The 235,312-nt window shown below is 43.3% G+C and overlaps 1 protein-coding gene and 1 pseudogene across 1 annotated transcript; one reads left to right on the forward strand and one right to left on the reverse strand.

The window, feature by feature from the left end:
• The first annotated feature begins 640 nt into the window (after positions 1–640).
• Arhgap42 (Rho GTPase activating protein 42) lies at positions 641–216,680 on the forward strand. Its single transcript, XM_075966834.1, has 24 exons — positions 641–1,054; positions 51,332–51,427; positions 82,791–82,852; positions 124,374–124,445; positions 155,214–155,315; positions 163,727–163,837; positions 173,181–173,285; positions 175,444–175,573; positions 180,894–180,994; positions 182,859–182,968; positions 184,810–184,888; positions 186,112–186,151; positions 192,783–192,845; positions 193,941–194,015; positions 194,972–195,056; positions 196,452–196,510; positions 199,242–199,347; positions 201,022–201,181; positions 202,286–202,430; positions 204,136–204,519; positions 204,877–205,033; positions 207,106–207,168; positions 212,765–212,844; positions 213,286–216,680. Exons 1-24 carry the CDS (start codon positions 901–903, stop codon positions 213,372–213,374), a joined length of 2,628 nt encoding a protein of 875 aa, XP_075822949.1. The 5' UTR covers positions 641–900; the 3' UTR covers positions 213,375–216,680.
• On the reverse strand, positions 131,123–131,221 carry LOC142847398 (U6 spliceosomal RNA; annotated as a pseudogene).
• Positions 216,681–235,312: the final 18,632 nt, after the last annotated feature.

A 235,312-nucleotide genomic window follows, 5' to 3' on the forward strand; every position in this document is an offset into this window, starting at 1 on the left:
CCACAACCACCAAAGGAGTTAAGGATTCCTTTGAAGTACTTGGTCAGGTCAAAACGTTGACACCCACCCAGGTGCCAATCTGAGACTCTATAACGGGAGTGCAAAATATGTAAATTTAAAAACCTTCCCACCTTCTTACAGACTGGGGGAAATACTCCAGACACTTCACCGCTGATTAGTGCAGCGGGGCTGGGAAACAGGCAGAATACCCTTCTCACCTCGGACGTCTGGGTAGGCTCCTGAAGGAAAGGAAACCTGAACGCGACTGGGAAGGAGTTTACTCCAGCAGCCTTGAGAATACTGACTTTAGCCCTAGCTAACGTGGGCGTCCCTTCGCGTGTGCTTGGGAGGGACGCTGGGCTGTAGGAGATGGTTTGGGACGCACAGAGCCAGGCAATCACAGCGGGCCGGGAGAGGAACAGGTCGCGCTCAGGGCAAGGCTGCGGAGCAGTGCTGGACGCCAGGAACGAAGTGCGCGCGGCGGGGACCGGGCGGGGACCGGGCGGGGACAGCGAGGGGCGGGGAGCGCGGAGGAGGGTCGGCCCGGGAGCAGCAGCCCGGCCCGCGTGCGCTCGGCACAGGGGGCGGGTTTCCCTGCGGGCCCGAGTCGCCGCGGGGCGCCGCCGGCTAAGTGTGCGCCACTGTCCCCGCGGCCCGCGAGTGGCGCTGCCAGGAGACCGTGCTCTGCGGCGCAGCCAGCAGCCTCGCTACCCCCACGCTGCGACCGAGCGACGATGCACCCCGGTGACAGTGCCCTGAGCTTCCTCCCGGCCTCGGGGTAGCTGCACTGAGCCCGGCGCGCGGGGCCCGGTCCTCCGCGCTTCCCCGCGCTTCCCCGCGCTCCCCCGTGTTCGTAGTGTCCCCTGCACCCGCCGCTGCCGCGGCCACCGCTCCTGGGCCATGGGGCTGCCTACTCTGGAGTTCAGCGACTCCTACTTGGACAGTCCGGATTTCAGGGAAAGACTTCAGTGTCACGAGATCGAGCTGGAGAGAACCAACAAGTTCATCAAAGAGCTGCTGAAGGATGGCTCTCTGCTCATCGGGGCGCTGAGGAGTGAGTGGCGGGCCCGGGTGTGCAGGGCCCCACAGGGTGCGGGACCCTGGTTGGGAAACTCAGACCAAACTTCTTTTGTTTGAATGGATTGGGGACAAAAGCAGAAGGGCTCCCCTGCTGGTGGCCAACAAAGTCTGTTCTTAGTGGTTCCTATTTACTTCCCTGGCAACACCGGGAAGGGAAAGATCCCCAGACAACCCTTCAGAGTCAACTTTTGTAACTTGTAGCCTAAAAGATGTTGGGACCGAACACTTTTGCTTGTTGTTGTCAAGGTTTCGGTGACTGGTTGTGCTGTGTTTTGTTTGTTTTTATTTATTTTTTCGTTGTTTTGTTTTGTTTTTAAGTCCTAGAGAGGTAGGCATACACGCCTGTGGTGCCTGCACTGGCGAGGCTGAGGCAGGAGGAATGCAAGGAGTTTGAGTCTAGCCTGAATTAAGAATGAAATCACAGGGCAGCCAGGGGAGAGAGTGAGATCCTGTGTCCAAACAACAAATGAACAAACAAAAACAACAAACAAAACTCCTGGGGAGGAGTGGAATTAAGAGCATGGTTTTCGGAGTTAATATGAAGCTGGCGAATTTAGTAATATTTTAGAAAAATAACTTCATACAAAGGTGACACTTTAGTAATTGATTTGACTTTTTAAAAATATACTCCTGCAGTTTGGTCATGGGTAAGCTGTTTGGACACAATACAGTAGCAGCGGATTTTACAGTCCTAGAATTTTCTGAGTACCGTTTTTGCCTGCATCATGTGTGGTGTTGGCCATTGGAGAGAGTTCAGGTCTCAGTTCAATCAAACTTTTGATGATGGATGTCAGTATCTGGATTCTGCCTCCTTTCCCAAACCCCTCCCGACAGGATACTTTCCTCTTTTCTCTCCCATAACTTCCCCTTCCACTATTACCACTTAAAAAGTTTCTCAAGCCAGACTTTCTCATACTGAAAGTCATACAAGTAATTACTACACGCTGAAGCTTAACCATTGCCTTTCCCCGGGAAAGCTTCAGCTTCGGAAGTGCTCCTGGGGCTTTGGCTTCTGACTGGAGAGGCCTCTGGGTGGTTTGGTAGCCCTGAGGTCTTTCCAGGAGGTGCTGTCCTTGCACAGGTGGGGCGCAGGATTACATGATGAGGGTCTGTGTGTGCCTGAAGCAGACTCAGCACTCACCTGAAGCAGACTCAGCACTCAGCATCTGATCTGTACTTGGAACACTGTATTACTAGCAAGGATTTCTCTTAGATATCTTGAAATTAATGCTTTCCAAGTCCCTTTGGTTTTAGCCATACCTGGTGCTCAAATATTTATGCACCATGTGTGTTATTTTCCCAGAATAAAGAAAGTATATTCGTGCCCATTGTCAATTAATCTGAATTTGAGACTACTATGGCAATGATTATCAATGCGGTTTGTGGAAATACAGCTTCTTAGTGGTTCTTTGAGCCCTGTCTACACAAGTGTGAACACCCTTTTATCTGGTTTGAAATCATGGTTGAGGTCTCACAGCAAATCTTACTGAGCTCTATGGAGCATGATGCTGCCTCAGTCCTCAGAGAGGCCATCCCTTTACCCAGTGTGCTATGCCTGGCTGACTCACGCTTTGCTGGCAGGTGACCATTTGGTGTTTCACAAGTTGAAAATGTTTCCTGACGTGTATTTTATTTCACTGACTGTATTTTATGTGATATTACATACTTTCTTGGGATTCTTCGCTTTAGCTTTGTGAAGATCATGTGTTTCTTCTTAACCCTCTATAGGTCTTTTCTGTCATTTGACCCTGAGGGCGTGTTGAGGGAGTAAAATCCTGGAGGATGCCAGGAATGCCCAATCTTTTGATATTGGGATCTGAAAAGACACAAGTCTGCATTCACAGCTCTCCTGGGAAGAATGCGGCCTGCGGCCCTGCCCTTGGTTGGACACATCAGGACCCTGCCTTCTGAATTCGGCCTTCTGCCCTTGAATGTATAAACCTGCCGTTGCTCCAGAATACTTTGTTGCTACCCTTTTCCTTGTGGAAGAAACTGTTTTATTTCACATTAAATGAATTCCCAGGACTGGTGAGATGGCTCAGTGGGTAAAGTGCTTGCCATGCAAGTCTGACCAACTGAGTTCACACCCTGGAGCCCCTAGTGGAAGGAGAGAAGTGACTCTCAAAAGTCAGTTCAGTTGGTTATAGACATGCCAACACACACACACACACACACACACACACACACACACACACACACACACACACACACACATACATGCACACGCACACACATACCTGTATCAGCTATGAAATGGGGACTTTGGAAGCAAAAGATGCTTGAAGAGACAGGGGAGTACTGCTTTTTGCTCACTGATCCACTTCTGTTCTCTGAAGAGGATGCTCCAGGCCAGTCTACAGCTGCTAGATGCCTGCCCTCAGAAGCTGCTATGGTAGTGCCCTGTTCGAAGGGTTTGAAGTTGGCTTAGTGCTTTCCCAGGCCCAGCGAGAGAGCCTTGCTCCTCCAGTCTGATCCTCCTGACTTTTTTCCTATCTATCTAAGGACGTATTCAGCTGGTTTAATAAGTTGTGTCTGTGATCCATTTCAGGATTTGACCTAAACTTGTTTCACTAATAATGGTTTTCTAATATAACCTGTTTAACTAAAGATAAGAGTTTCTGATTTCTATTCTTACTGATGTGGTACATTTTTTCTGCAGGCATTCCTGTGTATTTGTTTACTGCAGAGTCTTCTGCAGCCCAGACAGGCCTTGAGCTCTCTGTCTTCCTGTCTCTACCTCTAGAGTCCCACGATTGTTGGCACTATTACACTCATTGTGCACGCTCTTTTGTTTTACATGTGTATCCTGGCCCAGTAAAACTATGCATGTCTCCTGATACTGGTCTCTTTAGTTGATCGTATAGAAGATTGCTTATAAATTGAATTAGATAGTTTTATCTTGTGGTTTTTTTGTTGTTGTTGATGTTGGTTTCTTGTATTTTGAGACAAGGTCTTACTATGCAGCTCAGACTGGCCTTGAACTTGAAATCCAGCTACTTCAGCTTCCTGAGTTTTGGAATCACAGCATTCCATTACCATACTGAGTTGAATCAGATTTAAGTTTTATTTTCTACATATTAGTGTTTGCTTGCATGTATCTGTCTGCACAGATGTGTGCAGTGCCTGCAGAGGCCAGAAGACGGGGTCAGAACTGAAGTCGGGGTCTGGGACTGAAGTTATAGACAGCTGTGAATCATGATGTGGGTGCTGGGAATCAAACTCAGATACTCTGGAAGAGCAGCTAATGTTTCCGTTTTCCCTTCCTTCCTTCCTTCCTTCCTTCCTTCCTTCCTTCCTTCCTTCCTTCCTTCCTTCCTTCCTTCCTTCCTTCCTTTAATGAGGTGAGGGCTCACAATGTTGCCCAGGTTCATTTTGAACACCTCGACTGGTTGCTCTTCTTGCCTTCAGTTTCCAGAGTTGTCAGTCTGACAGGCTCATATGGTTCCACCTCAAATGATTCCATTCCATTTTTCTACCCACTCTGAGGAAAAGGGTGATGGTTTAGCAGATCCGTCTTGACCAGAGTTCAAATCCCAAGGATGATAGCTGGCAAGTAGCTACAAATATCACTCATGTGATTACCCACTGACTTCGTCACACACCTTATATCTAGAAGTGACATTTGACCATGTTCTTAATAAACAGTGACTCAAGTTTGGTTCAAGCGTGTGACTCAAAAGTTCCACCCTTATCAAATATTATGCTATTGAACTTTATTACTTTATAAGGTGCCAGTTTTAAAATATTTAAATCACAGAATTTTACTTATTTTTTCTTTCAAAGAATCATGTGATAAAATATTTCCGTATTATTCCCCCATATTTTTCCCATATAAATATTTTTTGTCTATTCTTTGCGTTTAAGTAATTCTTGAGAGAAATGAACTTTTTTCTTGAAGTAGACTGCAAAAAGAAAAGTTGGGTGGCGATCAGGAGAGAATGGGATTAAAAATAACTGAGATTTCTACTATTGTAACTCTAAAGGAGAGAGGTGTATGAAGTGATGCACGGATTAGCTTGATTTAGACATTCTGCAGTATACGCATGTGTTAGAATGTACCTTTGTGTGCCAAAAGTGTACACATTTTTGTCAGTTTTTATTTGTGTATGTGAGTGCAAGCACATACACATGCAAATGCCAGAGGACAACCTCAGGTGGTCGTTTCTGTTTTACTATCTCCCCTGTTTGTACAGTCAGGGCCTCTCACTGGCCTGGAACTTACCACGTAGACGTGGCCGGCCTGGGTGCAGCTCCAGGGATTCTCTGGCTCAGTCTTCCAGTGTTGTGACTGTACAGACACACCACCACAGACACTTTTTGTTTGTTTGTTTTTGTTTTTAAATGTGGGTTCTGTAGGTGCACCTCTGGTCTCCATGCTTATATGCTAAGCCATCTCCCCAGCCTACTGTCTGTAAATTAATCAATCCACCAGTAGTTCAAATACACGTAGCCCTCTGTGTCCGTAGTCAGCGAGAGAGCTAAAACTCTGAACGCAGAGCATCTTCGTCTTATCCTTTTCTCACTTTCTGTTCTACTTCTGTGAGGAGATGCCATGACCAAGGCAAAGGGAAGCCTTTAACTGGGGGCTGGCTTCCAGCTTCAGAGGGTAAGTCTGTTGTTATCAGGGCAGGAAGGGGACAGGCCCGATGCTGGGGCATTAGCAGAGAGCTTTACATTCTGATCTGCAGGCAGCAGGCAGAGGTGCGTGTGTGTGGTGGGGGTGGTGGTTAGTATGATTTTACAAAACCTCACAGCTTACCCTCAGTGACACACCTCTGTTGTATGATGTTTTTATTCTTTTTTTGTGGGACCCGCCCCCCAACTCCCAAATAAATCACGCACAGAGGATTATTATTATTTATGAATGTCTGACCTTAGTTTGGCTTGTTTCTTCCAACTTTTCTTAACTTTGAATTAACCTGTTTACCTTTTCCCTCTGGGCTTTTATCTTTTCTTCCGTCTGTATATCTTACTTTCCTTCTTACGCTGTGGCCGGCTGTGTAGCTCGCTGGGTGGCTGGGTGGCAGGGTGGCTGGCCCCTGATGTTCTCCTCCCCTGGTTCCTGTCTGCCAGCCCCACCTATCCTTGCTCCTGCCTCACTATTGGCTGTTCGGCTCTTTATTAGACTATCAGGTGTTTCAGTCAGGCAGAGAATCACAGCTTCACAGAGTTAAACTAATGTAGCATAAAGAAAAGCCCCTCCTCCTACAAGGCCACACCTTCCAATTCGTCCAGCCAGGTCCATGAACTGGGAAATATTTGAACATATGAGCCTATGAGGCCATTTTCGGTCTAGCCTCCTCAGTCATTTCCCCAAGGCAGAATAGTGCAGAGGGGTTTGTTTATTTACATTGCAGTAGGCATTGTAAGTGGTCCAGAGATGAAGCTGAGTGTTGGTGTGATCTGTGTGGACTCTATGCCAACTCTACGCCCTTTAATAGGTGATGTGCTTGGGTTTCGGTGGTTCTCGGTGTCTTGGACCATCCTGGTGGATACTGAAATAAGATGAAAACCCCTCTAGATAACACCTCTGTCTGCATTCTTCCCTCCAATCTGCTCCAGCATCTGGGCCAGCCTTCCTCTCTTCTGGTTTTCCTCTCAGGGGTTTATGCTGGAACTGGCTAGCTATTTGGTTTGCAGTTAAGAGTTGCTTCAACTTGTTTGTTCGAAGTTCTTAAGGGAACAACCATAATGGAGACTCATATATATTCAATTATTTATTGTGATTGTTAAACATATGTGTGATGGCTAATTTTGGTTGCCAATTTGACACGACCTGGGAACAGGGAACCTCAGTTGAGGGCTTGTCTCCATAGGAGTGGCCTGTGGGAATGTCTGTGAAGCACTTTCTTGTCTGGTTCATTGACGTAAAAAGGCCCAGTCCATTGCGGATAGTATCATCCTCTGAGCTGTAGGAAGGCAGATTACTGTGAGATAAAGAGCCAGTAAGCACTGTTTCTCCATGATTTCTTCTTCAGTTTCTGCCCTCACTTTCTGTCCCAACTTTTGCTCATGTTGTTAATCCCAGCATTGCAAACTAGGGCAGTATGTAAGCATGAAATGAATTCTATGTATTATATTCATACTATCTTAAAAGCAGATAAGCTTATAATTTTAATGTAAACAATATTGAAAAAGCAGCACAAAATTTGTCAACTCCATATAATTAATTTAATGATGCTGTTTTGCTGAAACTAATTTTTCTCTCACAGAGATTGTTGATAACATCTTTCCCAGTGGGAACTCCTTCAGCATCGATACCTTGTTGATGGCCTTTCCTCTCACACCCAGCCATTCCCTGGGCGTATCACCTGCCTTCTAGAAGAAGATGCTTATGACACTAGTGCCCCATGACCCCACAAAGATGCATTGCGCTCATTCCAGTGCTTGGGATGCGGTCCAAGGGGATGTAGACTATGCTAGGGAGGTAACTAGCATATGTTAGCATAGCTCCCCATAGATATTTATTGTCACAGTCACAGACATCAGTGTGACGTTCACTGCTACACATTTATTGTGATCTGGAATGAGATACGCGTTAAAAGTAAAAGGTAAACCCAGTGTCAGTAAACACAGTGAACTGTCTTAGAAGGAAGCTTAGGTATGCTGGTATGGACCTAGGAGCCTACCGTGGAATGAGGAAGGCATTCATGGCTTGATTTGGTAATTTGGTTACGTAGCAAGATGGCAGGAGACTCTTCTGTTAACAGCAGTAACAAAAAGGGGTTGTTGTGGGAAAGATGATGGACCCCATCTCCCACCGCTTGCACAAACTCAGCCTTGCTCATAGATTTCCACTATGCCAGTCTCTGCTTGGTATACCTGGGACCTGCTCTGCATTCAGAAATTTGGTTGTGTGGGGAAAAGAATTAGGTAAAAGGGAGAAAGAAAAGCTTAGAGCATTTGAGAGGCCGTTCATGGCTTCCTCCTGTTTACAGAGTCATTTGCAGGTGCGCTGATAGTGTCCTCTGAGGCTTTTCTTAGCATCTGAACTTGCCGTCAGGTTGTCTTAATTGAACTGGCATCTGTGGTGCCTGTTTACTCCGGAGCTGCTTCATTGCTGTGCACTCCACTGAGGTGGTTTCGCTTGCTGGATTGGGCAGTCCAGTCAAAAGTGTGAGTGTGTAATTACCTCCCCATTCATTTGTTTCTTCCAGTCCTTAGAACCCAACGTAAACTAGCAGATGCCTTTCAAACATGCAGTAATTAATTTTTAGGAGCTGGATTCAGACTATGGCACTTTAAGGTCATTTCGGGGACTTGTTCCTTGGGAAGGCAATCATACTTGTGCTAATTTCAATGGGTGCCTTGGTGCTCACCGGAGTAGAGCTAAACCAGTCTGGCTGATTGTTTCAATCTACCTCGTTGTGTTCCACAGGAGCTTAGGGGGCTCTCCAGAATGGTGTCTGTCTCTCCTGCTTTCCTTTGCAGAGGATGGTGTCATTGAGGCTCTTTTCTGAGTTCAAAGGTCAGAAAACTGAGTTGCAGTGAGAACAGAAAGGCAGTGCCTGTGCCTTGGAAGGAACACCTTAGCAGTAAGTACTAAGGCTCAGTACCCCCCAGTCCTCGCGGCTGGAGGCCATGCACGCAGTACTTACACAGGCAATCTGCCCATGCTAGCTTTCAAGCAGGTGCCATGTGCCGCCCCACCCCTCCCCCCGCCACCAGGCAGGTTCAGCTTGTAACTCTGCCAGTTTTTCCCTCTCTTTTAGCCTGCCAGACCGCTGCACTGAATCTAATAATTCCTCCAATGTGTCCTCAGTAGACTAGGCCTCATCGACCGACAGCGGCTCTTTATTGACTTTCATCTTGAGAGTTAGAGCCCACTGCCAAGTGTCTGGTCACGTTGGTCATGGAACCCTGGCTTCCTCTTTCATAGCAGCCAAGCTCTCAGTTACAGTGCCTGGCTTCTGTCTAATCATAGCAACTCATATAGAACTAGTTCATCCTCATAGCCCCTGAAGCAAAGGGAGAGAGAAGCTGATAGAAGGACAGTCATTGAATGTAATTATTTGTGGTGGTGCACGCCTGTAATCCCAGTAATTAGGACACTGAGACAGGAAAATAAGGAGTTTAGAATCATCCTTGGCTACATAGTGAGTTGGAGCTCAACCTGAGCTATGTGTGACCCTGTTTCCAAAAAGAAGGAGAAAAAGAAGAAGAAGAGAAAGGGAAATTTATGTAAACTTTGGCCAGGTGAACGTAAACTTAAATTTTAAAAGAAATTATTATTGGCTGGGTGTAGTGGCCCATGCCTTTAATTCTGGGACTCAGGAGGCAGAGGCAGTTGGATTTTTGAGTTTGAGGGCAGCCTCTAGTCTACAGAGATCTGGGACAGCCTAGGTGAGACAGAGAAACCCTGTCTTGATGAACAAAAGTAAAAGTAAAAATTATTTTGTGTGCATGTGGTATTTGAGTTTGGCCTTATACACTATGTGTGGAAGTCAGAAGTTAGCTCTTTGGAGTTGGATAAAACCCAGGTTTACCAGATTACACAGCACACACCTCCATGTTCTGAGTCATCTCCTGGGCCCAGATTTAAACTTTAGTTAGGATATTTCTAGGAGGCATCTAATTGGATGTGGATAACCAGAAGACTCCACAGTATCTAACTTCACTGTCAAGAATCTAGCTTTCGCCAGGCGGTGGTGGCACACACCTTTAATCCCAGCACTCAGGAGGCAGAGGTAGGTGGATCTCTGTGAGTTCGAGGCCAGCCTGGTCTACAAGAGCTAGTGCCAGGACAGGCTCCAAAGCTACAGAGAAACCCTGTCTCGAAAAACTAAAAAAAAAAAAAAAAAAAAAAAGAATCTAGCTTTCTTTCCACCCTTCAAAAACAGTTTCAGGGATCTTCAAGCAAGAGTATTGTCAGTTTCATGTTCTCCTGGGCTCTGCAACCAGATCCTGTCCGGAAAAGAAGGATCTTGTTACTACACTGAAGCAGGAGTTGTGGTGGAGCCTGCACATGGAGCGTCATGTAAAGAACATGGTTTGCTTTAGAACATGTCAAATGCAGTGCAGGGAGATACACATGGCTGCTCAGGCTGCTGGGGATTTTTGGCTTGGTTTTTTTTTTTTCCAAACAATCTTTTTCCTTTTTGCAGAGGTGTGGATGCCTAGAAAATTAGGAGGGCCTGCTTTTCTACATTTTGCATTCTTGAGTGGCAATAACATTTTAGATTATAATGAAAGTGCAGGGAGAGGCAAGAGTCACATACCTAATGAAACTGCAGAACAGTTTGGTGATGATAGATTTTTCTTTTCAGTTTTAACTTTTAGATTGGGTATCTTAAGATACCCTTAGGTAATTTAAGAAATGCAGAATCCCTGGGTAGTGATGGTGCATGCCTTTAATTCTAGCACTTGGGAGGCAGAGGCAGGTGGATCTCTAGGTTGGAGGCTTGCCTGGTCTACAGAGTGAGTTTCAGGACAGCAAGGGCTACAGAGAGAAACCCTGTTTCAAAAAGCCAAAATTAAAAAAAAAAAAAGGAAGAAAAGAAAGGCAAATTGTGGCATTTTTACAATGTTGGCTTATCTGATTTGGTTGATTTTTTTTGATATAATAGAGAGTGTCTCATAAATAATATTATATGATGATCATACCTTGCACGTCTCAAGAGTCTCAAAAGTGGAATAGGTGGATGAGCAATTATTCTAAACTTAAAGAGTCATATTCTGCAGATGAGACAAAGTTTTCCGACGTAAGGTTCTGTCTGCAGGGAAGATGGTAGCTTAGAAATGACTTTTGCAGGTGTGCCTCCACGGTGCAGACAGACTGTGAATGCAGTTAGGCTGGCCTTTTGATGGTTTGGTCTTCGGAGGCAGAGTTTTTGTTGGATAGTGCTAGTCATCCTAGAACTCACTCTGTAGACCAGGCTGGCCTCAATGCTCCTGCCTCTGCCTCCCAAGTGCTGGGATTAAAGGTGTGCACCATGGATACCACCATGCGATGTGGGATTCCCCTCTGTATGCTATGAATATGTTTTATTACCATTGGCTAAAAATAAAAAGCTTCTTTGGCCGGTGGCAGGGCAGAATATAGCTACGTGGGAAAAGTAAATTGAATGCAGGGAGAAAGAAGACAGAGTCAGGCAGACACCATGTAGCTGCTGAAGGAGAAAGCCACTGGGACTTGACCAGCAGGCCACAACCTTGTAGTGATACCTAGATTAATAAAAGTTTAGACTGTGTTGGGTGCTTGGCTTTTCTTCTCAAAGCCTACTCATTTCTGTCTGTCTGTCTGTCTGTCTGCCTTCCTGCCTGCCTGCAGGTCTGTCTCTCTATCTGGACAGGGCATTTCTATGTAGCTCATAGTGGCCTTGAATTCACGAGGTAGCCCAGGTTAGTTTCAAGCTCAGGACAACCACTTCAGCCTCAAAAGGGCTGGTGTTACAGGCATGAGCCACATTCCTGGTTCCTGGTCCCATCTTGATTCCTTACATTGCTCTCTCTAATAAAGATTGTACTTTTGTGACTGCTCATGGCTGGCGAAGTGATGCGGTGGTACCCACTTGCAGCAGGGCAAAACAAGATTTGCATCATCAGATGCTCCCTTCCCTGTGCACCTTCATGTTGAAGCTTCAGTTAGCCTCGTGTTTGAGACTCTGCTTTGAACTTCAGGCAGGGCATATCCATGTCATCTGAGTATTAAATCTGGATAAAAGACATGGAGAATGTTTGCTTTTCAGATGAGTTTAGCATTGTCACTCACAGGTGTGCCTGGCTAATGGCATTTCTTCTCTGATCATGAAAACATTTAGTACTTGGTAGGTGTGCATAAGATTCAGCATTAACAGGGTCCAGTTGAGCAGAAAGGGCCTGGGCTTTGGAGTGAGCAATGCGCCTTCTCAGTTCACCCCTGTCGTTTGTACGTGTGGCCATATCCCCCACTTTTCTTGTGACTTTACCCTCTCCAGAGGAGGGAATAATGTTTACTTCATGTGCATTTATTTCTTTGTATTGCATATACTTACAATTTTTATTTATAAAATGTGCGTGGCTATTAGGCCTGCATGTATGTCTGTGTCTGTACACCGAGTGTGCATATGACTGGTGCCCTCAGAGGCCAGAAAAGAGATCATATCCCCTAGAACAGGGGTTACAGCCATCTCATGTGTGTAGGGAATTGAACCCAGGTCCTCTGGAAGAATTGCTAGTGCTCTTACCTGCTGAGCCTTCTCTCCAGCCTTTACTGAACGTTTGACATCTGCAGAGTTTATAGGGCAATGGATGACAGTTGGTCTTCAATGTTAATTTTCTCATCCTTTCCCCCTCTATCTAATGTTGATGCTAGGAAGTGAATGTGCTTATTAAATGGCCAGATTTACAAAGGATCGTGTCCAGCTAATATCTGGACATGCCGAAGTCAAATGCTGTCATCAGACCACTTAATAGAGGAACTGATTCCAAATTCTGTGGGAAGAAAAATCTTTGATGGCTGGAGAGATGGCTCAGCTGTTAAAGGCTAGGCTCACAACCAAAAAGAAAAATCTTTGAGAAAAACTAGAAAACTATAGAATCTTACTTCAATGAGATAGATGAGGCTTATTATGAACTTGATGTTTATGGCTGGAGACATGTATGACTCAGTTGGTAGAGGGCTTGCCCAGGATGCAGTGAACTCCATGCAATTCAATTCCTAGCACTACATAAACTAGCTGTGGTAGTGCGTGCTGCATGTATCCCAGCATTTGGAAGGTGGAGACAGGAGGAGCTCAAGGCTTTATAATGATAGCCTGGGATACATGGAACTCTATCTCAGACAGGAAAGAAGGAGGGATGGAAGGAAGGAAGGAAGGAAGGAAGGAAGGAAGGAAGGAAAGTGTCTTTTCACCTTAATTAAACTCCTTTGGAAATGTCTTCACAGATATGCCCAGAAATTTGTTTCTTAGGTGATTCTAAATTCTACAAGTTGGCCATTAAGATTAACATCATTGAGACTGGAGAGAAGGCTCGGTGGTTAAGAGCCCTTGTTGTTCTTGCAGGACTCAGATTCATTTACCAGGACCTACAAGGTAGCTCACAACCATCTAGAACTCCAGCTCCAGGGGGCTTTTACATCCTCTTCTGACCTTCACTTTCATCAGACCTGTTTGTAGTGTAGACATATACATAGGCAAAAATCATTAAATAAAAAAGGTATATGAAATAGATTAACCATTGCAGTATGTGTGCTACTCTCTTGGTGTGTGTAAATAAATATATATATTAACAGAATGAACCATCACACTATGTGTGCATACCTGTATGTGCTGTGTCTTTGTGAATGTAGTGTGTGCGTGTGTGTGAGACCATCACAGTGTGTGCATACCTGTATGTGCTGTGTCTTTGTGCATGTAGTATGTGTGTGTGAGGCCATCACAGTGAGTGCATACCTGTATGTGCTGTGTCTTTGTGGATGTAGTATGTGTGCATGTGAGGGGCCCATGAGCTTCAAAGCTCAAGAATGTAACTGTGAGTTGGTCAGGGAGACCCAGGAAGAAACACAGCTTCTCAGACTTACTCTTTAACTTCTTTTGTTTTTAATCCACGAAAGATTCTCTGTAAGTTATTAGTTAGCAACTTTCATGTTGAATTTTCACAAACATTGCCTTCCTGCCTTCACACCTCCAATTCCTGGCTACTTACTTTGTGTTTTCTATTTACGCGAGTCTGTTTGAGCAATGCTTTCTTGCCCTTTAGAAATGAAATCAAGGCAATTTTAAAAGTACATATTCAGGTCTGCTCTGCTTTCTTTGGCTGTGGCAAGCATACAGTTTTTATGGGCCAATGAATTATCCCAGGTGTTCTATGAAAATATAACTATGTTCCTAACTAGAGTTCTTCTGAGTCACAGATCCAGGTGTTAATCATGTTGAGAACACACTTCTGACAATGATTCCAGCACAAAGCCCATAGTGACTTTAATCTATTATGTGTGTTTGTGTATGTGTGTGTGTGTGTACCTGGAAACATTCCAGTTTCTATAGAAATCCCTTACAGGAAGACATGACATTTTTATGTTGAGGCAACCTACGCTGAGGCAGATGAATTACAGTTGGCTTGAGAAAGTGGGAGACTTTGGGTTCAGTCACTGGCTTGTACTGCCCCCTAAGATTTGCCTTCAGGTGGTTGCTTTGGGAAAGGACCTTGATCTGGGCCCTGTTCTCAGTCTCTGGTGAATCTGTAACTTTCTCCGAGGTTGTTTGCTAGTTTGGGTTTGGGATAGCTGGCTGCGCTGCCCAGACACATTCCAAATAAGTTCAATCATTTATCGTGTCATTATCAGCTAGTGTGTTAATCATTTTTAAAAAACCATTGACAAAACACTTCAGAAGATCAACTCAGCCGAAACACAAGTTAATTTCGCCTCATATTTCAGAGATTTTCCTTCGGCTCCATGTTTAGGGAGCCCAGGACAGAACACGGAGGTGAGAAGGAAATGGTGTAGAAAAGTGTTCAGCGCTTGACAGCTGGGGAGAGAGCAAGGGGTGGGTCCTGTAGTTCCTCTGTGATCGACCTACAGTAAGTGCAGCCCACAGGCTCCTCACCTCCCTTTGTGCTGGCAGGACCGGTAATTTGCTTTCTTTACTTTCTGCTGCACATCACTTGAAAGTTTTAAGGAATTGGGTGTAATAGTCAAGAGGAATTTGGTATAATAAAATGTTAGTCATTTATTAGCTCTGTTTTAGGGGGTCTGCAAAACTTGTTCCTGAGGAAGTGCTATTGTTGCCTGCCTGGTTTGTTCCTTCCCTGTGCCCAGCTTCACTGACTTCTGCTTACTTAGCAGATCCATGTGCTTGTGTTTTTCATGTGGCTTGAATTTTATCATATTTATTAGTCATTCTTTCTAACCAAATTATTTTACCAGTGTCTCTTGTGCTCTTTTTCATAATAAAAAGAAATCATAATTTAAGTCAAGATTTTGGACCTGTCCTTGTCTGGTCCCTCTGAGAAGATATGGTTTTCTAATATCTTCTTACCCGGCTTACTTTCTGCTATTTAAATCAGGAGAAAGGGTAGTGGGGGAAAAAATCAGGAGAAAGGGTAGTGGGAAAAATGATGCAAAGATTTCGGAAATCCTGTTTTTTGTAAAAATAGTGTATTGTTTTTAGCAGATCTTTCAAATGATCTTGAGATGATGAAACAATTTGTTTAAAGGGAATTAAAATCTAGGTACCTGTTAAGTAGATTCCTAAATGGCCTGAGGTTGAAAAATTACTGTTAGTGACATTCTATAATCCTACTTCTGTTAAATTTTATTAAAGCATTTCAGAAGATTAACAGTGAATTCAACTGTTAAGCTCACTTAAGTGGAAATATGTTGTTGTTTCTGCTTTAACAAATAAAGCTTGCCTGATTATGAGAATGCGGAGCTAGCCATTAGTTAGCCATAGAGGCCAGGCAGTGGTGGCATACACCTTTAATCCCAGCACCCAAGAGGCAGAGGCAGGAGGATCTCTGTGAGTTCAAGGCTACTCTGGGCTACACAAGATTGATCCAGTCTAAAAGAGAAACAGAGTCAAGCTGTGGTGGCTCACACTTTTAGTCCCAACATTAGGGAGGTGGAGACAGGAAGGGCTATGGCTGAGCAGAAAGAGGAAAACAAGGCCAGAAAACACAGGAGTTAAAGGCATTCAGTCTGAGGACTTGCAGAGACAGAATCTTGCCCTCTTAGGTATGAGGATTCGGTAGAGGCAAAACGCCTGTCTAGTAGCTGGCTCCTTTACTTCTCTGATCTTGCAGCATTTACCCCAATAACTGACACTGGGCTTTATTATTAAGACCAATTAGAATTCCAGCAACACACTTTTATGTCAAATAAATGTGTTTTTGTGTTGAGTCTGAGACAATTCAGTTTCATCCGAAGTAGCCATTCCCACGAACTTTAACTTCCAAACTTGATCAATTGTTTCATTTTCCTTTGACTTCTGTTAGAAAATGCTCAAGTTCTGGAGCCGCAGACATTTTAGTGAGCAGATGCAACAGCCAGACGCCTAGCATCCCAGCATGGTTCTCGGACCTGACCAGGAGGTGATAGACATTCACTAGAGCTAGACTTTAGATTCTTTGACCTGCTTGAACTACACCAGAGAGACCTAAAGAACTGTTAAATAAACCAGACTGACTTTGGATCCCAAATTAATCATACAATGTACATCTTTCAACTCTCGTCTCCAGTTAGGAAGTGTGGGGGTGAAGAGCTTTGGTCTCTTTGAGCATCTCTTGAATATGCAGATCTAGGAGAACAGTTGAGCACCCTGGAGTCAGCACCTATGAGGGAGAGGCTCCCCTTCTGTTTGTTTCCTGTTTTCCCTGGGTAAGAACAGGCAAGGCTTTGGAGAACAGGGGTCATGCAGTAGAGTATCACAGAGAGGCTGGTTGCCCTCGGGGTAGAAAGCTTCCTTTGCCAGATACGAAGCTGACTAGGCTTCTGTCCTGGGCAGCTGCTTGAGGCTCAGGGGCCAGATGGTATCTTGGGTTCCCTGGCCCCTTCCTGCCTCTCCCAGATAAAAAATGATCTTTGTCTGCTTGGTTTTCAGAGTAATTGTCTGTTTCTCTAGATTTATACTCTGGTATATTCAGTCAAAGGTAAGAACTTAGCTGGAAGGTGTCTAGGGTCTTCCCTGGAGACTGAAGGGGTCTCCTTTCCCAGAGTGTACCCAGGCATGGCATCTTCACCATGAGGGGACCTTGCAGAAAAGTCTGGAAACAGCCACTCTTGTCTATGGAATCTTGCAGAATAGAGAGATGGGAAGAGCACTGAGGTGGGTGAGTGCAGGAGGTGGAGACCTCGCTAGAGCAATTGCAGTGAGCCTGTCTCTGGGAGAGTGGCAGCCTCTGCTGTGGAGGGACAGCCTGGCCATGCAGTGCAGCATTAACCAAGCATTGGAAAGAACACTAACTGCCCACATGATGACTGATGGGAAGTGAGGGAAGACCTGGGAAAGCAGAGCCTGGATGTCACTGGCCTAAAGTGCACAGCCTGCTCCCATGTCTAATCTCACTGACGGTTCTACGCTTGAACTGTGCTGGGTTCAAGTGTGGCCTGCAGTCATTTCGTGCTGAATAGGGTCCTCTCCAGCAGTGTAGCACTCACCAGTATGGAGCCAGTATGGGCCTGTTTATGGCTCATTGTGCAGGATGTTTCTCAGCTCGGATCGTTAGATACCAGAGTTTAATTATGAGCAAACGAAATAAAGGAGCAGATTCAGGAAATGCAAGGCAGTCAGTGCCGACAGTGGGGTTGTTAACTAAGACAGCTAGCTGAGAGAAAGTTCTAGTACCTACAGCTGCCAGCTGTTGATTCTGAAGGGGAATTGGAGCAGTGTTTTTGTGGTTTTATATTCTTAGGGAAAAACATGTTTCCTTAGCAGAAATGTATTATTAGAAAGTGAAACTGATAGGCAACCTGAAATGATCCTATCCTATAGCAATACTGACGAATATCTTGCATACCACCATAGAACCTTCATCTGGTGATGGATGGAGATGGGGACAGGGACCCACACTGGAGCACTGGTCTGAGCTCCCAAGGTCCCAATGAGGAGCGGAAGGAGGGAGAAGATGAGCAAGGAAGTCAGGACCATGAGGGGCGCACCCACCCACTGAGACTACGGGGCTGATCTAGTGAGAGCTCACCAAGGCCAGCTGGACTGTGACTGAAAAAGCATGGGATAAAACCAGACTCTCTGAACATGGCGAACAATGAGGGCTGATGAGAAGCCAAGGACAATGGCACGGGGTTTTGACCCTACTTCATGTTCTGGCTTTGTGGGAGCCTAGCCAGTCTGGTTGTTCACCTTCCTAAACATGGACGGAGTGGGGCGGACCTTGGACTTTCCACAGGGCAGGGAAACCTGACTGCTCTATGGACTGGAGAGGGAGGGGGAGAGGTGTTTGGGGGAGAGGGAGAGGGGTGGGAGGAGGGGGAGGGAAAGGGGAGGCTGGGAGGAAGCGGATACTTTTTTTCCTTTTCTCAATAAAAAAAAGAAAAAAAAAGAAAAAAAAAGAAAGTGAAACTGAACTTTATTCTAAAAACGCATTCTAAAATAGAAAATTATCCAATAGTTTTATGAGTGTGGATTTTTTAAAATTTATTTTTGATAATTGGTCTTCATGAAAGAAAGAAAGTATCACTCTTCTCCTCCTTTCAGACTGTCTAAGGGTTATTGTTTAACAAGGATGTAGCATGGATGAAGAAAAAAACCAATAAGCAAAGGTAGAGAGTGTTGATTTAGAATCCAACCTTGAAGAAAGGCCTGGCTAAACATTCTTGGATGAACTCTTGGGGTACTTACGGCTATAGAATTCAGTATTCACGGGGTGTCAGTGGCCTACAGCACCTGCCTAACAAACATCACTACGCGTTCATCAGCTGAGGATGCTTCTGGGCTGGGTGGAGAACACACTCCAAAGAGGAGCCCTGGAGATGCTCTTTGGGGTGTGCGTGTGTGGACGCAATGCCACACGGAGCTGGAGCAGATGAATGTTCACTCTCTGTAAGAGTTGTCCTGGCATCCTTGTGTCAAGTGTCCCAGTGGTCCTAGAAGGTCGCTGAAGTCTGTTTAGGAAGTTGAGTTAATGTTAGAAAAAAATAAGATGCTTACTGAATGTATGAAGGAAAACATTATTTAATGAAATTTGTCTGGTTTTGAGAACATGCCTGAATCAGGTGGTGGGAAACACTATTTCTCACATCCATTTATTTACGTGTGTGTGTGTGTGTGTGTGTGTGTGTGTGTGTGTTTTCTCTGTTTACCACGTGGATTCTGGGATTGTAGCTCAGGTCATAAACCTTAGGAGCAAGTGCTTTACCCACCGAACCATCTTGCTGGTGCAAAATGTTAATTCTCAGTGTGAATCCTAGTCAAAAATTAAAAAGGAGGGAGACTCCTTGCTGAGGGCCACATTTGTGAGTTAAGTTGCTCTCTAGCCTGGATGAGGTGAAGGCTCTTAACTCTGCAAAGGTGTGTAAGCAGCCCCGCTGCTGAGAAGTGTGCTGGTATGCCAGAGACAGTGTAGGGTCACAACCCTCTGGTGACTATCACATCTCATGGGGCCTACTTTGTTAACCCCCTGTAAAAAATCTAGACGGTACTCAGCCATCTCATCCAGCAAGTTACATGAAGGTTAAGGAAGCTAATTCACCTCATTTTGAAAGCAGGCATTTTTGACTTATACCTAAGCGTCTGAAATCAGCCATGCTTCCATATTCTACTCTCCTTAGAGTTTCAAAGTTTGGGAGGGACATGGATTGACTATTAGGAAATAGGGCTGATTTATTCAAGTAAGCAAGTTTGAAACAGAGCAAAGTTTGTCATCTTTGATTTCAACATGACAATAAATAAACCTGATGAAATTTTCAACACAAAGTAGAGAAGCCGAAGTTACATAGAGGTTTAAATGAGGGTTGCAAATGAAAAATCCAAAACAAGGTCCTGAAAGTAGAATCATCTGCCACAGAGTGGGTAGTAACTTCTTAATCTTTGGGATATTTATAAATATTGGCTAAATATATTATCAAAAAAAGTAAATGTGTACTGGAGCTTTGCTCGGATAAAAGCATTTGTGACTCTTCTGGAGGACCAGAATTCATCATAGCAACCATGTTGTGACTCACAACTTGCTCTGGGATAATCCTTTTGTACTTTGTAAAGATTTGTTACTCATATTAGTTTAATAAAATGCTGATTGGCCAGTAGCCAGGCAGGAAGTATAGGCAGAACAATCAGACTGGGAGAATTTTGGGAAGAGGAAGGGCAGAATCAGTTACCAGTCAGATGCAGAGGAAGCAAGGTGAGAATGTTGCACTTTGAGAAAAGGTACCAAACCGTGTGGCTAAACAGACAAGAATTATGGGTTTATTTAACTTGTAAGAGCTAGTTAATAATAAGCCTGAGCTATAGGTAAAACAGTTTTTAATTAATATAAGCCTCTGTGTGTTTCTTTGGAATTGAGCAGCTGCTGGACCAGGCAGGACAGAAACTTCCATCTGTAACAACTGTTTGTAACTTGAGCTATGGAGAATCCAACTCTCTCTTGTGGTCTTAGCAGGTACTGCAGACACATGTGTGCACACATGTACAAACATACTCATAAATAAAATGTACCTTAAAAAGGCTTGAACTAGGGGTAGAGAGGTAGCACTTGCTTGGCATGCATGGGGCTTTGAGTTCAATGCCCAATAAATACCACATAAAACTAGCCGTGGTGGCCCAGGCAGGTGGAAGCAAGAGGATCAGAAGTCTAAGGTTTGACAACACTGGGAGTTGGAGGCCAACCAGGGCACAGGAAACCTTGTCTCCAGAAGCAATAATCAATCAATCAAACAAAGAAACAAAAAAAATGAATTACTACTGAATCCCGTGTTGAACAAAATGTCATACAAATTAAATATTTTAGTCACATGTATTTGTTACTTATCTGTTCCCGTAGAAGAGCAACTTATAGGAGAAAAGGCCTTCAGAATTTCCAGTTCCCAGGGGAGGGCATGGGGTGAGAAGGAAAGAACAGAAGCCTAGTCCTGCCAGGCAGCCAGGAAGCAGAGGCAGGTCACACATGCAGGAGACAGAGAGAAAGAACAAAGTGGGACCAGGCTTCAAAACCTCAAAGCCTGGACACAGTGACATACTTCCACCACCAAGGCTGCTTCACCCAGAGTTTCTAGCACCTTCTCAAATACTGCTACCACCAGGGGATGTTCCAATACATGAGTCTGCAGTGGGTGGCTCTCATTTGAAGCCCCATGTCATAGAATGGTTCTGCGTTTTGTGTCGAATACTTGTTTAAATGAGTTCTACATTGGATAGATTCTGTATTTTTACATTAAGGTTTAAACTAACAAATGGAAGTTGAGATGGGGAAAGTAGTGGGGAGAGTTTCACGACAGCTCATGATTTACGTGACTTACTAAACCTAGTGATTCTCTATAAACAGGAAAGATAAACCATCCTTCAAAGAAAACACACATGGCTGAAAAGACCCCGGGAAGACCCATGGGCTAATTAAAGCACCAAGAAAAGCAGTGTCCGGTGCAGGGAGACCAGAAGCATTTCAGGGACTGTCGCAATGACTTCCGTTCTCTTTGTCTCTAGTTCTTTCTTCCACCAAATATTGGTTTTGTGTGCATTTTGTTGTTGTTGTTGTTGTTTGGCTGAAATACTTCCTATGTGCACTGTTGTCAGAAAACAGTTACACACCAATCAGGGCTTTGCTCATAGGTACAAATTTGACGGTGACTGAAAGATGTGTCTGTTTCAAGCTCCGTGGGAAGTTTTGGCTGTCATAATTATTTAGCATTGGTCTCTGTGGCAACAGCAGAAAAATGTGAGGCAAACAAACAGATGGATTCCGAAGAAATAAGAGACCAAGTGTCCTGGAAGCTCACAGCCGGCCTTCTCTGGGCCACATTCTAGCATGTTTCTTTGCTTGTGTGTCTGTGTGTTATTCTGGAAGCTAAGATCTATGCTGTAGACATAGCTGTGCTTCTTTCTCCAGCGGTAGCGGTAGTCTCATGCACCCCTCAATCTGTGTGTGTGTGTGTGTGTGTGTGTGTGTGTGCTTGCAGGCTCACAGTGATAGGCGGTAAGCTTGGCTCTCCCAGCTCTCACTCTCCTGTAGATATCTTGAATCTTACTCGGCATAAAAGGGCAGAGCAGCCAGAGAGGAGTGCTTGGAAAGGGAAGGGGCCCAGAGAGAGCTTATCACAAAGCTGTTCATCACTCTTCAGTTCCAGGCACTCCTTCCATATGCCTGCTGTTGACTGAGTCACTGAACCCTGTACCCACTCAGCCGCTGCTCGAGCCTGCATCTGGATCCTCAGCCACCAATGCTTCAGTGGGAGATCATTGTTCCTCCCTGGTTCTCTTGTCTAGGAGCTGGCAGCCACACAGAGCGTGACGGGGTTCGGAGCTCCGCTGAATTCAGCTATGACAGACGGGACCTCACCCGTACAGGAGGCAAACCATGCCGATTGTCCACACAGGGAAGGGTTGTGCAGATGAAGTGGAAATTTCCACCATGTCACTTCTTAATTACTTTCTTCACACTTCCACTGGGCTCTCAGAAACTCTATATGATCTAAAAATATTAAATGGGATATTTTATTGCTACCTGCAGTAAATTGGAGATTTAAGGTGGAACTCAGGAGATGCCACAGATTGGAGATTTAAGGTGGAACTCAGGAGAGAGACTCTGCAGGTTTTTTTCCCTTGTGGTTATTCTTAATAACATTGGAAAAAATTGGAAGAGAATTTATGCAGATGGCTGTTCTGATGGTGGGAATATAATTATTTTTGTTCTGTTTTCCAAACTTTCTCTAACATTTCACTACTGTTTATGCAATAATGATAATTTTTAGTAATAACAGAACTGTTTCTCATGGGGAATACAAACTCTCCAAGAGGAAAATTCCAGATTTATAAAACTAACATGGTTAAATTCAAAATCTAAAGTAATGTTTAGAGAAGGATAAACAAAAACAAAACAAAACAAAATCCTCACAGAACTTAAACTGACTCCCACCCCAGCTGAGAAGATATTGGCAGTGGGGGAGGAGAGCCAGTTTCCTTAAGGGAGACTGACCATGCTCCAATGGGTCGGCCATGACCAAGCCTTGACAGTGGGGGAGGGGAGCCAGTTTCCTTAAAGGAGAGCTGCCCAGGACCAAGCCCACAGGAGCAGCACTACTAAACTCAGTGGGTTATGCAAAAGGAAGAGGCCATGAAGAGGAGTGTGTGTGTGTGTGTGTGTGTGTGTGTGTGTGTGTGTGTGAATCTAGAAGGGGTTAATGGAAAGAATAAAGGTAAATATTATCAAAATACATAGTATGCCTATATTAAATTCTCAAAGAAATATATTAAAGAAGACAAAACTAAAATAAGGACTTTTCGTATTAACTTTATGTGGCTTTAAGGCAATATTTTTTTGGATGAGTAGTGTTTTAACACATAAGCTTTTAACAACTTATTACATATTAACATATGTAAATGGATCCTCAATTATTCTTTTCTCTTTTACAATGTTTTATTGCAAACATTTTCAGAATACTCAAAACTTTTACATTATAGTGAAACGCTATATACAAATTCACATTCTATAATTGTATCGATTGTTTAAAAGGTTTTTCTAAATTGAGTCTCTACTACTGTTTCAATGTAACCTCCCTTCCTCTTCCTTTGTGTGTGAACTGGTGAAGCTTCCCCTGATAGTCTTTCATTCGGTGTGGTTCATCTGTTAAAATGAACGAGTCTATTCATAGATTGTTATTAGCCAAAGTCTGTAGTCCCCTCTTTGTTTTGAAGTGTCCTGTGTCTGTCATACTTCATGGAATGGTTTTGCAATAGTTTTGCATTTCCCAGGATGCTTCAGAGTTAGGGCCATATATGCTTTTCCCATTGGTCTTTTACTCAGCTCCATTCATTTTGTGCTGTGGTAACTCTTCTAGGGTCAAACAACATCTTACTGTATATATGTAGCCCAGTTAGTTTGTTCAGTTTGCCTTCCTTGTCGGCATCTTGGTTGCTTACATGTTTTGCCTTATTAATGAGGAAAGTTGCTTCAAAGATTTGCCTGCAGGTCTTGTATGACTTTTCTTTTGCCTGTTGATGTGAGAGTGCATCAACTGATTTTAATGATTTAGAAATTTTGAATACGTTTATTTAATGTGTATGAGTGTTTGTTGGTATGTATATGTGTACAATGTGTGTGCTTTGCCTCTGATGGCCGGAAAAGGGTACCAGATCTTCTGGAACTGGTGTGTTATAGATGGTTGTGAGCTGCTGTGTATGATCACTGATGAAGATATTATTATGTATTTATCCCAAACAAAAAAAATCCATAATGGACTTAAAACTATAAAACAATTAACTTTCAAAGAGGTAGACAGAGTTCTTATACCATTGCCCCTGCAAACTCATACCCATAGATACATCGCCATCGACCTGGCTAGTTTTATGTCAACTTGACACCAGCTAAAGTCATCTAACGAAGGGAAGCCCAATTAAGAAAATGTCTCCATAAGATCAGGCTGTAGGCAAGCTTGTAGGGCATTTTCCTAACTAGCTTTTGAGGGTCATGGGCCCAACCCACTGTGGGCCGTGCCAGCTCTGGGCTGGTGGTGGTCCTGGGTTCTGTTTGAAAGCTGTCCGAGCAAGTCAAGGAGAATAAGCCATTAAGCAGCATCCTTCCATGGCCTCTGCATCTGCTCTTACCTCCAGGTTCCTGCCCTGCTCGAGAGAGTTTCTGACCTCACTGTTTCTGATAATGAGCTGTTATATGGACTGGGAGTGAGATAAACCCTTTCCTCCCCAGGAAGCTATGGTGATGGTGTTTTGTCTCAGCAATAGTAACCCTAACTAAGAGAGTCACAAAGCAAAAAGCTGTAAAGAAAGGCTTTTAGTTGCAGCTGGGCATGATGAACCATGAATTGGGAGGATCTCTTCTCCAAGTTCCAAGGTACATATTAACTCCTCTAGGATGTTTTTGGACATGCTAGGTAGGTCTTGTGGTCAAGTCAAACACAAAGGCCTCCAAAAGGCCTGGAGAAAAGGGCCTGTGGGCACACACAGGAGGAAGCTGCATCCTTGGCTTACTGAGTGTCTATGTTTTGTTCATGGCGTTCCTCTCCACTGAGACACTCAGTGAGTGTTTGTCATTCACAGTGTCTTCTCCACCGAGACACTTATCATAAGCCTGAGTTTCATGAAGGGGAAAATGAGATGCTTTCTGTGTTGATGATCTAACATATTCCAATCTTGAGTTTGTTAGGGCCCTCGCCATGTTTATCAGCCAATCCCAAAGACTGTGAGATTAGCTTGTTCACGTTCTCCTGTTACTCATAATAGAATCAGTCTCCATGGACCCAGGCAATGCATGGTGTGTGAAGCCTGGGATTTAATACATGTTCACTTGATGCAAACTGAGTGTGGGAATAGTGGATAAGAGCGTTGATTCCGCAGTTTACCGGTTGGATTCAAATCTAGGTGCCAACCCCAACTAGTTGGGTGTCTGTACTCAAGCTGGCGAGGGGATCATGCTCAGCTCCTAAGCATGCAGTGCAGGTGCAAATTAGCAGCTCTTGGCTTCAAAAATACTGGCTTTAAAAAACAAAAACAAATCACTTGGCAGTGTGTTCTTTGTACAGTTAAAGAAAAGAGAAACTCTGTGGGGCTTAATTCTTAGCACCCACTTGGGTGATGGAGTTGCTGAGTGGAATAACAAAGACATGGGGTTAACCCCCAAATTTCAGAGAGATCAAGCTCTCCTGGTGCATATTGACACACTCACACGCGCAACTGCAGTGATTTTTCCCACTGACCTGTATTCCCTGTACATTTTACTGGAGGATATAATGACATTTCATATATGTAGTGATATTTCGTTTATTTTAAGACATAAAGCTTGCCTGAAGATCAGAGTGCAGAGCTAAGCCAGGGAATGGTGGCACACACCTTTAATTCCAGGACCCGGGAGACAGAGACAGAGGGATCTCTGTTAGTTCAAGTCCACCCTGGGCTACACAAAATTAAATCTGTCTGAAAGAGAAACACAAAGGTGATCCTAGCACCTGGGATCCCACACCTTTAATCCCAGCTTAGGGAGGTGGAACCAGGAGCGGTGTGGCTGGGTGGAGAGAGGAATCTAAGGAGAGAGGAGACTGGAGCTCATTGCGGTCTGAGGGTTGGTGGAGACGGATGCAGTCTGAGGGTTGGTGGAGACAGATGCAGTCTGAGGATGCAGTCTGAGGGTTGATGGAGACGGATGCAGTCTGAGGGTTGGTGGAGACGGATGCAGTCTGAGGGTTGGTGGAGACAGATGCAGTCTGAGGGTGCAGTCTGAGGGTTGGTGGAGACGGATGCAGTCTGAGGGTTGGTGGAGACAGATGCAGTCTGAGGGTTGGTGGAGACAGATGCAGTCTGAGGGTTGGTGGAGACAGATGCAGTCTGAGGGTTGGTGGAGACAGATGCAGTCTGAGGGTGCAGTCTGAGGGTTGGTGGAGACAGGTACAGTCTGAGGGTGCAGTCTGAGGGTTGGTGGAGACAGATGCAGTCTGAGGACAGGATCGACCCTGCAGTCTGGGCACTGGTAGAGGTAAAAGGTCTCTCTAGTGACTGCTGCTCTGCTTCTCTGATCCTTCAGCCTTCACCCCTAAGATCTGACAGCTCCAGGTTTTTATTAAGAACAATTAGAATTTGCACTATACATATATGTATATGCTATACCTTGAACACTCCCCTCCCTTTCTTAGGAACTTTAAAATGTACTTAAACTCAAACTAGCTATTGGCAGTGCCTTCTGTAGACTCCGTCACACTAAAGCGTCTTCCTGCAAAAGCAAATGGGGGTTGGGGACCGAGCTGCTCCTCTTTAAAGGAACTTTGTCCTTGGACCACAGGTTTTACTGTCATCTGTAGTGATTATCTAACTCTGATCTTTAACCTCAATTGTAAGTAAGAGGAAGAAAGGTCACAGGCAAAGCTGCATCTCTTGATTTTAAAAGATCAGCCCTCAATCTCTGGTCTCTAACCTAGAGTTTGGAAGCTTGAGTACACTAGTTGTTTTCGGCAGTTTCATTTAAGGGAGTATGTGAGAATTAGGAAACAACAAGACATTGTAATAAGATTATCTAAATATTCGTATCAAATCATTACAAAAGCCAGGTTCACAATGATTTGAGTGGGCATGGCAGAGGGGGGCAGGGGTCTCAGATTATCTCAAGACTCCAACACTGACCCCCGACTAAGTTCCCCTTTTAAAGTTACAGCAACAAACCTTGCAGTCTGTTCTGTTGTGCAAGAACTTGGGACCCTTGAATTGCCTTGCATTGCTTCTGTTGACAGTTGACACTTGTGGATTGGATGTCAGATCCCCCGCCCCCCCCCTCCTGCTCCTGTGCTCGACCATTGGGCTTCCCACTGCTGATGCTCTTTGGGGAGGTTGTAGCACCTTTATGAGCTTGGCCTTGGCTGGAAGAAGAGAGTCAGTAGGGCTTTACTCCCGGCTGATCTCTTCTTTTTGGTCTACGATGTGAGCAAGCAGCCCCGCACCCCTGCCGCCACAGCAGACAGTGGTTCCTGCCATGCCTTCCTCCAAACCAGAAGCCAGTAAACCCTTTCTCCCTTAAATTTCTTCTTGTCAGCTGTTTGGTCACAGTAATGAGAAATGTATAACACATAAAACTCAATTTAAAAAGCATGGGCTAGTAAAATGGCTCAGCTGGTAAATTCTTCAGCCTACTCTCCCTGTAGGCTGAAAAACTGAGTTCAGTCCTGAGAGCCAGTGATGGAAGCCACCAACAGCTCTCTCAGTCTACAATGGTGATGTGTCTGCATGATATTTGATGCAATGCAATAGTGGCACAAAAGTTGTTGGAGTAACCAAGTATCTGGTTGGCTGTAAGGCCCACTCCATGACCTGAAATCCATGCCTGACACTGCTTTGGGGGCCAAGAACCTGAGAGTAGACAGGTCATGTACCAGGGGAAACACAATGCTACTGTTCTCCTAATGCTGCAGATTTCAACTCATGGGTCATGGCCTCTTTGGGGGTCATATATCGGATATCCTGCATATCAGCTATTTACATTATGATTCATAACAGTAGTAATATTGCAATTATGAAGAAACAACAATAATTTTATCATTTGGGATCAGCTGCAACGTGAGGAGTCATAGTAAAGTGTCACTGCATTAGGAAGGTTGTGAGCCACTGTGCTAATGGTACATGCTAATATAATGGCTCCTAGTGATATTCCTCTATACTCATAGAGCAGTGTCTTACTCAGCCAGCATCAGAGATGCTTCTGTGGGAACTAATACAGACATCCACAGCTGGAAAATGTATGGAGAATGAGAGATCTTGGAACACTTCAGTTCTAAATGGGATGTCTTCGTCAAACCCCTCTGCTCAGGGCTCAGGGAACTATAGGCAAGAGGAGGTGAAAAGATGGTAAAAGTCAGTGGGCAGGGAAGACACTGAAGGAACAGTGTCTTCCAGATGTAGCAGTACTGAGGCACATACGAGCTCACATAAGCTGTGACAGCATGGACTGTCCTTGCACAGGTCCATGTCAGACGGATCCCAGCACCGAGAGGGGAATTGGACCCTTCCCTAACTCAGATTGGTAGAGTTATGAGTTACTATCCAACTGATAACTGCTCAAAAAGGTAAAATCATTTTCTCCAATGGAGTTTCATTGGGTTTACAAACCACACTTAGAGGAGGCCTACTGTCCAGCAGTAGATAGACTACACTAAACAAAGTCAGTGGTCTGGGAAATGTTTTGTCTTGCAATACTTTGTTTGGGCTCTTTTTAAAATTACTTATCTTTTGCTTATGTATTAGCATTTATGATTTTGTGTTTTTGTGAGTTTTATGTGTGCACAAGTGTGTGGTGTCTGTGTGTGCACACATATGCTTTTCCCTCCTATTTGTTTTCTAAAGAGAGAGAGAAAAAAGGCATGGAGTTGAATGAAGAGGTGGGGATGAACTGAACTGGGAGGAGATGAAGGTCAGAGAAACTGTGATCAGAATGTACTGATTGAAAAAAATCTTTGTTTTCATTTAAAAAAGAAAGAAGGAAGGAAGGGAGGGAGGTGTGGAGGGGGAGAAAAATCTAGAATCTGCTTCCCGCTATGGACTTCTTAACAATTCTGTTTTTAGCACAAACACCCAGAAGCTCCACAGGATTTGCAGGTTCAGGACTCTGTTTTGCTGTGGGATTAGGGTGTATTTGAAATCAACTGCCTTAGCCGTCCCTGTGCTGGTGGGGGGGTGTCCCTCTACCCTTTTCTTATTAAAGTTGTTGCACCAGTGGTGCCCTGAGAATTTTCTCCTTCCTAGGATAAAATGGTTGCCTAAAGCAACCTTAGGACAGAGAGGATAGTGTTGGCTCCAGGTTTAAGGTGACACAGTCTGCCATGATGGAGAAGGCTGCTGGCTCTTAGTAGCTTGGCCTGGGGTGGAGAGCCTGTGCTGTGGATTTTTTACGTCCCTATGGGTCAGGAAGCAGAGAGCTCTGTCTGGAACCAGGTCGTGTAGCTTGCCCTCTTCTTCCAGCTGCATCTCCAATGGTTCCACAGCTACCACTGTCTGGAACCAAATGTCAGACACATGAGTCTGTGGGAACATTGCACATGCCAGCCATGACACATAACTATAGGCATGTATGTATGTATGTATGTACCTACCTACCTACCTATCTACCTACCTACCTACCTACCTACCTACCTACCTACTGTGGCAGTTATCCCTGATGACTTTAGAATGCCTTTGTGTGAGAGCAAATTTTAATTGATGTGTCTCCTCACTTTGTCACTGCCCTCTACTCATGAGGAACTTTAGTCACATTACCAAAACTGACATTAAATCAGGACACATTGAATTTTTCTGATTTTCTTTCTGTAGTATTAAAAGAGGTTTATGGCTGGGCGATGGTGGCGCATGCCTTTAATCCCAGCACTCGGGAGGCAGAGGCAGGTGGATCTCTGTGAGTTTGAGACCAGCCTGGTCTACAGAGCTAGTTCCAGGACAGGCTCCAAAGCCACAGAGAAACCCTGTCTCGAAAAACCAAAAAAAAAAAAAGAGGTTTATTTTTATTAATGTGTATGTGTGTTGTGTGAGTATGATATGTGTGTGTGTCAGAGAGAGAGAGAGAGAGAGAGAGAGAGAGAGAGAGAGAGAGAGCGCAGCAATGGAGGCCAAGAAAGGGTAAAGGAGTCTCTGGCGCTGGAGTCCCAGGCAGGAGCTAAATGCAGGTCCTTTACCAGGGCAGCCTCTGCATTCTGTTGGAGCAACTCTATAAGCTAAGATAGGATGTCTAGCGAAGGCCGAGGTGGATTTGCTTTTTGCTGCTTTGAGTTCCTTAGAACCAGGATGCTTCCACAACAAATACAGAAACAGAATTGAAATGAGCAGCCAGAGTTTTGTGGAAGAGTTTACTGAAGGCAAAACTAAAGATCTTCCATGTGACAGGGGCTTGCTGGTTTTCAGGTCTACTCAGTTCAGTTTCTTGACTGAATGTGACACTTTCCAACCTGACCCTCAGGATCCACTGAAGACTAAAGACTAACAAAACAGCCAGGCGGTGGTGGCATAGCCTTTAATCCCAGTTCTTGGGAGGCAGAAGTAGATCTATCTCTGTGAGTTTGATGCCAGCCTGATCTACAAAGCTAGTTTCAGGATAACTAGGGCTACACAGAAACAAAACAACACTAGCTGATCTTATTCTGAATGATAATTGCCACGTGGTTGCACGATGATGTCCCATCCCTGTGCACCCAAGGAGGCGGCTCCTCTTGGGCTAGATTAGTTTTCACACCTGGTAAAGCTTGAATCTAGATTGTTCCCAGAGGTACAACATATTAAAGGCTTGATCAGCAGCAAGGTGTTGGGGCTTTTGGAAGGAGGGGTGCAGCAGAAGGAAGTTATTAGGGACAGATCCTTGAAGGGAGTATTGGGAGTAAACCCCCCCCCCCATGCTTGCTGAATTCCTTGAGGTGAAGACATCTTCAACAGGATGAGCAGGATGGGCATGTGACCTGAGACTGAAACCATCTTAAAGATATATAGATGATAGATAGATAGATAGATAGATAGATAGATAGATAGATAGATAGACAGATGATAGATAGATAGATAGATAGATAGACAGATGATAGATAGATAGACAGACAGACAGACAGATAGATAGATAGACAGACAGACAGGTTGGAGATCAATGGATATCAAACCCTAAGCCTCAGGTAGTCTAGCAAAGCATCTGTATCATTTGTCTATCCCTAACTTGGGCTGAAACCTTTGAAACCGTGAGCCAGAGCAAACCCTTTGTCCCCTATTTACATCTTATCTCAGATACAGTGTCACAGTGATGAAAAGCCAATGTATCTATGAAATGAAGGTGCTTATTTGGAGGGTTTTATGGATCAGTGTGACTGTAGCTGAGGCAGTTTGGACAGGCCGCCACCGATTGGTGGCTGTGCTGTCATCATGACATGAGGTTATCATAGCATCTTAATTCTAAACATAGCTTGCATTTCACAAGCTCTGGAGTCCCACAGGTTTGTGTTGGTGGCCGCAGTGGCATCTTCCTGTCAACACAGACAGCTGTGTTGGCAGCGCCACCCATCCTGACCTGGCTCACATTTGCTCTCCTCACCCACATCTGTACCAGGCCTGGGACTGCCCAGCCCAGAGGGACAGCTTGATTATTTGTGACAAGACAATCTCTACTTTCTTTAAAACTTAAAGCAGAAAGAGAAATGCTTATTGAAACATCTTACTGCCCCACCTTCCCCCGTCACAGACTCATGTTGCTCCGTGCTGGGAGAGGAATGCCCTTCTTCCTTCTTCCTGGTAAAGAAGGCACATGGCGATTTCTTTCTCCGTCAGTTGAAAACTGTAAAGTAAGAATCATGTCAGAACCTTTATCATGTTTTCCACACAGTGTGCAGTTGCCAGGTGCCAAAGACTTTATTTTATGCCCAGAGTGCCCCACACACCCTCGGTGTTCAGGGTCAGTGTTAGTTGTAAGGATACCGCAGTAGTTTCCATAGCTGATGGTTGCTGACTGGGCTAGATCCATCCTGATATGCTTCAGAGGCAACCGTTTATATATGTTCTCCCTCATCATCTCTGCTGCTAACTTTAGGGAAGCAGAGGGTGGGGAATAATATAGACCGGCATTCAAATGTGGGAAGGACTCACACTCATTGTGATAAGGAGAGGAGTTTGTCAAGTTAGGTGCTGCTGCTGGGAGCTGTTGAGTTTGCAACCGTGGGGTGGTAAGGTGATAACTTTTTTTTGTTTTTCTTTCTTTCTTTCTTAAAGATTTCTGTCTCTTCCCTGCCACCGCCTCCCATTTCCCTCCCCCTCCCTCGTCAGCCCAAAGAGCAATCAGGGTTCCCTGCCCTGTGGGAAGTCCAAGGTTTCTCTGAGTAGCTTTGGAGCCTGTCCTGGTATTCGCTTTGTAAACCAGGCTGGCCTCAAACTCACAGAGATCCACCTGCCTCTGTGTCCCTAGTGCTGGGATTAAAGGTGTGCGCCACCACCACCTGGCCATCCATCTTTTTTTAGGACTTAAAAAGTACCATGGGGGGCTGGAGAGATGGCTCAGTGGTTAAGAGCATTGCTTGCTCTTCCAGAGGTCCTGAGTTCAATTCCCAGCAACCACGTGGTGGTTCACAACCATCTGTAAAGAGGTCTGACGCCCTCTTCTGGCCTTCAGCCATACAGACAGAATATTGTATACATAATAAATAAATATTAAAAAAAAGTATCATGGGAAAGACGAGAACCCACTTCCAGAAGTTGTTCTCTGACCTACACACACACACACACACACACACACACCCACCACACCACACCACACCACATGTGTTACACATATACTAAATAAATGTATAAATGTATTTCTTTCTTTTTTTTATTTATGTGTATCCAAGGGGTGGGTAGATGACTCAGTGACTGAGAGCACTCGATGCTCTTGCAGAGGGCCGGGGTTCTCAGCTACCACATGGTGGTTCCTGATAATTTGTAACTCCATTTTCAGAGTATTCAAGGTCTTCTGACCTCCTTAGGCACTAGGCATGCATGCGATACACATACATACACACAGGCAAAACATTCACACATATAGAGTTAAATAAATAAGTCCAAAAGAAAAGAAACTTCAAACCTGTACACAAAACGATATGATATTAGTTTAAATACTTAAAGTACACATTCATATACCTTCTCATTTTGCAGGTTAATCGGGTCATTGCTCATTAGTCTTGTCCTGGTTAGCCTCAGCTATCAACCTGACACAGCCTAGAGTTACATGAAGGACCTTTAACCTTATGACCATGCTTGAGAGGTTGGTCCTTCTGATGGTGGAGCGGGGAGGATACAGCCCACCTTGGGCAACGCCATTCCTAGGCATCCCTGCATTGGGTTAGTGTTGAAATAGGAGCGGCGGGCTGCATCCCCGGCACCCGGCCGCCCCCACGGCTAGCTTTACCCGAAATAATTACACGGAAACTGTATTCTTTTAAACACCGCTTGGCCCATTATATCTAGCCTTTTCTCAGCTAACTCTTGCATCTGGACTAGCCCATTTCTAATAATGTATGTAGCCCACAAGCTGGCTTACCAGGAATGATCTTAACCTGCATCTGTCTGGAGTGGGAGAACCATGGCGACTTCTTCACTCAGCTTCTTTCTCCCAGCATTCTGTCCTGTTTACTCCACCCACCTATGTTTTAACCTATGAGGGCCAAAGCAGTTTCTTTATTGCTTAACCAATGAAATCAACAGATTGATATATGACACTCCCACATCAGGTTAGAAAGCCAGCTGAGCAAGAGTCAGCAAGTTTTCTTCCTCGTTGGTTTCTGCATCAGATTCCTGTCTTGACTTCCCTTAGCCATGGACCGATACTTGGAAATGTAAGATAAAATAAGGCCTTTCTTCCCCTAGATGGGTGTTCTGAGCCTAGGGTTAACACAGCAGAAAGAGAGCAGACTAGAACAGGTCTCTGAACTGCTTTTGTGTAAGGAAACTTCGTGGTTCTACCAGAGTGGTGTGTGTGGAAGGCCACATCTTCCTCCCATATAGTGAAAACAATGTCATAAAGAACCAATGATTACTATGTGATGGCAGGAAATGCTTTATACAAATAAAGCAAGCGTGTGGAGAATATTAGTACATTTCATGCTTTTGAATGTTTTGATTTCCCTTTGTTTAAGAAACAGGGAGGAGGAAAATGATGCCTGTTGCATCCCGCGGCAAGGTGGATGCTCCACATTTTGTCTGACTGTGTAATTTAAGAACATTCGAGCTGGGGCAGGGCAGTGAGGCCCACCCCTTTGATAAATCCACAGTGTGAAGCATACATGTACCAGAACTGAAGTGATGAGGTGTTTCTTGAGACCAACCCTCATTTGAGATCTTTTTGAAAAGTGTGTATTCTATTTTAGACTCCCAGGATTAAGACAAATACCCATAGAATACACGTTTGGTATTTACTTATTTAAAAAGAATTTAAGCCAAGGTCTTAGGTAGGTAAGGCAAGCCTTGAACTCACGATGGAGCTGAGGCTGGCTTTGAACGCCTGGCCTTCCTACCTTCACTTCCCATGTGCTGGCCTTGAGTTCCCATAACTAGATTAAAGTCCACTAACACAGAGAGGCTGTCAGTATTAGTTGTAAGATTCAAGGTTTGTTAATTGGTTAACATTTTTGGACTTGTTTTTTCCAAAGAAATTATAAAATAGGGGGCTTTTGTTGATTAAAATACTCTTCAATTTTTAAAAAATTCAGGGTATTTCCACCTCTCTTTTTTTTTTTCCCAGCAAATTTGTTTTAACCGGGAGAACTCTTAGTTTGAACCCTTGCAATCCTAAGCGATTTCTTTTTATGACACTGGAAAGTAATTTCAAACTGCATATTACTCTGAAAAGAATACATTGAACACTGTCTTTTCCCTTAATTAAATTTTATTTGTGTGATTAACTGAAAAAGAAGCACTCTGGATTTATCAAAGCCTCAGGGATTAAATGTTTTGTGAAATGAAGTGTGCTAAAACTGCAAACTATTTGTAGAATTTTTAATGAAAAGTGGAATGTAGCAACAGTGTGCTGGGTGTATCTGTGTGCCTTGTCCCTTCCCCCATCCAGCAGGCCCCTTTCCATTACCGTTTGGTAAACATCAGTTTCGGAAGGCCTGTACGCTGTGAATTCTGCCAGGAAGTGGGGTGAGTGGAATTTCTTTTCCCATGACCCCTTACTGTCATGTCCTTCCAAGGGCTCCTTACTCAGAGCAGCCTTGATAGCTGCATTCATTCCTTTCATGCCCCACCCCTGCACACAGCTGCCCACAGCTCCCGACCCGCACACAGTTCAGCCCCAGCTTACCTAGAGCAGTGGATATGTAAGAATGTTTGTGTGGGAAATGTGTCTAGAGATGGCATACTATTTTTTTTATCAGAACTCCAGTTTCTTAGTGTCGACCTAAACAATTGACTCCCTAAAACTTGTTTATTGTGCTCAAGGCCCTGGGTTTGATCCCCTAACTGTTGTAAAGTCAGACATGGTGTGTGCCTGTACTCCCAACAGTCAGAAAGCAGAGGCAGGAGCTGTGAGAGGTTCAGGTCATCCTTAGCTACATAGTGAGCACTAGGTAACCTGGGCTGCTGACACCATGTCTCAATAAAAAGCAAAGACACGGAGAAACAGACGAAGAACAGCAACACTGAAAGCAACCCCCTGGCTATGCTGACTAACCCGTAGCAGCCCCTCCCCCTTCCTTTTACAGTTTGCCCTGGACTGTTTTTGTTCGATGTAGAAGAGGAGAACATATATTCGCTCCGGAAACTCATAAATTTATTCCCCTAGTCTTCCAAACAGCATTTCTTCCCTAGACAGAAAGCTGAGACTGTGAGGAAGAGCCCAAGTGATCTGTCACAGACAGCACAGGCCGGTCACTTGTGGAAACAGGATGCAGACCCATTTGAAAGGCAGCAATGCCAGGAGCTCTCTGTTCTGGGACGGAAGAAGGCTGAGAGAGGAATGCCTCCCTGGAGTGTGTGATGCATAATGGGTTCTGAAATGAAGGAGGAACAGCTTTGCTGTGGTCCAGGCTCCACCTCTGCTGCTCTGGGGAAGGCTCAGCCACTGCTAGAGATTGATGCAGACACGCTACTGTTTTGGATCTTCATTGATACTTGTATTATTGCACCTCCCCCCCCCCCCCATGCACGGTGTAACAGTGTTTGGTCAACAACTGAATGCGTGCATTCATATGATGTTACGTCTGTGTAACCAGAAGTGACAGGCTTCACCATATGGGACTGTGTAAGTATGCAGTGGCTAGATCGTCTAATGGTGCATGGTTTTAAATGTATCTCTGACAGCCACATGCCTGTGTTCATGTGTGGGTATGATGTGTATATACAGACAACGTATGTTAGGTAGGCACTTGCTACACTTCATCTTTTATCCTAAGGAGACAGAAGTTAGGGGAGGGTTGTGTGTGCAGCGGCTTACTCCTGGAAGAAGACACGATTATCTGATGGGCAGTCAAGGCTCTTTGCAGAGTACACATGAAAGAGAAGGCAGAGTGAGTCTACGTTGGGCCCTAGTTTGACATGCTGTCTCCTGAAAGGCCACAGGCAGTCTGCAGAGGCCTGTTGAAGAGACTGAGTGTGAGAAAAAAATGAACTCAGTACTGCTTCTTGTTCTGTGAGTTTGTCACAGTGACGACCTTTGACCTTTGCACATTCCCTTCCTCTTCTCAGGGTCCTGTCCTGGAGGCTGACATTCCTTGACCACCTAGCTCCCCAGTCCAGCATCTTCTTAGGGTTCTCAGTTCCTAACTTGCCAATTGAGAGCCGAGTAGGGAGCACTCATAGCCAGACACTGTCCATGAAACAGACTCTCTGTGGAGGACAGTTTCCCACAGTGCCCCCAAATGAAAGAGATTAATTTGATGAAATAAAATAGCCTAGCGTGGGAAGTATTTTTTCTAAGTCTGAAAACCATTGTTTTGTCTTTCGCTAATCCTTAGAGTAGGCATCACCTGCCTTCGCCACTGACTGATGGCTGGGTTCTGTTCTGACATGCTCAGGCTTGGAGGGGGAGCCACAGGGTGTCTGTTTCTGCCAGAGCTTCTCAGTCTTTCCAGTTGTTTCCATGGGCTTTTAAACAAGCAAACTGGAAGGAATCTTTGTGACCTCTTGGGGAATTAGGAGGGTGATGGCAGATGTTCTAAACAGAAGGGGGATGGAATGCCTGCCTTTCCCTTCCTTACCCTGCCCGGGCTCTGAAACACCTCCTTCTGCTTCCTTGTCACTGGTCAAAGGTTAATGTGACGCTGATTTGGTCGGTGACAATAATGTGTGTATTCCCCAGCAGACAAATTCCTCCTGGATGAGAGACAAGAACTTATTCATTGTTTGAGTAACACAGGCCTTAGTTTTGACGTTAACTGATTGCCCTTGTGACATGCCACCAGGGTCTTGCTACACTCTCTTTGAAGCTTTGCAAGAGAGAGGTGACCCTCAGAATGAAGTCAGGTGAAGTCTCAGTTATTCATGTTATGTAGAGCAGGTCGTCCTGTAGGGACACAGTACAGGAGCAGGGTGATGCTTTTATGCCCCTTGCTCTGAGGAGTCCAGTTTGCACGCCTGGGCCAAGTGTGGCCGCCACCTGCTACGAGCTCCCTTTGAAATGAAAGTGATTGGTACTTTCCTTAAATTCTTTTGTAAAATTATATTATATATGTATATTTTGACATATTGCTTTATATGTGAGTACACACACACACATGTGCTTGTATATGAAGCCCTCCTGTCCATGCTTACCCCTCACCAGCACATGATGGGCTGAAAGCCCTCACCAGGGAAACACCACACTGATAGCTCTGCTGCAGCTGAATTGTTTCCGTTCCAAACAGTAAATTTGCTATTGACTTAGCACATTTCCTTCAGTGCTTCAGATTCCAGCAGATCAGACTCCACTAGTTAAGGGCCATCCTGGGACAGAATAAGACTGTCAAAAAACAAAAAAAAGGCTACCTTAGCGTCACACATGTAGTGACAAGACGTGTGAAGGACATCAGGAGAATCAGGAGTTTAAGACTAGACTCAGCTATGAAGCAAACTGAAGACCAGCCCAAGTTATATAAGCCCTGTTTTAGTACTTTTCCTTTGCTCTGATAAAATGCCCCTCCAAGATTACTTTGCCTTCTGGTTCTAGGGGGGATACAGTCATCACGGGGGAACGCATGGCAGAGGAGCATGAGGCTGGCCTGTCACAGTCCTCCAGCCGCTGCAAATGCAAACAAAATGGGAAGCAGGTCCAGGATATTAAGTCCTAAGTCCCGCCCCCATCCCAATGATGAACTTCCTCCAGCAAAGCTCCACCTCCTAAAGGTTCTATAACCTCAAGCAGCACCACCTACTGTGGGCCAACTGTTCAAATACATGAGCCTATGAGCGAACTCTTCAATTCAAACTACAGCATTCCACCTCTGCTGTATGTGTGATCATGGCCTCCTAAAACATGTTGGAGCTTCTGGTGGGCGGGTCTTCCCCACTGTTGCCGTGGAGGCATGGCACCTCTTTAATGGCATCCTTCTCCCACAGTCACAGCCTCCTCTGCAGCATTTACCTTCCTGGCAACCCAAGCTTCCCAGTGTTCCTTTCCTCTCCCAACTGCAGACTTTGTTTCTGCTCCTCTTGCTGCTTTAGTCCCCTGTAGACCATGGAAGGATAACCATTAAAACTAGGCTGCATACTGTTTTACGCTGTTTTGAAATTTTATTGTGGTTTGAAATTCCCTTTGCCAGAGAAATTAGTCTGTTGTTTTAAAATTTATTCTTCACAAAAATTCTCAGGCTATAGGTAAAATGCAGCTGTATTCTTGCCTAGAATATGACATTAATGGTCCGTATCCAACTTCCTGCTAGAGCCTTTGTTCTACCCTGAAGCCTTGTGAGTCCGGCTTTGATTCCTGTATGTGTTTTTCTCCTTCCTTGAACCCTTCGCAGTCTGGCCATTGAGCTCTGCTTACAGCATTTCAGGACTTTTCCAGCACAGAGCTTCACACTCTTCTGTATTCCTCCTGCACAGTTCCAGAAGCCCGTGAATGGCACAGCAGTGATCCCACTTCTGATGCAAGTTTCTGTCCTAAGTTTTATTTCCTGCTGCTTTAGTAAACACTCCAACAATAGCAACGAAAAGAGAAAGGGTTTATTTGACCCCCTGTTGTAGTTCCAGGCTGCTGTTCATCATTGCTGGGAAGTCAAGGTGGCAGGGTCTTGATGTGGGAAGTCTCAGTCATGGTCAAGACACAGAGGAAATGAATGATCTGATGCTCATTCCACAATCTCCTGTCTGGTGAATGGTGCCACTCACGGTGAGCAATTTCCCAGCTCAATTAAAATAATCAAGATGACACCTCACACACCTGTGCCAAGGCTAACCTGATCTAGATAACATTTCACAGACATTCCCAGAGGCTAACCTAATTTAGATAATCCCGCCAAAGACACTCTTTGAGGCTAACCTGATCTAGATAATCCCCCACAGGTACTCTTTGAGGCTAACCTGGTCTAGATAACCCCCTCACAGAGAAGCCTAGAGGCTAGCCTAATCTAGATTCTCCAACAGACATGCCTGAGGCTAACCTGATCTAGATGATCCCCCATAGACACTCTTTGAGGCTAACCTGGACTAGATATCCCCTCACAGACAAATCCAGAGGCTAACCTGATCTAGATAATCCCTCACAGACATGCCCCATGCTAACCTGATCTAGATGATCTCCCCTATAGGCATGCCATGAGGGTAACCAGATCTGGGCAGCCCATCACTGAGACTTTCTATGTGGTTCATGATTGTGTCAAGTTAACAATTAAGACTCCATTCTAAGCAAACAAACTAGTTTTAAAAAAAGAAAATTCTGAAACGAAAAACACTCTCACAACTAATAATAAAGTACACTTAATCAAGCAGGAAAAAATGCAAAGTCACGCACAGCTTAAATGGAGCGAGATGCTGGGTGAGGAGCTTACAGCACTGAAGTAGCATGTTTGGGCTCTCACTGCATTTGGTTTCATTTTATTCTTCTTGAACCAAATGGAAGTTTCAAGTCTCCAGTAATATCATGGCTAAATATGGCAATGCGGTTATGGCAAAGGGAATTTTTTCACATGCTAATATGATGAATGTTCTCTTAAACTTTGGAAATATTTTATAATGAATGGCGTTTGAAAGGAGAAGACAGAAGCCACTGCCTTGGACAAGATGTGGAAGTATGTTGGCGCCATGCCTCGCTCTTCCACAGAAACAAGAAAGGACACTGTTGAATGGTGGAGCTTGGGCTGCTATGGAAGTCAGGGTACAAAGGTTCTTATTCTCCACTTACACTGTGTGTTCTGTGGGTTGTTTTCAATAAACTCATTATCCCACATGTTTACAGACTTCATTTTCTGCTATCCTCCTCCATTTTGAAACACTAAAGCAATTTTGGAACTATTTGGAGGTTTTAAAAAACTCAGCAACAACCTACATTTTAAAATGGAAGGTTTTCGTACATACCCATTGAGTCAGCACCATGTCTTTCCTAGTTCTGTGATTTGATAAAGACAGAGGAATTTAATTACCTTATAACATTTTAGGTTCTATGTTCCACCTTTAGTGAACTGGCCAGTTATAGGTATCCTTACTACCTTAAATGTACATGAAGAGATTTTTCTCAAGTTGTTATTATTAGCACCCATCTCATCGAAATACACAGGGAAATGAGCCACATGGGTTTTCTCTTCATTTTATGTGAGAGGAAACAAGGGAGCAAGGTTTAGTGAGAGGAAACATCATCAGGTAAAGGTGTTTGCTGCTAGTCCTGATGACCTGAGTTTGATTCCCAGGACTTAAGACGGCGGAACCAACTTCCACACGTTGTTCTTTGACCTCCATACATGTGCAGTGGCAAATGTGCACTCTCACACATGCAGACACATGCAAACACACACAAACATACACACAAAATAATAAAACACAGTCAAGATTAACAAGTAGTCTAAAAACTGCCCTACAGATTATGCACATATTAAGTAATATTTAAAAGATTCTTGCTGTGATATTTTGTTTGTGCTTTAACACAAAGTTTGCCTGAAGATCAGAGTGCAGAGCTACCCACACTAGTTAGCCATAGAGGATAGGCAGTGGTGGCGCATACCTTTAATCCTCAGGAGACGGAGGCAGATGGATCTCTGTGAGTTCAAGGCTACTCTGGGCTACACAATATTGAATTAGTCAAAAAGAAAATCAGCCGGGCGGTGGTGGCGCACGCCTTTAATCCCAGCACTCAGGAGGCAGAGGCAGGCGGATCTCTGTGAGTTCGAGACCAGCCTGGTCTACAGAGCTAGCTCCAGGACAGGCTCCAAAGCCACAGAAAAACCCTGTCTCAAAAAACCAAAAAAGAAAAAAAAAAGAAAATCAGAGCTAAGTGGTGGTAGCTCATAACTTTAATCCCAGCACTAGGGAGGTGGAGACGGGGCTGAGAGAGGAATATAAGGCAGGAGGGGACAGGAGTTCAGTCATTTTTTTAGCTGAGGAGTTAGCCAGGTAAGAGTTGGTTGTGGCTTGTTCCTTTGTCTCTGATCTTTCAGCATTTACCCCATTATCTGGCTCCAGGGGTTTTTATTATTAAGGTCCATTAGAATTTGTGCAACAGATTTTCTGAGATTTGCTTGTTTCCCCTGCATTCATATGTGACCACATGTGTGTCTGGTGCCGGTGGAGGTCAGAGGAGAGGGTGGATTCCTGGGAACTGGAATTATGTGTGGCTGCCAGGCACTATATGGGAACTGAAGACAGGCTGAGCCTTCTCTTCTGCCCCTTACGCAGTTATGCTCTGTGTTATCTGTGTAGGGGGTGATAACTCTGTGAGTGGCTGAGAAGGAAGTCCTTTTATTTAACACTGAAATCCCTTACGAATCCACGTGATGGCAAACCTCACTCCATTCCCCAAACCCCGAGCTGTTCCTTTGAGCACTCCAAAAGTCATCTCTGTCAATTGCAACTGTGTGAGACTGGGGGACTGGAAAGGGAAGACTTACTCAGCAGACACCAGGATTCCAGCTGTGTCCACTGAGTAACTGCCTGTCTGTGGAGCTTCCCGCACGCAGGAAGCTGAGTTCTTTCTAATTACTTGGTTGCTGGGAATGGTAGAGACTTTCGAGACAAAGGATGCCCCCCTGGAATGTCAGGGTTTAACTAGGCTGCACATAGCCTGACTGAGGTCACTATGACATTCCCAGGCTTATCAAACAGATGGAGTGTTTAGCTCTCCCTACCTTTGAAATCTGACTTACTTCAGAACTTCAAAACTTCAAACCACCAGTTTCTCAACTACGAGGAACTTTGAATGATAGGATTTCTTGTTGAATTGTTTTCTCATGTTGGGTTCCTCTCCTGTTAGCCAAATTTTCTTCAAGTGTCAGTGAGAATCTTAAAGTTAACCTACTAAATGAAAGGTGTTTCATTGAGCTGATTTTTCCAGAAAGTCCTTCCTTATATTACATTTTTGAAGATCTTTTGTATTTCCACACAATTTAAAATTATTATTATTATTCTTTGCTGTTCATTGACTTGCTTTTGTGGAGCTCCAGGCCATCCAAGGCTACATAGTGAGACTCTGTCAGAAAAACAAACAAGAAATAAGCCTGGGTCTTATCCCCAGTACAAGGGGGGGAAAAAGGAGAGAGATGGGTAAAAAAAACATGTGAGCGGCTGAGAGGATCAGCGGGTCAGAGGCACTAATTTCCAAGTCTGACAACTTGTGTTACATTCCAAGAACACATGGTAGAAAGGAAGAATAAATTCCTGAAAGTTGTCCCCTGACCTCCACTGTCCCATGCTATGTGTATCAGGCTGGCTTGGAACTCAGAGCTCCGCTTGCTTCTGCCTAGTATGTTTGGATTAAAAGTGCGTGCCACCATGTCCAGTAGAACCAGGGTTTTGTGCAAACTAGACAACTGAGCTGTAGCCTCGGGCCATTGCACAACCCATTAAAGTTATTAGTAAAGACTAACAAAATGTCTCAGTGGGTTAAGGTGCTTGCTGCCAAGCCTGAAGTTCTGTGTTTGAGACCCATATATAATGAATGACGTCAACCACTTTTCTTTGGCAAGTTGTCTTCTGACTTTCACATATGTGCCATGGTGTGTGAATTTGCATGTACTGATGCCTCCTTCCCTAAGCATACACATAATAAAAAACAAACCTAAAAAATGTAAAAACAGAATGGTAAAGCCTATACTTGTATTTAAACCACCACAATTAATGAAATACTCACAACTTATAAAGAAAAGTGTTTTTTTTTTATCATCTCCCCCACTAACTAAAGTCTTAAGTTAATTTGTTTCCCATTGATCATGCATTTGTAAGCAATTCTAATGGGAACTAACTCTGAGTTTAAATTTAGCGACTGGGGCTGCATCTTGGGAGTAGAGCACTGGATTATAACATACTATAGCCCGGGTTTTATACCCAGTATCACCTAAAAACATTCTCTTCATAACATGAGAAATATGAACTGGTGGTTGGTGTGGGAGGTTCTTCTTTCTATGTGTTGCTTTTATTGGTTAATGAATAAAGAACTCCTTTGAGCCTACAGCAGGGCAGAACTTAGGTAGGTGAGGAAGATGGAACTGAATGCTGGGAGAAAGAAGGCAGAGTGAGGGAGAAGTCATGGAGCTGCCCCCAGAAATAGATGTGCTGAAACTTTGCTGGTGGGTTCCAACCTTGTAGCAATGCACAGATTAATGGAGATGGGTTAAATTAAGATGTAAGAGTTAGCCAATGAGAAGCTAGAGCTAATGGGCCAAGCTGTGATGTAATTAATACAGTTTGTGTGATTTTTTTTCGAGGCTAAGTGGCTGGGAACCAACAACATGTGGTTGTTACCCACTGGGCAGAATATCAGAAGTGAAGGGCGGGCAGTGCTAGCTCTGTGGACATTAGTTGGTTTTGGGACCCTCAGTGATGGTGTCAGTTGGGCCAAGGACAGATGTCCCAAGTCCTCACTCATACTGGATCTGTGCTTTTTTCTTTTTCGGAGACAGGATGTCTCTATGTAGGCCTGGCCAGCCTTTAATTGACAGGTCTGCCTGCCCCTTCCTCCTGTGTGCTAACATTAAAGGTGTGCACAAGCGTGCCAGACTTGTTTGTAACTGTGAGACACTGAAAGGGAAAGGAGACTGTTGAACCCAAGTATGATGAGAAAGACAAAGTCCAGGACTGTCCTACTGAAGCGGGCTGTATTTTAGAGGTGAATGGAACAGCCCAGCCATTGTCACCGTAAAGCAGGATTTTAGAGAGCAGCCCTTACTGCCTTTGAGGTCCCTTTTATGAGGGAGAAATAAAAGAACATCAGCCATAAGTGTGTTCTCATGGGCAAGAGAATTGGCTGTTAAAGACTGTTAGAGAAACACAATGAAGGAAGACAAGGATATAATCAGGTAAATGGAGTCACATGTTTTGCAGGAAACCTCAGATTTAAGAAAAATTAACTTATATAGAACACAATGGGCTTCTTATTTTTAAGATAAGTTGTTCCCATTTTGGCTCATAAAACTAATTCTAGATTTTTCTATAGTTGATGTTTATGAGATAGTTTAATCTCTCATAACTTTTTTTGAGGTTTTATTTATTTTTATTATATGTGTATGTGTTTTTCCCAATGTCTGTGTATATGCTATGCAGTGCCCGTAAAGGTCAGAGGAGGGCGTTGGAACCTCTGGAGCTGGAGGGTGTGGGAGTCAAACCTGGGTCTTCAGTAAGAGCAACTGTTCTTAAGTGCTGAGAAATTTCTACAGTCATAGTTTAATCTTTTTTAAAAAAAATAAAAAACAACGAAAAACCCCTGAATGTTCACTCATTCAGATTTGATAATCATTTTTAATTTTATTGAAACTTTAATTACATTTACTTATTTATGTGCATGTGTATGTCTCTCTGTGTGTATGTCTCTGTGTGTCTGTATGTGTTGGGGGCAAGGAGCCACATTCATGAAGCAATCGATTCTCTCATGTTTCTGGTCGTGATCGATGGCAGCTGCCTTTACCCAGAAGCCATCATTTCTTAGGATCACTCTCTCCTATGGCAATGTTGAGATTTTACCTTAGTGGGTAAACTATCTGTCTGACTTCTGTCAAAAAAAAACTCTTTCTTTTAGCCAGGCAGTGGTGGTGCATGCATTTAATCCCAGCACTAGGGAGGCAGAGGCAGGCGGATCTCTGTGAGTTCAAGGCCAACCTAATCTACAAGACCAGGACAGGCTCCAAAACTACATAGAAACCCTGCCTCTAAAAACCAGAACAGCACCCAAGCAGCATTGGTATAACTTCCATCTCATGGGGGAGGTGGAATCTATTTTCAATAAAAGGGGGATGGGACAAAAGGAGTCTGGGATACAAAGTGAGTCACTGTCTGGAATAAAAACCAAAACAACTACAGAGGAAAGATGACACACTTCTATAGCATAGACGATAACAGTTTAGTATAGGCTTTGCAGGGAAACTCAAATAGCCAAGCCATGCTTCAACAATAAATACCTTTGGTGTATAATAGCAGGAAGGGTTGGGTGGAGAAAGGAAATAAATGGTAAGAGTTGACAATAGTCTGGTGGGTGACTAAATAAAGGTGACACATAATCCCTTTTGAGTCTTGATCTTGAGTAGAAAGATGTGTTAGGCACTCCGGAGAAAAGCAGCCACAAGTGTGGAGGCCTAGGTATGCACTTACAGTCAGCGTGCTTGTCAAGCATGCAGGAAGTCCTGGGTGCCACACCCAGCACGTCAAACCTGGTGTGGTGTTGCACACCTACAGTCCCATCACTCACGAGTTCAGGGTCCTTCTTGACTTCATCTTCAGTCTGAGTCCAGCATAGGCTACATAAGATCCTGTCTCTAATAGAAACAGAATGGTGATGAAACCAAGAAGAGAACCGGAGGGAACTGCAGTCTCCCACAGACCTTCACTCACTCCTTCAAGTATTTTCCCCAGGGAAGGAGGTGGGTGGTTTATTTTGTCTTTTGAGCAATCCATTTTTAACTTAGGTTGTAGCAATAGTGAAATCTTTGGGGTTTTTCATTTTTAATTCCTATGGAATTTGTGGTTCCATAGAATTGTGGATAAAATCTGGGCAAGTATTGGGTTTCTGTTGTTATTTTTAGGCAGGAATCTTCTGGAATAGCTTCCCAAACACATATCATTCATGGGATTGCAGACTGTTTGGTCTTCCTGAGCAGCCCGCTCCACTGTTTATTGTTCCTGAAGCCCTCCTGAAGATAGTAATTGAATACCAGATTAAATGTGTTATGCTTACAATGAAAATATTTCATATTCTGGATTTGCTATCATAATAAATAGGGATTTAATAGTGAATGTTTGTTGGGAGTGAGTATTTGTTCTGAACTAGAGACTGTGCTTAGCCAATTTCATATAATATCCACAGAAGTATTGTGTAAATTCAGCATCTTCCTTTTTTTACAAGAGAAACCTGGAATTTAGTGAAACTAAGTTCCTGTTTACAGAAACACAGCAGTCAGTCCCCAGAGTGACATTCATGCTTGCTTGTCTCAATCTGTGACACAAGGAAATGAATCTTCCTAACTCAGGGGTCAGTTTCCTGTTCTGTAACATTTACAGAACAGGACGTCCCATCCATGCTAGAAACAGATGTTTGGACTTGTGTCACCTTTGAGAAAAATGGATGTATACTATGTGATATGGGTGTAGTGACGCAGAGCCGGAATGCTCATCTCTTAATGAGTGAGGCCATTCAGACATGGCTGTTGGGGTTTACCTTCTTTGATGTACTGAAAGTCCCTCTGTCCCAACCTAGTATATGACAGATTTGTTTGGTGGGCTTGAGTAGCTTGCGCTTCCTTGTATCTCCTGGGCACTGTGAACAGTGTCAGGGCCACATGGTCCCTGCTACTTCTGTCTCTGGTGCTGTGTCTCCCTCAGGCTTGCCCACTGCCACTCAGGAACATATCTCAAAGCCTACAGGGAGAGACCATTCCTTGACTCAGTTTTACTTCAGCTCAAACCATATTTATTGAGTGACTAATAATCTCTCAGTTTTCATCTGGGGTCTCTTGAGGAAGATTTCTCTAAATTATGCAACAACCATTATTTTCTGACTTGTACATGAAATAGAAAGTTGCAGACTAAGCAGGTAGAGACTTTTTTCAAGTGAAAGCCATAGAAACCACAAGTCCCCATTGTGTTTCCCTTGGAATGTGCCACACCCAGCATGCTTTTCTTATGACTTTTCTCCATAGAACAGGCTGACACTTGTGATTTCAGAGGGAACACTAAAAACATCCCTGAGATGATTAAAACTGAAGCTTGCTTGCTGGGCACCTGGCGTGGCCTGTTCTAAATGTGCAGGGTATGACGTGGCCTGTCCAGTAGTGTACAGGGTGACTTATGTTAAATTAAGGCTGCTGTTCCACTACCATGAACATTTCAGCAATTTATCTACAGTGGATTCTTTTTTTTAAAAAAAAATATTTATTTATTATGTATACAATGTTATGTCTGTGTGTATGCCTGCAGGCCAGAAGAGGGCACAAGACCTCATTACAGATGGTTGTGAGCCACCATGTGGTTGCTGGGAATTGAACTCAGGACCTTTGGAAGAGCAGACAATGCTCTTAACTGCTGAGCCCTCTCTCCAGCCCCTACAGTGGATTCTTTATACTGGATTCCCTCTCTTTTTTCTCACCCCCCCTCTCCCCTCTGTTTTTCTCTTTTTCTTCCCTTCCATCTTTCCCCATGCATGTGTCATCACAAATGGACTAAGGTAAAAAAATAAGAAAAGAAAGAGGAGCAAATATGTATGTGTCCCCAAGGAGCTCTATACCTCAGAGCCCACCCCCAATGACACACTTCCTCCCACAAGGCCCCACTACATAAACTTGTAAACTTCCACAATCTCCATGAATAGCACCACCAATGGGGGCAGGTTCAGATACAAGATCCCTGGCAGATGGCATTTCTCATTCAGTGCACAACAGTAAAAAGTGGGAGCTTCTTGCTAGAGCATGGAAGGAGAGAAGGATATAGGTCTCTGAGAGTTCGAGCTCTTTACCCAACTTCCATCAATTTCTGCTTCCAACAAGTAAACCCTTACAAGACATTGTAACAGGTGCTGGTAGACCCGTGGGTGATGGGATTTCCTAACTTTATTACAGTGTTTAAAATGTGCTGGATGAGTTAGGTATAGACATACCTAAGATAAAACGTAAAATAGAGAAAGCATTACAAGAGCCACTGTGCATAAGTCAGTGAAGAAAGGATGAAAGTGTTGAGCTGGAAGAGACAGGGTGAGATTTTGCAGGACATGGAGGAGCCTCAAAGAAGGGACAATCTGACTCTAGAGTATGAACTAAGTCTATGTTTTTTTAAAAATTATATTTATTTTTACTTTATATGCATTAGTGTTTTGTCTTCATGTATATCTGTGTGAAAGTGTCAGGTCCCCTGTAACTAGAATTACGGACAGCTGTGAGCTGCCATGTGGGTGTTGGGAATTGAACTGGGGTCCGCTGTAAGAGCAGTGTTCTTAACTGTTGAGCCATCTCTCCAGCCCCTAAGTATATATTCTAAGTGGATGAGATAACAGAACTACAAGACAGAAAATGGTTTATTTAAGATGGTGAAATATTTCTGCTGCCAGTGGATTTTGATAGGCATGATTAGGTTTGTCCACAGAAGCTATCCTTTAGAAGTTTTTGGACACAGAAATTTATTAGCCTTGCTGGTCTCTGGCTACGTTTCTCGAGTTCCTGTTCTTACTGACACCTGTGGAGTTCTCCCTGAGGAGGATGGACAGTACCTTCTGAGTGACCACACTGTTCAGAGACTGTAGTGTGACAGGTGCTAGGAATGCTGGCTGGGTTCCCTGCGTTGCAGTTCTGGTCAAGCTCTGATGTTAGCCTGTGTGACCTCGGGAACAGCCTCATCCTCCCTTGCCTTGCCTTGCCTTGCCTTGCCTTGCCTCGCCTCGCCTCGCCTCTCCTCTCCTCTCCTCTCCTCTCCTCTCCTCTCCTCTCCTCTCCTCTCCTCTCCTCTCCTCCCCTCCCCTCCCCTCCCCTCCCCTCCTCTCCTCTCCTCTCCTCTCCTCCCCTCCCCTCACCTCCCGTCCCCTCCCCCCCTTCCCTTCCCTTTCCTGATTTATTTACTTCTTTTTAATTGAAGACGAGGTGTATGCACACGACAGCACATGTGTGGACATCAAAGGACAGCGCTCAGAGTTTGGCTCTCTCCTCCTATGTGTGAACTTCTTTACACACTGAGCCACCTTGGTGGTCCATGAACACCCTTCCTGTAACTCTGGCTTTTCAAGTGTAAGATGGAAACACTGCTGTCTAATTCTCATGGCTGATTTGGAGTGAGTGCTTTGGAAGGTACCAGCTTCTGCATCTGTTTTATATAGTCGATAGGGTTAACTGTTCTAGAGAATTTATTCATCAGCTCTGATGCAGTTAATTATATCGTTCCTACCTTCATTAGACTGTGCTCTTGGTACAGAAGCATCAATACTTCTGCCCTGTTCTGACTTCTCTTGTTTGTTTTTTTGAGACAGAGTCTAATGTGTCCCAGACTGGACTGAAACTTGCTTCATAGCTGAGGCCGATCTCGAACCCCTGATCTTCCTGCCTCCACCTGCCAAGTGATTAGGGTGACAGGGTTGCGCCACCAGGCCTTTCTTTGTTTCTGTCCCTGTGTTCACATTCCTGCATACTGTCTGCTCTCCTCACGGGTGGAGTGAAATCTGGGAAGATGGCCTTTTGGTGTTCTGTTCGCACCTCATGCTGGAGAAGCTTTATTTAGGAAGCATGGTTTCTAACAGTGGACTGACAAATTATATGTGCTCCCATAGAAATTTCTTACCTCTGCAGTTAACAATGTCATAGTAATACAGTGATACAGATCTGGGAAGATGGCCCTTTGGAGTTCTGTTTGCACATAATCCTAGAGAAACACATTTGGGAAGCATGGTCTCTGACACTGGATGACAGATTATATGTGCTCCCATGCAAACATCTTACCTGTACAGTTAACAACGTTATAGTAAATCCAGTGATGCTTCTAAAATACAGGTAGGCCTCTCCCCCTAAGTCTGTGTTGTGAAAGAGAAGCTATAATTAACATTTACTTGATGCTTTGTACTCCTCTTATGAAATGAGGTCTCAGTGTGTCATTAGTGTTATCTCTTCATGGGTGGTACAGTTATTATTGTCGACGAAAGCCTAATGTCATGTCTTCCAAGTCAGATGCTAATGGGAAGATAGTCCACGCTTAACTCACAGGTAGGCAGGGAGGGAAGCAGTGTGCACGGTGCTTAAGCATGTTGACTGTCAGTGACATCACTCACTACAAATGAATGCAGCCTCTGCTCTCCTGCCTCTAAGTGTAACTACCTTGGCTCCAGCTGGAATGGGTTCTCTGGTTGCCTTTAGACCCCTATATCTGGGCTAGATCCTCTGGATGACATGGTTCATATTCTCTCTTTTTGTTGGGCAAAAAACATGACAAAAAATGATGTGGAGATTTATGCAGAGGATAGGCAAGGTACTGTACATTAAAGGTCAGTGGGTGTGGGGGTGTGCTGAAGAAGCTGACTAGGTGCTGAGGTTGGGAATTTTTTGTCTCTTAGCAGAGTCCTTGCTAAGAGCAGGCTATAGAGAGCCAGCAAGGAAGGGAACAGAGCTGGAGGACTTCAGTATAAATTTGATGAGGGAACCATCTCAGTCCCAGAGATTGGGTCAAATAAGCGGTTTAACATTGGTTTATAAATCATGCAAGAATACTATTAAATAGAATACATAAGTCATCTAATCTGAGAAAAATACTATATATTTTCTTACTGTAAACATCTGTGGAGATTTGGCAGTAAAAGGTCAGCGTGGCTCTGAGAGATGAGAACATTACCGTTTTGCTGATGTACTGTGAAGTTTGTTTTTAATTTCATTTGACACATTTGAGTGGAGTTTAAGGACCTGCCACTGCTGTTATAAATCCTTTGCAGATATTAATTCATTTAATTCTGAAAATGAGTCATTGTTATTCTGTTTTTGTGGAAAATAGCAGGAATCCAAGAGACAGGAGTTTAGCAAGTAGTGCAATGCTATGTTTGCAAGCAAGTCGAGGGGCTTGATTTTCAATCCAGCAGCCAGGCTCAGAACTAGAAATCATTCTCTTGGGCTGCATCCAAGGATGCTGCTTCCCAAGGATTTGCAACTTTTGTAGGGATGGGGCGTGGATGGTGCTTTATTTTTCACCACAGAAATAAAGAATTTCTTTTCTGACGTTAGACTCCGATTCTTGTTTGGATTGAAGTCTGGATGGGAGTGCGTTTACTTGGTCTTTTTGTGAACAGCCTCTTGGGTCATCTTTCCTCTTCGGCGTCTAAGCCAGTACTCCATGGGGGAAAGCACCATCCTACTTTCTCAGAGTGTGCAGGGAGCTCTTCCTAACCACCATTCAGCCTCTCCCCACCCCCACATTCCTTCTGTTTTCACATAAATGGCCATTCCTTGATCCAGGCCCCACTCTCTCCTTGAAGGGTCAAAGGCCCTGTAAGTAGGGCAGTTCCAGACTTTAAAGCACGTAGTTATCAAATTTTGCTTCAATTTGCCAAACTCTTATTTTAAAACTGTCTTTCCCGGGATTTCCTGTGGCTCTTTTCCTCACGGTGGTTCTCCTCACTGCAGATCTATCCATGGCTGTCCAGAAGTTCTCCCAGTCTTTGCAAGACTTCCAGTTTGAATGTATCGGAGATGCGGAAACCGATGACGAAATCAGTATTGGTGAGTACTGTAGCCCACGAGCTTGACCACAGGTAGTGATCTCATTGGAATCACACAGGTATCACACATATCTAAATAATAAACACTTACAATAGCCTCTGGCCTTAATAAAACTGAAGGTATGATTTTGGGTTTCTGTAAAAATATTACAAATTTGTTTCTAAATTGACTGGCTTTCTTCATTGGGAAATTACTTAACTAATTCCAACTCAGATCAGCTCTTTGGAAAAATACAGATAAGAGTCTTTGTGGGCCTTCAAATACAGCCTGGGTGTGTACTCAATATATCTAGTAGAGGATTTAAGCGATACTCTTTTTTCTCTAGTTAATAGTTAATTCTTTCCTAACACTAGGATTTGTTTCAAAAGGAAACAGTCCACATTTAGTCATGATGTGTTGAACTAATGTTCTAACAGATTATGATTCAACAAGTTTCAGGCCGGAAGTATTTTTCATTTGTGGAAAATTTTTGATACCGAGTCTCATGTATCCCAGATTTCCCTCAACTACTAAGTAGCAAAGGTGACTTAAATTTCCAGTCTTCCTGCAGTTTATACCTTTTGGGTAGTCCAAGCGAATGTGTGTACCTAGTTTGTATGTTACTGGGATGAAACCCAGGGCTTCAGTGCATGCAAGGCAAGCTGCTGCTTACTTAGTGAGCTATATGCTTAGGAGTGTGAGCTTCTCTGAGAGGGGAGTGTACATATGGCTGCTGTCTGGATTTGTGGGTTACAAAATGTGCCACTTGTGCCTACTGGGGAGTCTGAAGGAAGTGGGAAGAGCCCTGCTTGCTACATGAGCATCAGACATGTTCCCTTCCTCTGTCATCCTTGAGAAGGGTGGGAAAGATCATGGCTGCTCAGCTGCCACTGTCATCTGGAACTGTAGTACCATGTTGCTTGTCCCAGTGTTGGACACTGGAGACCCTAGTCTAGGTCTTCCGTGTGCTTAGCGGATGCTGTTCTGCTTGCTTGACATTTACATTGTAAACATACATGGTTCCCAACACAGCCAGATAAAACCTAAATTATATTGCTAAGATAGTAAGACATCAGCATCATTATTTAGAAAAATAATACTCAAGTAATCGTGTTATTTTTTACTTAGTTATAAAGTAAAACTCTGTGCAGGTAAAAGTCAGGCCCCTTTTTGTAAGTCTGAGCATTTGATGTGGGCTTACCTCTGGAGTCAGTCTTTTGGAGATGACTTAAGAAGCTTTCATTTTTTTCTGTGTGTTGCTAATAAAATGAAGCAGATAATTGGTGTTCTCTTTGCAGAGGATTATGCAAATATTTATGTGTTTTTATAAGTCATCATTTTTAATAGTTTGGTGACTTTATTCCATCAGGTTCATACACATGAATTTATGGAAATCATAAAGCAGCGTCTGGAGCATATCCAGGTTGTTCCAGATTGATCTCTCACCTACGACTGCTAAGAATGCAGGCACCAGCTATCTGTAGCGTCTCTAACTGTCTAGTGAGCTTTTGATGTAAAGTTTCTCTTGAAGTCACACTTGAAGAATGTGGGAGTTGCAGAGCAGGGGCTTTAGCCATGGTGCTCTGCCGCCTTCCAAGAGGGCCATAGGTAATTTCCCAGGCTTGTGGGGAACTTGATCTCTCCTCTGTTTGACTCTTTCCAGCTTAATTAAAGGAGCATTGTGATGTTCTGCTTGCTTGTAGATTAGATTTGAAAGGTGTGCAGTATTGACCAGTGGGTGAAGGCTTACTGTAAGCTGCCAATGCTTAACTGCATTCTAATGTTTAAGGGCTTTGTGGGATGAGAGAGTAGATTAGAGATGAGGTGGTGGGTAATTAAGGGGTAAGTGTTGCTTGCTAATTTTACATCAAGAGATATAATAGTCAGGTTTCTCTAGAGTCACAGAACTATATATAAACACTATACTATATATATGCACATAAATATACATATCTATAGTTTTGTGTTTATACACACACACATCACAACACTATACATAACTCTAAGGGACTTTATTGGAATGACTTACAGGCTTGTAGTCCATCTAATCCAACAATGGCTAGCTGTGAATGGAACGTTCAAGAATCTAGTAGTTGCTCAGTCCATGAGGCCTGTGTCTCAGCCCATTTTCTGTATATGCTGGAATCCCGAAGAAGTAGGCACCAATGCCAGTGAAGGAATGAATGTGCCTACAAGGTTGAAGGCAGGCAGGTGGAGAACAAACATGACCTTCCTTCTTCCATGTCCTTTCATACAGGCTTTCAGCAGAAGCTGTGGCCCAGATTAAAGGTGTGTCTTCCCACCTCAAAATCTAGATTAAAGGCATGTGTAATTTTGCCTCAAGGTCTGGATCAAAAGTCTGTGTCTTCCAGCCACAAGATCTGGATCACCAGTGTGCCCTCCATTTCTGGATTGTAGTCATTCCAGATACAGTCAAGTTGACAACCCAGAACAGCCATCATATGAGATTTAAGGGCTATGTGCTAGCTACTTTATTCATCTTTGTATGTTTGTGCTGCTGAAGATGGAACCCAGGGATTCCCCTATAATAGGCAAGTATTCTACCACTGAACTACAGTCCCAGTCTTAAGCAGAATGCTTTCTTTTATGCAGAATTTTTTCTATAACCACTTATGTAAAAATATAGTAAACTCAATTTTTGTTAATCACCCAACGTTTATATCTTGTAACCCAGCCTCCAAATGCAGTATAAGGAGTTCAAAATAAATTCTGTGGGTACTAGAAAACTTTGACTAATCTCTCCTAACATGAGAATTGTGAGGTTATCCCAGTCTGTTTGCATGGACAGGGTGTAATAGTCTGTCCTGTCCCTTTAAGAGACAAGCCCCACCCTCCCTCCCCACCGACCACCACAGAGGCAGGCAGATCTTCCTTCCTACCTGTAGCCTGAGCTTTCGTTTTCCTTCTCTCTCCCAAAGGGGTAGCTGCTGCCTGTGGCTCCACTCCTCTCACCACCTCTCTCGGTCTCTCACCCTGCCTAGGCTCCCAGCCTGGGACTCACTCACTTCTTCTAGTGGCCCGCCATTGTCTCATGCCTACTGCCCACTGCCACCATTCGGGGAACAGCACTGTTTTATTTTTGCCAAGTGTGAGGCTGCTGGGGTGGACAGCAGGATACCCTCGCACAGTTCTTCAGGAGAAGGTGCAGCATGTCATGTCCTAACCCTACCTGTAGAAGCCCAATCTGACTTTCAGCTTTATTTACTCAGTTCAATGACACAGTGACAGAGCTTTGTGTGTGGTGCGTGCCTTTGATTCCAGCACTTGACAGGAAGGCAGAGGCTTGAGGTCAGTCTTATCTACATAGTGAGTTCCAGGACAGTCAGAGCTACATAGTGAGACCCTGTCTCAAAATAAATTAACAAAACAAAATGAAAAAAAAAACAAAAAGGAGAGAGAGAGAGAGAGAGAGAGAGAGAGAGAGAGAGAGAGAGAGAGAGAGAGAGAGAGAGGGGAGGGAGGAGGGAGGATCAGTCCCAGCATTGATGAATGGCCAAGACAGCCTCAGCCAAAATAGCCTTGAGATTTACCCGACCTGGCTGTAAAGCCTGATGATTTAAGAACAGCACCAGAGAGGCTCTCTCCTAAGCAAGGAGCCTGAGTGCAGAGTGAGGTGTGAAGTCAGGGGCAGGCTTGGGTGTGTAAAGATGGTGGTGAGCACAGGACACAGGATGATAGGTGAGGGGTGTGATTCTCATGTGCTTCTGGTGGAGGAGAGAGCTAGAGACCTTGAGTTAGGAAAAGATTGTGGTTTTACCATGGCAGTTTAGCTACTTAGTTTGTAAAGGCTGTTCTGGGAAGACTGTTCCGGTAGGAGGCCAGTGTCCAGCCTGTATATCTTTCCCCCTCTTCAGCTCTTCTTTTCTACCTACACTCATACCCTTTTGACCTTTTTTGTTTGTTTGTTTTGTTGCTGTTTTGCCAGTGATACTTGGTTTGAAACAAAACAAATTACTCATCCAGGATCCAGTAGAGAATTCTTGGGGGAGGGCACTCCTGTGCTTACATCCCAAATAGAGAATTCTATTCTGCACACCCCTTCCCAGTCAAGCACTGCTAGGAGCCATTGCTTCTCTACTTCAAGGATAGATGAGCTGTGGGTTTTTGCTTGCATACACTGGCCTGCCTGCTGCTTGTAGCACTGGATGAGTGGAAGTAGCTTGCTGAGTTTAGCCAAATTCCTGTCCAGTTGGGCTTGAATTGCTTGCTTTTTGTACCACTTAGAAGTTCTGAACTAAAAAGACCGAGTTGGGAACATGGAAGGTAGAAATAAATGATAGTGGTGGAAGGTGTCAGCCTTTCTCTTACGTGATGTATTTATAGGGAAAATTAGAACAAAATGCACAATTATTTTGCTATGATCTATTACTATGCAGTAATATTTTCCAATACAAAAGCATAGTATTGCACTGGTATTCCTGGTGCCCGCATATGCTGGGATTGTCCAGGTTCCAACAGGAGTTGTATGCACACCTTTAAGACTAGTGAGAACAAAAAGATTTGCATATGGCAAACAATCTTATTCTATCAAAAACAATTTACAGTCATTCAGTTTAGATATTTGAAAAGTCAAAGATGCTACTGTGAGCCTACCTGCAAGACAGGGTCTTACAAGGTTAGCTAAGCTCTTAAGAGTGTAGCATAATGAAGGCTGTGCATCTTCATATATTACTCTAGAATTTAGTCCTTTTGTACCAAAGATGGAACATGCAATCTACTTCGATTTGTTCTCCTATTTAATGCCTATAATTTGAAATACATTGTAATATATTAGGGCATATGACACATGTATGTGTTTGCATATTTGAGTGTAGGTGTGTGTATGTGTGTGTGTGTATGTATTTGTGTACACGTGCTCAGAACATCCCGTATATATGGAGGTCAGAAGATAAGCTCAGTGTTGGTCCCAGCTATCAGCATGTTTGAGAGGGTTTTCCGTCATTGTTCACGGCTGACCACTGCAGGCAGCTTCCAAGGAGCCTCCCAGTCTCTGCTTCTCACTGACTGCAGTTCTGGGATCATGTGTGCATTGCCAAGATGAGCTTTTACAGTGGCCTCTGCTTCTTTTTAAACGCAGGGCCTCACTCTTGAGTGGCAAGTGTTCAACCCACAGAGCCATCTTCCCAGCCCTTGAAATAATCCCTAAGCCCAAGACTTACAAAAAAAAAAAGAGTCTAGACTTTAAGGAAATTCAAATACTTTTAATCAAGCCAACCTGGTGCCAGTACAGTGTTAGGCCTTAATGCAAGGCCAACTTTCTTTGCTCTGAGCAGTCCTGGAAGTCATCAGGCTGTGCATGTGCAGTGTGCAGAAGCAGCTTAGGTAGGGATGCAGTGCTCTTAGGGAGAATATGCAGTGTGCAGAAACAGCTTAGGTAGGGATGCAGTGCTCTTAGGGAGAATATGCAGTGTGCAGAAACAGCTTAGGTAGGGATGCAATGCTGCTAGGGGGACTGCAGTGTGCAGAAACAGCTTAGGTAGGGCTGCAGTGCTGCTAGGGAGACTGCAGTGTGCAGAAGCAGCTTAGGTAGGGATGCAGTGCTCTTAGGGAGAATATGCAGTGTGCAGAAACAGCTTAGGTAGGGATGCAGTGCTCTTAGGGAGAATATGCAGTGTGCAGAAACAGCTTAGGTAGGGATGCAATGCTGCTAGGGGGACTGCAGTGTGCAGAAACAGCTTAGGTAGGGATGCAATGCTGCTAGGGGGACTGCAGTGTGCAGAAACAGCTTAGGTAGGGCTGCAGTGCTGCTAGGGAGAATTTCGGGAGACTCTTGAGAAAGTCTGGGAAGATAGGACATTTGTATTCAAGAGATTAAAACGTTTACCCAGAAGAAGAGTCAGTTTGCTAGTAAATATTTCAGGTGAAAACTTCCTTCATTTAGACACACCTAAACAGAACATTCTTGTCCTAGAGATAGATAGGTAAGATGTAGTCACCTGCCAACTGAGGTGAGCGTGCCAAACCCTCTATTGGAGAAAGGAGCCGCCCCATTGGGTGGTTCAGAGTAGAGTGTGTGTTGTTATGACTGTCTACCTATTTCTGATCTGACTAGTATGTTCCTGTCCCAGTGTTTAACTCTGTTTTGGAAGCAAATGTGTGCTCATAGTAATGAGGGTTGTTACTGTCTCCTATTTCCTACTTAACCTCCTGAGTCATTTTGGTGGCCCTGCTTTTGTTCGAGACAGGGTCTCATGTAGTCAGTCCAGTCTAGCCAATGAACTTGCCATGTGCCTAAGAATGATCTTGAGTCCAGATCTGCCTGCCTTCCCCTCCCAAGTGTTGGGATTACAAGTGTGTGCCACCACACCCGGTTTCGTGAGCGTGCTTTGTCCAAGTGTAAATATGTGTCCTTTGATTATCTCTTCGGGGCTGAGGGTCTGTGTGCTATAGCAATGAAGTAATGACACACACTTTGGAGCCTGATCACTGGAGACAGGTCTGAGGGTGTCACTGAACACATGGCCTCGGTGAGGCAGGTTGAAAAGCTTTCATTTCTTTGGGCTTTAACAGGGTGGGCGATTTGACCAGCAGTTTGGTCTGTATTGAGGGGGAATCCTTGTGTAAGGTAGAAACACTTAGAGGTGGAAAACTGTGTCCTGCGGAGTTGGCCCAGCAGTTAAAATGCTTGCTATACAAACAAAAAGACCAGAGTTCCAATATCCAAAACTCACAAAAATACCAGGTGTGCATGGTGACAGGCTTAAGCTTCCAGCCTCTAAAGGTGCAGAGGGTCCCCAGAGGAGCCTGGCTGGGGAGACTCACCGTGTCGTATCACAAGCCCTGGGGTCAACTGAGAGACCTACAGAGTGTGAGTGTCAGAGGAGCATGCCTAACATTCACCTTTAGATTCCACATACAGGTGAACACACATGCATGAACATTTGCCCGTACACACAGGCACAAAGAATAAGAGTAAACCGAACTCATCTGTTATAAATTTAGAATCACTTCTGCTAAAGTGATCACTAGTTAATTTTAATTTAGAACCCACTTTTTCTTCAAAATAAACTAGTGATTAAATTATTGAAAACATTTATGTAACAATTTTCTTCAGAATTTGGTTACCAATTTTACGTACTCCCCCCACACCGGCACCATACAACTTCCCATAAGATTGTTAGGTGATACCCAGGCTCAGCAAGTGGGAACCCTTGGAAGCCATGAGACTGCTTGGCCTTTTTTGACCCTTAAGCAACTGCCTGTGAACTGATAATTTGAGATTCTCTTTTAAAATTGTCATAAACAAAAAAATGCCATTACCAACCACAAGTTCTCTAAAAAAAAAAGACCTCTGATATTTTATCAAACTCAAGGAAAAAGGTTCCCTACTTGTTTACTGAATCAAAAGAAAGTCTGCCAGGTTTACCAACCGTTGTTGCAGTCCACTTAAGTGTGGTTGTAAATCAGGAAGTCCTGGAAGTAGGACATTCCCAAAAGTCCAGATTGTTTATACAAATAACATTTTCTTCTGAACTCTGTGGAGGAAGCATATTTTGCTCCTTAATAGCTCTCAGTTGGACAATTGAATTATTGTTTTCCATTTCTCCTTTTTATAAACCACCCTTATTTTTGTGCCCTCATGGAAACCACCCACAAATAATGCTGGAAGCAGCTGAGTGCAGCTTAGAAGAGGATTCCTCGGTTAGCAGGCCTGAGGATGCGACTTTAGAAAGACCACATGTCAGGTGGAGATTTTATTTACTTTCTCACCTTAAGTTATATTTTACTTATTGTCTTACCTTATTTTTTTTAGATAGGTTCTCACATAGCACAGACTAGCCTGCAGTTAACTGTGTAGTCAAAAAATAGCCTTGACTTTCCAGTCCTCTCAAGGGCTTGGTCCCCAGGTGTGGGCCACCATGCTCGGCTCATCTGAATTTTAAAAAACACCAGTTAATTCAAAACTAGTTTGTGTTTTCTTAATTTCAGGGTTTTATGAAAGAAAAATACTAGAAAACCATGCCATGTCACAAGCCTGAAAAAACAGATTTTTATTTTTTTTTTTGATGTGCACGAGTTTCCTAAAGCCATGTTTCTTTTGTGTTCAGATTCTACTAAAAGTGGTCTCCTTTTATTCTATGGAGGGCTCTGTGTCTCCTCTAGCTGTTTGAAGGAACGAAGTTTGACCCTCATTCCCACACCTTCTCAGTGCTCTAGAGTGCTGTTTGTAAGCTCTGCTTAATGCTTGTTGACCGCCTGGCCTCCCTGCCATGCCACCTAGACTCTAGAGAAATAAGCCTCCGAAAGATGCATGGGCAGAATTTTAGAGTCACACTAAAAACATAGTTGGGTATAGTGGCACATTCTGCAGTCCCAGCTACTCTGGAGCTGAGACAGGAGGGTGATGGGTTCAAAACCAGTTTGGGATATCCAGTGAGACCTGTCTCATATTTACATATGTCTATCATGATTTTTAGGTATAGTAGTCTAAATTTGGAGAAGTAGGTTACACATATATATGTACGTATATGCATATACACATGTATATGCATGGCATATGATTTTTACATGCATGTTAGAAACATACATTTCCTAATGTTTGTAAAAAAATATAAATTTCAAAGTAGATTTGAAGATGTTTTTCTGTTCTTTTGATATGGACCACCCGTTCTATTTTAATCTCTGTGCATCCCTTTTGGGACAAGGCCTTGGAGGGTGATCCAAGCTTTTGCCCACATGTAGTGCACTGACTCAAAGGTCATATGGTTGTGATACTCCCTCCCTCCCTGATAGCATATGACTTTAAGAAGGCCTAATTTAGAGGGTAGATAGAGATCAAACAGACTGTCGTCTATTGTTAGTAACACCATTATCTCAAAATTAATCTCAGCCAAAAAATGGTTAGACCACAAAATAATTGCAGGGGTCACCTCAAAATTAGAATGCAGCAACACACTGTGTGCAGACTCCAGTGAATACAAACTCATCTCCGCAAAGTACAATCTGCACCCCAAATCAATATTCTTGGTGCTAGCTTGACTGTGAACAGAGGAGTCAGAAACTTGGGTGGCCCGACTTGCCCAAACTTGACTGCCTGAAGCACAGGCACGGTGGTGGCTGTGACTTACTGAGGACGATAATAGGATGATTGTTTCCCTGTCTTTTCTCAGAGCAAGAGCCACAGCAGCACTTTTAGAGTCAGAAACCTGCTGTGTAGCTTCCTCTCTCCACTCTGAAACTTGCCTGTGCTTGCATTTCCTGTCTGTAAAACTCATTATTCCTTGCAGCTTAGACGGCGGCCATGACTGAAACTCACTCCGTGGCTTAGGCCATTTATATTTATACTTTCATTGGGGAAAGCAACAGTAAAAGCTGACATGAAATCAGAGTTGTGTTGAGTGTGTTAAATGCTACAGGAGCAGCTTATACTGTGCTGAGACCAAATCCAAGATAGGTCAGTCTTGGCTGGGTGGGAGGGAACCTGAAGGAAGCCATCTTCAGGACAGATCTGTTCAGGGCAGGTGTACAGAAGCAGCCAGTGAAGACGGAAAGCATCCCTATCCATGGAAGGGAAGGCGTGGTAGTTATAGTAACTGCTCTCATATTGATGGAAAAGCATCCCTATCTATGGAAGGGTAGATGTGGTAGCTATAGTAACTGCTCTCGTATTGATGGGAAAGCATCCCTATCTATGGAAGGGAAGATGTGGTAGCTATAGTAACTGCTCTCGTATTGATGGGAAAGCATCCCTATCTATGGAAGGGAAGGCGTGGCAGCTATAGTAACTGCTCTCATATTGATGGAAAAGCATCCCTATCTATGGAAGGGAAGGCGTGGCAGCTATAGTAACTGCTCTCGTATTGATGGGAAAGTGCCCCTGTCTATGGAAGGGAAGATGTGGTAGCTATAGTAACTGCTCTCGTATTGATGGGAAAGCATCCCTATCTATGGAAGGGTAGATGTGGTAGCTATAGTAACTGCTCTCGTATTGATGGGAAAGCATCCCTATCTATGGAAGGGTAGATGTGGTAGCTATAGTAACTGCTCTCATATTGATGGGAAAGCATCCCTATCTATGGAAGGGTAGATGTGGTAGCTATAGTAACTGCTCTCGTATTGATGGGAAAGCATCCCTATCTATGGAAGGGTAGATGTGGTAGCTATAGTAACTGCTCTCGTATTGATGGGAAAGCATCCCTATCTATGGAAGGGAAGGCGTGGCAGCTATAGTAACTGCTCTCGTATTGATGGGAAAGCATCCCTATCTATGGAAGGGTAGATGTGGCAGCTATAGTAACTGCTCTCATATTGATGGGAAAGTGTCCCTATCTATGGAAGGGTAGATGTGGCAGCTATAGTAACTGCTCTCGTATTGATGGGAAAGCATCCCTATCTATGGAAGGGAAGGCGTGGCAGCTATAGTAACTGCTCTCGTATTGATGGGAAAGCATCCCTATCTATGGAAGGGTAGATGTGGTAGCTATAGTAACTGCTCTCATATTGATGGGAAAGCATCCCTATCTATGGAAGGGTAGATGTGGTAGCTATAGTAACTGCTCTCATATTGATGGGAAAGCATCCCTATCTATGGAAGGGAAGGCGTGGCAGCTATAGTAACTGCTCTCATATTGATGGGAAAGCATCCCTATCTATGGAAGGGAAGGCGTGGCAGCTATAGTAACTGCTCTCATATTGATGGGAAAGTGTCCCTATCTATGGAAGGGTAGATGTGGTAGCTATAGTAACTGCTCTCATATTGATGGGAAAGCATCCCTATCTATGGAAGGGTAGATGTGGTAGCTATAGTAACTGCTCTCATATTGATGGGAAAGCATCCCTATCTATGGAAGGGAAGGCGTGGCAGCTATAGTAACTGCTCTCATATTGATGGGAAAGTGTCCCTATCTATGGAAGGGTAGATGTGGTAGCTATAGTAACTGCTCTCATATTGATGGGAAAGCATCCCTATCTATGGAAGGGTAGATGTGGTAGCTATAGTAACTGCTCTCATATTGATGGGAAAGCATCCCTATCTATGGAAGGGTAGATGTGGCAGCTATAGTAACTGCTCTCATATTGATGGGAAAGTGTCCCTATCTATGGAAGGGAAGGTATGGCAGCTATAGTAACTGCTCTTACATATTGATGGGAAAGTGTCCCTATCTATGGAAGGGTAGATGTGGTAGCTATAGTAACTGCTCTCGTATTGATGGGAAAGCATCCCTATCTATGGAAGGGTAGATGTGGTAGCTATAGTAACTGCTCTCATATTGATGGGAAAGCATCCCTATCTATGGAAGGGTAGATGTGGCAGCTATAGTAACTGCTCTCATATTGATGGGAAAGTGTCCCTATCTATGGAAGGGTAGATGTGGTAGCTATAGTAACTGCTCTCGTATTGATGGGAAAGCATCCCTATCTATGGAAGGGTAGATGTGGTAGCTATAGTAACTGCTCTCATATTGATGGGAAAGCATCCCTATCTATGGAAGGGTAGATGTGGCAGCTATAGTAACTGCTCTCATATTGATGGGAAAGTGTCCCTATCTATGGAAGGGTAGATGTGGCAGCTATAGTAACTGCTCTCATATTGATGGGAAAGTGTCCCTATCTATGGAAGGGAAGGTATGGCAGCTATAGTAACTGCTCTTACGTATTGATGGGAAAGTGCCCCTGTCTATGGAAGGGAAGGCATGGCAGCTATAGTAACTGCTCTCATATTGATGGGAAAGTGTCCCTGTCTATGGAAGGGAAGATGTGGTAGCTATAGTAACTGCTCTCATATTGATGGGAAAGCATCCCTATCTATGGAAGGGAAGGCGTGGCAGCTATAGTAACTGCTCTGACATATGGATGACTAAACTTCCTGACAGAAGCAGCTTGTAGGGAGCAGGATTTATTGGGAGTCACAGGTTGAGATGGTTTCAGTCTGTCCTGCCAGGGAAGGTGTAGTGGGGTTCATGGCAGTGGGAGGAGTATGGCACAGCCCCTCACATCATGGTGGACTATGAAGCAGAAGAGGATTGGGGACCAGGGGCTGGGCTGTCACCCTTAAAGACTCCCCTCTAGTGAAATACTATAGGCTTTCACTACCTGAAGCTCCGCAAATTGTGACATCAACCGAGGAACAAACATTCAAAGTAAGACCTTGTCGGAGACTGTTCAGATGCAAACTGTAGCAAAGACACTGATGTGGGAGAAAGGAGGATGAGGGAAATACTGTGTGTGTACAGCACCTGGGCAGGTAGATCTGGGCGATCTTAACATGAAGGCCCTGAAGCCATTGCAGATAGGTCATATGGCTTGTGTTTGTATTTCCAGAGGGCAGATGAGCTGCTGCAGATGAGCTTTGCCCGCAAAGTTTTATTTGGTTGTTTTCTGGGTGCAAGCCCAGAAGACAATTGGCTGTGAAACCCTGACTCAGATGCAGGTTGTGGATACCTGACTTTTATACACTCCCGCTGCCCTGAAGAGGCACTGCGAGAACTTCTCATGCTGTGTTAGTGGTGGAGACTGCTTGTTCTTTCTCAGGCCGCCCAGGTCCAAATTAATCACACAGAAATTATTAATTACAACACAAAAGCTTAAGTGTATTTGTAGCTAGCTCTTATATCTTAAATTAACCCATTTCTATTAATCTGTGTATCTTCATGTGGTTGTGCCCTACGGTGAGGTTCCTTTGTCTGTCTCCTGTGGGGGCTACATGGTGTCTTTCTGACTCTGCCTTTTTTTCTCCTGTATCTCTGCTTGGATTCCTACCTTGTTTTATTCTGCACTGCAATAGGCCCCAATCAGCTTCTTTATTAACAAATGATAATAAAACATTCACAGCATACAGAAGGGAATTCCACATAACCTCCCCTTTTCTGTTTAAATGAAAAGGAAGGTTTTAAAATTACATATAACAAAACAGGTATCAATCAAGAATTATAGTTGCAATATTTAGTCCATTTACATTTGACAAATTAAGGAAAACACTCTATCATCTATCTTATCTTCATGAGTCTAATGTTTATCTCATTTATCTATAATTTTTTAAAAATATTTATTTATTATGTATACAATATTCTGTCTGTGTGTATGCTTGCAGGCACCAGACCCCACTATAGATGATTGTGAGCCACCATGTGGTTGCTGGGAATTGAACTCAGGACCTTTGGAAGAGCAGGCAATGCTCTTAACCTCTGAGCCATCTCTCCAGCCCCTCATTTATCTATAATTATAACTACCTTTCTTCAACTCTATCAAAGACTTCAGAAGGATATAATATTATCTAAGTAAACAGGAAGTGCATTATAAGCAACTTCTAAAACTCTAGAATTGATAGAGGCATCTCAATGCCTGGACAGTCACCCAAAGTTCTTCTGTACTGTTGGGGCATCCATCTTAAACCTGGAGGTCCATAGTATAGCAGGGAATTTTAAAGATAGCTCTGCCTATATTGGCAGTTTGTCAGTCACTTTCTTCTGTATCCTGCAAAATGAATAGCAGACTCTTTCATGAAGTAGCAACCCTGACGGACTGTCTCATCTTTTTTAGGCAACTTAAGCAGTCATTTTCCTGTGGGTCCTGCATGTCCAGTTCATACAGCATACTATCAAGCAGTCCAGGAAAGAGCAGTTTCTTACCCAAATGGCTAACAAACGCCATAAAGAACCTCTTTGATGCCCATCATTCTCTTCAAATAGATTGGTGCTGCCAGGAACAGATGAGTCTCATTTTTATGAAAAGTCCTAAGTTCTTAAACATTTTAAATGCCATACTCTGTTAGTCTTTGAAAGGTTTGAAGAATAACTATCCGTCTGAAATATATCTCTGTACATCTAGAAAGCCTAACATAACTACAAGCTTGACTATTATAGATGACTATCTATCAACCTGTATTTCTTAATTATACATTACATTTTTTAAATGAGCTGCATAAATACAATACCTTAATCAAGAGCAGAAATATGCATATAACAAAATTGACTTTAAATTTGTATCAATAAACTGTAGGGATAAGTCCTGCCCCTTAGGGGGCATGTTCGCCTTGGGCTAGTGTTCACCTATAAATTTGGTGAGCATGCTCGCAGAGCTTGCTTCTGCTTTCCTGGTCTCCGCAGGAACGGTGGTTCTGTAAGTCTATTTCTCCATTAAAGCTGCATATATTTTTACAATCTGTCTGCATTCGTTTACGCCGTTACAATAAACCAAGATCCATACCAATGCAAAGTATTCATCTCTATAGCATATTCCCCTTTAAATGTAAACAAACATTTATAAACAATCATTTAGGGAATTTGGGCATAGTTCTCTCCAAACTGCTTTCTGCTGTTTTTTGGCCAAAGTAATTTTGGGGTTCATGGAGATCATTCAGTGGGTCTTGGTTCATCAAACCATATTAACCTGGAGGGAATTCACAGGTTTTCATCCTCATTGGAAACAAAAGCAGAATCTCTTTTCCAAAGCAATATATTCTCAGACTCAAAATTTGAAGTCAAGATACCTTTAAAGTACATATCTTGTTTTAGCTAGCAGCCTGCACAATGAAATGTCTCCCTTGGACTTAGCTCATTCACAGTAAGAAAATTAAAAGAAAACATGATAGTATGCATAATCCAGACTCTCTGTTTATATTCCATCTTTATGTAGCTTATTTTTCTTACTTTATTGCTTTTTTACAAGTTTAATATTTATTTCATTATCTTTTTTCCTTTAATCTATGACTATCTATATTCTTTTATATAACTGTCTATATTCTTTTTCTTCTCTCTCCCAACCCTACTTACATGTATCCAGCACTGTGACCCATTTAGAGGTCTTTTTCACCTGAATCTGTCTTTATTGCATATCTCTAATCCTTTTCTGACCAGGAAGGACCATTTGGACTGCTTCTTAAAATGCTAAGCAGCGTGACTAGGACTAAAGCTGCTTTCACTTTTGGTTCTGCCCAATCCATAATGGTGGAGGCATGTTAGCTGCCTCTGCAAGCCATGCACACCACCCCACTTCCAGGTATGCAGCAAGTCTATGTTGTGCCCTTAAGCAGTTTTTAAAATATTTATTTATTTATTATTTATACAATATTCTGTCTATGTGTATGTCTGCAGGCCAGAAGAGGGCATCAGACCTCATTACAGATGGTTGTGAGCCACCATGTGCTTACCGGGAATTAAACTCAGGACCTTTGGAAGAGCAGGCAATGCTCTTAACCACTGAGCCATCTCTCCAGCCCCCCTTAAGCAGTTTTTAACATGCTGACCACAAACCACATTTAAGTGCTCAGCCTCCACAAAGAGCCATAACTGTTCATGCAAGGAGCACAAACCAGGAAACCTTCTTAAAGAAACTGCGTAGTTTTTGCTGCCAGCACTGAGTCAGGAAGACCTCTCTTATAGGAGCTATGATGCTCCTGCTTGCCATCAGCAAACAGAGCCCACCTGAAAAAAAATGTGGTTACCAAGAAGCTGTACTAAACTCTGTTTGTGTGTGTGTGTATGTCTAGAATTCCTTTTTTAAGTTCTCAAAGGTTTTACTTGCATGTAGTTACCCATGTTGTAGTGCCATTTTGTTGGTGGACATTGCTTGTTTCCTGGCCACCCAGACCCAAATTAATCACACAAAAACTGTATTAATTGCAGTACCATTTTGCCAATAGATTGAGTGTATTTCTAGCTAGCTCTTGCATCTTAAATTAACCCATTTCTATTAATCTGTGTATCGCCATGCAGTTGTGCCCTACCAGTAAAGTTCCATCCAGCATTGGTGTCTGTTCCTGTGGGGCCTACATGGTGTCTCTCTGACTCTGCCTTCTTTTTTCCTCTATCTCTGCTTGGAATTCCAACCTTGCTCTATTCTGCACTGAAATAGGCCCAAAGCAACTTCTTTATTACCGTCATGGAGATGGATAGAAAGATAAATTTGTATGAGCTACTGACTTTGTTGTGTGTGTGTGAGTAGAAAATATTTCTCACATAGGAATGTTGTTGTGGTTTTGTAGAATTTGGCAAGCCCAGCAGCAGCTCACTGTCCTTTCCCTTTGGACCTAAAAGCACAGTGATCTTCTGAAGTTATAGCACTTGGCTCCTAGGTCACGAATACACATCGTAAGTTCACTTGTTAGTCATTCAACATGTACTCATGGAGCACTTAGCAATTTTCGGGGCCATGTGGAAACTGAAGAATACAAAATAAATTGATGAGGGTTGTTGGAAGATGTTTGAATAAACTTGCAAGTCACAAAGGAGAAAATGAGTAAGGAAAGGAAGCAACGCAGAGGGAGATTCTTGGAAAGGAAAGCATTGTTGATTAATACACCGTAGGAAGACAGTCCTGGAGAGCTTACAAGGCTAGGTGACCAATAAATAAAAAGAGCAGTTTGTCGAAGTTTTTCTGTCAAGGACAAAGGTCATGGGAGTTTTGCTGCGAGAAGAGCTTTGAAGTCACTTTTGAGTCTTGGAACTCAACTGAAGGTGCTCTTTCTTACAGAGATATACAGGTGAGCTTCAGTAACATAAGCAGAACAATCTTTATGGAATTCCTAGAGTGCTGAAGCTGTAGCTTAGCTGGTAGAATGCTTGAGTTCAGTCCCCAGTACATCACACACAGAGCAAGATGGCCGACTCTGCAAGACCCAGGCTCAATGGAAACATTCTTTTCTATGTGTAGCTTGAACTTTTCATCATTCTTACAAAATATACACCTTCTTTTATCTTTTGTGCCAGAAATTCCTAGAGTACCTTTCACCAGAATAAACAGGGGGGCCTGTGCCCCAAGATTGGGAGTCTCAGAGCTTTGAATTTTATCTTGATTCTTTGTTTCCAGTACAGCTGTGGGAACTGGTACTAGGCCCCTAGGCCTATAACCAACATCCTTTTTTTTTTTACTTTAACTGAAATTGGAAAAGAGAAATGTAGAAGGGAAATGGATTTATTACATTTTGTCCACATTTTTGGGGCCATCTAATTCACCCCACGCCTGTGGCCATCTCATAATTTAGAGAAAGATAGGAACCAAAGGCTAGAACATGTGTAAATTTAACTGTGAGAGGTCCTTTTCTGGGGACCAGGAAACCTAGGCAACTGGTTGTCTCTGCTTTTGTTAAAAAAGCTGTTTTTTTTATTCAAGTCTAAGTCAAGGAAAATAGAAACCTTTTCTTTTTATTCTTGAAATGGGGTTTTTCTGTGTACTTGTGGCTGGCTGTGTAGATGAGACTAGCCTCTAGAGAAAAGATTCACCCATTTTTGAAAGAGAAAAAACATCTTGGGCTTTTGTGGGATGTATATAATCCCCACCATTCCTGGACTGGCAGATCTTCTAAGTCCTTTACTTTGATGACAACCCGTTCAAGTGAACAGAAGTTAGTGGACGGATAACACAGGGAGAGCACAGGGTCTCTCTTTAATATCTCTGGGGACATTAGCCCCGGATCACAGTGACATGAATCAGACTTTAATCTGTAGGGGTTGTTCATGCAGATGATGACCTGCTGGTTTTTTGGGTGGTACCAGATGTAGCTGTACTAGTAGAGTGACCCATGCTGTCTAGACATTCTCAGAGAGAAGTTTGATGCCAGAGAAAAGACTGTTTTTCCAAAGGGCATGACCCTAGAATAAATAAGAGATATGGATACTGTGAGAGATTCCAAGGCACAAAAAAACAAACCAGTTTTTCAAACTGAAATGACATAGAAGACTGGTTTATACTGGCTTTTATTGAAGTGCTTAACATAAAGTTTGGACAAAAGATTTTTTGAGTGCATCAAAACCAAAGAAACTTTAAAAAGTAACATATATATCTACATTAATACAAGTATAGACTGTGTGTTGTAAACAACAACCAATCAGCCAAAGGTAATTTTTTCTTTTGTTCTTATGTTTGAGGAGGTAAAATATACAATACATGTCTTGTAGTTTTTCTGGGTTTATTTCTTTATGTCTGTAGCCAGGATTTTCAGGGGGTCTTCCTCAATGAAATCTTTAACCTTGAACTAATCCACAGCCTTTCGTTTCTTGTGGAAACAAAAGCACAAGCTTTCCCCAACCAACACATCTTTTGACTTCCATTTTGAAGTAAAGACGTTTTAAAAATATATAGGTTGGTTTAATCTAGCATCCTTCATAATCCAATGTCTCCTAGTGGCTAGCATTTGTTCATCAGCAATCAAAATATTCAAAGACAACACAGACTCCCTGTGCATTTTCTCTTTTTATGTGGCTTTTTAACATATATATATATATATATATATATCTTCACTCCTTTTTATAAGGACTTTCTTACTTTTAAGCTATTTTTCTATGATTGTCTATAGCCTTTCTCCTTTTCTTCTCAAGCCTATGCACATTTTTGAACACAGTGTACTCTGTTTAGAGGCTTCTTTTGTCTGGATCTGTCTTTATTGAACATCCACAGAGTGCTCTGATCACATGAGACAAATCTTAAGTTGCTCTGTCAGCCGCCTGCACAACACAGCTTAGTTCACGGCACTGGCACACGACGGCTGGTGGCTGGCTCCATTCCTCAGGCAGCTGCCAGTAGAGGGGTCTCTGTTCTGTGCCTGGCATAAGACGGTGAGACTAGGAAGCCATGTTTGGCTCTGTCTTTGTGCATTTGGAACCTTTTCTTAAGCTTTCTCAGCTCTTATGTGAATATACATGGCCAGATGGTAGATGCAATTTGTAGGTAGACATTTGTCCCCCCAGCCATCTCAGAAATAACCACATAGTGACTTGGTATTAATTATAAATGTTTGGCTGATAGCCCAATAGCTTAGGCTTGCTACTAACCAGCTCGTACAAATTAAATTAACCCATATCTCTTTTGCATGTTTTACCACAAGGCAGTACCTTTTTTCAGCACAGCATGTCCATCATCTGCTTCCTCTGTGTCTGGCTGGTGACTCAGCTTTCCTTCCTCCTAGCTTTCTCTTGGTTTGGCTCTCCCACCTAACCTCTTCCTGCCTAGCTATTGGCCAGTCAGCTTTTTATTAACAGTGTACAAAGGGATTAATCCATGGCAAGTGTACCAAAGCCAGAAAAGGCACTGGTGGTTCAGGATACCAGTAGAGGATAGCCAGTAGAGGGAGCAATCGGATGTGGGTCCCACTTAGGTGAGATGCAGGTGGGACATAGCCATAAAGAAAAGGAATGTAGAATATGAAAATATCTAATAGTTTTGAAGCAAAAAGGCCAAGACTAGAAATAACATTGTCTTGCATTTGTATATTTAACCAGGTGCTTATGGATACATAATGGAGGTCACACGTATTGCTTTTAGCAGTGGTTCTCAACCTGCTAAATATATCATATATATATATATATATATACACATATATATCAATATATATATCATATATCTATCAATATATGAACCTTTGGTTATTTATATTATGATTTATAATAGTAGAAAATTACGGTTATGAATTAGCAACAAAACAGTTTTATGATTAGGGGTCACCACAACATGAGGAACTGTATTAAAGGGTTGCAGCATTAAGAAGGTTGTGAACCACTGGTTTATAGTATGAAGTTTGCAATTTATTTACGTGTTAGAGATTCTGAGCTGTAACGTGACCAAAGTCAAAGGACGCTTGGCCTTCGTTAGGATTTCTATTGCTGTGAAGAGATACCAGGACCATAGCAACTCATAAAAAGTAAAAACATTTAACTGGAGTAGCTTACATTTTCAGAGGTTTATTTCACTATCATCTCGGTGTGACATGGAGACTGAGCGTGAGTCTAACAGAGCCAGCAGCCTTCCTTTGTGCTTTCTGCTTCATGTTCCTGCTTGAGTCTTGTCCTGACTTCCCTCCATAATGGACTATAATATGAGCTGGAACAAACCATTTTCTTCCCCTAAGTTGCTTTTTCTTAGAATATTTTATGATAGCACCTGAGGGAAACCAAGGACACTGTGTGAGGAGGGAAAGGTGATGAGGTAATGGGGGTAGGGGAGAAACGGGAAAGCAGGGTTTGTGGTAAAATGAAAAGCTCAAAGGGGGAGCTGTCAGCTCCAGAGAGGAAGGGTCAGAAGTGGAAGAGCAGCCAGTGCAGACGAGGACTCCCTGATGTCTCTCTGAGGAGCAGGAGGCCGGGACATCTGGTGAGAAGGAGGGGAATTTTGGGCTGGGTTCTTGAGAAGGAACATTCTTTTGAGATAGCCTCTATGGGAAATAAGATTTGGAGTAAACTAGGGTTGAATAAAAGATTTGCCAGAAATGCAAACCAACCGGGTTAGAGAGCTTGAACTTTAGTGTCCTTGCAAGTGTGTGGACCACAGCCAGGAGGTTACAGCGGGTTGGGAGATTGTGGAACAGTGAAGCTGGACAGGCAGAGGTTGTTGAGGATTGCCAGGAGTGGGGGGAGGTAAGCAGGAGCAGTGTGAGTGGGGCTGCAGAATGTGAAGGGATGCTAGCTGGGAGGTCGGCTCTGATGGCAGCAAGCCTGGTGGGGTGGGTGTGTGTACTAGGTGTTAGTGGGTGGTTGTCATTAATAGATTCCCAATGGGTTCCCTCAGGCCGGAAGGGTGCCTACTCACTCTCTGAGTTCAACAGCTCCTGGATTATTGTCTTTAAATATGACAGTTCTTTTCTCCTCTCACCTGACAGGATTGTAGACAGACACTGTTGTCCCCTTGCAATCACGGTTGGCAGGAAGAGTTTGGAATTGATCAAATTAAATATCTGCTTTCTCACCCATTTATCCTGGGGCTGTGGGTCAAGCTGTCCAGCCCTCTATGAAATGAAGCGAATGCTTCAAATCACAGGTGGACATTAGATTGTTGTGTAACACTAGACACAAGGCAATGAGTTCCACTAAGTTCTTGAATTTTGTCTTGTGAACTTGATACGCATAATGCTGGCAATTTCTCAACTAAACAGCTTGAGAATTTGGAGGAAACTCATCTAAAGTGATGACACCTAAGAAAATCTCTGCTGAAACTAAGTTTAACTCTCTGGCATTGAGAGGTTACTCCACATATTTCTACATATCCATTTGTCAAAATTTAGTCATTTGTATAATAAACATGTGACAAATATGTATGTAAGCCCAGAACGCATACATATGTAACCGAACTCTCAAACATACTTTTCTTCTTGTTTAGCATTTTCTTTTTTCTAAGATTTATTTTATGGGTTTGAGTGTTTTGGCCTCATACATACGTATGTGCAACTCTTCCAAATGTCTCAGAAGTCTGGTGTGGGGGTGCAGGGAAAACTGAATTCAAGGAAATGAACTCGGACTCCAAGAGAGTACTCCCTGATGGATCCTGTTTGGAGTCTGAATTACTATGTGAGGGTCACTCAGATAAGCGAGGCCCGTGTGATTGACAGTAAAAGACAAGTCGTAAAAGGTGGGGGCCAGGGCATTCCCGACTCTGTGTGGAAGACCAGGTCAGCTGGGGACAAGTTCACTTTTGCTGTCCTGCTATCCTGTTCACCTGTAGTCTGTGAATGTATGGTTATTTAATATTTAATTAGGAATCTATGCCATAATATTAAACACATAAAATACTTTTTACAGCCGGGCCATGGTGGCGCATGGCTTTAATTGCAGCATTTAGGAGGCAGAGGCAGGTAGATCTCTGTGAATTTGAGGTCAGCTTGGTCTACAGAGTGAGTTTCAGGACAGCCAGAGCTACAGAGAAACCCCGCCTTCAAAAAATAAAACACTTTTTACATTTATTTATTTGTGTGTGTGTGTATGTGCGCACATGCGTGTGTGTGTGCGTATGAGTGTGTGTGTGTGTGCGTGTATGCGTGCGTGTGTGCGTGTGAGTGTGTGTGTGTGTGAGAGAGAGAGACCTTGGATTCTGTGAAGTGTTGGAAGAGGAATGTCTGTGAGTGCTAATGTGCCTTGTGGGAACCTGCTGGCATTTGTCAGAGGCCATTCATACTTCTACCCTGACCTCCACGGCCCCTCCCTCCTTGATGCCACCTTTAGTTTAGGAAGCAACTTAATGGCTTTGGGAATAGTTCTCTGTGGAGAATGGAAAAGTCTTATTTGATGTTGCAGCTTCCAGAAAATAGCAACTAGGATTGTCATCATAAATAGGTCCGTATGGCAGGGTGGGTAGTCTGTCACTAGAGATGTTCATTGCAGTCATTGACCAAAGATACCCAGTACCTGATGGGAAAGGCAGGCCGGTTTTAATATTATTAATAAATAATGACACAATATTTACTATTCAGGCATACCTCAAGCAGGTTGTGTTTGTTATTTTGTACTGAGATTAAATTGATCAACATTCAAAGTATTTTGCGATTTGACAACACTTCTGTCTTTGATACTCATGAGTTTCATAATTATTCAAAGATAAAGAATTCTCTCAGTAGCTGTCCCTGACACGAACCCCTCAGAATTCTATGTAAGTTCCTGCAAGTATCTGCAGTGTAACATACAACTCACATGTGGCCTACAGAGTCATCTGCCTTTGTTCACTGATGCTATTTTTACTTTTCTTGGTGTAGACAGTTTTGGGGACATACAAGTTATTCACCCATTTGTGCTCACCCTCTTCCTTTGTATGAGAATCAGTTCAGAGCGTTCCCGAGACAGAGCTCCACAGCCCTGTTGCTTGCTTCCTGACTATTGCTGAAGTCACGCCTGGGCTTATAAAATGTAGTTGCATGAGCTCAGTTCAACCTATACACACTTCTACAGATTTTTGTGTTTTCCTTGGGACTCAGTGAAATAGATCACTTAGTTCTTGGCTGTAGCTCATCTGAAAACTGCAAGGGATGAGCTTACTCTAGTAAAATGACACAGCAGGTTGTGGTTGTGTATGGTCCTGAGCTGGTGATCTTTGCTTTTGTTTGGGATGGTGTCATTTCCAATGGAGGACAGACTTCTGAAAAATTTAGGGCAACATTTTGCTGTTATGGTTTAAAAGTATGTAAAGCTCACTCTGACGGAAACATAAATAGAGAGTATGTGACCGTCTAGTTAATTCAACAATGAGTAGCAAGTTCTGCTTTGGCCTTAAGTTTATTTATTTAATATGTATATGGGAGGTGTACATGTCCTACGTGGAGCTCGGGGGACTATGCTCAGGATTTGTCTTGGCCTTCAATCACGTGGGTCCTGGGTTTTGAACTCAGGTCATTAGGCTTGATTGCAGGTATTTTTAGCTGTTGAGCCTTCCCTACAGCCCTATTTGGTTTTGAGCAGTCTCACCCTGTAGCAGGCTGTCCTAGAATTGGATCCCAGACTGGCCTCAAATCCCAGTTGATATTTCCTCCTCTGTCTCTGGAGTGATGGGATTGCAAGTATGAGCCACCATACCTGGCTCTCTCTCATTTTCACTACAGGCACTTAACAGGTTTTCTTATTAAAAAATAAAAATAGCTGGGTGAATTTCAGCTTGCTTAAAAGCGCAGGTTACAAAAGAGATTTTGGATATTTAGAAATGCTGGAGAATGGACATTTTTGGCAGTTATGTCCAGGCCATCACTGCACTGTATCACCATCTAGGATGGGATTTGACGTTGCCTCGGTGATTATTTTTACACTCACGTGGCCTCTCACAATCACACTTCAAGAACAGATTTCACTAGTTTCCAAAGGGCTTTGCCAATTTTATGTTTTGGAGATAAAATAAAAGGGGTGTGTATAACAATATTTGTGACCTCCAAAAATTGTGCAGTTAAAATTTATATGGGAAACTTTCTTGGTTGTTTGCCAGGAATCCTGCTCTGCAGATGGACAGGAAGGGGAAGAATTATTAGTGATGAATACTGCCAGGAAAATTTTATTCAGGTGGCAGGAATGTAGAGAGCTGCATAGCTTTCTGAGGTAGACACTGGCTTATCTTTTTTATGACATTTCATGCATCAGAAACTAAGAGCTGCTATTTTATTCTTGTACATTGGATATACTGTGCAGATATGTTGTTCTAACTTATGGATTCAAATCGTTTTCACTGGTGGGAAACCCAGTGTCTAGTAAGTAACATTTTTGAAGAAATTGCCCTAAATCAAGTTCCCATCATGAAATAGGTGTGGTTCATATTTGTAATGACTATTACATTAGATGCTAGCCTTCAACTAGAGAGTAAGTATCAATAAATAAAATATGAAAGGCCATAAGCAGATTTTCTGTATGGGTATTAGTAATTTCTATATAATTATCCACCTTTAGCTTTTGCCTAGATGACACTTGAAAAAATGGCGCAAGCCTCCTACTCGAGGTCTGGGGTATAGTGTGCATCCTATAGTTTTCATGTTCTTTGTTTTAAGTAGTGTTTAATGAATTGTTTTAATGCATATGGGTCATCTATATTCATAAGTCTCATTGAGATTTTCCTGTAAGCCTGTAGCAATCATTTGCTCAAACCTTTCTTCCCAGGTTTACTCTCTTACCCGCTCCCACCCCGACCCTCCATCCCTGGTCCTCTTAGCCCTCTCAGGTAGTCCGTCCTGGGCTTCTTTTTAAAAAAATATTCCTGTTTCCACAAGTGCGAGGAAACATGGGGTGCTTGTCATTATGCGCCTGGCATGCTTTACATAGCTTGATGTCTGGCTCTGTCTATTTTGCTGCAAAGGGCGTGGCTCTTACTGGCTGAGTACAGCTGTTCTGTGTGTATAAATGCATGTAACACCCCAGTGGTTTGATACTATTGTGACTAGTGCTTCAATAAATGTGGATCCGCAGGTGTCTCTTCTATGAGGACTCAGCCTCCTTCAGTGCAGACACACAGTAATATAACGAGGTCACGTGGGAGTCCTGTTTTTGGTGTTTCGAAGGAAACTCTATACTGATTCTCAAGGGATGCACTGATTTATTCTCACCAGCAGTGTACAGGGGTTGCATTAACCACCGCATCACTTGTATTTATTCTGATTGATGGGATAAATAGAATCTCAAGGCACTTTTGATTTGTATTTCTTTGGTGGATAAGTGTCCTGAACGTTGCTCATGTGTTGCCTGCTGTTTATAGGTCCACAAGTGAGAAGTGTCTACTAGTCCTTTGCTCGCATGCCTGGCCTTGCTTGTTTGCCTGTTAATTCTTTTATCTACCAAGATTCTGACAGTGTCCTGTTCAACTTTGGGGTTGGTGACTGGGATTCCCAGGAACCTGTTCTCCTAAAATCTAGTTTGCATAATAACGAGATTTCTATGCTGCCTTGTGGGACTCTTGTCTGTTTTTGTTTTTGTTGTTGTTCTTCTAGCAATGTGTTAATGCAAAAACCCAAAGCTTTAGCCACATGCTTCTGAAGTTGGTGGACCACCAACCAATTTGTGAGATGAATAGCCATTGTTCCCATGTGCTTACTTTCTCAAAGAACACAATATCCTCATTTGGGCCAAAAATAAGTATTTTTAAATGGAACCGGCTTTATAATATTTGAAAAGAACAGTTTTATTTCTTTTATTTTTTTAAAGGCTTTTCCCTGCAAACTCAACAAAAGAAAAAGAGGGAACAAAATTAATTGTCAGATTGGGTCCAAATCCCCAAAAACTGCTGGAGGGTGGGCGGTTTTGTTGTGGGGAACCAGACATTCAATTTCTTTTGCATATTAAAATTTGTCTCCTCATTCATATTATAATCAGCTATTATCTTTCCGAGTTTATAAATAGTATTTATATGGAAAACAGAGCAGTTCAAATGTAGTAGAAAATGGCATCAGTCTCTTTTGAACAGGGAGAGGCAGTGGGAACCCAAAATAAGAATCTGAGTTGCCTCTTCCTGGAGACCAAACTCTCATTTAAAGCAGCCACACTTTTGTGGGTTTCCTAATGGAGCCTGTGGGCTTGAGCAGGTGACCCAAGAGCCTGTCCTGTGGTCACTTTCTGAGTTGAACAAGTGAGAGGGTCTTTGCTGCTGCTGCCTGTTCCTCTGTAAAGCCCTGTTTGTCCCAGGGTGCTCCCTGACTGCCCTGTAATAGGTCTGTCCTTTGTGAAGCTCTGTTTGTGCCAGGGTCCTCACTGACTGCCTTGTGATAGTTAGACCCTGACGTGAAGTCCTGTTTGCTCCCAGGTCCTCGCTGGCTGCCTTGTGATTGATATGATTTAACTTTGGGAAACTGTATCCTATGTGCCCTTCCAGCTTTGCAGCTGTTAGAAAATAAAGAACTTGTTGGATCTTCCTATTTTGATATTTATTTTAAAAATTATGTTTTATTACATTTAACAAAAACTACCCATTTCTGTTCCCGCCAGTCACCTCTGCTCGTATTTACCCCCAAGACCATTTCAGAAGCCACCATGTCTTATGTTTTCCAGGACCTTGATTGTCATTTTTAGGCACTACCTCCTGACATCAGGTGTCTTTGTCTCAAATTGCCACACCAGTCTGCTATTCTCCCAACACAGGGCAATTCAGTTAGCAGTTTTAATATTCATATTATAATGAATGAGTGTATTACTTCTGACACAGCTAGTATATTTTGAGAGTGCTATTTGTATATCTTTGTTTCCCCAGTTTGTAACTGGCTGTGATTTCTCTATCTCTTCCTTTTCTCCCTCCCTCCCTCCCTTCCTTTCTTCACCTTCTTTCCATTAGTCACCTATTGTGATAATGTTAATTGGCAACTTAGCAAAAAATCTAGTCTCCCCTGGAGATGGACCTCTGAGCCTTCTTGTGGGGTATCTTTATTGCTTTAATTGAGGTTAGACAACCTGCCACCGTGAGTGACACCATTCCCTAAGTAAATTCTGCACTACAAAAGTAAAGAAGCTGAGAGGCAGGAGCACTCATTGCTTCTGTGACTACTGCTTCACTCTTGGCCTCCTTCTGCTTCCTCCTTGGTGGACTTCTCCCTGCTTGATGGACTGACAGTTACCTGCGTGACAGACTTTGACTGTTAACTGCTTGATGGACTGACTGTTCCTGCTTGACAGGCTGACTCTTCCCTGCTTGACAGGCTGACTGTTCCCTGCTTGACAGATTCACTGTTCCCTGCTTGACAGGCTGACTGTTTCCTGCTTGATGGACTCACTGTTCCCTGCTTGATGGACTCACTGTTCCCTGCTTGACAGGCTGACTGTTCCCTGCTTGACAGGCTGACTGTTCCCTGCTTGACAGGCTGACTGTTCCCTGCTTGACAGATTCACTGTTCCCCTGCTTGATGGACTGACTGTTCCCTGCTTGACGGACTCACTGTTCCCTGCTTGACAGGCTGACTGTTCCCTGCTTGACAGACTGGCTGTTCCCTGCTTGACAGACTGGCTGTTCCCTGCTTGACAGGCTGACTGTTCCCTGCTTGATGGACTGACTGTTCCCTGCTTGACAGGCTGACTGTTCCCTGCTTGACAGACTGGCTGTTCCCTGCTTGACAGACTGGCTGTTCCCTGCTTGACAGACTGGCTGTTCCCTGCTTGACAGGCTGACTGTTCCCTGCTTGACAGACTGGCTGTTCCCTGCTTGACAGACTGACTGTTCCCTGCTTGACAGGCTGACTGTTCCCTGCTTGACAGACTGGCTGTTCCCTGCTTGACAGGCTGACTGTTCCCTGCTTGACAGACTGGCTGTTCCCTGCTTGACAGACTGGCTGTTCCCTGCTTGACAGACTGGCTGTTCCCTGCTTGACAGACTGACTGTTCCCTGCTTGACAGGCTGACTGTTCCCTGCTTGACAGACTGGCTGTTCCCTGCTTGACAGACTGGCTGTTCCCTGCTTGACAGGCTGACTGTTCCCTGCTTGACAGACTGGCTGTTCCCTGCTTGACAGACTGGCTGTTCCCTGCTTGACAGACTGGCTGTTCCCTGCTTGACAGACTGGCTGTTCCCTGCTTGACAGACTGGCTGTTCCCTGCTTGACAGACTGGCTGTTCCCTGCTTGACAGGCTGACTGTTCCCTGCTTGACAGACTGGCTGTTCCCTGCTTGACAGACTCACTGTTCCCTGCTTGACAGACTGGCTGTTCCCTGCTTGACAGACTCACTGTTCCCTGTTTGACAGACTGGCTGTTCCCTGCATGACAGACTGACTATTCCCCCTTGACGGACTCACTGTTCCCTGCTTGACAGACTGACTGTTCCCCTTTGATGGACTGTTCCCTGCTTGATGGACTGTTTTCTCAACTGGAAACTCTGAAACAAACTCCTCCCTTAAGCTGGCTTTGTCATAATATTTTAGCAGCACAGCAGTGAAAGAAAGTCAGACGCCCTTGGCTGATCAATTTGTCCAACCTGTTCCGACAACTCTCTTCTCAGAGGAAGAAAGATGTAATATGCACTGTACTCGAGAGAAAACTTTCTCTTTTCTGAGATATATTTTTCTTAGCATATAGTAATTATCCATGAGGTGGGTTTTTCTTCCTTCATTTGTTCCTTCCTATCTTTCTTTCTTTGTTTCTTTCTAGACAGGGTTTCTCTGGGTATCTTTGGCTGTCCTAGAACTCACTCTGTAGACCAGGTTGATTCTCCTACCTCTGCCTTCTGAGTGCTGGGATTAAAGATGCGCATCACCGTTGCCCAGTTAAATAAAGCTACATTTGTTTATTTATTTATGGTGTTGTTCCTTTCACTGTCATAAAGTGGGCTTTGATATAACGTTTTTTTATTTATTTATTTTAATTTATTTATTTATTAAGGATTTCTGCCTCCTCCCCACCACCACCTCCCATTTCCCTCCCCCTCCCCCGATCAAGTCCCCCTCCCTCATCTGCTCGAAGAGCAATCAGGGTTCCCTGACCTGTGGGAAGCCCAAGGACTGCCCACCTCTATCCAGGTCTAGTAAGGTGAGCACCCAAACTGCCTAGGCTCCCCCAAAGCTATAACTTTTTTTGTTTTGTTTTTTTGAGACAGGGTTTCTCTGTAGCTTTGGAGCCCATCCTGGAACTAGCTCTTGTAGACCAGGCTGGCCTCGAACTCACAAAGATCTCCCTGCTGCTGCTTCCCCAGAGTTGGAATTAAAGGCCTGCACTTTTCATACATTTATAGAATGTATTTTGATTATATTGACTTCTTCTTACCCTCTTTTGTCTTCCTTCCCACTCTTCTGGATTCTCTTTTACTGTCAAGTCTTTTAAATGGCCGAGTGAATTTTATTAGAGTCACTCAGAAGATGATGAGAGAGGCCTTGTTGACAGGTCGAGGGAAAATGTACTTCCCTCTACCCTCAGCCATTAGCTCTTAGGGAGGGATGGGACCTTGTGACTTCCTGCCCTTCCCATGATGAATGATGAATGTTGATGGTTTAATCACTGCCACACAACTGCCACAGGTTAGAGTATACCTCACAGTGTACCCCACACAGCTGCTGAAGTTAGGGTACAGTGAAGCCAACACCCCACAGTGCTCCACAGTGCTGCCCTCCTGTGCACCCCACAGTGCTCTCTTCCTGTGCACCCCACAGTGCTCTCCTCCTGTGCACCCCACAGTGCTCTCCTCCTGTGCACCCCACAGTGCTCTCCTACTGTGCACCCCACAGTGCTCTCCTCCTGTGCACCCCACAGTGCTCTCCTCCTGTGCACCCCACAGTGCTCTCTTCCTGTGCACCCCACAGTGCTCTCTTCCTGTGACCCCACAGTGCTCTCCTCCTGTGCACCCCACAGTGCTCTCTTCCTGTGCACCCCACAGTGCTCTCCTCCTGTGCACCCCACAGTGCTCTCTTCCTGTGCACCCCACAGTGCTCTCCTCCTGTGCACCCCACAGTGCTCTCCTGTGCACCCCACAGTGTTCTCCTGTGCACCCCACAGTGCTCTCCTCCTGTGCACCCCACAGTGCTCTCCTCCTGTGCACCCCACAGTGCTCTCCTCCTGTGCACCCCACAGTGCTCTCCTCCTGTGCACCCCACAGTGCTCTCCTCCTGTGCACCCCACAGTGCTCTCTTCCTGTGCACCCCACAGTGCTCTCCTCCTGTGTACCCCACAGTGCTCTCTTCCTGTGCACCCCACAGTGCTCTCCCCCTGTGCACCCCACAGTGCTCTCTTCCTGTGCACCCCACAGTGCTCTCCTCCTGTGCACCCCACAGTGCTCTCCTCCTGTGCACCCCACAGTGCTCTCCTCCTGTGCACCCCACAGTGCTCTCCCCCTGTGCACCCCACAGTGTTCTCCTGTGCACCCCACAGTGCTCTCCTCCTGTGCACCCCACAGTGCTCTCCTCCTGTGCACCCCACAGTGCTCTCCTGTGCACCCCACAGTGTTCTCCTGTGCACCCCACAGTGCTCTCCTCCTGTGCACCCCACAGTGCTCTCCTCCTGTGCACCCCACAGTGCTCTCTTCCTGTGCACCCCACAGTGCTCTCCTGTGCACCCCACAGTGCTCTCCTGTGCACCCCACAGTGCTCTCCTGTGCACCCCACAGTGCTCTCTTCCTGTGCACCCCACAGTGCTCTCCTGTGCACCCCACAGTGCTCTCTTCCTGTGCACCCCACAGTGCTCTCCTCCTGTGCACCCCACAGTGCTCTCCCCCTGTGCACCCCACAGTGCTCCACAGTGCTGCCCTCCTGTGCACCCCACAGTGTTCTGTGCACCCCACAATGCTCTTCCCTTGTGCACCCCCATATTTTCCTCTAAATCTTACACTCTTTCCATTCCTTCTTCTGTAATGTTCCTGAGCTAATAGACTTCAGTTGTGGGCTTTGCATTACTGGGTGCTACTAAGTATACCTATACAGTATTACACACAAGTACACGTGTGTCTTCGTGTGTCCATGCACGCATGCCTGTGTGCACACGTGAGGTTGGGAGAATGTAGGTATCTTCCTCTGTTATTTTCCACCATTTTTCTTCGAGGTAGGAGCATTCCCTGGACCCAGGTCTCAGCATTTTCTAGCTCAGTTGGTAGCTAGGGAGTCCCCGGGGATCCTCATGTTTCTGTCATTTTCCTATCTCAACACAGTGTTCACAGGCGTGTGTGGCTATGCCCAGTCTTCTATGTGGGTGCTGGCGATGCAGACTTAGGTCTGCAGGCTCACACAGAGCCGTCTCTTCAGCCTCATTTATTGCTTCTTACAGATTCGAAACTGTTTGACCTGGAGAAATGGCTCAGCAATTTAGAAAACTGGCTTATTTTTCCCTGGTCCTGAGTCCAGTTTCCAGTACCCACACAGTGGCTCACAATCCTCTATGCTGAGATCTGATGCCCTCCTTCTGGCTTAAAGTTGTGTATGCAGATTGAGTACTACATAAAATAAATAAATAAATTTAGAAAACAAATACAGCAACAAAAAATGTTTCATATCCACAGACCATTCTTGAAAGAGGACTATTTTTAGGTAAGTTTCATATATTAAGTATATAATCTATATTTGTTTTAGGATCTGTAGACAAACTTCTAGGCTTCAGTTAGTAGCTCACACAGAGACAGCGCCTCTTCTCCACAGCTGTTAGTCTTTGGTCTCTTACTATATGCTTGTTTCTATGTCTGTACAAACAAAATCACACAATATAAGATACAAATCAGTAACTACTTTCATTGTAATGTTTGCTCTTATGTAATTAAATATTAGCCCTGAAAGAGAATTAAAACCTTTCTTTCTGTCTTGTTTTTAAATAGCTCAATCGCTGAAAGAATTTGCAAGGCTTCTTATTGCCGTAGAAGAAGAAAGGCGGAGGCTGGTAAGTTTGTTCTTATTTCTTATGAATCCTTCTGTGTTTGAGCATGCTGGAAGACAGAATAAATCTGAATTAGATAACCATATAGCATCTCACAACTAGAAACACAAAGTAAATGCTACATGCAGTTTGGAAAAGATCTTTGACTGTAATTAAGTTTAAAGATATTGTATGGAGGAACTGACTAATAAAGTGGATAAAACAGTCTATACTAAAGGCTGTTAGCATGAGACTTTGAAATGGGGGCATTTGAGTAGGGTCACGAAAGGCAAAGGGGACGTTGCTAGTTGGAAAAAATGGGTTTAAAATATTTCTAGACTAGTAGGTTGGTTAGCTTATGTAAAATATTAGGTCACAATTATTGGCAGTGCTTCTTTACACAAACTATAATTTAGTCTGGGTATGGTGTTACATGACTTTAATCTCAGCACCCAGGAGTGAAACTCTGCAAAGTTGAAGGCCCACCTGGTCTACATAATGAGTTCTAAGCCAGCCAGAGATACACAGTGATACCCCATCTTAAAAATTAACAACAAAGAAACAAACAAAAAATCAAAAAAGAAAGTTACTGTAAATTTTGGGTGTTGGAAAGTCAGTCGGTTCAGTGGTTAAGAACGCTTGTAGAGTAGCCTGGTTTGGTTCTCAGCACCTATGTGGTGTCTTCCAGCCAGCCAACTGCGACGCTTGCTCCTGGGACCACGACACCTCCTTCAAGCCGCCGCAGGCCCTGCATGCACATTGTGCCCAGACAAACATTCATGAATACGGACATTTCTGTTATGGCTGTAGTTAGCTTTTTTGAACAATGGATTTGAAGTTTATTTTATTGTTATTTTTACTGTCTGTATGTCCATGATGTGTGTATGTCTGTATGCATGTGTGAGCTAAGTGTAACACAGTGTTTGTGTGGAGGTCAGAGGACAACTTTGGAGAGCTGGTCCACTCCTTCTTTATGTGAGTTTTGGGAATCAAACACAGGTTACCAGGTGCTTGTTGCAAGTGCCTTTAACCAGGGAGATACTTGCTGGCCTTCAAGTTAACCATTAGAAATAAGGTTAACTGTAAAAAATAATAACCTCATGAAATGAGTGGAATTGGAAAAAAATTATTCCAAGTGAGGCAACCCAGACCCAGAGAGACCGACATGGCGTGTGCTCACCTCTAAGTAGATATTAGGAGAAAAGTACAAGATACCCAGCCTACAGTTCGCAGGCCCGGAAAGGCTAGGGAACAAGGAGGGCCCAAAGATGGACACATGGATTTCCCTGGGAAGGGGAAAGAGACGAGATATCCTGGGTGAACCGTGAGCTGGGAAGAGGGGTGTAATGGGGTGGGTCAAGTTGGGCAGGTGAGTGTGAGAGCTGGGTTGGGGGCAGGATGGGGGAGAGGAATGAAAGAGATTCTTGATGTGGGGGGGCATTTCAGGGTTTGGGAGAAACTTTGAACCAGGGAACCAACCGCCCAGAAATCCAAAAGAATAGCCCTGGCTACGATTTCTAGCAATAGTGGAGAGGGTGCCTGATCTGGCCTTCTTCTGTAATCAGATCAGTGATTACCCTAATTGTCACCAGAGAGCCTTTATCCAGTAACTGATGGAAGCAGATGCAGAGATCCACAGCCAAGCACTGGGCAGAGCTCTGGGAGTCTTGCTGAAAAAAGGGAGCGGGGATTGTATGAGGGGGTGGGGGTGTCAAGGTCATGACAGGGGAACCCACAGAGACAGTTGACCTGAGCTCCTGGGAGCTCATGGACTCTGGACTCAGGGAGCCTGCATGGGACTGACCTAGGCCCTGTGCATGTGTGTGACAGTTGTACCTTGGTCTGACTGTGAGGCTCCTAGCAGTGAGATCATAGCCTCTTCCTGGTTCCTTTAGCTGGCTTTTGGGAACCTGTTCTGCATGCAGGATTTCCTAGCCCAGTCTTGGTACGGGGGAGGAGCTTGGTCCTGTCCCAACTTGATGTGACAGGCAAACTTTGTTGGCACCCATGGATGGCCTGTCTCTTTCTGTGTGGAGGAGGGGCGAGTGGGGAAGGGGATAGATGGGAGGTGAGGGAGAGTGGAGGGAACTGGACGAGAGGAGGAAGTGTGATTCATATGTAAAATAAATAAAACAAAGTTAATTGATAAAAAAACTAAAAAAGACACTTGAAATATGCAAGCCTCTATACCAACACTGTAATGAAATAGATTTTCCTGAAATTAAAGAATAAATGTAAAGAATATCTCAGTGTCCTACATAGATTAAATTCCGTCTTTTGTCTCCATTACATTGTGGGTGCTTTTTATCTCCTGACTTGGAGTTCTCTGAAGAGACAAGAAGGGAACTTTAGGGATGGTGGTACCTGACCCTCAGTCCCTCACCACTCAACAGTGGTAGTTACAGCTTCTGGTGCTTGTTGTCATTTCACTTCTATTGCTGTGACAACACCCCAACAGAAAGCGGCTTAGAAGACCAAGGGCTTTATTCTGCCTTACAGCTGCAGAGGGGATACGATTTTAGCCCTAGCTTGGTCTGTCAAAGAGAATTGCCACATTTGGTTGTGTGTGTGTGTGTGTGTGTGTGTGTGTGTGTATGCATATTTGCTCACAGAACTGGTCTCCTTGATATGACTTTAGTGTGCCTATAGGCTCTCCCAATTCCAATTTAGTTCAGCACCTTTCTACTTTGAGGACCAGTGATTTATCAGGTGGTGCCTTGTAGGTAGGGCCAGATGGGTGGTACTGTTGCTATGTGCTCATAATTGCAGGATCATTCTTCATCCCCCAAGCTCAAATGTTTCTTCTAAACTGGAAGCTGTCAGGTTGAAGCACTTTCTGAGCAAACCACTGTTTTACATACTGTGGAGGGACTTAGATTAGGGCCCAGCCAGATTGTAACATCTGCTGGTTTGCCTGCTTGTCCTCCCTCCCTCCCTCCCTCCCTCCCTCCCTCCCTCCCTCCCTCCCTCCCTCCCTCCCTCCCTCCCTCTCTTTCCTTCTCCCTTCCCTTCTTTCTTTTTTTCCCATTCTTGCAGTAGTAGAAGTTGTTAGTCTAGAGAGCAGGAAGAATGAGAACATTTGCTAGGATTTGGGGAAATATTTCAAAGTATTCATATTATGGAGACTTAAGACTTGTAATGGCAGCTAAGAGTATGTTAAAATTCTAAAAATACCTCTGTATAGAAATTGTATAGTGGTCAGTCAGTGACACCCATTTTGGTGTCATTTTACTGCTCATTTAACACTTCTGTGTTGGAGTGTAAGGAAGGCAAGTAATGGAAGATAAAGGCAATTTTCCTGTGTATTCCTTGCAGGCTCCCAGAAGAACGTTTGCAAAATTCTCTTTTTCCTCTCTAAAACTCGGGGAATATGCTGTTAGCTATTTTCTGTTCCTGGTAATACACAGAAGACTAAGTTGGTATTAACTTTAAAATATATTTTTACCGTAGCATTCTATTTATAGAAAGATTCAGACATGATACTTTTCGTTGTGACGAACATCCTGATGGTTATTATTTTCATGGTTATATATAAAATTGCTGAATTTCAAGATTTGTAAACGGATACATGAAAATAGACACCCAATCTTTCTATACCTTCCTGTCTCCCAAGACCTATGTATTCAGCCTGTTGATTTACAATTGTTGACTCTCAGGAAGGGTTTTAAGCCACTGTTCTCCCGGATAGCACTAGCATGACCCATTTCAAACAGGACATGCCAGTGAGGAGCTTTCATATGTTATGACTTTTTTTCTCATCACTATATATATTGTATATGGTGTTGAAAATTACCGTTTCTGTTTCACTCCTTCAGTACAACTCCCTGGGCAGGGTTTTTACTGATTATAGATGTAGTGTTCTCATTCCCAATGACATCTTCCAAACGGACACAGCACTTGGGCCTCTTGTCTCTCTCCTTTGCTCTTTATCTTGTAGGGTTCATAGCCTTTACTTTGGACACTAAAAACTATACATCATGTTGGACAATTTTAGCTTTTACCATTTCCTATTTTCTCCTTTGTGGGGTGTGTGTATGCGTGTGCACTTGTATGCTCTGTATGTGTGTGAGTGCTGGCCTATGCATGGAGGTCAGAAGACAACCTGGGGGTTGGCCTTCACCTTCCATCATGTGTGGAACTAATCTCTTGTTCCAACACTCTGTCCTGGATAGCAGACCCAGCGCTTCCGAGAGTTCTCCTGACTCTCGCCTCATCTACCATAGGAACGCTGGCATTATGGCTGCAACCTACCATGTCGGTATGACAGCTCTTCTGACATTTTATCATTGCCCCTCATGTTTGCACCATAGACACAATAACCTCGCAACCACCTCTCCAGCACTTCCTTTCATGTGCTCTGCAGGATCACCATTCTTGTTTATTTATTGCTAGTGTTGTGTGTTTGCTAGTCGTTGCTGTATTAGTAAACTATGATTGGAGTCTGCTCTTTGATACTTAGGTAGCACAAAAATATACTTTGATGTTATGAGGTAAATGTAAAGTTGCTACGAAAATTAATGCTTACACAGGGAATTTAATTTTCAAGTGCAGGGAAAACAGTTAGTGGTTACACAGTACACAAGAAAACATCAAGGAGGAAGCTCTGGAAGGAAGCTTTAAACAGCTTAACAAATCAGTGGGTTTTTGGAATGTGTCGGCTGATAGGTCAATGATATACATTCAGAAATGAGCGACACAGCTGCTCTTCTCCAGAGAGCAAAGGCATCATCTTCGTTCTGATGAAAACACAGTCACTGTATCCATTTCCTGTAGACGGCAAGGGAAAGCTTTGGTAATCACCAAGAGAAGAGCAAAAGCCTTCGTAAATATTCCTTTCATATTTTGAATTAGTTATAAGATAAATAATAAATAGAAATCCCATGTATTCTTTAACAACTTTTCCCTAATGGTAGTGTGATAAGCAAAATAAGTTCGACTCCAAAAGACAAATATTGAATGTTTTCTCTCATATGCAGAATTTAGAGGTATGTGTGTGTGTATGTGTGTAGGTATATATAATGCTTATGAAAGAAGAAAGGCATGCATGTATGTAGGCATGTCTGTAGGTATGTCTGAAAGGAGAAGAGCAACCATTTTGGGGAGGAAGGGGACAGTGGGAGGGGAGGTGGTTAACAACAAATGGTAACAGTACAATTTACACATGTACTATCATGATGGGACTATCATGATGAAGCACATTGTTTTGTAAGTTGACTATAAACAATTTCCAGGGCATGGGAAATCATTGAAAATGGAAGTAGTCACGTTTTGCAAACATTTATAGTGTCTTTCTCTGAACTGAGTATTGTTCAGCGAGCTGAGAGCACAGCAAGGAGCTGAAGTAATTTTTGCTGTACAGCTGGTGTAGACAGAGGTTACACAGGGGAAAGAGCTGGTGTCAGGTGCTGATGCACACTCTAAAGAGGTAAGGACAGGGCTGCTCAGTGGTGCTAGGATTGTGGGTGTGCAGTGTGAGTGCAACCAGTGTGCAGAGCTCTGATCTTGACCCTGAGTACAGAGGAAGGAGGCTAGAGAGAGAGCATGGGATGTTGGAGGTGTGGAAGGGCTGGAGCCAAGAACTAATGAGGAGAAGCTTGAGATGGAGCTGACTGCTAAGGATGTTCAGGAATGAGACTTGCTCTCTGGATGGTCTTTCAGAAATGGGTTTAGGGATTTAAAGATAGGCAGGACTGAGAAATTTCTGTCACATTGCCACTTCATTTTCAAGTCAGCGTTTGTTTCATAGCTGTATGTGTCTACCATCTGATTGTGTAAATTTACCATAATTATTTCCCTGATGATCTTATGCCCAGATCCATGAAGTTTCCCCAAAACCAACAAGGAGACCGAGTCCCATTTGTAAAATCATAGAGCCTTTATTTCATACAAGTTTGCAAACTTTGTCTCTCAGTGTGTGGAATAATCAGAGAGCCCCAAGCTCAGTTAGGGTTGGTTTTTTATAGTAGTAAAGGTGGGGGTGAGGGATTTCTAAGGTTCAGGACCCCTGATTGGCTGACATTTGTCTAGGGGTATCCTGGTGAGTGTGTGCTGGCAGGTGATCCTATCTACAACAGTTGGGATGTTAGGAATTTCCTTTGGATGGTCTGTTCTTGGGTGATGCTCTGGTAATCTCAGTTTGTGGTTCTTCCTACATCCAGGTATTGCTTCAGGGTAAACTACTGAGACTCGGGCCTCCATTAAACTTATTGATGGCTGAGTCCTACAGTGGCAGGTGATAATGGTTGGAAGTAAAGAGCTTCCTTTGGGTGGTCTGTTTCTATTTAGCTTATCACTGCTGGCTTCTACAATGACGGTAATGGATGTAGTTTAGAATGTCTTTTAGAATCAACCCTTTTAATACGAGGGCTGTGCTGTGCTGGCCTTCGCCACTTACCAGAGAGCTGACCCTCCCCATTGCCAGTCCTGGGATAATAGATTCCCCCACCCCCAACTATGCCTGCCTGCAAGGGAGAGCTGGCCCTTCTCCTCACCTGAGGGGGTGGTCCCAGCAGTCCAGACTGACCAACTCAGCTATGATCCAGACAGTCATCCAGGGCTTAGAGTGGGCACTACCCAATATTTACCCTATCTATGACCTGCTGGAGTACGTGTAGGGACTGGTCTTGCAGAACCATAGCTACAGAATCTCCCTGACTCAGGGCAACAACAGGACTTTTGAGAGTAGTTTCCTCAGGAGTCCAGTGTTGTTGCTATATCAGAAGCCAGAGGCCTTGAACCTGACAAACAACACATTACACAATGAGCATTTACAAGTAAAGCTGTTTGGACAAAAGAGTTTACTGCATGACACACCACAGCTTCCAATGCCACTAAGATGAATGAAGATTGAAGATGATGTGGGAGTTGGGGAGACAGGAGACCTGTTTTTTTTCTTGCTTTTTGGTTTTAAAATTAATATTCTTATTTACATTTTTTTGTTTTGTTTTATGTTTCTTGAGACAGGGTTTCTCTGTAGCTTTGGAGCCTGTCCTAGAACTAGCTCATGCAGATCATGTTGGCCTTCCACCTGCTTCTGCCTCCCGAGTGCTGGGATTAAAGGTGTACTCCACAACTGCTCAGCCAAACCTTATTTTTCTTAACCAAGAATGAATCCACAGCCTCTCATTTCCTGTGAAAATGAAAGCAAAATTTCTCCTTGGTAACATATCTTTTAACTTAAATTTTGAAGTCAAGGCATTTTCAAAATGTATAGGTTGGATTAATCTGGCAGCATTTATAATCAAATGTATTTTAGCAGCTGTTGCTTCTTCTTCAGCAATCAAACAATTCAAAGACAACACAATAACATATAGTATCCAGAATCTCTGTGTACTTTCCATCTTTATGTGGCCTTTTTTCTTTCTCTATTTCTTTTATTCTTATTTTTTAATTTTTTGGTTTTTTGAGACAGGGTTTCTCTGTATAGCTCGGCTGTCCCGGAACTAAGTCTGTAGACCAGACTGTCCTCAAACTCACAGAGATCCGTCTGCGTCTGCCTCCCAAGTGTTGGGATTAAAGGAGTGTTCTGCCACACCTGACTGCTCTATTTCTTTCTTTTTTTAAAAGACTTTCTCTATCATTTTTCTTTTCTGTCCCAAGCCTACGTTTATTTTTAAGCATAAACACACTGTAAACTATTTAGAGTTTTGTTTTTTTAAAGCTAATTTTGTCTTTTTGTGTGTCTGTAATCACTTTCTGACCACGAGAGTTTTGAATCTGCTAAGAAATATGGCTAGGATTAAAGCTGCACTTTTGGCAGCTGGCTCCACCAGATTCCTTAGCTTTTTGAAGCTAATTTTGTCTTTTTGTGTATCTGTAATCACTTTCTGACCAGGAGAGTTTTGACTCTGCTAAGAGATATGGCTGGGATTAAAGCTGCAGTTTTGGTAGCTGGCTCCACCAGATTCCTTAGCTTTTTGAGAGTCTAGCTTCCTGGTGGAGGTGGTAGTGGGAGCCACATTTGTTGTTACAGCTCTGGAGTTTCTAGGTTCATGCCAAGAAGCCTGATACCAGCTGCTCGTAAATACCATTTAAGTGTTTTGTGGCAGAGCCTCTTTAAAAAGTTGCCAGGTTTTTGCCACTGACACTGAGTCAGGAAGCCTCTCTTAGAGGAGCTGTGCCTCTGCTAGGCTCTAACAAACAAAGCCCACCTGAGAAAGACGGTTACCAATATGCTGCACTTGACTCTGTTCTTATCTGTCTAGAATCTTTTTTTTTAAAGCTTTCTCAGGCTTTATTGCAGAAATTCTTGGCAAACATTTGGGCACCATTTGTAGATGGAAGTTTCTGACCCGCCCAGTTCCACCTCCATTCAGTTCCAAATAAACACACAAGGGTTTATATTAATTATAAACTGTTTGGTCTATTGCTCAAGTTTGTTACAAATTACCTCTTACAACTTAAATTAACCCATAATTCTTACCTGTATTTAGCCATGTGGTGTGGTATCTTTTCTCAGTAAGCATTCTCATCTTGCTTTATCTGTGTCTAGGTGGCAATTCTCTCCCCAGAATTCTCCTCATCTGGTTTCCCTTCCTATACTTCCTGCCTGGCTACTGGCCAATCAGCATTTTATATGAGTTACCATCTTTACAGTGTACAGGAGCATTCTCCCACATCTTTGTGTAAGTACTGTTTGTTTGTTGTGCTATGGGTTAAAGGCTGACCACCACTCTACATTGAATAACCAATAAAGGAGTTCATTCCCCGGAGAGGCTAATTCTCCTTCTCCCAGCAGTCCTTGGTGTGGAGTAGGATGGAATGAGAATTTCCCCCACCTATGCTCTTATGTCCACTGATATTGCTATTGTCTTGTTTATGCAGATATTTCTAGAGGGGCTGTTTCACAGCAGCTCTCTTCTATCTGGCTTGTACAACTGTTCCTCCCCCTTTTCTGTGACTTTTTTTTTAATAGAATCTAAGCTGAATGTGTTGCTCTGAGCTTAGCTCCTGTACACAAGTTGCCACCGTTCTATAGTGGATGCGATACGTCTAAGAGGTGCAGGAAACCAGGGTAAATGATTCCAAGAAGGAAATATAGAAACAACGTTATTAATTGCTGTAGATATTTTATGTGTAAATTTTATTTGTTTTTATATGTCTATGTATGTGTATTATGCATGTGCGCATGTATGCATGTATGTACATATCTATGTATGTATATATGCGTGCATGTGTGTGAATTTCTCTGTATATGTATGTGCATGCATATATGTACATATGCATATGTGTATATGTATCTGTGTTTTGTGCATCAATGCATGTGTACTTGTGAGTATGTAAATGCATGAATATATGCATGGATTTGTGTGTGCATGCATGTATGTATATGTGCATGTATATGTATGTGTGCTCGTGTGTATGTGTGTACATGTGCATGCATGTTTGTATGTGTATGTATATTTATGTATGTGAGTGTGTTTGTATATATATGTATATGTTTGTGCATGCATACATACATGTATTGTATATGTATATTGTGTGCATACATGTATATGTATGTGTGTATATGTATATGTCTATGTGTACTTGTGCGTGTTTGTTTACAGGTATGTGAGAGTTAAGGAGACCAGAAGAGAGCATTGAATCCCCTGCACCCCTTGTTGCTTATTGCTGAGAACCAAACTCCAGTTCTCTGCAAGAGCAGCAGGTGCTCTTAACTGTGGAACCGTCTCTCCAGCCTCTATTTGTCTGAACATATTTGAACATATCACTGATGATCTTAGCCATCTAAGTGAGTAGTTCAGTGGTGTTCTGTGCATGTTACTGTGCTTCAGTCTCCCGTACAACACGACTGTGCTCTCAACTCTTGTCGTTGAACAATCCTTCCCACCAAATACCTGCTTTCTCTTCCTCCTTTCTCACAGAGACAAACTAAGTCAACATTTGTTCTTCACATTTTAGATTTCTCCATCTTGTGTATGGGCCAGAATCCCTGCTCTCTCGAGGTTGGATATTCTCTCTGTGTATGAATACACACTTCACATGGTCAGCCTTCACCAAAGAAACTAGGTTGTTTCTGTTTTTAAAAGTTTTGGGAACAGTTCTGATGTGAACGTGGGTGAACAGACATGTGTTTGAGCCCCTGTTTTGTGTGTGTAAGTGTGCGTGCGCTTGTGTGTGTTTCAGAAATGTATTTAAAAATCATTCTCATGACCATTTTCTATTCTTTGACAATTTAATATATATATATATATATATATATATATATAATGTATTTTGATCATATTCATCACCCTTTTTCTCTCTCTTATTTTGCTTCCATTCCTTCTGGAACCTTTTTTTTTTAACCGCATCTTTCTCCTAATTCCATGTCTATATCTCACTGGCTTTAATGAGAACGCAATGATGGGCAGCTTACCAATGGTTACCCCTTTGAATAAAAGTGACTGTTCCTCCCCAAGCAAATACTACTGCCAATTGCTCTATGCTGGGTGGTGTGTGTATGTGTGGTCTATCCATGCTGGAATATTGATGGGTCCGGCCTTGTCCCCTCTGAGGGGGAGGGAGACAGTACCTTATTTAAACAGGCTGCACTTGGATTCTCTTTGTAGCTGAGGACCTGTGTTCCTGATCCACCTCCAAATTTTGGGAATTACCCTCACTCATCACCAAGCTCAGTTTCCAGGCTGCTGGGGTGAACTCCAGGTGCTGCATGCCCTACGTTGACCTCGAGAGACCACCTTATTGCTTGAGTGGGTCGAGTTCCCCCCCCCACACCCCCTCCCCATCCTGCTCATACTTCTTGCTTCTGATTGTCCAGCGCCACCCTCAGAGGTGTGACTATTGCAGCAGAATTTCATGACTGGGGTAGGTGGTGAAACCTTTTCCACGAATCTACAGGTTTATCAGTGCGCATTGAGCACAGTAGGAAATGTGGTGTGTTTAGCAGACACTGCTGTAAGAACATGCTTTGTGGTTGGAGAGAGAGTGTCAAAACATCAAGACCACATTTCTCTGCGCACTCTGCAGCGTTACGTGAAGGACGGTGATTGTTGTAGGAACAAGACTCTACCCAAAGTGTGTTTATACGCTGGGTAATGCAGTCATTTGAAGCTTCGTTATTTTGATTGGCAACAGTTAAATAGCTCTAATTTCCTTTGCCTTTTGTTCTTTCCAGACAAGCATTTTTTAATAGCTTTTATTGCCAGCCTCAGCAAAGCACGCTGTAAAAATGAGGAGAGCTTGGTATTTCCACAGCTCTTCTTCTCATTGTAATTGGAGCTTTGATGGTGAAACTGGAAAGTGAGGCCACGTAGGATGTGATCCTGGCCCCAATGGGCATGTGGCGACAAGTGGCAGGGAGGAGGCGAACGCTGTGAGAGCCTCCTGGGCAGCTTGTTTTATCAGATGACTAGAGCAGAGAGGAGAGGAGTTTTACCAGGACTGTTGACGTTTCGAGCAGAGGGATTCCTACTGCAGAGGACCTTCTCCCACACTGTGGGTCACTTCGTGATATCTCCCACAGTAGACTGCTCTGTATCCCTAAATGGCACCATTCCTTCCCAGATAGATTAAGCTGTGAGTCACCGACCTTTTGTATTTATTGGGAGCCATTCCTAGTGGCTCTGAGGGTATCCCTTGATATCATCTGACTTAACTGGGGTAGTTATTAATCATATCAATAAGGCTTTAGCTCTTATAAGATACGGCAGCTTCTAAGTTATCCATGTCTCTTTACACACGGTAAGCAGGGATCTCAGGAAGGTTTGGCTGTGTTGCATTCTAATGAAGTATTTGTATAAGTACAACCCTTTGCAACTCTGTCATAAGTTTGCTAAAGTCAAATATGACAACAATCAGTATTCAATCTTTTTTTGTGTGCGTGGCAAGTACTGTCATAAATGCTCTACAGTAACTCATGGAATCCACAGAGCTACTATGTAAGGAAAGTTGCTTAGCCTTGGGTTTGTAGGGGGACACCTTGAGGCCCGCCTACAGGGACTGCCCAATCAAAGCTCCAGCAGGCAAGCAGAAGGGCAATGGGCCCCATGAAGAGTCCTTCTGGTTGTGTCTGTGGCTAACAGTACACAGGGCGATGCCTCACTGTAGAAGATGGTACTGGCAGGTCTCAGACTAACCCCACCACAGTGCCAGCTCAGCCGGCCAGGAGTTTTCATGTCGTGCCGCTTACTGCTTTCATGAAGCAATGATTCAATATGTTCCAAAAGATTCCCACTGGTAGGACCACCACAGACCTGATGGAGGGCCACAGGAGAAGGGGATTATATTTCTGGAACAGGTCAGGCCTGCTGACCTAGCCCAGAGTGTTTCTGCCTCACTTTTGTGTCCTCCTTCCTCTGAGGTCATCTTGTCCATTTTAACTTCATTTGCTTCTTTGGCCGGACCACCATGTGCAAATGCAGTCACTTACTGACCCGTCTATTCTTCTTGAACTGCATCATCGCGTGGCCTCTGTTCTGAAATGGGATGAGAGGAAATGAGCCAGGCAGTGTCTGCTCTTTATGTGGTGAGTTAGTGGTAGGAACCTACACAAATAATAGCAGTAATGCAAGGTGCACTGAGTGCTGGTAGCAACGTACACGGGACGTTCAGAGCACGGGGGCATTATGTCTGTCTGGAGGGATCCGGGAAGGGTTTGTGAACTGGGCCGTAAATGATAAGTAAGTGTCCCCAGCAGTAGACAGAGGAGAAAGTGAATGGGCTGGGGAAGGGATGTGGGAAGAGGTGACGGTCATTTACAAGAGCAAATACAGATGTGCCCATGTAGGTCAGAGCTTGCTGTCAACAGAAAATGCAGGGTGTACTGGTGCCTGATGCAATTCAAAGTGCTGGGGTTTGGGCAGTGGGAAATTGTGTGGAGAGATGCTGGCAGCAGCTAAGAAACGTGAGGGGCTGGAAAGATATCTCAATGGACAGAGCAGGAAGAAGAGGAGAGAAAGCACACAGGTGTGGCAGTGTGTAGTTACCACCCCAGTGCTGCGGCTTTAGGGACAGGGGATTTGGGAGACTCTCGTACTACCTAACTCCTTACCATGCTGGGCGAATTTTAGGCTAGGGAGAGACAGTGTTTCTTAACAACAAAAGCATGGATACTCCGCACAAGGGACCACACCCAAAGTTGTCTTTTGGCCTCCACAAATGTTACATACTTCTGACACGAACATGTGTTTACGTGTGTGTGTGTGTGTGTGTGTGTGTGCACAAGTGTGTGTGTGCGTGCGTTCACGAGTGCACAGGCACATGCACAGAGATCATAGTTTAGTGATAGGCTGCTTGCCTAGAATGTGTCCACCCCTATGTCCACTTGCAAGCTCTGAAAAAATGGGGTGGGGCAGGTGAAAACAGTGTGTCAGGCGGTAGAGCTTAAATGAGTTACTTTCAGGTCACATGACAAGAATCCAGGGAGCCGTTATCATTCCTTTAACCTCAAGGTTGGATTCACAATTCAGTTTTGCATTTATAAAATTAGTAAAATACTTAATTTGAACAAATCTATTGAATGAATGAGTGTGTGTGTGTGTGTGTGTGTGTGTATGAACAGCTTCTGCCTGGTGTGCGTGTGTGCATGTGAACAGCTTCTGCCTGGGCAGGTCATCCTTGTTAAGCAGCTGTGTTGACTCTGAGGGGAAATAGCAGCTGGAGACTTGAGAGCAAAGGATGTGAACTTAGGCAGAGTGGGGGTAATGGAGACGGGGCCGCAGCTGACTGCACTCAGGTAAAGGGCTGGCACCGGAGAGACGGAGGAAATTCCTAGATTCCTAGGTGTGACTCGTGGAGACAATATGTCGAGATCAGCTTATCCGGTCCTAGGAGAGAGGACAAGGTCTGGTGACTTCCCAGACCTTGGGGTGAGCCAACTCTGGGTCTGCCTCTCATTAGCCTTGTGACCTTGGACACAGTATTTAGCATTTCAAACAGTGCCAGTCTAGGGTCAGTGTGGGATTTGCTAGCATTTAGGAAGCTCTTGTAAGTTCACCTGGCACAGATGATTTAAATGAGACCAAAATGATAAGGACTATTTCAAACCTGCATAAAAACACAGAATGATTAGAATCTAGACTGGAACAGGAGTGGCTTCATTTTAAAGCCATTTCCACCTGATATTCTGGAATTTTTTTAAGCTTTTTTATTTTTTGAAGTTGGTAACAATAATGATTTTTCATCTTTGTTTTGCTCTGTTTTCTTTTGGATGTTGTATTTTTGGGCATTCATGCATGTTTGTTCAGATTTTTACTTGATTAATGGAAGATCTCAGCTGTTGGGAATACCATAATTCCCGATTGGCAGTAAATATGAAAAAGACAAAAGTCTTGGGTTTCACATTATGTCCGTAACTCCCAGCCAAATTTCATGAGTTGCTAAAGGACTGTGACTGTGCTTCCCTCCCTCCCTTCCTCATCCTCCTTTCCCTCCCTCCCTCCCTCCCTCACCCTCCCTCTTTTCCTTCCTCCCTCCCTCACTTCCTCCCTCTCTCTTCCCTCCCGCCCTCCCTTCTCTACCAAATCCCCATTCTTCTCTCTCTGCTTCTCTCCCTTTCCCTCACTATCTTGTCTCCTTCTCTCTGACAGCATTTCCATTCTGTCTTCAGACTCCCCTTGAGGCCTTGGGTCATTCTTGAGGGGCAGAGTTAGGAGACTGAACCAGAAGAACAGTGGGCAGCAGAGTCAGCAACCCGGTGGAGCTCTTAGGACTCAGGACCAGCAAAGGAAGGCAGCCACATTGTCTTCACAGGTTTGTTAAGTGCCTGCGTTGGAGACTTTCTTCTTTCCACCAGAGCAGCTCTTGGATGTGCTTTGCTCTTGTTTGAAAAGTTACTAATTTTGTCAAAAAGAGGCTTTAGATAGATTACAGAACTAGCAGGCCACGTGATCCGTTACAGAGAGACGCTTGCTGCTTGGTAGCCGGTGGTTCAGTGTGCTGAGTCAGGTCTATGATATTGCAGATAGCACTATTTTAATCAATCCGTGCTCTGTGGTCATATAACAGGTACAAACATATACGTGTGTTCAAGTGAAAATGTGTGGTCGTGAACTACATAGGAACATCTGGATTTTAGAAGACAGTTTGGCTTATTTTCGAGTAACTGGGGAGGTTTGCAGCAGTTGCTCTATTCCTTTTGTAATGTCTTGTTGTCTTAGTCATTTAATGTTTTTGCTGTGTTTTGAGGCAGGGTCTCGTATTGTAGCCCAAGTTGGTCTTGCACTCAGATCCCGTCTCCTGCCGCAGTCTCAGGAGTGCTGGGATTGCTGGTGTGTACCACTACAGCATCTCAGCCTTTCAATGGAAGTGCAGTAATTTTTAACCTTAGAATTGGTCCAGTGCACAAGTAAAGTTCAGTTTGTCACCTACAGAGACACACGAAGTATGGGCCAGCTATATTTATTCTAAGAACAAACCATTACTTTTGTGATTATGCACAGAAAAAGAAAAAGGTATGTACTTATTTAAACACATCAACAGAATCATCAGCTGTCCAGAGTTCTTGAAGAATTTCACTTTTGTGACAGCTGTTCTGGGGGAAACCATTTTATTTTATTTTTTTAATTTCTTTACCTTTAGGGCTTCTTCTTTCTTTGTTTCCATTATGAATTGCTTTTCTTCCCTTCTCTCTTGGAATATGTGAGAAAGGGTTCCGACAGCTTTGGAGTCAGGCGTACAAGACATTTCTTCAGGAAAGCCTTACCAGGGGTTGGGAGTCTCACTCAGTAGTAGAGCACTGGGTCCTGCCTTCAGCTCCAGGGGTGCGATGGGTGGGACTAAATGAAAACAGCCAGGTTATTAATGCAAAGTAAAGGGGAGAAAGAAGTGTGCACCTGAATAGCCAGAGTGTGTGGAGTTCGAGACTGGGTAGGATCTGGGCATGAAAAAGGTAGGTAGATTTTAAGTACTTCAGGTGGGAGGGGCAGGTATTACGTGGAGGCCTGAGGTGGCCAAGAGCTTATTGAGTCTTCCCAATAATACAGGCCATGTTTTTAAATCCTCCTCCAGAACCACACGGTAAGACCTGAACACCACAGGTTTTGGTTATAACTGAAGCTGAGCTAGAAGCCATCTTTGCTGGCTAGCATCATGGCACTAGGAAATTCTTCTCAACAGTCTTCCTCAGACATGGACCCTGCATGCTGCACTATGACCTTCCAGGCACGATGTGCCCATTATTGTCACAGTGGCATGACTGTTACCGGATGACCAACTGCTTCTTGTTGACTGTGAAGCCCGCTTCACAGCAAAGAACTCACAGCACTTACCATATATTTGTCCAAAAGCCTATGTCTGTGCATTCACATTTATTTTAATTAAAACTCCATTTTTGATGCCTTTAGATTTAGGTCATTTTCAGATTAGTTATTATATTTTCTCCTCCAGGTAGAAAGATGCCCCTGCTCATGAGTAGCCAGTGGCTCAGTCTGTGCAGTCCACAGACACGGGACGAGCCAAACATCTCTTTCCAGGACCTGGGCGTGGTCAATCAAGAGTTCTGAAGATGGCAATCGCTGTTCTTTGAGTTAAAGCTAGATGTTTCATTAGCTGTCCAGAGCACAAACTTCTTTAATAATTTGGCCTCAGAATACAATTTGTAATTTTCTCAAGCTATTCCTTTGATTTTTGAATCATTTACAAATTTGATATTTTCTACCAGAAATTATAGTTCTTACAGACATGCCTATGATATTTATTTCACTTGAAACTTTTTGTTTTGTTTTATTTTCATTTTTATGCTAGGCAAAGTGACTACAGGACTCCATTTACATATGTCGATTTCACAGTATGTCTCCAAAATAGCGTCATTTTGGTTGTGTATTTTTCAATTATGAAAGAACCAAACACTTGATCATCAGTGTTCACGAGAGATCTAGAGTAGATGGTGGATTCAAGAGTGAGGCAGGTAGGTGCATAAAGTTGGAGTGTGTTTTTATAATGGAACAATAAAGCAAATTATTGCTTCAGTGACTGTACCCACAACTATGTTGTCTTTATTGTAGGAAGCATGAGTAAATTGGATTTTACAACTCAATTCCCCTGTGAAACTTTCCACCCTGCTATTTTCTCTGTCTTACAGGGATAAGTGAATTATTTCTACCGTTTATAAACTGTCGTGACATAATCAGAGAAACTTCCAGAGGAGTTGAAGGGAGGGCCCTGCTGTCACCAGAGACAGCCCCCTCCATGTCCGCAGGAACCTCATTGGTGCCCGGGAGCACACTTGCTCTCCTAACCATCCCTCTTTTCCTAACAAAGTAGATACTTACCGTTTGCAAAAGTAACTATTGTGACGTCAAAGTGGGGCATCTGTAAATGAAGGAAAACATTCATTCACACGTGACAGCCTGTAGTACAAACCTCACAAGTTGGCTTGATTAGCCTGAGTGAGGGGGTCTCAGGTGGCTTCTGAAGAGCACTTGCTGGTGCGGTCACCTAGGCAGGTGACCAGCATGCAGCGTGGGCGTTAGAGCTGAGGATAGAAAAATCAATGCTGCCCCTCAGACCTTGTCTGGTTAATCCACCCACTTGATTTATTATCCCCAAACTCTGCCTTCCCAGAAGATAGTGCCATGCCAAATACAACTTGGAAGTGAAACTTGGGACGGTCAGACAGGTGGAGGCCAAACACTGAAAACCTTTTGTTAGAGAAAGAACCAGGAAGTCCATGTTCTAAGGCTTAGGAGCATACTTCTCATCACTTAATGTGGGCTTGTTTGTTGGCTGTACGCTTACCCTAGAGGGCAGCTTACAGATCAGTCTCTTGGTGTGTCTCATTTTCCTTGAATTTTTCTCAGTTGATGGTAAGCCGCATCTTGTATAACCTTCTTGGAAAGGGACACTGCCCAGCTGTCTTAATGAGGGGAGTTAGTGTGGCACTGAGCCCGACAGGAGATTTTCCTCTGTAGTAGGCTTCCCTCCACCCACTGCGTACGATTGGGAAACTGACGCCACATATGGTTCCGTTTTATGTTACAGAGGCCAAGTCTAGGAATTCCCTCGGGTCTTAATTGGCCAAAAATCCAAATCACACATTTGATCCAAGTGTTATTAGAGGGAATATTTTCTTTGGAGTGTTCGGCAAGCCCTTGAACTAGCTGCAGGCAGTGAAGCTTGTGATCATTTTCATTAACCCTTCACTCCTGAGTCGTGCAGACTGTCAGTAGAAAATACCGAGATTCTCCTATTGCTGTACATGGTACATCACTGTTGCTGCTTGTTCTTGCTTAAGTGCGGTCTTTCGAGAAACTGAATTTCGTTCTATTGTGAAGTCATTGGTCAAAAGGAAAATTCTCCTCTGCAGCCACACCCACACTTAAAAGTTTTGTCATGGTAACTGAGGATAGTGGAGAAGAATGCGCTATTTTGACAAGTTCCAAAAGCAGAATCGTAGAACAAAGATTTTTTTTGCTGAAGTAAATCATGACTGCAGAAAATGAGGACGTCCTTTGGCAATGGACTCACCCACTGCTTTCTTAGAGGCAGCGGGTTATAATTAAGACCACATTTGTGCTTCTACAAAGTGTGTCTGGTCCACATGTGCGTTCACCACCCACAGGCGGCTGAAGGAAGTTGTAGGAATGTTTGTCTGTGAGAAATTTCCCAGGGCAGCAAAAAATTGGTATTCAGCATCGAGAGGCCCACATCTCCTCTGCCTGTGTGTATATAGATTGTGTGGCCTGTCCTTGGCCTCTTGTTCAAGGGAATGCTCATTTAATGAGCCTTGCTCTAAGGTCACTGTCCTTCTTGTTCACTCAGACTACTAATGACTTAAGTCCCCTCCTCAAGGGAGGTTTGACAAGAAAGTAAGAGATGGATTTAGAAATGAGAAAGGAAAGACACAATGTCATTTCAGGGCTCAGTGTTGAAAGAGATTGTTTTGGCTGCTCCTTTCAGTCCCAAATGAGGATCCAGAGAGCGCGTGGATCCAGTTACAAGCTGTGTTTGATGGTGACCTTGTGTCAGAAAGGTCATGATTCTACGTTGAGAAGTGAGCACAGCGTAGGGCTTACACCTCTCCAGTTTAGACTCCATCACTTCTCCACTCTGTGACATCAGGTTAATCATGCTTTGAGTGTCAGGGCTTTCCCTCCATACGCTGTGAGTGATCTGTAAAATCATGTCCATGAAAGAGTTTGGCATGTGAGAAGCTTGAGTCCCAGTGTGTCCTCCTCAGCCTCTTCCTTTCCTTCCGCTCCTGGTGATGGAAGCCAAGACCCTGTGGTCAGGAGCAAGGACTCCAGTGAGCTACATCTCCAGCCGCAGAGATCTGTTCCTCCATTACTCAACATTCTGCCCAGTTTTTGTTTGTCTGGAGAACAGTTGTTCATTCTATGTTCCATTCTCATGCTAGGTCCTAGGCTTCTTGAGTCTGCCTCACCTATCTTGGAATTCCTGGTGCATGGCAGCAATGAGAATGAGTGACTATTGTTATGAACAAACTGAGAGAGAAACAAAGGGAAGTAGACCATACAGCAGAGTGGTGGAGGGGATGCAGCAGAGGCTCTCTCTTGTGAGATGCTGGCCGGCGAGCAGTCCATTCTCCAGGGATGCACCAGAATGGCTGTCTCTGCTGCGCCGTCTGCTGCTTCCATCGCCGCCAGCTGCCACTCCTTGGTTTCTTTTGATTTCTGCTGTGTTGCTGCCATCTTTATAATCCCTGCTTGTGTGGCATGTCCCCACATCCAGCGCCCATGTGTTTCTCATCTCCAGTTCCGGCAGTTATGTTCAAAGAACATAGTCTTATGTGTTTATATATTTATTTCGAAATGTTCAGCGTTGCTGGGTTGCTCTGCATATATCGCATGAGAAAGCAATGCGGCAGTAAGCATTGCACTTCACAAAAGTTTGCGGTCTATACCTCAGAACCCTGTGCGGCATTTGGAAGCTAAAGTGATAAATGAGTTCTTTTTATTCTTGCTAATGGATTTCTGGATTCCCACCTTCCCCTCCTCCCTCTTCTTAAGACCATGGCATTGAATGAAGCCACCTCACATTTGTGCCAGGGTTTTTACAATTTCTGTGCAAAGCATTTAGAGAAAATTCTTTCACAGCTTGATATGGAAACATACCCTATACTATCCTGTTAGGGAGGCACACAACCAGGACAGTTATTAAATTTATGTCACATCTTGTGGCTTTTTTGCAGGTGAACATGTATGACCTCTACTGACCATGCCTACAATTCAGGATGCCTCTACACCTCCCTGTCTACTGACCCATCTACTTCCAATGAGAACTATTCACTCGAGATATTCCAATTAGCTCTGAAATTATCCTAGGAAAAAAAATTAAAAATAATGGGTGCCGTGTGATGATAAATTCCTGTAGTCCTAGAACTTGGGATGGAGATACAGAAGGTTCGAGGTCACCCTCAGCTACACAGTGATCTCAGGGCAATCTGGACTACCTGGAACACTGTCTCAAAGACAAACTGGAAACTGCACAGAATCTCCAAATACACTTCAGTACAAAAACGAGCTCAAGTTTGTGTAAGTTGCATTCTTCCTTGATTGGCACAATTGGAAACTTACTGTCATGGCACTCAGTTAACCAAATGTGTGACCACTGAGCACCAGTGGAAGATCTTAAGCATAAAACTTCATCCTTCGCTGTTCCAATCTTCAGATTCTAACGGTTTTAAGGGCCCCCACAGTGCTTGTTCTTTTGGGGACACTTCAAGTACTGACTATCTCTAGGAAGTCCTTCAAGTTGATGTCACCTATGCTTCTATGGTGTGTGCAGTTTTTTCTACTGCTCAGCAGGGAAAATACTTTCCCCTTGTCCTGGGAAGTAGTGAGTTATCTTCCAAGTTATAGATCATCAAAGGATGTTGTCAGGGTTTCTGTCCTGCCTGGTTCCCACAGTCGTTAAGTCCCAAAGAAATCACACAGAGGTCTATATTAGCTATAAACTGGTTGGCCCATTAGCTCGGGCTTCTTATTAACTCTTATAACTTATATTAGCCCGTGATTCTTGTCTATGTTAGCCAAATGGCTTGGTTCCTTTATCGGTAAGGCAGTCACATTTTGCTTGATCAGGACCGCAGACAAAGCTTTCCTCTTCCCAGAATTCTCCTGTTCTCATTTCTTGCCTCTACTTCTTGTCTGATTGTCCCACCTATACTATCTGCCTGGCTACTGACAAATCAGCATTTTATTAAAATACAGTTGACAGGCTACAAACCATTGTCCCACACAAAATGATCACATGGTTCTTGTTTTTAACAGGAATGGAAGGTGACCATGGGGAGAAAATGTGGCAGATGGGTCTGTGTCGGCCTCGCCTCTTTACATAAAGAGGTGGAACAACCTTCCACGGAGCCAGCAGGAACACACATTGTACTTTTCTTGTAGTTATGAGGACACAGTGATCTGGTACTCTAGGAAGCGTGTGTGTCCTGTTAGAGGCAGGGAAGAGCAGTGCTCCTGGAAAGGGATGGCAATCCCACCTGATGGTGTGTTCTAAGTACATGGATCCTTAGCACCCAAGGAATACGAGGTGGAAATGTCTATCTTTGTTTTTTTTCGTCCTTGGAGATGAGGGTGGGATTGGTCTCTAGGAGAGAGACACTGTGTAGAGAGAGCTCTGCTCAGTGTTCCCAAGCTTACTGCATCTGCAGAGAGAAGTCACTGCTTGGGAAACAGCAGCAAGGGCTGTAAAAGCCACTGAGAAAATGACAGCGTGCTTTGCAAGTCATGTGTCATCGCTGTGACAAAATGCCCGAGAAAACCTGAAACGGGGAAAGGTTTCTGTGCACCCACAGTTTCTGTGGCCACAGTGCATGGTCACCCTGTTCTGCTGTTCATGGGTAACAGGACCGTGTGGTGGATCGAAGCCGCTCATCCCATGACGGAAAGGAGGAGGCTAGGTACAGGATGTACCCTCCTGTAGGGACTTACCTTCCTACTTCCTCCAAAAAGTCCCCAGCTCCTAAGATTCTGCTCAGTAGTGAGTTAACCCATTGGTGACATTAGTGCACTCATCATCCAGCACCTCTCAAGTGTCCCACTAGCTGGGGGCAAAGCCACCAACACTGGAACCCATTTTGTACCTACCTACTTTGTATCTGAACCATAACACATGCTGTTCACAGCTACACAGGATTATAAGTTCAGTTTTAAATTCTTCCCCTCTCCCCCTCATGTTGCAGTCTGGAAAATGTGTGCTTGTGGATTCCCATCTTGTTCCCACTGGGTTCTAGAGTGGCCTCAGTGGCTGTCACTGAATGTGGGCTTTGGAACACGAGCTTCATCTGAGTGCTCAGAAGTATTGAACCATGAGTGCACTTCAGACTTACTAATGGGAGCCCACATGTCACAGAATTCCAGGTCTTCTGCCACACAGAAATCTGGGAAGCTTAACTCTAGACAGAAAATCATTCTCCCAGTCACTTGATTCTCGTGCTTGCAGACAGCTGCTTGGGTAGAAGCTCAGTTTTTGATGAATAGTAAAGAAGCTTCTACAAGATACAACACGAACAACAATGATAATGTCCCACTCTGAACTGCCCCAGTGCTGTCAGAAGATGGTACCCTAGTGGCTACTTGTTAGCATTAGCTAGTTAGGTGTCCTAGGTAGAGAAATTGGTGGGTATTAAGTTTTCTATTTCAGAACCAAACGAGGAACAGCAGTAGGAAACATTTTTCTTGGAACATACTGTTTCCTCCCATTTCAAAATACTAGAAATGATGATTGGGCAAGGGAAATAGGAGACCAGTCATACTTGGAAAAAAATGTGTCCTAGCTTTATAAAGTGTGTGCAAATTATATTGGTTGGAATTTTCAATGTTTGGCTTTGGGACTGTAGCTGCTGTAATGGAGTTCTTTTTCCATGGTATTCTTTCTAACCATGGGAATTTGGCACACGATCAAAGCACGTGAAACCTGGGTTTCCATGTGTGTGTATGGAGGCCAGTATCACTTTCCACAGCAGTTACGAGGATGAGCCAAGTTGTGGACTTGGTTGCCCAATCTCCCATCCTCAGGCTCTTAAGAGCATCCTCATCACAAAAATAGCAAACAGGGATGCTATTACACTGTGTGTTTCAGAGGTCCTGAAAGAATCAAGAGTGTTCAAGAAGAACACAGAAAACTAGACTGGGAATGGTGATTAATGGCCCCTAGGGAAGGGGGAGTCATTTTTCTCAGGGGTGTAGCCGCTGGTAAGTGACCCTACTCTTACAATTGACCCTAATTAAACTCAAGAATAGAAACCTAAAAGAAAAAAAAAGAGACATGAAAGTAGATGGAGGACTTGTTGTAATGACAAAAGGGTCACTGGGAAGTTGGAAGGAGGGAAGCGGGTAGTGGGTGTGTGTGTGACTAAGATGCAAATTTCTCATAAACATGTATGGAGTTGTCAATAGTAAATACAAAAGTTAGCTTGAAAGCGAGGCTGAGGATCTAGCTCAGATAGTAGACCTGTTGCTATGCAAACACAAACTTCTGCATGTGACCTGAGTCCCTAACAAAAATGAACAAAATAATGGAAGCTGAGGATCTAAGCCACAAGAATTGAATTATAAGAATTCTTTTCTTATTAATTAAATTTTTATTTATTTTCATCCCATCAGTAGTTTTCCCTCGCCTTCTTTCCTGCCCTCTCTCTGTCCACCTTCCATACGCTCCTACTCCATTTGGGAATCATGTTGAAGAGAGGGAGGAAGAATTCTTAACACTTCAGGGTATTAGACTAAAGAAAACAGCATTGTTTTCTTGCTGCTTGCTATTGGTAAAGAAAATGTCAGCTAACACACTCTGCATATGTGACTCCTGGCGGTTCCACCCCAACCTGTGTGCAAGGAAGCCCAGAGCCACACCAGTGCTGCTGTAATGGAAGGTCCTGTTTCTGCTGCTTTGGCTCCTCTTGCTTGGGGTGAATAGTGGGGAATTCCTGCCCCTACTCTCCTGGTGCCAGGACATGATTGACTTGGATGTACTCTCCTGCTTTTTCTGGTACCCTGGGAGAGGAGGTATTGATGCATTCCCAGCTTAAACACTCCCAATATTAATGGCTAACGTACAGTGAGAGCTAATTTGAGCTGACGGCAAATATATGACTTCAGTGGGAAAATATATTCTGTTCTTCAAGCACCCTCACCGACTTAGCTAGAAGTGGACATGGACATGTCCCCAGGGACAACATTCACTTTTCCTGTGGGATGAAGCAGGCCATTTGACTCAAGCCATAGTGGACTTGGTGGGGGATTGGTCTCTAGTACTCCTTGGGTTCATTTCTCCTGTGTAGCATGCAGGATTTAGCAGCTGGTTCACTATCAGGGTGACTGGGCTGTCTAGAAACAGAGGACCTAATAGTTTTCAGTCTTAGGGAGTTGAGATGCTTTATTAGAGAGTGATACTTATCGGTCCAGCTTATCATGTGCTCTCCAGTATTTGAACAGGCACTGGCCTGTCACCTCAGCAACAGACACGGAGGCTGAGGTTGGAGTTCAAGCCTCCCTGGCCCACACCGTAACTGCAAGGTCAGTTTGGACAACTTAGAAAGACCATTTTAAAAAGGACAAGGGGCTGGGGGATAGAATTCAGTTGTTATAGAGATTGTCTAGCATGCACACAACCCTGGGTTTCATCCCTAGTACTGCATAAGCCAGGTGTAATGGGAATGTCTACAGTCTCAGCACTAAGGAAAGCAGTCAAGGTTGGAGGATCAGAAGTTCAAAGTCATCCTCAACTCCATAGTGAATTCAAAGTCGGTGGGGGATTCCTCAGATACTGTTTCCAACAGCACAAAATATAAAAATTAAAAATAAAAACAGAGCTAGAGATGTACAGTTCACCAAGCATGCCACAGAAGTGTGCGTGTACGTGCACGTGCGGACACACACACACCCAAAAATGGATATGGAAGTATTCTAGTTTTCTAATGCTGTAGCAAACTGACCCAAATAGTTCAACTATTTGCTCTGCTTATTACTGTCATTTGTGTTGGTCTGAGCCGGCACAGTCCATGGTTGTCATGGTTGTCAGGGGAGGTGGCTCGTCAGACTCATGCACTTGCCTTTGCTTGATACTAGAGAGGCTCAAACAATAGTTGTCCTTGGCTGCTTTGGATGCTTTCCTGTATGACTGACCTAGGTATGGGAGCAGTGTTAGTGGGTTTACAGACTTTTAAGACAGGTTCATTGACTGTCATTAGGGAATTGTGACAGTTTCTAGTGCATGTAGCATGCTTGGGGCTCATAATAAACCTTGTTTAGAAAACTGCACATCATATTAACATTTAAGGGTTGGCAGGTCAGTGTCTTCTGTGTGATAGACCCTGATAGTATTTTACATGCATAATCTCCTATTTATAACCTTGTGAAATCATCTGTCATTATTAATATTAATAATGAATTGATAATAATTAATATTCTTGTCTTTGCCACAGTATTTTCTTTCATGTGGACCCAAACTTAGTCTGTGTTCCTTTGATTTGTGTGGTAATGCCAAGCTCTGGGTCTCAGGACATGAGTCTAGGCTGACTGAGTCAACTGCAGAAGTTCCCCATACCCAAGAGAGCATATGCTGTCCTTCAAAGTCACATGAGGGATGGAGAGCAGAGTAAAATGGCACAGTGGGGTTGCCTTCTAATGGTGAAGGTTCCAGACTCACAACATAAAACGGCAACTTTAAGAGGCAACATCAGTAGCATTAGGAAGTGGCAAAAGCTCAGAAAAATTGTAGTCAAAGAAACCACAATAGAAAACAGTAAATGCTATGACCAAGATAGCAACAAAGTGATGGGTGAAGGTAATTAGACTAAGGAGGCAGAACCCAGAGCCAATGGGCCACCCTCTGCTTTGAACATGGAGCTTCTGAGTCCTTTCGTGTGGGCGTGAGATACGGTCTCACATAGCCCTGGTTGGCCTCAGACTCGCTTTATAGCAGAGGATGACCTTGAATTTCTGGTTCTTCTACCTCTGTGACTTGAATGAAGGGATTGCAGTTATGTATCATCACAACTGGTGTTCGGGGTGCTGGAGATCAACACCTGACTCTGGATTACACACCAGCCTTGGTCACCAGTGCTTAGCATTCTAAAGTTCAACAAACCACATTGGCTTTACCTTACCCAATCACACTTCATACCAAGTTGCACATTTTCATGTTAAATCAGATTTCTCAGCTAGTAGGGTCATCTTTACCTCTTTATCTTTTAAACATTTGGGGGATATAAATGTGAAGAATCAGCCTCTGAATGAGCTCCCTCCTCTTCCATGGTGTGTAGCTTGATATACCTAAGGCACTACTGGCATTGCCATTTGTCACTGAGCTGCACAGCAATTTAGAAACATTTTCACCATTTTATAGTCTGTATATAGATGCCCACAGTTATAGGCAGACCCTGCGTTTCTGTAATTTCATCCAAATTGAATTTCTTTGTGAATTTGTAGTATAAGATGTTCATTTCTGAGTTTTGCTGTGGTTGATGGTATTTAGTTTTCTTAAATATGGTTTGCATTTTAAATTTTATTTAGTGTATGGGGGGCATATGGATGCGTTGGCAGGCGTGCCATTGCCTCAGTATGTAGATGAGCGGGCATGTGTGCTGTAGCTTCAGTATGTGGATGAGCGGGCATGTGTGCTGTAGCTTCAGTATGTAGATGAGCGGGCATGCGTGCTGTAGCTTCAGTATGTAGATGAGCGGGCATGCGTGCCATCGCCTCAGTATGTAGATGAGCGGGCATGTGTGCTGTAGCTTCAGTATGTGGATGAGCGGGCATGCGTGCCATAGGCTCAGGAGGAGGTCAGAGAACAACCTGTAAGAGCGGATTCTCCTTCCCACCTTGTGAATCCTGGGACTGGAATTCAGTTTCTCAGGCTTTGGGGTGTCTTTACTGGCTGATCCAGCTCATTAGTTTCCATTTTAACCGTTTTCAAGATCACATCTGCTTTTGTGGCTAAGCTGATTTCATAGATTTGAACTGATTTGAGTAAAATAATCAGGCAAATTGAAAGTGTCTGGAAGCAAACAGTTGCTGTGTCAATCACAAGCGTGGTCTATGCCTAATTATATAGAATTGAGAGTCACTTGCAGAAAGGGTACAGTTTAAACCTTTCTGACTTTATTGTCTTTTATCATCTCAGTTAAACATTTAGCATTCAGGCAGCTCTAAATAATATGCTATATATTTCTGTATACCCTCTGCATTCCCAATTAATGTAATCACTCTTGTTCTTCTCCATGAATTAAGTCAGTATTTCCCAGGACTAAATCTGATGTAAGACTTTGCAGTTGTGTTTGAACTGTTCTCAGCACATGAAACGCTGTAGTGTTCCAAGTTCTCTCTGGTCCTGTGATTATACAGTTAGCATGATTGTGAAGGCAACCCATCAACAAGATCTTGTCTTGTTAAATATTCCTGTGCTCTTTGTGTGTGTGTTTGGGTGTGTGCATGCGTGCGTGTGCGAGTATGTGTGTGTGTGTGTGTGTGTGTGTGTGTGTAGTACAGCAGACACTTTTGACCTGAAAGTTCTTTGAAACCCCCTCAGTCATATTTAGATGAAGAAAGCTTTAGACGAAACAACTGAGCCTCAGGTAGTTTTAGAAGTTTATTCAAGACTAAATGATCACCTGTTAGTACAGTTTTATCTAACTTCACAACCCAGGTCTTTGCCCTAAAACATTCCATATCCTGGCTAGTTCCCTGTGGCGATGAGTTTTTGTTATTTCAGGTGATGCCAGGTGGAAGACTGGACTATATTTTTTGGTCTGTTTAGGAAGGTGGGATTTTACCACAGTCCCAGTGTGGACTGGAAAAGGTAGGACAAGACCTCCCACCATGGACAGTGGGCCATTTGGCCACATGAAGAGACAGTTTTCAGGTCTAAAGTTGACTGTATCATGTGGATGTTGTCAGAAACATGATTGAAAGGGAGCTTGAAATTCAGAGAAAAGGTAACAAATGAATGTTGCCAGAAATCAGCATGCTGGTGTCCTGTCTATCTTCACAATTTAAATTATAGACTCGGTGTGTTGGCATGCATTTGTAACAGCAGGCCCAACAGACTGAGGTAGGACAACTCTAAGTTCAAGGGCAGCCTGGGCCCCAGAGTAGAACATTTGTTGAGGACCTGCCACTGACAAAGGAAAAGATATACAACTGTGCACTACACCTGTGCACTTCAACTGTGCACTGCATAATGATGTATCCTTCCCATCAGAGAGACCTCAAGAGCTGCCGCAGTTGACAGATCTACCATGTCATAGCCGTCATGTGGTTTAGCAGTGTTCATGTGCTTATAAAAATGCTATTTCAAACCTGTACTATGCTGACATTTGTGTGTGTCTGTGTGTAAATACAATCGCAACAGGTGTTCTTACCTACTGAGCTGTCTTCTCAACTGAATTACTGTTTTTAAAAGATGGTCTCATGTAGCCCAGGCTGACTTCAGACTCATCATGTACCTAAGGATGCCTTTGTGACTTTTCCCTTTTTTAAAAAAATATTTGTTTATTTTTATTTTATGTTTATGAATGTTTGTCTGTATGTATGTCTATGCTCCATGTGTATACCCGGTGCCTGCAGAGGCCAGAAGATGGCATCAGATTTCCTGGAACTGGAATTATAGATTTTTGTGGCCCCCATGTAGGTTCTGGGAACTGAACCGGGGTCATCTGCAAGAGCAGCCAGTACACTTGGCCGTTGACTCATCTTTCCAGTTCAGCTTGGTGACCCTTATCAAAGGGTTAGAATGGTTTTCCAAATTTTTAACAGAGGAGATGAATATAATGTCAGACTCTCCTTGGGAACTTTCAGGTGTGTAGTGTGACACATGGCCTTCGGTTCTATAGAGCAAGACTCAGAAGTGAAAACCATGACTGGCAAACTGCCTAGTACTTACAAAGGAAGTATCTTAGTGCTCCAAAGAAGGCAAGGACTTCTGAAAGAAACCTGTTTAAATGATTCATTGAATGTGTCCAGGGAGGAATCTAAGAGAGCTAAATGATGTGTTGCCCCCCTCCCCTGGTTCTTCGCCTTGCTGACCTCAGCTTCCTAGCTCTAATCTTGTCAGTAACTCAGCTATTGTGGGAGGAGGTTTCAAAGAGATTTTCAGATTGTGCAGTTCGAAAATATTACTCTATTTCTAAGGTATTTCCTCTCATGAATCTTTCAAGAGACCAATTCTTACTTTTGGGTATTAATAACAGTAGGGCCTTCATAGCCTGGGAGCAGAGCATAAAACCTCTCATGATCATTGTAAACCGGAGGATTAATACAAGTATCTTTTTGACCTGTAGGTCAATACATAACAAGCAAGGAAGGAAAACTGTGCCAAGACCCACCTACATCTTTCTCAAACATATACTGTACTTGGAATGGGATGGGGAAGAAAAAGAAAGAATTAAGTTACTTTAAACAGAGTAGCCAACGCATTCGTTTTAGAGATTGTGATATTTTTGTGATAGAACTCTGTGAAATTCGTCTCTGAATTCTTCAATTGCTTCTCAATCACACAGAAAGTGATTAACATTGTCCTGAAATCGCATTAGTTGCTAATGGGAAACACGGAGTCAAGCACTCACGTCAACTCCCCTAGGAAGAAGGTGTTGCTTTCACGAAGAGTCCGTTGTTCATGCTGCGCAATCTCATGGTCTTGGCGTCTGTTACTCTCATTCCAGAAGGGACACTATGAGCTATCATGAGGTCATTATTCCTCTTAGCTCTAGATCTGTTTCGGTTTAGTCTAACCTTGCCATGAAAGAAGTAGATTCAAAGTATAGACAGGTCATAAAGTGTTGTCTCTTGGTAGGCAGGGACCTTCATGTCTGGATAAGTGGACACTCAAGTTACTCATGACACAAAAATCCCTCTCATTCACCCAGAGAGAGTAATTGTTTTAATTTTGTCAGTCCTTCCCTGTGTGGAGTCATAGATAACGGTTACAAATAGCTGGGTCTGCTTTGTGGGAAGTTCCTGGCAACTTGCACCAAAGGGTTTTTCCATGGTTGTTTCAGTGGTTATTGCTTTTTGTTTGTGCAGGCATTGGGTTCAATTCCAGGTCAGAGGTTCCATAGTGGCCTTTTCTTCTCTCTGTAGTAATGACCTTTATAAGGCAAAAGCGGAGCTCAGCTTTACGAATAACGGCAGTGTGAACAACAAGGGGTGTCCACTATAATCCAGTTCACATCTTATGTCCTTTAACCAGCTCGCCAAATAAAATTCGACTCTGGACTGTGGTTTTCGGGGCTTTGCATGCTGTGACTGTCATGGGTACCTCTGTCGTGTGCTGCTTTCTGTGCATGTCCTCCAGGCTGGCCACCTGTCCACGCACTTGGCATGACAAGCATGCGTGCCCTGCTCAGGGCATTTGTCCCCGATCTTCTTTCCACTTGGGAAGCCTCCAGAGCTTTGAGTACAGCTTGAGGAGTGTGTGTGTGTGTGTGTGTGTGTGTGTGTGTGTGTGTAGTGTTACAGCTCAGGCCACAATTCTATGGTGCTTCCTCACTGAGACCTTTGCTTTCCAGCCGGCTTGTATTGTTTATTTCTTTATGTGAATCTTGAAGCTGTGTTTCAGGAAGAGAGCCAGCAACAATCTGAGAAGACTGTGGATCCTGCATCTTCTCTACCATCCCGTCAGTAGCAGCCTGATACACAGGAAGGGAGACAGCTATGGTCAACCATTCTAAACTCTCAGAGAGTCTCATGTTGACCCCCTGGTTAGTTGATCAGTCTTGTCTCTGAGGTACCCAGCCTTGGTGTTTTTCTCCTTAGTGTCCCCTCTGTGCACCACAGGGCCATGAAGGCATCCTTCCTTCTTGTCCTGCATCTAGATACTGCTGTTTTGACTTCACCATCTCCTCCCCCAGCCCAGGTCAGAAGCAAGAGGTTGAGCCCCACGTTTCATTCCTCTGATCTTTACTTCCCAGGCTAAAGTAGCAGCATCTTGTCATCTTTCCATTTTGTTTTCTTTCTGGTGCCTGTCTTTATTTTCTATCACTTTAAGCTTTTTCACATTTGACTATCTTCCTGAGCTTTAATATACACACTGCATGAGAGGAAGGACATTGTCCTTGAGAATTTTTGCTTACAATAGCTGATTGACATTTATTAATTCAGGAATTGGTGGTTGAGACTTTGTAAGCTAAAGTCACAAATACATTGACTTTGGTTTACCACACTTAATTTATAATTAACTGAATCTCGCCTGGAAGGTTATGACGTGTAGTTTACGTGTTCTTCTGATTGCACAGTAACCTTCGGATTTTATATCATTCGCCATCTTACTAACTGATGGAGGAAAGTGCAGCCCACTGTGGCCAGTACATTCTTAGGGAGGTAACTAAAGAAGGTAGCTAAGGTGAGCTGGCGGCAAGCCAGAATATGAGCCAGCAAGGAGGCAGTGTTCACTGTGGTTCCTACTGTGGTCTCTTGGCTGTGAGAGACCTACCTGATTTTAGGTAACCCTGCATGGAATAGTAAGTGGCCTTGCCTTGAGTCCCAGCCCTCCCTCAGCGACAGACTGAAATCTGGAAGTGTAAGGTGAAATAAGCACACGATTTCTCTAAGTCGCTTTTTGTCAGAGTTGTTCACAGCAACAGAATGAAACCAGGGCATTCTTGGTATGAAGCCATCTTCCCTGTTACAAGGGCGATTGTCTTTCCGAACACTAACTCAAAGTGGACTGGCAGCAAACCAGCAGATACCAGGCAAGCTGCATGTTCCAGGGCAAGGATCAGGACCTTCACAAAGATGCCATTGTCGTGGTGAGGGTTTAAAGGCAAACTCGATGCCTCCCTCATTGCAGGTGGATAGGCTGTAGGTTCCCAAAGGATGTCCTTGTGAGGGGCTTCAGTGAAGAGACAGGATGTTAAAGTCCTGCCTAGTTTAATAAGCGCACTAGAATAAAGGCAAAACGAGGCATGAGAGCCCAAACTTGGGCCCGTTGGAGTTGCTGAACAAGTAAACAAACTCTGTCAACTTTTCGATTCAGCCTCTGTTGATATGGTCCCGTAAGAACGAGGGTAGACTCTTCCCTCGGCCTCTGTTGATATGGTCCCGTAAGAACGAGGGTAGACTCTTCCCTCGGCCTCTGTTGATATGGTCCCGTAAGAACGAGGGTAGACTCTTCCCTCGGCCTCTGTCGATATGGTCCCATAAGAACGAGGGTAGACTCTTCTCTTGGCCTCTGTTGATATGGTCCCGTAAGAATGAGGGTAGACTCTTCCCTCGGCCTCTGTTGATATGGTCCCGTAAGAACGAGGGTAGACTCTTCCCTCGGCCTCTGTTGATATGGTCCCTCAAGAACGAGGGTAGACTCTTCCCTCGGCCTCTGTTGATATGGTCCCGTAGGAACGTGGGTAGACTCTTCCCTGACTGGAAAGCATAAGGCTGACAAGAAGCTGTGTTTTTCATGACTCATTCTTCCAAGATCGTTTACATGCCTAATTGAGTTACTGGCACAGGGTAGCAAGGCATCGTCCGACGATAAGCATGCCATTGCTTATTCAGCCCCAATAAATGTCTAGGGTCAGGTTATTCTGCCAGAGAGCATTTAGTTTGCCTGATCTCCCTGCCCCATTCCGGCTGCTTACTCAAAATCCAGTTCTGAATGGCAACAAGAACTGAAAAAGAAGCAATACATTCTAGAAGGTAATGCTAATAGATCATGACTTTGACCACCCCAGTAGAAAGTGATCAACATTCATTATTGGCCAGGGAAATTTCCCCCCAAAGTCTCAAAGGGAATCCATATAATTAGGCTTTATTCTTTTTAATGGTTCGTAAAAAAAATCCTGTACTCACTCAGTATGTACATACATGAGATACACTTTGAGGCTGAAGCTAGTATTTGAGTATGAAAATGCTATTAGCCTGCACAAAGGTGGACCCAAAACTAGGCATAGTCTTATTTAATCTAATAGGGGGTAGCTCAGCCGGTGGAGTACATCTTGGCACACAAAACACCCTTTTTGTCAGTTCCAAACTCTGTATAAGCCAGGTGTGGTGACAAAAGCCAGCAATTTTAACCCAGGAAAGGAAGGGAAATCCGAAGTTCAAGGTTAGTCTTAGTTACTGAGCTAGGTGAAGGGCATCCTGGGCTCCTCACTCCATGAGATCATGTCTCAAAATAACTACATTCCCTGTCTACTGCTTAAGAAAAAAAGTGGGAAGCACACGTGTGTGACTGGAGAATTGACAGGTCCACAGCCTTCTTCCAGAGCAGTGAGCTGGTTCATATCATCTGGCAATCTCAAGAAATCCCTGAAGACTTAAACCAGAAACATTAAGGATAGATCAGGAGATGACACAGGCTGGAGCTTCTGGGGTGAGAAACTTTTTAGATTGATGGGAATGGGGCACGTGGACCTGGGAAGGAAAGAAAGGTCACTGTGAACTAGGCCCTATGGGTCATGTGTCCGTTCTACTTTGGGTGAGAGACAACTTGCTGTGTGTCAGAAGATGGAGAAGTTACAAGGCCTAGGACCAGCTCCTTCACCGAGGACCTTTGGATGTTGACCTAAGAGTTGATCAAAGCTGGGAACCAATGAATCTCCTTGTTTAGATACCACTGTGATCTCTGTGGGAAATCAAGTACAGACAGAGGGTATGTGTGTGAAAGTTCATAGTGGAGATGCAGAAGGATGCTGCTGCAATCCCACAGACATCATACAATGGGATGCATGTAATTCCACAGACATATAATGGGATGCATGTAATCCCACAGACATATAATGGGATGCATGTAATCCCACAGACATGTAATGAGATGCATGTAATCCCACAGACATGTAATGGGATGCATGTAATCCCACAGACATGTAACGGGATGCATGTATTCCCACAGACATATAATGGGATGCATGTAATCCCACAGACATGTAATGAGATGCATGTGTGTCAAAGGAGATGTGTTGGAAGGAGAGGCCAGGCCATAGGCTTGGGTGTCTGGACAGGTTGTTGGTTCTCTAGCCTTCACTAGGTGGTGTCTGAAGTTGTTGTTGTTTTCAAGACAGGTGTTGTCTGTGTGGTCTTGGCTGTCTCAGAACTCACTCTCTAGACCAGCCTGGACCCGAACTCACAGAGATCCACCTGCCTCTGCCTCCTGAGTACTGCAGTTAAAGGCGTGCGCCACCACCACCTGGCTCCTGGAGGGGAACCTTGAGCATCAGTTTAACTAGCACTGATCTGAAAGTGATTCAGACTGGAGGTGAAGACCAAAAGAGGTGAGAAGTTAATGGTGTGGTAGTAACTGGCTGTGTTTTCTCTTGGGGTCTGCAGATAAGGAAAGGGAGTGTTGTTTTTCTGTTGCCTGCCATTCTTGTGAAGAGGCTCTGTGTTGTATTGGTGAATCACTTAGACTTCTCATGCAGAAGGGGCTGAAGGAATTTTCTCATTGAATTGGGCAAAAAAAAAAAAGGATTTGGACAGCTGTCGAGAGTGGAAAACTGGCAGGTAGTTTATGGGTAGATCTGGATTTTAAGAAGACCAGGGACAAGGGTTACAACACATGGAACTTATTTATGAGGTAATCCTCAGCTTTGACTGAGAGCCTGGGCTCGAATGCCTGGGAAAGTTGAAAGAAAAAAAAATCTTGCAAGATAAATCCTATCGTTTGCAGATTTGCTGGGCTTGGGTAACTCCTGTTGCTGAGGGATTTCTGCCCCTCTCTATGAGAGAGATGGACTCATTTGATGACTTATCCCTGTTTTCATTTTTTAACAACATAGAAATTCAATCAGTTTGCTGATTTAATTAAGGAATTGTTTATTTAGAAAGATTATTTTCTCTTCCCCATGGCTTCAAGAGATGTTTAAAATGCCTCAAAGCAGACACTGCAGGGGTAGTTTATAGCACAGCCATGTTCTGCACATGCATACATGTGTGCTTGGGCACTTGCTTTCGGCGTCTGCTGTGATGTCTGGTGCTGTAGTCTTTATAAAGTTCTAATTATGAAGTTTCCTGTGTTTACATCAAGAGAGCTTGTGACATGGAAGTGTTCTTTCAGGGAGACTGAACCAAGAATGGGCTGTATTCTTATGGTTGTTTTTAATGGGTACCCCCTTATTCCCTAATTTCCCAAACTTTAATTGGTACAGTTGCCTATGGGAAACACTTCTCCTTGAAATGAATCACTGTTTAGAGGTTTCCTTAACCTCCCTGGAGCCATACAGATTCTTACCCCACTGATATTTTATTGCAACTGCTCCATAATCCAAGAAAATCATTATTATTCCACTCAGCTTGACTTTTTTCATATATATAAACATGGCTTCAGCGCTGCATGAACCTGTATTTTGGAATGTATTTAGCAGGACATAACTTTCAAAATGATTTATGACTGGGGATAAAACATGTATTTCAAAGTTGAAAAATTCTGACAGCAATATGTAAGCTCACTAATCAAGTTCCATGGCTCTTTTTTTAATTGTTACTATTATTAAATATTATGGTTTGGGGTAAACTGAGCCTTCATGTAATGACACTGGGGAGCAGAATTTGTTTTTGGCCCTGTAGCAAATTCTTTATTCCAAGAAGTGTTCTAGCATACATTGCTAGGATGGTTAGCTGTTTAGAGTCCAACCCAGACTGACTTCAAACTCTGGCTTTGCTGCTTAGGAGGTATTAGTGACCTTAGGTAAATTATTTTATTTCCTTGGTTTTCAGCACTCTTACACGTGAGATGGGGATAATAGTTGTACCTCTCCCATCCCATAAAAAGCTCAGGATGCTGCTGCCTGGACACTCTAGAATACTGTTGCAGTTCTCCCGGAGAGACCAGCTTGTTCAGGGTTCCCTTTATGCTTTCCAGCCAGATGCTCTGGAATTGTCCTATCAACATATTGTTTCCCATCCTAAGATTGGTTATTTTCTCAAGAAGTGATTATTTGGCTCCAGGCAGAAGTGTGCTAGACAAAGTTAAGCCTTGCTACAGAGGCACACGTGTATAATACCTATATGCATGTGATAAGCGTGATGGCTGGTTGCCACAGGGTAGCCCTTGCTGGTTGCCACAGTGTAGCCCTTGCTGGTTGCCACAGGGTAGCCCTTGCTGGTTGCCACAGTGTAGCCTTTGTTGATTGCCACAGTGTAGCGCAGGCGCAAAGGTTGAGCACAGAGTTTGTCCTGGCACATCCCAGCCTGACAGAGCTCCCAGAACTTCCTGCTCTCTCCCTTGGCAGGTGGTCTCTGTTTTCCTTTTCATGCTGCTCTGTCCCGCTGATTCCCATGTTCTTGGTGCACATCTCTACGCTGACATCCTGCATCCCTCAGACTGCAATAAATAGCCGAGAAATCTCCCAAACGGTAGGATTGTGTTCATCTTTCTTGAGGTTTAAGCCATTTGAGTGACTCAAATGCTCTACAGCTGTGATTAAAATATGCTAACTCCTAACTACTAGGATGTAATTGCTGCCACAACACTTTGACTCTAAGGTTTAATTGGTCTATTTTCTTTCTTCCTGCTTGCTTATGGAGACTGTCAGAAACTTATTCAAACTAATAACTTAGCAGCTTCAATCAAACGAGCAATTGTATGCCAAGGGCATTCTTTGTGATGGTTAGAAGGAAGGGCACAGCAAATTACCAGGAGAAATAGCATTCGGGTGCACTGCTGCTAGCTAAAGGTTTTTGAGCATACTGAATTATAGAAATTCACTTATTTGTTGAAACTTTCTCCTCCTGTCCTCATATATAAAGCCATTTTCTTTGAACTAAGTTAGTGTACAAAACACACACACAAACACAGAGAAATATGCTGGAGGCTACAGTGAGCTCATCTCAGGGTACATCGTACTTCTGGGGTATGTGGTCCAGAGATGGGTGGAGATCCGTCTTTTAGGAGCCTGGGGTGTTGATATACCCATGCTAACTGTTAGGATTATCATTGGCCACTTCATGTAGTGTTAATAAGCAAGCAACAACACTGGAGTCTAATAGGGGCACCACCAGAGGCACGCAGGCCCAATAGTTCCCGGAATGTCAAGTACTGAACAGAGTCACCTTACCAATAGCTACAAAGAGCCCTTTTCCTGGGCAGGGCAGGAGTGGCCATTCAGTCTGCTGAAAAAAATCACAGAGATCACAACATCTCTTATCTCTTTGCCTTGAGAATGTGAGTTCTGAATGGTGTGCACAAAGCCCCTTTGGGATGGCCTTTGAGTTCACACCATCTTTTTAAAGTCTGTGAAAATCCTAAGTGCATACTCTGTTCAAAATTGGAGGAAAGTATCAAAGTAGACACAGTTACAGATGGTCAGACTAATTATTGTCAGTAGGCTTTACAGCGCCAATTCGAATTTGAACTCTCTTGTGTCTTGTTATTTCTAGCTGGAAAGCAACCCAGCTTTTTTTTTTTCTCGGATTCCTTTAAAGTTCCATTGTTTTTAATTTATACACTAAGAGACAGTCACCAGGCCAATGACAGAGCAGACCCAGGGTAGGAGAGGATCCCGCCCCCCCCTCCATGCTGCAGCTGCAGGTGCTGGAGTTACAGGTTCATGGAACAAGTTTCCTCAGTGCTTCTGGGCTTTAAGAGCCCATTTGCTCTGGCACTGGCTCTTGTGCTGCCCACTTTGGCCTCACCGTCATGCTCTTGTCTGAACCTCCTAAGCGCTGGGACTATGGACACGCAATGCTGCATCTGTCTCAAGAATATTCGGTGCTTAACCTCCCCCTAGGGATTGAACTCACTGGAAAACAGCAGCATCAGAAGTTCAAAGAAGTACTTTTGGGTTGAAATATCTCAACACTCATAGCATTTCATCTGGTATAGCCTAGAGTTAAGATAATCAAATCAGAATAATCGAACATCTGTGATCTACATTCTTCTGTTGATTCTTTCATGGTTGAATTATTCTTTTCTTTCTTCACCATATGAGGACAGATGATTTTACTGAGGAGGAGCAAGCTACAATTAGACTCATGTTCTTTAGGGGAAGCCGTATACCCTAGAAGCAGAGAATTGTGGCCATTTGCCCCTGGCGACTGTTCTTGTGCAGTTATGAAGGCTGCCGTTAAAGATGTGCTTGTGAGAGGCTCCTCTTCCATTTGAATCACAGTGGTAGAATCTTCTATTCTTTTAAGAAGTGGCATGGGTGTAAACACACCCCATTTGATCAGCATGGCAAAGTGAATTTACTAGGAAGCAGTTAATGATTCATAAATCTTAACAAACTTATGATAGACACTTATGTAAAGATTGAATTTCTGTAAATAAGCTATGAAATAAAGTCCTGTCGTCATCTTCATTGCCTGCTTTGAGTAACGTGTTCGATGTTGCACAGTTTCAAGGTGTAGGCTGAGAACGAAGTTCACATAGGACCTGGAGCTGGAGTCTGAGTGTGACCTTGCTTATCTTTTGAGAAAGGGTGGATTTATGGGTATGGTTCTCCAAGCGTTCATTTCTTTTCCCAATATATTCTTACAAGAAATGAGTATCGTTACTAGTAAAAATAGATTTAAATGAAAAACATTATTAATTTAAGTCAGAGTTGATTCTGAGCAGGATGTCAGGAGTTACAGTGAACACTGGCCTGAACTGGAGAGTCAGTATTCAAGTACTGAAGTAACAAGTTCCACTGAAGTAGGAATTAAGTGGCTGGCTGTGCTACCCAGACAGCTTGCATAGCTTTTCTTTTGAAAGATATAGATAGGGTTTTTTTCATTGCCATTTGCTGATATTAGAAGACATAAAATAGCCAGGGATGGTGGTGCACGTCTTTAATCCCAGCACTTGGGAGACAGAGGCAATTGGATCTCTGTGAGTTCGAGGCCAACCTGAAATGCATTTCATTTTTGAGATCTGATCACTTACTATAGGTAAGTCCTGTCCATATGCTTTTCTTCCATACTGTGAATGAATTTTGATCTTTTAGTTATGGTTTAGAAGTACAATGGATTTAGTTGATGCCCTGGGAAAGGGTTGCAGTTTTTAACTGTAGAAAGTTGAGTTTAGCTGGGTGGTAGCGGTGCATGCCTTTAATCCTGGGCAGGTGGATCTCTGTGAGTTCTCGGCCAGCCTAATATACAAAGAGAGCTGTTACACAAAGAAACCCTGTTTTAAAAAACAACAAACAAACAAACAGCGACAATGAAAGGCATGGAAAAACCGAAAAGAAGAAAATAAAATGAGTGGATGCTCTAGGGGTAAGCCCTAGTGTAGACACACCTTACCAGCACTCTTTCGTGTAAGATGCCGAGGAGGAAACACTGGGAAGGATTTTGAATAAGGCAGAGGAAGGATGCTGGTTTGTCATCCCAAATGGGAGCTCTGGTGTGTTCTGTCCCAGTTGTAAATACCACTGGGAAAAGAGTCCACTATTGTTGGGGAGACTCTTTGTAGATGTCTTCAGCGTTCATTCTGCTGCGTCCTCTCAGCAGTGTGTCTGCATGCTGGGCATGGTGTCACAGGATAGTACTTCTACAGTGAGGTGTAGACACTCAGGTTTTTGTTCTAAGTGCCGTTGTCTGTTAGAGCCTCTCAGGCAGCTACTTTGACTGTCCCATAGAGCATCTTTATAGAATTGCTTCAGATCTGTGAGTGGTTTGTGTCTGTGAAAGTCTGAGGTAATAACTTCTTGTTATTGTTTAGAAAGTTACAGGATGATGACAGGCAATCAGTACAGCTAATGCTAAACTGTGGCTAGAACCAATAGCACTGCTTTTCCACCGGCTCCTGGGGGAGAGGGCAGTAAAAATGGAAGGAATCTTTAAGATTCCTTCCATTCAGTGACTCTTGTTTGGCTGACAGCTGCCTAGTAGTGAAAAACAGGAGCAGTCACTCATGTAGATGACACTTGACCGTTCAAGGGCTATAGAAAATTGGATTATGTATATGTGGAGGGAAGGAATAACAATATTTCTAGAGGCTCTTCCCTCCTAACCACATACAAACAACAGCAGCCTTCGCTGCAGAATGGTGTCTGGCAATCAGTGCTGCTGGTTATCAGAATCACCGCAAACAGCAAGAGACACAAAAGAAGTAAATTTTCACAGACCTACACCACTCACTCACTGTTTGATTTAATGTCATTTACCTCACAGTTACAAGACTCTGTAGAAATCACAATGGCAGAGTGGATTTAATAGGAAGAAGTAATGCTTTATAAACTTTAATAAACATTATAGACATAAATATAAAGATTTAATTTCTTTGAACAAGGTAAAAAAGGAAATCCTGTTATCATCTTCATTAGGCTGAGTTTGAGTAACTTGTTCAATATTGCATAGTGTCAGGGTGTAGGCTGAAAACTGACTGCGTTCACACAGGGCATGGTGTTGGAGTCTTTTATATGCTTTGCTTCTCTTTTACTGGAAATAAGTGAAGTCACCCTTAAAATATTTTGAAGTTAATTATGAGCCAATATCTATAAAGATAAAGCTAAGGTTTATGTAATAAGTAAGGATTATTAATGTCAAAATTACCAAGTTTGCTTTTTAAGACTTTAAATCCTCACAAATATTTCTCAAGATTATTAAGACTGCTTTTTCCTAACATACCCTTGCAAGGTCATATCAAATCAGATGATTCACAGATATGGGATCTCGATCCACCCGAACACTCTATACTCTGTGACCTGATTACATTTGCACTTCCAGGGTGAATTTTAGTAGACCCACCCTTCCTTCCTTCCTTCCTTCCTTCCTTCCTTCCTTCCTTCCTTCCTTCCTTCCTTCCTTCCTTCCTTCCTTCCTCCCTCCCTCCCTCCCTCCCTCCCTCCCTCCCTCCCTCCCTCTTTCCCTTCCTCCCTCCTTTCACTCTTCATCCTTCACCTCCTTTCTCCTCCTCCTCCTCCTTCTTCACAGTGGGAGATCAGATCATTCATTTTGTTACTAGAGTCTTCTTTCTTGCTTCTGAAAGTTGTGGTGTGTGTGTGTGTGTCTGTATGTGTGTGTGTGTGTGTGCACGCACGTATGCGTGCCATGTGCATATGTGTCATCCATGCACATATGTTTCAGCATAGTATCATGCTCAGGAGTCTCTGTCTCTGTTGGTTCAGTTCCTGGCACTCGCATCTTGCATGCCCTTGCAGTAGTTTTGCTCATCCACATTAGCAGAAGCTATCTGTTTTCGAGTTCAAATGACTCCCCTCTTGGAGCATGGAGATTAAGCACTCTTTGTGGAAATGAAATCAAGTACTGTTTTAGTTAGGGTGAAAATGCCAGGAGAGCCTTCAGGCGAATTCCAAGCCCAAGGAAACTTATTAAGTAGAGAAATCAAGCCTTATTTTATTTTGTACCTGTGGGACTCTCATGGCCTAGTGGCAAACGGAAGAGCTCTGCCAGTTTTAGGACGGTGCTCAAACTGGTGACATTACACCAATGTAATGAAAGGTATCTGTAATTTAATTTAATACTCAAGATGCTGTTTTCATAGGTAAAACTTAGAAGAAATATAAACATTCCATCTACAGTTTTGGTAAAATAAGTACTTATTTTGATATTGCCTACATTGTTGTTAATATCAAGTGAAATCATACAGAAAAACCACTCCATTATTAGGATAAAAAATACAATAGGAAATGTAAGATGTTTTAATAGAAATAGATCAGAGGATAAAAACTGCATTCAATAACTTGAAGGAATGAGACTGTTTTCAATATTATTGGCATGAAATTGTGCATAATTTAATATATGTGCATTTTTATTTTCAGATTCAAAATGCTAATGATGTATTAATTGCACCCCTTGAGAAATTTCGAAAAGAACAGATCGGCGCAGCTAAAGTAAGTGTGGCTTTTCCCTATGCTTCAGACATTCTCCCGATGATTAAAGGCGGCATAATATCAGATGGTAACGTTTTGAAGTTAGAATGACCTTTTAGAATATTTTATGTGTTTAAAATGTTTTTAGAGAGCTATTACAGAGCTGGAATTCTTTAAAAAATTATATTCATTTCTTCTCCTGAAGGCATAGAGAGTACGCCTGTGTGCTATGTGGGCTCCTCCTGTCCTGCGGTGTAGGGAATATACCTTTGGAAGACAGGGGGAGAATGAGAGTCTATAAGATTTAAAGAAGCATGACCTTACTGGAAATAAAATAAAAATCAGATTTACTAGGTACTGAAAAAATCCATCAGTGACTTAAAAAGAACTTTAATTTTCCTTTGTAATGTTTTTCTTGATGAAGGTTTTGTGGGGAAAGCTTTAAATATATTTGACAGAAAGCCTTTGCATTGGTAATCATTGATTATGGGCCAGCCAAATTTTCTCCGAGTCTAATTTTGAAATTGACTTGAATCTACTCCTTTAACTTTTTAATATTTGCATATTTATGCATTATTATTTATTTGTGTCTGCTCACACACATACTGTAGCATGCGGAGATCTGAGGACATCTTGCTGGAGTTGCTTCTCCTTCTACTGTGAGTCCCGGGGATTGAACTCGGGCAGTCAGCATTGCCAGCAGGTGTTTTTACACTGGAGTCTGCTCCCTTAGAGTTACATCTTCCTTACTTGTTCAGTATCATGTAAACACCTAAAATGTGAGATTTTTACCACAGAAACCACTATCTTTCACCCCACTCTTTTTTGTAAATTTTATTCTTAGACAACATTAGACGGGTGTGTGATATATTACTCTCTCTCCCTCCCACCCAGTGAACTCTTCAGCTTGCCCCCTCCTGCATTTACCCCTGGTCTTCTCTGTGTTGGGCTTTGATGTAGTCAACCAATGACAACCGTCTCTTTCCATTCCAGCAGCGGTGTTTATTCTTCTCTGGATTTCCTTTTGGTCCCCTCTCCTCCATCCCTTTTGGCTGGAATAATGCACTATCTTACTCATTGGTCTGCAAATCCCCATTTTAATCTTGTCCTGCTGGATCATGTCATTCTTTCTCTCAGGAGACCTTCAGGAGTTGTGGCTTTAACAGAATATGTAATCCTAATACTATCTTACACAAGTTGGCCCCCTGCTATATTTTACTGCAGAAACATGTGTGAGCTCGCCTTCCTCTGAATGCACCTGAGTGTCCTTATTCTTGCTCAGTTCTTTCCCTCTCCCTGGAATATTGCTTACCCTCCACCTTGAAGTCCTGGTGATGACTCCCACCATATGGTAGCGCCAGGAAGCAGACTTCCTCATTCAGGCCTTTCTGATGCTCTTTTCTCATCTTCAAGTGACATTTCCCTTTTTCCTAGGTCTGAGTAGTTCTAAGCCTAGTGTGCCATAATAAGTCATCAGTGTTTGTCTTGAATTAGAGACTTGTGCACACATCTCTGCCCATTTAAAGCAGATTTCACATAAAGTACAAACCAGAAGCCCTTCTGTTAATTAACTCAGAAAATATTTATTATTCTCATGGTTGCCTTTGTGAGAAGTCTAATATTTGATAAGATTAAGGAACTTAGCTGGAAAAGGGGAGTCGTGATTCTTACCCTGTATCCCTTACATCTTGGTGGACAACAGACACCAAAGCCACAAAAAGTGCCCTGAAGATTGAGACCCCCAGGGGAGGATGATGTGTAGGTTTCTCTGAGTGGACATCAGTGGTGTGGACCTGAAGCAAACCCGTTTCCCTGCAAGGGCTCCACTTCCATGCTGACGTCTTTGTAATTGGAGACAGAGCCTCACGAGCATCCCTTCCTAGGTCTAGCATATTTAATGTTTACCCAGATCGGCTTGCAAGAAGTAATTTCAGTTTCGCGTTGCTGCTTTCTCCCAGGAAGGCTAACATTAGCTGAGGCTGAAGAAGCAGGGACAGTAACACACACAGTTTTGTTTTCTGAACTTCTCAATCACTGCATACAGAAGAGGATATATATTATGCCGTCGTCCACTGGCTGGGATGTCAAATGTGAAGCCAGTGACGTTGTGAGCGGGAATACTTGCTTGTCTGCCATCCTAATTCTGTTTCATGTGCCTGGTGCTTTTCTTCTAAGTTGCTAAGGGATCTTCAGAAAGGGAAAAGCGAATTAAAATCCTTTGCTGGTGTGCATGGTATGCTTGTTTTCTTCTGGGGATGTGAACCAAGCATAAGTGGGGGTATTTATCTCATAAGTGGGGGTATTTATCGCACTTGTTGCTTCTCTGCCTGTTTATTTGAGGACTTCTCACTTGGCATGTAAACCTAATTGTCCAGAGGACCCTGAAACGTTTCAATCCTTCCAGTGGAATTTCTCACAAGCATTTGGAGTCAATCAACCAGCAGGAATAGGAAGACCGTGATATGGATGAACCTAGCCTCTTACACAGCAGTCAGCTAACTCTCCTCCACCCTCCCCTCAACAGGAGTGGAAAACGCTGAATCAGGCGTCTTTGGTCTCACAGTCAGATGACACTGTCCAGCTGAAGTGCATCAGAGCTCCGACCACAGACTTTTATTCTGTCATGTGCTCTGTGGAGCTTTGAGACACCTGATCCTCCAATGTGGAAAATGGGGCTCTTAGTTGTGGGAAGGAGACAGCCTGGGCCGGAGAGAGGCCTTTGAGGAGATTAACTCCGGGTGATTGAACTAAGGGACAGGAAACCGGGTCCTGCTTTTCTGAGTAGCAGGAGATTAGAAGCCTTATCTATAAACAGTTGTCATGGATGTATTTATTGGAAGGTTCCTTGTCTGATAGTATACAAAGAATTGAGTTCTACTGTAGGCCAGGCCTCTTACACATGTCAGTGGACTGCACTGAATGTCTGCTTTAATTTATCTCATCACATTGTTAGTTTAAATTCTGCAAACATGAACTAAAACAATTATTACGAGTGACAGTTGCCAGCGTGTGGATGTATCCAGAGTAGTGTTCTTATGGATCAAGCTGAGTCACAGCCTTTGGTAGCATTTTAGGAATGAAATGACTTGTGTTGTTTGTCCTTGACAGTTCTGGAAATCGCCTCCTTGCTCCCAGAGGAAGTGGAGGCAATGAATGCCATAGCGTCCCCGAATCCTCTTCCTGATCAGATCCTGACTGTGAGGGTAGACAGAATCTAGCACTTCCTCTTTTTACTTTTTCAACAGCCTCTTGCTATTACCTGTTTCTGGTTCCAGGCTGACCATGAACTCCGAAAGCCCCCTGCCTCAGCCTCTGAGGGCTGGCGTGAGAGGCATCTGCCATAGTATCTGGATGCATCTGAGTTCTTAGTCAGCAATACAGTTCAGAAAAACAGAATGGATAGCTATAAGTTGTCACACATTTTAGAAATGGAAGTGACTTTAAGGAGGCCCAGGACTCATTTCATGGAGCACCTCCATGTTGGTGCAGTGAAGATAAGAATTTTATTTCCCACACCAGCAGTGTTTTGACTCTTCCGGGCTCCCACACTGCACTTCAGAAAATTCCCTTGAGAGATACTCAGTTTTCATTACTGTTAGCAAAAGATGACTGTGACAAGTACATCCTAATTACAAAAACATCTTAGGTGTGGCCAAACCTACTCATGTCCAATCTGGCCAGATAATATGATTCCCTTGCCAGTCTCTGGGATTCCTAGCACACAGTAGGTGCTGAATACTGTTGGGCCAGCCTCTGGGATTCCCAGCACGTAGTGGGTACTAAATACTGTTGGGATAGTCTCTGGGATTCCCAGCACACAGTAGGTGCTGAATACTGTTGGGCCAGTCTCTGGGATTCCCAGCACACAGTGGGTACTGAATACTGTTGGACCAGTCTCTGTGATTCCCAGCACACAGTAGGTGCTGAATACTGTTGAGCCAGTCTCTGGAATTCCCAGAACACATTGAATACTATTGGAATGAGCCACCCAGCAGCTATGAAATAACTACACAGAAACTGTATTAATTAAATCACTGCTTGTCTCCATTAGCTTTAGCTTCTTATTGGCTAACTGTTATATCTTAGTTTAACCCATCTCCATTAATCTGTGCATCACCATGAGGTTGTGGCCTACTGGCAAAATTTCCACACGTCTGTCTCCAGCAGCGGCTCCATAGCTTCTCCCTGACTCTGCCTCCTTTCTCCCAACATTCAGCTTAATTTTCCCTACCTAGCTTTGTTCTTCCCTGTTCTTCTCTAGGCTCAAAGAAGTTCTTTATTAATCAATGGCAATCACAGCATACAGAGGGGAATCCCACATCAGATAAAAGCAAGTTGAGAAATACTGGCCATGAAGGTTGGAAGCTATTTTCATTTCTGTGAGAAATGCTTTTTAAGACATTGTTTTGCATTTTGATAAATTTTAATGGAAGTCCCGTGAACACTCTTTGATTTTAATACAGAAACAAACTGCAGTAGAAGACACTGAAAAGCTTAAATCTGCTCCTTCACGTTGGTTTCATGTTGAAGGCTGTGGGAGGATGCAGACATCCCTTTGTTCTGCCTGTAGCAGGGTATACTTCTGCTTCTCAACATCTGCTTGTTACTTTGAATGTGCCTAGCATATGCTATTTCACTTGGTAGTACTGAGAAGAGAAACCCAGGAGGAACTCAGTTACAGCCACAGAGCCTCTCTCTGAGAGCATGGCTGTGAACTGACCTATTGTCTTGTGTATGTAAGTGAGCTAAGATCATTGTGAAGAACTGTAGATGTTCTGAATGATGAAGCTTTCGCTCATCATTTGAGTTGTTTGTGTGGCGTAGTGGACAGTCTGGGACACAGGAGGAGAGTAGTCTGGAGGGAGATGGCTTATGAGTCAGAGTGTCGGTTCTGTAGATCATCTCTTACATTTTTCTTATAGTCCATGGGCCCCATAGATCCTGGTCTGGGCTGGTTTCTCATGTGCTGTTTATGGCTGCCTAGTGGAGACTCCTCCAACAGCAACATCATGGTTGAATTCTTTAGTTAGATAATAAGCCATTTAATAGCGTTTTGAATGTACCTACAATTCTCTTTATAAGTTTTTTTAAAATTTTATTTTGTTTCTAATTATATGCATAAGTGTGGGTCTGAATGTGGGTATGCACAGGTAGGTGCATGTATGCACAGAGGACAGCGAGGCCCTCTTCTCCCCGGGAGAAGGAGTTAGAGATGGTTGTGAGCCATATGGCATGATCTTTGCAAGGACAGTAAACCCTGAGCATTGCATCATTTCTGCAGCTCCTCCTGTTGTATCTTTGTCAGTTGAACACACTCCGAGTGTTTGCTTATAGTTTTAGCAATAACCATTGCCATCCTTTGTCGTAATCAGTTCAACTTTGCATGTAAGCTCACCACTCCTCATAGTCGGCATCATAGACAGAAAACTGTTAGACTTTTCAGGGCAAGACAACTGAAGAGTGGAGACGTTAGGCAAATGGGCTGAGGTGGTGTCAGATTTTAAGCAAAGATGAGGACAAGCATACGACTGTTCAGTAACACTACCATATTTGGCACATGAAAAAATATTTATCTTTTTAACACAATTCTTCAATGATTCTTTACAATTTTACATCATGCACCCCAATCCTGCTTACCTCTCAATCTCTCCATATCCTCCCCTTAGCCCTGCAGCATGGCCCTACTAAAGCCCTCTCCCAAACAACTCAATTCAAAACAAAATAAAACAGACAAAAACCCCACCTTGCTCTTCTGTTTGTCCAACACCTCTTCATCCTAGTGGCATTGTGTGCTGTGGTGTGTCACATAATATATCCTATTGTACAATCAGCCCCACCCACACATGTTAATCGCAATGAGTCACTGGTCTGGGTCAAGGCCTCTGGCACCCCATCATCACTGGTCCTCACCGAAACTCCTCTCACACATCCTACTGTTGCCCCAGTCATGGAGATCTTGTGGCTGTCGTTCCGCAGAACCAGTTCCTTCACACACTCCAGCAGGTCACAGATGCAGTAGATGTTAGAGTGGGCCAATTGGAGGGCCAGAATGTGGGTCCGGGTGGCAGCTGAGCTGGTCTATACAGCCCTTGGGTACCAACATGGCCACAAGTTGTGGCCTAGACCCTGGGCATCCATGTGCCTTTGGTGACACCATGGGCCATGGACATCAACATAGACCCTGGCTGTGAGAGACCTACAGACCCATACATGGTCCTCATTAGAACCTGGGTTCTGATATTATCAAGGCCCTGGATGGCAGCACAAGCTTCTCAAATTGGCATCACTCCAGCTACAGGCAGGATGCCTCTTGGACCCCAACTAAATTCCCTAATCTCACATAGGGGCCCCAACCCTGGGCATCTCCACAACCCCCAATGATAGCATGCACTGTAGATATCAACACAGACTCTGCCTACAGTAGGACCCACACATGGCCCCTGACTGCAGGTCAAGCTGACGTGACCATGGCCTTGGTGACAAGTCAGGCGAACCAGACTGGGGGAATCCCTGCTGGGGTATGGCCCTTGATCACCTAGTTAACCACTTGGGGCAGCCCCAATTCCAGGACTCCTCAGAAGCCTTGGTAGTAACAGAGGCCCAAGACATCTACATGATCACGGGAACAGTAGGTCCAGAGACCCAGACATGGCCCTTGACAGCAGCCTAGGACCTGATGACACCATGTCCCCCAGTGAAAAAATATGGAACACTCTCAATTTGCTTGTCATCCTTGCCCAGGGTCCGTGCCAATCTTCTCTGTATTGTATTGATTATAGGATGTTGATAGAATGTCATTTTTAGGGGTACCCTGGATGGATGTTACTTGTGATTAACGTATTGTACAGTTTGCAAAGCATGACCATATACAGCAGTTTTAGAGTAGAAGCTGCCATCATTTTTAGATGACTCACCTGAAACCTCGAAAAAGTAAGAGGCATTACCAGTAACCTGGAGGTGAGCATGTGACCAGACCATTGGGGACATAGTTCTGCAATCTTGGTGCTATACTGTACCAGTAACCTGGAGGTGAGCATGTGACCAGACCATTTGGGACATAGTTCTGCAATCTTGGTGCTATACTGTACCTACCCTTTTCATGACAGTATGAACTTACTTGGAAGTTCATACTGTGTTCACACATCTACAACTCCTTGTGAGGGATCAGCTCTGGTGGACCCCATCCCTACCACTAAAACCAGCCAGATGACATCACCTAAAGCCAAAGTCATCTCTATGATAGACAAGCACTCTATCAAAGACTCTGCGTAGAGGCTGAGGAGATGGTGCAGCATTTAGATCACTTTCTGTTGTTGCAGAGGACTTGGATTCCCAGCACCCACATCGGGTGGCTCGCAGCTTCCTGAATGCCTGTCCCAAGGATTCAACATTCTCTTCCAGCCTATGAGGGCACTGGGACACGTCGTACCATACATGCCTGAAAGTTAATGCACAATGCATAAAATAAAATGAAAAACGACACTATGTCCTAATGTATTAGCCAATGACAAAGAAGGAACATCTATAAAGCTTATGTCCTGAGTGGGATATCACCCAAAGTCCCCGCTGAACAATTTCCAACTTAAATGAGAAAAGAATTTAGGTGCTCACATTATAATTTAGTTGAACCTAGGTTATAGATGAAATTACTTCTGTTTTGCCCCAGGAGTGATGCTTTATGTCAGTGGCTGAAGTCCAATCCCGAGGAATGTTCAGACGTTCCCACCAGTTTTATTTTTGTTTCATCCTTATGGTCCATTTTTAGGTCCAATACATATTTTTTTTTTAAATTCTAGAACCATTTTCATGAGCCATATATAAGTTGTAGTTGGCTAATAGAGATCATGAAGAGCCTTGCTGACATCATGGTGATGTTTGTGCTGTGAGATCTTGAGAAATACTACCATATATTAAGTTTATACATTCTAAAGTGGTCCAAGTTTGGATGGGAATCAAAACTTGTTTTCTTGTAATGAAGTCTTTTTTTGGTAACAAATGTGGTTTTGAAAATTTGAGAAGAGAAGTTTCTTGGTAATGGTGACAAAATTTTAAATCTTTGTTTTGTTTTGGGACAGTATCTCACCATGTACTACCCACTGACTAGCCTATAATTTACCATGTAGATCAGGCTTGCCTCAAACTCACAGAGATAGACCTGTGATTGTATCCTAAGTGCTGGGATCAAAACTGTCTACAACCATGCCTGACTCAGCTTACATCTTTGTTTCAATGGGCTCTAAACCCCACAGATTTCCTTCTGGCCTCTGTGTTCATAGCTGCATATATACAGTCACACACATTAAACCCTGTGCACAGACGTGCCTCTGTGCACTGATGCTGTACTTGGAGCAGACTATTTGCTAAACACAGAGGGAAGAATGAATCCATTCTGCAAGATGAGTGGGGGCTGGCATCAAGCAGGTGCAGGTGTAAGCCTGGCAGAGTCCTGGGTGAGGTAAAACATGCTGGCATTCAGGAGGGAGATATGGGAAGAACATAATTATAATTTTCAAGGCAAGCCTCAGCTTTAGTGAGTTTGAAACCATCCTGGGCTACATGAAACTCCGTCTAAAAAACTACAGCAAAATCAAACAAATTTCCAGCCCGTGCAAAGGGGAGCTAACATCCAAGGTAGCAGCCGACCGAGCAATGAGGAATTGCCGTGACATGGAGTTGTTGTAATATGTCTGGGCAGCTTCCTGTACCACCAGCTTGATTAGAGCTTTTGTTCTTGTTTGTAAGTTTTTAAAATATGAACCACATTAAGAAATATGGTTTGCATATTAATTTAGAATGTGTGTATGCTAACCGCATACGGCTGTTGCTTCTTGGGATGGTTTTTTGCTGTACTGTTAGAAACTGGACGTTAGTGTCATGCAATCCATGGAGTGACTAAGCCGTCCACTAGAACTCATGTGTGTGTGTGTGTGTGTGTCACATGCAAATGAGTGAATGGGTGTGCATGTGCAGGGAGAAGGCCTCTCGGGCTTGTTTCAGGTCATGGCTGTCCTTGCACCATCACTGTCCAGCTTCTAGTGAATGAACCTCAGACCTCTGGACTCTGTCCTCCTTGCGGTTGACTTTGGGTCTCAGGCTTCCCTAGGTGTCACCTTTCCCCATCTCTGCGTTGGCCATGCAGCCCTCTGGTCACTGGTTGCTTTGTGTATCTCTACCATGCCATAGGTCCTGTTCCTGTAGTGAGTGTTTGGGCACAGCCTCTCCCTTGGGATTTAGTTTGGCTTGTGCTTTCGGAGTTCAGTTTGTAGTCACTTTGCTCCGTTGCCTTTGATCCTGCAACAGGGCTGCACATGCGACAAAGGGTGGGTGACAGAGGAAGGTATCCAGGAAGCTGAGTCGGGGCAGGGTAGATGGGAAGAAAAGGGTGAAGGGTGTGGAGTCCCCTTCACAGACACACCTCCAGTGAGCTGCGTTCTTTCCACAGAATCCCGCTTCCTAAAGGCTCTGGCTTCTCCCAGTAGTGCACTGTCAAATGTCGAGAGGGTCTTTGGGAGACGTGCAGGACTGAAACGATCACTGCGTTTTAAAAATCATATTGCACTATCTCTTGCTCTTCGAATTGTTTAGCAACTTCCCAAAGGCAGTGTGACATAAAGAGCATGCATCTATGTCCTCTGGGGTGTGACTTTCGTTCTTCCTTTCCAGCCATAGCAAATATCTCTGTGCTAGACCTTGGGTGGCTGTTCTCGCTTCTGCTCATGGTAGATTTTCCCCCTTGTAGAACTAATGGTCCAGTTGTTTCCTGTGATTATTCCAGAGATGAATTTCATGTTTTAAGGAAGAGGTTAAATGCTACAGGCCAAATAAATTGCTTGTGTGTGAGTGGCCCATGAGCGGTAAACAGTTAGGACATTTTTCATTTTTTATTATAAAGAATAATATTTTGTATCAGATGCAAATTACATGAAAGTCAGATTTAGTAGCCAGCAATGAAACCCTTGTTGGAATCTAGTTTCATTTATTTGTCCAATTTTTTTCCCCCAACTTTTCCCATTCCATCAGCCAAGTTGAGTAGCTGTGTAAGATAGCATGTGACCCACAAAGAATGAAGTATTTACTCTCTGGCCCATTATTGGGGGAAAAAAGACCACATCTTAAAATAAATTTCAATTTTAATTTTAGTAATAACATCCAGACTTAATATTCTTGGTGATTTGGCATTTGTACTTTTCTATTCTGTGTTGCGGTAACAAAATAGCCAAACCTGCTTACAAGATAAAGGAACTTATTGGGTTCATGATTGTTGCTGGAAAGTCCCAAAGAGACTGTGCTGGTTGCCTCATTATGCCTGCATGGTTGTATCACAGCATGTCAGATTGACAGAAGGGGAACCAGACAAGCACAGGAGGGTACCTGTAGGAAGGGAGCCAGAGAAACACAGGAGGGGTGCCCGTGTCACATTTGATGAGTTGTAACCCCCAATGCTCAAAGTCCTGCTCTCTTAACAGAAGAACAGACCACCCCCTCGGCTTCTGCCCCTGTGTGAGACAGAGTCCTGTGTAGACCAGGCTGGCCCCAAACTCACTATGTAGCCAAAGATGACCTTGAATTTCTGATGTTCTGACTGTACCTCTGAGTGCTAACATCTGCCACCACGCCCAGTTTATGCCTTTCTAGGGAATGAATCCAGGATGTCCTGCATGTTGGTCAAGAACTCTACCCACTTAGCTACATCATCAGTCCCTTTAGAGACCCAATCACTTCCCACGCTCTGAATGTTCTTCCCTCTGCCAGCTGGAACTGGAACCAAGCTTTCCACACCTTTGCGCAGCGCGCACGCTCCTGAAACCACACTCGTTTTATACTTGGGAACCATAGTATTGCTAGAAAGATAAACTTGGGTGTGACTTTGCATCTTGGTGGCTACAGTTCATATTTGTAACACAAACACCACACTTTCGCATTTCTGTTCTGTTTGTTTTCATGAAACACTTGCCCTGACACAGCCTTCAGAGTTGCTGCTCTTCATGGGTATGGTTTGCCACAGAAAAGTCAGAGGAGAATGATGAAGAACTGTTGGTGTGAAATCGTCAAGTGAAAACCACTTACTTGTGCAGATTCAGATCTCTCCTGGAATTGCTAAATATAGTGGACAATCCTCTCCCCAACACCACAAATTTTCACTAGGAAAATGATATAGTTCTTACATTTAATAAATACAACATAGATTTAAATTGTGTGCACCACGTTTCCATATAGAAGCAGTTATAAATGGAGAAATGTTTCTTTGGCATTGAGGAAATTAGAAGATACATTTGTTAGTCAGAAAACTTGAAGTTTCAGGACATGCGTGCCTAGTCTCACTCGTGGAAAATGAGTGACAGTTTACAACTGGTGAATACTCTGAGAGACGTCAGGTGAAGTCTGCCATTGGTACCCACGGAACAAACAGCTTTCACTGGCTTTGTTAACGGGTTTAGTTTAATACCACTCATTACTGAGGAACAGTTGAAGTGTATTTTGCCTTTTGCATCTAATACATAGCCAGGAATGAGCTAAGGACAAACATTTTGCTCTCCTGAGACATGCTTCCCACGTCTGCGTGGAGCTTGCTGGTTTTCAGACTCTGTAGGAGCCGTGAGCATGACCTCTGAGGACTGCAGAAACCCAGTGAGAAGTAGAGTGAGCTCACTGTAGAAAGATCCCAGGCATTGAAAAAAACTTACCTTATTTGGTAAATGTGACTAACTGGTTACCCTGGTGATACTGGCGAAGTCACTGTGGAAATACGTTGGTCTTTAAACCACTCCTTTGTACTTTTCTTCTAGTGCATTAGAAGTGGAATGTTGAGCAGTATTTGTTTAGTTTTCCTTGGTGTATGGAGGACGGGATGGAAGCAGAGACTGATAACTAAAATGCAATACATTGACACTTCAGTATTTCCGTCTTTTCTGGTGTCTGAGGTCACCTGACCTCTGGGGAGCTTGGGATGTAGCTGATGTCTTTCAGAACAGTACTGGAAAGGTTTGGGAAAGCAACTGCATGTTGCCGTCTGCGCCCTGGCTGTGCCTCTTAGCTTAGATCTCTGTGCACTGGGAGTGTGGGAGGGACCTGTTGTTCCACATCCTTTAATTACCCACCCAGGAGGTTCCATGGGAGAGGAAAATGATTTCACTTTAAAAGTTTTCATCTCCGTTTGGCTGTGTTCTGGGTCTAAATTTTGAGAAATTTGATTGTTTCAGAGAAGAAAAACAGTTTGGAAACAAATAATCAATGATTTGAATGTGGGCTCTGCCAGGTGTGAGATGGCAGTCTCTGGGTTGTTGAGATGTTAAGGTGATAGCAACCCTTCTTGAGGTTATGGGATCAACCTGTATGAAGATTCCTGGTGCTGTGAGGACATATCTGTAGTTCCTCCTTTCCTGCCTCTCCCCGGCTCTCCCTGGGCCTCAGTTTCTGCTCTCTCCTATCCGTTTATATCTATTAGGACTCACTCGTGTCTGCAGCCCCATGATCAATCCTCCCTCCAAATGTGGGGCTGAGGCCTGCATGTCATCCCTGCCATTACCAGAGAAATTTTTTGGTCCCACCTCAAACTAGTCAAGGCCTTCTCCAGAATTTAAGGCACTCCCTGGTTGGTTCAAATGCCTGCTGGAGCCTAAGCCCTGCTTTGTGTGGTTTGCTCTGCTCTGGTGAGGAGTGAGGCCCTTCCTGCATAGGGCTTCATCTTTGGATTGGAAGTGCCTGGATGGCCAGAGAAGTGACAGAACTGTTAAGAATGCCGTTCCCTGGTTCTGCCTATCTGATGTTATGTGCGGATGAGAACATCTGGACTGTCCCACTCCTCTTGTCTGGTAAGATTTTCTGACACCTCAGAGAATGGTATTCCTTTCTACCCTAGGTTATTTATTTAATCAACTAATTTTGTCTCTGATGGTTTGGTTGGTGCTCACCCATGTGACTGTGGGTAGCATTTCTGTGTGACTAGTTGCCATGCCCCATACCCACATCCTTGATTTAGTCTCCCAAACCCTCACTGCCTGTGTCAACTTCGATCCAGGGGACTAATCTCTGGCTCGTTCTCTCTCCTCCTGTCCTGTCTGAACTGTAAGGGGATTCTTCTTCTCTGCTGTGAGCTGAGCCTACCTTACCTGAGTGTGGTGTTCATACACAGATACACACACACAGATACACACACACACACACACACACACAGACATCGAGATGAATACACACACCACATACACCCAGAGACAGGCAGACATACAGACAGACACAGGAACTCAGACACACAGACACTGAGACAAGACACAAACAGACTCACACGCATGGATACACATACAGAGACAGGCATACATACATACAAACACAGACAAACACATAAACACACATAGATAGACAGCAAAACAGACAGACAGATATACACAGAGTTTAAGTTCCAACATGGTTTGAGGTCCTTCACACCATGTTCCTATGGGATCTCCTGTCTCCCTCATCTTTTATCATTTCTCTGTCCTCTCATTACAGTTTTCAACTGAGAAAATTATTAGGTAAGAGGAATAAAGTCTAAAACAAAACTTGGATTCAAATAGTCAACTTGTGTTTTATCCTGGGATCTGGGGTGTCTTTGTTGTGACTGGACACCTGTCTCCGTCCATACACTGCCTCGAATGTGGGCTACGTTCGTCCTTTTATCTGTCTGACTTAGCTGCTCCACTCAGCTCACAGTATGGTGTGTGTGTTGTTGTTGGTATAACTCATGTCTGCTTGCTCATTAATAATGAAATTCTGAAGATCAATAGCCTTGGATGCTTAATTTGGGGGCTGCATGAATATTAAATATCCTTTTCTTTCCTTTGTACAATGTCGGTGATTAAAACAGGCCTTGAGCATGTCGGACAAATATTCTACCACTTAGCTGCGTGCCCAGCTGGGAACTCAGAGAAATAAATAATATGTAGGAATGTTAGAAAAAGTGACAGTTTTAGTATCTGGGGTTACAGGAAGAAGCAGTGTTCTTTGTGGCCCTTTGTGGGGGGGCTTAAGCAACCACAGAGGTGGGTGTGGTTGTCAGAAAGCAGTATAATTTTAGAGAACAGTATCTAGGGTGGTTTATTGTGTCCAGACCACACAGAACCATTTAATGCTTGTTATTTAACAGTTTGTACCTGGAGTTCATCCTTAAAATTCAATTTATAATTAACATTATAAATTCTCTGACTAAATCCCTGACAAGGAGCCACGTGAGGGAGAAAGGGTTTGCCTTGGCTCGTGGTTTGAGGTACAGTCTGTAGCAGGGCTGAGGTGATGGTCAAGTGGCTGGGTGTTGGCCAAGACAGTGGGATCATGAGGCTGCCTGCCCATCCACTTCCCACCACTTCCCTAGGAAGTAGGGAAATGTTGGTGCTCTGCTCACTTCCTCCTTTCCCCTCTTTTCATTCATTCTAGAATGTCAGCCCCTGGGGTGTGGCTACCCACATTCAGGACCAGTCTTCCCTGCCTAAACCCTCTAGAAATGTCCTTTCAGGAAGACACAAAAGGGATTTAAGAACGCCCTTGACGTGTCTTAACCCAGCCAAGCTGTCAATCAAAACCAGTCATCACAGGCACCATTAGAATGAGATTTCTGCGAGTGTACACCCCAGAGCCATCGACCTTGCTTTCCTTGAGAACGTGGTCTGGGCTCACTGGTTAGTCCAGTCTGGGCACAGAGCCCCAGGGATGATTCTGTCTCTGCTGCCTCAGGTCAAGGGTCAAGGGTCACAAGCATGTAACATCACCCCTGGTTTTATGCTTTAAAGGCAAACATGTTAATCACTGAGTCATCTTCCAAGCCTGGTTGTTTTAGCCTTTGTTTTAGCTAACTTAAACCAGATTGGCCCTTTCACCCCAAATACCTCAAAGTTGAATCTACCTCCTTTTGCTTTTCATCTGTCACATTTTTTTTCCTTGAGAGCCTGCCTTTAGTAGCTAAGAATTCATCTTCATAAACAAGCCTATAAAACTAATAAATTTAAAAGATGTTGAAAAGATCCATTTAATGTTCCTAACAAGTTGGTACAAAAATACTTGGCAAGAGATGGGGTGAACTCTCTTAACGATGAACTCACAGAATGAAGATGTCACTCTTGAGGCACGGGAGGGCCCTAGCACTGTGCCCAGAGTTCATTTCAGGTCCTCTCCCTCTACACAATTCCCTATCAATTTGTACATTCCACTGTGACTTTTCCATAGTGAAATTTATAGCTCCTATTTCAAAATATTTCCAAATTCTCTCTGGGTAATCTCCCCAGAAAACGAAAAATGACTCAAAGCCACTTCTGGATTCAGGATAAAAGTGAGGTAGTTTTATGTTTGTCTGACTTTTGGGGATGGGTTCTTACACTGAAGGAAGAACCCCCCAAAAAAAGCAAAAGCAATGAGTAATTAAAATACCAAGAGAAGCTGGCTATGGCACAGAAGCCTGTGATCTCAGAATTTGGGAGAAAGAGACAGAAGGATCAAGACTTTAGTGCTAGCCTGATTGTAAATCAAGTTCCTGTCTCAAGCTAACAAGTGGAAATAGCACAGAAGAGACAGGGCCTGGTTGGCCATATATCACTGAAAAAGGACAGGGCCTGGTTGGTCATGTATAACTGAAAAAGTTTTTTTTCTGTCGTATTTTTGTTAAAGTTTTTCAGAGGTTAATGCATGATTATGATCATATTCACCTTGTGTTTCTAAATCCTTAAAGAGCCACCTCACTCTCAACTTTGTAATTGCTTTATTAAAAATTTAAAAAGTACTTTATAATCCAATGAGTCCAATTTGTGGCACTCATTTATTCCTGGGTATAAAGCCTGGCATTCAGAAGCTTCACCCTTTAGAAAACTGACTCCCCCTCCCCAAAGCCATCACATGCTGGTAGCTTCGTGAGCCTCCCAGCCCCTGGGAGATGGCCTGGCCTGATTCTGTGCAGTCTTGTGTGGGTGTCACAGATGTCCAGTCAGCTCCAGAAGGTACTGTTTGGCCTCTGTCTCTTCCAGATCCTCTTTGGAGATGCTCCCTGAATCCTGGGGGACAGGAGGATAACACAGATGCCCCATTTGTGGTTTAGGACTTCCATAGACACAGATTCTCTGCGTTTTGGCCAGTTGGGAAATGCTTTGGTATATTGGGTTGATGGCTTTGGCAATTCAAAATCAACCTGTCTTCTCTGCTTGCTGGTTATTGACCATAAAGCCTAAAACATGAGTGACTTTACTTAGAATGCTTGAAGTTGTTCGTTGACAGTCAGTACACTGTCACCTGTTCTAAGGCTTCCTTGGCAGCATCCAAAGATGGGACACACGTAGGTGAGGCAGTGTTTATTAAATTCGGGAGCTGGCTTGCAGATTTTATGCAAAGCTTCCGTGCCTTTGTTTAAAGACAGCTTAGGAGCCACTCTCCCTTGACATCTTAGAGCTAAGACAGGAAGTCCAACATTGAGGTGGTTATTACAAAGTAGCTCAGACGTGTAGGGAGCAAACATGTTAGCCAGGGCTTTATTTTTTATGGAATCTTTCATATTGACCACATTCTTAAATTATTCATAAGGATTCGTCACACTGCTTTTCAAGATGTGCAGACAGGCTGGCAAGACGAGCTGGTAAGATGGCTTGGTGGTGATGTTACTTGCCATCACCAACAGGGTGAAATCAATTCCTGGGAACCACCGATTCCTTAAAATTGTGGTATATTCAAATTCCAGTTATCATGGAGTCAGTTTCAGTCTATTTCCTCATGTAGGCTTCCATATCCAATGCTGTTTTCTTTCCCTTCATTTCAGAGAGACTTTCAGTTTTCAGCAAGTTGATACGTTTGCTTGCAACTGTTGGTTTCTAAATTAAAATAGAAATAACATTAACCTTCTTGAACATTTGTTTAACATTTTTTGATTAGCATATATAATTGCTTTAGTTAATTAAAAAATCAAAAAAGGATTGTTGAGAATTATAATAACCAATATAAGTTCAGATTAGAATTCTGAAGTTTCATTGTTAATAATACAGTTCTTTAAATGGGTCTGACATGACTAGACTCAAAGCCAAGATATACATGTATATGGGGTTCAAGATAGAAAATGCACAAAGAACTAAACACATGCTTTGGGGGGAAGTCAGTGTGGCACCTCATCCAATTGCTTTGTACCCCGTTCTCATCGTCTCCAGTTAGAGGCAATAGGACAAGTTGAATTTTTATGCCCCTTCCAGAAAGTACACCTGCTGAAAATATTTAGACACTTAAAATCCTAAGGGCAACATCCTTTAAGACTTGTAATTGTGTATGTAATCTTGGATAGGTCAATATAGAAGAAAAAAATTTTTATTAAAGATTTTGTTTGTTTGTTAAACTATGAGTTAGTATGTTTCTGAGAATGTGCACATGAGTCCAGTACTCCCAGAGACCAGAAGAGGGCACAGGATCCTCCTGGGGTGAGCTGGGAAGTGAATTGTGATCCTCAGCATGAGCAGGAGCACTCTTAACCTCTGAGCTCTTTCTCTGTCCCTGAGAGGGGAAGATTCTCATGAAACCAAGTGACATTTGGGATGTGCCAGGTCCTGTGGAGCAGAAATGTTCACTATAAGTCATTACTGTTTCGATCTAAGTTTCCTTCAAAGGAAGCATTTGTTAGATTTGTTTGAATCAAAAACCAGACATCATATAAGAAAGAGATTTCCTTGAAAATCTGTGAGAAAAAGAAGTTCCTGAGGCGGCTGATGGAGCCAGTGTGGGAAATCTGGAGTAATGCCTGTCTTTGCAGGGCCGGTCTAGGCAACTTCCTCACAGCTGTCTCAAACTGCGAGCTTCTGGGATTGCTTAATTTTGTAAATGTTTAGTTATTGTGAAACCTCCCCTTTTGTTGTCCCGCACTTTGGAAATTGTTATTTTCACATTCACGTGAAACAAAAGGAGGATGTATGGGTGCGTCTTTTACTGGTTTGCCTCTGTGAGGATGGGTTAGCAAGACTACAAACATTTGTAAGAGACATTCATCGAGTCTTTGGGAGGAAACCAAGTGCAGACTGTTGCTGGGCTAGGTTTAGACTTGTTTACTCTCCTTGATTTAAAAGCCTGCTTTGTGCATTATTGAAAAGAAAAATATTAGCTGTAAATTATAAAATCCAAGCAGAGGCATCATTCATTAGGAAAACTCTCTCTTTTTGCCCAATTCCAGAAGCCCTTTAAACGGTCTTTCCTGAATTACCCCTGTCTGCTTCTGACTGCTAATAGTAAAATCATCCTTTCTGGTTATTTGTGTTATCCATTGACAGCTTGGTAGAAAACTTTTGTATTTTTTTGTTCAGTTGTTTTTGAGGTCTATAGTCTAGGCTGGCTTCTAACTTTCTGTGCAGCCAGGGATGACCTTGAACTTCTGATCTTCCTTTACTACCTGCAGTCTTGTGCCTCCATGACAAGTTGATGTGGTGTTGTAGGCTCGAACCCAAGAGTCCCTTTATGCTAACAGCTTTCTGTTGCTCTGGGTTCCGTTAGCCTCCCTGTAGAGCAGTGTGCTGAGTCCTGGAGGTGCCTCCATTCACCTTTGGTTCCCGTGGCTTCCTTTGTTCATGATGCTCACTAGCACTCTTTCCCATGACATCTGTGTCGGGATTTGTAGATCTTTCTTACAACTTTCATCTACAATTAATTGACTCTTATCTTTTTAATCTCCATTTCTGTTTTTTCAAAGGAAGAAATTCTAATTTTTCTTTGGTCTTTTTAGCTTAAACTCCTGAAGTATTTAAAGGATGCTCTTAATTTTAGCACTTGTGATCTACTTGTGACGCCATGAAATGCAGAGACAGAGATATACACAGCACACTGCATAGGAAGAATGGCTTGGTGACTGAAAAGGGGGAGTCTCTGGGGAGGTGGGAGAGATGAACATCTACTATGAACAGAATCTCTTTTCCTTTTGCTCTAACATTCTTTACTTTGTTGCTTATATTTTAATACATGTGAGAAGAAGTAAATTATTATTTGCTTTATGACACTTGAAATGGTATTGTTTTTTAAAAGAAACCAATTTCTCATCTTTATCACAAAAAATGGTTTATTCCAATAACTTAGCTTAGCTTTCAGACTCATAAAATGAGTGGTTGTAATGTTCTTCATGGAGGACAACATTCTTTAAAGAAGAAGAGTTATTTGCTATGGTTCTTCAGAACGTTTTTCACCACTGATAAAAGGGCACCTTTTAGCTGGTGGGTGGACTGTGTACCACACTGAGATGATTCTTGTGTCTAGAAAGTTAACTTAGCAATGGAGAGTGCGTACTGCTCTTGCCGAGGATCAAACCTTGATTCCCAGTCCTACTTTGGTTACTCTGTGTGTGGGCATCTGATGTCCTCATCTGTCCTCCTCAGGGACTGCAATCAGGTGCCTCTACCCCAACCCCCACAACGCACAATTAAAGGCAATGAGAATAGATATGAGATGAATTTATGGTTGAAGTGGTGTTGGTTCACCATCGCCTGTCAGAGAATAGGGACTCAGCTAGTGTGTGATGTCTATGTTCTCATTTGTTTCCTTCAGCATCCCTGCTGCAGAAACTGCTTGTTGTTTAAAGTTTTTTGATGTTTGTAGCATCTGCTTGGCATGTGATCTTTATGCACTATTTTCTCTACAAGATCTTTGAGACAAGGTTGGTGCCTTTATCTATGTGAGCATGTGCTCTGCAAATATTTAGTGAGCACTAAAGTGACTTAATGAGTTGAACAGGACAGTTGTAGCCATTCCTGATATTACAAATGAGGTAAATGAGATTGACTGACACATTTGCCCTCGGACCACATAGTAATTCCACCGTTATATGTAGTGGCCAACCCTTCTGGTTTTCTGACTAGTGCTGTATTTGCTATTGTTTGCTTGTTTGTTTTTCTGCACTGGAGATTAAACACATGCTGGGCACATGTTCTGCCAGAAGACTAATCTGAACCCCAGTTCTTTTCCTTTCAAAGTACAGGCGTAGAGATGGTGTAGAATTCCTGAGGGGCTTTCCAGGTTGCCTTTGGTTTCCTTGTTCTAGTGGTAAGCCATAATCATCCGGGAACTCAGGTGATTTTCAGTGACCCGATTCTTAATTCCATTTGTCCATCTTTCCAAGACCTAACTGTTCTTCGAGGTCAGAAACCATGGTCTCACACCGGCTGGTGCCCAGCGGTAACTCAGCACAAAGCAGTATAGTCTCGTCACCACACAGTCAACACTTACCATGTTCTGTGCTTTCTAACTGGGAACCCTCACCAGCCTCTTGTGCCACCGCTTACCGTGGTATGAGCATCACTAATTCAAAAATTTCCTAAATTGCTCCTCTCCTGCTGATTTTATTGCCCTAATTCAGTTCAGTAATCCCTTGTCTACACCCCCTTTCTCAAATTGTTTCTTCATCTTACTGCCAGAGGAATCACACATGAAATAGCTGTGACCTAAGCATTCTTTAACCTTAGTGCCACCCAGTAGAAGTTTCTAGTGTGGTAAATATGATGTAGGATATAAGAAATTTCACGATGCATAGGGAGGTGTCATAATCTGCCAAGGCAGCTATCTTCGGTGATGTCTTTATGTTTATGTGTTGTGTGTTTTACTGTGGCTCACCTCTTCCCCTGGATAATGAGGTCTTCGGCACAGGACCATGTCTCGTTCGTGTTGTCTTGTTGGTATCCTCAGGGCTCCCAGTTCTCATACTCAAGAAATAAGTCCATCAAATTCTTGGTTTTGTTTTGCTTTTGGAGCGGGTAGCCCCTTTTAGGTCATTTCTTAAGACCCACAAATCGCAGTCATCAGTCTCTCTGAAAGCTAAGCCTTGGACTCCATGCTCTCCGTTGTATCATCATCAAGGGATGGGAAGGCGTCGGCGACTAAAGAGAAGCCCATCACCATGAAAAACCAACACTCTGGTGTTCTTATTGAAATGGCCTCTGTGAAATTCTGTGTCCCCATCAATCACTGTTGCTGTGCTGACCTATTCTGAGAAGGGACATTGCCCTCTCATCTCCAAGGCACCCCATAAAATTCGCTGTTTTAGGCGTTTGTTTACAGACTGTTAGCAAAAAGAAGCCATCCTTGCAAATACACCTGGAACTGATTATGCACAATGTCTGTTTAGAATTAGATGAAAAGAATGTAGCTTTCTTGATGAAAATCCCATAGATGGTTCTAGGCAAGCCTTAAAGGGAAGTGTCAGGTCTCTCATCAGTAACAATGATTCCTAAATACGTTAGCCGGTAAGTGCTCTCTGCTCTTAAAAATAAGCTGGGCCTCCTTGGACAGCATGGCTGACGGCTCCCAGGAAGAAGATCCTGGTGGCTTCTGCTAATTAGCTTCTGTCAGGCGGGCGGGCGTAATCTGGTATGCTAAAGTAGTTTAACAACCCTTTCTGATGACTAGCAGAAACATCTCGCCTTTGGTCATTTCCCTTCTGCTCTCCTCCGTGGGGATGAGACCATGTGGTCACCATGTGACACTTCAGTTTTGTGTGCTGCTAAACGAGTCTGTAAATTGTTTCCTCTGCCCTGGCTTTTTCTCTAGAGCCCATCACATGTTCTTCAGAGCCAGGAGTGTGTGCGTAAGATTTCCATCAGGAGCTGAAGGGGCAGTGTGTGAGGAACGGGAGTCCTCAACCAGTGCTACTCTGGAGAGATCTATTTAGGAGTATGTGCATGTGTGTGTGCCTGTATGACTGAAAGTGCGTCCTCATGTATGTTTTGTGTATGCCTGTCTGTGTGTTTGGGGGGATTGAATTAAAACCTTTGAGTCATAGTGTTTAAACTTCACCCTCATTTTATGTAGATGGGTTTCAATCAGATGTTCCTAGTCTGGGGATGAAGTTAGACTTCACGGTAGAGAGAAGCATTCAGAACAGAAAGACAAAGCCTGCTCTTACTCTTTACCTTAAACTGAATTTTTGGGTATGTGATAATTTTATTTGTGCATTAATTAAAATACAATGATTTTATTAGGAAATAAAATGAACTTTCTAATCATCAAGGATTACTCATATTCAGAATGTATTAGATGGAGTGAAATTTTCCAGTAAGAAACTGTTGTTGTTGTTTTTAAATTTTGGGGTGGGGGTAATATAGGATTTCATGCCTGTGGAGGCCAAACAACTTGTGAGTTTTCACGTTCTATCATGTGCGTTTTGGGATCCAACTCAAGTCATAAAATTTGGCTGCCAGCATCTTTACCTATTAAGCCATATTGCAAGACCATTTTTACTTTAGCAAGAACAAATGACCTAATGGCTCTGAGTAAGAATTAAAGTGAGAAAAAAAATACCCTAAAAATGTTAAGAAGTTGACAAAAGCAATGTCATTACCATATCCAATGTGTTGAATTGAGAGAGAGGTTTAAATATCATTTTAATATAAAATTGGATTTCTTTTAATGAGATTCACTTCTATGAAAATGAAAATCCTCTAACTATTAATTTAAATCTGTGAAAACTGCCAAACCAAAGGTCAATTTGTATTGATCGGTGTGTGGGCAGTTGGAAGAAAAGAAAAATAAAGCAATTAATTAATTTTTTCTTTTTATCCATAAAATTAATCTTTTTAGAGTTATGTCTGATAATTATAACTGCTAAGTTTCCAGCTCAACCATCCCCTGTTATGGCAGTCAAGTGGTGTGCACAACTGAAGGAAGTGTGTGCTCTGCCTCCCTCCTGTGCTGTTGCTGTTTACCACTTAGTTGTCTGAAGGCCCAGACCTGATCAGAGATCACCATTCAAACCATTTGCTAAAGATTTGATGAGAAACAAGTGCCCTCTCAGTGTCTGTCTGTGCGTGCAACCGCAATTCGCAAACCAGCAGCTACTTTCTATTTCTTTGGTGGTTTCTGCAGATACATGACGGGAGTGAGCATTCCTTGGGGGTGTGCTGGTCGGTTTGTTTTATATTCTACTTCACTTTTTGAAAGTCAGGACTCTCTCTGGCCCGTAGTGTTTCTTTCACCATCAGCAGCCATGGTGCTCCCTTTCCTACTCCAAACCTGTGCTGTCTTCACCAGCCACGTGAAATTTCAGGAATGGGCCTTTCTCCTTGGAACCTGTACTCAGAAAGGAAGACAAGAGAGCAGTTACAGTATTCAGAACTATGCTGCAGGAGCGAAGTCATTCTCACAGTTCATACTAACTTGTCAACTTCAGCGGGAAGGGCTGTTGAGGCAAGAGTGAAGACAAGGAAGGAAGGGAGAGACTGCTGCTAGACTGGTTTGAAACAGGTCTCTTGTACCCTAGACTGGCCTTGATCTCACTAGCTGAGGATGAGCTCCACCTTCTCATCCTCCAGCCTGCAGCTCTGGAGTGCTTGGCTTGCAGACTTCCATAGCCGTACCAGGCTTCTGTTGTGTTAGAGAGCGAACCCAAGGCTTCAGGCGTGCTAGACCAGAGGTTTACCCACGGAGGCACACCAGCTCTGCCCCAGGGCTTGTTTGCCAGCTCACAAGGTCCAGCCATGACAGACTTCTAAAGGGTTTCCCATGTTTGTAAAGACTCCTAACATTTTAGTCTTTCGTCCTTTTGATGAAAGTCCAGCCATCCGTGTGTCAAAAGTCAGTGGGGAGATCTAGAGAGATGGCTCTGCGGTTAAGGATTCTCACACCTCTAGCTGGAAATGGGAATTTGGAGCCTACACACACATCTGGAAAGTCATAAATGCCTATAACTCCAGCCACAGGGATCTGACACACCAATTGACCTCTTTGGCTAACTGAGTGTGTATGTATGCATGGGCATGCACACGTGCACACGCACACACAAACACACACTTAAGTTTAACAACTCAAGTCAATAAGGGAAAATCAGAGCTGGGCATGGTCATTTTTGCCGTCCATGTTGGGACCGTGTCCTCTCCCTGCGGCACTGAAGGTGGAAAGGGATGCAGGTCTTTTAGAAAGTTTCTAGAAGTTTTTCCCAGTGTTGCTCTCACAGTTACCAGTCTTCTAAGGATTGGGAACCATGGTCTGTATTCTTGGTACCAGTTTGTCCCACAGCCATTCAGAGGCTCTGTTACTTTGAAACGGGGCTCATCAAAAGGGGGCTGTTGATTGCACAAGCTGATACTGAGGGGGCACCATGCCCAGAGGATCATTGCTGCCTCCCCCCTCTCCTTTCCTTTAAATATGGAAGCTAAGAAGCCCCTTCAATCTTGTTAGCCCTGTGTTTTAGTGGAGACTCCACCACTCTGCTGAACTTAGCAGTTCATTAGCAGGGACCTCTAGAGTGGGAATCCTGATAATATAATTTTCTATCTATAAATATTTTCAGATGGCCCGTGATGAGAAAGCATACAGACGAACTCAAGGGAAGGTTGTAAACAGGCTTGCAGGTCATTTGAAGAGCAATTTTCAAGTTATTGTGAAGTCATCAAGATAATATCTAGCAAATGCCTTATGCGTTTTGGTGCCAGGCCCAGTTTATCCCTTAGGTCTGGCTTCCTGAGGAGCCCTTGCTTCTGGATCTCTCCACTTGTACCTTCCACGTGTACCTTTTGTGAACCACAGGTTTTGAGTGAGGGACCTAACTATCAATGTCCCCTCTTGCCCTCTAGACTGGCCATCACACTGTTGCCCTGGTTTCTCTACAGCTCCAGGAGCCGGTGCTGTGAGCATCTGAACTGCAGTAGGCTTCCTGACACTCAAGACAAAATCGGATTAATAGGAAACAACTAGACACTTGAGTTCCCTCCCTTGCTATGCACCAGGGTGTGATGGCTTCTGAGGGTGCGAGAGGAGATGGGTTGTGTTGTTGAGCACGTGGTTACTGTTACAATTATGGCTACACAGGTGACCCTGGCAGGTCCCACTGTGGGTGAAAGAGGCCGTGAAGGGTGGGAGACAGACAGATGTGCCATGCAAAGACAGCTTGGGTATAGAGTTTATTTAGTGGGTATTCTGAGTGTGTAAGGGTAACGGGATATGGAGAAGAGAGAGGAAGATAGAGGGGCAGAGAGAGGAAACAGTGGGAAGAGAAGGCAGAGGCTGCCTCTTCAGAAGAAGAAAAGACAGAGAGAGAAAAAGGAAGAGAGGAGGCAGCAGATCAGCTTGCCTCAACTAGAAGAGGGAGATAGGGAGTAGGTGGAGCTTGTCTCGTAAAGAAACAGGGTACCCAGGTGACAGGGCAGGCTAGCATAATCATAACAATTGCTTTTTCGTACTTCAGTGGCTACCTTGGTCATTGACCCTTGTGCGGGCTAGCCTTTCTGCTTTTACAGCCATTTCCCCTCCATTTTGCTGCCTAAGGATTGCATCACACACACATACACTACAAAAACACAAGCACGCACATGTGCGCGCACGTGTACACACACACACACACACACACACACACACACACACACACACACACACCACATGTTTTAGCAGGAACTTTCCTCCAAGCCTCTGTTTTTAGGAGATTTTACCTGAAACAGCTTTAGAAGTAATACAGTTGAAAATTTGAACTTCTACCTGCTATTGCTTTTCACTGGAGACTAAAGGAGAATACCTCCTGAGTCCAGGCACACACAGTTCCTGTCCCAAGTATTCTAGTTAACCTTTATCAGATTATTTTGTTGCTCCAGGTTTACCCAATTTAGCCATTTGCAAACGAAGGGAAATTTTAATGCTTAGTGTGAAAAAGAGTTTGGGTGACTAATTAAGACATCTGAGAACTCAGTAGCCCAGAGTTATTTTCCAAATATCCTGCTGGGATGCAGAGTTACACAACCGTAATTTTATTCATAACGTTGCCCATTCCCATTGTCGTGACTGCAGACTCACACAGACCAAGCAGAGGTGGGAGACGGGTACCTGCCCTCTTTGCAGCATTCCTGTGCCTGGAGCTGCAGCAGCTTCTGGCCCCATGGCCATCTCTGCCACTCATCCTTTTTCGTCCCTCCCTTTTCTTTTGATCTCTTCTCTCTTGCCTCTTTGTGCTCTCTCTCATTCTTCTTCTGACCCAACACCACCCCACATTCTTCCAGACGAAAAAGAAGCTTCTGCGGTTTATTTGCTGCATTTTTTCTGTGCAAACAGCCTGGGCTTTGGGACCACACAGGCTTGATGAAGATTTCCCACAATTCTCCTGGTGACCCCTGACCTTGTTCTGATGATTCTCTGATAATATCTGCTCATAGGATAGGCAGATTGTTCTCCACCCACTCTAAGGAAGATTTGTTCCTTAGTTCTTCTGGTCTTGGTCATCTCAGAGTATAGGTAGCAGCTGTAAAATGACACGGTAAAGGAACCAAGATTAGGTGTGGAGATAGTGGGCTGGCTAAAGTGCTCACTGTGTAATAGTGAGTGTGTAAGGGCGGGTACTGGAGCTCAGATCTGCAAAAGCCAGGCAAATGGCCAGGGGTGCAAGAACCACAGTAATTCCAGCACTGGAAAGGCAGAGCAGGCATCCCCAGAGCAAGCTGTCAGTGAGCTCTGGGCTGAAGTGAAGGACTCCGCTCCAGTGAATGAGATGGAAAGCTGTCAAGGTAGACACTCAAAGTCAACCTGTGGCCTCCATGCACATGCACATGTAAGTATGCACATATGCATGGGTATGTGTGCATGTATATGTGTACCACACAAATATAAACATGGGGAAATGGCTCAAATTAGTGAGGTATGAAGGCTAAGCTCATGAGAAAGAAGTCAGCATGACCTTAAAAAAATCACCCAGAGCTTATTTTTGAGCCATGTCTGTCTGGGACGGATAGGACAACTCTATCCTCTAAAATTGTTGTGCCTATACAGTCCCAGAAGGAGGAAACCAGAGCCCCGGATCTCCGTCTGTGCTTCTATATGTTAGCATTCACATTTCTTAACATTTTTCTTTGTGTATGTGTGTGTGTGGGGGGGGGCATGCATGCTACAGAGTGTGTAGGTTGTCAGAGAACAAGTGGACAGTGTTAGCTCTTCCCTTCTACCATGTGGGTCCTAGGGATCAAACCTGGGTCATCAGGCTTGGCAGCGAGTACCATTATCCACTGATCACTCTTGCCAGCCAATGTCATTCAATTCTCTAATGTTTGTCAGTTTCTAATAGTTCTAATATAAACAGCTTGAGGATTCATTTGTTTTTCTCTCTTAATAAGCTTGAGCATTTCTTCCAATCCTTATTACATTTTGGGTTTTCTATTCTGTATGTGGAGACCATGTCTGTACTGTCTACATCTATTTGCTTATTCTTCTGTCCCACGTATAGGATACCATTATACGGCCAATTATGAGATTGCTTTGTTCCAGTGAATATCATTTACTCATCCTGATATAATTAGGAAGGGGCAACTACTCTGGAAGAAGCCTTTCAGGAGTATGTGTTGACAGACTGAGATGAGGGAGTTGGTGGGTAATGGCTTGATGATTGGCAACCACTGAGACATCTACCCTTTGGAAACATATTATTGTGTAAGGTACACTGATGCTCTCGACTGAGAGGGCCTCTGCCTGGGATGATGCCTTGGGCCAAGGAACCTTGTAAACTGTATGTCCTAATAATAAATAGGTAGGTTTTTTTTAATCTTGCCATAACACTAAGAAGACAGTGATCATTTGATTACATATAAAGTGTTGTGATCAATTCTCCCTTCCTCTGCAGCAGTGGTTTCAGAGAAAATTCTTCATTTGATGTTCACTTCAACTAGTCACCCCAGACCCAAGAAGTCGTTTCTGGGGTCATCCTTGTCAGTCCTGAAAGACCCACACTACATAACGGTGAATCATAGCTCGTAGGCGGACGTCGATTGCACAGAGGAGAGCTACTGTGTTTTGTTTTCTAGGACTCACTTCCTATGTTAGAGCCTCCTTTATGTGGTCTGGTCTTTTATCCAGCTCTTGGGCCACGGTTTGAATAAGAATTGAAGAAGTGGTTCTAGGATTGATCTTTGTGTTGCCAGATATGCTGATGTAATGACATCAAACTAACATTTCCAAAAATGTCACCAGTCACTGAGTGAAAACAAAGATTCTAGTGTCCCCCCCTCCCCCCGCAGCAGCTGAGCTCCTTTCCTGAACCCATTTCCTTCCCCTTCAATGCCCAGGGAGACTGTGAGCCCCTTTGTCCGATGGAAGGAATCAGCCAATAGCCGTTCTCCATGCAGCTGCTCATCCACAGACATTAGGCATCCTCAGGGCTGAGTTAAACAGTTCCAGGTCATTTGCAGAATGTCCTCCTGCGTCTTGTGTAACAGTTGATTGAACAGTTAGAGGATCTGTTCTCTAACCAATTGTGGTGTCCACCAATACAAAAAAATAATGTTATTTGCTCATTACATATCTACTGTTCCCTCATGCCAATATGAAAGCAGAAATCTTCCCCAATAGAGGATATGGAAAGAATTTATTCTGGAGCCAGACATGACTGACCATGGCTAAGGAATCCTGATTGAGGTGTCTAAAAATTTTCATTTTTCAATATAGTAATAGTCCAATGAAGTTTTTGTAGCAATAAAACAAAGAAAGCCATAAATTAAGGTAGAAGCACCAAGTAGGTAGGAGAAGATAAAGTGAGAAAATCTTTGTTATGGCCTAAGATGCCATCTGATGGGATTCCTAGGCATTTGTCTGGGGGAGGCCATGTGTCTGCTCATACATGCCAACGTCCTTACCTAAAGCTCACAAAGATATGAGTTCACAGAAGAATGTGATGAATGGTATTAGGTGGACTATGACCTAAGATACTTGGGTTCCAAGTCCTCTTTGATGACTGATCATGTAGTCCGTTAGTCAGCCTTGCAGAAACATCAGTGGAAGCTGCTGTATGTCCAGGAGGGAATGTCCAGGAACTTTCCCACTCATTTGCTCTTCGGTTTCAAGGCCGATGGGTATGGACATGAACCACTTCTCCACCAGAACGCTGAACATGACCGCAGAAGTCATCATTTATAAAGCATTCGTGTAGTTTAAGACTGAACTAGATGAACATAGGCCCAACTTGAAAATTCCATGAATGATAGAGAAAGGGCTGAGCAAGAACAAGGAACTGAAATGGAGATGGGAGGAGAAGGGGGCATTATAAGGAGAATAGGATGGGCAGGGCGGTTGCAGGCATAACGTGGCAGATTAAACAGTAATATCCACCAAGAATAGGACAGAAAGGGGACACATTCAGCCAGGTGACCACTTCAGGAGTGGAAGTGTGGGCTATGACCACAGCAACCCCTTCCATTCACACCCTTGGGCTGCGTCTCTCAGGAGGGATGTATTTCTCATATCCTTTTCTTTGATGAAATAATATTAGTTTTTTCCCTGTGTTTCTTATGGCAACATTATAAGTTCTCCTGAGGCATAAATATTCTTAGAGATTGTGTTATTTGATTTACTTTTTGGAGCCAGATTCTTGCCTTATGACTCACGCTGGCCTTGGTGCCTGGCTCCCAAGTGCTGGAATTCCAGGCCTGTGCCTCCACACCTTTCTGGTCTTGGCCTTTTCCTCCCATCTTCACAGGTGGAATATTGCACTGTGCAGATACTTAGTGTATATATCAGTGCTTAAAAGTGATCTAAAGCTCAGCTCAGGTGACCAAGCAGAACTGTACTCACTCCTCCCAGTCCACTCTGCTACCTGCTCACTTGCAAATTCTGCACTTGGGGATAGGTCCAGAGGCATCCCCAGCAAGCAGCCAACCTCACTTCTCCGTGACTTTACGCATGGGCTGAAGAAGGCCTTGTTCACACTCACTGCAGAACTTCTGTTTCAGAGAGTCTAGACTCTGCAGGTGAAGGAAGCCAGAGAACTGTGAAACACTTGCCTCTGCTTTACCTGGTCAAGGCTGCAGCTTGGGAAACATTGAAGTGGCCAAGGCAGTTTATGCATGGAGCTGTTTCACATGAACTCACAAACAGAGCAGGCTTCCCTGTGCGCAGTGTCTGGTGATGCTGTGCCCCGATGTGTCCCTTCACGTCAGTGTTTCCTACATTGACACCTCCATGTAAGCAAGAATCTTACTTCATGACAGGTCAGCCTGTTTACAGTTCCACCATCACCAAGAAGAAAGGGAAAGAAAAAGAAAACATTTTAGTAAAAAGAAAATGATAAATATCAGAATCACCTCCAGGAAATAGAATATAGATATTTGATAAATATCAGAAGTTGGCTGCACGTGGCACCCTTGTTCCTGCCCATCCTCCACTCCCACCGCCCATACTACACTGGGGGAATTTTTCTTTCTAGTTTGGTCTGAAGGTGAATTCATTCACTGACCACCGATCTCTTTCTTAGTGAATGTCAGTCAGTCAGCTGCACTGTGGGCATTGACAGGGGGTGGCTGCAAATTGCATCAGGTCATTCTGGTTTTCATAACAAGTTCCAGTCTGTAACAGGACCAAGGGTGAATGGGTGGGTGACAAGAAAGGGAAGAGAAAAGACAGAGAAGCAAGGGGAGGAAAGGAAAAGAGAACAGAGATGGGATGGGAGGACAAGGAAAGGGAAGTGAAGAGTTACACGTGTTCTCCTAGCTGGGGATAGTGGAACTCTGTGAAGAGCTATGTGGGTTATGTCTTAACTGATCTGAGTTGCCAAAACCGTCTTTAAGAATTTAGAAATCTTCATCTTGGCAACACTTTAGGCATGCCGGATGACAGAACCTTCCTGGAGCTGGTTACAGGCTTTTGTGACTTTTCTGCTCTGGCCACACTTTGTTTCTCAATGTACAGTTCCTGGGACCCAAGGGATGGGAAGCCACTTCTAGAGGAGAATGCATACCTAATGGTGTTTCACTTCCTTCTTCCTTGTCTGTTAAGGTTCTGACCTCACTAGGTGGGACTCTTGGTGAGACTGGAGACCATGACGGTCTTTTGATGCTCTGACCTGACTGATTTTGTTGGAATTCCTGTCCCTAGGATGGAAAGAAGAAGTTTGACAAGGAGAGCGAAAAGTACTACTCCATTCTGGACAAGCACTTAAATTTGTCCGCCAAGAAGAAGGAGTCTCATTTGCAAGAGGTAAGTGTGTGTCCTCAGTCCTGTGACGTGGGAAGCCCAGCATGGAGGTAGCCCAAGCACCCGCTGCTTCTTTTTAAATGATAAATGATAGTAGCGATGCATAGCATGGTTGGGCGACTACACTGTGTGGCAGTTAGTGCTGATGGGTTTTTATGTCTAAGATAATTGTTTCCTTCCACAACAGAAGCTTAAAACAAGATTGTCTTTATTTTTCTTCTTGGATGTCACTTGAAGAGATAGAATCAATCAAGTTCATCCAGCAGTCAGGAAACTAAAGTTGAAATGTGGGTGGCATGACTTTTTAAGGCTTTTTTTTCCAGCAGTGGGAAAAACTGCATATTCTGAAGTCTTCATAGCTATACATCAGTTTGTTTTAGAGCTTTTTACTGCTGTATGGCTGCTAGCAAACTCTGTCTTCCCCTCTTCTGAAATAATGATAGATTTTGTTCTGCCGTTTGTAATGTGATGAGTGTAGATAGAATAGATAGGGCAGCCCAGGCTGGAGCAGTCAAGGCAGTCCTGAAGAAGGACGGAAGCTTTGTAGCACCCGTTTCAGTAAGAAGGAGTTTGGTTAGAAAAAAAAGTTCCAATTCTGTTGCCATTGGCATCTTAGGGCACTAAAACTGTGAGGTGCACCCCTGGAGCCCCATGTGTGAAGCGCAGTGCGCTGTCAGTTCAGGAGAGGTGTTGAGGCGTCCACCAGCTCAGGACCCCAGAGTCTGTTGGTGAGGCTGTCTGCCGTAGCCTCTTTCCCATGTTTGCAGGCACCATAGTGGAAAACCTTTCCAAACGTCACCCAAGCCCTCTCCCAGGAAAGCTGCCTCCCTTCCTGAACTGCTTTTCAAGTGCAACCTGGTCCTCTTCTCTCCTCCCTCCTCCTAATCCACTTTCTTCTCAGTCTAGGCAGAATGTCTGCTTGACAACGTAGAGGCTTACAAAGAGAGACACTGTCAGCAAAGGACCAGGAATGTCCTTTTGCTCCACCATGCTCACATTTTCTTTGAGGACATCCAGTTTCATTTAAAACTGATTAGGGCCCTGAGATCCGACTCAGCGGTTGTCGTGACCCTTGCCAAGGGTCTGGATTCAGTTCCCAGCACCCGTCAGGCAGCTCACAATCACATCTAACTCTAGTCTAGTTCAGGGATTCTGACACCTTCTGCCGGTCTCTGTGGGTACTGCGCACACATGATGTATACGTGCTCATATCATCATACATACACTTACAGAAAATTAAACATACAAATAATAATAATTTTTTAATATTAGGAAATTTGTTTAACTTGGTATTTTATAGGAGTTCATTTAAATCTTTGCCTTCTACTGCTAGCACAATGAAATGAAAGCAATTCACTATATAGTTGTGCACTGGTGGGGAGCTTGTGACCAAAGTGCAATGGGAGACCCCTGCCACTACACAGAACTGGAACGGCTCTTAAATGTCTCGGCCACGTCTAATGCGATAAAGACTCGGCACTGCCTGCTGTAATTTAGGATTATGTGTGTATTACAAATATTTTAACCCCCCATTGTCCATTGCAATAGAATAAACTTTGGAGAGAAATGTTTGTACTATGGACATAGATGTAGGCATACAGCTGAAGCCCTTCGTAATTGTCAACAGAGAACTATCACAAGGGTCTGCCATGGCAGTGAGCATGATCTAAAAGTTCAGAATCTTCACATATAAGGACTGTGCTTAGTGAGAACACCTACACCCTCTCCAGGAAGCTGTAAACGTTCCTTGATTCCCATTTTTTACAGTTTCTTTTTTTCATTCTCTCTGACCACTTGCTTAGCTTGGTATTAACATTGTCCTTGCTAGTGGCCCTAGGTGCGTTGGACTTGAGAAAAGCAGGGTGTTTGCTGGACTTCTGTGTCTAACTGGTGATTGGAGGAGATCCTGTGTTGGCCGTGTCATCCCATATCCCTTCCGATAGGTGTGACAGGTGCTATCAGGGAGCACTGCCCCAGCGCAGCTCACCTGAAGCTGTACTAAAGCTGCTCTTCAGTGGAGCGTGGCTGGAGTGGTGGGAGCACGGCGAGGAGCCTCTCCTGCTGCTCCTCCAGCAGTCAGACCTGCTCTAGAGAGAAGTCATCCCCTTGTGTCTAGTTCTGACACATGGCTTCCTTCCAGCGGCATCACCTGCTTCTTCCCAGGGCAGAACTGGGCTTCTTAGCTCTCGAAGGACCTCCATATGCCTTCTCACCTGCACAGCTGCCTCCTTATTCATTTTCCTCAGAAAGTCAGGGGCTTGCGCTGCATGAAAAGGCCAGTTTGTAATGACAGAATTCCAAAGTCACCAACTAAAAAGACCATTGAGGTAAATATTGAGAAAATTAGAGCCAGACCCATTAAGACCAGAGGCTTAACTTTGGCTGGAAAAAAAAATACCATTTGATATCTAAATGAATGAATCTTTTCCGAGATGAAACAAAAGGAAGACATTGTGAAGACAAGGCAGAAGATCAGGAATTTATAAAATATATTTGAGTTTGGAAAACATTAAACCAAATTAAACGGCAAAGTATTAGGGAGTTTATACAAAACAACACAGGGGTTTCTAACTCTTATATATAAGAAATACTTGCAAATCAGTGAAAAACCAGCTATGGACACAAGAGTGAATGATCAAAGAAGACGTGTAAACCCTCATACTGTTTTCATGTCCCAGGGGCTAAACAAGGCAGACTAATAAGATGTTTCCATTATAAGAAAAATCTGTTGTTAGCAGACATGAGAATTTTTCCTTCCTTCCTTCCTTCCTTCCTTCCTTCCTTCCTTCCTTCCTTCCTTCCTTCCTTCCTTCCTTCCTTCCTTCCCTCCATCCCTCCCTCCTTCCTTCCCTCCCTTCCTTCTTTGCTTCCTTCCCTCCTTTTAATGGGATCTCACTAAGTATCCTAAAACTCACAAAGATCCACCTGCCTCCGCCTCCCAAATGTTGAACTTGATGGTACCACCACACACCCACATCCACCTGCCCAGTCTGTGGTCATACTTCTATTTTCTTCATTCAACATTAAATTCTGAATATTCTTGGTGTAGCTTCATTGTTTATTTCACAGATTTTAATGTACCAGGTAATTGACATAATTTTTACTCCTAAGAGTTTGATCTGCAGAAATGATCAGAGATGAACTTATGGAGTTTATAACTCTTATAGAGACCAAATACCTAAACTATCAACAGTTACAGACATATGTCTGGTACAAAAGAATATCTAAACCACATAGTGAGTCTCAAAATTATATGGCTACCAGAATTGTTTGTGTATTTGGAACCCGAGAGAGGCTCAGAGGGCAACGTGTTTGCTGTGGAAACATGAGGACCTGTATTTGCATCCCTATCACCTACAATCTAAAGGCCGGTAGTGATGGCACAGGTACACATACTGTGTATACCAATTGTTTCCAAGCCCATGATCCTACTATGCCTGGGCATTTGCACTGCTGAGAGTTCCCAGGACAGCCAGACATTCCTAAGTGGTATGAAGCTCTTCCTAAAAGTTCTCTTCGTTTCTTCAGTGACCTGTTCATGCTGGTGTTGTTTCTTGGGTGAATAAAATTTATACTTGTTTTTTTTCTTTGTTTTCCAGCCATCCCATATCTTTCAATTCCCCATTGTTATGTGGAAGTGCACCAGCTACTTTTGCTATGACCATAAATAAATAAACAAACAAACACATACATACATACATAAAGTCACCTTACATATCTTACATGCAACCAGGCCCACCATCTAATCTCATATGATACAGTTTGTCCTTGCACAAATATTTTTGCTACACAGCGTGGGTCCTTCCAGATCTCTGCCTTGTCTGTAGGATGTGGTCTGCATGCACTCATCATTTCTACTTTAATTGTCCTTATACTTCATGCCAGACCAGACATTTAGTAACCAACCCTTCGATCAGTCCACATTGACTTCTGGGGCCGGTTAGCTGGCACGATAGCTAAGAGCAACCACTGCTCTTGTCGAGGACTTAGGCTTGGTTTCCACTACTGTTTGCACCTCCAATCCCAGGGAATCCAACACCCTGCGACTTTCCTGCTGCATGCATGTGCTGAACCATAAGTTCATGCAGGCACATACATAAATAAATAGATAAATAAATCTTTAAACATACGTGCTGGTTCTCTCTCTCTCTCTTTCTCTCACTCTTTCTCTCTCTCTTGCTCTCTCTTTCTTGCTCTTTCCCCCCTTCCTGTCTCTGTCCCTCCCTTTATTTCTCAACAGGCTCTTGCTGTATAACCCTGACAGAATGTGCTATGTAGCCCAGGGTGGGCTTTGAATTCCTAAGAGTTCTCATGCCTTTGCCAGCTGGGATTACAGGCCTGTACCACCACATCCAACTGTGACTTTTGTTTTGTTATTATTGTCTAGTTCCTCATTTATCCTCGCCGACTCTAAACTTGCTCATTTTTTTTCTGAGTCCACCATAAATATTTTCTCCCGCAGGGGGTGTGCTCCAGCAAATAGTTCTGGAGGCTTCTTCCCCTTCTCGCCAAGACAGCATATTGGCATTAGAGAGGCCGTAAAGCAGAACGTGCCTTCTCCTTTGTTATAATCCCTTTGCCATGTATGGAACAGGGCACGCTTGCTGCGGAGACATCATCATCACCAGAGTTCACTGCTAATTTGGAAATCATATCGTTCCCCTTAGCCGTAAGAAATAGACAACACCTGTTACTAGGATTATAAGCAATTTTTTTTGTTTTTATTTTATATCTGTTGAGACAGAGTCCCACTCCTAAAGAGTGTCCCTGTGCCTTGGCTTTGAACTCACAGCAATCCTTCTGCCTCAGTTTCCTGAATGTTGTTATTATGGGTGTGAGTCACTATTCCTGACTTAAGTGTTTTCTCGTTAGCCTCTAGTACAAGGGGGTTCTTCTTGAGGGAGAACACCCTTCTCCATCCTGTGCTCACCTGTGGGAAACACCCTTCTCCATCCTGTGCTCACCTGTGGGAAACACCCTTCTCCATCCGGTGCTCGGAAACACCCTTCTCCATCCGGTGCTCACCTGTGGGAAACACCCTTCTCCATCCGGTGCTCACCTGTGGGAAACACCCTCTCCATCCTGTACTCACCTGTGGGAAACACCCTTCTCCATCCTGTGCTCACCTGTGGGAAACACCCCCTCCATCCTGTGCTCACCTGTGGGAAACACCCCCTCCATCCTGTGCTCACCTGTGGGAAACACCCCCTCCATCCTGTGCTCACCTGTGGGAAACACCCCCTCCATCCTGTGCTCACCTGTGGGAAACACCCTTCTCCATCCGGTGCTCACCTGTGGGAAACACCCTCTCCATCCGGTGCTCACCTGTGGGAAACACCCTTCTCCATCCGGTGCTCGTCTGTGGGAAAGAAGGGAGCTGTCATAGTTCTGACGTACGGTTCCCTCAGAGAATTTTTGCTGTGCTGAAATTCTACTGTACAGTAATATCTAAGAGCATCTAAAGCTGAAAATTGGCAAAGACAGTTATTTCTCTTCTCTCCCCCAGTCTCCACTGCAGGGTCCTTGAGAGGAATGGCATTGTACACAGCAGCCACGTCTTCAGAGAGATGATCTCAGACTCTATGTCAGGGGTCTCCTAGGCTACCAGTAGAGTGGTGTTTGTATGGGAAGGCTCGTGGGACACCACACTTTTGTGGTTGGGATTCGAGTAGTGATAAGATAGAGAGAAAATGAGCCAAGTCCAGGCAAGCCAGGTGCAGAGGTCGTCGGTCCCTCAGGGCAGGCGCACAGGCGTGTTTCACTCCCGCAGCTGTCCATTCCTAAGGCGACATTCAGATACCAGAGACTCAGTGCCCAGCGTTTTCCTGGAGGGCAGTCACGTGACCATCTGTAAGCATCCCAAGAACATAGGCCATGGCCCTTTCACACGCAGGTTAGGCATGTGGCCATTTTCATCACCTAATGAGAGTGTTATCACACTTGTAGTCCCAGCCCAGGAAGCCAGACTCAATCACCTGGCCTCAAGAAGCCAATTAAAACGGCCCAAATTAGTAGTAAAAAACAAGAAAGATTAATTAAATTAATTAATTAATTAATTGGGAAGAGGGAGAAGGAGATCCAGTGGACACTCCCCACCAGGTCCATCTTTAGTCCTGAGATAAGAATAAATTTAGTAGAGGGCCAGGGATATGCTCATCTGAGCAGCCCCGGCCAAGGTGTGGGGATAGGTTCCCTCTGACTGGAGACAGTTTCCCAGGCCTTTTCTCTTCCCATTTCTTGGGTGCATTGTTTCAGAAGTCTGGTGGCTGGATTGAAGACCACCACTGTCTCATAGGATATTCTCGCTGGTTGCTATGGGAATTGTCCTTCAAGCACATCCCTGGGGTGACCATGGGCAGTCTCCTTAGTAACCCTTCCAAAAGAGAGCAGCCAGGCTGCAGGACGGCTGCTTCTGCTCAGCTTGGGAGCTAGGAACAGCCACTGTGGACTCAACAGGTGTTTCAGTATTCTAGATTCTTCTGGTGTGCTAGGCAGCACCATCAGTGATGGCATCTTTTAAAGATGATAAAGTCTCTACATAGAATGCTGCATCTAGAGCAGGATATCGTATGGTTCCAACGCTTGCAGCTGAGAGCCCATTGCTGCTTATCTTCCAACTTCTGCATTCACTGATAGTGGTTTTGTGGTTTGGAAGTGGCCGATGGGGGGGTTGTTGGTACCACAGAAACCAGCACATGCCACAAATCAGACCTTCTCTCTCAAGAGCCCCCCCCCCCCTGGATTCACTCTGCTAGGCAATAGTAAGCGGAAAAGTGGTACATTTATCTGGAATCCCACTTTCCCTTCTATTTTGGATAATACTGTTTCTAAATGATTTTCCATAGCCAGAAAATTTTTGGCTCAAATCTACCTAATTTTGAACATATGTTAGTTTAAACTTTGGAATTCTCAGCTTTAAACCCCAAGCGAGTTGCTGATAATACTGGACTTTTTATAAGTATATTGCCAAATACATAAAGATATATGATCATCTTGAGAGGTTCCGAGTGAAACCCTTGTTTCTGTGTTGAGCAGACTAGAAGCCACATGCTCTGATGCTGCCTTTGCAGCCACATCACCCTTGTCAGTGGCTCGCTAAGAGCCTGTTCCCCTCGGCCTTTCATTAATCTGAACTGCAGTTGGAGAATGGATCAGGGCAAGGAACGTTGTCCATATGCTTTTAGAGAACCAGAGTCACACTTCAGGGTGCCTGTGAGAATAGCATAGAAGAGGAGAGACCAAGCCAGAAAGACAGGGAAGCTGTCTCAGAAGCTCTGTGCTGCACTGTGCAGTCAGGGGATGCCCTGATCCTGATGGAACACGACCCACCACTGAATGTTTGATCACCACAGAGTAGTTAGTTGATCACCACAGTATGGTTGGTCTACCACAGAGTGGTTGATCACTACAGAATGGTTGGTCTGCCACAAAGTGGTTGATCACTACAGAATGGTTGATCAACACTGAATGGTTGATCGTGGAATAGTTGTTCGGTTCTTTGTTTTTGGCTTTTCTAACATTGTCTGTGCTAGATTTTCCCTAATGGTGCATTGCTTTCATGCTTAATAAATGCCAATACTTCTTTGATGAAGAATCCATATTTCCTATGAAGCATCTAAGACCTGCCAATCTTACTTCCCCTGCTTCCTCTGCAGCCAGTTTTGCCAAGCTCTTCCACCTCTTATGTTTCATGATGGTGACTTTTGCCTACATTCCCTGCTCCTCATTCTCTTCCTTCCTTGCCTTCCTCCCTCATCTCTTCCTCTCTTCTTTCTTATTAATTTTTCAACATATAAAGGAGTGGGTTCCAGGGTGACCTTCTCACACATGTATATAATTGCTCCTTGTCCTGCCCACCCATGCATAGTGCCCTCCTCAACCCTTATTGCCCCATTGCTAGCCCCCTCCTCCCTCAAACTGTACTCCTTCTGTTTCCTTCATATCCCATCACCTTCTCTTGCTCACTTCCCCTCCTGTTAGACTTTGTCCCCTCTCATTGGCTGAATTAATTCACTGTCAATTGTTCATGCTGAGAACCAATTATACCATTTCCTTTCAAAATTTAATGCCTTCTCTGACTGTAGATGTTTGCATATCTCTTTGGAGATTTCCCCCATAATTTTACTGTAATTTTCAATGTGCCTCTTTTTTTGTTTACTGTAGCCTTTTTATTTCAGTTTGAAGGTATTTTAGCTTGTTGTACCATACCCTTTGGTACTTAGCTGGATATGTGCATCTGTATTCATCTTGACTTCACACACCGTAAGCTTTAGTGAGATGGAGCTGTGTTAAAACTCTTGGCAGAGTTAGTATTTAATGAGGAACTGTGGGATTTATTCCGTCTTGTCTCCCTCTGTGTATAGACTCATCAGTATTTAAGCCTTGTGTCATGCTGCCGGTATTTTATTTTTTAGGCAGATTCACAGATTGGCCGAGAACATCAGAACTTCTATGAAGCTTCTTTAGAATATGTCTTTAAAATCCAAGAGGTTCAAGAGAAGAAGAAGTTTGAGTTTGTGGAACCGGTAAGTTTTAGCTTTCTTATATGTAACAGCCTCAAAAATTATCTATGAGGAAAGTGCTTAGAGCGATATTTTTGTTTGAAATCATGATCAAAGACAATAGAAAGAAGGGAGCCGTGGAAGGATAAATCCCTTTAGGGCAGAAGATCCCTCTGTGTCTTTCTGTAATGGTGAATGAATGAAAGCACCAGTGAAACCCATAGAATACACAATTCACATGGTGAATTCTGGATTCAGTTAATGTCTATCCATATTGACTCACTGACTGCAATTACTCTACCACAGGAATGCAAGTTCTTAACAGTGGAGACCACTATGTGTGGAATGCAGGATGGGTGCTTGAGGGGGTATAGGAGAACCCTCATTTCTTTAGGAAATCTAAAACTATGCTAAGAAGAAAATCTATTAATCTAAAAAATGGTGTGTGTGTTGCTATGGCAGTGGAGTTTGATTTGTTGGCTTGGGTTTGTCTAGGAAGTGCCTAGGCCATGAAGGGAGCTCAGTTCTGGTTTTAACTGGAGCGCTTTTCCAAAGAGCATGTAACGTGGCTGCGTGCACAGTGCTGAACATGGGTGGCAATCCCAGGGGCTGGAGCCCTGGGGCTGAATAACAATATCAAAAGGAGAAAGCCATCTGAGTGTCCACGCCCCCTCTCTCTTCCTCCTGCTCCCCATGGATGTGAGGAATCTCAGCACCTACACCCTCCACAAACGCTTATGCCTCCCCATTATGACTGACTGTGCCTTCACACCAAAGGCCACAATACCTTTCCTCCTACCTTAAGTTGCTTTTTGTCAGAAATCTGACCACAGGAAAACAAAATTACCTATAAGTGAGAGAATACGCCCTGCCCATACAGCATTTCAGTTACCGAACTTTAGGGTGTACTGAGAAAACCCTAGGGCCCACTGCCCTTCCATGCCCACAAGCTCTTCCTTACAGACATGGGCCCTGCATGCCTTTGCCTGTGAAGTCATTTATTTTTCTAGGTTAGCATAAGAAGTAATGGATCCCCCCATGTGAACAGTATTGCAGAAGAGAACAGGTCAAGATGCTTATTTTATTCTCTTAACATTTTTTCCAAGTACAGTCTAATTTGTAACTGTGTCACTCATGTGAACATCCTTATAAAATGGCATCTCTGGCTGGTCATGTCAGCTCCAGCATCAAGGTAGCCTTGTGGTGCAGATGTATAGACACTGCCCAGACCCCAAGAGATGAGACAACAGGACTGCTAATGCATAGGGCCGCCCAAGAGCCAGGCCATCCTTACTGCCTGTGATAGGCTTTGAGATACTCATTTGTAATAAATATAAAACACACTGTCCCTGCTTTAAGGAGATGATGATAACATAGTGAGAGTATTTTCAAACACAGTTGTCATAATCCATCTCCTCGTGGGTTCCCACTGGATACAGACCATGAGGAAAGAGCAGAGCCTGCAAGAGTGTGGGTTTCCTCCTGAGTCGCAAGTCCTTGGCTTTGGAGTCCACTGACTCAGCCCTGTCACCAGGCACTCTGTGTGCGGTAAAACTAGTGCCTAGGCCAGGAGGATTAAAGAACTCTGTCCATAATTTAGTCTCAGGGATTTAATCTTCATCTTCTGCTACTAGTGTGTGTGGTTTGATGTCTACCTTGAGTTCTAGTAATATTTCTTTTACATAAGTGGGTGCTTTTATATTAGGGGCATAGATATTCAGGATTGAGACTTCATCCTGGTGAATTGTTCCTGTTATGAGTATATAAAATGTCCATCTCGATCTCTTTTGATTGATTTTAGTTTGAAGTCAGTTTTGTTAGAAATTAGTATGGCCACACCTGCTTGTTTCTTTTGTCCATTTGCTTGAAAAACCTTTTCCCAACCCTTTACTCTGAGTAGATGCCTGTCTTTGTAGTTGAGATGTGTTTCTTGTAAACAGCAGAATGTTGGATCCTGTTTTCGTATCCAATCTCTTAGCCTGTGCCATTTTATAGGTGAATTGAGTCCATTAATATTAAGTGATATTAATGACCAGTGGTTGTTTACTCAGGTTATTCTTATTGTTTTTAGTATAGAGTTTGTGTGTCTCCCTTCTTTGAGTTGTGCTGGTGAAGGGTCGCTAGATGCCTGAGTTATTCATCTTCTGTTTGGAACAACCAATTTTACTCCAAATTCTGCTTGCTGAAGAAGTGTCGTTTAATTCTCTTAGGATGAAGAAGTAACTTACTAACAAAGCATTTGGTAATCTAACTAATCTTCATATGACTTTCGGGGGGGCCTTTCTATGACAAAGACCACCACTCATATTCCTGGTCCTCTCCCACTGACTAACCCCTGCCAGAGAGCCCCATTATGATTCTTTTTTTTTAAAAAAAGATTTTGAGTAATTTATATATGTGCTTGGGGTGCCATGTGTGTGGGTGCCCTTGGAGGCCGGAAGAGGGCACTGGAGTTAATATGGTGTATGCCTCCTGATGTGAGTGCTAGGAACCAAGCTTGAACCCTCTGGAAGAGCTGGATGCTCCAATAACTGCAGGTCCCCCCCAAAACACTCATGCTACAGTTAGAAAACCACACTTCTTACTTCTCTGCTTAGAGAACCCCTGTAACACCTGACCCCCCCAGCATTTCTAAGCTGAGGCTCTTTATACACCACAGTATGAGAGCCCAATAATTTCGCCATTTTTCCTGCATATTTCTTCCATATGTGTTTCCTGGTCTTTCTGATGCTGCCCATTCCTGTGCTATTGTTCCTTGTCTTTACCTGCAATGACATTTGCTCATGTGAGTGCCTCTTGGAAAGTGACCTGGGAGTTGCCTCATCCAGGCTTCTCTATGGCCCATTCTGTGTGGAAACACTCAGCTACACCTTTCTATAATAGAACATTGGTGTAATAAGAGGAGATTATAGAGCCATTTGCTCCCAGGTGGCGGGCAGAAGGGACTGTGGGGAAATGGAAGCGTCTCTTCTTTTGAAATGTGTTTTCTTCCCTTCGCCTTATCCCATGGTTTGTGATGCTCAGCCTCCCGTAGCACGTGCCTTTCTTAGGATGGCACTCTGACAACCGCAGTGAGATGTCCTGCACTATCCTGACCGCTGTGTTCCCTGTGGAGTATCTGTGCAGCTGCACAGCACTGTCCCGCATTATCCTGACCGCTGTGTTCCCTGTGGAGTGTCTGCAGTGCACAGCACTGTCCCGCATTATCCTGACCGCTGTGTTCCCTGTGGAGTATCTGTGCAGCTGCACAGCACTGTCCCGCATTATCCTAACCACTGTGTTCCCTGCAGAGTGTCTGCAGTGCACAGCACTGTCCCGCATTATCCTGACCTCTGTGTTCCCTGTGAAGTATCTGTGCAGCTGCACAGCACTGTCCCGCATTATCCTGACCGCTGTGTTCCCTGTGAAGTATCTGTGCAGCTGCACAGCACTGTCCGGCATTATCCTGACCACTGTGTTCCCTGCGGAGTGTCTGCAGTGCACAGCACTGTCCCGCATTATCCTGACCGCTGTGTTCCCTGTGGAGTATCTGTGCAGCTGCACAGCACTGTCCCGCATTATCCTGGCCGCTGTGTTCCCTGTGGAGTATCTGTGCAGCTGCACAGCACTGTCCCGCATTATCCTGGCCGCTGTGTTCCCTGTGGAGTGTCTGCAGTGCACAGCACTGTCCCGCATTATCCTGACCGCTGTGTTCCCTGTGGAGTGTCTGCAGTGCACAGCACTGTCCCGCATTATCCTGACCGCTGTGTTCCCTGTGGAGTATCTGTGCAGCTGCACAGCACTGTCCCGCATTATCCTGACCGTTGTGTTCCCTGCGGAGTGTCTGCAGTGCACAGCACTGTCCCGCATTATCCTGACCGCTGTGTTTCCCTGCGGAGTGTCTGTGCAGTGCACAGCACTGTCCTCCTCTCTAGCTTTGGTCTCCTTGGTGGAGTCCCACATCATTTCTACTTTAGTAACAGGAAGAGCATGCATGGGAGCAATGCAGTGTGTGAGAGAAAGCTGATCTTCCACGTCTATAAAATAATTTGGAGCGAAAATATTGGTTTTACCTGGGCTTCTTAGTGTATATTTTTTGAGAGAGGGTTTCATGTAGTTCAGGCTGGTCTCAAACTTACTGTGTAGTTGAGGTAGCTTTAAACTCTGTATTCTCCTGCCTCTGTCTGGAGTGTCAGGTTGTAGGCATAAACTACCAATTTTAAAACAATTTATTAAACTGTATATACAGCGTTCCTGACAAGTGGAGAGAGGTCTATTAAGATGTTTGTCTTGACTGTTCTTTCTCTAGTTGTGATGTCTGGAGAGCCCTCTGAACAGTTGGTTGGCCAGAGATTTGGGATGAGCGGGGAAAGATATATTTTACTTCAGAGTTTCATAGGACTCCATCTACCATGATTGAGAAAATAAAATGGTTGTGGGAGGTGGCTCAGATCTGGGCAGGTTAGGAAACTAGAGGTCACCGTGGTTGTAAACATAAGCCCCACCTCCGGTCTCTCATTTCCTTCAGCAGGGTCCCACCTCCTAGGCTCCACAGCCTCCCAAGAGGGCAACGCAGCTGGGAGCCACGTGTTGCCCACTCAAACTATAGCTCCATCAGTGGTCTATGTTCCTCCTGCTGCTCTCACAGTTCCCAGGGGGGTTTGTTTGAATGAAATTAAGATGGCTGAGGCTTCCCAGTCAACTTTTACTAAGATCTTTGTGGTCAGCTAGTATCGGTTCCCATTTCATGTGAGTTTAGAAGCATCTGGTCCTGAAAAGACATAAGCCGAGTTTCTGATTTCTCTGTACCTGTCAATCAGTTTGGAGAAAATTTCATCTTAACAGTTTCAAGTTCTTCAAACTGTGAAAGTGGGCTACTTTGTATTTGTTTGTACTTCTCTAGTTTATTTACACTGTGTTCATGGTTTTAAGCATAAGTTTTAAGTTAAATTTACTAAATTAATTCCTAAGTATTTTATTCTTTTAAGGCTATTGAAGATGGGAGTTTTCTTAATGTCGTTTTCAAACTACTTATTTTTAAAGTACCTCAGCATAAAATCAGTTTTATGCACTGAACTCACAAAAGTTGTTTTTTAGTTCTATTAGTTTTGTTTAATGGATTCCTTAGGATTTTATGTACACCAAGTCAGGGCATTTGTCAGTTTCTAGTCTGAATGTCTAGAACTTTTTTTCCTTACCTGACTGCACTGGCTCTAGCTGAGGATCCAATATTGAGCAGAAATATCTAGATGGCCATCCTTGTCTTCTAGAACCTGGGTGAGCGGCCTGGTCAGCCTATCTGGATGGGCATACCTGGATGAGAGGGCTGTTCAGCCTTTCATGATTCAGAATAATGTTAGCCACAGGGAGCATTTTCATCGGTGACTAGGGTTTTAATAGATAAAGCTGGGTGTTTTAGTGGTCCGAGGTGACCGTGGTGTCAGCAAGACTGCTGGAAGGGCTGTGTGGAAAGAGATGGTGGCATTTCTCAGACACCAGGATGGATGACAGTGTGGTTGGCAGTGTGGTTCTATGCAATTAGGGATCTCCTCCATAATGAGCTAAAGTCAGTCTATTCCTGAGGCTGCGTAGCGTAGGTGGGAGAATGCCTGCTCAGCGTGACGGAAGCCCTCAGTCTGAGCTCTAGTTAGTGCCACGTAAACCAAGCATGGTGGTATGGCCCTGTAACCCCAACATTTGGGAGACAGAGGCAGGAGGATCCATAGCTCAGGGTCATCCTTTGCTACATAGATACATAGTTAGAGGCCAGCCTGGGATAATTGACAGAACTCTGAAAAATAAATTATAAATAATAATTGACTGATAACCAGGTTTAAAAAAATGAGTAACATTATCCAAGCATTTCCAGCCTGGTTTGGGCAGCAAATTCCTGCAGGAACTCCTGCAAAGCTCCTCCCACCTTTAGTGCCAGGTTATCCCTTTTCCCAGCCACATCTAGTTTTCTGGGTAACTAGTGATGAATCCTTTGGGAGCATCACATAATTTGGTGTGGAGAATCCTCCACAGGCTCGTGTATTTGAACATGCGTGTGCTTTGGTGTGGAGAATCCTCACAGGCTCGTGTGTTTGAACATGCGTGTGCTTTGGTGTGGAGAATCCTCCACGGGCTGATGTGTTTGAACATGTGTCTCAAATAAGTCCCCAGGTGTTTTGTGTGTTTTGAAGTAGCTGGTGCACAAGTGCCCTGCTCACCCGTCACGCAGTGCTGACCAAGGGGTGGGGCAAATTAGGATCTTCAAACACAGTGTCAGTGTTGACTTTTGGTCTGGTTTGGGGACTAATAAATGCTAATTTTACTCTCCACCCTAGGGAAATAGTAAAGTGTGATAGGAGGTGGTCCTGGTGCTATAGGAACGAACCTTGGGAAAGACAATTGCCACTAAGCCTGGTCATGCCAGTGTGCCCAGAACCCACATGGTGGAAGGAAAGCGCTGACTCCTTCCTGAAAGTAGTTCTCTGACCTGTATGTGTGCACCGTAGCGCACACTCACACACGTCCATATATACACAGAATTACAAGCGTAAACTGGAACTATGTGGCAACTGGTAATTATCATCATCGATATTTTTGTACAGGTCACGTTTACTTTACTCTAAGCTTAGGCCCATCTTTCCCACACACCCAGATCAAGCCACTGAGCACAGATGATGGGAATCTGAGAAGGACAGTTCTTCATCCGGTCTTTCTGCTCAGCCTCAATGGTTTAAAGTCATGGAATTTGTCAAGCATGCTAGCAACTAATACACGTACACAGTCCTTTAAAAAAAAAGATTGTGCTCTGCTGCCATCTAGGGGCCATTATTCCACGCACATTTTTGTTTAGACTTCCCCAAGGTTCTTTCAAAGCAATGTTCTTCAGAGGGAGAAGGTAACAGCTCGTGGTGTGGTGTTGTTTTTTCAGACTAATTTATTTTATTTTGTGTGTATGACTTTTGCCTGCATGTACGTACTGCACCATATGTGCACTTAATACCCAGAGGCAAGAAGAGGGCGTCAGATCCCTGGAACTGGAATCACAGAGGGTTATAAGCTACCATCTAGTATCCAGGTTTTCTGCAAGAAGAGCTAGTGCTCTTACCTGCTGAGCTATCTTTCAAGACTCTGGTGTGTAGTTTTTTGTACTTCAATAAAACTGTGCCTTCCCTACCGAGTGCTTGGTATTCATTGTGACAGAAAATGGACTCCTCCCACTTAGTGGGTCTACAGCCCACTGACGAGACTGGCACGTGGGTTTCTGTCTGCACTGCAGCCTCTGCCTCAGCAGCGCTGGATAGAGAGCTGCCCTGCAGCCGCTGCCTCAGCAGCGCTGGATAGATAGCTGCGCTGCAGCCACTGCCTCAGCAGCGCTGGATAGATAGCTGCGCTGCAGCCTCTGCCTCAGCAGCGCTGGATAGAGAGCTGCCCTGCAGCCGCTGCCTCAGCAGCGCTGGATAGATAGCTGCGCTGCAGCCACTGCCTCAGCAGCGCTGGATAGATAGCTGCGCTGCAGCCACTGCCTCAGCAGCGCTGGGCAGGCGCTGCCTCAGCAGTGCTGGATACAGAGCTGCACTGCAGCCGCTGCCTCAGCAGTGCTGGATAGAGACAGCCTTAGTGAGACCCAGGTGCCAGGACCCTGAGTTTCAAAGTATAATTCACAAACGGGTCTCAGTAGAGAATGCTGGTTCTCTACAGTGTCTGTCCAACTACTTTCAGATGAGAGCATCAGCGAACTCACATAGAATGAGTGACTTGGCAGACATCAGAGGTCTTTTTCTCTGTGGGAAGGGGTGTTTAAGGTAGTTGTGGACACCTGACACTTCTGTAGGTATCTAATATTTTAATATTTAATGTAACTGAAGGCCAGAGTCTCAAGCCAGATACCATGAACACACATACATCATGGATTCATCTGACCTGACGATAACACTCCATCAATTGACAAATTCATATTTCTGACACAAGTGTCCCGCCCCCCATATTCAAAGCAGTCAGAATATTAGAAAAGTTGATTTGGGTGTATAAGCTATTTTGTAGATGTATTGCAATGTGTTTAAAATATCTTTCCTGTTAATTTAATTAACTTGGTAGCTCATGATGGCTTTAAAATGGCGCTTGCCCCTTTGACATCTAGTTCACAGTGAGACAGTTCTGTCGTGGGATAATCACAGACACAGCAGAGAAAGCGCTCCTCTAACGACTTCCTACGCTGTCCCATGGCTAGCACGTACGTTAGCTGTGTGCTTCAGAAGGATTTTAACGTTTTACCTTTGAAGAAGCCTCGAGCTACACCTTAAGAGCCTACCCGAAAGCATTTAAAATCCAGTTTTAAGTTCCAATTTGCTCTAAACTGAAGATTAAAATTAAATGAAAAAAAGTAACAACTTAAGAAAACATTTAGAAAGTGTGAGACTCTTTGAAATGAGCATAACTCTATATATGTTCAAAGAAAACCATGACATCATCGTTTTCCAGTAGAACCGGCTCTCAGGTATTGACACTCTCAACACACATACAGGATGGCGCTCCTGCCTCCGCAGCCAGGAAGAGGCTGCTCACAGATGAAAATGCTTTCAAATTGCCTTTCTTTAATTTGAAGATAATAAATAAGAGTATATAAGTCTTTTGAAAATGTGTTTCACTTTGTTGCATTAAGAAACAGGGCTGACTGAGTTAGTGGTCAAGGTGTAGAATAAGATTACAGTGAGTCACATAAAATATCAAATCAATTCTTTTTCTAGATACACTTATTATATAAATAGACATGTCCCATTATTTTATAAGCCTTCCTAACAGATGCAAATGCATAGCAATTAAACACGAATACATTTTTTTATTCCAAGGCTAGAAATATGGCATTTCTTTTCTGGAGATTTTGCTCAAGGTGGGAAAGATAATGTGATTCCATGTTTTGGCTCAACTCTTACCAACTTTTGAGTTCTTCTTGCTAAAAACCTTCTCTAGCCAATTCCAGGATCTGTGCTGCCACCTTGTGGTGTCTTTTGTCTCTCTCTGGACAAACTGTTGCTTGCCTTGACCTGCTGCTGTCTGTGACTTTCTGCTCTTTCTCTAATCCCCGTGCATCTTCTGTTTTGGCTAGAGACCCTTCCTGACTATCCATGATCCCCCTTAGAGGCCTCGGTGGTTTTTCATGGTTTGTCTGTGGCAGAACCGTTCACCTGTTCATGACCAGACAGAGACACGAGACGAAATGGCAACGCTCTGTGTTTCTGACCCACAGTCATGATTCCCCGGCCAAATGCATTGATGGAAATTCGTTACTCTGAGAAATTAGAGTGAGATATATTTTTCTGATATTTAATATTGAATGATCTTTTCATATATGACAGAGCAGACTTTTATGATTTTGTGTATGTTTTTATCTTTGCAGCTTTTGTCCTTCCTTCAGGGTTTGTTTACGTTTTACCACGAGGGATATGAACTCGCCCAGGAATTTGCACCATACAAGCAACAGCTGCAGTTCAACTTGCAGAATGTAAGAACGCACCTGCCCTCCCGTCATGCCTTAGCAACGGCCTCAGAGTGACTCAGAGCCAAGTCAGACTTTGTCTAAGTATGGTGAACCGCAAGTCCACTTTATAGATGTCCTCATAATTTATTTCCTAGTGACATGACAAGTTGAACATATGTAAGAGAAGAACTGATTTATGTTAGAAAAATGTATATGACTGCGTTTTATATAAGTAAATGTTACCAAGGAGGAGGACCCTGAGTCACCTGGCATTCTTGTTAGTTTAGTGGGTGACGCAGGATGCGTAGAGTCTGGGGTTCCCAGGCGCTGTGTCCAGTCTAACTAATTCAGTGTTATAGATGTGAATTTCTGTACGCTCCTCACCACACACAAACAACAACAGTAAATACACGTGGTGATTGCATACATTATTTAACCAGATTATAGAAACGATTTTACAATATATACAGATATCAAAACATCACAGATACCCACGGTGTGCTTCCCTTTTATCTGTGACATAAGCTAGGAGCAGAGGAGGGACTGCTTGGATTTAAGCAGTATTTGTCCATTTTCAATATGAACGTTCAAGTCTTCACACCCTATTGCCTCATATCTGTGAAATCATATGTAAAACAGGTGCCACTGATTGTTGGCATGTAAGTTTAAATGCAGTTTTGAAGCTATCAGAAGCACCGCATTAAAGAACAGGTATGAGTTGCTCACAGGCTGTCCATTTCTACAGCTCACTTTGCAAAGCCCTTTACTTCTGTCATTCTCAGGACACATAGTGACACTTCCACTGTTGCTCACCACATTTGTGCCATTGCCAAGCCTGGGGAAGAATGAAGTCCTAATGCTGAGTCTTGAGTCACTGAAACCCCAAGAGCATAGCATTCTAGACATACTAATGAAGGAAACCTTCACTCAGCCTTCTATAAAGGCGTGTTTCTGCATGCTGGGTCTTTTTTTCTTGGAGACTAGTGACTGCGCTATTGAGCTAGTGTGTCCCTGAAGAACCAGCAATTGGATTTTTCTAATCATGTTTGAGTTTCAGCTTTTACTTAACTGAGATTCCCTAGTGGGAATGATTTCACCTTTAACTCATTTGCACTGTTTTTTCAATGTGGAAGGCAGTTGTCTGTCTTCAGTAAAGATTAAACAGGGAAATTACAGACACCAGAGAGGTTTTATGAGTTGTTTCTGTATTGGCTTCAATTACCACAATTCAAAGAGGAAAAAGGAAGTACTTAAAAATAAACAATCCTTATGTTTTAAAGAAAAAACCAACAAGACAGTCCCCAGAAAAAGACCCTAATCTACTTTAAGGTTCACTTCTCTGTGGACCATAGAGAGATCTTGGGGGTAAGCTGTGGTTTTATGTTTTCAGACACACTTTGTTATGTTGATGTGTTTTACGTGTAAAACAGATTCTTTTGGAGAAAATCTTATTTTTTTTCTACAGCTTACCGAAGCTTATTATCAAGTGTATGAACTCTTAGTCTCAAAAGAGGCAGGAACCTGGTTTTCATATGGATACATTTTACAGCAGCCTTCTAACAACTATGATAGCCCTTCCAAAATCCAAACAGTGTGATGTCTTTTCAAAAAACCTTCCAGCTGAGATGCGGACTGGGACTGAGCTTGTTTGAGTAGCCACCCTAACCTACCCAAGTGATATATTTATTTGTGAGTTCATTACAGCAAAGTGATTTTATTTAATTCTTAAACAATCATAAAACATGAAAACAAAAACGGGCCTTTGGGAAAAGAGGGGATTTTTAAAAACTTGTTCTTTGTCACATATATCAAAAGCTTCTTCTTTTTTTCTTCTTCAAAAGAGATTAAAGTCTTATGTATCTACTTTCAATCTTAGCTATCTGAAGCTAGTATATGCTCAATAATTTTAGTTGCTATAGTTCACCAGGGAGTATGAAGACAGAAAATCTCTCACATAATCACAAGGAGCATCAGAGAAAAATGTAGACAGTTCTCTGGGAATGCCTCCACGAAACGGACTCAAAGCCAATGCATGGCTCAACACAGCAGAGTTTCTTTATGTTGACTAGAAGCAGAGGATCAAGGTCACCCTGACAGCTTTGCAGTTTTGAGATTTTAGTTGAGAAGTTCCACAGATGTGGTACAAAATGTTCAGCGAGTTTGTTCTTTTTCTCCCCTTCAGACAAGGAATAACTTTGAAAGTACTCGACAAGAGGTAGAGAGATTGATGCAGCGGATGAAATCGGCCAACCAGGATTACAGACCACCCAGCCAGTGGACCATGGAGGGCTATCTTTATGTCCAGGAGAAAAGTGAGTCCAGAGACCAATTTGTGGTGTTTCTTACTTTTCCATGTGTGTAGGGTCCATGTGTGTGCATGCATGTTTGATTGTACATATGTGGTTGTGTACATACATAATCACTTACGTGTATAGAGATTGATGTCAGAAATCATGCCCCATACTACCCTATCTTTCCAATGATGCAGGGTCTGTCACTCAAGCCCAGAGCTCTCCAGCAGGGCTAGTCTTGCTAGCTACTGTATTAGTCAGGGCTCTAGAAAAACAGTACTGATGGATTTATTAGAGTGACTTACAGACTGTGGTCTGTCTATTCCAACATTGACTGGCTCCCAGTTAAAAGTCCAAGAGTTCTATAGTTGCTCAGTCTACAAAGTTTGATGTTTCAGCTGGGTTTCGGTATATGCTGGACTCCCAAGGAAATAGGAATAGGAATGAACTTGGCAGTGGGCATAATGGCAAGTAGGCAAAGAAAGCAAGCTGCCTTCTTCCACATCCTTTATATAAGGTGTCACGACCTTTGCATGGTCCAGATTTAAGGTGGCTCTTCCCACATCAAATGGTCCAATCAGATGTACACAGTCGCTTGGATTTTAGCTGATTCCAGATGTAGTTGACAACCAAGACTAGCCATCATGGTCAGCTTGCTCTGCGGACTCCCCATCTCTGCCGTCTGCAGCTAGCGTTACAGGAGGGCCTCCGCACTCTCCTGGCAGTTCACTTGGGTTCTAGAGACCCAAACTCAAGTCTTCATACTTGCATAGTAGATACTTTAACTCCTGAGTCATTACTGTACCCCTTACTACCCTACTCCCTCTTTAAAAAGTGTGTGTGTGTGTGTGCCTGTACACTGTACTATGTGCATGTCAGAAGACAACTTGTGGGATCTCCTTCCACCATGTTGGTCCTAGGGACTGGACTGTGGTTGTAAGCCTTGGCAGCTGACACTTTTACCTGCTGAGCCATCTAGCTGGGCCTGAATTTGGTGTGTCATATCATCCAGCAAGCTGTGTCTATATCCCATACCTTGGTTACTTGAAAGCGTCACCATGGTTTCACAAGGAAGACTGAATCTCTACAGAATGTTAGACCGTATTCTGTCCACCACCACCAAAGAGAGAAATTCTTCCAATTTTAGCACAGGATCTCCAATGGAAACAGTGCTGAGTTCAGCTGTAAAATTTAAATGTAGTAACCCATCTCAATTTCGTGTTCCATAGGAAATTGACAATCAAAGGCCTTGTCAGAATGAATCACCCTGGTGGCTGTAGTGCCAGCTTTTCACTAGGCAGAATCATTACACTGAATGCTGGGTCTGCTGGTTTCGGAAGCAGAGCTGGCAATTAGGCCCCATCTCAGCAACACTTTGCTTCCTGAGGTGAGAAAGCAAATAGCAGGCCGGCAGAGCACTGTCATTTGGCCTCCTGCTCAGAATGCTTTCCCACAAAATTAGCATAAATCCGTCCATACGTGATTGGGGTGGGTGAGTGGGGTCCTTTCCGTGCGCTATCATTAAATGAAACCACTTTGACCATTTTGGCTAAATCATCTCAGTTTCAAGTCAGATGTGCCCCAAAGTGCCCCTCTCACATTAGTGGTGAACGGGCTGTTCTTTCCAGCCTCATGAATCCGTGTATGGCTTTGGAAGGTAGAAAACTGCATGTCTAGATTTTGCAGCAATGACAAATTGCCACCAAAGCTCTGAAGTTTTTGTTCTTGTTTCTTGTGCTTTTCTTCCCCCTTGACACTGTAAGATACTCAGATGGGCATGCTGCGAAATGTCCATGCTAGTGCAGGGGGGGGAAGGTTGCTTTAGTTGGCAAAATAATGTAGTGGAAGGGTTGTGATGGGGAACCCGGAGCTGCTGCGTTGACTGTGAAGGTATTTAATGTACATTCGCAGCGTGGTCACTAGCATGCTGAGGATACTTGTGTCTGGGATGCTCAGGTTGTGCCCAGTTGTTGGAGAGTTGGCATGCAAGCACATAGCAGTTTGATTGACAGACTAGGCTAGCCTGACTTTGGTCACAGTCAAGATGGATAAGGGCTGTAGGCTCAAGTGAGGTGCTAGAGCTGTCCCTCTCATTAACTGTCCCTTTCTGTTCTGAGGTGAAAAATCCTGATGACTTTACAGATATTTTATAGCATAAGACATAGCTTCGAGCCTCTAGAATATAGAAATGATCAATCTGCTGGTTCCTAGAACATGGAGTATGTATTTGACCTGGGGCAACCTAACCCTTGGGGATATTTACTCTAAGTCGCTCGGATTTGCAGTGTCAGTTGAGAGGACTTCACGTTTGTATTGAGAATGGATTTAACCAAAGGGGAGGGCTTGTGACACTGAGCAACAAGGGTTTGTAGACATAACTGCAGGCAGGAGGGCTTTCCAAGTCACAACTGTCCTAAACACAATCAAAACAAACAACAGAAACCAAAGCTGAAGCCAAACATACTCAGAGATGAGTGTCTCATTCGGTCATCCTCAGAGAAGCTTCCTCCGTAGTAGAAGGAACAAATACAGAGACCCACAACTGGAAAATGAGCAGAGAGTGAGAGACCTTGGAATACTCAGTCCTAACGGGGAAGGATCTACGAGCTCCTTCCAGAGCTCAGCGCACTGTGTAGAAGAGGACCGGAAAGCTTGTAAGAGCCCCTGGTCATGGAAGACATGAAGGAACAAGGTCTTTGGGCACACATGAGCTCACAGGTCCCGTGGCGGCATGCACAGGGCCTGCAGAAGTCCAAGCCTGGTGGGGTCCCAGTGCTGCCATGGGGAAGCAGGTGCAAGCTCCCATTCTCAACCAATAAGCTACCTTTAGCTGATACCTGCTTGCAAATGAAAAGTTTGTTTCTCCGATGTGTCTCACTGGGCCCATAAGTCACTTTCAAGGGTAGCCCTCATGGCCCAGCAGTAAATGGCCAGCTATTCTTACTGGCCTTTTCTTTGTGTCTTATAATTTTTTGAGCTTGAGCTTTTATAGTGTGTGTGTGTGTGTGTGTGTGTGTGTGTGTCTGTCTGTCTGCATTTCTATATTTCTTATACTCTTTATTCTTTTCTTTCTGTTAATTTGTTCTGTTTTATTCTTGTTTGTTTGTTTTTCATTTGTCTTTTTAAGAGAAAGAAAGAAAAAGAAAGGAAGGGAGGGAGGGAGGAAGGAAGGAAGGAAGGAAGGAAGGAAGGAAGGAAGGAAGGAAGAAGATATGGAGTGGGAATGGCGGGGAGGTGGGGAGGATCTAAGAGGAGATGGGAGAAGGGAAACCATGATCAGAGTAGTTATAGGAAAACAGCTCTTTTTAAAAACAAAATAATAAAAACAATTTAGAGCATTCTTCCTTTAAAAAGAGCACTGAATGCCTTGCAGGCTTGCTTTTCTTAGATGCCTAAATTTTCCTCTTTTGTAACGTCTAGCTTGAAGGTTTTGGGGAAAGGGTATGTCGTAGGTGTCCCTGAATGTGACAGTATCTGTCACAGCTGTCTCTGGTCACTAGATGGTACAGTTGAGCTTCTTTTGTCCTGTGCTTTGGAGCTGTAATCAATTTTAACTTTGTAGACACCAAAAGGAGTTTTTAAGTAGATTGTCAAAGACCATTTCCCACACAGTTGCCAGCAAACTGTAAAGGACGAAGTGGGGGGACAAGGTGAACAGCACATGTTGCACCACGATGTGCAGGAGATTTCAAATATAAGACAAGGCAAGGAAAATAGGCATTTTCAGTCTAAAATATCATTAGAGCATGCTGGCGTCTTCATCTTAAAGTAGCAATTGAACCTACATCATCCGTGGCTTCCTAAGTAATAAAGTCGCTGCCAGTTTGCATCAGCCATGTCTCAATCATCTCTCTTGGCTGATAAGTAGTCTGCATTACATTATACAGAGTATCTAGTGTTACTGCAGTGCTTAGAGGTCCTGGATCAGAACTGGAGTTAATTGCTGTAATCCCTTGTGATTGTAAAGTGTGTGTGCACCGTCACCTTAAGATCTGGAGTAGCGTAAGTATCAGCCCAAGTTAGAGCTGACACAAGGACACTTTAACTAATGAAGAAGAAACCCAGTGGCTCGTGGAATACCGTCTCAAGGTGCCACTTTCTATTTTAATTGCTTGCTTTTGAGTGAAAAGTTCTGAAGTCAAGCCAGCAGTCACATATTGCATAGAGAGGGCTATGTGACCACTGTGTTACGTGGGTGGAACACTAACTGAAGAAACGAGGAAGAGAGCTCTCTTCCCAACCCATTCAAAACAACATGGCATTTGGGTTCAGGACACCTGACTTCTCCAGGTAAATGCAAGCTCCTCTGCTTTGTCAGTGACAGGCAGAATGAAGGCTACATCCCACTGCAGATGCAGGAACGAGTTCTTCAGGAAAATACCAGCCCACAGCACGATGCTGTGCTGTGCTGTGCTGCGCTGCGCTGCGCTGCGAGAAAGGGACCATGCTTATAGGGGAAACAAAACTGTGCATTACGAGTATATGTATTTTGTAATATAAATAACACAAATAGGGGAATTTTATTTTAAAAATACTTAGATTTTTTTTTAAAAAAAGATAAGATGTCTTGTAGCCCGCGTGACCCTGAACTTCTCCTCTTGCCTCTGCCTCCTAAGTGCTGCTGTTCCAGCCCTGGAGCGCCGCGTCTGCTCCCTGGAGCAGCATGCCATCTGGTGCTCTCCTGCACCTGCCCTCTGAGCTCCATCCCTGGCCATGAGCTTGTTTCTCTTACAGCAACCATAAGAGGATGCAATTCCATGGTCAGCAAAGCCAGAGCAGAGGATCATCCACCTGTAGTTTATTGTTAACTGCTCACTGAGAGACAGTATGTGTCAGGCCACACTGAGTGTCATCAGCTGCCAGGAATGGGGCACACACCTCTGATCCCAGCCCTTGGGAACTTAGGACAGGACAATCTTGAGCTCTAGGCTGGCCTTGGCTCCATGGTAAGTTTGAGGATAGTCTTATCTTCAAAACAAGACCCATCTCCAAAAACAGTTGCATATGCTCACTGTTGATGTAATTGATTTTTCAAATATTTTCTGTCCACAGTTGATCAGATCTCCTTACCAGATTCCACATTTATAGACACGATTACAATAACTGAAGTTTATATATGGGCTCACTTGCGGGTTTCCATATTCTTCCAGAGCTTGAGAAAAGCCATTGATTTGATTGCATGATGCTGTCCTCAGTCACCTTTGCTCATACTGGCCTTCTTCACAGTGAACGTCTCAGCTACGGTGACTGTGGACACTCTCCATGTGCAAGGGTGCGCATGTGCACACTTAGGTACAAAACATGTATCTGAATTTGAAGTGATTTTTGTCTCCCACATTAGGACCTCTGGGTTTCACATGGATTAAACATTACTGCACTTACGACAAAGGAAGCAAAATGTTCACAATGAGCGTATCGGAAGTGAAAGCCAGTGGGAAGATGGTGAGTGAGTTCTCGCCTTTTCAAATGAACCTTGTGATTTAAGGAATGGGAGTTAAATAAAGTATCACCTGTGATTCCTGTCCCTACTAATGTCACACATTTTTAGTAATTGAAAGTTTTGTTTAAAAAAGTTTAGTGACCTTCATGACATAAAAATGAATGGGCAGTGTTTTTCTTGAACTGGGGCCATCATATATTTAGAAACAGTTACAGATAGGAATCCTTCAGTAGTTGACCCTCCTATATCTCTGGCTTCAGAAACAGGGATCTGTGCTATGGGTTGATTGTCAACTGACAGTGGCTGTGCCCATCTTGGCTCAGGGATGCTGCATCCTGTCCCAGCTAGTCCTCCAACTGCCCCTGTGTGCCCTTGCCTCTAACAGCCTAGGAACTCACATTTCTCAAAGAAACCAATCAAGGCTCATTTACCCCAAAAGTAAGTTTGTTGCTAAATGTGTCTCATGGCTAGCCACCATTATGAGACATAATGCACCTCATTTGATAAAGTGGTACAATCTTCATTACATATAGGGTGTAACTCACTCTGTCCCTCTTCCTTTCTTCCTATCTATCTATCTATCTATCTATCTATCTATCTATCTATCTATCTATCTATCTATCCATCAATCCATGCATTATTTATCTACCTATCTATCATCGATTTATCTATCTATCCATCTATCATCTATCTACCTACCTACCTATCATCTATCTGTCTATCTATCTATCTATCTATCTATCTATCTATCTATCTATCTATCTATCTATCTATCATCTCTCCACCTATCTATTTGTTAACTTACTTACGTGGGCAATGACTGATCTTGTGAATTAGCTAATTTGGTCATGCGCTAAGATCTAACTCTGGAGGTAGATTTTTTTTTTCCAAAAATAATTTGTTCCAATCTTATTTTAACAGATGAGAATGTTGCTTCTAGAAAGTAAATGAGTCACCTAGGCAGGTTGTAATGTAGGGCAAGGCAGTGGCAAATCATGAAAGCTAGAAACATTAAGATATATTAGCTGAAACTTATTGTGCTCAGGCATCCATCAGAGCCTAATAACTCAAAGTGAAGGACAGATGCAAAAGAAATGGGAACATACCAGATCAAAAGGCTGTGGATAGCAGCGCCTGCAGAGTTCTTAAGTCGCAATTCACATGGAGCTATGACTCACTTAGAGTAGTGATTGCCAGAAATTCAACTTGTGTGACAGTTGGGGTTTTAATAATGCAAACAGACCAATCAAAATGCTGATAACAAATCTGTGAGGTTTGCAGCCAAGCAGGGTTAACAGACTTTGGGCTAAACTTCCCCCTAATGTAGCTAGGCATCTCCCGTGTAGAAGAGAACTCCTGAGAGGAGGCGCTGTTCTTCGAGCAGCATGACCACTGTGAACTCCATTGTTCTGGAAGCTCTTGGGGGACTTGGATCTGTTGTGTAGCCTCCAGTATAAAAATACATACCCATAGCAGTAACCTCTTACCACCTGGGGAATTTTATGTTTATTTTATTATAGGGATTTTGATGGAGACATAGGACAGGATCCTAACACATGCACTGAACATGCAACTCTAGTGATCAGTGACTGTATGTCATGTCTGTCTGTATCCTAAGAGTGCATGCACTGTCAGCATCTGTTGCCATCAGAGTAAATGTGCCTCAAAGCACCGGAACTCCTGGCATAGATTTCTTCTAAATAAAACAAGTGAGGATAAATAATGAATGGCTTCGGATGTCGTCAACGAGCGGGGACATTAAAAAACAGAGGAAGTTAAACCTTTATGCAACCTTTTGGCAGCTCTGTATCAGTGTGCTTCAGTTCTCTCCCTTGTGTTAGTAACTCTGTACCTTTCTTTTTTCAGAATGGCCTCGTTACTAGCTCCCCTGAGATGTTTAAATTAAAGTCATGTATCCGACGAAAGACAGATTCCATAGACAAGCGCTTCTGCTTTGACATAGAAGTGGTCGAAAGGTTTGAGCATTGCTTTCCACTTTGTAGTTTTTATTTCTAAGTTCAGACCAGCACAGCATGGAACAATAGAGTGTTTGCAAGGAAGATATCAGCACGTTTACTTCACTCCTTCACGTATTTATTCAATGCCTTTCCATTGTGTGATTTTTAAAAAAAGCGGCGTGAGACCTTATGCTGGGAAAAAGTCACATCAAAGAACCTGGAGAGTTTAATTAATTGGCATACTGGAGTAGAGGGTGGAGCAGCCTGGGCCCCAGCAAAGGGGAGAAGCCCACAGCATTGTTCGCTGGCTTCAGAACAAGCATTTCACCATCATTAGAAGCCTGATGGTCCTGTTACGAAGGAATAAGAAGACTCCAGAGGGAATACCACAGACTCCACAGCCAGCCAAGTTCAGTGCCCCTAGAGACCCGCTGTGTGCATGGCGCTGTTACAGTTCCACATATTCTCGTTACAGTGACATAAGCTCTGTGGTTTTGTCATTCTATCCCTAAAACGGGAAAATACGTCTACACCTCCAGGGTTCCCTGAGGGCTAATGAGATGATAAAGTGTTCTTACAAACACAGACCCCAGGACACAATATAAGCAAACACTGACTGTCGGTACTTATTGCGTCATTGGTACTTTGACTTAAAACTCTTCAGCAAGGTTCCGCACAACGATGCACATCTTTAATCCAAGCGCTCGAGACGTGAGGCAGGAGGATCACAAGTTTGAAATATACCTTGTGTACATAGAACTTGTCCCAGATGAACAAAATAAATTTAATCACATCAGGTTATCTGGGCCCTTATATACATTTTTCCTTTCTTGTCATTCTAATGAGATATTTTCATATCTACAGAAAAAAGATGAATGACTTGTTATCAGGTTTTCTATTTTTAATAATTTTGTAATAGTAATGAAAAATTCCCAGTGTTTGCAGATCCTCACAATTTTCAGATTGACTACATCAATTCTTTTATATGAAATTTTATATAAAATTTTACATTATCCTCACATCTTTTATGTGGTGCCTTCTTTTATATGGAAATACATTTTTAAGTAACTATTTCAGAGTGGCTGCATAGAAGAGATTTGGGGACGCATGTTAGTGAGACAGCCTGGTTGTGTAAGCTGGGTTGGCCTCGGCCTCGCAAGTGCAGACACGTGCACACACTACTTGAGCATCATCTTCAGGGAATTCATTTTAACAGTGCAATTATGAAGCAGAGAAACACTGAGCATTTAATCATTGGTTTGTTATGAGCTGAGGTTTCATCTCACATCGTTGGTAATGACTAGCTGGTCTCAAGTTAGGGGCGTGAACTTAATCACTCTCCTGCTGAATTTCAGGTGGCTATGAAAATCAGTGGATATGCGTTTCCATTTTTTTTTCTTTTTTTACATTTCTGGAGAAATTCTTTGAACTAACTTCTTACACATTCATGACTTATCTGTCATCATTTAAATTTAAAGTGTGTATGCATGTGTTTGTTCATGAGTGTATGCGTGCATGTGTATGCATAAGTGCATGTATGTGTATGTTTCTCTGCATGTATGCATATATGGATATATCTGTGTATACCTATGAAATGTATGTATACATGCATACATGTACATGTATGTGTGTGAGTGTGTGTATTTTATGTGTGAGTGTGTAAAGTGACTTTTCTGAAAGACATCCGTAGAAAAAGTTTTCTAGTTTTCTGTTTCTACTTTTCTTCATTGCTTTTGACCTTTTACATATTTTTTCTTTTCCAAATTATGACTTTGTAACTATCAAGGACTTGAGAATTTACAAATGCTGAAGGGCACAGTAGAATGAATTTCACATCTCCAGTGTCTGTCTGTCCATAGGCATGGCATCATTACACTGCAGGCTTTCTCTGAAGCTAACCGGAAACTCTGGCTAGAGGCCATGGATGGAAAAGAACCGGTAAGTCAGTGATATCACCTCTTATTTGCGGTTCACTCGAAACTCACAGATTCCCTCTACCTGTGCTTTCTGGGTGTGCATAATAGAACTGAGAACTTTAGAGCAACAGGTCAGAGGACAACCATTTGTCCTGCTTTCCTGGTGTCAACTCAGCCATTGGCATGCAATCCCACTTGTAATTTGTTTTTCAGGGAGATTTCTAAGACAAATGTGCAATCCTGAAGTTGGTTTATAATATTTACAATCATTCATTTGGCTGTATTTCTTGCATCATGTTATTGGGTTACTAGTAAGAATATGTGTGGAGTCATCTTCTGGTCCAGGCCATTTTTTAAAAATGACAGCTTAGCAAAGCTTTGGTGGGAGATATCCACATTTGGTGCATATTCTTATTTTAATAGTCATTTTGGTGTCTGTGTGGTAATTTACTCACAAACACCAGGGGCATTTATGTAAGAAAGAGGTCTTTAAGCCATTTGCTTTCTTAGTGAACACTATTCCTGGGTCTGTAGAGCGAGAGCATGTAGAATAAACACTATGTCCCATCACTAGAGAAGATTCTGTTGATGGCAGAGAACCCAAGCGATGGTGCTAACACAGCGTGCTCTGAGCCCTCGCTCTAACCCTGTTCCAGGCCATGACCACATGAGCCAAGGCACTGGGAGTGCACTTTAGCTTAAAGTTTGTCTAAGCATACAAGAATCATACTGAATGATAGAAGATCTGGCTCTCCGTTGGGTGTTTTTCATTTCTACTGTATTGCATTTTACAGTGTCAATCAAAAATCAAGAATGTCAATCAGCATGTTTAAATGTTTAAACTTTTCACAAATGGTTAAGAAGTCTTGACCTAGAGTAGATGCCAGGAAGGGTTGCTATCTCAGCAATGTGATCAAGACTGTGGCCATGGAAAACAGAACCCATGCCGCTCCTGTGAGAAAGTAATACAGCTGGGTGAATCCCATGTAAGCGGCCCTTCCAGAAGAAGAGGCCTTCAGCGTGAGTCAGAGTGTGAAGGGCAGAGTGTAGCCCAGGCTGGGCCAGCAAGGACGGAACCATACATAGTAGGGGGTGGCTGGAGCAGCTGGACAGGTTGCACCCTGGAAACAGTTGCTGGACCTTGAGTCAAGGCCCACGGTTTCTCTTTCAGTGTAAGCATCACCTTGCCAATCTTAGGTATGGACCATTAACCCTGGTAACTAACTGGCATCCTTTGTTTTCTAGATTTACACGCTGCCTGCCATAATTAGCAAGAAAGAAGAAAGTAAGTCCCTTTTCTCTCCTTCCTTGAAAAGTTTTGCACGAACATTCCTTAGATTTTGACTTAACTAAGATTTTTAAAGGAACAGAAACTTAATCAGAAATAAGTTTTGCTACATTCTGACTTGCCCTGCAGAGTAAGCCACAAATAAAGCCAGTTATATTTTCTGGGAGAGAAACAAGAAAGCAACAGAAAGAGCTTGTTGATTCTGAACCTTCTGACCCAGGCTAGTGCCGTCCTTGGCTGAGTCCATTCCCTCAGGCACAACCAGAAGGAAAGGCTCTTTTTTTTTTTTTTTGAAAGGCTCTTAACTCTTAATTCCACTGAGAACCATGAAAAAACCACCAGGAAGAACTGGATGGCCCTAAACAAGGCTGTAGTAGAAGTGCTCAGAGTAGAGTGAGGCTGTGGTGTGCTGTGGAGCTGGGAGACCTTCCACACACGGAGCAAACACTTGTTCGCCATGCTATAAATGAAGCTGTGTAAGTCAGCAGAAAAGGACAGTTTGCTCATTCCTAAGACAAAGATCCACATGAAAAACAAAGTAACAACAGCCCCACAAAGAACTGGGCCAGGATATTGAGTCTGCAAATATTTTTGTGGTTATGTGACATAATACATTCCTTTTGAGATTATAAGATATGGCTAATTAATTGATTTTAAGGTTAGGGGTCGTAGCTGTCATTAGTATTAAGCAGATATCCAGTTAAAATGAAAATGAAACTCGTCCTCAAACCTCACTAGTAGTTCTGCATGATCTAGCCATCTGAACTCATTTTTCAGAAAAACAAGTTACCTTTCTTGACAGACTGGTCCTCTCTCAACACCTCCATCTTGGTCTTTAATAAAGAAAAAGTGAAGTCATGAGTCCCGGGTTTTCTCTGGTGCTGTCTGGAGATGGCATGTTTTGTGTGGTGGTTTTCACCCCTGGATCTAGATGGAGTAGCAGTTCTGAAGGCAGAGGCATTTCATTCACATCCTCCTGTGTGGTCTGGTCTGCATTATCGTATTGTGCACCTGCTTTATTTCTGGGACGGATGAAAGGGATCCATTTCAGTAGATGTTTACTCTGGCTACAGTTCTGTCTAGTTGTGTGGGGTGTAGTTCCTGAACAGCTTTAGCATGTGACCATCGTCTGGGTGACTTTCTCTCTGTACACTTTGGGCTGTGGTCTTCCTAGTGTAAAACCGATATTAGTCTTTCGATTCATACTCTAACCAGTTACCATGTGGTTAGATATTCCTCCTAAGCTTCATATTGCATGCATAGTTTATCATTAGAACTCCACAGGTGTCCTAGGTAACTTGGTCCATCGTGACATTCTCCCATGGGAACAGAACTATGTTTGATCAGAAGTCAAAGTTTCATTCCCACCGAAGGGAGTTCTAACTCACATGTGTTGCATAAGTTTAACAGGTAAAGGGAGCCAACTCTCCATCCTTCGGGAAGATGAGAAAGGTCCTGAGGGCAACATGAGTACCAATAAATTTGCTCACGTCTCTCTTTTTTTTCTCTGAAAATGCATATGGTATGATGTTTGATATCTGTATCTTTTTAATAGGAAATGCCAGATTAAAAATGTAAATGAGAGATTAAAGACAAGCGCTGCTTTGTCCTGGCAGCCTTTGGGAGATGCAGTAAGACCACCGAGGTTACATCTGGCCAGTCCTGCTGGGTTTAAAATCAGTAGGAAGTTGAAAGAACAAGGACTGTTGCTTGTTAGCTGCCAACAGCTGCTCTTTCCCTCATTTGCTGTTGGAATTCTCTTAAGATGAATAGCTTTTGTCCTGCTGAACATTCTCATGGAAACTTCAGTTGGATTTCAATATAGCCCTGAACAGTTTCCAACAGAGAGAAAATGCTTACACTTAACTTTTGATTGACTAAATTAGCTTTATTAGGTTAGAGGTCTTCAGGCCAAGTGGCATTAATACTATAGGGTTTCAGTGTCTGGGAATTTGATGGCAGTTGGATTCTGAATACTCCTCTGGTCTTCCCTAAAACAAGGAAAAGTAAGGGTGGGGCATGGGAGGTCTCAGCGAAGAAGCCACCACAGAAGTTGCTGGCTCAACATGGTACAGAAAGGGGGAGGAAAGAAATAGCACTTGGCTGCTCCTCTTGGCCACCTGTTCTGAAGCAAACATTCAGAATGCCATGTTTCTACCGTGTAGGATGAGCTGCCGTTCTTCTTACACCACACTGAGAGTACTTTCTCTTCCACTGGATGAGAGTTAGCAGAAACACTCGGTCTCTGTTTGTGTAATTGTGGGTACCCATTTGCCACGCATGCCGTGCAGGGTAGAGCACAACCATGGTGTTGGTCTTACCTCTGCTTTAATAGTGAGAAGGCCTCCTGTTTGCCACCAAGCACACCAGGCTACCTAGCCCCCAGGCTTACAGGAGTCGCCCCCCTGTGGCTCCCATCTTGCTGTTGAGTGCTAGGATAACAGGTACATGCTCCCACGTCTAACCCCCTGTGGTTCTGGAGTCCAGGTCTCCCCACTGTGGCTCACATCTTGCTGTCCAGTGCTAGGATAACAGGTACATGCTCCCACGTCTAACCCCCTGTGGTTCCTGAGTCCAGGTCTCCCCACTGTGGCTCACATCTTGCTGTCCAGTGCTAGGATAACAGGTACATGCTCCCACGTCTAACCCCCTGTGGTTCCTGAGTCCAGGTCTCCCCGCTGTGGCTCCCATGTTGCTGTCCAGTGCTAGGATAACAGGTACATGCTCCCACGTCTAACCCCCTGTGGTTCCTGAGTCCAGGTCTCCCCGCTGTGGCTCACATCTTGCTGTCCAGTGCTAGGATAACAGGTACATGCTCCCACGTCTAACCCCCTGTGGTTCCTGAGTCCAGGTCTCCCCGCTGTGGCTCCCATGTTGCTGTCCAGTGCTAGGATAACAGGTACATGCTCCCACGTCTAACCCTCTGTGGTTCTGGAGTCCAGACTTCACGCTTGCACGGCAAGTGCTCCACTTGCTGCCGTCCCCCAGCTCACGCACACCCTTTTAATGGTGGTATTTCCCTTATTAATAAACCTTTCCCTGGTGATCTCTTTTGAAATTAAGAGATCCTTTTCTCCAGCTATTAAAAGCAGCAACACTACTTTAGTTGCATTTTACTTAGGATGAATGAAAGCAATATAATAACCCTCTCAGGGCTTTAGAAAATTGCTCATTTTGCATCACATGAATTCCTCAAAATTGACACTCTCTGAGCGTCATTGTAACTGTACCTTCCAACAGGTCAACTGGAGGCAGAGTGTGTAAACCGCACCACAGCAGAGAACGCGGGCTCTGGAGTGGAGCTTTGTTGAATAGACCTTTGGGCTGTGAACTGACAAGAGATGATTTTTGGAATCATTAGGGCCTTATTTTTCTCTTTAAGGATACTAATGTTGTTAAGCTGAATTTATTTTCTGGAGTCTGTGTTGCCACAGCAAAAATTCCTTAAATTTCACATAATTAAGTAAGATCTGGACAGGACATGGTTTGGTGACAGCCGACGCTTGCAGTAGCACAGGATCTTGCTGGTCCACAGTGCGTGTCCACGCAAGTCCTCTACTCTGACACTCGAGTTCCAGAGTAGCCTCCTTTTGGATCATTCTGATCTTACGCCAGGGGCAAGAGAAAATGGCAGCTTCATCTGGGAAGTGACATAGGATCACTTCCATTCCTTCTCATTGGATAGCACTGATCACATGACCACAATCACTCTTCAAGATGCTAAGAAACAGTGTCTTCCTTTGTGAAGAGCAGGGCAGTAGATATATATAAAAAGCAGCCACAGTGTACACAGTCTGTTCAGCCCAGTGAAACACTGCATTTGATCATTGTGATTTACTGAGGTATAATAAACCCACGGGGACATTTTTTAACGCCTGATTTTTCTTTTCAGCAGCCTCTTAAGCTCACAAGGCTTTATTGCTGTGTGTCTGAGCTATGTCAGTCTGAAGAAACAAGTCATTGCTCTGGCCCTAAATTGCTTTTATTATTAAGTAATATGATATGCCTTTTTAAAAATGGCACTACTGATTGACAGTCTTTCAAGCTATAATTGCTTCAGACATAACCAAAGAATAAAGAAGCCTGGTCCACAGAGCATACATACATACATACATACACACATACACATATACATACACACATGCTTATACACATATACATACACACATACACACATATATACACACATACATACACACACATACACACATACATACACACATACACACACATACACACATACATACACACATACACACATACATACATACACACATAATACACGCACATACATACACACATACATACACACATACATACACACACATACACACATACATACACACATACATACATACACACATACATGCGCACATACATATATACATATACACCATACATACATGCACACACGCATAGTGGTTTACACTATACTACACTCAGCAGCAGTTGTGAGCACAGAGCCAACGCCCACAGCTCCTAATCTGTGTAGCTTCCCAAATGCTACTTTAACTCATTCTTTAGCAGTCCTATAAGGAAGAGACTACTATATTTAGTTTGTAAAAGAAGAAACAGAGATAAAACCGTGCCATGTAGCAAACATGTTCTCTTTTTCCACTTTGATAGTCATGTGTTGCACTTTTGTGTCATGGTGGGTGGGGCCTAAGGCTGATGTCTGGAATCATCCTCCCTGGCTTCCACATGGTTCACTGACTCCTGACTTGGTCAAATCCAGAGCTCACCAGCAAGGCTGGTCTCCCTAACCAGCTTAGTCTGGGCATCCTCCGTGTCTGTCTTCTGAGGTTGCAATTACAGGTGGGCCACAAGGTCCATCCAGTGTTTCTTCTCTTCTCCAGGTGTTCTGCTTACCTGGCAACACTGTAACTCCTGAGCGTCTCCTCATTTCTAGTACCATAGTTTTTATGTGGAAGAGTAAACATTGCCTTCCTCTTCAGCAGGTTTTGTTGTTGCTGTTAGTTTCTGCTCTAACTGTGTAGCCTGAGCTAGTCTTAAACTCTGTGCCCTCCACTGGCAGCCTCTTGAGTGCTGGGATGGCAGGTGTGTCTACTGAGTGCCACTTCTCACATTTTAGGGGTGGAGAGTCTCATTCATAGAAGTCAGGGGGCATGCTCCAGGGCCTAGCTCGTCACACCAGAGCCAGGAGGAGCCAGTGGCTTTGCCAGGCTCCAGTCAATGCTGGCTACCATCTCAGCTCCATGGAACCAACTCTTTGAGGCAAAGTGCACACAACCAAAGGCAACGGACGAATTCCTGGTTGTTGTCTCCACACTCTGAACTGATTAATAATCATGCATTAACCGGCAGGGAGGAAACTAGGCCAGGATCCATGAAACAGTTCAGGAGCCAGAGACTGACCTTGTAGACAGATTCTGCACAAGGCTCCTGCTCTCGGTGTATTAGAACAGACCAGCGCATTGTTTCCAGCTATCTCAATCTGCCTCTGAGAGATAACCTGTCTTTTGCTTATTTTACTCAAAATGAATGTGCAAAATCAATTCCATTTTACACCACACTAATTTCTATGTGTTAGAGGACAGTCTTATTGAAAACACTTGAAGAAGCATTCTTCTTGCCCAGTTTTATTGACAAGCTGAACAATGTACTCAGTTACCCAGCATTTTAAAATTAACCACAATTTTAGGATTGGAAGGTTTTCAATTTCATTGGTTTGAATTATTCTCATTTATTATTTTGGTATGTTAAAAATGCTTATTTACCATCTGATGGAAATTATTACAATATATGACTTCTCAAGTGTTTCCTCTGGATGTTACTTGGACTTTTTAAAGGTTTCCTTTATGTAATTAATTTAATTTACTTTTAACCCCACAACTTAAAATACTAAAGCAAATTTACTTATTGCAATATTGATTGAGTTCATGAGCGAAAAAATGAGGGAGAGGGTGGGTGGGGACAACAACAGCTGAATGTTAGTAAACGTGTGCGCCATGACCCTTGTGTGGAGGTCAGAGGACACTTGCAAGAGTTGAATCTCTGCCTCTTCCTGTGGGTCTCAGGGATCAAATTCAGGTCACGATATTCAGCAACAAGGGCCTTTACATAGTGAACTATCTCACCAACCCAAAGACTGATTTTAAAATAGTCTAGCAGAGAATGAAAATCATTTGCTATTTTCTGCTTCAGGACCAGAGATTGGGGAACTAATAGCACATGGACTGAGCTTGTCAGAGCTGTTCTGAATGTAAAGCATGTACTTACATGATGCTGGGCTTGAGATCGAGACACCACAGCAAAGAAAAGCGGAGCTTGCAGCAACCTGATGAGCTCTGTTAGAGACTCGGGGTGTTGCCGTGGCCACAGGGAAACAGTAACTACAGGAAAGGCTGCACTATCGCTTTCCATTCACCATAAGAATTTATCGAGCTGTGAGATACTGCCTGTAGGGAAAATGAAGGGTTTCAACACGGCAGAGTGGCCCATGCTTCTATGCAGAGTGTTCTGTGCTTCCTTGATGAAGTGACTGAGTCTCCCTTTTGTTTAAAGTCTTTGATAAACTCAGTGGGAAACTCCATGAAGGCACAGAGCCAGCTGAAGGGGAAAGGCAAGTTCCGCATCAGATCTTAACTAGGATGTCTCTCACTTGCAGTGTACTTAAATGAAGCAGGGTTCAACTTCGTGAGAAAATGCATTCAAGCTGTGGAGACGAGAGGTGAGTGTGCGGACAGGCACGTGATTCCTCCCGAATGTCTTGCTCGAACCTCTCGCTTGGAAAGGAAAGTGAGCTCTGGGCCATCAACCCAAAAGCAGTTCTGTGCATGATATAAATTTAAGCTATGTGAATATATAGCTAGCTATAATAATTTCAACCAATTATACTTTCTTTTTAAAAATTTATTTTATTTTCTATGTTTATGTGAGTGATGTATGTATGTATGTATGTACTGTGTGCACGTCAGCTCCTAAAACAGGAAGAAGAAAACATCAGATTCCCTGAAACTGAAGTTACAAAAGATTGTAAGCCATTATGTGCGTGCAGGGAACTTCAGTTAAGAGCCAGTGCTCTTAACCACTGAACCTTCTTTCCAGTCCCTACACTACTTCTTTCATAGCTCTTCAAATATGTTACCATTTACTTCCATTTGACATACAAAATACTATCTATTGTTTCCAGTTTTTTTCATTGTTTCCTTTCTAACACTAACGTCAGATCTCAGGAAGATTGTACTCATCATCTATGGGCCTTGCATTCTTTTTCATGGCCATCTCATTCTTGGCACGCTTCGGCCTTAGCTGTGTCCATGAATCATGGCCTGTTGAAACCGCCTCCAGGTTCAGGCTGCACACTCTCACTCTAAGACTCTTGCTTAAAGAAAAAATCCTACTGTGATTCAGTTCCTTGAATTTGCATTCAGAATTGTCCTATACTTGTAAGATTTCAAGAGTGCGGCAGAATCCTTAGATTCCTTCAGTCCGCTCCCCCGCCTTTGAAATAACCCTGTAAGTGACAGAGGATATAAATGCAGAGAACTCTGACTGCTCTCCTATCGTCAATGCATTTCTGTATTCAAAGAATAGTAGGTGGGTAGTTTGACTTCAAAGATCTCAAAAGACTTTAAACCTCTGTTCAGTGCCTGCTCTGCTACTTCTGTGGAGGGCGGGCGTTTCCAGGGCAGGATGACTAAGATTCCTCAGCAAAATTAGGTAAGAAGCTGTCAGATTCTGCGTAGGCAAATGCCTCAGATTTTTAGATTCTGTGCTTGAAAAATTTTTTAAGCCATATTCACTTGTGATTTTCCTCCCTCAGGTATCACCATTTTAGGCCTGTACCGAATAGGAGGTGTGAACTCCAAGGTCCAGAAACTTATGAATACCACATTTTGTAAGTTTTAGCAGAGACAAGGGTGCCATGGATTTGCGATATGTGTACAGGTGATCCAGCACAGTTTTCTCTGAAACATAGACAATTTGCTATCTTTCTTAATTCTTACATCATATTGAGTGTTAAGTTCTAAAAGTTTGTGGGGTTGTTGCCACCTTAACACAAGACCCTGGATGTAAGAATCCATATTTTCCCACTCTGCTAAATCTTCAGTACTTTTATTCTGTTTCAGTGTTAAGCTGTAACAGATGAGGTGGCATTTCTGTGAGGTTGGACTCTTTCAAGTGCCTCTTCTTAGCGAATGTTGCAGAAATATGCATAGCATTGCAGGAATGTGCATAGTGTTGCAGGGATGTGCATAGTGTTGCAGGAATGTGCATAGTGTTGCAAGAATGTGCATAGCATCACAGGAATGTGAGTAATGTTGCAGGGATGTGCACAGTGTTGCAGGGATGTGCATAGCATTGCAGGAATGTGCATAGTGTTGCAGAAATATGCGTGGTTATATAGACATCCCCTATATTTCTAGACTGTTTCCTGGTTTGGAATCCCAGCTCTACCACTTAAAATCTTTCTGTCTTGGAATTGCTTAGCTTTCTGTGTCTCTGCCTCCTCCCTTTTAAACTAAGGGTGATAATACTGCCTGCTTGCTCAGATACGTGAGGATCAAGTCAATCTTGGCCCACTCCAAGCACTTAGAAGCATGCCCCAGTTCTGTCGGCCATTAACAAGAAATTGCTTTGAGAGACACCAGTGCTATCTTTCTTACCTTTGAGGGCAAGAAACAGTGGGCTATCAACCAGATCACAAAAGTGGCCCTCCTATGGCGAACTCTAATGGAGCCCTAAGATGTGAATGCCCCTCCCTTTGACCTATTGAGTTGGTATGAATTCCCATCATGGCACAGGTAATATTTTGAATTGTAGTTTAAACATTTCAAATTTTATTCTTTCCAGCTCCCAAGTCCCCTCCTGATATGGACATTGATATTGAGCTGTGGGACAATAAGACCATAACGAGTGGACTGAAAAACTACCTCAGGTGAGGAAGGGTTAGTACCGGGATTCTGGCCATGACTTCTTGGGAAGTAACCACAGGTTGCATGGAATCTCTGTACTTGGACTTCACTCCCCAGGTCACAGCCTTTCTTAAAAGGAAGCAATACTGCTGGCATCCACACATTCTGGAACTACTACATGCTTTTTCCAGTAGTAACATTAAAGCTGCAATACTTTGTGAGTCCTAAGTTAGTCTTTTTGTTTCCTTATATATCTGGAGTTTTGTGTATGTTTTTAAATATATCAAAATGAGGGTTTTTTTTAAAGTTACAGCACCTATTTTTGTTTGTTTCTTTTTGTTTTTGAGACAGAAGATCATGTGTAGCCCCAACTGAGAATGGCCTTGATGCAGCTATCTCTACCTCATGAGTGTTAGGACTGCATGTACACACTCTGGAACTGGGCCGTGTGGTAGTAGGGAAGCATTCAGGGTGTCGTCCATGCTACACAAGCATTCTACTGTCATGGAGTGTTTTGATTAAACTCAGACACTCCTGAGGTAGCCAATAAATTTTTTTTTTGAGTCAGAGAGTGGAGCTAACTACTAGTTTATCAAAATTAGGCATAGAGGTTTTAGAGAGACACAGGAAGTAGAAGGGTGGGGCTTAGAAAGATTCGTGACCCTTTTAGATCAAGGAAGGAGAGAGAAAAAAGGTCACTGGTCACTTCTTCACTGTTTCTCTGATCAATCAAGTTTTTACCCTGATATTTGGCTCCCGAGTTTTTACTAATAAAGATTAATTAGATAGACACTTCATTGGAGCCTAACACAGGGTACCATTGTAGCAAGCTTTCTTGTCACGCTTTCTTTGAGCCCCAACCCACAAATAATGACATGGAGACTTCTTTAGGCTAGCTCTTATAACTTAAATTAATCTCGTTCTAATAATCTACATTCTACCACGTGGCTTTTTTTAACCTCGTCTCCCTTTCTGTACATCTGAGCTTTTCCAAGTCTGCTGGTGACTTCCCCACCTCTCTTCTTCCCAGAGTTCTCTCCTTTTCTTCCCGGAAATCCCACCAGTCTTCTCCTGCCTGGCCATTCGCCATTCAGCTCTTTATCAACCCATTCACAGTGACATCTTCACACAATGTAACACATATTCTACAGCACTCTACCAGCCAAGCTACGGCCTCAGTGTAGTCTCTTTTCACATAGCTGTGGCGGGAGTATTTAGAGACAATGGATATCCGCATTTTAGCACTGTCTGGTTCCCTTCTAGGACCTTATCAGACTACCAACAAGACAAGTATTTTGTTAGTCCTTGCTTCAACTTTCATTGGCAAAAAACAATCACGGGGTTTTTAAAGAAGACTTCAAAATGTGGGAAGACTGAAGTTTCTATGGTTCTAGAAATTAACTTCTTCTCTCTTACAGGTGTCTTGCGGAACCACTGATGACTTACAAATTGCACAAGGACTTCATCATTGCTGTCAGTAAGTATGCTTTCACCTAAAGCATCTGAATGAGGAAGTTTTAGCGTCGGTTACTTAAACACCGAAGTTTAAATCTCTTTGGCTTTCTTTCACATAGTGCTTAAAAATATTGCCAATATGATATTTAACAGCTTTCACTGTGGTTTGAAAGCCAATAAAAATTACACAGTAAACTAAATATTTTGTCCTCTAGTAAGACAAACTATGACCACCATCTTTATCTGTCCCCAAATCCATTGTTATTGAGGTGACAGTGTGATATGATTAGAAAAAGCTGTAAGAAGTTCTAATTTCGGATTTGAGTGACTAAACACATTTTCTCTGAGAGAAAAGTTTTAAAATTTTACTAACATGGTTAGCCTTCATGACTTTGTGTGCACCGTGTGAAAAACTCTGAAGTCCAGAGGATATTGGGATCCTTTGGAATTGGAGTTACAGGCAGTTGTGTGCTTTCTGATATGCATGATAAGGACCATTAACCTCAGAACCATTGTCCAGCCCAATGACAGCAACTGTACAGTTACAAACATGCTTAGAAATGTATGTAACAAGTTATGTCAGTATGCACACTTACATACTATATTCCTAAACCTGAAAAACCAGTCAAATATTATAAGTCAGCACAAATTCTTCAGTTAATTCCCTTATCCCTGACATTACTTGTTATAGCACAGATTCATGTCATTTCTTTATGTCATTGACTGCCTTAATGCTAATTAGTGGATTTAATTGGAAGTCGGAGTTGGGGCCTGGAAGACCGTAAGTATGAGACCTGAGAAGTTAGTAATATATACTTTACAGCTCTTACAGCCAGAGTGCCAGCTTGGCATCTGATCCATGAACATAATGTGAACTGGAGTGACCTGCACATGCAGCAATGAGTCGGCATTTCGCTGTTGGAAGTGTATGAGATATGACTTCAATTGAGGAGTATTATTCGTTCTTTACAGTCCAAGAAAAACAAACCAATTAGTTCCCCTCTTTTGCTTCCAGACGCTGATGCCCCAGAAGCACAGTCTTCCAATGAAAGTGTCAGGACACATGAGTGACTTGGTTTTAAATTCAGCAATCATGACTGACCACATACTAACACCACGCTTTTCTAAGTTTTCTCCTGATTGCTCTCCATTTGACATGGTCTTCATATGAACTCATCTTTGCAAAAATGAATAGGACCCAATGAATATTATCTTGTTTTGTTGATGAGCCAGTCAGGACCTAGAGTAGGTGAATGACTTGTCCAAGACACGAGTGTGCAATAAGAGCCAGAACTATAAGCTCGGTAGATTTTTGTTGTTCAAATACAAGCTTTTGGTGGGAGATTTTCTTTACTTCCAACTTTGGAACTCATTATTGAGTATGGTCTCAGGCAAGGATTCACACAGTAAGTTGGGTTGTTGAATGGCTATGAACTAATAAGTATGATGTTAATACTTATTAATAAGTCCTTTCGCTGATTCAGTAAGGGAAGCATTGCTGGAACTCTAGGAGACAGTAGAGAACTAACTGGAAAAGAGGATTAGGCTGTGCCAAGGAACTGGGAAGCAGCACAATGATATTTTTCTCTTCATTTCTTTTTTTTTTTAAATTTAGTTGTTGAGTTGAGTGGTTGGGTTGGTAAATGGGGTTTTGTTGTTTTTGAGACAGGGTCTCACACTGTAGCAATCTAATTTGGTAGCCCACCCTGGCCTTGAACTTGTGGCCACTTTCCTGCTTCTAGCTCTTGAAGGTTAGAATTAAAAGGCACCCCTTTGCCTCACTCAATGAGAGTTTCTGTATGCCTAATGTATTTATAGCCCATTCTTTTTTCCATCCAATCAGATTTCCTTGGGTACCTTTGATCACCCTGGCTTTTGTTCTAAATAATCTTATCTTCACATCTGTAGCAGGTGTTTCAGAGTCTTGGCATCAAGACTTAGTCCTTAAAATTATCCTAGAGCTGGATTCTTGCCTCCGTCTCCATACAGGTGTGCCTAGGTGATGTGGTGATGTCACATAAAGGTTGCATAAAGCCTTGAAAGGCTTGGCCCCCATGCCCAAACGTGTTACTGACAATGGGGGCTGTCAGTTCCTTCTGAAATGTTACAGGCAGGTTGCACCCAAGCTTTAATCTGGCAAGACTGGACTTGCTGAGGTGATGTCTCAAATTCCAGATTTCCCAGTGTCTCTGTGAGTTCACTGTTTTCTGCTTGCACAATGCCAGCACATCAGGAAGGTCACACTGAATGTTTCCTTTGACTGTGAGCTGAGGAGAGGAATGCTGGCTTCCTCTGGTCACTTGGGGCTTTAACATATTTCCATGTTGGAATGTGAATCATACTGATTAGCATACTAGGCATCTACACCAACATCTACAACTCACATTTTCCATGTATAAACACACACACACACACGTATGTGCATGTGTGTCACATTCCTGAAAGCCTATCTTGTGTTTGGTTGATAAACTCAAGCAGGCAATGACTTAGGCCAGAGAGATATAGTTCAGTGATGAAGAACAAGCTGCAAAACCATGCAGTTTAGTTTTTCCACTCCCTGACTTTACAGTCATGGACAAACTTACTCAGCATTTCTTAGCCTAAAAGGTGTGGTTAACATATTATTATGTTGTTATTCTGATGAAGCGATACTTTAAGACATGAATGGTCGGATTGCCTATGATGTTCACATGACTAATGTTTATACTGCAGGTTTGAATACAGTTACATCTGTAACCCTTTCTCCATAACAGAGTCAGATGACCAGAACTACAGGGTGGAGGCCGTCCATGCACTGGTGCACAAATTGCCGGAGAAAAACAGAGAGATGCTGGACATCTTGATAAAACACCTGCTCAAGTAATTCTGTGACTCGCGGTGTTCGTTTAATGACTTTCCAGTCTTGTTAAGATAAACTCGTTCTTGTCTGTAAAGTTGACGATGGTACTATGTGGTTGCTCTTGTAACCCTTGAGTGACTGTTAGAAAATGGTGTACAGTTTGTTTTTAAGATATGTGTTTGTCTGTGTGTCATATGTTTCCAATATGCAGATAATTGTATCCTCTGTAACTGTTAAACTAGTGAAAAACAATTCATGCCAACTTGAAACCATATGAGGGAGTGGATGGTGTTTTATTATCTTTCCAGTTCTCTTAAGTGTGTCACAGTGGTGAGTTTGAAGACTAGTGCTAGATACTACTAGGGTCAACAGTTTTCCTCAGGTCACACTGAAATGAAGATTATTCCTTGGGTTCACATTTTTTCTCAACGATTTTCTTCTGACTTTGGTGTTATACATGTTCAATCATGTAGTTTAAATTTCATATAGATCAACAGGTAAGGAGATAGATAGGCAAGTGGTTTGATGGGAAAGTAGATGATGATGATGATGATGATGATGGAGTAGGAGGAAAAGAAGAAGATAGATAGATGATAGATAGATGGATAGATGGATAGTCAACTTTTTATTTGTATGGAAGGGATAACTGCCTTACTGTAGTGATGAAGGTCAGCACATAGAGCTGGTGTACCTCACTGGTATAGTATGAGCCTCTCATTTGCTTGTTTCAGCCTCCTAAGTGTCTGGGATAATGGGTTTTGTACCACCAGGCCTGGATTCTTTTGAATTCAATCCCCAGAATTTCCAAGTAAAGTGGAATTGTGTATGAAGCTGATTGAGAATTGGTCCACAGTAATTCTTTGACTGCAAATTATGATGTCAGCTCACCTACTCTTTAACTATCTGTTATACAATAAGTACAATGTAGAAATACCAAACAGTTGAATGATTTTCTATGGACGTTGTATCTAATTCAGGAAAAATAAGCAAACAAAAAACCAAGATTTATTTCCCTCAGTAGTTTAGCCTTTATAGTTATTAGTTTTATTTGTCCAGTGTTAGCATCTTATCTTCTTTCTTTAAATGCTAAACATATACATTTTCATTATTATGGGAGCTAGTGCAGGCATGCCACATTGTACCTGTGGGGTCAGAGGACAACTTTCAGGAATCCATTCTCTCCATTTCCCTTGGGGTCTTACCTAGCAGAAACTTTCCCCCTCTGAACTATCTTGCCAGCCCCATATTATGTCTTCAATTCACATTGATATATATAACATGTTATGTCTTATGATGATTCATTGTGAATTTATACATAATATATAATGATTAAGTGAAGGTAATTATTTCCTTCTCTTTAAGCATTTGTTATTTCCCTCTGGCACCTAAGGAGAAGAGGAAGGGGGTTCAATAAGAGATGCCAAAGCACAGCAGGAGAGGGGGGATAAGCCAGTTCTACCAAAGAGCAATGCGACCAGTACTGTGCAGTAATTTGTTGTTTATCTTGTAAATAACTTTCTTCCTTTTTGATATAGTTTCTACTCACACCCATTAAGAATAGGCAAGGCTGACAAGGAAACTGGTTTCTAGTGGCGTATATAGCTTTTGTTTTTCTTACACACCAAGTTTGATAGAAAAGAACATTTCCTAACTATTGAAAATTTATGTTGAATGCTAATGTTCTTTATTTTCAGAGTATCATTGCACAGCCAACAAAATCTCATGACCGTCTCAAATCTCGGCGTCATATTTGGCCCAACGCTGATGAGAGCGCAGGAGGAAACAGTGGCTGCCATGATGAACATCAAGTTTCAGAACATAGTGGTTGAAATCCTGATTGAGCACTATGAAAAGGTGGTTGTGTTGTCTATGCGCAGCATCTGAGCTTCCTGCCAAATGCCCATCTTGTCATTTTCATAGATGACTTCTCTGCAGGGACTTTGACTCTCGTTGTCACCTATTCATTCGGTGCTTCAAGTCCACTGAGTGTCCTGATGAGATCTCCTCCAGCATGACTTTCTGAAGTTCCCTTCTCTAGTGGGTGGTGCTCATGCAGCATTACTTGTGTTTCAATGTGATTTAGCCTATTCTCTTTGTACCTCTGGAATTAGACTCTTTTTTTGTATAGTAATTCCAATAGTGCTAATAAAAGAAAGAAATGAGGTCCCATGTGGAAGTGCCCAGCTCAAATCTTCAGCCCTTGAGAATCAAAATTATGCTCTTGAACGTGAAGCTCATTTGGGCTACATGCAAGACCTTGTCTCAGAATGAGGGTGGGGATGGTTAGAAAATGGAGTCTTGAATCATGAGACCCTCCTAAAAAAGCTTCTCCTTAAAAGTTGAAGTTCTTATAGTAAGTATGGAAATGGGAAGTTGGGCAAGCTGAGTTAGCACATTGTGCTTGATCTGCTTCTGCTGGGGGAATGATCCCATATACCTCCCCAAAGTCCTTCCCTACTGACCACATAATGATGTTCCCAGTCACTGCATAAGGACCATCCCATACTATGAGGTTAGCCACATCTGAAGGCTAACCCCGCCTCCTTGGCAGCCCGGAGCCCTCAGCATTTCAGGACCTTTCCCTGCATTGTGAGGAGCTCCTCTGCTGAAAGCCGCATAGACCCAAGCCTCGCCTTGGCTTATACTTTCCCAAACACCACAATAGGAAGAAGCAGCGTTTCTGGGTGCAGACACTTGCTCATAGTTTCATAAAGTTATCAGACCTCACTTCCATTATAAGCTATGGGGAATAGCAAAGTTGAAAACCCAAAATTTATAAATAAATAAATAAAGAGGTTTTATTCAGAAGATGCAAAAGAAATCATGGATTACCACAGGGGAGTTTTTGTATGAAGCTTCCCCTGCACTCCTAAAATTCTTTTCATAGCTGTGGAAGCTTCTATCATGGGGGGTGCATAGGGTGTCTTATTGACCTCAATCTATTTTTCTTCTCCGTAGATTTTCCATACTGCCCCAGACCCAAACATTCCTCTTCCTCAGCCCCAGTCTCGGTCTGGATCCCGAAGGACCCGTGCCATCTGCCTATCCACAGGTTCTCGGAAGCCCAGAGGGAGGTACACGCCATGCCTGGCGGAGCCCGATAGTAAGTGTGCTCCATTGAGGGTAGAGCCTCTCTTGTTCTGTTTATTCTGACCTCGCTTCTTGGTAATTAGGAATGAGCAGATGTTCTTGTGGGTGCGTTTTTCCTAACACCCCTCTTCTAGCGCTGATACAGTCCCTGTCAGTTTCGTGGTAATACTCCTTAGATAGCAAACTCATTAATGCCACAAAGGGAAAAAGAAGTCGTTTGCTCTCTGCTGCTTTTCTGGGGTCGTGGTTAAGGACACCGGGTGCTACTTGTGGCAGGTTTTGTCCGTTGTTAGAGCAGCAAATAAGAAAGCTAGGGCTTGTCATACTGAAAAGACATTTTCTGGCTTTCTTTCACATTGTGTTCTTAAGGAATCAGCTCTTAGATGTCAGACTGCCCCAAAGAGAGGAAAGAAACAAAAGGAAAACCAGCAGCACACATGAAATTGCAAACTTCTTTTTCTGAGCCATGCCTTAAGCTAAGGTTGATCACAGCTTGAGCCCATGACAGACATTAATATATGTTCTCTCTCACTGTATGTTTTTCTTCTACCAGGCCCCCGGTATTTTCCCATGGTCCATAGTTAACAGAAAATGGTCTAGTAAAATCTGACTTAGGTATATTTTCAAGATTTACTGTGATTTCTCTGACTTATGATACTTCTAGAAACAGTAAACAATCAGCCCACTGACCCAGGCTTTGTTTTCTTTTTTGTCCGCTGCTTGCACTTACACCCAGGGTTAGTACAGGCTAGACACCTCTCCCCATGAGCACTTACACCCAGGTTTGTGCAGGCTAGACACCTCTCCCCACGAGCACTTACACCCAGGGTTAGTGCAGGCTAGACACCTGACACCTCTCCCTATGAGCACTTACACCCAGGGTTAGTGCAGGCTAGACATCTGACACCTCTCCCCATGAGCACTTACACCCAGGGTTAGTGCAGGCTAGACACCTCTCCCCATGAGCACTTAACACCCAGGGATAGTGCAGGTTAGACACCTCTCCCCATGAGCCGTGTTCCAGTCAGCAGCCTGTTTGTGCAGGCTAGACACCTCTCCCCATGAGCCGTGTTCCAGTCAGCAGCCTGTTTCATGTGTTACTATATTCACAGGAGGAAATGAAACAAAAGCAAAGCTTCTTTCCTAGGCTATCAGCAGCTTGTAATTTGCCTTTGAACAGATCTAATACCTGTAACTGAGAGCCACCTGTGAGCAGAAAAATAAAAGGCAAAAATACGTCTCTAATAGAAATACGTTTCTTCCATTGATTTTAAAAATATATAATATCATGAAAGGAGCCTATTTCTCTTACTTCTGAGTCTTATGTCACAGGCAGCCTTTGTCCAACTTCAATTCAGTCCATAATGCTCCATTACAGTGGTTAATTCACAGGACTACAGGAAGTCATCCTGTAGACTGTGTTCAAATCACATTCATCACCATTAAAGCCGAACTTTAAAGCCTTCCTTTAGCACTGAGGATAGTCTACCATGCAAGGCCAATGTCCATGGCACCAGGGCCCATGGCACCAGGACCCATGGCACTAGGGCCCACCACACCAGGCCTACCACACCAGTGCCCACCACACCAGGCCCCACCACATCAGTGAGGTGGGGCAGCTATGAAGGGCAGGGTGGACTGAGGGCAGGAGGGCTTTGATCATGCTCTTTCGTGTTCCTGACCTGTTGCCGCTGTTGCCCTTGTCTGCCTCCTCTCAGGTGATTCCTACAGCAGCAGCCCAGATAGTACACCCATGGGCAGCATAGAGTCACTCTCTTCCCACTCCTCTGAGCAAAACAGCACCACAAAGTCAACTTCCTGCCAGCCCAGGGAGAAGTCGGGTGGCATTCCGTGGATTGCGTCCCCGTCGTCTTCCAACGGACGGAAGAGTCTGGGTCTCTGGACAACTAGCCCAGAGTCAAGTTCTCGAGAAGATGCAACCAAAACAGATGTGGAGTCAGATTGCCAGAGTGTGGCCTCGGTCACCAGCCCAGGGGATGTCTCTCCCCCCATAGACCTCGTCAAGAAAGGGCCCTATGGGCTCTCAGGACTGAAAAGAGCCTCTGCCTCCTCCTCTCTCAGATCTATCTCTGCAGCTGAAGGTGAGAAAGCCTGGATCCCATGCTGGATAGCATTGCCCCACTGTTCCTGGGTGGACATTGAGGGGACTGATCAGGGACAAGGTTAATGAAGGAACTACTGAAACTTCTCTACTTTGTATTTGAGCTTAAATTTAAAAACATCTGTATGCTGTGACATTTTCCCCCTTAATCTTTCCATCTCTGAGGGAATAAGGTCTTGTAATTGTAGACTTTGATCTCCCTAAGTGATGGACTGCTGTATCCAAAGAACATTCTGTACCTTCGCATTTCTTGTAGGAAAATGCTACCTTTTGTTGTGTGTTTTGCTATTGTTATGACTAATAGTACCTTGTATGTTTTCTTGGATTTTCTTTTTAGGAAACAAGAGCTACAGTGGATCCATTCAAAGCTTAACTTCTATAGGTTCCAAAGAGTCACCCAAAGCCACATCGAACCCAGAGCTGCCTCCAAAAATGTGCAGGAGGCTAAGGCTAGACACTGCTTCCAGCAACGGCTACCAGCGACCAGGCTCAGTGTGAGTTAGAATGAGTTTGTATTCACTGTGTCTCCTTACGGTGCAGTGGGGTCGAGTCTGCCCTGAAAGAATCCAGGGGTTCTGTAGTTAAATGTTTCATCTATAGAGCTGGTAGCTTTAACATCTAAGCTCTCTGTCCTCTTCAATAAAGAACGTGAGGGTTACTATAGGCGCAGGCTATCATGGACCTCACAAGTTATCGCCTCAAAGGCTGTCCCACAACCAGAGCCGTGGCTTAACGGAAGATGGGAAAATAGATGTATAAGAGAGAATATGCCTTTGGAGCTAGGGACCTTTCCATTAAAGCTACACACTCAGCTTCAAGCTCCCCCAGGATGGTTGCTCCCTACATGTAAGAGTTTTCTGTCTGAGATCTCACGGATGGGACAAGGCTAGAGACAACCAGGATCACAAAAGGCAATGGGAAGAGAGTACTTCTCAATGAAGCAGTCACCAGAAGTAGAAAGTTTGTACGGCATAGCTATATAAATGGGAGCAGCAAGGGTGTGGGGGGAAGAATGGGAGCCTGAAGAAGGAAGGCATCAAAATCCAGACAAGAAGCGCCTCTTCCTCTGCTTTCATGTTCATGGCAGATGCTGCGCGTTTCCCGTTGTCTGTGTGTCTGCGCTCACACTAGGTATCTTCACATGTGTGGTCTCTTCTAATGGTCTCATTTCAAGGTGTGCAGTATGAGCATGAGCTATGAGTGTGGTCTCTTCAGAGACAAGAACAGATGTCTAGGAAGTTGGAGAGCCCTGGGTCCCCGACCTTCAGGTTCTCTGTGCCATACCATCTGTTATATAAGGGTGTTCCTAATATTTTCATTATTTGTAGAAAGCTTAGTAAGGTATATTACTAAGTTCACCTCCACAGGAACGGGATAGCGCATCCTTCTGCCCACTACTGTCTTTCTACATCTTTAGTTAACGAGTGTGCCCAGCATTTCTCATAGAACTCCAGTTAGATGAATCTGTTTGCGAGTCTGCCTGTTTGGTGTTCAGCCAAAGCCACGAAAACAAATTCAGGTTCAGATGGACACTCAGAGAAGATGATAGAGCACCCCTCTGTCCTTCAGGAGACAAGGCCTTCCGGTTGTTGTTGGTTTTTTTTGGGGGGGTGTCCCAGGATTGCCTGTTGGGGTTCTGTAAAGAATTCTAACTAAAGATGGGGGCCAGTGAGATGGTTCAGTGGATAAAGGTGACTGTCACCAGGCCTGAGGACCTGAGTTTCATCCCAGGACCCACATTGTGGACAGAGAGAATCAGCTCACAAGATTCCCCATGCACACAAAAAGTAAATAAATTAATAATAATTTAATTACTTCATTATAATGAGTAAAAAAGCTTGATTAAAGAAAAAAGTTTAGGAACTCATTCATGGAATTTAATATTTTTGGTAAATTTAAGAAATATTGTGATTATCAAGGATGATTTAACTGCATTTGCTCCCATTTTATAGCTACTAGTTCCTCACTGTCCTCCCCACCATCAAACATACACACTCTATGACTGAAGCAAGATGTAAACCAGCAAGCTCATTTAGTAGACATCTTTCCAGAGCTTTTTCCTTTTGCTTTATAGCAAAGGCTTCTACCTTAGGAAACACAGGAAATAATCATAGCTCCCTGTGCTACGAGAATGAACAACAGCTCCTCTTCTGTCACGTTGATGGATTCTTTGATTCTTCCCTGGTACCGCACAGGAGCCAATAACATGCTGTCTGCTGGGAGCTGCGTAGGGAGGGAATGTTCTCTCTGCTGTGACCTGCTTTCTGAGGTAAAAAGGAAGAGGACAGTAAGAGCCCCAGGAAACAAGTTATAGGTTTATTAGAGTCTCGTGCTCTGTGAGATGCAGGTTGCAGCCAAAACCTCTTCTCGTTAAAGCAAAAAGCAGTTCCACTGTGTCTCCAGTTTAGGTGGCAGTTCCTGTTTTGTCTTATCTACTCAATAATCCTGAATATCCCATTGATCTGAATGACTTATCAGATTGACTTCATTTAAAAATATTAAACTATTCTGATTTTTTAAGTTTTGTTTTTAAAATTTACTCAGTGCATTGAAAAATATTTTTCAGAGTGGCAGCAAAGGCTCAACTATTTGAAAATACCGGGCCACTCAAGCCGGTTTCTTCAGGACGGTAAGTTCTCAAAAGCTTTAACACAATAAATAAAGTAGCAGGAATATCACCACATTGTGCTGATATAACATAATTTGTGGCAGCCTCCACCTCAGTTTTTCTCATAACGAAATAAGCCAGTGTCCAGTGGTTTTAGCCAGGAAGAACACTTCCGCTAATAGCATCATGCCATGTTGTTCCCATGATGCCTTTCTTCTAAAATGTTTGGGAAAGGATTGTAGCTGGGACTGTAACTCAGTTGATAGAGCACTTGCCTGGCATACACAAGGTGCTGGTTTGATCCAGCCCCACATAAGCTAGGTGCTGTAGTGTACACCTATAATCCTAACATGAAGGAGGTTCGGAAGTGGAGGATCAGCCTTAGCCACATGGCAAGTTTGAGGCCAGCCTGAGATACATGATGAAAAGTTTCTTACGTCAATAAGTCCCTCCACTGATGCGATAATCCAAATCAGACCAAATCAAACCAAATTAGAAAAAGCCCAAGTTCAATGGGTACCAATGCTCCCATGGCTTTCCAGCCTCACTAAAGAAGAGCTGGGGAAGGAAGACTGGAAAATCATGTGTTTGTTCTGAAGGGGGGAGGGGCAGTTTAAATGCCTTGTAGGAGTGGTCTTGAGCATCTTTGGGAAGGGGTCGTCATTTGGCAGGCTTCCTCAGGGGTGGAGTCTGGACTGAGGCAATTCATAAGGGAGGAGGTTTGGGATGGAACTTGCCCCCAAACATTCCAGACTCTTTGGGTATATGGATGCCAGGGGCTGGGATGAAGCCTTAACCCAAACATTCCAAATTCTTTGGGTATATGGATGCCAGGGACTGGGGTGAAGCTTGCACCCAAACACATGAGACCCTGCAGATCACCTCCAAAAGAGTGAAGATTTGAAACAAATTTTCTAAAAATGGAAATCTCTGTAATTAGTTGTCTCTGTGTGCACTTCTGATAATAGTCATTTTGGAGGTAATTGTTAAAAATATATTCTTGACTTTTAAAAGTTATTGTTTCTCTGAAAGAATCTTCTAGAAAATACTACACAATACAGTGTGTGATTGCAGAGCTAGCAAGCCCAGGAGAGCCTTTGATCCTTCTGGAAAGTATTTGGTTCAGTTTCTAGTCTTCCGGTCTTTGCTCCTTACTGCTTCCTTCTCCAGTTCCTCCATCTGCAGTGGAATTTGGGTTTGAATTTGAATAATGGAATTGCATGAAAATGGGAAAATGGCCGGTTTCCCTAGGGTCTCCTTTTGGAGGAGTTATTCCATACAAACATGTAAATGAGATCACTCCTGAGCAGACCTGTCTCTCTCCTCTCTGCTGGACTGAAGCATGCTTTAGCTTCTACAACTGGATAACTAGGTCGGGGAAGCAAAGAAATCATGGATAGCTTATTGCTCTTTATTTCTTCTGGAAGCTATTCAGCCAAAGGTTTTGTTGTCATTTTGGGCTTTTTGGTGTTTTGTTTTGTTGTTGTTATTTTGTTGCTGTTGTTGTTATCTGTTGTTTTCTGTCATTTTTACAAAAGTGTTTAGACTTTCCCAACAAGCCTGTCTTAAACGCACAGCAATCCTTAGATATCCTCGGAGCCGTTAGGGCTAAAACGTGGGCTTTTGCAAGTCATGCCCCGGAACTTTAATGAGATAAACCAGGCCTGTCCATCTGTCCTCAGTAGGCTAATTAAAGAGACAGGAAATGGTGAAAAGGAGAGAGAGGAGATTTATTTAATGTGGCTACATTTAGGAAAAGAAACAAAAAGGAAGTCTGGTTACATTCCCTTAACAAGTCCATCTTTGGGGTCCTGACAAAAGTTTTTTGTTTAAAGGTGAGGCAAGAGATATGGATAATGAAGCAGTTCCAGTCAAGGAGGGGTCTGGTCCATCATCCCTGTCTTCTTACATGGTGGTCTGATAAGTTGTCAGAACTAAATAAAATTTATTCCAGGAAGAGAAGGTCCCCCTTTGGGAATACCAGGCTTCTGCTTTTTCCTCCTTCCCAATGAGACTCCTGGAGGAATTCCAGTTCCTTGGAGACCATTGTTTCAACAGTCTCATAGCCAAAGGGAAGACACAAGTCTTCCCTTCTGCCAGGATGGTTGTAGGCACATGCCAGTTATTAGAGTCTATGGTGGCCTTCAAACCCTTCAGCCTTGTTTAAAGTCCCAATATAGTTTGCAAGCTTGTTTTTTGTTTGTTTTGACTTCTGATGAGGAATCACACTGCTGTCTCAGCAGGATAATTGCTGCACTGCATAAACCTGGCACTTGCCTGTCCAGGTATCTTCACCCGTTTTCTTCCCAAGAAGGCTGAGCTGACATGTCACAACAAACTCATTTCTTCAAGATTGCTGATGCTTTCTGGCATTCGTGTAGGAGATTTAACCTTGCACTCTCACGACCTGTAGGACGCAACCCCTAAAATCATTCTGCATATTAGTTACATTACGATCATAACAGTAGCAAAATTATAGTGTGAAGTAGCAATGAAATAATTTTACGTTTGGGAGTCACCACAACATGAACTGTGTTAAAAGGGTCTCAGCATTAGGAAGGTTGAAAGCCACTGTATGGCTGAATTGCTCCACTAGATGGAGCCCTTCTATTATGAAGTGCTAAGTAATCTTTCTGTTGAGTGAAAACTCAACAAGCCACCCCACTCTATCCATACAAAGACTGATTCTAAGACCTTCCTTCCAGGGAAAAAATTCATAGCTGTTCACTCTCTCATATGTCATGCACTGCATTTGCATAGTAACTACTTATATCTGCCTGAATATAGCCATCACTAGAGTATTTTAAAATACCTAGCACATACATTCTATTTAAGCAGATATTTCTGTGTTACTTAGGAAATGCTGACAAAAAAAAAGATCGGTATGTGTTCAGGACAGATGCATTTTTCTCTGAATACTTGAGTGTGTTTGGTTGAATCTGCATTTGAGGAAGAGGCTACATATGGAAGCTGACTAAAATATAATTACGAAGATAGCCCAGGAGAGTAGGCAAGGCGAGCTTTGGTGAAGTGAGAAGGCAGTCCTATGATAAAGACACACTCACATGTTTAACAGGCAGTCTATGCATTTTAATAACTTTACACTCTAAAGCTGAAATCAACTTCTACTAGGTTTCAGCAGAGACTTCCAGGTTTGTAATCCGAGGTTTCTCTCCCTCCTGCCAGTTCCCGAATAACCACTCAGAGGCTTATATTAATTATAAATGCTTAGCCAATGGCTCGGGTTTATTGTTATCTAGCTCTTACATTTAAATTAGCTCATTTTTTAAATCTATGCTTTGCCAAATGGCTCATGGTTTGTTACCTTTTTTTTTCTTTAACATGTCTTGCTTTCTCAGTGGCTGACTGACTCCCTTCTTCTCCTGTATCTCCGCTTGGTTTTCCAAACTGGCTCCATTTTACTTTGCCATAGGCCAAAGCAGCTTTATTTATCAACCAGTGAGAGCAACACGTATTCACAGTGAACAGAAAGACCATCCCACAGCACAGGCTCCCTTTGTCAACTAGCTCAGTACCCATGGACAGCACCCTTAATTTTCACTGAGTCCTATACAGTGAACCACACATCCCCCTCAGGGTCCTAGTTCAAACCTTTGGGTCATTATTTTAGTGCCCCATGGTTATACATTTCAGTAGTCCATGCTCCCCATTTAAATGAAGGTCATAATTCTGCACTTACCACACTGGATGTGAATATAGACATTAATGTTTTTGAAATATATGGCAGCTATCTTAGAGGTGTTCTTTACTTCAAAATAACTATCATTGTTGCGATTATAATTGAAATCAGAAATTATAATCATGTGAAATTTTCAAGCTTTTAATCCGTTTCTGAACATGAAGCACCGAGACTCCTGTGAGGCCTTTTGTACTGTTGAGTGGAACTGAGCTGCATGTGGGGCCCTTTCCAGGCTTGTCCCCTACCTGTTTGGTGTTCCTTCTGAAGAATTCACAAAGACCCTGTTTTAAGGACAGGATGGTAGAGTGAGTAGAGGCAGGAGATGTCTAACCATTGTTTTAGTGGATAGCCTTGGGCCAAACAAAAGCCTCTCCCCTGAGAACCACGTGGACCCTGGCTGCCGCTGAGCAGAGAGTAATAATCAATAAAGTATGCACTCAGTTCAAACAAGTGGCTTCCCAGAGACTGTGGCAGAGAGGATAGTCGGACATTCTGGATGGAACTGGCGGAAACCTGTCAGCAGGACTTTTCAGGACTGGTCTCAGGATGGACTCATGCTTACAGAGGGCAAGGAAGAAGTGGGCAGAGAAGGATGCCAAGTGTCTGAGGATAAGCATCAGGAAAATGGTAGTTTTAGTTTCTAAATTCTGTTTGTATTTATAAAAGGAGACAGGAATGTTTTCGACTTGAGTTGAGGAGCTGGGAGACAGGTGAGACTATTCGAAATGAGTCAGAAGAGAACATGACATTCTATGTCATAGAGAAACCTACAGACATCAGTGGCTGCTCAGGTGGAGGGGATGTGCCTGGCAGCAGAACTTACAGAGTGGAAAAAAGAGACAGCACAATGGTCTGGGGAAAATGGTTTTACTTATGATCCAGGCAGAGGACAATGAAGAGTGGTCAGAAGAAAGTCTGGCCTGCAGTCACTAAAGCTGTGAACAATGCCTAGGCACTAGGACACCATCGGGTTTTGATGGATGTGAGATTGCCCTTGGCTGGCTCTGTAGATAATAAGATGGCAGGTGACCAGAATAGTAAACTGATAGGTTGGAGGGTGCCGGGGAAGCAATCAAATCAATAAAACTGGAAATGACATTGTCTTGGGCTCTGCTGCTGGAAGAGATGGTAGGTGGAGTCAGGAGTCCAAAAGTCACAAGTCTTTGGAACACAGTTGAATGTGGCAGAGGAGAGGGGACTTGCTGGTGATGTACTTCCTGGTCAGCTTTGGATGGTGGAGCTTTAGTGTTGGCGCCACTGTTTCTAGGTGAGACCTCACACAAAAGCCCCAAATTCTTTCAGCTCTTAGGACACCAGACTCTCTGGCTGCACAGAGCATGTGGTACCGGGTGTAGAGTTTGCTCTGTGTGTGTGTGTGTGTGTGTGTGTGTGTGTGTGTGTGTGTGTGTGTGTGCGTGTGCGTGCGCGCATACACGATGCTGTTGTTGTTTTTAAAGGGTACATAAATACCTTTCTGAATTGCAAAGCCTGCATCTGTGGCCCTCACTTCCCTGACAATGAGGTGGCACTTGCTGGCTCTTCAATGCTAACCTCAGCTGCTATTCTAACATCACAACTAATCAATGTATTCACCATATCTTTGGAGCTGAGGAAACCTGAAAAATAAAGGGAGGGGGTGGAGAGTAGCCTGTTCTTCAGCTTTCTAACAAATTATAGCATATTTCAAACCAGCCTCTGCTATTCATTAGGAGTTGCATTGTCTCCTTAGGATGAAGGCTTTCCATTGCATCAGTGAAGCACGGTTGTAAAGATCCCAACAGTCTGTGAAGAACACACTGATGTAGACCACTTTGTGCACATTTTATTTTATATGCTAATTAACATTAACATTAGCTAAGAGTAGTTTTCGCTATCTTTGAATTGAATGTTATTTTATAAACTGCCTTGATCTTTCAGCCAAGCCAAAGCCATGTACTCCTGCAAAGCAGAGCATAGCCATGAGTTGTCCTTCCCCCAAGGGGCCATCTTCTCCAACGGTGAGTATGAGTGTCGTTTACTGAAGGGACATGGGGCCAGGGCGCTTAGACAGGGTCAGCTCCTTAGGCTTTCCTTAGTGAACACATCCTCCTTTTTAGATCCCAGCCTCGCTTCTGGGAGCATTTACTCACTTGTCCAAATCAGACATGGAAGCGCAGGGGGATTGCCAGTTAGAGAACAGTCAGAAGCTACATAATGAGTCTTACAAGGCTAGCCTGGCAAGTACGCCTTGTTTACAAAAAATAGAGGAGGGGGTGGTGTTTGGGACAAATACAGTTTAATCTAATTGTGTGAGTACAAAGAACTTTGCAACTTTGGAGAGACTGTACCCCAATAACCTGTGTACATAGATTCTTAGGTGATTGTTGGTTCATTAGTTTACAGTAGGTGTTTAAGCTGAGTCACCTGAGTAACCTTCGTTTATTTCTTCCTTTGACCAGTACACCCATCAGTGGAGCCAGGGTGGCTGAAGGCGACCTATGAAGGCAGAACAGGACTCGTCCCTGAAAACTATGTTGTCTTCCTCTAATAGTATTAGTGGATGGCAGTATCTTCATGGTATCCATGGTAACACATAATAAGTGCTATGATTTTATCTGACACAGATATGAGGGACCAGCCACTAAATGAAAACCCTCTGTTTGTCTCAAGTTCTTCACCGGCAGACTATGTAGCTCCCAATGATGGAAAGAGTAACACAAATGTTTTCATCATAGCCATTGCTTTGGACTGTTTTCTTACTTTTAAAATAATCTTGCTGTTTTATTTTTATTTTTTGAAAAGAAGTGATTTTTGACAGTGTCTGTTCTCCAGAGTTGCAGAATCCCAGATACTGAGCTCAGTTCTGCATCCTGTAAATTTGGAAGTGAGAAATCTGCTGTACCCGTGTTGAGATTTTTCTTCATTGCTTGGTCGTCTCTGGGGAACCTTGAAGTCGTTACTTTAAGAGTGTAATTTAAATCGTTCACTTATTATTTTTGTTTTTTAACTATATTGTTTTTATGTGTGGTTGTTTTGCTGGTCCTAAACATTTCAAGAAAATCAGTCATTGTTTTATCCTAAGTATATTTCTATTTGTTTTCTAAGATGATAGTATTGGAAAGAAATAATGTATATGAAGTCTGTAAAGAAAACCAAGTTAAGTCAAACACTGATCCCTCCGTAAGCAGTCCATTAGAATGCTCGACGGCTTCTGTGGGTTAGGAGCAAAAATCCGCCGAGTGCACAGCCTAGGGTTAAAGAGTTTTGTGGCGGGCTGGACTTGGCTTGTGAACCACAGATGAACAAGCCCTCTTTTAGAGGTTATGTAAACCTAACTTGGGACTTTTACAAATTTCCCATTAAAACACGCGTGCTGATAAACCACATGTGCACATCTCCAGCTTCTTAAGCCGCATCGTGCCAGTGCAGTGACAGTTACGGCAAACCGCGACGGTGAAGTGCGGCTTCCAGCTGCCCCACCTGCACCGCTAAACTCTTCAGGTATTCCAGTGATGGGGAAGTCTTGGCCTCGGAGACGCTCTTACACAAACGACAAGGACATTGTTTGGAAATTTGAACTGGGAAGCTCTGTCTTTGAAACCTTGTTTAGTTGAAACAGAAAACAAACACCAGGTACTGGATTCTTAGGCTACAGAGTATGAATTTTTTAAGATTTACTTATTTATATGATTATTTTGTTCATGTGTATGTATGTGTGTACATGTATGCCTTTACCCCACGAAGGTCAGGAAAGGGAGTCAGCTTTGAACTGGAGTTACCCATGGCTCTAAATCACTACACGAGTACTGGGACTCGAACACTGGTCCTCTGGAAGAGTAACAGTGCTCTCGCCACTGAGCCATCTCTCCAGCCCCAAACCACACAGTTTGAAAGCATGTCACCATCACTAGCAGCCATGACATTTACAAAGGTTTTCTTTCTATAAATTCTTCTGAGTTATAGAACTCAGAGAGCAGCGAGCTATTTACTCTCCAGCTACAGGGCATCAATAAAATGTTACATAGCAGCCATGTCTTCTAACATAATCTCTTTCAGCAATTCCAACATACAATTCCTGTGAGTGTCTACAATGGCAAAAAGCCTTTTTTCTCCATAGTCGGAAATTGTGTCTCCCCGGATTCACTCCACTTGGCTTGTTATCTAACTGATTCCTTCAGTTTTCTCTAGTTCATAGATTCTCGGGGGTCTGAAAGTGTATGAAGCTGTTTTAGCCTGCCATAGCCTACAATCTTCATTCATTCTACATTGCCTAAGTATTTCTAGAGATAATAGGCTGAGCATGTATCTAACACTATGCCTCAGTGCACTTATGCTGTTAAATGAAATAAGGCAATGATTTAAATTAGGCAATAACAGCAGACAGACAGATACATCCAGAAATACCATCAATGAACTGAAGGCAATGAGTGGAAAACAGCTCATAAAAGTTGCAATGCAATAGGAAACTGATAAAAGTTTGGCTCTTTCTCTTTCCTCCCAATGTTAGTCCTTGTGCACTCAATGAGGTATTGCTTGGTCAAGGTGGGTGCCTCATGGCTTTTAGTATACCAATTCATTGCTGTCTCTGATGACCTTTTTCTGAGACAGAAGGTAGCTTTTATCATGTACCAGCTATCTAATCTATATGACCCTGCAAAAAAACCTCATTGTTATCACCCCTTGCATCATGCTAGATCAGGGTCCCTGATGGGAGGCTGATTTTCTTTTTTTTTCCGTTTATTTATTTATTAAAGATTTCTGTTTCTTCCCCGCCACCTCCTCCCATTTCCCTCCCCCTCCCCTAATCAAGTTCCCCTCCCTTGTCAGCCCATAGAGCTATCAGGGTTCCCTGCCCAGTGGGAAGTCTAAGGACCACCCACCTCTATCCAGGTCTAGTAAGGTGAGCATCCAATCTGCCTAGGCTCTCACAAAGCCAGTATGTGCAGTAGGATCAAAAACCCACTGCCATTGTTCTTGAGTTCTCAGTAGTAGGGAGGCTGATTTTCTTGCAAAGACCAACTTGATAGCAAAGACCCAATGTCTTCCTCTGCTGCTGCTGCGCAAAGAAATCTCAATTTTAATTTTACTTTAGCAGACCAGAACATTCCTGCCTCCCAGTCGCTTGAACTAAACCCATGGATGCTGGCCAAGGACTTAGAGTTTTTTCTATGTAAGACGTGGGTATAAAATGTAGCTCTTCTTTCTGATGGTGACATTTTCTCTGTGCCATTAATTGTTGAGGTTCTGCCTCCCGAAACAAGACACAAACATGCTGGCTCATGTTACACTTGTGCTTCAAGTTTAATTTTGTAGATTTTTTTCTTCCTTTTAATTACATATATATGGAAATCCTGATAATCTGCTGGAGAGTCTAGGGCTGCTTTCCCCATGAAGTAAATATCTCACAAATGAAGCATTGAGGAGCACCGCAAAGATCAAGATGTATGTATGCTGTGAAACCCACAGAAGGTCTGCTGTGTGAAATCATTGCCAGTCATAGAAGAGTCATGCACAAAACTGTGATGCCATCAAAGCAATGAAGAGCCTTACCTGTTCAGAGCCTGTGGAACATGTTAGAACTGCCATATCTTCGCTCGCTCTGAAATCTATGTGAATCTCTATGCACACAGATAACTGCATACTGTTTGATCCATCTGAGAATGCCACTGAGGGGCCGATGGAATCCCTGTGGGTGTTTTGTGCATTTGAAACACTGATGTATTTAACAGGTGACTCTGGCTCTGCCATCATTCCACTAAAGTTAAGTTCATACACCTTAGTCATTCAACTGAACAATTTCCTAATGTATTGTGTTTCAGTATCTGAAAAGTAAAATAATCTATATTTCCGCAGTATTCGTGCAGTGTGAAGAGGCGTTGTCTCCATGCGTGTTGGTCTGGTTACTTTGCTAAAAGCATGAATGAAATGCTCACCGTTAGCCTTTTGGCTGACTGACTGTTTCAGGGACAGTGAAAGAAAGGACAAATATATTTTACATTTTGCATAATCCCCAACTATCCAGGCCCCAAATAGTGAGACCTCCTCTGCCTTCTCTTTAGTAGTTAGCCTTACATATTATGACTGTCTGTGAACACCTGCTGGGTCAGGAAGAAATGGAATCTCTCCATGCTTCCGGGGAAGATTTCCTGCTGCTGACCTTGCTCTCAATTGTGGGCCTCACATATTTCTGTCTCACAGAGGCTAAGTTAGAAAAGCTGTCACAGTCAGCACAGAGAACTTTAATTTGCAGCGCAGTACGAACACACTTTATCTAAAATTCTCGGGCGGGACCCAAGTCTTTTAGATTTTGGAATATTGTTTATAAATGAGACACTTTATGTCCTTACCCAGGTCAAATCAGGAAAATCATTTCTGTTTCAGATATTTGCAACATATAGCCTAAAAGTCATTTCAAGCAATGTTTTTAACACATGCATGAAGGCAAGTTTCAGGTACTGGAATTTTCCAGTTGTAACATCTTGCAGGTGCTGAAAATAAAGTAGTCCTGGCTTTCGGGATCAGAGATCATTGTCTTTGTACCAAGTTTGTATGAGGGTGCCTTAGCGGCCCCATATGATTTACTGTCCAGTTTGTTAAGTGATACCAGGAACACACAACCTTTGGAAGAGAATCTGTCCTTTGAATTCACAACACGTTAGTCACTGACAGCTCTTACTATGACTTCACACTATAGGACCAAGCCATGACAAGCTCAATAGAGGCCTAAGTATCAGGAGTTTACCCTGAGACAATACCTGGTTCCAAAGACTACAAACTGAGACTACGCAGGCGCCACCCAGGAACAGAACATCCAACAGAAATTCCTAATGTTCCAACCATTGTAGATAGGATCACCTGCCAGCACACACCCATCACTTTTCACCAGGATACCCCTAGTCAAATGTCAGCCAATCAGGGGTCCTAAACCTTAGAAATCCCTCACTCCACCTTTTTTACTATAAAAACCCAACTCTAACTGAGCTCGGGGCTCTACTATCACTCCAATACGTTGGACATATGGAGAGACAGAGTTTACAAACCTGTATAAAAATAAAGGCTCTTTGCTTTTACATACAGGACTCAGTCTCCTGGTTGGTTTTGGGGTGACTCTGTGATCTGGGCATAACACCACCATCACTTAAGACAGGAAATCATCTCTTGGAAAAACCAACAACAGGTTTGAATCCTGTTTAGAAATTACATTCCTCTTGACCATAGATTTTCCCCCTAAGGGTTAAAATTTCACTTCCTTTGTTTTTCTTTTGCTTTTCAAAATCAAAAACATTTTCTAAAAATGAGATTAGCCTTTCTGAGCAGTCTGACTCTATCCAGCCACTCTCTTGTTGATTCAGAGTTAATAACAGGTACTTATCAACTTCCTGAACACATTTAGTGTGTTCGCCCATTGTTATCATTACCTTCTTGTTTCAAGTGGCAATACCTTTGGGAAAAGAGGTTTATGAATGACACAGAAGATCAAGTCATTGAGTGATACTAAAAAAGAATAGTGAGACAGGCACACCCATCTTTTTAAGAAACCACAAGTAGGCAGATGAAAGTACTCTCCTTGGTTGACATGGAAGCTATGCCTGAATCCACTTAGCTCTGAGGAAGAATGCTTACTGCTATCTGTGCCACAGCATGGTTGAGTTTCTTTGTCCCCCAGCATGTCCTCTTCCATCTTCTTGTTAAGGAAAATGACTTGTCTTCCTCTGGGTCGGAGAGCACTGCCAATTCATACTCCATGCTGGTACCCACAGTACCAGCCCACACTGAAGGGTGGCATTTCAAGAACCCTTCAACGCTGAGATGAAACCTTTATGAATAGTCTGACCAGGAAGACACCTGAGCTTTTCATTCATAATCTGTTTAATACTGCTCAAGTCTAAGGTACTACTGTCTATAGAAAAGTCAAATATTTAGGTACCAAGCAAGGAGTTTCTTTGCAGCCATTAACATGAAGAATTGAGTAATTAATGTTGTGAAGACTATAGTCAGTAAGTATCATGCTGAATGTTTTGCTTATTTTGTAGTGTTCCTGTATTTATCTTGCACTCAGTGTTTCTAGGCATGCATACATACGTGGACCTGTCAATACACCCATGTTATTCCTAATCCAGCTTGCCACAGTTGCTTTGCTGCATGTTTATACTGTGTCCCAAATGACTTTAAAAATAGACTACGTAAGCACAGTTTAACTTCATCTGTGTACTTGAGGGCCCACTTCATTGGAGAGTAGCTGCCATGGCTCCATGTTGAGGGAAGCAAGGTTTCCAGTCAGTTCTGTCAACTATCACAGTGGATTCCGTTAAGTGGCAAATCGTAGGAGTGCTTGGTGACCTTCTCTTGAGAAAGCCAGAACAAGAGATTAGGAAAATATTTCTCACAGTCTTAACGCACATATCTCAGAAGAGGGCAGAAATGGGCCATTGAGGAAATGCTAACTATAACAGTTCATGCCTGAAAGTTTATTTAAGATATTGTGTGTCCACAAGCACTTACCAGTGTGCTTTGGAGATGTATTGCTATATAATGTGTGTGTGTGTGTGTGTGTGTGTGTGTGTGTGTGTCTTTGGGGCTAGAAAGATGGCTCAAGATTTAGAGCACATACTGATCTCCCAAAGAACTAAGTTCAGGTCTCAGCATCCATGTCTTGTAGAGGAGCAACAAAGTGTTAGACAGATAATCATCTTAGACCTTCCAGTTCAGTCCAGGATCAGCTGCATTGACCTCAGCTGAACAAGAGGCCTCAGACAACTCACTTCTATATCTACCTGCTCAATCAAGTCATCCCAAATTCCTGCAAAGTTACAAAATGTAACAAATTATTGTTGTAAGTCAGCAAAATGTAGTGTTGTTTGTTATGGAGCAATGAAAATTGAAAGTGGTCATTGTGGGGCCAGAGCCCTAGAATTCCTTAAGCTCAGGCTGGGGAGATGGTTTGATGGGGAGGTGGTTGTGCACACATGAGGTCCTCAGTTGAAACCCCAGGATGCATATAACACTGGGTGCAGTAATCCCAGTGCTCTTGTGATATGGGAGAAAACGACAGAGAATTACAGAAGCTCATGGGCCATCTAGCCTGGTGCTGTGATGGTAAACACTGAAGAGAACTTGACTCAAGAGTGAAGGCAAGGAGAACATGAGGACCAGACATAGGTTCCCTTTGACCACACGTGTATACCCCATACATACCTGCACTCACACACCCAAACCTTGCACGTGTAAACACCACATGCATGCACACACACACACATACACACACATCATACATACACAGATACACAGGAACACATACACATCGTGTGTGTGTGTGTGTGTGTGTGTGTGTGTATAAAAGCAAGTTTGGTCCCACACATGGTGAGGAGCTGTGCCGTGCTACAGGGTGTTTGTGTGCTTGGATTGAGGATTATATCTGAGTCCTGTGGCCTTCTTGACTGCAGATCCTTCCCTGTGGTTCCACTGAAGGATTTCATGCCTTAATTACATCTAACCATTACCTACTTTGAGTTCACCAGGCTATGAATTTCATATAACCACAACCAGAGAGCTTAGTAAGGAACTCTCTATGAGTTATCTACTCGCTATCTGGGCTCCCTCCCCTAATTCATCCTAAAACTTCTCTAAATCTGTTTGAAAGTCACATCTTTTGCCTTCCTTGCAATATGGGTCTTATTGGATTCTGTTTCCACTAATGGGATGCAAGAAAAAGTTATAAACAGCACATCTCAGAGAAAATCTGGTTTCCTTGTATAAGGGCTACCCTTTGTCCCCTTGTGATTCTCCTGATCATTCACCTAAAAAACAGATGAGAGACTGAGGATGGAGCACCCAACTTGTGTCCCTAAAATTAATGCAAGAAAGGCCATGCATAGAACCCAGGCTAGTCACAAATTGCTTAGTTTGTAAGGAAAGGCAAACTAATTCAGGTAAATACTGCAGTAGTGTTTCTGTTCAGCCCAAAATAATGCCTTGCTTCCCTATCTATTAAATCATTCCACAAAATAAGAAAAATGCTACATGTAACTCAATTTCTGAGAAGCACTTCATTTCACCCATTCTAGGAGGAGCTAGAAGTCTGTGTTTGTGAGTTATGGCTCATCTATGTAATGCATTGTAGACCTCACTCGACTTGTGTTTCTCTCCATATTTATGCTCACTGGTTGAAATCATCCATCCAAAGTCATGGCACAAGTGTGTTTTGCTTGCAGAAAGGACCTTTATGCGCAGTGCTATGAGACTCTGAGTCTTTTCAAAGTGTTACTCACTGAAGCAAATGGCCCAGAGCATCACCATTCCCCTGGATAAAGTATGATCTGCATGGGAAATGACCTTTCAGTGCCTCGTTTTATGTGGGCTTGTGGACAGAAAGGCAAAGGAAGAAGTCAAAGCTAGGAAAGCTAGACCTCAGGGACGGTGGGAATGAGGAGAAAGATGAGGACATTTAGGGGGGCAGCCTATTGTCAGACGAGGTTTTTTTTTTTTTCAGGAAAACCTTGAACAGAGCACACACACACACCACATAGGACCAGTGTGTTGTAAAATGTTGAATACAGTTGCATGTGGAAGACCGTTCTCTCCTAGTTCCTGTGGGCACTGCTGTTTATTCCCATACAGATCATGAGAGTGAGACCAGCCCAGTGACAGGCTTTCTTAGCTGCATCAGAAGATTTGACAAAAAAAATGCATTTCACATTATGAATTAAACAGACATGTGTTTCTAGGAGCACTGGGAACCACAGATGAGACTCTTACATTCTTGCTGGGTGTGACAGCCATGAGGAAGAAGAGTTTCAGGCACCTGGCCTCAAAACTCCCTTGTCCTGGCAGAGGAAGAGGACACTGGTTTAAAACTCTGCTGTGCTGCTAATAAATATCAGCACATAACAATTGTTCTTTTTCCACAGAAACAGCTGGACTAGTAGGGAGTCTGTCAATCGGGCAGAGCACAGTATTCTCATATTCAAACTGACCTACTCTAAGAGGGAAGAAGCGGGCCTAATTCAGAAGGAAATGGAGATTTGGTTGCAGGGAAATTGGCCAGAAGGCAGGCTGAGGCCATGTTTCCCTTAAGCTCCTGCATGTCCCCTTTGATGGCATAATGTCTGCATGTGCCTCATTTTCCACCTGGACAGTTCAGGGGTGGCAGGTATCTGCTTTCCCTAAGGACTGCTTTCTGGTGTGGGATGGTCAACAGTGGAGCAGAAGCTTGTCAGGTGTTGGAAGTTAAGATCCTAGCACTCGGGAGAGAAGCAGAGGGCATAGGATCAATTGTCACATGGTCACAGGCTTGAGGACAGCCTGAGCCACACAGTGAGACTATCTAGAAATATGTTGGGGATCAATACAAAGATACAGAGTTAGTGGTCCAGCTACAGTTGAAAATCACAAAAAGCATGCTAAGTTAAAATATCACTCACTGTATGGGGTTCCCTTCCTGTTGTTCAAAAACTACTGTTTCTGGTAGTTATCGAAGTCTTGACTTTCATCATCAGTTATTATTGTTTTTACTTCTCCTATCTTAAACTTGGGGATTTGGGTTCGTTTCGTGTGTCTTCTTTGTAGCTGATTGGTCACTTGGGAAATTATCACGTTAAAGCCTTGTTTTATGGAGCAGAAGTAACAAATACTGGATTTAGGGTCCTTCAGAAATACTTCCTTCTGGCATGAAGCTGGCTTTGGTGCATTAAAGCAAGGTATTAGTACATGGATATCAACATACATTGTCTGAATGTATGGAACTTCCAAAGAATTAAAAGATACTATTAATAAAAATGAATGTGACAGGGAAGAGGGTAGTGAGCAGATTAACCAAAATTAGGAATTTATGAAAAGCCTTAAGGAAGACCAATGGATAGTAAGCTAACTTCAAAATAGGACTTGGAGAAAAGGGACCTATCCTGCCTGGGTGGATAGTGTTTTTCCTAGAAGAAATAGGTTGTGAAGTTAAAACCACAGTGTAAAGCATGGGATGCCTCCTTTATGAACTATTGTCATGGTGGTCTCTCTCCAAAACAGTTTAGGATATTGGCACTGCCCTTGGTTAACCAACTTAGCTCCTTGATAAACCTCTATTGGTGAAGACACTTCACACTTTGACTGAAGGATATAGAGACATCAGTCTCAAACTGAGAACTTCCTCCTGGATAGCTTATCTAGAGCTGGAAGATGCTAGCCAGGGTGCAGGGACAGAAACGCCATGGTGAGCCCTACATGATGCAGCACTGCCAGACCAGGCAAGAAGTACCCACTGGCCAAGAGTGGTCTGCGTGGTGTGGGGTTAGATCGGTATTTCTGCTTCAAAAGCCAAAGCTGAGGTCCCAGGGTAAAACCTGCTGCTGTTATTTTGCTAAATGATCATACTGTCAACAACAACCTTCTAATATTTAGAACTTAGTTGTAAAAATACTAATCTATGAGTAGAGGCTTAGACCCTTTAACCTCATTTCCTGTCCTCCCAGCAGTGGGGAGAGAGAACAGGAGAATGAATTGATTTTGTCTCCCTGATAGGTGTCCATGAAACTTAAAAAAAAAAAAGACTAGCAAAAGAATGTCATTTTGAGAACATCTGGCTAGTGAACATGTATGTCCACATGCTGAAAGGATGATATAACCCAAGCCAACTGGGGAAGTGTCACTCCTGGACTTGGGTTATTTCTGAGCCTCACCCAAATGTACTTCATAACCTAGCCTTTCGTCTTGAGGCTTTATTTTATGTCAAGCTGGTGAACATAGTTGTTTCCCTGTGTTCTGTGAGCTTTGGAGCAAATTAACTAGGCCTGAAGGGAGGGTCTTGGGATCTTCTGATTTGTAGGAGAACTGTCAGAAGTTCTGAGTGACCTGGAGCCTCGCTGTGTGGAGCTGGCACCTGAGGAGACAGCAATCTTCTGTGAAGGAACTGTCCCGAGTAAGGTCTGAATAACTGCATGTAGGCAGTGTTGCACTGACTTGGGTTAAATGGCAGCTTGTTGGTATCTACAGTGGATTGGACAGCCGGCTGTGGAAGAAAGTCTTGCACATTTTTGTTAGATGCAAAGTGATGAGCGTAACTCTGCCAGAAGAGTACCTTGCTCCATCCCTCATAACCTGGAAGTCAGTGCCTGGCTCTAAGCCACCCCTATCCAATCTGCCCTTAGATGAGTGGCAGACCCTTTGGAATCTGAAAATCTCTAAAACATTTATGGGAACAATGGAAAACAATGTTATGCAGATATTAATAAGATAGATTTTTTTTCTGCTTCAGAACATGTCTACTGATCACATATGAAGACTCCACGGACCACAGAATATTTCAGGGCTCATGTCATTCTCACGTCTTGACGTTCTCTGATCATGTGATCATTCGAAATCTGCTTTCACAGTGCACCAAGAGGTTAGGATCCACACAAAGGAACAAAGTGTTGATGAACAAGCTATTTCAAGCAGAACACATATTTGGGTAAACTGGACTGCAGCTTCAGAATGTTGCGAAATGATGAATTTGACGTTCACAAACGATTAGTCAGTATAAGAGAAATAAAAAAACAAACAAGAGTGTTTGAAATTATGATTAAAATTTATTACTTGACCAAAGATTCCAGCACGTTTTTCTCATGCCATTCAAAAGTTTGTCTTGAACAACACTAATTTAAATAATAAATTAAAACATAATAATTTAGATTAGTGTAGAAGATTTTATCTATTTGAAATATGTGTTTTGATTTTTTTTTTAAATACAGCCTTAAGCCTGCTATGTAGTTGAGGCTGCCTTTACTTCTGATTTTCCTGCCTCTGTCTCCCAAGTGCTAGTATGACAGGTGTGCATATTTTGAAATAACTACTTTATTACATTTGACAGGCACACTGTTGAATGTCCAGTTGAAATTATTTCACAATTATTTGTAATCGAAAAAGCTTGTGCATTTCTGCGTGACAGTTTATCCTTGAAGCACAGTGTAAAGCCATTTACCTATTATTTCAAGCAACTAAAGAGAGGGAGTTTCGAAATATAGCTGGGAAGGATTAAAGTACAGATTAATATTTTGAATTATAATGCCAAAATCAGCTTTAGGAACATATGAAGGGAAATGTCACTTTCTTTTTAGAGCCAAGGTTTTATCAATGAGATGGATAAAGAAAATAGAAAGACAAAAGGCAGAATTGATTTTCCCCTAGATTAAGCAAAAGATTTTATCTAAAAAATAGTTCAAATTTATAAAAAATAAAGTGAAATAAAAATTGAAGACTATGAAAATTGCAATGGGCTGCAAAGTATCACAAATCAAAGTATCAATATTTTAAGTCTTTTATGTTTTATAATGATAGTATCCAATTTTATAACATAGAGGAGAAAATTATTATAAAATTGAAGAAATTATTGTTCAATACCATCAATTACTTCAAATTGCTGGTAGAAAGGGAATTAGGAATTAATTAAATATTTCTAAAATTTTCCAGTAAATTGAATTATTCAGGTTCTAATTACACAAGTTTAAACAAGAATTTACAGCACAAAATTAAATAAAATCTATTAAAATTTACATTAAGTCATTATTATATAGATTTCAACAAGAGGCATGAAATGAAGTAAAAATTCATCTGGGGGTGTGTGGGAAGTCCTCTGTATATGTGTTGCTTTTATTGGTTAATGAATAAAGCTGCTTTGGCCTGTGGCAGGGCAGGATAGACCTAGGTGGGAAAACTAAACTGAATGCTGGGAGAAAGAAGGTGGAGTCAAGGAGATGCCCTGGAGACGCCATGTCCAGCATCATCTAAAACTCCATGATTACCAAATAGGTTACACTTTTCAGGTTGACAAAGTTATTCATTTGTAGGTCATTCAGTCTTCCAGGAGTTACAATAATGATGTCTACACCTTTTGAAACATCTTGTATTTGTCTATCTCTATCCCTAACACCATGTACACAAACACTTTTAAGATCACTATATGAATATTTAGAACATTCAGCTTCTACTCAAAGAGCGAATTCCTGGATAGGTGTAAGGACTAACATGCCTCGTCCATTTCTTTGCTTTCTAGCTAGTGGTTGAGAGTCTAGATGGAGAAATCCAGACATTAAATAGGACAGTGCCTTCCCTGTTCCTGTTTGTGCTCTCCAATAAGATCTATTTCTTGTAGAAAGATTGGCTTTGCCTGTGACTGAATTGGTATAGGTTTTGGAAAGCCTGCTCTTTTAATGTTTTCCATAACTTCTGGGTAATTTTGAAAAACATCTTCAAATTTACATTTAGGGTTGAGGATTCTCTCCATCCTTCAAGTCATCACATGCTCTATTAAAATTTTCTCTCCTGCCCACTTTTTCTTTTTCCATTTCAAAGCATCTTCTGGAATTTGATTCCAGTCTATCAATGGCTGATCTTCTGTTATACTGTCACTTGTGCCGGTAACTGTTCCAGCGGAAGGTTGGAATGCAATAATATCAACTCTGTGTCCTGGAATGTAATTTTGTTTTTTTTAACATTATCATTCATTGTTTTTGCTTTTATTTGCATGGCTTTATTGCCAAAAATTTTGATTTCTGCCTCAGGATTTCCTTTTATTACCTGTATTCTAGTGTTCGTTGTGTTTTGGATTTCTCTAATTTTTGACCCACCATGACCTATCACTGTGCCCACCTCGTCATTCTTTACCCCGAAGCAGAGCATTGGCCTGCATCACCGTCACCGTGGGCTCTTTCCAGCTGCTGCCCACCCCCTGCTACTGCCCGCCCCCTTGCTGCTCCAGCCCCCCCTGCTGCCACCTACCCAGCCTCTCAGGTTTGGCTCCTCTGCTGCCATCAGCATCCCCCGCAGGACCCCACTGAGCTTCACTGGGGAGCAATGCCAGAGGAGGAAGCTTTGCATAGCAACTTGATTGATTGATTGATTGATTTATGATTTCTGTCTCTTCCCCGCCACCGCCTCCCATTTCCCTCCCCCTCCCCCAGTCAAGTCCCCCTCCCTCGTCAGCCCAAAGAGCAATCAGGGTTCCCTGCCCTGTGGGAAGTCCAAGGACCACCCACCTCCATCCAGGTCTAGTAAGGTGAGCATTCAAACTGCCTAGGCTCCCACAAAGCCAGTACGTGCCGTAGGATCAAAAACCCATTGCCATTATTCTTGAGTTCTCAGTAGTCCTCATTGTCTGCTATGTTCAGCAAGTCCGGTTTTATCCCAGGCTTTTTCAGACCCAGGCCAGCTGGCCTTGATGAGTTCCCAATAGAACATCCCCATTGTCTCAGTGTGTGGGTGCACCCCTCGTGGTCCTGAGTTCCTTGCTCGTGCTCTCTCCTTCTGCTCCTGATTTGGACCTTGAGATTTCTGTCCGGTGCATTTGGAAATTATTAGGGGGGAAATGGTATGTTCATGTGTGGTGTCCTGGTGTGTGAAGGGGTTTTGTAGGTGCTTACCCATGTAAACACAGAGCTCTCTGCTGAAGTATCCTCGCCATGTGTTACACGATAGTAAGATTCGGAATTTAGGTCAGATTACTGAAATCATGAGTTACCATTCAAGCAGAGGCACACCTATCTTCTAGAACTCTGGGCAGAGTGCCGCTTTTGATTTCCTGAGGTGCACGGGTACACTAATGTCCTCTGTTTTTATTTCTATTCCATATTCAGGTCATTTAAAAGTTTTGTAGTTTTTAAGAAAATTCTTAATGATAACTATTCTTTTCTAAATCAATACAACAAACGCTGTTTCAAAGTTTGGCAACGTGCCCAGGTTAAATGTTATCACTGATCTGTCTTATACAGAAACTGTTATTACAGAGTGGCAAGTGAGCAGAAAGATTAAAACGATGAGCATTTGCCCTGCTCTTCGCCGGCTATAAAGTACTTCAAAGTTAGCACTGCTTCCTGATTTTGCCAGGTTGTAACCAGATAGGATCTCATTATGAATCCCTGATTAGCCTAGAATTTATTATGTAGACCAGGCTGGCCTCAAAGTAGCACAGATTTATCTCCCTGCCTCTACATTCGAAGTGCTGGGATTGCAGGCATTGCAAAACCTAACTTACATGAAAGGTTTTTTGCACAAGCACACAAGATTTTGTTTTGACTAATGGCAACTTGGCTTTAGGGCCCATAAGAGCTAAAAACAATAATGAAAGTAACATTGGTTTTTGATGGGAAGAAATCAGAATAAAAAAAGCAAAAAAAGAACTCTCCTACCTCCTACCCATATTACAATATACCTTTGATTAAGAATAGTCATCATTAATCAATCAACTAAAATGATTATTTTTAATTGGTTAGCAGTTAGTACTGGATTTATTTTTCTCCTTTAAATGTATTGCATTCATATATGAGTCATATTTTACTAGAAAATGTAATGTTCAAAGTGTTTATCATGCTACAGAAGAAGTATACAAAAGAATACTTTCCACAGTAAAGGCCTGAGCTTGTGATGCTCACAAGTAAATTTTGACATACAAATGACATGCAAATTCCCTAATAACAACAAAATAAAGCTCTGGATTTATAATTTAATCTTGGCTATTTAGCAAGCAGATTTTCTATTATTTTTTGTTAAACATATTTAATAAACTCAAATTCCTTCCCTGTGTTTATATTTCCTTTAAAAATACTTATTTAATGTGTTGTAGCTGTGTAAATATGAGATCTATCTGGTAGTCCTTCAACATGCTCCATTTGGTATTATTTCAAACACAGGAATGAAAAAGTATGGATTCTGTAGGGTTTAGCTAACAGTGAGAAGGGATGAAGTAGGCTGGGTGACATAGGAGCAATGACACAGAATGAATCACTTCAAGTATCCTGGCACCGTTGCCTTGCCTGCTTTGTGCCGCAGACTTCTCTGTCACAACCCATTCCTGTGCAAGTGACACACGCCAGCATGGAAGGCTGTGCTTTCTGAGGGTGTTCGTGCTGTTGAAGCATTGTGGATTCCAAACTGCTCACACGCAGCGGACTTCAACACTTTACAAAATAACTCTGCTTGGATTAGATCAATTACACGATGGGATTTGACCACTTCTCATCAGACAAAACAACATTATGTTGTGTAGATAAAACATTGTTTAAAATACTAGACAAATTGTTTTGTACATCGGCAGCAGAGAAAGAGAGAGAGCAAGCAGCTCCAGAGAGAGGCCTGTTCTGGCAGCAGGGACTAAAGTCTGGGCTGCATGCTCCCTGGGACTTACTGCAGTTTCTTTTTAAAGTCTGAGGCAGAGAATCATTACGAAGGCCTGGACAGCCTAGAATTTATGCTGTAGTCTAAGCTCGCCTCAGACCCACAGCAATCCTGCCTCTGCTTACTGAGTCTGGGAATCACAAGCATGCCTCAGTGGCACACGGGCAGCAAACTTTCCTTTTATATATTCAGCAGTTCAATAAGAATTACCCTATCTACAATTGTAATCAAGTATTTACAAAATACACAGATACGACTTCATAGGTGAATTGGAAGATTCTCGACGTTATTAAAACATTATTAACTGGGACACATTTAATATGAAAGCATAGTGCTCAGCAGGAATAAAAGGAATAAATGTTTTATGCTGTAAGAACATTTTTGTGATCAAATAACCAGATGGAACATTCTACTTTCTTCAACCTTTTACTTGATGGAAATTAGACAAATATGTTTATTATAATCTATAATAAATGACATCTAATTAAATAGACATCCAGCAAGGAATCTACCCCTTCATCTTTTTGTCTTCAAATTCCCAGCATGGCTCACACACACTGTTGGCAATTATTTTATTTATTGACTACCATTTATTTATAGTACTTTACTAAATTGGATTATTTTAATGAAACCAATGCAGAATAATAGTCTTAACAATTAGATTACACCTATCCCTTTAATGTTTTATGTCACAATGAAAATTAATATGTGAAGAACGACTGTCACATTTTGAACACGGTAATCTCTCTCTCTCTCTCTCTCTCTCTCTCTATATATATATATATATATATATATATATATATATATATATATATATATATATCATTGTATCTCACTAGATACTAGAATGAGCTGTTTTGTGTTTGTTTTAATCTTTATGATTAAAACAACTAGTTGGCTTCAGTTTGACTGTCTTGAGAACCAATCCTTGCCTTATTAAAATGCATAGATTATCAAGAATACACATCACCAAACCATATTAACATCCTCCCTTATGCCATATATGGTCCTATGCAAGCTGAAATTCTGGCTAGAATTAAACATGAGAACCATGCCTTGACTATGCATGTGCACTTGATATGTAATTACAGTGAGGCTTGGCTGTTTCAATTCACTTACACAGAGTTTATTCCTTGTCATTGCATGCTATTACACTAGGAATCATTTAAATTTCCAATGCTGTTTTTAAAAATAATTCATCTAAAGATTCGTTTCAAAGCCGAGCTTGTTGAGCCCCAGACTCCATCAAGGCGGATAGACTGACTTAACTTTCCTGAGAGATCACAAAGGTTTCCTCTGAAGTCCACACTCCTGGCAGAGCTGCGGTGTGATTCTTCCTAATAGGCGGAAAGAAGTGCCTGATGATGCTGGTGCTGATTGCACAGTTTTTACTTTCATTTACTGGCCATTTCCAGGGAAACAGTGCCAGGGTTCACAGATGGGGGCATAGCTTTCCCTTCCTAGTAAACCCCCTCAACTGCCAATAAATTTCAAAATATTTTCTTTCCCACTCAGAAATTAGAAGCCACATTTGTATAACTTTTCTTAAGGACGTGAGACTAAATATCTAAGTGTACTGAATAGTATTATAAGGGGCCTACTGTTTACTTAAAACAGGGCAGTAGCAAAAAGATCAGAGAAGAGCCTGGGCACGACAGCGCATGATGACTTTCTCTGCCTGGGCAGCCGTGAACACCAGCTTTACCAGCACGGAGGAGTCTAGTTCTCAGAGCCTTTCAGCAACTTCAGCTTGAACTGTGAAAGTCGGCATTCAAAGCAGTGGAATTATCCCAAGGGAAGCAGAGAACATTAGATTAAAAGGGGGTGTGGTTCTGCCCACAGCCACTGCCTTTCACAGCTCTGTGCATCCCAGCACCCATGGGAGGAAAGCTGATGGGCACTCCAGATGAAGGGGGCGTTTCATGTTCTTGATAGACATTTTCAGTAGAAATTCCCAAAGAACTGTCCAGCATATTCTTATTGAAGGGCATTGATGTGTGTTGGGCCTTTTGATATTGGTCCTTCTCAAGACACTAGCGGAGAAATGCTTAAAGAAAGTCAGTGTTCATCTTCTGACTTCCTGGGTTGGTCTTTGAGTAGACCAGAGCAAGACTTTCTAAAAGAAAAATAGTCCCCTAAGTGTTACACATATAGACCTTGAGTTGCATGCTGGGCATGGTAACTTACAGCTTTAAATCCACACTCAGGAGGAAGAGACAGGTGGATCTCTGTGAGTTCGAGGCCAGCCTGGTGTGCACGGTGAGTTCTAGGACAGCCAAGGCTACATAGTAAGACCCTGTCTCAAAATCAAACAAAGCTAAGCTTGATCACAGGTAGCTCTTAAAGAATAAGACAAGAATTCACCTCAGATCCAGAAACCTGCAACTGACAGGAAGAGAAAGAGAAGAAGCGGCCGTAGGTGTGGCAAGAATGTCAGATTTCTCTTGAAGAAGACAATGTGGTCCACAGATAATCTAGACAAGGCAGTAGTTTATGAACATAGTGACTAGGGTTCACTCAAGTTGTATAGACTGCAATGTCTCAGAGAAGCCTATGCTCTGACTAGCGCCAGCAGGGGGGAGGTCACAGCAGGTAGCAAAAGCCACAGTTCTCTTCAAAGAACAAAGTGACCCTATGGAAGAGGCCAGGTAGGGAAACCAGTTCATGTAGGAGAAATCTGTTCAGCTAGCAAAAATTAGAAAGTAGCATGTCAGCAGTCAAAATGCTCTGCCGTGCTGGAGCAGAGAACCAATGAGTTTACAAGGCATACATAGATGTCTGCGGGAGATGACACCTTTGCAATTGCGACGACATGAAGAAGTGCCAGAAGAATGGCCGGGAGGCTCCAATACCCACTGCCCCCATGCACATAAGAAACTGCTCACCCTCCTTGTTGCTCTCTCATTAGTGTGAATAGGTGGATGGTGAGGCCTGGATAAGAACCGAGTGAGGTAACCAGTGCCCTATTGAACTAAAAGAGATAACTAGACCTTAACTATCAAGTTTACTTCCCAGACTATTTCCATCTGCTCCTTCCTCATCACCTATGCCATTCTCCTTAGACGGTTCATGAGACAAAACCCTGAACAGGTATTTAATCTCTCTATTCCTGTTCTATACTGCCGCGCTACTGGATAGGGGCACCTGAAGAGGTAGCTACTCACTGGACATGTTTGTTCTGTATTTGTCTGCAGCCCAGTGTCCCTACTTCTCATTAGCTGAGTTTGCAGCTATCTTGGCTCTCTTTAAGTTCCTAGACTGGTACTTTGAGGTCGCAGGTATTCAAAATGGTGGGTGGGGATGTTGGAGAAGGGTACAGTTTGTTGGGGTACTCGTTTGGATTCTAGCAGTTAGTAAAACTTAAGTTTCTTAGTTTTTATCTTCTTTCTTGATGAGGAATTTCAGTTTCAACCCAGAAGGCAAACAATGAGGCATCTGGTCTCCCGTCCGGAACTTTATCTGGTGTGTTCATCTACTTTCGTCACTGTGTCAGCTCCTCTCTGTTATGTCTTGTAAACCCTTCTGGAAAATTAAAGAGGTCATAATCACCCGTAGCTCTTCATGTTTATGACCCATCATTTCAGAGAATATTTCAACTCCCTTCAAAGCATGCTCCCTGCCTCCAGGAAGAGCCCCTCCCACCATCTTTATTGCAGAAGGGAATTCTCTAGTGCACTCACACAGAGGATTCTGTGTTCTTGCTCACATGAAATCATGTCTTCTTATGATAATGTGGCCACAGATGTTTGGGACTTAGATTTCATCCCGAGTGTCATCCTCAGCTTTGGTTCCATGCTCTCTGTCAGCACCATATGTGTGTGCCTTTCTCTTTCCCTTGTGCCTCCTACTGTTAACAAGTTGGAGTAGTCTTCCTTTCTTCTTGTCTGCATGCTAAGCTCAACTACTTCACACACAATGTTTTACGGGATATCTCGGCCCACTTGGACTCAGCTAGTCTAAGAGTTTCCTGTGTGTTTTCCACCCTCTCATTCACAGAGATACCCAGCTGTCAAATCATCTGTCTGTCCTTTCTATCCATCTGTACCTCATGGAAGAGGTCACTGCCAGAATCCAGCAGTTCCTCGCTGCTTGCAGTTGAGACCAAGATGATGCCCAACGTAACACTTTTCAACGTCACCGTCATTGTCACAATCACCACCAACACCATTTTGGTTTTTCCTATACTGACAAAGATAGCAGAACTGGTGATGATGCACTGATATAAAGTCGTTAGAAAGCTGGCAGTTTCAGAGAAAAGTCGTGCTTTGATTAACTTTGGGAGTTGAAGTAGATAATTTACTTCTAGCCATTTTCTTCTCTCTTTTAAGTAGGAAGTTAAGATCTTAAAAAACTCAGTTAGTTGATACATAGATGGACTGGTGACTTTCCTCCTAAACTATATAGCCTCAAGTTAGAACAGTGAGAGACTTCTTAAGCAAGCTCTGAGCATATTTAGCTTTGTGTTAGGATAATGGCTGGCAGTTCTTCGAACAGCTCTTACACAGCGCGAAACATCACCTTTCGGGGTTTGCATCATCCTTCCATGAATGTTCTTCAATAACCAAGGGGACAATATTTACTTTCAAGTCAGGGAACTTCCGAACTGACCTGGGAAGCAACACTCCTCCTCAGCCCTCGCCTGTTCCCTCTGTCTGTTTCAAAGCATCGATTTAGAAAAATAAAAATGAAAATTTCTATTCTTTAGAAGTACTTTAAAAATAGAGGCCTGACAACTCTGATTTTTCCTGGGAATATGAGCACCCCGGAAGAGTTATAATAAACATAACATTTGTGTCAGAAGGCAATACAATAGTGATGAAAATGATGAGTACAGGAGGCAACCCATGGAACTTTTCTGCTGTTTACCATGTGAAATTCTGGAGGACTTTCTGCCCCACCAAGGAGGAGCAGAGTGCACCTTTGACAGCTATGGGGTACGCTGGTGTTAATTCACATACATTTTCCTCTCTGTCTCTCTTATAAGTAACAGAGGTCTAGGAGGAAGAAAAGCTAACGCTCTCTGCTGTTCACTGACCTCAAATCTCTAACTGCCAACCCAGCTCAAGAATGCTATGAGAGAAGGTCACTGGTTGTTTTCCTACTTTAAAAAGTTTAAATTTGTGTTTATCAAATTAAGTCCACATTTTAAAAAATCCAATCACACTGAGTGTGTTTTTGCATGGCTCAGCAGCTCTAATTGGGGTGTATTTGAGTAAGACTTTAAGAAAACAAACAGAACAGTTGTTTAGTAATAGAAACACAGTTTGTTGAACAGACACTTCAAAAACCAAATTAGGGCAAGGAGGATAGCAAAAGTTACCTTCAATGACAAAATACTTTAAGCTTCTGCTAGTTAAAATAACTAATAATAAAAATTCAAAGAAAAATAGCCATCATAGACAAAGATGTGCTAAGCTTCATACGGACCCAGCAGGAGAAAAATCATATTTAAATGGGTCTTATTTAAAATAGTGTTTGAAAACTTGGCTACAGTTGGGGTTGATGAGTAATTTCAAAAGGCAGTTAAAAAGTAAGCTACAATGTATTCCTGAAAACTATTTAAAATGCTGCTTATATATTTTACTTATACCTGTAAATATAGGCCATGATGCCAGTGTCGCACCAGAGAGTTGATAGCCTGGCTCAGCTTCCCGGAAGGGCTGCAGAGTAGCCCTCCATGGCTGCCCTCTCCACATTTCTCCGAAAGTGCCCTGTCAGTTGAAAGCTTTCACCCAGCTTAAAAATAATGCACTCCCCATTTTGCCAAGAGTCGTAAGAAGGCAAACAAACCTGTGTTTAACAATAAGGTCAGCGTGACACAAGGCAACCAGAGCCAGTAAATCGAACATGAGGCTGACATTCTGGGACCCATCCAGCAATCCTGCTAAGGTTTTCCAGACTCCCCAGCTGCCTGGGTGCAGCCTCCAGCCCTGGCCAGAGCTCGGCTTTGGAATGCTGTCCACACTAAGGAGGAGCGGTCCTATTTTCCTCCCTTTGCAGCAGCCGGGCTGTTACTGCTGTTTAACTCATCATCAGTGCCCCATAAATGCGTAAATTCTCCCAGGGAAGGGAAGGATAAATAATGAAAGGAAACTACTCTTTGCTTTTTATTTTAAAAATTGAGACAAAGTCTAACTGTGTGGCCAGGCTGGTCCAGATTGTGCAATCCTGCCTCAGCCTACACAGTCCTGGGGTTCCAGGAAGGGATCAACACACATAGCATTTACCGTTAGTTTTGAAGACCTAACATTGGAGACGGGTGGTCCAGGAACCTGGTAGTCTGCAGGTCTTTCCCCCTGAGTCTAACCTGAATCTGATGGTTTAGGTCTTGCTCACCTTGGTTCACATCAC

The sequence above is a fragment of the Microtus pennsylvanicus genome, chromosome 3 (genome assembly GCF_037038515.1).
Source record: "Microtus pennsylvanicus isolate mMicPen1 chromosome 3, mMicPen1.hap1, whole genome shotgun sequence".
In the NCBI taxonomy this organism is placed as follows: Eukaryota; Metazoa; Chordata; class Mammalia; order Rodentia; family Cricetidae; genus Microtus; species Microtus pennsylvanicus.

Bases quoted from the DNA above. Each gene is read 5' to 3' on its own strand.
- Arhgap42 (XM_075966834.1), top strand. From the start codon at position 901: ATGGGGCTGCCTACTCTGGAGTTCAGCGACTCCTACTTGGACAGTCCG. The intron at 192,846-193,940 runs GTGAGTGTGCGG...TTCCTCCCTCAG, and splicing joins TCAAGCTGTGGAGACGAGAG to GTATCACCATTTTAGGCCTG. The intron at 201,182-202,285 runs GTGGTTGTGTTG...TCTTCTCCGTAG, and splicing joins TGATTGAGCACTATGAAAAG to ATTTTCCATACTGCCCCAGA.